Source organism: Dromaius novaehollandiae, chromosome 5 (genome assembly GCF_036370855.1).
Source record: "Dromaius novaehollandiae isolate bDroNov1 chromosome 5, bDroNov1.hap1, whole genome shotgun sequence".
Taxonomy (NCBI): Eukaryota; Metazoa; Chordata; class Aves; order Casuariiformes; family Dromaiidae; genus Dromaius; species Dromaius novaehollandiae.
The window spans coordinates 46,713,138-46,973,471 of record NC_088102.1 but is presented as its reverse complement, the minus strand read 5'-3'; the positions used below and the strand labels follow the sequence as shown (position 1 = coordinate 46,973,471).

At 44.6% G+C, this 260,334-nt stretch overlaps 2 protein-coding genes across 10 annotated transcripts; one reads left to right on the top strand and one right to left on the bottom strand.

Annotated features, from left to right (window-relative positions):
- The first annotated feature begins 74,472 nt into the window (after positions 1–74,472).
- TSPAN18 (tetraspanin 18) lies at positions 74,473–197,603 on the top strand. Of its 6 annotated transcripts, XM_064512744.1 has the most exons (12): positions 74,473–74,610; positions 86,203–86,388; positions 96,283–96,347; positions 137,592–137,731; positions 170,069–170,157; positions 175,718–175,809; positions 176,606–176,800; positions 182,316–182,390; positions 188,288–188,386; positions 189,753–189,932; positions 193,179–193,262; positions 194,020–197,603. In XM_064512744.1, exons 6-12 carry the CDS (start codon positions 175,747–175,749, stop codon positions 194,065–194,067), a joined length of 744 nt encoding a protein of 247 aa, XP_064368814.1. In that variant the 5' UTR covers positions 74,473–74,610; positions 86,203–86,388; positions 96,283–96,347; positions 137,592–137,731; positions 170,069–170,157; positions 175,718–175,746; the 3' UTR covers positions 194,068–197,603. The 6 variants fall into 6 exon arrangements, with proteins under 6 accessions (XP_064368814.1, XP_064368813.1, XP_064368815.1 ...); XM_064512743.1 differs by lacking the exon at positions 86,203–86,388; XM_064512745.1 differs by lacking the exons at positions 86,203–86,388; positions 96,283–96,347.
- On the bottom strand, positions 197,591–230,988 carry TP53I11 (tumor protein p53 inducible protein 11). Of its 4 annotated transcripts, XM_064512751.1 has the most exons (9): positions 230,754–230,987; positions 230,241–230,319; positions 209,946–210,247; positions 208,865–209,028; positions 203,991–204,049; positions 203,694–203,742; positions 203,447–203,543; positions 202,415–202,516; positions 197,591–201,466 (listed from the first exon to the last, which is right to left on the bottom strand). In XM_064512751.1, the coding sequence occupies exons 4-9, from the start codon at positions 208,991–208,993 to the stop codon at positions 201,333–201,335; spliced, it is 570 nt and encodes a 189-aa protein (XP_064368821.1). In that variant the 5' UTR covers positions 208,994–209,028; positions 209,946–210,247; positions 230,241–230,319; positions 230,754–230,987; the 3' UTR covers positions 197,591–201,332. The 4 variants fall into 4 exon arrangements, with proteins under 4 accessions (XP_064368821.1, XP_064368820.1, XP_025949049.1 ...); XM_064512750.1 differs by lacking the exon at positions 230,241–230,319; XM_026093264.2 differs by lacking the exons at positions 230,241–230,319; positions 230,754–230,987 and adding an exon at positions 217,215–217,380.
- Positions 230,989–260,334: the final 29,346 nt, after the last annotated feature.

Genomic DNA, 260,334 nt, shown 5'->3' with positions numbered 1-260,334 from the left:
CGTTATGAACCATCTCTAGCAGGTGTGTGCAGGCACAACACATGCAAATTCTTGCCTTGTGGTAAGAATCTTTTCTGCCAAACATGGGAAGCTACCTTCTCTTAAGTAGACTTTATAATGCTAGCCATCGATTGCTACTTCTCACATGTATGAGTTCTCTGGTTTCTCCCTTCTAAGCTCCCAATAATGTAATTGGTTGGGATGTGTGTGCGCTGTTTGGTTTTTGTGGGGAGGGACTAGGGGAATGTTGGATACTCTGTAGCTGGAGAAAAGGTATTCTCAGTTCTCCAGGCAAAGATATTAACCCTGCTTAAAATAGGGATTTCAGAGAAGGATACTGCTCTAAGTAGTATGTGAGTGCTCTAAGAGGCATAGAATCTGAGAAACAAAAATTCTGCTTACCTCCTGAAGATGGTATTTATACACACTTCAATGAAATTTGTCTTGGTGTCCTCCTTCCTTTGCCTTTCTCAAGAATCAGCAGCATCATGAGGTGGCTTACTTGTCCCCAACAAGCCAGAGCTAAATAGAAAATCAAGTAACCTACTTATGGAAGTACAACAGGTCCCACCTTTCTGGGAAAAGCATTTCCCTTCCCTCATGTGGGCTCCAGCTGATAGTAACTCCCATTCCTTCACAGTGTTGCTTTGAGCAATAGCAGCCAGGTTAGGGACTATTTTCTTACGCCTATGTGAGGCTATTAGACTGCTGTTCTAGACCTGGGCCAGATCTAGAACTAGTTCTACCTGCTGTAGATAGCCCTACGCCTTTTCCGTGTTGTCTCTTCTTGTCCAAGCAATTCCCCTGGAAGTTCTTGTTCTGTAGTTCTTCTTGGAGGTGGCTGCCCTGGCACATGTAACAAACCTTAATGGTTCTGATAGCCCAATGCTCGTTCTTCTAATCTCTTCCAGCACTAAGCACTAACTTTCTTGTTTTTGTCCTGCCTAGAGTTACAGGCTGGACATATGGAAGTTCTTTGGAGACAGCAAGATTCCCAGAGCATATGATCATATGAATTGCCTACCCAGCATGTTTTCTGGGTGTTTTCTAAATAGCACTTCTGGAAACTATTTAGGATTTACTAGAGTGGAAATGTGAGGTCCTGTAAAACCATATTATAGTACGGGCTTATGCTTTGGGCACTGAACTTGCAAAATGATGTCAGAATAATATAACTCATGCAGTGATGTCTGCAGACAGCCTGGAACAATAGTCCAGCAGAGAGAAGACCTTTAATTTTGGCAGAGGCTGTTCCATAATGCTCTTAAGTATTTGAAGAGAAGCTGTCCTATTAATACCATGTTGTAAATGACTGGTTAGCACTGGCTGGGAATTCTTTTGGCAAAAGAGTTTTTTCCCTGGAGGGTGTAGGTTCATTTAAAACAAAGTGCTTTTTGTTCATGGGTTTTTTTTTTCTTCTGTTCAAACAGGACTGAAAAATGTTTGATAACTTCTGATGGAAGGGTTTTTCCCACTGTCTCAGTGGTCACCCAACAGTAAATATTATGTAAAAGAGCTGGAATTGAACAATCTATATTCCAAATATGTGACCTAACAACAGCATATATGGGTATTCTGAGTAAACTCTTTTCCACATGAATAGTCAAGGGTGTTAGTTGCACTGGAGAGAGAGGGACAATTTTTGTCTTTAAAACTTCATTTCTTAAGATCTGGAGGTTGAAAGAAAAGGATGAGAAACTATCCAATGTACTACTATTGCCACTTGGCTGGGTGGAATTAAAGAGTGGGAGTGCTCACTACTTCCCCTTCAAGCAAAGGTGCCTGTAACAAATGTCATGCAAACCAGGCCCATTTTAGCACACCATTTCCCTAGAAGAACCAATTTGAGTGCTGGGTTTTGTATTTTGGAATGACTCATCTAGATCCCAGAAACAATTCTTCAGATCAGCAGAATTTAGCTGGTCTTAAGCAGTGCAGAACCGCAGTGAGTCAAGTGCCATGTGGTGTATTAGAGAGGCTGCCTGGAGAAGTTGGTGGGTGCCCTTTCCTCAAAACTAATGTTCTACTTAGTCCCCCTGGAAATGTAATGAAGTATTGGCAGGACATATGGGAAGCATGTGGCAACCTCTTGCCTTCCCTCTCTTTATCTCTTCCAGGGTAGCAGCTTTATCAGCAGATCTTAGGAAAGGGGAAAGCAGATAATACCACCTTCTAGGGCAGCAAGGAATCTTATCCATCCATAACTCACAAACATCACAGAAATACCTCTTCCTTCTCTGCTGCCTTCTCTGTGCTGAAGCTATTTAAATGCTGCGGTTTCAGATTTCTCATAGCGAATGGGATAGTGACTCAAAATCTGACTCCGTCCTTCTGAGACTTGGAAATAACAGACACTAACTGGAGTACCAGTACTGTTCTCTTTTGACACTTCTGTTCAAATACAGAAGTATGGAGCTCTGTGGAGTGCCCTGGGCTAGCAAAGTAGTCATCTGAAATGTCTTTCTTAAAGTCTCTCAATGTTTCTCAGCTTCGATAAGGTAGAAGTTGGGGCTCTGGAGTGCCCCAATGCTCTGAGTGAAGACATGGCTGTAACTTCTATTTCAGTGCATGCACAGCAGCAGATGTGTGACTGAGTTCACATTGCTGCCCAGCAAAAAGCTAGCATGCCTCTTTGAATGCCATGAGGTCAGGAAGAGACCAGTGCAGGTGCCATGAAATGCTGCAAATGCTAAAAGTATATGTGTTCAAAGAGGGATTAGACAAGATTATGAGAGAAAAATCTATCAAGGGCTATTAAATACACAGAGGCAGATGCAACCTCTGCTTGAGGAAATCCTTTAGCCATGGTTTGCCAGAAGCTGGGAAGGTCTGTCAAGGGAAGCATCAGTCTGTGCATGCCCTGTTTTTCTGTTGTCATTATTCCTCCCCTTGGCATCCACTATTATGGGTTGTCCACGTTCTTTCCTACTGTAGCTGAGGCTGACACTCTGGCCAGACTGTATTTTAAAACATCTCAGCATCTTGTGGAAAACTTCAGCCCTAGAAATCGTCTGATAATTCATCTCTGGGAAAGGAATAACACACGAAATTCTGGAAACTGAGCATGGAGCAGTGCTCAGGTCTGTATTAAGAATTTAACGATAGCATTTCTTCTTGAATTTAAATTGAACAGGTTTATTGTGGATTGACTTTCAGGAGTGCTTTGAACATATTCTGCCTAAAAATAAAGCATCTGATTATTTTTTAAAATGTATATTGTATATCTGATGCATGAAGTTTCCAAGAAAGCTGTGTTAAGATTTAAAAACATGGAAATAGCTGGGAAATCCCCACCTGAAATGAAATCCCATGTGAGGCAAACTCAGCTGTGTGTGTTGAACCATGACACTGTTTATCTGAATGTCACATGTTATCCCTACTGCAAATGTTTAATTAGATGTTTGCTCAACAGGGGAAGGGAAGAGCATAGGGAATTCCATTATGAAATATGTGATAGGTCAGTATTATGGCAGAAATTTAAATGCAAAAAGGCTGGCTCCTGCTTTCACTGTTTTTTCAACCCACCTAGAAGTAACTTCTCCAAGTACAAAGCTATTATAAACAGGAAAAGTGATTTTAATACAGTGACTCTGAAAAGACATATCTCACCAACTTGTATGTGTGACGTGCTGACAACAGTATTCATCAATATAGGGTTTTTTGTTTGTTTATTTTAGAGTGCAAACACACTAGCGCCGCTGTCTGTACAAGCATGTGGAGGCCGTTTGGCCTCAGCAGTGGAGCTACACCTGCGGGTCTCGAGCACGTACCCACAAATGGCCTGCGATTTCTGCATGATACATAATTCTCTTAACGGTTTAGGTCTTCAGGAAACATGGTGATTTTGAACTCCCTGGTTACCTTAGAGCTGACCGGCGCTCACAATCATGTAAAATAAACCAGACCAGATGTCCGGGCACGTTCAGGGTTGGTCACAAAACTCGGTAACGCTTCTTGAAATTTTGAGCAGATCGACGTGGACAGGGTAGGGGAAGGCGGCTGCAATCACTGAAAACGGGGCTGGTGCCGCAGACAGAGCTCAGACGAGCACGCCACGCGTGCGAACAGCACGTCCCTCTTGGGGCAGAGCCTGAAACCAGTCTGTGTCGAGACGGAAGCACACAGAAGTTTTCAAATCAGGGCAGAGGCTGGTTGTACAAATGTTCTTAGTTTAACGGCACATTTACTTTAGCCTGAAGATTAAGCAGGCCCCGCAGCGAGGCTAAGCAGTAGCTTTGGGAAGAGCCGAACCGCGTGGAAGATGTGCCGGGGGATGCCGCCTTCCCCAGGAAAACACCCCGGCCCTGGGCACCCTGGTGGAGGCCCGTCCGCCGAGGTGGGGAGCCGAGCGCCAGCCTCGTGCCGCGGCGGGCGCTGACGGCCAGCTTGCTCCCTGGGCCAGGCTGCCGCGGGCTTGGCGCGTGTGGGGCCAGGAGCGGTGAGGGTGGGGGTGCTGGGCCCCTCTGTAGAGCTGCTGCCCTGGCAGAAGCTTCCGGAAGGGGGGCGGCAGCGCCGGCCTGCGGCCCGGGCATGGAGCTGGCACCCCGGGAGGAAAGGGAGGTGTCGGGGCACAGCTGGGCCACAAAGGCGAGGCGGGTGGCTATGGACTGGCAGAGATGGTGTTGGGTTTGCCCCAACGTGCCGGAGCGGAGGACAGGGCCCCGCCATGAGAGGGGTGGGAAGGTGCTGGGGGTTTATTTCCAGGTGTTTGTCCTCAGCCCTTTGCCCCAGCAAATCTGAATGGCTATGGGAAGAGGGGCATGGCTGTAATTTGTGCTCTAATTAAAAGTGTGTGAGCTTTCTGTGAGGTGGTCAGCTGTAAGCAGGGCTGAGGGGGTTGTGCTTCTCTGTGCTGTGAGGCACCAAGCATGTGGTGGGAGCTGGGGAGGCCCCACTGGCAGGGAAGCTGTGCCTGAAGGAGGCTAAGTAAAGCCCTGGAGTGCTGCACCATGTCCAACGCGTGTGCCTTGGGGGCTGTGCGGCAGCTGGTGCTGGCCAGCCTGGCCAGGTAGGTTTGTGTGCTGAGGAAATGTGGGGCTCTGATCTGGCTGTGAAGGCCCTTGGGACAAACTGTCCCTCCCGCAGCTGAGGTGAGCGTGTTTGTGGCTGGGCCACCCAGACCTCGGTGGCTGCCAAAAGGGGCCGAGGGGTGCTGAGGTCCATCTGTGCTTGAGGAGATGTAGGAAGCAGATTTCTTGAGGAAGTCCCAGCTTCCCTTAACTAAGGGGCTCTGTGTGGTCTGCAGGAACCCGGCTGGGCAAGTAGTTACAGGTGAAGCAGGAGCTTGGTTACAGGTGAGCTGGGCCCTCGTATCCCTGCTCAGCTGGCTGAGCAGGCTGTCTGGAGTGAGCTGCCTGCTGTTGCCCCTGTGAACTCCACAAAACCATGACTGAGAGATGGGGCTGGGTGCAGCAGGTGGCTGGTTTTCAGCGTACTGAGGTTTGCTGCATTGTTTTTTGCTGGTGGCATGAATGTGGGCCACATTTATGCACTAGGTTGAATGTGTTGCACCTGCTTAGGCATCACTTCAATCTGTCATGTTTCCCAAGTGAAAATCTTTGCAGGATCCAACCTGCATCTCCTGTGCCTGAGTGAGAATGCTCTGGTGTGTGGAGGGTGTTTGTGCAAGAAGTCAGCAGGGAATAGAGAAACCACAGCATCCTTCTTCATAAGCAGCTCTGAGGCCTTTCCAAATCATTTCAGGATCAGCTGGAAACCTGTTGTTTATAAAACAATCTCCTAGATTGCTAGAGTTGCCTTTTGAATCCTCCCAAGCATTGGCAATCTTCCTCTTACTTCATACAATCTTGCCACGGATGTTATGTAGACAGTCCTCTGCCTCCTATAACACCCCAGTTTGAATATTCTTTCTCATGCTTGCCAGCTATTCCTGAAGTCCCCAACAATTCCTGCTTTAGCTAATAAAGGATCCAAACTTGGTGAGAAAGTTTGGCTGCCTAAAACCATGGGTTAGACTCCTGTAAGTAGAGCCAATTTGTTCCCTTGCTTGTGGAGAATCCCCTTGCACTGGTGAGCTGTGATCACAGGTGGGAAGACATCTTTATGGGGTGGCAAAGGCTGCAGGCTAGAGGTGTGTTTGGGATGTGGAGTCCTCCCTTGTTTTCTCTTAACTTTCTTTCAATATAACTGTGGTCATTAGGGAAGAGCTTGCACTTTGTCAGAGTAGTGAAGAAGCTGGTTACACCAGCTTATATGTGATGAGAAGATGCAGAGAGCACATTGCTGATCAGATGGCTATCATAAAGTTGGCAATTTCAGGCCTGGCTTTAGTGGAAGTTAATTAGCTCAAGGCACTCTCTCATCTGGTAAATGCAACAGTAGGATTACACTGTCTTCCTATTAGACAATAGTCTTGCCTGACATAAAATGAGATGTCTGGTGATTCTCATAATTACATACAGCTATTTATTTTTACCACAGCTAGATTGTCTGACTCTTTAATAGGAGGCAAAGTGGTAATGAGATCTTCTCTTCTCCTCTCATCTTGAATTCATTTCAGGCTGTGCTGAACACTGCCATGCTCCAATAGCAAAGAGGAGGGCAAAGCAGAGGTAAAGTAGGGTGCTATCTTTGTCCCTACTTTGAAAACAGCTTGGTGGAAAGGATAGCCTATCCCAAGCCATCTGCATGAGCCAGTTGCTGTTCTCGTCTGCTAGCTCCTGTCTAACCACTGAAATCCCTAGGACAACTGCTTCCCACTGAACCCTTTAGTCTCTCAAACCAACAGAACTTCCTTGTTGTCACTCCTGTTCTTGCCATCAGGACCACGTAGGAACTTTGCAATATTCCCAGCAAGTCTGTACCACGTGAATACAATCCTAACTCTGTCCTTAATGCAGCACTTTCCATCTGCCTGTCCTACTGTGTGGTCACGGTAAAAATCAGCATTAAATTGAGTGTACTGTTGTCTGCAGGAAGAGGACTATAGCTGAAGGACTTACTTCATTTATAGTATGCAGGGATGTTTCACAGAAGAATAAAAGCCCAGGACCAAAAGGGTTGAGAGTGTGGCATATCACAGGATACTGGAAGGCTTGCAATGCTTAGGGCTGCTTTTGTCAGATTTCAGTAACTAACAGGATCCATCAGTAAAGAAAGACATACATAACTGGAGAGAAAATACTATGATTAAAATCTAGGCAAGGGAAAATAAAAACTTATTCTTGGTTAGTACTGTAAAGCTCACCTGTTTACCATGGGCTAACTAGTGACAGAGGAAGAGAATGTCTTGATAGTCTGGTGGTGGTAGTATTCGTGTCATTGAAGCTAAACCCAGGTTTAGGGTTATCAAGAATTTGGACAAGAAGTGTTTGAAAAGCACAGTGTGCAGTAATGAAGAGTGTGGGTGCAAAGTCTAATATCCAGTATTTTCTTTGTCGACCTATTTACAAGTAAAAGCTACAGTGAGGGTCGGGGCAAGAAATATTGAAGCTAGTCTACTGCTGGATCCATCCAAGTCCTCAGAAACTAATGGAGCCTGGTGCTGATAGGATTCAGTGGCTTCAGTAACTCTTTGTGGGAATGAAATGAGATGTTAGTTAAGAGTGAACAGTGAGTAACAGTGCAAGTGGTTTAGGTAAGCTTCGCATCCTGGAAATTGTTATTAATTTATAGCTGGCTAAGTTTAGGATTAGCTTCAAGCTTTGGGATAGGACATACTTACACCCCTTACTGCTGAATCCTAAAAAAGTTCTGGCACTGAAAAAAGAGGTAATGTTTTAGTCTGGGATAAAATGGGTTGAAAACATCAATCTATTGATTGGCTTGAGTCTAGACTATTAATATAAAAAATTTTGGTGCCAGGTGGATCCGAGGGGTAATAGTAGATTTTTTTTCTAAGGTGTTTAGCTGGTCTGCAAATAACATTGTTTGGATTTAGGATCAAAAGGGTCAGAACATGATGTATTCCTGAAGTTTCTACAACGTTTGGATTTGTATAATTCAATTACTTCTAATCACTCCCATTCTGAAATCAAGCCCTAGATTTAAGCTTAGACCTCTAGCGATGAAACCAAGCACTGAAGTTACCTTTAAGCATTTCAGTGTTGCTGATAGGAGTGATTACACTAATTCCAAAGCCTTTGTAAACTGCACTAAAAAAATTATTTTTTTCATACTTTTTTTTCTCAGATCCTAGAGGGACCCTTGACCATGACCCCAGCTCCCATAGTACTACAATGCTGTGCCCAGAATAATCAACACCTGGGGGGAACCTGCTGCCAGGAAGCTTTGTTACTTGATCAGGGGAGACAAAAATTCAGTCTGATTTCTTCCCAACCCCAGCCTTTGTGACAGCATAGTCTCTGAAGTAACTGCAAGCTATAGGATCCTATTGAAAGTGGTTCTTTAACTTGTCCATGGAAGCCTTTCAATATGTAAAAACAACTCTCATCCCCTCCTTTTTTTTTTCCTGCAAACTCTAATACTACATCATGATGCGCTGAGACCCTGTGTCTTGTAAACACCACCTTTGAATACTGCTGTTCTCTTGGTCTACCTCTGCAAGCCTGGAGGGCATAATGAGTACTTGCCATAGTCAGTACTTCTTTTCCAAAAGCAAAATCAAACTCCAAATATACCTCCAGCCTTCAAAATAGTCTGAAGTTGCAGGCTTGACAACAAATGAAGCCTAAGTCCAGAGGCCCTAGCTGCAATAGTTCTTGCCCATTTGTGCAGATTTCTGGGATTCATCAACAAAAGGAACTCCATAATCCTAATTTTAATCAAAGGCTGCTGAAGCTTTGTATCCTTTAAAGTACTGTGCTTTGAAGGAGCCTTCTGGCACCCAGGCATAGCTTACTTCTGGAAACCTGCAAGAAGGAGACAGAAATGAAGCTCTCTGATGCTTATATTTTGGAAAAAGAAGTGTAAATCCAGTTTGAACCCTGGAGTTCACACAGTACTGAAATAGGCCTCCCTGCAAGCAAGGCAGAAGTCACTAGGTCCTTTCCACAACAGCCTTCATTATCTTTGCAAGCCTTCTGGTATTGCAGTAAAAGCTGTTCTTTATTACTGCCCCATAGTGCTGGTCTGAACTGTAGCCTGCTAAAGCCCAGTAATCCTAAAACAATGGTATTTCCTAGGACACCCCTGATGTCTACCCTCATACTTTAGCCTGTGTCTGTGAATGCAACTTGGTCTTGAGTAATTTTATTCCTAACCCTGTCTCCTGTGAGTGCGCAGGGTCATAAGACTGCTTTGAAATTATGCACAAGTGATGGTACCCTAAACACAACTGTTTGGTGCCTTTGTGCCAGAGCCAAAGCCAGGATCTGGGCTAGGATTAAGATTTATTGTTTTTGTCTTGCCAGAAATACAAGACAAGAAGAAGCTCTGGGTCCAAGAGGGCCAAATGGATGTTTAAGTCCCAGTCAGGGTGGCTTGAGGTGAAGCTGTGGTTGAGTGGGATTCAGAACAGTAGGAGACCAAAAGGGGTTTTGGTGAGCTATTTGGTAATTGTAGTCTTAAGAGAGGCCAGTGAAGGTCTCAGAAAATGCATTAGGCTTAATGGGGGAAGTGGTCACTGGATTAGGTTTACAACTAGGGTCAGAAAAGCATCATTATTAGAGATGGATTTATCAATGGGCTCTGTAGGATATGCACTGTTAGGATGAGGACTTGGACCAGTAACTGATTTTTGAGAGAAGAGACAGCAGGCAATCTAAAGCCCCCATGAGACCTTCAATATATTTGTGTGGATATGAGCCTTAATGTCTGGAAAACTCTCTTTTGGGAAACCTCATGGCTTTCTATTACAGGAGGACCAAGATCTCAACTGAGTGCTGCAATCTTTGCAATTGCTCCCGGGATCCCACTCACTTCCTGTTTTATGTTTAAACCACTAAAGAGCCTGTCCCCCCTGCTCCTACATAATTCCCATGAAATGCTCACCAGAGCAAAGCTTGTCTTGATCTGAGGTTTCACCTCAGCTGATTTGATCTTTTGGTGGAAATTGCGCCAGAACAGCTTAGCTGGGATGCTGCAGAGTCATCAGCTGCTGATCCTGCTGTCACTAGACACTGTCCTAGAGTTGGGACCTGAAATGGTTCTTTTATATCAGGGTACTGCAGCACTCTAAAATGCTGATCCTAATCCTTGGAAATCAAGGGTTATCCCAGGTAATAACTCACAGATGTATTTGATTCTAGCTTCATGCCATTGATACAGTGATATAGTGGGATAAATCAGCTTTCAGTTTTTGAAAACCTCTCTACATTGTCTTTTAGCAGTTTTTCTCCCTTTAGAAATGTTTCTTTCTTCCTCCCCCCCCTTCCAAAGCCCTTTCTCAAAGGTAAACCAGGGACTTGAAGGAAAAGGAGTGTGGAAGCAATATTGTTTTATATATCCCATTTTATCCCATATTTAGTTGCAGAACTAGCAGCTTGAAATGCTCTGATCTCTCCTAAAATTCCAGGGAGTGGGGTGCTTTGGCAGGAATCTCTTTTCTCTTGCATTGAAGGTCTTGGCCTTCATTAGGCCTTGGAAAGCAGAATGAATTTGAAGGCCTTTGAGGAAGTGGCTTTGATACAAAAGGGGCTTGAATTCCTGTGATCTTTGTGCATGAGGATTTCTTTCTTGGAACCAGTTCCTCAGGCCCATGTGGCAGACTGCCCTGTCGTCACAGTGCACTAGCACTCCTTTCCAAAGTGCTCCAAGGGGGGTTGTTTTGGTTTAAGGAAAAAAGGAGGAGGGAGTTTCTCTTGTGCTTGCCAAGGTAAGAGGCAATCCTTTTGTGAAGCTACTGCCAGCCTCCAATACCTTCGATTGCTTCTTGTCTTTACCTGCTATTACCAGAGACTTTATGAACTTCCTTAATGGCACATTTCAAACTGAAGTATCCGTGCTCCTTCCAGAGCTTGCTCCTTACCAGCTTCATCCCAGAAGATTCCTGGAGCTTCAAACTTTACCCTAGTCATAAGCTGTCAGCATACTACATCAAATGCTGTCCACCAACTTCAATCAAAGAATGCAGGGTGCCTCTCAGCAAGAGGAGATGAGAAGCCAGTTTTGTTTGGACATCCAAAAATGTGGAATTAATAAGGCCATCCCATTTATCTCAGGAAGGGATAGGAGGAATCATTGGAAATAGCCAATGGAAGGTTTTATGAGAACAGTTAAATATCTGCTGCCACCTCTTGTGCTTTTCCACGTGGATTTGATCTCTTCAGATTACTTTCAACTCATGCCAGGCCTTTTTTCAATTTACAGCTACTGCTCCCATTGTCCCCTTCAGCAGCCTTGTGCCACATACTGTGCTAATATGTTGTTTCCCCATGAGGACTGTACTTTTCTCACATGTGATCCATAGCGGACAGCAGCCAGTGAGTGCTTGGGTCAGATACCTCATCTACAGGCGAGGTGATCCCCAAAGGCTTGTCTCCCTGGAAAAACTCAAAGGCTTTACTACCTTCCAAAGAGATAAACAGCATACTTTCTTTTGTCATTCCTTCTATTTTTGTCAATAACATGCAATCACTTTTTCATTTAAAAGAAACAATATTTTTGACTGAAATTTGTAAGGGTTTTTTTGTGGAAATTAATAAAATCCGGAAGGAAAGCAATGAAGAGGACATATACTTCTGAAGCTTTTCAACTATTGAAAAATAGATTTCTTCAGATTTTTTTTTCCTATCACCCATTTGTCCTTTGTCTCTAAAAATGATTTTTTGTTGCCTAGCTTGTGTGTATGTAAAACACCTTACCCTTTCCCTCTCTAATGTTAAGATTTATAGGTTTCCATTCTGGCTGGTAGCCTTTCCTCCCCTGAAGAAAAATAAAAACAGCAATAAATTGATTCACAGTACTAAGCCTATAAATCTATAAATTCAGTTGCCAAAACAAATTCATAATTTGAACATGGGTGCAAACTCAGATAAGATGTGGGCCTGCAAAATTCAGCTCATTTCACGAATTTTTGTTTAGTTACTTCACTTATTCCATTGGGGAAAAAAAATCTAGTTAAGCCAAAAATTGGAGGGTCAGTTCCCAACTAACATTCCCATAGCGATCAGAGGTGTTACTTACTAGTCCCATGTGTGATAAGGCACTGTGGCTGTTTGGGAGAGTTGTTCTGTTTGTCTTTGCTCACATCTTGAAATTGGTGATATAAATTTGAAGGGATGTTTCTCCTATCTTTCTGCACCCTCTTCATTTATAGTTGCATAAAAATCTCTAGCCTATATCCCAGATGCAGTAAATATTTAGCTTTCTTTTAAATCTGCTAAGTAAACATTTGTGATAAAACAGCATATTTATGTGAACTATCTCATTCTCTTAATGAATGCTCCCTAATTCAAGTTCTAGTACCTGAGTAATGTGTCCGTAGGTATATTCTTACCATTTTTAATTTGTATTCCTTATTTTCTGTAATATGATTTCAGCAGTTTTTAGGAAATGATAAACCTTTAATTTTATCAAACTTTTAAAGTTACTTTTCCAAAATCTCTCCATTAAGCATATTCATAAAACTTCCATTTTCATAAGAGCTGTATGAAATACAGAATGAACACTCTGTGGACCACAGTAAGCTGCCTGCTGTATTTAATTTCTTTTTTGCTAATCAGCACTTAGCTTCCTTACTTCTGGCCTGATCTGATGTGATTTTCCCTCCTCACCAACCATCATCCTGGCTTGCTTTCAGTTTACTTGAATCAAGAGACACTTTCTTTTATGCTCAGGGAGTTTCTGTGAAACTCAGCTAAGTAGAAAGGCTCCCTTAGGGCTGTCTGAACTTCAGCTGTAGTGGGGAGAGAGGAGGAGATAGTGGCAGAAGAAGAAGGAGTGATGGAATTCAAAGAACCATTTAAGAATCTTCTTTCAGAAGTTCAGGAGTTCTCCATAAGTTAGCTTCATCTTTCTAGCTTTGGGAATGTAACTGAGGTGCCTAAACTGATAGCTTAGGTTTTCAACTTGAACTAGGCTAAACGGGGAGCTGAGTCTTTCAGTAGCTGATTGAGAGAGATGCAAGATGGGATATAGATGGAAGGCACTACTACAGGATAATTCTTTTCTCTGTAGTCATTGCCTGTGGGCTCTGGATATAGGCAGTTCTGTTACACTTAGTACACACGGTTACCCTGCTATTTGATTAAGCTCAAACTTAGCTGATTCTTTCAAGTTTCAACCCTTGTGTAAGATCTGGAACTTCCCTTGTGTTGCACTCATTGCAAACATATGTTGGGGTGTAGACCACATCTATGCTGGTAATGGGACAGAAAAAATGGTGTGTGGAAACCTCTCTGCTCCATCCTCTTTGTCACCAATCCATCTCCATGGTTTAACATTTGTGATCTGAAGACTTGCTGTTCCCCAGGCCCCATTTCTGGCTCACTCTGTAAGTTATTCCATTTAACAGGCCTTGCCAAAAGTGGTTGATGCTAACATGAGGGAAAAGCATAACAGCTTTCAGCTACAATGCTCACGTTAACCCCTGCTATAGAGCTGCTATTAAGTGAAACTGCTGCTGAACTGGCATTTCCCTTCTCTTCTCAGTCAGTAGAACCTGCTCTTACTGAGCTGTCACCTTTTTTCCATAGTGGCAATGCATGCCATGAAACTGCGTAAGATCTGCGGTTCTTCCCTATTCACAGGATTATATGGGAATTATTTTTTGCTTTGCTGATTGTACTAGAGATGTGTTGGTTCCACTTCATTGGACTTGCAGATCCCAGACTATTAGATTTTGTTTTTGTTTTACTCTGTAGCAGGCTTGGATCTAGAAACTTCAGATAAAATCAGTCACGTTGTCTGTGATGCCTGACACCAAGCAGGAGGAAAGGCTGTTTGAAGCACTATCGAGTAATGATGGTGAGGACATTCCACAATTCCTTGCTCAAAGAAGACTGATAGCCACACTGGTTAAAACTGTAGAAAGCTTTTAGAAAGCTGTGAGAATTAGTTGCTGAGAAGCAGAAGGATAGGGGTGGGGGCAAGGACACAGAAGCACTACTAATGTCTCAGTTCCCCAGTTGTTAAATTCTTAGATGCTCAAAGTGAAAGTCCCAGGGCAGTTTCTGTGATAATACATGAGGAGAAAGTAGCAGGCTGCTATGCCATGCCGCTGTTCTCCCGTCACTGCCTGAGATAAGCACAGAATCAGGATGTGCCAGTGAAGTGTTACAGCCTCTCAAGGTCCTATAAATTTAATTAGTTACTGAACACTTCAAAAACACTGCTTATTTGCCACATAAATGAACAACTGTTCACATTTTTTTCAGCTCCTTCACCACTCTACATCCCAATAGCTTTCAAACCTTCTGATTTCTAGAAAGAAACCTCTTTTCCTGGCATCTTTGTGACCAAGGAGAGCATTCTCTCTGCCCTGGCAGGGTCCAGATCTGCTCTCTCCTAGCTGCTGATCCATGAAAAGGCGGAAAAACTATGCTCTTCCCCTGAGCTCCTTAGCAGATCTACAACTCCAATTAGTTGTGGCTGGACAAGAATGCCAGGCTTCATTAGAAATTTCATCCTTTCAAAATTCACTAGAAGTCTGGCAAAGGTAAAGAGAGTGTCTACCAAACAGGGACAATAATCAACATGTAGGCTGCTGGCAATGACATGCAGAATGAGATACATCCTGGTGCTGCTCCCTCATATTCTCCATTAAGAGCACACAGGCATCCTGGGGAAGGAAACACAGTAGACCAAAGGCCAGAGAACAGACAAAACAGGAAAGGGACACACGCTCAAGACCCCTTACAAATAAATCTGATTTATCAGAATGCATCCCACCTTCAGTCAGAAGTTCTATCAAGTGCTTTCCTGACCCTCCGCCTCTGCTTTGAGTTTGTGCGCCCTCTATACTGAGTACCAGGCGTCCTCAAGCATTCATACCTATGCCATCTTATCAAAATAGCTTGTTCCTTGACCAAATATTTTTCTTGTGCCCCTTCAGTCCACTGCATTCCCTCTCTGCTTTTTCTTAGTCCCCTGTAACTACTCCTTTTCTCTGTTTTCGATGACTTAGGGAATAAAGGAGTTTGCCTTCTTTCTGTCATCCCTCTAACTCTTTCCAAGCAGCTGGAATTTATTTTAATAAAGTTCATTTCAATAGAGCCTGGAGCAATAGCACATGAGGCTGTGATCTCAAAAGAGCTCATAAATTAAGTAGGGTCCACTCTGGTCAATACATGCGTAGGAGATCTCCAAGGACACCCTGCATGCTGATGAGCCAGTGTTGAGGATGTAGGAACTGCCAGACCGTCTGCCCAGTAGACTATCTCTTTTAGTATGCTATCTCTAGCCGCTGCCAAATGCTTCAGAGGAAGATATGTGAACCCTATTGTGGGCAAGTAATTCAAAATTGATCATAAAGCCCTTCTAAACCTTTTGGGCCCAAAGCTGTTGGTCTGCTTTCTCAAATGGGCAAGGGTATTTGAGAAGCGCAGGGCCCTGGTTTCTTACGCAGTCTGGACCACTCTCTGACATTAGTACCAGAGGTGCTCTTTTGTGCTGCTCTGGGCTCAGCATTATTTCAGACCTCATGTCTGTGCTGAAGGATGAACACATCACAGAAGTATCTTGACTTCATGAGGGAAATATCCAGCTTGCACATACCCTTTGCAAGCCCAATAATTTTTCTTCTGAAGCTAGATTCTAAGTGTGTTTTTGAAAAATATACAGTCTTGTCATAAAGACTCCAAGAGATGGTGACCTCTCCAGCTAAGCTGTTGTATTCCAGCTGCCAGGAAATCACATCTTATTTAAATAAGACAGAACTTGTCTTGTTCAACTTCCAACTATTGGATCACATTATGCCTTTGTCAGAAAGATTGAAAAGCCTGCCTGCTTGCCTCCTCCTCCCATTAAATGCTTTTCTATGGGTAAATCCCTATATTCAGCAATTATGTCACCTCTAAACCTTCTCTTCTGTAAGCTGAATAAATTGAATAAAACAAGCTTCACATTCTAACTCCTGTTTTCCAGCTCCTGTGGTCCCTACTACAGAAAGTCCCACTCAGTGATATGTCCCGTGTGCTTTGAAATCCATTAGTGTGTTTTTAATTCAGATTACAATTAGATCTACAGATTAATGGTAAAATATTCCTTAAGGCCTTATGTGTGCCCTAAGTTTTCCTTCATCAGTGAACCTATTAATTTAACCTTTTTTCTTTCCAAGCTAAGGAAGCTTCTGGAAGTACTGAGCATTTTTTCTAGGCAAACATTAAATACTTTGACCTTGACTTGTTGGTTGAAATCAACTGTGAGGCATGGTCTTTGTTTTCTGGAGTAATACAATGCAGTAAGAGTAGCCCTCAAAGTACAGGAAAGCCTCTGGGTCAGTAACTCTCAAAAGCTGTCCTGTGACCTTCCCACTGCAGAGGGATGTGCCAAGCTCAGGAGAACCCTCTTCCCCTCTTTTATAGTCCCTGGCAGTGTTGAGTGAGATAGTACTATTTGTTTTCCTTCTGTTGTTATTCTCTGCCTTTTTTCCTCCCACCATCATGTGTCACTTCACCAGCCCTGGAATCAGAGTTTGCAGAGCTATTCTTCAGTAAAAGATTTGATTCTCAGCACTAATCTGCTTCCTAGTTCTCCCTCTTGCTCCTGCATGGTTTCAGGATTATCTCAACACTTCTAAAAGTAAGCAGCCAACTAAAGCCAGTTATTGCTAGAGCAGGCATTAGATGAGCTCCTTCCACCAACAAATCTGCTAATATTTCTCATTTCTGACCAGGAGTTCTTCTTGCTGCTCCTTCATGTTTTGTCAGTCTAGGACCAAACACTCGCCATCTTGCTGGATTACAAAGTATTTCAATTTGTATTGTTTTGAATATGAAACACATACAAGCAACAGTGTCTAGATAGCAGACAGTCAGACACTAGTCCCCAGGCCTCACTTGATTTTGAGCTTGTTGGATATCTGAACCCAACCCTCTAAAGTGGCTGTGACAAAACACAGTCAGTGTTAATTGGTGTTATCAGTTAACATCATCATCTTCTGAGTGTCAGGCTGTCTGTCCCATCACCTGATTCATGGTGCTTGCATGATGTAATAGGAGTAGCAGATATTCTGAGTCTGGGTGCCAATGCTGATGCATGCTCCAGAAGTTTGGGTTGAGCAAAGACAAGGATTCAGGCAGATGTCTTTGCCTATAGCTGACTAGCTCTGTAAGAGCTGCATTTTATTTTCTTTCTGCAGCAAAGATGCCGCTCTTCAGTGTACAGCCTGTGTTTCAGTTATAACTTTTCCTATGTTCTCTTTCTAGGCCCTACTGCGCACCCTTGTATATCTGACATGCCTGGTGTTATGTGACATCTGTATGAGGAGCCTCTGCCTCAGGATTCCAAGGCAGCATTATCCCACTTCAGGTTTGTCACAGGAGCCTTCTTAGTAGCTACAATAAAATTAGGTGCCATGGATGAATGGGTTCAAGTGACAGAGACTGCTATAAACATTTAGATGGTTGATGTAGGAGGAAGGTATACTTAGTCCAGTTAAATCAGATGGAGAGTAGGAGGAAACTGAATCAGAAGTGCTAAACATACAGTGAGAAGGAGACTTCAAAATGTTTCTTCTTTCTCTTTTGCAGAAGAAAATGTAATTCTGTAATAACCTCTGATGTTTTTTCTGAATGGGTGTGGATGTGGATGTCTCTATGTTTCAGAGTGCCTCCATAATACGCTGAAGATTTTGTGTTTGTTCGTTTGCTCTTGATATTTCATTCAGCTTTTCTACCCAGCCAGTGAATAGAGATCTGTATGTCACTTTGCAGATCATGATAAAATAGCTCATCCTAGATCACTGGGCACAGCTTTATGGAGGTGGAGCATTCATTCATTTGAGACTTAGGGCCTCTTGAGATTAGGAATATTTGGAAAAGGAAGAAAGAATGTGGTGTTAATACTGAAACATACATAAAGGTTTGGGGTGAGTCATTGACATGAACTGGGTCTAAGGGCCTCCGTTATGGCAGGGCATGAGTGCACCAACAGGCTCTGCAGCCTCCTTTCCTTCTGCTAGGGGTTTGGCTGCCTGTGCCCATGGCCAGCTCTGATAAGTGCAGCTATGACCTGGGATCGGGCGACTGTGGAAAGAGCTGTGTGAGAGAGCTGTGAGGAGCCTCATCAGGCCTCCCCCTAACCTTGGCCACTTTAAGCTCAAGCGCTTGCCCTTGGTCCTTGCCTGAGCTTCATTGCAATTATGCCTGTGCCTGATAATGTATTCCATTGAACTGGACCCTAACTCTAACTGACTTGACTTCATGGCTTGACCTTGAACCTGCCTTGTCTTTGTGGACTTCTCTGCCAGCCACTGGACTGAGCCTGACCTTGGTTAGAGTCACTGGATTTGCTCTTCTTACTTCACTCTCATTGGTGAGCACACTGCCTCACCTGCCCTGCTGTCACCCTCTGCTGACAACTGCCTTCCCTTGCAGGGTAGCTTTCTCTTGCTGCTCCCTGGCACCCTACAACTGGCAAAACTGTGAGTGAGATATGCAGGTCATCCCTAGCTTATACTAATAAAACCTTTACAGCGTCACACACCACAATGTATTCTTGAAATGTATTGGAGAAGTTAAATGATTTATTTGAAATATTAATCATCCTCTTTTCCCTATAAAACCAAGATCTCTTGGTACTATCAATTTAGGTCTTCAGGGTTCAAGGGTAAGGAAAAGCCTGCATAATAGATTCAGGAAGTCTTTAAAAAAAAACAAGGTAGGCTTTTCATAGGTAATACCACAATTTCAAAGTCGACTCACTAGGAATAGTAGCACATGATTTATTCTAAAATAGTACCATGTGCTAACGTATTTTGAGAGATGAGCTGTGCCTCTGTGGGTCCTAAATATATTAGGATTATGGAAACTTAGTTAATAGCAGTTCCAGCATCAATGGATTCATGAATCTTAGAGTGCATTTATACAGATCCAAGCCATCCAATGGGTATAGTGTCTCACGTACCTCTAGACATCTATCACAGGATTCTGCACCACATAGCGCAGTCTAATAGATTGCACTTACGGTACTTGAGAGGTCTTGCAGTTCATCTGAGAGAACCCTTTACCGCACTTCCAGCAGACAATAGGGATTACTCTGGTCATCTCCCATATGTGCAGGGCTGAGCTTATTTTACCACAGCCTTTAGGAAAGTGTTTTCCAGCTGCTCCTTTATTTTCTGACCAGAGAGACTGAGAACAGAGCCTGGAATAAAGAGCTCTTACAGGCCACTGGAGGGAGATATGGGGAGGCTGTGTGAAGAGGGAGTTTTCAGCTGTGATTCCCTTTCTAGCTTCCAGAGCGCTTGCCACATTCTGCATTCCCCTTAATCCCTCAGATTCATATGCTGGCACCATTGGGGTAGTCTGTGGGTCCTCTTCCAGTCAGCAAATGGAACAGCCTGCTGGCTGGGGGTGACTGACTCGCATTGTCCAGAGATCCTCTGACTACGTTCCCAGCAGGCTGACAGAATGCACTTTGCTTACAGTATCAAATCCTAACTTCTGAGATGAAGCCAGTAAGTCAGGAACAGTACACCAGTCAAACTGTCCCTAGACTTCCCAACAACATACAAGCATCCTAAATTATGGGAAAAACTCATCCATGCTTCTTCAAGTTTCCACAATCCCTTCTTTGTGTCCTCTTGCAAGGCAGAGCAGACAGGAACTAAATGAGACAGCAATCAGCCTATATACTTAATTAGTGTAATTTCCTTGAGTGGCCTGTGCTTTTAGGCACAGATGTAATCTACTGTGTATGACATGCGTATCATAGGCATTAGAAATAAATGAAAAAAAAGCCCTCCTCCTGTTACTGTACACCATCTCATCCATTCCTCTTTGGTCTGTGAGGGATTGTCCTCAACAGTCAAAACAGGACTAGGAAAAAATACTGATGGGGTCTCAAAGGCACAGATTAATAAAACTTGCTTAGATCAACTTCTTGTCATAGGAACTTAGGATCTTCTTTGTAGCCTCTTCACACAGTAGAAGCCAGGCAAGTCGTTTCTTCAGTGCAATTAGAAGGTCCACACTTGTCTTTGCAAGGAGGGTCTAAGTACTTACAATGGGAGCTTTGGAAAAAGTCTTCAACTCCATACAAAAGCTGTGGGACTAGCAACTCAAAAAAGAGGTTGGAGGCACATCAAAGAAAATATGTTATGTAGTGAATATTGCATTTGTGTAATATTGGCAACAGAACCATAGTAAGGGGATATCTGAGATACGTCCCAGTTCTCCAAACCCACTTGCCCTTCTCGCTGTACCACCACTGCTGCAGACCCTCAGCAAATTCCCCTGGGCAGCAGGAGCAGTCAGCAGAGCATAAGCGTTTATATTCCCTATTTAGTGAGTCCTTGCCCTGGCCTTGCTGTAGGCCTGGTGTGCCCTTGGGATTGCTTTGCTTTTGCCCTGTCCCTCTTGAAAAGATTGCACAGGATGAACTTTGCCCAATGTCTGCAATAGCTCTGTCTTAGGTATACAGCTGTGTTCTAACTTGTTGATTTTCTGATAACCTCCCTCTTAACCATTGAGACCACCTAAGAGTGGGGGCATCTATCTATGGCCCACATTTCCACTCATCTTAAGAGATAACTTGTATCATTAAAACAACATTATCATGCCATGTTCTGGTACTCATCCACAGGACAATCATTCCTTATTCAAGTTTATTGACCTGGGATCAAAGCAGCTCAGATTCTTCCTGCTCATATAAATTAGACACAAGGTACTACTCAGCCAATTCTCAGCAAAGGCTAATTCAGTCAGTTAAAGTGCATTTGGATGTGGGGAGCAGCACAGTAGCTCTGACTCAGAGGTAACTGCGCTTCAGTATGATCTACCTATCCTATTGCTATAAGCAATGCCTAATCTAATTATAGGGTATGTGAATTGCTCCACTACTTTTTATATCTATCTTCTTTGTTCCCAGCCATATTTCAAAAAGATGATTTCTTAAACTCTAATCCCACTACTCAATTACTACTGTTTCTGTTTCAGGGAGTAACCTGCCTTGTCTTAAAGAGCTGCTCAAGGGGAAGCTCAATCAAACTTTCATTTAGGAGCCAGTAAAACATGAGTCACAGAGTTTTGTTTCCTCTGGGGATGAGGAAGAGTTAACACTTTCAAGACAGAAAAACATATTGATTCTAAACACTGGGCTGCAGTCCTTTTAGATTGCACTTTCTTACTTGATTGGTGTTTGGGTTGGAGGACTTAGAGAGGTTTCTAAGTAGCAATATGGAAGGTAAGTATTTACCAGTGGTTAATACTTTATTACAGTACTAGAGGGCACTGTACTGTTGAAAGCACTGTTTATGGACCAAATATAACAGCTAAAAGCTAGACTGGGTATGGCTTGAGATGCCTCTGCACTTTTTGTTAGCGAAACATGTTAATCCTGACAGCGTTAAAATAACTGCACTCTTCCTGTCTCAGACATACTTTGTTTAATTCTTTGTTGTCCTGACCCTTATGGACTCCTTTCTTCTGAGGAAATGCAAGAAAAATGTAAACTGCTGCCATTCTGGACTGAAAAAACATCTTACACTCAGTTTGCACTAGTGAAAATGCCTGCATGTTGCTCAGGCAACATAAGGTCAGCAGTGTCTGAAAGCCACATAGTATTAGTTTATGTAAGTACCACTGTGGGCAGCAGCGCTCCGTAAAAATGATTCTCTGATCCAGTTAGATCAGCATTACAGCTGATAGATAAGGATGAAATGCTCTTGTTACTGCTGTCAGTTTAGATAAACAGAACTTCAACCCCTTTTTACAGAATGCCACCAGTTGTCTTGTAACACTATCATAAAGCTGGTGTCCGTCTCTGTGACTTTAAACAGTTCTCACCTTGTGCACTTCAAAGTGTTACATGTTTCTCTGAGAAAAATTGTTTTTTCCATGTTTCATCTCCTCTACTGGGTTGTTAAATTAAAAATAAGAAAAAGCATGTGTTGCTATCTGCAAAATTCATACCTTATCTACAAAACGTTCTTCCTTTTTGCATCCTTTCTTCATGCTATTTTTCCATAAAAATATTTTCATAAACAAAACATTTGTAGTTTTTGCTTAAAATATCACAATACTTTTATTTTTGTTTCAGAATTAAATTTCACAGTTAAATGTAAATTTTCACTTTTGAAAAATTGTTTTGATTTTTTCTCATTTCTAATTTTTTCTTAATAGAAAAAATGGAATAAATAAGGGAGAAAAGGAAGTTAGGAATTTAGAAAATTTTAAATATTTTTTAAAATTATTAAATCTCCCACAAGTATTACTTTTCTTCTTAAAGTTTTGAAACCCTATGTTTTCACTGATAAAATGTCTCTTAAAGTAAATTGACTAGTTCTCTTTTTGAGCTTCAGTCAGTGTTTATAATGTACATTTGTTCCCGTATATACAAAACAGGAGAAAAACTAACTTACTGCTATTGCTGACTGACTCCATTACCAGAAATACAAGCCCCAGTCTGTGATATCATGACAGCAGCAAGCCCTGAATGATGAACAGTCTCTTTCCATGTTTTTACATGGCCCTTACTTAGAAATCCACATGCTAACAGATCCACGGAATCCAGTGTCCAGAAGGTCTTTCCACACTCTTACCTGCTGCAGTGGGGAACGGCGCCCTGGGAAAGTGCTTTCTGGCAGCAAGTAGGTCTGTGGGCTTGGACTTGGGTCACTACCCAAGAACAGTGAAGGGACAGCATGCAACTAATGGTCAGGGATACTCACAGCTATGAGGTTAGGCACCAAGAGAATAGTCACTGCTATAAAAAAAACAGTAAATTTTATTGCAATTTTCTTTTTTCTTCTCCAAATTGTGGGAATTAACTCTAAAGGAAGCAGATCTCTCTGGAGACCTGAGGTCTCCTCAGTGGCCTTTCCTACTCTACAGAACATGGATTCCCTCTCCATCTTACATAGCTGTCCGTGTCTGCGAATCCCATCTTACACGTTCCCAGGCGCCTGTTTCCAGTGCAATTTCTGCTTGGCAGCCAGCTGCTATTTTTCCTGCTTCCCTTCCCATCCCCCAGTTCATGTTCTGAGCAGCTGTGAGGCAGGCCGATCCTTCTCAGAAAAAAAGCTAGCTGTTTTCCTGTCCTAAGAAGAAAATTAGCTATCCTACTTCTTCTTTGCTTCTTCTTCTTCTCATCTCAGCTTTCCTTTTTACTCCCCTGCTGCTACCTTATAAATTATAGTTCTCTCTCATTTTAATCTCTCTTCCCCACCACCAGCTTAGTGGGATGAAGATGTCAGAATCACGTAGTCAATTATTCCAAGTCCCAAGAATTCTTTCTAGAGGTGACTGGGAAATTTTGGCATATTGGGGTTTTCTGGGGAGATATTTTATGAGTGTGCTGGGTGTGATAAAAGTCTAAAATTTCAGCTCATGTCAGGAAAGTGAGAAAGACTCCAGCACTATCTGACGGTCACCTGGAAGGTAGACAAGGAATTTGAACCTGGATTTCCAACATTTCGGGAAGTCTCTTCTGGGTTGTGTGTATCTCCCTCTCCAAACTATGAGGAATTTCAAGGTGTCCACTGACTAGACAGTCTTTTCCTTACTAGCTGTTGCATATACGTGATCACTTTATGAGAGTTTAATTTTGAGTTTAGCCCCTTATCCTACAGCTTGCTGAAGTATCTGGATTTTTTTTGTTATACAGCCAGTGGCTAAAATCTGTATGCATCCTTTCTTTCTTGCAGAAGATGTCATCTTTCTGTACTGCAGCAGATGGCATAAACTGAGATACTACAACGTCTTGTAAAGTTGCAAAACTACTGGACTAAAAAACCAAGACTGAATCAATGAAGTCTGCTGCTCAGAAGAAAGTCTCAGGTAATAGCTGCTGCAAACACTGCTCATTATAGATATGTGCCCCTGCTTTTGTGGCTTATTCATTCCCCTCACAGAACAGTTGCATGCTCTTGGGTGCCATTTCTGGTCTAGGCTTTACCCTTTTTTCAAAATGTGATTAGGCATGGGCTAGTGGCCAGCACATGAGGAAGCAATGTAATGGCTGAGAGCGGGAAATAGCCAATTAGAGGATGAAAGTCAGGGAAATTAAGCTTTGAGAGAAAAAGACACGAATAGGGTGGGGCTGGGAAGAGCAGGATAATAGCAACCCTCAGGAGAGACAATAGACTAGGAAATGGTACTGGAATCAAAGACACAGCAGCCAAAATGCAACTGCTATCCCTTGCAAGGATTGCCTAAGAAGAGAGAGAAGCAGCACAGAAAAAGAAGCTGAAATAACTGTATATATGCACACTGATTTTTAAAGTTACTTAGGTACGGCACTCACAGTGGAGCCTTCTTATAAGCAGGACTGTGTGAGCAGAGGTTCCAGTGCAGTTCAGTGGCTGAATTAGCTGCTGGTGATGGCTCCCACTTTCCTTCTCAGCACTCTCCTGGCACCACTGTGGCTGCTGGCGTCCCTTCTTGCTGCTAGTGCCTGGGTTACTCCTTTCCCTAGTTCCTAAAAAGCTCCTATCTTCTGACCTCTACTTTTGAAATAATACTAACTGATTTCCCAGTACAATTCTTCTTTTGATAAGCTGGATCCTTGTTCTAAGGCGTTGATTGTGTGTAGCTTGAGATGCTGTTTAATTAAATCACATATTGTTGGCCTGGTACAGCACAGCAGTGGAAATATGCATGCTTTGGAGTAGGGGGAGCCTACACCTTTTCTGCTTAAGTCAGCACAAGGTGACTTGAAAGCCACTGACACGGGATGCTCAAAGAAAAAATAACAGTCTCCCTCTTTATTGGATTTACTGATTTTTTTTTAGGAATGAACTCGTATTGTGTGTAGACTAGAGTTGCCCAAGGGAGACTTCTGTTGTAAAAGCTTTTTCATGGAAAATTAGATGTTTACAAAACAGGGAAAATACTGAAATGTTTATTTGGGTTGTTTTTTTCCCGTGAATCATTTTAAATTGCAATATGCAAAGCAAAATAATTTTTCATGTATGTCACACTGTTTCATTAAGGCACTAACAGAAGACACTTGATCTAGAAATTAAGATAAGTTGCTTCAATCAGTACTAAGTAGCAGGTGCCCTTAGTGATTAAATGTAATAGAGTATTTCCATTATTCTATTAAGCTTTATGTCAGCAGTTGTCACAATTCCTCTCATATCCTGAAATACTGTGAAAACATGTTCAGAACAACATTTCACGTTCTGGGATGAATGCTTTCTAAGAGTGAAAAATACAAGAATTTTCACTTCATAGAAAATGTATAAAATTTGTTTTTGGTCTATATCAGCATAAAACTAGCCGTTGAATTTATTTTTTGATGATACGATTTATTATTCATACAGAGTCTAGGCATTATTCTGCTTCTTCATTTATAACACTATTGGCTTTAAGGGCAGACAAACTTACTGTGTTCGAAGCTTCAATTTAGACCCCGTGTAATCCATCTGAGGAATACAAAAGCACCTTTCTGCTGTGCAGTGTGTTCTTTTCCTGCCCTTTGGTGCTTCTCTTGTGTACTAGGTGTGTGCGAGCGTGTGTGTGTGTGTATGTGCGTGTATAAAGAAAACTCTAAACATAGCACACAGTAGGCTAATTTATTATAGCAACAGATAGAGAAAGAGAAAAGCAAAAGAAATACTTGAATGAGGATTAGCTCAGTACCCTGGGTTTTTAGCTGCCATTTAAATTTACCTCCTATTGCAGCGCATGTGTAAATAGGCCAAATGAGTCTACAGCCACCTTCCTAACATGCAGTCTGAGGCACTCATAGCTACATACCTTACAAAAGACTATGGCCTAGGTTGTTGTGGTCACCTATGGAGAGTGACTAGCCTGTATCATACACTCCCACATCAAGAGTTCGTGGAACAAAATAGAACTGTAAAAGCTGATAACACGGTAAACATAACCTGGAGATGGGTTATTGGGGCAGTGGCAAAGGGGCTCATGTTTGGTGCAGTAAGCTCTCTCAGTCCTCTCGTTCACGTCATGTCTGCATTTAGGCTTGACAATATCTCCTCTGGGTATATACTACATTATAGAACCTGACAACTGTAGAATTCCAAGTATGACAATCATTGTAAGTTAATAACGGACTTTATGCTCAAAGTAACCAGGAGAGAGGCACAGACAATTACTTATCTACTTAACTGAAATCTAAGAAGTTGAATTCTGTTTTCATTTCTGTTTGCTCAGTTCTAGGGAAGTCAATCATATGGAACCAAATGTGCAATTTCATCCTAAATTGTTTGCTGTATCCAAGATGCCTGTTTCTACACTGAGTGGGATCCTACCAATACAAACTCATAATTTAATTTCTTTGTCAGTCAAGCTTTCACTGTTTTTTTAAATTATTTTTATTTTATTGATATTTTCCCCCTCTTTACTGGCAACTGGCACAAGATGGGTGAAGTAGTTGACTGTGTAAGGAACAAGGATGGGGTACTTCCCCTCTTCCACAGCCTAGCCTTTTGCATGGTGGGAGAGAAGTAGGGAAAGCTTGCAATAAGACATGGAACTCCTTTCTAGTTTTCTTCCACCAAAATAGCAATGTAATTCCTTTAACTTGTACATATAAGGACCTGGCTCTACTTTGGCTAACATCAACTGTTCGTTATGCTAACATATAATATTAATTTTGTCAGTTCTGGGATAACAGCTCTTCTTCAGTGTCCATTTTGCCTGCATTACTGCCTCAGGAGATGTGCTGTTTACCCAGAAATGCTAGTGAAAGAAACCCACAGGCTGTGGTCAGGACAAATGGCATTCTTTGAAATAGTTCCTCGGGTCTCCAGCTAGGCCCCTGCTAACTGAGATCAAATAAATATGCTGGTGGGATCCTGGCTGCTATTCCACATATTCAGAACTAAGAGGCAAATTCAGCGGTCATCTGATAGCACAAATGTGCCCAGCTCCTTCCACATTGCATGGCTCAGTCTGGGGGTGCTAGCCAACAAGCTGTCAGGCAAGGCCCAACTTACTCATGATACTGAGGGGTCTTTAGGATGCATTCTGACTGCACAGAGCGTCAGCATTTATATGTGTCGCTAATTTTTTATTTTTGCAGTTTGTGGAGGAAAAACCTCCATTAGCAGAGACAAACCTGTAAAGCCTGGTCTTTCTGAGTCTGCTGAAAGCCTCATGGGTGTGTGAGCTCCTCAAGCCACAACACAAGGAAACAAATTCAAGATGGGTTTCCCATGTTCTCAGGAAGTGGCCTTTCTGGTGGACTGTTAAGAGGAAGACAGTACACAGAAAGTCTAATCTCAAAACACAGGTATGCTTCCTGTTGCAAACATTCAGGTGAATCTAGCCTGAATGTGGGATGGTGAAAAATGTGGGGGGTTTTGGCAAGTCATAGACCAATTGAGAACAGAAGGGACCTCTGGAGGTCATCTGATCCAGCTGCCTCAGTCAAAGCAGGGCCAACTTTGATCAGGTTACTCAGGACTCAAGTTTTGAGTATGTCTGAGAATGGAATTTCCCCTCTCTCTCGGGGCACCTATTCCAGTGTTTGACTCCTAAATTGTGATTTTTTTCCCCCTAATATTTAACTGGAATTTCTCTAGCTGCAGCTTATGTCCATTGCCTCTCAGACTGTCGCTGTTCAACTCTCAGGGAAGTCTGGCTCCACCTTCTCTATACCTTTCCATTTTGTAATTGAAGACAGCACTATTATCCCCCCTTACCCTTCTTCTCTTATGGTGAAGAAACCCAGTTCTCTCAGCCTCTCCTTGGCCATGAGGTGCTCTGGGCCCCCTGTTAATCATCATGGTGGGCTTCTGCTGGACTTGCTCCAATATGTCAATGTCTCTCTTGTGCCGGGGTGCCCAAAACTGACACAGTACTCCAGGTGTAGTCTCAAAAGTGTCAAATAGAGTGGAATAATCACCCCTGACCAGCTGGCTCCACTCTTACTAATACAGCCCAGTATGTGGTTGGCCTTCTTCTCTCCAAAGGTACATTGCCAACTTATGTTCAACTTGTTATCCACAAGAATCCCCAGGCCTTTTTCTGCAAAGCTGCTTTCTTTGCAGCTGGTGCCCAGCTAGTGAAAGAAATTCTCAGGCTGTTGTCAGGACAAATGGCAATGCCTGAAGAAAAGATCCTCAAACCATTGCATGAGATTATTCTGTCCCATTTGCAGGACTTTGAATCTGTCTTTGTGGAAACTCCGTCATGTTCCTGTCAACACATTTTTCCAGCCTGTCAAGTTCGCTTTGAAAGCAGCCCTACCCTTTGGCATACTGACTACTTTTCCCAAATTTGGTATCGAAATTTGCTGAGGTGCTTTCTGTCCCAAAGTCAAGGTCATTAACATGACCATTAAAAAATATTGGCCCCAGTATTGATCCCTAAGGACCAATAGTCATCAGGCACCAGCTAGACTTGGTAGCACTGATCACAACCCTTTCAGCCTGGAGTTCCATCCCATTTTCCTCCCACCTTATAGTCCACCTATTCAAATCAAATCTCACCCATTTGGCTGTAAGGATACTATGGGAGAGTATGTCAAAGACTTTTCTATAGTCAAGGTAAACAAAATCCACTGCTCTCCTCTCATCCACAAGGCAAACTTACAATTTGCCAAAAAATGGTTACAAAGTGACCAAATTAGGCACCAGGGGAAGGACATGTCAGTGTTCCCTGGCTCCTACCTTCCCTCCCAGAGGTCTTCAATGTAAATGATCAGTTCCAGCACATAACTTCATTTTTCCAGGCTCCCAAGCTATATACTAGTTTCCCATGCAGAGCTCAACTTCCACATGCTTTTCTTCTCATGTTAATAAGAAAGGAAAGATGCCAAGTACTTGGGAAAGTGTCTCCCAAACCACAGTCGCACGTAGGAAGCCTCATTCCATCAGGATTTCTTTTTGCCTCACTTGATAGTACCCTCCCCCCATCTAGACCCTGCACGTCATCTGAAGATGATAATGTTCTTCAGTGGGGGAAGCACAAATGCTTCCCTGAGTCAACCTGTGTCAGCCCAACAATTCTAGCTAATCTTGCACATACTACGAGAGCCATTTACTCATCTGTCTACACCCCAGTGTCCTCATCTGTCTCTCTTCCATTTGTCTCTAATGTACTAATCATTGTGATATTTAGAAAACCTGTTCAGTTACCATTACTATCAAGGTGTCTGGAGACACTGATGAGGCTCCTGATCCTGCTATGCTATGCGATATCCGAATGTACTACACTCCAGAAGTTTTTAGACAAATAAGACAAAAGAAAGGCAAGAGGCAAAGAGAGGTGAAATGACTTGCACAAGGTTGTTTGAATCAGAGCAGGACCAGAACTGGGATCCAGGGATTTAAAATCTATTTGGTCTAGACCAAATGGCTCTAGACCACAGTGTCTTTAGAAACGCTATGGTTTGTCATCCATGTGCCTGAATTGCTATTCCAGGCCACAGAATGCCTTTTACTTTCCTTTAATCCTTTGTCAGTGCTCAAAGTTACCCAGCTCTTTCTAACAGCTACCAAACCTGAGGTCAGATAACTCATCACTTCAGAGGAACACAGGAGCTGTGTAAATTTTATTCCCTGCTTTTGCAGGCAACCAATTCTATAACCTAGGTCCTCTGCATACCAAGCTCCATCTCTAAGTTCTGTTGTTTACCTCCCTAGACCTCTGGGTTAGGGCTCAATGCTGTGCTTGTCCATGCTCTACCTACCATAATTATCTGCTAGTCTCAGGAAAAGCTGATTCTGAAAATGCGAGTAGTCTCCAGCTTTTGGCAGGCCAAATCTTCTTCCATTACCTACAAAAAAATGACTTCTCCTGCTGGTCCTAATGCTTTATTTTTTCTTCCCTTCCAAAGATTAAATGACTATGTTCTGCCAGTCTTTTCCTCGAGAAAAGACAAGAATGATCCTGGCACATTACCATTAATTCCAGGAGCTTTTGCTGAGGTGTGCCCTCCAGATATCTTCCAGTCTTCCCTTGCAAAAAACCCCCCAGATATTGGTATAAACTTGGCTTGCATTCAACCTCTGGGTTAGTGCCTATGAAACCCTAGGTAAGGAGAGCAGTTATGCTAGTGCTGTATACAGATACTAAGTTCTGGGTTTGGATTCTGCAGGATGTGTGGGGTGGGAACCCAGGCTGGAGAAGATGCTACACAAGAACATGCTGCTGCTACTGCCACAGCCTTAAGGGGCAGGGAAACAAAAGCAAGCAGGAGCCCAAACTGGCCTTAAAATGCTGAGTGGGGCTTTCGGAAGGAAAGGAGAGGATGAGGTGATTGGATTGTTTAAACAGCTGCAATGAATCAGCAGCTCTCTTCCCCTGCCTTCTCCCTGCTGCACAGCAGCCCCTTCTGTGCCAAGTAAAACACAGTAATCCCAAAAAGTGCAACCAACCACAAGGCAGCCCTATCACACCGCAGGAGAGAACCAGCCCACAAAGCTAGAGAGAAAGTAAAGCGATGTTTTCAGATGAGATATAAAGCTGATGTGACAGGGATATTTCTTGACAGGAACTACAGAGAAGACCTGTGTCCCAGCAGTGAAAGAATGGAGAAGCAATAGAGAGGGAAACAAAAAGGGGAAGGGCCAAACTCAGCTTCGCTGTGAGTGGGGCCAGCTGAGCTGACCACAGTGAAAGTTCCTTTTAGTTACAGCAGGATGAGATATACTATTACTGCCATCTGTAACTTGCAGTTCCTAGTTTAGCTGGCTAGTCTGAGGCTAACAAACTGCTGCTAGCTAATGTGGCAGTTTCTTTGTCTTGAGTGAGTAAGGGTCTCTGGGAGCTTACAGCTTCTGGGACCAAACTTAAACCATAGCTGTGAAGTTTGGAAGCTTTTAAGAATCACACAGGTAGGTTAACGAGGGAACTTGGGGGCTGGCAACAAACTTGTTGTTTTGTAGATCAAAGTAAATTGAGGAGAAACCCAAATATGAGGAACCATAGGAAATCAGTACAAAAGACAGGTGAGTGAACACTGCTGATGTTCAACATATAATAGCGAGAAACATCAGCATGTAGCTACAAGCCCTCCCTTCTTCACCCTGCCCCCCTTTCCCTTCCCAGCTGTTCAGCTCAGCTTTTCCTCTGGCTGCTGCATGATCTGTTAGCCCAGTGCCCACTTAAGGATAGTTATTGCGGGGAGTGCAGTTAGAGTCTTTGTAATTGCTCAGCTGATGGTGTAATGGTCTCTCTGAGGATTCAGCCCAGCAACAGTAACGATACAGCTGGCCTGTCTTGCCTGATGGGATTATTTCCACTTTATTATAACTGGGATTTTCAGCTCAATAATTCCAGAGTATTTTTAGACCCTTTGAGAAGAAAAATGTGCTGAATTCGCTGTGTTGGCTTTTTGTTTCACTTGTGTTCCCTTTCAACTGGTGACCAGAAGAAAAATAAATTTCCAAGAAAAGCCAGGCATGGATTCCCCAGTTTAACTTTCTTCCTGCACCCTTCCCAGAAGAGAAGGGAACTCTCAGCAAGCTGCTGAAGGAGGTCAGCGAAAGAGTTTAGTATGTTTCTGGGGAAGAACTGAGAGACCAGACGTAAAATAAAGTGAAGAGGACTTTCAACTGAGACCACTTTTGCTCTGTCACCTTAAGCAAAAATCTCCCACAGAGAAGTTAGGAGTGAACTTCACTTGTTCATTTAAAACAAGACCAGAAAAATCCCTGAGAGGAAAACTGTAGGAAACAACAATGTCCTAACCATCACCAACAGCAGTTATCCTTTTTCAATCTCCAGTTGCTAGAATCAGCTTGATGCCTTTGTCCTTCCTCCAGGTTATTTGTCTCTCATCATCCCGCAAAAGAAAGAGCAAATGGTTGTGCCTCTGTAGCTCCCAAAGGACACTTCCTCCTTCTGCATATGATTGAGCACAACAGCTCTGACTTGTCCTTTCTCTGGTACTTGTCTGATGGGAGATAAAACATGCCATGCCCTACTACAGCAAGAGAAGGAGGATACAGCTGTAAAAGCTACTCTACTTCCCCTTTGCCATGCGTAGATTGACTAGGAAGACCCTGTCAATTGTTATTTCTAGGTATGTCTGGTTCATGTTCTGGTATTAAAGCCTAGGGCCTCAGGCATCTATTGGATTTTGTTTAAATGCTTATTGGATTTTATGAACCTCATATACACCAGACAGACCATAGGAGCCATGTCCTGGTGATATCCACAATAACCAATTAAAATCCCAGCCATGTTTTAACTCTATTTTCAACAAACTATGTAGACACAGCCCGCATCTCTACAGGGTGAACAGAGATCTCATTAACTACATTTAATTGAGTGAGGCAGTTAGTGGATTTTATACATTAGGGAGCACTTCTATAGACATCACATCTTTCAAATGCGTACACTGAAAAATTATAATGAATCCCATGATCGATACAGAATCATCTTTCTTGTTTCCAGTGTTGCTTCAGTTCCAAGGTTACTTGAATGGATGAGCTTCAGTTAATAAAATCAACATTTTATTCACCCTACAATATTTTTTTACAAGCTGATCCTTATTTTTTCTCTAATTTTGGCATCATCTTTATCAATTGATCCTTCAAAATAACCTAGAAAGCTCATGTTTTTATCCCTGCTTTCTTCTGAGGATTTCAAAGCTCTCAGGAGCAGCAGGCAATACTCCTTTTAAGCATATGATATTATTTCCATTTTAGAGAAGGAAATTAAGGCAAAGGGAGATTAGGTACTTCTCTCACCATGTGACAAAAAGAAGGCAGTGGCTAAGCTGTGAACAGAGCTCTGAAGCTCCAGAACTCAGAGCAGAGCACTAATTCTAAAACACCTTTCCTCTATAATTTTCTAGAGGCTCCAGGGAAGGTGGGTGAGCTCCCTGATGTTATCAAGTGAGAGAGCCCACCGAGATTGCCACCTGGGGTCAATAAGGCACTGAATGCAATGAAAAGATAGTGGGAAGAGCAGCCGCATGGCATGCATGCTTATATGCATACACATGCACGCACCCATGTACACACAAAGATATGCTCCACCAAATCTTCCTGTGATTGAGACACAGTAATACCTCATGCCACCTTTATAGTGGCAATATATTACAGAGACCATTTAAGATGGTGACAGCTTTTCTTCAATGAACCGTACTAACCTTGTTCATTTTAAGAGAGTCAATCATTGTTTTGATCATTTGGTAAATTGTCCTATAGTCTTTAGAGAATCATATTCAGCATTGTAGGTCAGCTTTACCCTGCAGATCATCTCTTTTTAAGGATGCTAATTCTCTTTCAAGAATGATAGCTTTGTAAAGGTAGCCATATAGTTCCTTCAGGCCTTTCATTTTAAGCCTCATTTTGCTGTATTCAGAGCTTTGGAAAACATCTGCTTTCTGACTGAAAGGCTTCGGGCTTGGTCTCTGTTTGAAGTTTAATTGTTTTTGGAAAGTTTGAATCCTTTCTTCTCTTGGTGTTCTTGAGTCAGGAGAAAATGAATGGCTGCTTGAGGGTGTAGCAGTAATAACAGCAGCATCCCACTGGCGATGTGCAGGTAGCAGATTCCCTGCTAGCGGTGGAAGGACAGGAAGCCCCCCTCTGCCCCTCTTCCTCTGCCAGCAATGGCTCAGTGGGGTTGGCCTCTTGCAAGAGGGCAGAGATGGCAAGAGAATTAGGCCAATGCACAGGCAGCCATGAGATGGATGCCTTCCTCCCTGGAGCAGCAAAAATGAGTTTTGCCCATGCTATTGGCAGTTTTGCCTTGAGCTGAATTTCAGTTCAGTTTTTATAGTCTGTTCAGGCCTCAGCCTCTCTGCTGCACTTGCTGATACCTGGGCCCCTGTGTCCTTTTATCTTACTGCCTCACAGCAGTGACAGGAGGTACAGCTTGTGTTTACAAAGAGCTGGAAGCAGGGCTGCTTCCTGGCAGGAGAGAGGCGTGAGGCAGCTGCAAGGGTCTCATGCCACCGGCAGCTAATTGTTTGCATAGCTTTGCCTTTCCCAGTGATCTTACCCTATGTCCTGTGTTCCTCATGTGGTTTCCATTAAGGTCAGAGTGGGGGAAGGGAAGCCTGTGAATTATTGTTGTATTTGCTCTCACTTATCATGCCAAAGCTTGTAGTGCTCTGAGGTACAGCAGCTGCAAGGAGTTGCAGGCAGAGTTTGAGTGCTGTTAACTGCACTAATAGAAAGGCAGAACTGTCCTTCTCCCATCCACTCACAAGACCCTGGCCATCTCCTTTTCCTACAGCAAGCTGTGCAATAAGCAACACAAGGCTGACTCAAAAGAGAGTGAGAACTACTAGCCAGTGGAAAGAACATGACAATTTAAGCAAAGTGATTAATCCAGGGAATATGGCCAATGTCTGACAGGTAGGAGGGACTGGGACTGCCTGCAGAACCAGCATAAGCTTGCATCCACAACAAGGTGAGGGATCTCTCTCTCTCTCACTGTCCCATTTTGTGCATGCTCCGTGGCTGGCCTAAGGACTTAACTGCTCAGTTCACCTCGTCCTGACAGACCTCTTCTCTGGGCACTGATGAACCTCTCAGAGTATCTGATTTGTCATCTAGCCCCTTCTGTTGCATAAAATTAACAAGGTTCTTCAATACTTGACCTTTAAAATGACTTTCAGATAGTCCAGGTAGGTTTATTTCCATTCATTTTCCTTCTTTCTGTGGAGGGTATTCCTTGCCTTTAATGCCAATGGGTAACTGACAAAGGAAGTTGATGGCCAGGACCCTGTGTGCCTGCTGATCCCTGTCACTGCCTTTTACTAGAGCTGCTGCAATTGCTGAAGTTGGGAGGTCTCTTAGCAGAAGTTAATTTAGGGTCCCATGAATCCTAAGGACATCCCTTTTCTATATTTATCTCTAAAGCTTGCACCTCTCCTGGTGTTTTCAATACTCTTCTGCCAAGTAATTGCCAGATTAGAAAGGGTGCTGAATGCAGGTCAGAGACCCAGAGCAGCTTGATACTGATGGATGTTGTCAAGAGTGGAAAAGCTTGAAACGGAGGTGGTTACAGCCTGACAGCTCACAGCAAGGTAGTCCTGGACAAACTCCTCATCCCCGTGATGCTTGGTCTTTCCTCTGATGGATGAAAGGGAAACATTACATGTCATGAGTAATTTTCTTTTTGTTACATGGATGGGTTTCTGTTGGGGATGGAAGGACTTGCATGAAAGAAAAAGCTGCCCAAAGTAAAGATGGTAACAAGAATAAAAAAAAACAGGTAAAGTGAAAGCTCTCCCCTTTGACAGACACACCTGAAGAAGTGGTCATAGACAGTGTTTGTGTACATTACAATCCTCTGTAACACAGGAGTTGTTCCTAAAGAGGGGGCTTTGTGTTTCCCTCTAGCTTTTCCAGGAGATGCTTTACTAGTGGGCAGAACATAAGTCAGCCAATCTCCTGCATAGGTCAAGAAGAGCAGAGAAGGAGGATCAAGCAGTGAAAGGCAGAGAAATTCAACTCCTAGTGTCTGCACTGACTTGAAATGAATTATGAAACAGGCATAGCTCCAGCACTAGCCTACACATTGTCTGTTTTGTATCATGATTTACACTCTGTGATGGCAAGAATGTCCTGACATTTCCTTTGAAGGCTGGACTGTTAGACAAGTCTTTGCACTCTAAGGTTAGAGCCGGGTAGTGCTTTTTATACAGAGATGAACCTTGAAGCTATTCACAAAAATGGCAGCAAGCCCGGAATGTTTTGGTGCTGTGGGGCTGAAGTGCAGCTGGGACTGGGCACATCAGTGCTTGTGAGCGTAAAACTGTGTGTACCAGGGTGTAAGCACAGGTGGAGTTATAAGCACCTGCATCAGTGGGGCAAAGTTGTACCTGTAGGTGTCAAAGGCAGTTGGAAGCTGACATTATGTTTCAGCATTTTCAAACAGTTTCATTGCGTTCCTTTCCAAATGGACTGATTTAATATTCTCCACTTTTTCTGCAGACCTATCATCCTCACTACAATAGCACCCACGGGCCCTGTTATACTTGGTGAAAAACAGTACTTGTGTAAAAAGGGAGCTGCTGTAAACAGCTTTAGCGCCAAAATAATGAGAAAGTAGAACTCCAGCAGGCTAAAGAACTACTACAAAGAGACAGTGTGGAGTACTGGAGAGGTAGAAGCCAGGATGCCTGGGGGCCAGTTTCAGTTCTGACTTTGTGAAATTGCTTGCTTGTTTGTTTAAACAGAGATGGTTACATGTTGCCCTAATAACCTAAGAGGATCAGTTATACAGCATCAAAAAATAGCTAAAAATATCTAATTCTGTGAAAATCTGTTTTAGTTAATATTACATTTATGGAAAACAATCTAATGAAAAAAACTAATAGCCCCTCAGACTAGTGAAGCATGGCTTTCTATAATTTTCTCAAGATTGACAGGATTCTGTGATGTGTGATAAGATGTGACTAGCTTTTAGAGATTTTCCCACAGTGGGAACATTTATAATATTCCCCTCTGTAGAATCTCTGGTATCTGCTAAATCCCATACTCACACTGCAACTTTTTCTGGAAAGGATGGGTACGCTAACAGGGTTTCTCTCCTCTATCCAGCTACTGATTTTTTTCCAAACTTGTAAAACCTGCATCATTTGAGACCAAAATCTCCACTCCACTTTGGTTTGGCCAGCAAACTCAAGTTTTGCTGGGATGGCAGAGGGACACAGGAGAACTGAGTTTCTTGTGCATTGTTTCCTTAGTAACCCAGGCTAAAACCAACTTTGAATGAAAAATTCCAACCAGCTCCAGTCACTAGTTGGCTTACCATCAAAAACTTGCTTTCTGGCCATAGAGCAATAAGGTTTCATGGCTTTGTGAAGCTTAGTAGAGAACTAACTGTAGCATATACCTTTATATAGACAATTTATATTGGTTCAGATTTCAATTTGCCACAGCCATCAACAATAGGACAAAAAAGTAGTAGCAGGTAACAGGAATTTCTAGAAGTACTTCTAAGTCTGTATTAGTGTGCTGGGGTGAAAACTGCAGGGAAAAAGGGGGGCAATTTTATGATTTAACCTTACTGGATACATAGAAAAATGCTTCAAATCTGTTAGAATGTCAGTAAAGGTGGACTGGCAGTTCTGACATTTTCAGCTTACTTAACAAAGAAATCCTAGCTAGATGCAGTTTGTGGGGAGGACATGGTGCCTGTTACTGCCTGTGCCTGTGCGTTTGAGCATGAGATTCTGCAATAACTCCAAATTCCAGCAGCAAGACCTGTCTTACAGATGAGGCATTTTCCTCCCACAACTCAAGATCCAGATTTGTCTAGTAAAGGAGATTCTCAGAGACAAGACATTTGCTTGCAGGTCCCAGATTTTGTAGGAAAGAACACTCTGCACATCATTAGCTTGCAGTGAGCTGAGTAAAGTAACTCTAATGATATCCCCATCCTATTCCAGTAATCACTGGATACATAGATGGGATCATCTTGCCATTCACCAAAGTTTTTTGTCCTCTGGTTGTTGCAAGTGGAACCAAACTCAGTCGGCTTTAAGAGACACTAACATTATCCTAGGATGAGGCTCACTGACTAAAGTGACCCTACTGGGAGGGACCCTGGTGCAGAGGCTGCTGTTCTGGAGAGCCTGTGAGTGACTAGCTAGATACTGAAAGTTGGATTAGCTTCTCTAGATCATTTGTGAGACTGTTAATATGTTGGTTAGTTTTAATGGTAGTTTACTGAGCTGTTCTTCCCTCTGTTTTCTGGGATTAAGGAATCTATCCACAATTTTTGTTGAAGGGACTCCTCTCTGTCCTTTTAGCCAGTAGGACTCAGACCCCACTCTCCGCAAGAAAGGCTTCCTGTTCTATTCCTTCCTTTTGGAGTAACACACTTTCTCCAGAATTGAGTCTATTTGCAATTCCTCTGAATAGTAATCTGGGATTTTTCTTGTGCAAGATTCCTCTGCTATTAACTTGCTTCCAAAAGAAACATGTTGTGGGTTAAGGGAAAAATGACATAAGCATCTAGAAGCTGTGAGAATTACGAGAGTTTGGATGGAGCAAAATAATATTTTTCTGTGAGTCTGTAAAGCTTTCCTGAAAGTGTTTGGAGACATTCAAATACCACTTTAATCTGTCAGAAATACAATAGTCTGGTGCAACAAGCTGCCTCATAAATTGTTCAGCACAAGGGAAACTGGGTCTTTCCTTGCTTCAGAGACTCTCCTGTCTGCTCTCTCCCCTCTTGTTTCAGACACATATGGGCTGAAGCACAGTCTACATTCACCAGCCATTAGAAGCAGAAGGTACAAGCCTCCTGTTGCCAAACCCAAAATGTCTTGAAACATTCAGCAGGCAGGGAGGCAGTGGATGTGTGAAATAGCATTTCACCTCTGGAACTTTGGGATTAGGTTTTGACAATGTCACGTCAACAGAGTTTATCTGATCCTCTCAAACCGTCCCTGCTGGTGCAGACTCCTCCACAGACTTGTTCACACAATTTTGCTACAGTCAGTAGCTTTTACTCCATTGGGGTTTTGAACTGGAACAGAAACAAGAGAGTTCAGGACTGAATCTCAAACAAGCCAAGACAGGACTGGAATACTGGGAGGGTCAGTCCTGGAACAGGGTCAGTCTGAGTGCATCAGCATAGCTGAGGCACTGGTCACAGGCAGGTATAGGGCTCTGAACTGGAATAGTAAAAGTTGTGGAGACCAGAAATATCTCAGCTGAGCTGCAAAACAGAGCCAGGCATGATCAGTCTCTGATTTGTCTGGGCACCACTTGGAAACTATGCTTCCCTTTCATTCTTGGGTTGTACAGCACCAAGCGCAACGTCTCTGAGCACAACTGCAATAGGAAGAAATAATGCAGAGTTTTAAATGAGAGCCGAGGGAGCCCTAGCTCCTAGGAGGCTTGTGGTAGATACTGGCTCAACTCTGCATGGAACTTATAGTATTCTGGACCAACAAATGAAGCCCTTTAATTTTTGGATGCTAACATGATGTCTTGGCCACCATGGGCAACCTCCTGCAAAGCTCACAGCATTCCATCTGTGAGCACAGCCTGTGCCGCTGCTGCCTTCTTCCCTTGGTTCAGATCCCTGCTGCATCCTCTGAGCCTTCCCATCATCTCTCCTAGCATGGATCACAACAGGCAGTCTCACCCTTCCCAATCTGTTTCGCTTCACAACAAACATTCTTTTAAAGGCACTTCCTTCAGAGAAGCCTTCTCCTTCTCAGTTGCCCTCAGGACTTGCAAAGTCTCCCCTCCACATGCACTCAAAGGACTTCCTTTTCATTCTTTTTCTTTATTTGGGGGAACAGCTGGACAATTCCAGCTGTTTCCCTCCACGAGCAGTTTTGGAAATGAGGTGATAACCTCAGCCCTTCTTGAGCCTTGAGGTTAGCTGGGGGAGGGTTGCAGATTAAATTAACAGTCTGCAAAATATTTGAGGTTAAGTAGAGAGAAGTTGAGAACCAGTGGAATTTTCCATCTTGCCTGGGCTGTATCCCTTTCACTTACCCTGTGTTGCTTGTCAAGCCTCGAGGGTGCACAGCTTGCCTGCTTTTTCCAATTTTTTTAGTCCTTTGGTAGTGTTAAAATGAGAAGCCTTCTAATTAAATTTAGAGCCTTGCACATGAATTATCCCTTAAGGACCAGCAGGATACACTGTCAGAAGTACAGCACATTCTGTATGCAGGGTTACTGAGAGATGGTTTTACTCTAGTGCACCCTCTTTGGACTCCTCTTCTGCTGATGGCAGGATCTGTGGGACTACCTACAATGCAGAATACACAAATTAAAAGGGGCACCTCTGCCTGTGTACATCCAAAGAGGAAATACCAGCACAGCTGTGGAAATGGCCAGTATACATCTGATCTGTGTATAGAAAAGACACAAAGCAGTCAACAGTCCATATTAAAGCGTGGGGCCTTTGGCTGTGACTCTTCTTTTGTATGCTAAGAGGCAGTGATTAGCTAAGTTCAAAGAAAAACATGATAAGGATGATATATGTAGTTTTGGAAGACAGTTTATGTGTATCCAAGATGTCACCAACAATAGAGGAACAAGGTGATTTACTGTGTATTTTGTGGTTTCTGAGTGCTGTCACAAACATATCTCATCTTCCAGAGGAGTGAGAGATGGCATCATCTGTCATGTGATGTCCTGCAGCTCTTCAATATACATGTAGTTTCTGGAGCAGTGTAAGGTCTGGAAGTTCTATCATTCTGCCTTCTCAGCTTGATGGTCAAGAGTCAGATACTGATGGAACATTTGATTATCCTTGACACCTTTAGCAGTAGCTACCCCATCTCTCTGGGCCATTCTGCTTTTGGGAGCCAGGCTCCAGACGACTAGCAGTGGCAAGAATCTGGATGGAGCAACTTCAGCCAGGCTGGAAGCAGTTTGCTCCTTTGCCATGACTGTGGAGGAGATATGCAAGAGACATCTACTCAGGTTACTTACTTGTTAAAAAATGAGAGTAACAGTGGCAGCAGCACTGTCCATCAGGACAGCAGTATCTAGACAGTGGTTTTCTTGTGGTCCATGCACCCTTGGATTATTACTTTTAAGTGATTGATGAAAGGTAACTAAGAAAGCAAGCCACTTGACTTAAATTTGCTATGTAGGGAAAATAGGCAGGGGGCTGCCAGTTAAAATATCCCTCTCCTTGACTTTCTGGAATGTTCCTAAATAAACATACGGTGGGGAACAGGGCTCTCTGCCATATTATCCCTCTTATCTGAGTTTTTGAGAATCTGGGATAAATGCCATGCTGGCCAGGATGCTCTTCTGCTTTCAGAGTCTATGCTTATTTTTTCAGCAGTATAAAGGGATGGTAGTGAGAAATTTGGGGGCTTTGTTCTTGTCTAGTCAGCTTGTCATTTTTGATCTTTGAGTTATGGAGGCGATGTGAGGCGTCAGCACTGGCTGTTAGTTTCAATTGACAGTATTTTACCAGGTCAGTAGCTCCAAGTCTATGAAGGATGCACAGGCTCTGAGGCCTGAATGATTACAGTAAATCTCATCCCACTGCTTTATATGGAAGGAGTTTAGTGACTTAGTTTAGTGATTTTTGGTGGGTGTTGGCTGTTCTTTTTCTCAGACTTTTTTCTCTGGCTGCTGGTAAGGACTCTGTACCTTGTAATAGCTAGAGAGTGCACTGGTGAGATAAGAAGTTGAACGAAGCAGGCAAAAAGGAAACGAGGAGGGCAAAATCCATCTTATGTTGGGACATCCCATATGTGCAGGCTGGCATCATTACCACAAGCTACAGATGTATTCAGCCGTGCTAGAAAAATCACACCACCATTTTTTGTTTGTGCTCATACAGCAGAAAAGTGCAGGTTTTGAGAGTGTTGCCAACCATGATCATGTGGAACTGCTCACACATTTGTGCGTATGTGCTGAACCCCCCCAGGAAAGGCTCTGAGCTAGTTTGTAGAGAACACGAATTGTTAGCGGCCCTAGGACTAGGATCCCGACTTTGAGCTCAACCTCTAAATTGTTCATTTGTGACTGGAAGTTCCCAAGGTAGTGACTGCCATGGACATGTGGGAGAAGAAAGACCCAGGCTCGTGGATCCAGGCCTGTAAAGAAAGAGTGCAGAGGGGTTTCTTGTTATATCATTGAGAAAATGCATGCATGCTTTGATGGCAATGCTTCTTGCAGGCCAGTATTATCATTGTATGAGTTCAGCCTGATTCATATCTTCACCAGTAATATTGTAAGAATTTATTAATGAGGGTGATCAGCAGGAGGCAGGACAGCAGAGGAGATTGGGAGCCTTTTATCTGTAACTTGCCATTTCAAATCCAGTTCAGCTCAGCAGTGACGGGTAGTTATTAGTGTCTGATATTTCTTGGTAGACCCTGCATGAAATAAATTATCAGATCTTTCATTCAGTTCCTCCCTCAGAAAAACATCAACCATAACTGACATTAATTAGATGCCTCATTGGCAGTCTCACAGACAGAGCAAAAACTGATAGAGGCCGTCTTTCCCTTGAGTTATCAACACCTTCAGAGAGAGGGTCCTTGCAGGTCAGGCTGGGTGTATAATGGCATCCTGTGCAGTAGACTGAAAAAGCTTATCTTGATGTAGATTTAAATGAGATTTTAATACCCTGTGCAGCAGAGAGATTCGCATTGCCTCAGAAACTCCAAAGGTTTTGTTTGGCTAGAGAGCTGGCATGGTAGCCCCCGGTAATGGTAGCAAATCTCTGAGAGATGAGACTGCTGTTCCAAGAGTAACTATGTAGATGGTGAGCATCTCTTTCTTCTGCAGGAATTCAGCTGGTTCATTGTCTCAGCTCAGCCAAGGGACCATTGAATATTTGTACCATGGATGAAAGTCATGCATATTCTGGACTGTGAGTCCCTGATAGGGAATCAGCCCTGGCGGCTGGTAAGACCTACTTTTTCCGTATCAGTAAAGTTCTTAAAGTGATTCTTGGATCAAGCGTGGGAGGGTTCTTCACATCACAGGCAGAAAAGGTGGAAGTCTGGAATTAGCTACGAGCAAATGAAGACCGCTTTTTTCATTACTGACACATTCCTCTTTCCACTCTAGCAAGGTAGTTTGCATATTTCTTTGGCGGCTTTTTGCTGCAATTGAGGGACCCGTTGGAAAGTCTCCCACTTATACACCTTTTCCCCAGGATGTGTGTCCCTGGTGGAGGCTTCCTGTACACTGTTTCCTTAGGCACCTTTGTGCTGTTTTGTAGGTCTAATTGAAATTACATTAATGGTATGATTCCATTACAGCTGAGCAAGATGCTTTCTGCAAGAACACTCCCGGCGGGCCCTGAATCAGCTGCAATAGATAATTTATAAAGTGTTGTGGATCTGCTCAGAGCTCCAGTGTTAAGTACAGGAGACATAGGGCTATTCATTATTAACAAGACATTATGCTTTTTGCTCAGAAAAAAGTGTGGGTCTGGCATGAGCTAAGGTCTATTACTGGTGGAGACTTGAGACTGACAGCTTCACTCTACTATTCCTCAGATACTGCCTCTAAGTTTGTGCTGGCTTTTGAACTCTCTTTCACAGATAAAGTTAACCTCTCTTTTCTGACCTGCTATTCCAAGTGTTTCTAAGTTCTCTTTGGTTTTGCTTGCTTTGCATTTTAAGTTTTATGAAAAGACTGAGTGTGAAAAGAACTAACAACCACTTTGAGGTAGGCCTATTGTAAAGGAGCAAGTCAAGCTTCTCTGAGCATTGTCTTCTGTTGTTCAAAACTTGGGTTCCTCTCCCCATTTCCTCATTTCTGTATATATTTCCTAGTCTGAGTCTCCAGCAATCTTTTGCTGCTCTAGGCTATGACTGTTCTGACAGGAGGAAAGATATGGATAGAGGAATAACCATTCTGGTGTGATGGTAAGGTAGTGAAAGGCATATTCCTCTTAGGAGTGGATCTCCATCCTTAACTATGGTCCTGCACAGTAGAAGTACTCAAGTGGGAGGAGGGGGGAAAGGAGATGGGAAAGAAAGAGGGTGCTACCTGCTTCTGAATGTTCCGCTCCCTGTTCCTCTTGCCCAGAGCTCTCGTTCTCCCATGCCAGAGCCAGCTGCCCAGCCCTTTTTGCCATACCTGCCTGGACAATGCTGCTCTCCTTGGCCAGTTTTCCTCTCTGAAGCAAAGTGCCAGCTTCTGCCTTTTGGGGAAGTTCGAAAACACAGACATGAGCAGCACTTACTGAAAAATCCATGTCAGCAGAAGGCAAAAAAGGAAGACATATGAAAGGAAAAACTAGATGCAGATTTCCCCTCTCAAAATCATGCCTCCCCTCTCTCTAGAGCTCTGCCAGGGCATCTCAGCCTTGTTCCACTGTATTTCCTGTTATTACTTGAGCTAGTCATCCTGTCCTCCTGCAACAAAGCTCCAGTGGGGTGACTGTCCTTTCACTCTCAACGCTGCCTCACATGGGTGTGTTTTACTGAAGTATATAAAAGTCTGTTAGCAACCAGAACTGCTTCAATTTGGAAATAAAAGCAAAAATCAGTGGAAGCTGGAGATTTCCCAGGAAAGCTTTGCATGGTTCTGTGAGAACACTCCAGGTTATTTACTCTCTGTTTTTCAATAGACTGTAGAAAATGTTAAATATTTTAATCTTCTGAAAAGAGAGAATATTTTTTGCAAAATTCTCACCCTCCTGGCCTCTTTGTAATTAGCTCTACCAGCAAGTCATTTGCAATAGTTATTGAAACAGAATTTGAAATCAGAGGTGGAAAATTATTATGACCTTCTTATTCTTCACTCTTCTCCCTCCCCTCCACTACACGTGTGGTCACAGCTAACACCAATGTTATTAGTAATACTTTATTTTTAACTGCATTTTGAGAGGGGAAGAAAGGGAGGTTCTCTTGGCATTGAATCTTCCAAGTTTATGCAGAGCTTTGAATCTCTTGGCAGGAAGATGTGCGTTTTTAAGGGGTCACACATTAAAACTGTCAGTAGAAAGTCTGCCCTCTAAGAGAAGAAACATAGAAAGAGGATTTTTTCAATTTTTTTTTTCTCTAAAAATAGAAGGAAAGCGCAGGCTCTAGAGCTTGAGAACCAAGATCAGACACACACCAGGAAGTGTGGCCTTTTCAGTTGTTTATTGGACTGCATTTTTCATTTGTAGAGCTAGATGGTTGATCTTTATGGATTCCTTCCTGCACAGCTTCCTCTCCTCCCACTGTCCTCTCTTCATTTGTCCTTTACACAGCTCAAATGCTTGTGGGAGCAGCTGGATTAACAAATCTGGGGACTTGCAGCCTTTCTTTAACAGTGAGACTGGGTTGCTGCCCTGCCTCCCTTTTCCCCTCTCTTTCTCTCCTCCCTCATCACCACCTGCCTTGTAGGAGATGATTTTTAAACAATAGGATTGCTCAGGCTTTGTAGTTCATGCAGATCTCAACTTATCTGTGGTGGAGTTGGTAGTGAAGGAGTTGGTGACACTGACACTATCCTGTGAGACACCTGCCAGAAAGTTTCCTGGGTGGAAAATGGATATGTGATGGTTTTGCTCTATAAAGATGGTCTCCCTGGGCCTCCCCTGACCTCCCTGGATCACATCTGGCAAAAATGGGCACATACATTTGAAGGGTTTAGCGGCTAATAGTCTGGTGCAGACTCTATCAAGAGACGTGGAGGGGAAAAAAGAATCCAAGTGGGAACACAGGACTGAAACTCTGTGTGATGCCTATCAGATTTATCCAGCAGCCTTCGGGACACACATATGCACCCACAGAAACCCATTTGCTGGCCTTCTCTCTCCCTAGGGAGATCACTAGGGAGCATGGCGTTGTTATATTGGCTGTCTAGCACAGACCTATTGATGTTGCGCGCTGCTTAGCTTGTCAGTTTGCTGCTTATCACCTTGGTATTTTTTTAAACTAATTGGTGGCCTTTGACCCTCTGCTTTGGTCCTTCCTATAATCTATCAACACTGGTGAACTGAGAGATCAAAAAACCTGTGATAGGGTCAACAGGGTCCTCCCTTACCACCTGTCCTCAAAACAAGTCCAGATGGGCTGCTATCAGCACAGCCATCTTCAAAAGCGCTTTCTCTCCTTGTGCTGAACCGTGCTTGTTTTCTCCCTCACCTCCACATGAGATCATGAACTGGCAGGTAAATCAAGACAGGAGATTTGTCAGTGGTTCTGCTTGCAACCCAGAACCCCCACTCTGGGAAACACTGTAACATTGAAGCTATTTGTCTTCCATGGGACCAAAAGCTGTAAATTCTAGTGTTTCAATTTGAAAAGTAAAATCAAAATGCCTTTCTTTGATATTTTTTTTCCTAATGAAGCAGACTTGCTTAAATGGCTTAAAGTCGCAGTCACTTTCCTTTTAGGCTTGCTGCCACATAGCTGGGAGCTTAGCTGGTAGCCCTGGCTCAAACAGGGCTCCTTGGCTTCCAGGCTTCCTGCCAGTAAAATCTTTAGCAACCCAGCTGGAGCTAGGTTTGCCAGGTTCTCAATTCTGCACACCAGTCAGGTACACAGGAGAACTTGTGAGGAAGTGGGCAGATTTCTGCCAGAAAATTCAATTAAGCAAGTACATTCCCATGAAATAGTTTTACTCTGTTAAACTGGCATTTTTCAAATGGAAAATTGTTCTATTGGAAAGCTTACGTCCACCTCTGCTCATTAGTGCATCCATCCATGAACAAAAGGTAGGGTGTGCTGGAGACTATGTTCCAGACCTATAATTGAAATGCCCAAATCCCCTCCATCAAGAGCAGAGTGCCGAGTAACACTTTGGTGTCTGACTCCACTTTAGCACTTCAGTGGTTTCTGCAGATACTAAGTCTTACAAGACCCCTGTTAGCTAGTAATTATTGTCCCCATTAACAGATAGATATGGGGCTGAGACATAGGGCAGGGAATAACTTGGTGTTGTAGTGGATTATTGGGAAACTCTGCAATAGAGCTTCCAGTCCTGATGCAGCTTTCTGCCTTGACTGTGCCAGCTAATAGCTGTTGTAAAGGCCATGTGGACTCAGCATTGTACAGTGCTCATGTTACAGGATACAGATCAGGTTCAATTACAACACTGTTAAAACAAATTCATGTCTAATTTTTAGCTCAAAGTAGCAGCAGAACATCACAGGGTAGCAGACAGTGTATGAAGTGGTGCTTGATGAAGCTGTTTACCTTGCTGCTACAGTATTATAAGTATCACTACAGCATCACTTTTAAAGAAGAGGCTGTATTCAAAATGAGTTCAGGAGCTAGTTTTTGCAAAGGTCATCCCCCTGAGGTCCAAATTCAGCAGAAGCTGGGACCCCCAGCCTTTTGCAGGAAGCAGAACCTTACGAGTTTGCAGTCACTCCTGAGTTCTGCTGCTCACTGAACTCAGTAGGAATCGGATGGCAAGCTGACTCCCTTTAGAAAGGCAAGATCCTTACTGTGGCAGATGTGAGAAGCTCCTAAGGCCTTGGAAAGTTTGTATGCCACAACTGCAGCTTGAAGAGAGGAAATGGCAGTTGAAATTCTGTAGTGTCACTGCTGCGCAGTGGTGTCAAGTCAGTCTGCAAAGGGAAGACTGAATTGAATTTAAACACCAGCCCAACAAAACGGTATAGATACCATCAGCTTGAGTTGTATGACATTTCAAGCTGCAGTTCAGCTAGCAGAATCTGTTTGGAAGTAGCCTGCAAGGATGTCAGTGTCATATGTGTTGGGTGGAGACCTCTAATGCTTTGCTGAATGGACACTGTGTGACACACACTAACTCTTTAACCACTGCTTTCCACTTTCTGCCTGCTTTCCACTTTCTGCCTGCTTTCCTGTAGAAACAAAGTTTATGTAACTACTTGCTCTGATAACATTTGAACCAATTCCAGCAAAATTTGTCAGAAGCAGAGGTCTTGGGGATTGTTAAGCCATTGCAAGCTTTTTGGAAATAGGTAGGAGTAAGAGACTTTAAAGTGCCTTTTCAAGGAAAATGGCAATATTAGATCCCCTGTTAATAGACATCAGACAGTCCATGTGATGTGAGCATTTGAGAGAGAGTGGCAGAGAAATAAAAGGCCCTAATAAAAGCTCTAACCATGGGACTAACTTCAGCTGCATCTTACACCTTAGACATGAAAGCCAGTCAACCTCAATCACCACAGGTAGCCAAGCTTCTTCAGTTCTGGTACCTGTCGTCAGTCCTTCACTAAGGTGAAAGTCTTGGCATGAAATAGTGGATGTGAACCTTCTGGAAATCACAGGAACTTTTATTAATGACAGACATCTCTGGAGAAATAGTCCCTTTTCTTCAAAGGTCCTTCAGGAAGACTTCTCATGGCACTAACAGGGATGTTGTTTTAACAGTGGTATTTAGAAACAATCTTGCCTCATCCGCTTTACTGAAGGCTGAAATCACTTGTCACACACTTTCCTTCCCAATTATCTTTAGGTATTGACTCTCCTGCCTAATTTTCTCACCTGCCTTCATCACTGTTCGCACTGTTTAGACCCTCCAAAGGAACTGGATCACGCACTCTCTCATGATGGGTCTGAGGTGAGAATTTGAATTGAAAGCATGAAAGACTGAGCACATAACCCCTGCTGACACCCCGCTCGGCCCTTCATCTATGACTGGCTGATTTAAGTGCCTCTTGCTGGTAACTATGACCTTCCAGATTACAACTTTGCCTAAGAGTTTTCTTAACCCATTCTCCCATTTCATCCTGATTGCTACGGCTGAAGTGGATGCAAGCCATGGGAGGAGGGATTTATGAAAAAGTCCTCAAACTAAATTGTATGTATGTAATGAAACTGCTTTTACTCTTCTACTCAGATTTTACGCAGCACCAGTTAACACTGGTATATGAATGCCTCACTGGTGCATAGAACTGAGAGACTTTTAGTGCTAAGAACATCAACAGCCAACAAACTCAAGTCAAACATGTAATTTAATAAGCTATAATATAAAAGGCATATTCTTAGCTGGGATTGTGTGCAGAGACAATGCATGGGCCAATTCCATTATTTAATACCTTGTGATTTTTACATCAGTGCAAAGTGATTCTTATTTAGTAGCATCTTACAGTCATTTTGCAACTGATATAGATCACCGCTAAAGGTGCTGGAAACTGATAATTAGACCAGTCATCCAGGTATGAGGTTAGTGAGATTGTGTGGCCAGGTAAGAAAAGATTCCTTTAGTCTCCTCCCGTCTGGAGGAGATGAGAAAAAGGACAGAGAGCCTCAAGCTGAGAAAACCATCAGTCCCACTGTGTTTTAGGTATTTGTTGCTATTTGTGGACAAAAAGTGGAAATGGATCCTGGCCCTTGGTGACCTAGGTTAAAGACTGACAATTTCTAGTTAAGATTCGCTATCTGGTTACCAAGCCTCTGCTAGAAATCAAGAAAATAGTTTGGTACAATTGCATTTTAATTGAGCCTTATTGTATAATTAAGGAGGTTTTAAGTGATGTATAAGCCTTGAGTTAGGCTAAATTTCCTAAATAGGATATGTCAGTGCAATGCTTTTTTAGCAAAAAAACAAAGTTCCTGTTCAGGGAACAGAGTCCTGCCACATGTACATAAAGCTTTGTTATCCCTTCTGTAGAGAGTGTTTAGCAGTCCACCTTCTTCCCCGCTTCCTGGTGTTCTTGTCCCAAGAGCTGGGCAGAAATGTTTTCCCATTTTCTTCTGCTTTTCTCCTGTCTTACTTACTTTCTAGGGAACTTGATTTATAAACAATAATACAACAACAAAAAAATACAAGGCTGTGAGGCCTTCTTCACACAGAGAAGGGCCCAGTGTAGACAGTCTCCTCTGTATGGCAGCATATGTTTTGTGCATTTCCTGATAGAGCAGTGATTTCCCTGTGGCATTTGGGCATGGTATAATTAGCTGTGTACAGAAGTAGAGTGTTGATAACATTTTGCTGGAAGGGTGCCATCAGCAAGACTGTTCTTGCTATTGGTTGCCATATGAACATTGTCTTTAGAGAAGTCATTGGATATTTGTGGGTTGCTCTGCACACTCTGAGCTCCTTTGTGATTTTATCATTAGTGGTGCCTGAGGAGCAGTCCTCTGATTTGGGAATGTTTAACATCAGGGAGGTTCTGGTGTGTTTGTTTAGCTATGTATCTTCTTGACTGCACTTAGACAGGATTAAACTTAACTGCAGATTGGTATCCCTACTAGATACACAGATTACTCCCTGTTCTGACCTACTTGCCCCCTTTTTTCCCTCAGCTTCTGTTGTCAGCACAGAACATGACAAAAAAAAAAGGAAAAAAAATTCCAAAGATATTTCTCTTTAAAAAAAATCTCAGGCCCTGGCAGGGTATCCTCCCTGCCCTCCCTACATTCAAATCTTCCTGTCATTTTGCCTTGCCATGCAGACAGAGTCCAGTGGTTACAGAGGATCATACTAACCAGAGAGATATGAAAATATGACTGTCTCAGAGAATACTCAATAACAGAACGTCAGAGAAGAGTGCAGGAAATGTAAGGTCACCACTGTTGAGTCGAAGAGGGCAGGTTCTATTTTCTGATAGGCAATTAGAGGTTGGTTTATGGGATTATCTCTCCCTTATCTATTTTACACTGTTTACAGTAACTTTGCATGTCCCATTGTCCATTGCAAGCATTTTGTTAATCTTTTGAGTATTTTTAATCTGTTGATATCTGTGATAACTGTAGAAGTGAGTCCCAATGGTTAATTATATTAGGGTCAAAAATTTTTTTTTCACAAATATATTGCTTTTGGCTTCCTCTTCTCCACTTGTAAAATCTTCTGTGCTTGCACAATGCTTAGTTTCAGCTAAGCTGCTGAGGCGTGTCTATAATATCAGTGGAGAGAGGGGAAGAGCTAGTCCGGAGTCCTGAGTCCTGAACCCATAAGTCTACGCGGTGTAGCACAGCTTTGTGATAGCTTCCCTCTTTATTTGTTCTCCAATAGCAGTGAGTGAATGTGGCTATGCTCCTCCTGAACCCAAGTTAATTCACAGCTTTGGTGCTGCAGCGTGGTGCACTCTAGTGCTTCCAGCTCTAAGATGTCAGCTTGGGGTCACTGTGCCCATGGTGCATGTATATCCTTCCTGGGGCTACTCTGTGGCCATGACTGATGATCACAATAAAGCACCAGCAACCCTAGCTGTTGGATACACTTTAGCAGTAGAAGTAGTATCGGTTATTTTACTTTGCAGCTAGTAGGGCTGTATGATCTCACATGCAGTCAGAGCAGGCACCTTGCTCAACGTTCTTGTGTACTAAGCTGTCATTGAATAATGCAAGTGGATTTTGAAAAGGAGCAAAGGCAGACGAGAATTTAGATTGGAAAAGGAGTTCTCCATATTTGGAAAAGGAGTTCTCCATATTTGGAAAAGGAGTTCTCCATATTTGCTTGCCTTTCCTTGAGATATGTTAGGGTGCCCAGTAAAAATCTCAAACCTCAAAGTAGCTAGTTAGACTCAGAAGGACTGATTGAGTTTGGAGAAAGGAAGGCTGAGTCCTTGGGATATGATGAAGTGATACAGCCAAGGAGATTTTACAACAGAGACTGCCAAGGTATAAGTAAAGAAAACAGCAGGTCTTGCTTCTATACATGTACTGGGAGAGGCTTTTTATGCTCAGGAGGTGTTCCTATGCCACTTTAAAACAACCTATGTATCACACCAGAGTTTGAAGGCCCAGACCCTCAAGATTGTGAACGGAAAGGGGGAATGGCAGGAAGCATATGCCTACTTTTTTGTAGTTTTCTCTTTTACCTGATTTGGGTCAGAAGTCTAGTCCTCAGGGGAGCATTTGGTTTGATATCTTGCTAAGTTTTGGAACTGGAGAAGCTGTCAGGTCAAAGTAATGGGTGCATTTGCTCAGTCTGCTCTTCCGATGCTGTATTGCTAAATTCCTTCTGACTGGGTCCCCACTCTGCAAGAGCAAACCATACCAAATATTTTGTTCAAAGGCAGCTGCAGGTAGAGGCAGAGATACTTGTCCTGACCTTTCGTATCTCTGCAATATTAGTAGTGGTTTCTTCTCTGCTGTGTGTGCAAGTCCGTACTTGGCTGTCTATATTCTGTGTGGTAGGTACATTTGCTGGTGGTATGTGATAATCCTAGAGTTTGAGTAAATTTTTCACTTTATTCCCCAGATTTCTTGTAATTCTAGAAGCTGAGCAAATGAACTTTTGGAAAAGAGAATGAGATGACTGCAATCTCAATAACAACAGAGCAGAAAAAAGTAGAAAAGTATAAAATACTACATTTTCCCGGAGGTTGTCAGTTCCTCCAAAATACCCAGGGGCAGACAAAATTCTCTTTTCCTAGCAAAACCCCTAATGAGATGTCTGGGATTTGCAAAGCCAGAACAGAAAGAAAATAATGTTTTGGGTTGTCTGCTGGGATATTCACTGGAAAGCTCAGGAAGAGCAAGGTCAAGTCCTCCGTGTGTTCTGTGCCTGTGAAGCAGGAATGTTGGCTTGTTTGAAGTAATTGGAAAAGCAGTCTGTATCCCAGCTCCCACCTTCACCTCTATTAGTCTGGACTGCTAGTGAAAAATAGTCATGCAAGCCCAGCCACACATACAGTATGTTCTCTTTCTCATACGATCCCATGCTGAAGTGTGGGGACTGTTGGGCTCTATCTGAGGTGTATTTCTTGGTCAGAATTTGGCAGTCACAAAGGTACAAAGAGATTTCCGGCTTCTCTGACCTTGTAATCTTGACAGGAAATACAGTGGAGGGAAAGATAAAAACAAGAAGGGAGCAAATGAGGCTTTCTCAAGCCAGGACTGCTCTGCCTTGAATTGGTGCAGATAGAAGAATGGGAGGAAGCAGCCTTTGAGGGCTGCTTGAGAGGCTCGCTTCTATTAATAGCCTTGTTTATATGATCCTAAGGCATTGTTAGGAGCAATTTCTGCAGCTTGCAAGATTCTTCTCTTGTTGCTTGGGATTTACCCACCTCAACTTTTTATCTTGCCCTAAGCAGAAAATTTTTAGACAACTCCTTCTTTTGGGAGATTTCTTTTTTGCTCCCCTTTCCCCCAGTCATTGTTCCTCCCTGGACAGGCATGAAAATCCTCACCTGGCCTCACATATACACTTACGACAGACTCTCTTTTTAGTCACAGTCCCAGCTGAGGAGAAGATTCCCTCCTTTCCGCTGCAGAGCAAAGAATGTTGGCTTCTAATTGCAAAAGCCTTTCCGTGCCAGTTCTCCTCTCACCTGTGCTATTCTCAACTAGTATTTCCTTTAAGGGCTCCCTATTTGTTCCCACCATAGCAAACATTCAGAAAGGAATCGTGGTTGTTTGTTCCATGTCCTCATGAACTGCCATTGTTTGAACCAGCAGTGGACAAAGGCTTGGAGAGTTAAAAAAGAATAGAACATTCAACAGTGTTCTTTGGCAGTATGATATCATTGAAAGTATGCTTTTAGGCATGATGCATACTGTCTGTCAGGACATATGATAAAGTCACATGCTAGGGCCCTCTTTAGCCCTTTCAAAACACAGTATCTGAGATAAACTGTCTGCTTCCCCTTTATTCTCACTTTTTTTGCACTTTCTCATGCCTGAGCAGTGTTAGTTTCAGATATTTTCTGGCAATAGTTACTTTATGCCCAAATAACCTTTCAGTGATACAAAAAAGGGATGTTCTAAGAAGGTGATAGGGTGCCTCCAGACCACAATTCTTGAGGAGTCTGGGAGTGTCCATTATATCTGCTGGTACCACAGCAACACTCCCCCATGAAATCAAAAGGAGTTTTAGCCCTTCCCAGTGAGACCCTGAGGGTATATGTAGGTGCACAGCAGCTCTTGAAACTGAGGATCTGAGCTTGGAAATAGGACTGTAATACTCAGTCAGTTGCTGAAGAACTTTGAACACAGCTGGGGCAGATGGAAAAGTCATTCACCTTCATGTTGCTAGGATGGAAGAGCTTTTCTGCTGTGTGTTTTCTTTTTTTTAATTCTTGCCTTATATTTTGGAGACACTTTGTATTAAATTAAATGGGCAACTACATTACATTAATTAATTCAGCATGTGGCTTTCAGCAGCAATCCCATAGTCACAGTGGTTTCTCTCTGTATTAACATAGCTGTGTTTAAAGCTAAGCCATTTCATCAGCTTGAAGAGCAATGTCCTGTATTATTTAAAAGAGAATAGAAGTGGCCCCAAAGCCTACCAGAAGAAAAAGCCACGAGCCCTACAACCTGTTCATAGCCCAACACCCAGTGATCTTGTAAATCAGTGTCACTTTGAGATCTACTAGTAGCAGCTTCCCTTCAGCTTTGAAAAATGCAGAAATCCAAAGGCTAGGATGCAGCTGTCTGAGAACTGAGGCAGGAGCATGCTTATAGGGACAAATACACAATACAAAGTCTGTCTGCATGATCTGCTCACTGGATTTGTTATCTATGGTTTGGTGTAGTGTGAAAGGTGAAGTCCATGTTCTGATGTGAACTGAAGGGAGAGCTAAAACCATATTCAAAATCATCTGCTAAAGTGGATTTTTTACCTCTGGCCGCGGCCAAGACGAAAGGTGTTTAAAGGAGGAGAAGCCACATATGCTTACATGCTGCCCTTGATTCAGTGTGGCAGGAAGGTGGTAGGTAGCTCAGGAATTCTGCCACTGCGATTATTTAAGATAATTTTAGAGTGCACCTGTAAAGGTCTGGGATAGCAGAAGTCTGAGGTGTGTCCTTGCCATGTGCGTCCTAGGAATCCCCCACATTCTAGAGGAACTGGCTGGCTGAAAGATTTATAAAAGACCCTGTTCTGTACTTCTTCTGCTGTTCTCAGCCAGAGCAACTGTGCTGCTGATATTCTCTGTGCCTTGGCCCACTGGGAATCTACAGAAAAATCCTGCCTTCCCCCAGCTAGTAATGAGTAAGTGCTGGAGGCACTTTCCTGTGTGTATCGAAGCTATGTCTTTTGAAGCTGAAGCTCCCACAGTGTATAAAGGCTGTATCCCTCCCTTTGATGCCAAATGAAGGCCAGGGTCACTGTATTTGACCTTAGTAACTCAAGGTTTGAAATAGAACAAAAAAGCATCAGTAGCCACTAGAAGTAGCTCATGAGGTCTGATCTTATATATTACAATACTCCATCACAAAAGCTTCCAGTGTTCCCAGAGCAAGAAGAGTACGACACAGAGCGAGAGTAATCTCAACTCTTCACAACAGAGGACTGGGACACGCATGCTGTAGCGTAACTCAGGCATGAAGATCTCCTCTCACCCCATTTCTAAATCCCTCTAGCATGATGAAATTGCAGCTACTGCTCTAGTAACAGAATGTCTAGAGCCATCTAGCAAAATTAAGATTAGTGGGATTTGCAACTTTTCACAAAGGGAATGCCCATCAACCAAACTCCAGGGTGTTTCTAAATTATTTTACATGTGAGAGGCCTGTAAAGCCCTCTCTTCTCCACCTTCTAGTAAAGTAACCTAGCAGTACTGACTTTACTTCTTCAGTCAAATCATTCTTATCTGGGTGGTGATGCTTCCCTGGGCTGTGGCATTATGCCATCCCATTTTCCATAAGCAGGCCTGCAGACAAAAAGTGTCTGGATTACTGGCCAAGTGTTGAGCAGGGAGAGAATCAGTAGGTCTAATGTTGAAATTATTGATATTTTTTTAAAGTGGTCTAGTAAATACAGTGGAATCAGCCCTGTCATCTTAGTTAGAACAATTAAAACAATCATTAAGGCTTAATAAAGTTGAGTGATTCATCTTTCACTGTAATATTTTCAGATAATTTTTCTTTTTGCAATTTCAGCTACTTGAGAGTGTAAAATCTAGGCAGAAGTGAGAAGTGTGGAGTCTGAATCCAGTGCTGCCTCCCACCCCCGCTGTCTCCTAAACTTTATGGCTGTGTGCCTTTTATTTCTGCTCAGACTGTCTTGCAATCCTGAAGGTTTCAAGCTCATTCTTGACAAATACAGTAGATGCTCAAGCAGTTGCAAAATCCAGATGAACACTTGGCCTAGATAGTCCAGCATCTAAGCTTCTACCAACCTCCATCAAAGCATGTATCCTTGTACTCTGCCGTTGGCAGCTGTCCAATATCCAGTGCTTCTGGGGAATGTGACAGTCCCATAATGCATGCAGTGATGCAAGGTGCAAAGCTGCACAGAGGCACGTGGAGGTGGAAGCTAGCCAAGTGCCACCTAGAGTGTAGACTAATGCAGGTCTTATCATTTATTCTGTCTGGCAGGTGTTCACTTCCAAGTGTTGATAAAACTTGGAACAGCTTCCTGCCCAGAATAGCATATAGCTGTGCACCTTGATTCTTGGGTATGGCAGATGGTGACAGAGACTGTTGTGCTGTATTCAATGGCTAGATGTTTCCAGAGGCTTAGGTTGCTGTTTTGCTTGGCTGACTCCCTCTTCATGAATATTCACATTTAAAAGAGATTTATTTAGAGGAGGGAAAATATGGCACAGATATCCATGGCCATGAGAAGAAAGGAGCTTAAAGGCAAGTCCTTATTTCTATACGCGAGGGCACCAATAAAAAGACTCAGCAGGTTAGCCATTATATCTGTATACTAAATAAAAGGCATTTACTGTGAGCTGAGAGCATATAGAGTTACTTCAGTTCATCTGATATACATTAACTCATTAAACTGTAGTAACTAATTTGCTTGCATTTATTTCTCCAAGCCCTAAATCAGAGCCTTTCAAACTGTGTTAATGCCGTCCTTTCTTTTCTCTTGCACAGAAGGAAGGACTAAGACGCTGATTTATCAGACTGGAAAAACATTCTTGGTTAAAAGCTGAATAGTTAAAAAGTACATATTAGATCCTTGCTAGGCATTTCAGCTTTTTGTCAGCCCAAATAGGAACTGAGTTAGTGAAAAATTTTGGTCATGGGGACGAAATGTACCTTTCAAGTGCTTCTAGCTGCGTTTCATATTATCCTTGGTGATGGATCATTGGACACTGTCCCTATATCTGTTCTGCTCTCATGCAGACTTCCACCAGAAGGAATGTCTTGTGTTTTCTTTGTGCCCAGGCTGAAACTGTTTTTCATGTAAGGAGTCTGTCAGCTAGGTAAACTTTTTAACAGTGAAAAGCTGCACTGTGTTTACCAAGTCATGGATATGAGGCATGTTGATTAAAAAAACAGCCAACTTATTACTCCCCAGCACCTCAGAGTAAGCAAGAGTCAGGCATTGGTCTGGACCTTGGGGTAAGAATCTGTGTTAAAATAATGAGTCCAGCTTCTTTGATAATCGTTGTAACATGCTGAGGCTAAGAAGTGACTGAAGAGCAGGTGAAGTGGTCCATTCAGACCCCTCTCAGCCATTCTGCTGCATGCTGTCATGGAGGCACCAGCCTGACTGGGTATTATTAACCACTTAAAGCTCTTTTCTGGCACTGATGGGAAGTGATTCAGAACTAAGTCACTCTCTTCTGAGTGAAGTGGAGAAAGTGTATGTAGGCACAGCCTACTGTCAGCTCTTACTGTTTTATTTCCTGATGGCTCCACAGAAATTGAGCTGCCTCTGAAGCATGCTGTACTAAGAATGAGAGAGGACTTGGCTTTAAATCATCTTGGAAAGATGTTCTAAATCCCTAAATTGGACAGTCAGATGTGACTCTTTTACCCAGGTCAATCAGAGACTCAAATATGAGGTATCTTTCTTTGGGAGCTCTGTATTCATTCTGCTATTCTAAGATTATTTCATGTTCATGGTATTGCACTGATAATGCAGAAATACACTGTTCTTTCACAGGGAATGTGTGCTCCTTGACCCTTAGCCAGTGTACCTTGCTGTCCAGAAGGAAGGTGGCGTCTTTACAGGTGGGATGGAAAATCCCTTTCTGGGGGAAATTGGTGCTTTGAATTTCAGACCTTTATGTTGATGCAGAACTAAAATCCATCCCTTTAGTTTATACAGGGAATTAAGCAGCCCTTAAATGATTCATAGTATCCATAGTTATCTAGCTTTCAGGCTACTGATGAGTTAGGTTCATTTGCAGAAAGCATGGGGTTCAGAGTGAAAGTCTCTTCAGCCAGTCTCTGAATGCATGCAGTTCTGCAGTTTCACTGTCTAAATATTTGCTATTTCCCACTCGGGGATGCTGATGTGACATTAACTTTCTGCAAACATTTTGTGAAACATCAGTTTGGGGACATCCCTTTGCTGGCTTATTCTCAGTTATAGAACTGAGGATCCCTGTGCTCTGATGCTTGAATAAGCATAATAAAGTTTTAGGTGCATTGTTCCTGCACAGGTTTTTTTTTTCACTTTGAACCGTGTGTGACTCTACTAACTAGCTAAAGAGTAAAATCTGCTGCCAAGCAGTATTAGGTGCTGCTCTTCATTTTCACATGTAGGGAAGGGCAGCAAAGACCAGCCGAATATGGTAGCCTGAGATTAGAACTTAGGAAGAGTCAGTTCCTATTCAGAGAGAGGATTTGCTGGGTAGCTCATACCTTTATATCTAGATTTTCCCAGTGTCATGAGAGAAACACTTGACAGCTCCTATAGTCCTGACTTTGATGCTGTCCAGCACATTCTGCTTTCTTTTCTCTCAACAGGAGACAGAATATTTTGTTAAACCAAAATAGCTTTTTTGGTTTGTTTACATCCATTGGGAGGTGGGTGGAAAATCCACAGAGACTCAGCAGGAGCAGCAGACTACTCTCCCCCCTCTCCCCCCATTACAAAATGGAAATAATCTTGACCCCATAGATGAGTGACTGCTTATGCAAAGTGCCTGGAATTCCTTGGTCAGGCAACAATAAAAAGGTAAAATATAAGCATTTCTGCTCTTCTCTCAGACCTGCACCCTGTGAGATCTCCTGTCTTTCCAAGAAGCAGAGACAGTTCTGTGTGATGCCAGAGAATTTACCCAAGCATTTCTGTAAGAACAGAGACAATTGGACTAGGAATGGCTTGCCTAAGATTTATATTCTAGGAAGAGATTTGAAGAGAGTGAGCTTAGGAGTGCTCTCAGTCCCTGCCTCTTCCTGTATCCTGAGCCTCCATATAGTAGTGTCTGTTTATTTGACACAATCCAGGAAATGTAAACAGTCAGTTTAAAATTAGATAGAAAACGTCTAGGGGAATGGTGAAATAGAAACATCGTAGACCTTTGGGCTTTATGATATATGTTCGCATAGTAAAGGAGGCACTAAGATGGATGAGATGGCTTGTTTTTCACTAAACATATGTGAATAACATGATGAAGTGATATGAGCATAATGTGCCACTTGTCAGCAGTTTACAGAGACTACATGCTCCAGTATGCCATGCAGCTGATTATTTTCATCTAAGGGGCATGTTGCATCCTGGCTCATGTGGTCTACTAAAGCCACATTTTTGTATGATGGATGTTTTAGATCTCCAGCTGCTAGAAATACTTTGATGGTTGTAAAAGCCCCTGGAAAGGTGAGCTGCTTTTGCCCTGACCGTCTCCTGTTTGCTGGGGAAAAAATCTTTCCTATCCCTAGGTCCTTTTGCAAGGTAGTGCTTGTGAAGCAAGGACTCTGAAGCTGAGAACCTGGCCCTGGAACTGAGGTGAAGTCTTGGTCACACGGCTTTTTTTCCATAGAGTAGTATAACCAGGGCCATCTTCACGGGTTGCTAGGTGATATTTTCATTAGGTGAAGTCATAATTTTCTGTGAGGAGTGGCCTGAGCAGTGAACCTGAGAGAAAAAGCAAGAGCCAAGTAAACTGTGCTCAAAAGATGATGAAGCCAGTGGAGTGAAGCAGGCTGGAGACAAGAGGAATATGCCAGTACCATGAAGGGGATGACGGCTGGCAAACTTTTTCAAGTTGCCTGGTATCAGATGTGGCAGAATGACCACAGATATTTGGATCTCTCAGAAGAGATGCCTGAAAACTTACTGAAGTTTGAAACTTGGACTCCTGGTAGTTACATTCTTCCTCATAACCTTCCACTTCAACCCTACTTCTTTCTACCCAATTTTGTTTCCACCCCTCAGAAGTCACCGCACCCCTCTAAGCACCATGACGGGGTGATTGCTCTGTCACTCTGTATCATCTTTTGGCTGGTGCTCGAACTGTAAGATCTTTGGGCTAGGGGGCAATTCTTCTGATCAGTGTTATACAGAAAAGGGGATCCCCATCCTCAATTTTAAGACCTCTAAAGGACACAGCAGTATAAGGAATAGACTAATCCAAACTCCCTGTCACTCTGTATCTCCTTATCTAACCACCGGGATCTACCACATTGACCCCAAAGACTTTGTCACCTTTAACTGGGAATTCATAAGAAGAGCAACCAAAGTGTAATTCTTAAGCTGAATGCACGTGGAAGACCAACACTGGCAAGACCAAACAGCCTGTCAGGCTGTAGCCATGCAGGTAAAGAGAAGGGAAGCAAACCTGGCCCCTTTGAAATTCCCTTATGATCTTCTCGCTGCTCCAAGCCCCACAAAGGCAATGGCGTGTTAGGCAAGGAAACAGTAAATCACTGATTTGCTACTTCCATTCCACCCTCAGCTACAGGCTGCAGCAATCAGACCCCTGGGAATTCAGGCTTCTTCTTCAGCTCAGCTGGAAGGATTAATGCAGCAGGCTTGAGGGGGTTCCACTTCAAATCCCAGCTCCCTTGCCTCCCTAATTACTTCCATGTGTATTTGTGCAAGGCTGCATGTTGTCTGGGGTCTGCAGGTGGCATGGTGACCTTTGGGCTATAGGTGGGGTTTCCGTGCTTTACCATATGTTATAAGAATGAGCTAAGCAGTTATAAGGCAATTGTAAGTATCCACAGCCAAGCAAACTCTCTCTCTGTATAGTAAGTGATGGATTCTGTTTCTTTACCCTCATTCTCCCTTTATGCTTTCTCCAGCTGTGGCAGAAGAAGTAATTTCTGGCCTTAGTTTATAACGTTTAATTAAGAAGAAAAACCTTCATGCAAAGATAGCTTGTTTCCACAGCTTTGATGCTGGTGCCTGTAGGAAATAGATGAGTTGGAAGTGCATTCTGGGTAACAAAATGTAAATGAGCAACTTCAAGCATTTTTCTGAGCTTCTCAAATCTCAAAATCAGTAGAATTAGATCAATAAATTTTCCCAATGAATTCCATTGCATTTGGTGCACTTGCACTGCCTATTGTACTGCTTTTTCCAGATCACTCAGAAAGCCTTTCCAGAAGTCTCCTCAGATGCACTTTAGTCTCTTTTCAGTTAGGCGGCTGCATTGCTGTGCGAATACTCTGCAGGGAATGTTTGCAGGGAAGAACAAGCAGCAGTGGGTGCAAAGATCCGCCCATCAGTGTTCCTAGGGAGCACCCTGCCACTGAAGTGGAGTCTAGCATTGAAACAACTTCCTTGCAAGTTGACAGTGGTTCTTTTCTTTGAATGTAATCCTGTTTTGGTTCTTGTCCTTTACTTTCATATTCTTTTGACTGAAAAGAAAATGAAATAATGTTTGGTATTTTAGAGTATACGGAAAACTTGTCCAGGGCTTTTGGGGCAAAGTAAGTAGGTCAAAAGAATGGCTAGTTTCAGAAGTTTGGACTGCTTGGTACTGGTTCCAGTGGGGTGGCTCACATCCACCGGTCAGGGGTATTTACATCCTGCCTTACATTCAGGTTGCCTGGAACAGAAAACATGGGAATCTCTCGCCTATCTTTTTCAGCAGTTTCTTCAGATATGTTCTGCCCAGATCTCTGGTCTAGCTTTGGAGGGTTTCTTTTTTCACGGTTTTGCTAAACCCACCTAAAAAGTATGAGTTTATATATTGAAAACAGCTGTATAAAGGCTATACAAATACAAGAGGTTCACTGGCTTTGAATCTTCTTGGAATGAATGCTTGTTCCTGGCTCATGTTTGCTTCCTGCTGTAAGTATCCACCAAGAAGGACAGAACTGACCAAGAAGCCATTGCCCACTGTGGCAGGAGAGACTAGCCTCAGTGGGTATTGCCACAGGAGGGGCTTGGCTCTAATGCCCTGCTGTCTGAAGAATCACACGGGGAAGCCTCTTGGGACGGGCTGTGCGAGGGAAGACTAATTTTGTTTTCTTGCTATCTGTTCAGCCCTGACTCTTGTAGCCAGTTGGGCCCTAGCTTGAAATCCCTATATGTGTCACTACTGTCTTACGCTATTCTCCGGCTGTGCCCCAAAGTAAAAGGGAACCTGGATCTCTGAATCACTGGCCTTTTCCACTGCTCCCCCAGCATATCTCTGCTGCTGCCTGTTGGGTAGGACCAGTCCTGTTTGGTTCTTTTCTGTCTCTGTGCCGGCGTTCTGGCATGGGTCCTCCTATGTCTCTGTTGGCTGACAGAAGATGGGGCATGGGAACCACACCTGAATAGCTATCAGGAGTGTCCAGCAGCTTCTGGCAACCTAGACTTGCTGCTTGGCCAGCAGTGCCAAAGAAGGGCTCGCAAACAAGGGTCTGTGCTGTCTATGAGGACAAGCGTACGTGCAGCAACTGTGGCCATGCCGATCTGCCACCTGGATGGCTTTCTTCTCATCGTAGCTGCATTCTTCCTTTGTGCAAATCAGGTGGGAAATCCCCCTGGGATTTCTTATTGCTGGCAGGCATCCGATGACTGATGTGGCAGATTGGTTGGCCCCATAAATAGGAGTGTTGACCACCTTACCTCATGCAGGAAGAAAACTGTTTCCTGCATCTTCATATATGGAGTGGCTGAAGTGATTCAGAGCCCTCCAAGCAAGGTGATGTGGTCTCTGCCATACTGGCCTACAGCAGTGCTTTAACTAATGCAGGTTGTCCAGACTGCATGTGATGGTACCGTGTGCGTCTATGTGTGGGGAGAAATGGTACAGGTCAAGGTCACATAAACTTTCTTCCCTAGGAATCCAACTGAGGCACACTTCCAATTTCCCTGAGGGCTAAGCAGTGGGGACAGTCAGAAAAGGTGGCCCAGAGAGCACTGTCAGGGGCGCTGTTAGAGGCCATTCGATACAGTTAAGATCACTAGTACTCTGTTCTGCAGGGAGTCGGACTCTCCTCTTGTAGGCCAGATGGGATCCTGATGATTCCCTGATTGTATTTGTGGGTAGGCTGAGTTGGAGGGAACATACGCAGAGGACAATGTCTGAGTGAATTAGGGCCGCTTCAATCCATTTGTTTTCAAATACACCATGTTTGGTTTGGGCCATGTGGGGTTTGTTTGATAAAGGAAGAACCATTCTAATTGAATTCACTGGGTCAACTGCAGTTCACCCGGGGGAAGGGCAAGGACTTTGCCAGAGGGATCTGCTATCAGGCAGGAAACTGTAAGAGCTTGGCCTTTTATCCTGGCAAAACTCATGGGTCCTGATCCCACAGTCAGCCTCACATGACAGTGGGAAGCCCACTACCTAAAAAACTCTCTGCATCTTAAAGGCTTTTGCCTGATTCAGGAAGGAAAAAATGAACTCAGGCTGTGCCTCTGAGCTGTTAGTCCAGTTCACTGCTGGTGAGCAAAGGACTTAAGCTGGCTGAAGAAAAGCACTTAACTATTTCAGAGCCAGTCTCGCCTAACTGCAAACTTTATCAAAAGAGGTCTGGTGAGCACCAGCAGCTCCACATCCAGACTCCATTAGCACAAAAGCTCTGTATCCCTGGTCTGGCTGTGGAGACTATGAGCCACTGAATGTAAAAATTTAGGCAAATAAGGACAGGAGAAGGTGATTGTGTCTGTACCACACAGTAATGACAGGATCACCAGTACCAGAGGCAAGAGGTGATACAAATTATTACCAACCAAAAAGAAAAACCCCAACAAGAAGAGAAGCTTTCATTTTCTATTGGAAATTGCCACGGGCTACATTCAAGGGCAAAATCTATAGCTGTGTGTGTGCATTCTAGTGGGGAATATTCCATCTGTCCCACTAACCTCTTTTAATAATCTCCACTGGCTTCAGGGGAGGCTAGTAATGTGGACTGAGCACGGCTCCAGTCTGATGCGATTGCCCTACAAATGGGATGCGAATGGGGGAGCAACAGGGAGTCCCTAATTATTTCCCCAGAATATAAATCTATGATTGCTTTGACAGCTTCTGGAGCTGAGAGCAGTACCCCATTGCCTGACGCACCTCGTGTCAAAGAACAGCTGGCTATAATCCCACCTACATCAACAACACCAGCAGTGCTCTGGGAGGAAGAGGAGAAGCAGGAACACATGATCAGCGTGACACTTAATGGAGAGGCTGCTTCTTAGAACCAGAGGCTCTGAGACTACCTGGATTTCAGCAAATAGATGTGCCTTTCCTCTCTGGCCTGTGATTTGTGCTCTGTAGCTAAGGCTTGATGTATGTAGAGAGGATGTCTTGTTATTGTAATGTCACACTAGGATGTGAGGATGCTGGTCACCCATTGATTAAATGGTGACTCAGCCTCATTAAAGTGGTGGATTCATCTTCAGGACAAATCCTGGAAGGTGGCAAGTCTTAAGTCCATACTCCTTTTCCTCCTCCATAGTTGCCCTTTATAGTGATCCTGCTAAAGGAAGTAAGCTTTAATGAACATGCCTGATGATGAGGAAACCCATTGTGAAAAGAAAAACAATTCCTTCTGCCACTTTGGGAGCTGTTCTGTCTTCTTCATGTACACTGGTATATTCAAGTGCAAATCTACAGGTAGAGATAAATTGCTTTATCTTGGGTTCAAGCAATATGTTATTGCAAAGCATTTATATTGCCTGACCCTGTCTGCAAGGCATTGTTGAGGCAGAACTGCTATATGTGCAGCAAAATGCTGGTATAGATATGGCCCAGTAGTGATCATGATGAGAGAAAGTAGAAACTGGCTGGTACCTGCTGTGTGGAGAGCACTTCAGCACGCTCTTAAGAGCAGCAGTTGTTTCCAGGTGATAGTATTAATGGTTGCTGGAATCTGAGATGATGGTGCTATAGGAAAATGGTCTTACTATTGTTCTGAAGAAACAATTTTAGAAAGGGTTGCTCTTTGGATATAAACAGGAATGTTCATATCAGTGACTCAAACATGTATTTAGCTGGTTGGTTGGTGTTTCCCACAGTGGAAGATAAATATTGCTAAATTCACTGGCCAAAAATAAACTAAACCTCTGAATTCTTGCAGCCTCTTGAATTTGCTTCTGAATCTCATTCTGAACTTCACAGTCTGGATGCATCTCTAATATACTGGAGTTACTTTAGTCTTTACTGAAATGCAGTTTCCTTGGAGTGAATCACGGTAGGCTGGCAAATCTATGTTAAATGACACTGGCAGGAAGTAAAGAGGATAATATTTCACTGAAGGAAAATTGCAGGAAGTCAGTAGAATGTCTGTTATCTTAGCTGGAGCTGGCATTTGGCCTGCTTACTAAAGATAACACCTTTTTTTTTCCTCCAAGACTTGTCACTAGCTGCTTTATGACCATGTATCTTGATTTACATCTCAATCAGAACACCTCCAGCTGCAGAGCATCACCAATGCCCAGGGCTGACTCAGGGCTCCTCAACAGTATAGACAAAGTTGAATTTTTCAGCCCTAAAGATGACAGACTGGGGCCACGCTGCTTTTTCCATGGGCAGAGGAAGAGTAAGGGGAAGGAGTGGAACTGCAATTGCAGGCTGAAGGGGAGAGTATTGGGGAACTGGACTTGCTGCAACTACTGCTGCCAGACACCAGAGAGCTCAGGTAAGCGACTGCTGCATGTCTTCCAAATAACCCTGACTTCTGTAGCAGCAGCAGCCAGCCACCAGCCTGCCTTTCTAGAGCTCCAGCAGAGACTAAGTAGGCAGCAGGCTCTCCCTGAGCAGGCTGCTGTCCCAGGCAACTCTCTGTTTTGCTTATGTCTATGACTGGCATCACCCTGAAGCTGTGAATTCTCATCTGGCTTAAAAGAAGAAAAACACCTCTGAGTGCAATTGTTTAGCTCTGTATTTACCCTCCAAGTCCTACTCAGCGCTAGAAGCTGCTTAGTTTCTAGAACCTAATGGGACTGCTGCCCCAAAGAGATGTGTGCACAATGATCTTATTTTTGCCAGGAATAGGAAAATGCTGATTTTAGAAACTGCAGATTATGAAGGTATATTTTATGAGTTGTGCTTTGACTGTCAGGCTGAGCACTAAGGAAATATCACTCTTGCTTCAGAAATGGCTGATGGGATTCCCAGGGAAAGTTACTTGTCAGGGACATGCATTTACTCTACAGCTTGAAAGGCAAAAAGGTTACATCTCCAGCTGATATTCTTGTAAATCAATTTATGACTGAGTCCCTGATGACTTTGACATGCTGTGGCATAAGCTTACAAGTTCTCTTGGTGGCTGAGGGGAGCAGCCTCATTTCTACCACAAAGATCCAAAGATTTTTGGATAGATAGCAGCCTATCTTGGATTACTGATTTCAAAGAATTCAGAACTAGATGCTTTGCTGCTGTGGCATTTTCTTTCGCCCTCCTCTTCTGAACTCCTTGCTTAGTTTCCTTGAATGTTTCTCTCTCTATGTTGCCAAATCATTGTGCATGCATCTGGGAGGCATTCCAAGTTCCAGCTGCAGAAGTGGGTCACTCCTCATGCAGACACATTTGCAGGCTTTCTTAAATGCCCGGCCTCTCGGCATAGTACTGGAGGAGCCTAAGAGGTGCAGTCCTAGCCTGTTGCATTCAAAGATTCACAGTATAGCCAGCCTGCATTCACTCTCATATATATTCTCTCTGTCTGTCTATCTGTCTACAAAAGGAGATCTTGTAATGATCGCCAGCCGAAGATGAATTATTAATTTGCAATGCTGAAGGAGATTTGTGTCAGAGCCCAGCTCTGGATGGGTGACTTGCACAGAGCTTAAAAGCATCTCTAGCTCATCTCCCTGCCTCATTCTGCATTCTGTACCATTTCTCTCACTGCCTGAGGGCAGAATGTTTCAGAAAGTTGGAGTGGGAATATTTTTATTCATCCTGTTACATGAAGTTAATCTCTTGTAGCAAAGCAGCTGTGTAATGTTTTGTATTAAATCTCATGTCTTCCCTTGGGTGTGATTAAAATTCAGGGGAACGGTTTCTTTAATTTTATTTTAGTTCCCCACCCCCATGCTCTCAAGGGGCCATTAGGCTTCGTTCTTAATAGCTTGCCTTCCCCTTGCCTCTTCAGGTCCTGCTGCACACGCAACTGCACTTCTCTGACTGATGAAGGATGAAGGCTCTTTAGTGACTTGTGCACAAGCTGCACATTAGTGAAGCCATTTCTGGCTCAGGTGAAGGGACGGCTGCTCCCTGGCCCATTGAATAAAGCCTTGGTTGGCAAATTCCATATTTGCATGATTATAGCCTTGGAACACAGTGAATCCCAGTTGGAAGGAGACCAGCTGCTCTGTCAATACCCTGGGCTTCCCAAAACTATTGCTTCATTTCAGTGGCTGTTTCCAACAATGCCAGAGTTTCCCTTCTCATCCTTTCTAATGTGCCATTGCATCTGCTTGTGACAGAGGTATTTGCCCCCATTCTGTCAGGTTAAAGAGAAAAGTCTCTTCTGTCTGCCTCTGACCCTCCTTGCCCTACTTACTCTCTACTTGGTGTCCATATCTGTGGAAGCAAAACTAGATCACCTGGAAGACCACATACAGGGACCTGATAGAGAATGAGTGAGAGGGTGTCACAGAGGGACAAGGAGGAAAAGAAAGGATTTGAGTGAAAGTCCTACAGAGAGCACAGCAGGGCTGGAAAGTGAGAGAAAGAGAGACAAAGAAAGGAAGAGAAGATGAAAGCAGGAGAGAGACAATGAGAAAAATACTCGCAAGGAGAAAGGTGGAAACGTACAGACTGGATTACAGGCTGCACAGAAGGAGCTAACCTCAGGGCTTGCAGCACTTCTTCCCCTCTGCACCTCTTCTATAGTAGTTGAAACTGTCCTAAAAGTGCAGAAGTACTTTGGACAACCCCCTACTCCCCTCTAAATCTCTTAGTTTTGACTCAGCTGTACTTTTCATGATTTCAGGATAGTCCAGCTACCATTTTCTTCTCATGTTTTTAATTTTCACAGCGATTTTTGCAATTTGTTATCACAGCCGGGATCACAAGTGCCAAAATATGTCATGAAAGGCTGCTCAAAGGGGCCGATTCCAACATGAGGAGGAGCAAGAGGCCCTGGAGCCTTTGCCAGGCTTTCCATGTTCCCCAGATTTCAAGGGCTTGCTGGATTCAACCTTCTGGTAGTCTGAAAAAGCACCTTGGGGATCTTTGAGAGCGGAACCTAGATTCTGGGCCTTCTCTGAGGGTAGCCCAGAACAACAGGAAGCAAAGAGTCGCTTCTTTTCTCTTGCTTTGTAAGCTTTTGTGATACATGTACAATAATTTAATCTCAGTAAGTATCTAAGGGCTACTGAGCTGAGAGAATGTGCGGAATTATTTCATTGAAATCAGTTTAGTTAAAACAGGGGTAAAGTTGGCTCCAGCCTTCAATAAATCCACAGTTATCTCTTCCTGATAGGAAACAGCAGCTAGTAACTCACAATGTTGTTTAAAACATTCACAGCAGGAATCAATCAGATAAGGGGCTCACACAGTTCCAACCTGTGTTCCACACTGGCCTACAAGAATCCATATTTTTTTAATTGCAAAGTATCAATATTTGTCTAACAGTCGTTCCAACTCATGAGTGTCCAGCCAGCAAAAGGAGGGGGTGTTTTCAGGTGAAGAAACCTCATGCTTGAAGTAGCTGAGTGAAGCGTGATCCTGTAGTTCGATCACAGGTTAGAAGCCCTAAATTCTAATGGCTTCTCCCCTTCGGGAAATCACTGCATATCCCTGAGGTGCATTTGCCCTCACTTGGAAGAATGTGAGGCTGATTAATTAATGTCTGTTGAAGGATTCACAAGGAATGCTTGTTTTATTCTTATACTTTTAAAAATAACTGAGCTGAACCTAGCATAAAATCTGCCTTAGTCCCGCTGCACAGCGTTCAGCAGTCTCGCAGCTTCCATACCCAGCATAGGCGCCCTATTCACTTACAAGTTCCTTTTTGTTGGCAGAAGAGCAGGGCTCTCTTATTCACACATACACAGAGAGACTCTTGAGACTGAGGAAAAAGAAGTGAAACTTGTGTGGTTCTGTTTCTGCCCTGGCTGTACGTATGCTTGGAAAGGGCATGAATGACATGTGAAGAAAGGTCTGCAGAGAGAGGGAATATATATTACTAGAGAGAGTGGTATAATTGAGAAAAAACAGAGAAGCTTTTGGGAAAAAAGTGGTGCACTTTTCTACAGCTATCACAGTTAGGTTATGGTAGCATCACAACAAGGGCACTGAATTGGATCATGAAAAATTCTGGGATAACGCTTGATGTCCAGCAACCATTTACACGCTGCATATTCACTGTGCCAGTCATAATGCTCCAAGTCGCTGACACTGTGGTTGCATTTTACAGACTTCTTATGATCATTTTTACGCAGCCATCAGTGATTGCCCCAGGGTTCAGACAGTGGACAGTCAGCACTCTCTGGATTTAATAAAATTGTATTTTATGGGACACCAGGAAGGACCTTGCACCAGGTCCTTCCCTGCCAAAAGTCACATGTTCAGCCATCTCTCAGTTAACCTGGTAGTGCCCACGTAAACTAACTTCTGCTGAACGGGGAATAGTTTTCTTGGATGACAGCTTGCTACCTCCTTTCACTTAAGAGCCCACAGGATGACTGATTTGCAGTTCTAATGACTTGCTGTTTTGCTTAACTTCTTAACCATGTTACATGTGCTTCAGAAGAACGTGCCTGGATAGGATCTTTTCTCAGGTTCAAGGGGAGCTATCACCACTTTTCTGGTTAGGGATCTCTCTATACATAGACATGAGGATCGTTTGCTTCAGTTGGCTCTTTGGACAGAGTCAGTCGGGGAGAAGAGAAGCCGTGAAATAGTTTGATGAATGGTATCAATTTACGTCCCCCAGGAGGATTCCATATGCTTTTAGCAGATGTTTAACAAGTTATGGCAACACAACTGGCTGTGTTGAAACAAATTGCAGTGTGACCATCTAACTGTTGTTGTCAGAAGTGAAGTTTTCAACACTTTCAGCTGCCCCTTGGCAGTTCCTGCTTTTCTCTTTAGGTAACTGTGAACTATGTACCTTTTCTTTGTCAGAAAAAGCATGAAGAAATCTTAACTGTCCAGTAAAATGTTACTTAATTGGAACATCTCAAGGAGCAATAAACCCTGAAGCTATGTTTATTAGCTTTTTTTTTTTCAGGGGGGAAAGGTGTTTTATAAAATCGTATGAGAATAAAAATAGCTTCAGGATTTTAGAGTCAGCTTGAGTTTTAAAAGTGCATTTGAGCCTCCTCCCTTAGAAGAGAAATGCAAATGCCAAGAAGCATCAAATCATTTGAGGATAGATGTTGAGATGAGTAAGGCACTCATCTGGGATCCAGGATCTTCTAGCTTGTGTCCTGGATCTGCCACAGACCTCTAGCATTTCTTCATCCTTCATTCTTTGTGCCTCAATTTCCTGTGTGCGAGTGGGGATAACTGTCTCTCCATATTTGTCTCTCCTGTCGTATCTAGATTCGTAGGGAAGAGGGACTATCTATTTTTCAACTTTGCGGAGGGTCTGGTACAATGGGGCCCTCCATTTTGCTTGTCCTTAGTGCATGAAAATGACTAAAGAGGGTGTGGGGGGACAGACTAAGCTTGTTTCTCTGCAAAGTTTGTGAAGTACAGAAAGACCTCAGCTGCAAATTTCCAAGGAAATATGAATGTTGAGAAGAACTTTCTCAAAGGAGGCACAGTCGGAAATTGTGGGGTTTTGGCATAAGCTCCATTTTAGGAAAATAAATAAAAAATGAAAAGATGAGCAACAAAGAGTGAAAAGGATCTTTTCCTTTCTTTTTTCCAGTTAAATGACATACGGCTTTAGGTTTTGTTAATGACGGAGACATGCTTATCATTCTAAACATGTTCATTTTGCTTTAAAAGTATCCCTTTGATGCTGAATATTAAAATTATTATAAGGAAGTCTCTTAATTGAGGTTTTTCTGGGTAGAGTCCAAGGGTATATTCAATCATTGCTTCTGGAGTTTTGGTTTGAGGCACCACTGCCAGTTCTTTTGTTTAATCTTGCAATTTCAAAGCAACAAGGGGGAGAGGGGGCAGGGGCAGAAAAGCATTTAGCAAAATTATGTCTACCTATTTGAGTATCTTACTGAGCTTGAAGTATTGTTCATGGACTGGTTAATCCTAAGAAGAGCATGCCTTTAGCCTGCTTCCCACCCTGTGGTCTGTGAGCCCTCCGTTTGAGAGACATAAGAATGTCATATGGGAAGTGACTACTAAACGTATTTTTTTTCCCCAAGAAAAACATACATGAATATTAACATGTGAGCACATAAATACGAAAACAAAATGGGGAAAAATAAATCTGTAAATGGATACTCAAAATGCAGCTTAATTCTTGATTTAAAAAAAAAAATTACCATGGCAAAGCTGCACAGGAGGGTCTGCAATATTTTTTTCTCCAAAGGGTTAGTTGTTGCTTGGATAAAAGGATTGGGAAATACTGATATTGAGAAAGAAATCAGGCCATAAACATTCTAGCTTCAGTTTTCCCAGCTGAGCCTGGGAAAGGAAAACTGGGTTGAAAAACACAGTGGCAAGGTTTTAATTACGATTTTAATGATGAAGCTTGAACAAACCTCTCGCTACCAGTACATCAACTGCCCCCTCATGCTGTTTTCCCAGGCCTGATGGAGGGGCCCTGGGAAAGCAGTGTGATAGCAGATGACACAGCATACCGATCAGGGTAACTTCAATCAGCACTGCAGGTGCCTGACACCTCGGAAAAACAAGATCACTTATTCCAGTGTTTCTGCCTGGGAGGAGGTGATCAGATACAGATAATCAGTTTGTCATCTTAAGCTCTTTGTGACTGAGATGTTGTTTGTTTTGCACTCCTAGTAGTGCCATTCAGTCTCATGGCACATTTAATAATACTGTGTGATTTCCACTGAGCACAGATTGCTCCTGCAATGTGCCATGCTTATCTGGAAAAAGACTAATATCCAGGTTCCAGCATGCAGATGCCAGAGAGTTTCCTTCTGCCCATCTGCCTAGGCAGTGAGCTGGGCTGACACACAGCCAACCTGGCTTGTGGTCGGATTATTTCTTTGTATGCCTTCACAGCAAACTGGGAAAGACGCTAGCAGAACTCCAGGGAGAAAATAGCAGGAAAAGAGAGGGAGAAGTCTGAAGGAAAAGGAAGTGGGAGGAAAGGTGGGGAGGACAGGGAAGGAAGTGGAAGGGAAACTGTGAAGTTGAGAACTAAGACATGAAGTACAGACAGGAAAGGGTTTATGAGTACTGGGTCAGCTGTAGGGAGTTAAATTCAGGCCTGATGTAATTCTCTTGAAATCCATAGTTACACGAGTGAGGAACCTTTCCCATTTTGTTTGTCTATTTCAAACATTGCAGTTTCTGCTATGAAAACTCCAACATACCAGAAGTGTAATGGGAGAGGCTATTCATATAAGGCAGTACTCAAGGGACAAGCCCTTCAGAAAACAGGGAGAGCTGCGGCTCCATGCACTTCTGGAATAGCCAGGAGAAAGTAGCTTTAATGTGTTGGGCTGGGATGAAACTATTTCCTTGTTCCGGTTTCATTTCAGCAATTTATCATTTCTATCAAAAACAGATAAAACACTCCCCTTGCAAGCTTATCTATAGTAAAATTGTTTTTTTTATCTAAGGCTGATGTTGTAAGTTCACAGAGGATATACTGTATGCTTTATATATACCGAAGAGGGTAAATCACTGCTTTAAATGCAAAACTCAACTCCGTGCTAGCTAGGGCCTCACAAAGCAGTTCCTTCATGATAGTGGAAGCACTATAAACGCGGGAAGCTCATTTTCAACAGTGGCCCTTAAATTGCACAGCTGAGCATGTAAGAGGACCATTGTATCTATGTGAGCATGTGGGAGATTTGAAAGCTGGGGTCACATATAGTTGACTTTTGTTCATTTACAAAACAGTTCTATAGAATCAGGATGGAAAACAGAAAAACACGTATAAGCCTTTGGGTGCATTACCCTGTGCATTTTTCCAAAATCGTTTCAGAATAATGATGTCACTGAAGGGGGGAGGGGGAGGGGAGTCAATGTCAAATTGACAAAACAAAAATGTCAAGGATGTTCCTGATGAGGACGGATCTTATCTACATAATCTGGAGATGTTTAAAATTGTGATGTTTCGGTCAAGGCTAAGCCCACTCAGTTTCCTAGAAACCCTCTGCATAAGATTTGCACATTAGACCACAAGACAGGGATTGGAGTCTGGTATCTAGACAGATACACACATTTGCATGGCTTATTCACCAAATGCCCAGCAAAATTGCCTGGCATGTGGGGTCTCGGAAAGGGCTGAGCGCCCGTGATAGTGCAGAGGAAAAGTGTGAGGTGCAGACATCGTTACTGGGCAGTGCAGAGCGAGGGCTAAGAGAGCACATCTTGACAGGCCCGCAGAGCACAGATGTAATCTCTGCCTAAGAGAGCCGTGATCTGCTGTTCAGGGGGTATGACAAGCCGGCCTCCTGGAAAACAGCACTGGAGTCCTTCACAAAGGAATCGAATGAGGAACAAGGCTATTACCTTGTGTCAAACCGTGTCTAATAAAGAAATGGAAATCCCGTACTCTGTGCCACAAAGACCAAGGAGAGGCAGGATCATGCTGTGACAAAAGTAAATGAATAGTAAAACAGAAATGGAAAAACACAGGCCCACACGTCACAAGAAAATATCAGATCCTTAAAATGATCAGCTGTCTTAAGCAATAGGCAATAAGGAAACATATGTTATAAATACAATCTGGCTTTGTAGTCTAGCTTTTCTATTACACAGAAATGGATTTGGGATTATAAGTGTTAAATTCTATGTATATCTCCCTATTTCTATACCTCATTAGGAAAAGGACATAGCCAGTGCCAACAAATATCTGCACCTGGGGAGCCTTGTAACTGTTCATTACCAGATATATGAGGCATTAGCCGAGATATTTGTGTTCTGGCTGTTGGCACATCTTTCTCTCTGTTGCATTGTGCTGTTAGACATTCCTGTTGTCTCTTGTTCTTCCAATGAACTTTGAGTGTCTGGATATCCCCCCCACACACACACTTTTATAGGATTATGAATAAACAGGACTTTGTATCAGTACAAGAACCTGTCTGTATGGAAAAACTTGCAGGATCTGTCTGCTGCAGGACTGCATATCCTTTAGCGCTAGCTTTGTTATTATTTGGGAGTGCAATGTTCAGCTAACCAACTCCCTTGCTCCTGAGGCATTGATTGTTACTGAAATACAGAATATTTCCAAGTCACTTTTCCTCCCTAAACTCCTTCCCTCCACCCCAACAAGCACTTCCGTGAGCAGTAGAACCAGTGAAGTGTGATTGCCTGGGAGATAGATGACTTGAGTTGAACTCCCATATGGATTCCCCGATGCCTAATAAAGGTTGAACTCATGATAGTTTTCCTATATGCAAGAGCAGCAAAAGAGACTTCTTCTCCACAGTCTTCTCTTCTCCTGAAATTTGCTGTTCTACCTATGTCATACTTAACTGAAATTGTTTAACAGGCTCTAAAGTTATTGGCACGCACACAGAGCACAATTGCACCAGCCTTATTTCCTGAGGAAACCAGGCGTAGAAGGGTTTGCTTTCCCTGTGTCACAAACACGGGCTCTTCCATGTGGTTCAGCCTGCTTTTTTGAAAGGCTTACCAACCCCGCGGTGTCTTTCTTTCTTTGACGTTTCTTTAACAGGTCTTTGCACACGTCCAGCGCTCCCGCACTGAGCTCCCCGTCAACGGGTGACCTTCCCCGATTTCCCCCCCATCCCGGAGATCACCCCCGGGGCAGCGGCAGACAAGCAGGTATCACCGAGCTCGTCCTAGCACCGGCAGCAGCCCGCCCCGCTTCCCCGGGTGCTGCTCCCGCACCCACACAGCCGCCCCGCCTCGGGGACGCCCTGCGCACGGGCCGGGGCCGGGGCCGCAAGCTGCCTCTGGCGGCGCCGGGCCGAGGCGAGGGGCCGCGGCTTGAGCGGGGCCCGGGCAGGCGAAGCGACACCGCCGGGCCGGGCCGGGCCGGGCCGGGCCCCGCTCGCCCTCCCGCGCTCCCGGCCCGCGCGGGACGAGGGCGCCCGGGAACTTTCCTGGGAGCCGCCGCGGCCACGCGAAGCGCGGGCGGCAGCCAGGGGCAGAGGCGGGCGGAGCGGGCGGGCCCGGGCGGGACCGGGCCGGGCCGGCCGGGGGCGGAGGAGGGGGCACGGCCGGGAGGTGGAGCCGGCTGTGCTGGCGGCTGCGGCGCTGCGCGGCTGCCGGGCACGGGGCGCGCACGGCAGTGGGAGTCCAGCGCCGCCGGGAGCCGCTGCCGCCGCCGAGGACGCCCCGCCGCCGGCAGGTAAGGGCCGGGCTCGCCCCTGGCCGTGGCCAAGTGCCCCGGCTGTGCGCGCCGGGCTCTCCCCGCCGTGCCGTGCCGTGCCGTGCCGTGCCGTGCCGCCCAGCGCCGGCTCTGCCCCGCATCGCCGCCCCGGGCGGGGCGCCGGGATCGCGGGAGCGGGCAGCGCTCGCCCGGGCCCCTCCGCACCGGGGCGCGCCGCTTCCTCGGCGCTGCGCGGCAAGTTTCTGGGGCCGGAGTGCCAGGCGCGACCACCCCGCCGCCCGCCCCGCCGGGCCCCGCGGCCGGGCCCCGCGCCCCCCTCGGCAGCCCCGGCCTCCGAGCTCCCGGCCGCTCTGTTGCCCCCTCCCGAGCCCCGTCACCGCGAAGGCGGCCGGAGGAGCTGCTGGGCGGCCCGAGGGTTTGCCTGGCCGGTCTGCGGCGTTTTGGGGCCGTCCCCCCCCCCCGCCCGCCCCCCTAGCTTGGGTGAGGCAGGTGAGGGGCGCCGGGGGTCTGGCTGCGGTCCGGCCCGGCGGGGAGTCTCTCCTTCGCGCCTTGCTGAGCTGTGAGCTGTAACCCCCCTTTGCCCCGAGTCGGTCCCCCCTTTCCAGCAGAGGTTATTAGCTGAAATAACGTATTAGTGAGGCACCACCCCACCGATTTTTTTTAAACAAACTCTGCAGCTGAGCACTCTATCATAACTTTTTAATTTAAATGCTGTAATCAGTGGGCAGACAGCATTTTCAGATGCATTGTCCTTGGGTGTTTTTTATGAAGTCTCTTTAGTAATTTTTTTCCCTCTAAGTGCTTCTCTCAGCAGTTAGCAAGCTCTGGCTGACGGCTGCCTGTATTTCTAGAGTAACAGAAAACTTGAGCACAATGAATAGGCTCTAGGCCCATATTTCACTGGATAGGCAGTGGCTATCACAGCTTGTCGGTCAGAAGTGTGCTGGAGATGTCTGTGAGACTGGCTGGGAAACTGCTCAAATTCTGAGCTCAGGCTCATCCTGTATCTTCACTAGTGAGTGAAAAGTGGGTGTAATTACTATACAGGTCTCTTAATTCAACAGAATATATTGAAGTGCTTGATGGATGCTGCCAATAAAGTGATTATTTTGATATTTAGTGTTTTTATGAGGAGCAGCATTTGTTTTATCTCAAAGTGTACAATCTGAGAGCAAATAGTGGGAATATCATTGGAACAAATAGGTAGGGGGTGTTTTTTCTTTCTTTCTTTTTTTTTTTTTTGATGCTTTCAAGCCTGACTGTGCAGCATAATGTCCAGACATACTTCTTGATCATGTGCTTTCTCTGGAATATTTGTATATACTTGATAAAATGACTCAAATGTCTCACTTCCCTTGTAAGGCAGTTAATATTTTTATATTTATTGTGGCCAAGGTACTGCTTTTGTTGGCTTTAGCTAAAATACTGTACAATAGAGTTACCATGAATTCAGTTGTAACGGAGTGAGAAGAGGGAAGGAAGAACTTTATCTTCTCTAAGAAATTCCAGACTACCAGCAAAATCAAGTTAATTTCTGTTGGCTGTTTCACACCTTCTGCAAAGCAGACCTTCACCAGCAAATTGCCTAGCTCCAGAAGTTGTGCGTTAAGCCATTAAGAGATGCAGGTGAATTGGTAGTTGTCAGTTCCTCGAGAAAGGGATAGGTAAAGATCAATCACCAGTTTGCACATCAGATCTGTAATGGGGGCCAGGTGGAAGCAGGAGGAGCCCCGAGTGGTCGGGGCTGGGAGCACTGGGGGTGTCCTGAAGCGCTGCCCGTTCCCCTCACTGGGCTCCGGCTGTGGGCTGAAGCATCGCTCCAGAGAGAGAAGGGGGCTGTGTTGCCTGTGCCCCCACCTCATCAAGGCTGCAGCTTGCCCAGCAACTTCTCCTGGGAGTGGGGTATGTTTTCCGTGAAAGCTGCTTAGCCCTTCCAGCTGGAGGACTTGGGTGGGTGATGCTGGCGGTTTCCACGAGAGGGCTTTCTTGGTGTGCTGGCGGTCTGGCTGGTCCAGCGCAGCCTTGTAGGATAGGCTGTCCCTCCGCTCGCCTTGGAGGTGCCGGCAGGCAGAATGAACCTGGAGGAGGCTTTCGTTCCTATGGCAAGCATTTGCTTTTTCCTTTGTACATTGTGGGGAAGTCCCTTCATTCTCTCTAGGGTGTAAAGATAAGGCATCCTGGGAGAAACACTGGTCTCTCCCTTCTAGCCTTGCTTAAAAACTTAGAACAAATCTCAGCACCTTTATTTCCAAAGTGGAAACCAAGAGCAGACTGCTTTTTCACAAAAGGGGAGTGGGATCCGAGTGCTTGCATCCTTTCCTCTGCTGATGGCAACGAATGACTTTATCCTGGTGTGATCTCACTTCTGGCTGCTTGATGTGTATTATACTTCTCAGGGTGGGGCTGGGCGAAAGGGAAACAGGAATCACTGCGCGCTTATGAAAAAGCTGAGCTATCCTCAATTCCTTTGCCAAGTTGTCTGTGTGTTGTTTAATTCAAATCATTCCATACGCACAGCATTGCAGGTCTGTTTTAAAAGGCAGAAATAGTATCTGTAACCAGGAATAACACTGCAGTTCGTAAAACATGAGTAACCTCTGTTACTGTGATTTCAATTTGTTTCTCTGTTCTGGGAGTAACCAAGTTGATGGCTCAGTCAGGTTTAACGTCCTGTGTTAAACTTGCGGTCCTGCATCTCGTGGTTAATTATAACTTGGAGAATCAATAGCTGCAGGAGCGCAGGAGCAGCATCAGCTCAACCGGGGAGCAGGAAAGGCCTCAGGCTGCCTCCTTTGGTGGAGCTTGTCCCCATAGCAGGCATCGGTGGCCGGGTTTGTTTCTGTGTCCCAGTTCTACTGTTTGCGCTTGCCAACTTGCTGCCATCGGTATGGTGGGGTGGGCTGGGATCTTGGCATTCGCTCAGCTTTAGGGCTGAGCAAGCTACAGGGTCTGCACTGCTGTAGGGGTAGTGTTTTCCCTCCTAGCACCTTCTATTTTCCCTTAATCTATCCCAGGTTGAATACACAGTGCGGTTGAAGCAGAGCCATCTTGTACTTTGATGTGTGTTTATTGGCTGTAGCTTCTCATTCTCTTGCCTTTTCTAAGTAACCTCCCTTCCCTCCCCCCTCCAACAACAACAAAAGACATAGAGCAGAGGAGGCAAAAAGTGAATCAAATGACTGTACATTTTTGTGAATGGATTTGCTTTCCTTTCCCTTGCCTTCGTCTCCTTGCTGCCTTCTGTAAGAGCTATCCATAATTAAAATATTATGACTTTCCTTATGGTAGCCCTTCACTTGTGGCAAGGATCCTAATTTGACGTCAATGCAAAAATACTAGTTCCTGGCATAAGGGCAGATGACATTTCATCAGCTAATGCATGCCCATTTTTTTTTCCTTTTTTTATACCACAGTGCTAAGACCATATGGGCAGATAATGAGTTTAAGCTGATAAAAAACTTACAGATTTGCCTAAATAAAGAACTTTCTTCCTAGAAGACACATTTTCCTTTAAAATAAATAATGCAGTTCCTGTGTTTTTATTTAATTATCTCTAGTCCTGTCTGTTCTCAGCAGGCTGCAGGAAAACAGGCACAACTGCTCCGGGAGCATGAGCTACTGGATTTATGGGGCCATAGGTCTTAGTTGAGGAGGCACTTGAAACTAGAAGTTCAGATGCTACAAAATTGAGGCTTGAAATATCTAAATAAGCAGGTGGTGGTCCAAGTTGTGTCCAGGGAGTGTTGTGAGGTAGTGCATAGTTCTTGACATCTTGAGGATGAGTTGTTGGATGGGGTGCTGCTAAGTCCAAGGTCTGTTTGGAAGCTATAATTAAAACAGGATGAATCTTTGTTTCAGATGAGTATCTATACTCCTTGCCAGTCCTGGAGGTTGCTGAAGCAGCCCTTACTTGGGGGCTTTGTTGTAAGCTAAATCTTACGTTTGCTTTTTCAATAGCTTTTTCTGACTAATGTCCCCCCTGCTTTTTTTTCTTTTTAACCTTCACCAGTCTCTTCTTTCTTCAAGTATTTACTCAGATGTTGGTTCAGACTTGGAAGGGTCAAGGGTTGAATTACTGATAAAATGTGATGGAAAGATTTTGGATCCATTTTCATTGTTGTTTTTCCAGAAAATGAGGGTCTGGTAGTTGGGGTCTTTATTCTGTCAGTTTAAAAGAGTAAATCCAAACCACTGGCATGTATTTGCATGAGAAAGCACAGCCTGTGTACTTGTACCCCAAGATGCAAAAGAATGAGCTGTTTTGGACTGGAAATGCTGATATCCTTTTAAGCTATTTTATCCCCTCTTTCTTAGGAGTTCTCTTTGTTTTGTCCTTTTTTCTTTTAACTTAGAAATGATTGCTAATCTTAATTCTAAATAGCAAATCAAGGAATGAAAAGGTATTTCAGAATAGTCAGTCCAGACTACTATGTTCTTTCTCATGATACTTACTCCTTATAAAACTTCTTCGAGTTTTTTGTTGTCTGTTCCCTCCCCTCCCACTGCCTCTCAGTGCTGAGAAAATTGCCGAACTTTAATTGCACTTTGTGTAAGGATATGTTCCAGATGTCTAGACCTTTGCTTTCTGATGGTTGCTGCTATCTATCTCATTTGTAACTGATATGACAACAGCGATACGTTCAGTCCTAGCACTGCCGGTGACTGCACAGTTCAAAATTCCTCCTTTGCATTCTTCCCCATGCACTGATATGTCTTATTTTCTTTTCACCTCATTTGTGAAGTTTTGGCTTTACAAAATGGTGACTGACTTATCCTATCCCTTAGTTTCAGAGGATTTAAACTAATTCAGTGCCCACCAAATACTTGATGGAACTAAGTGTTGTTTTTTTCCCCTAATCCCTTGCCTTGGAGCATTTAGCTTACCTGTGCGTCACTATTGCGTTGGTAAAGAGCTGTCATGGGCTGATTTAGTATAAATTGTGTGAGAGTGAAAGAAGTGACTGTAAAAAGTAGTTGCATTGATCTTATTTTGTTAACCACTGCAGCTGCTAAACCAGTTTGTCAGCATGCTTTTTTCTTTGCACAGATGAGACCTAAAGAAACAGATGATTAAAGATGATTTACTCTTACAAATTGACCCTAAATGAGATTTGCTTCTGCACCTCTGCCACCTTCTGTTCTCCAAGAATGTGCTTGAAGGATTTGTGTTTTCCTATGGCTTCAAAGAAGCAGCCTGTGTTCTTCCAGGGCGGTGGAGTGAGTTGCAGGTGCTGTCTGTCGTTAGTTTTCCTAAGAGCTAGAGGCAGAGAGGGTGAGAGTCCTGCGAAGTAATGTACTTGTGAGAAGAGCTTCTTGTTCAATTTGTCAAGCATGTTCATGAGACAAGCTTGGCGATGTTTGCAGAAGTGCCTTGCTGCCACATCAGGGACTGCTTAAGATCTGAATTGCCTCTGCAGGTGCCTTGATACAGGGCGCACTGGATGACCACACACTTAACATAATGCTTAATGTTTGGACTGGGACTGGATTTAGAATATACAGCAGGTAAGGATGGGAGAGAGTATTCCTGTGGTGTCATCTTGCCCTCACCAAATTTGGTTTAAAAAAAGAAGCGGGGGAGGGCTGTAAAAATATTTTGCTGTTGCCTTCAGAGAGGATGGAAGTGGATTTTTAACTGTTGTTGCAGAACAGCTTTTTGGTAAGGGATGTGTTTATGTCTAGGTTCCCTGGTTCTGTATGGTCCCTCCAACAAGGATTCTCAGGATTGGTAAGTCTCTGGGGATTCACACCCTCCTGTTTTGGCTATCAGGATGTTCCCTTGCTAGATATTTACTAAATTCACCTGGTCTAAGATGCAAGTTTCCAGCTACTTGATGGATAAAGTGAAAGGTCACTGTGGAAGGATTAATTATTAAACTGAGATGAAATTCACTTTTCTTAGAACAATATATCCCTTCAGGGAGAGACGGATGCTGCTTCTGATGACATGCTGGGTGCTGAAAGCGCATCCTGTGCATGGTGCTACTTGGTTCTGTGATTATTAGAGAGGCTGCATGATTATGTGGATTAGGGCTCGGGCCTGAGTTTTCCCGGCTCAGCTGTTAACTGACCTACTGGGTTTAGTTAGTTCATCTCTATTGCTGCCTTTCCTTCTCCCTTGCCTAGTTGGAGTGCAGCCATGTTACAGCGGGATTTTCTTAGGGGGTGTGTGTGGTGCCTAATGTGACCTGGAGGTTTTTTTAGTTAGTCTTCAGGAAGCAGGCATCCTATTTACCCCTGATTTCTGTGACTTTAGTGTCAGGACAAAATCTTACAGTGGTTCCCTTTCCCTGGGGAGCTGGAACTGGACCAACCTATTAAAGCGAAAAGCTGTGTAGTACGGCAGGGATAATAATAGCTCTTATATTCTGTCAACTTCTCACTCAAGTCATAAACAGCTTTAAATAAACCTCATGCTGTTCCAGATATGCAGAAGGCCAACAGGACAGGTGGATGGCATGGGATATGGGGCCATAAGGTGACTTCTTGACTGTGGTTCACTGGCACAGGCTCAGGAGCTGTGTTGCTCGGAGCCCCGACTGCAGATAGGGTTGTATATATTGCATATTGTTACGGTGCTGTTTCTTCAGCGCTCTGCTTCTCATAAGGCTCAGAACAGAAATTGTAATGCTAGCAGCTTTTCTTTTTATGGCCCAATGCCCAGTTTGAAGAAGGGTGATTTTGGTCATGTTGTTAGACATACGTATTTATGGCCCTGATTCATCTGTTGCATTTAATCTGTTGGGGTATTTTTTAACATTATTATGGAAACAGTTACTATATTTACTTCTGAAAAGCTCAGTGTCTGAGAGTATATGAGGAAGGAGTTTTAAAATAATAGTTAGAGATTACGCTAAATTATGGTGTCTACACTTCAAGAAAAATGGACTAAATGAGCAGATTGGCAGTTTGCCCGCTCTTGAGACATGGACCTCACAGGGCACCTACACTGAACTGGAACACGTGTATTCTGGGAAAGCAGTAAGGTAGGATTTGTTCTTTGCTCGCTTGGCATGTCTCAATTGCTTGGGAAGCAAGGAGAACTAGATCTTTTTGTACAGTGAGAGCTTATGTCTATACTGGGCTGGTTTCTCAGACTTGCTGAGAACCTGTGTTTCTCATGGAAGTCTCTGGGAGCTGTGGGTACCTTTCAGGTGAACTTTTCAAAACCTGCTGCCAGAGTAAATGAGATAGCAATGTGGAAACTCAGTAGATTTTGGAATGGGAATCACTGTTGTTCTGTTATTGATATATTTATTATTTCTGTAATCATTTGAAAACTGAATGCTGTTTTGATATCAGTCTTGGCTGATAATTGGTGGTGCTTAAACAGGATCTCCAGTGGAGCTGAATGAGGAGTAATTGAGGCGTTCAAGCCCTCATTCTCAAAATGTTTTAAGAGGGTTGGACTTTGGATCTAAAGTATTTTTGGACTGCTGACTGCCCTTTGTCCCTGTTCTAGTCAGAGAGGGTTCTCAAAGCTGCTTAAAATGAGACACTTATTTTGTGTTGCTCAGCAAAGCTTTTGCTTCCTATGGCTGAAGCACTGACATGTAATGGGGATCTTCTAGAGTTACACCAAGCTGTTTTTCAAAACAAGATACAGGAAAAACCGGGGACTAGTTCTGGGAATGCTTAAGGCAGGGGGTTGGAAGCACTGATAGATCTCATTACCAATGCTCAAAGCTGCTGAAGCAAGACATTGGTCAATGTAATACCTTTCTGATGCAGTACATCACTCTGGATTCTCAGTCTGTAAAAAAGACCTTCCACACTGATAAGGGTTTGAGCTCACAGTGATGCTTTGCCAATTAAAAATGATTCTCATCCTTTTAAGTGTTTGAAGGGATGCATCAGTCATGCAGTCATGAGCATCAGAGTCTGGTGAGATTAAGAAGTAATAGGGCTTTCCAGAGTCTGGAGGGATTAAGAGGTTTTGCCCCCTCAGTGCTGAAAGGAGCAGTAGGCTTTGTGTTTTGCATTCTGTGCATTTCTATTTTGATACTGCAGTGCAAAAGCTGGGCAGGAAAATGAGTTTAGTTAAAAAAAAAAAAATCTATGTTAATGCCACTGTAGATATGGTCAATTTTCAGTCTGTAGGGAATTTGTCATAGCATGTCTCTAATGTGATGTGCTTTGGGAGCAGCTCTGAAACATTGCACCAGCCCTGGGGAGCGGAGGACACTGGGAAGGGGGTTAGACTCTTGGTCTCAAGTCCCATCAATGCTTTTGGCACTTGGAACTGAGAAGCAGAAATGGCAGCATCGCTAGTTTTAGGGCTGCTGTAGATCCCCTTTGGCTCTGGGCAAGTTGAATTGCTTTTCCATGCATCAATTTCACTAGCTGTGAAAATGAAGACAGTACGCGCAGCAGGTGGGTGTTGTGGATGTTCTTGTTAGCTAATCTTGGTAAAGTCGAATGGAACTGAAAAGCATTGTAGGCTGCTGTTTGAAAGTGCAAAGGTTTATACTGTGTAAGCCACAAGCCTGCATCTCTGTTAGGGAAGAGAAGTGCCAGCTGGGAGTCCTTCTGGGGCAACAGGGACAAAGGGTTTCTGGGGAAAAAAGAAGCATTTGCCTGGTATGGTGGACTTGAGTGAGAAGTATGCCTTATTCTAACTTTCTACAGAAGGTCTAAATAGATATACCTGGAGACTTGTAAAGCATCTGTCCGGGGCTGGCTTTCACCCTTATACCACAGGGTGATGCAGTTGCATTTGCTTTTGTTGTTTTTACCAACACTTCCGTGCACTCCCCCCCCCCCCCCCAACTTGCTTTTTATGATCAAAGCTCTATTCTTTAAAGGTATGCCAATTCCTTGTAATAATGCTCAGAAAATCCCCTGTGGGGAGCAGTTCTGATTAGACACTGAGGCATTCTTTTATTCTCTTCATACTTCTTACTATTGGAAACATCTTGTTGATAAACGGTATGGCTTTTTTTTTCTTGCTGTTACTATCTCTTCTTCAGCTCTCCAAACAGTCTGCTCATTCTTTGTGCTCCCCATTGTCTTGTCTATTTAAATGTGGTTCCATAGTTTCTATGTTCAGTTCATCCTTTATCTTCTATAGCACTCAATGAATGCTTAAAAATAATAAATATTAATAATAGGGTTCTTTGAACCAGCAGATTCTTTGTTGCTTAAACTCATCTTTTCCTGCTGCTTATCCACTATTAAAAGTTGCTATAATCTGCAGATTGCAACTGTAATAACTTCAGCAGCAGTGGCTGGGTTTCTGACAAGTGTAGGATTATAGCTCCAGGTGGAGAAGTGGCAGTGGAAGCAGACATCCTCAAAGGCACAAAGATGTTGTTTCAATTGAAATATTCTTAGTAATAAAGGAAGACAAGCCAAAAAATGTAGTGTGGAAATAGAGCTGTTTATCTAAATAGCCCTTCTTAAACAGGTTTCCACAGAGTGTCAGTGACCTATATGGGATAATCCTGTATTGAATGTGAAATCCTGTGTTTAGAAATGGGAAAGACATTCTTTCTGGGGAACATAGCTGTTTAAGAAGGCTGTACTTCTAGAGATGCTTTTAAACCAGCTCACGAGAAGCATGTCTCAAAGAAGTGAGACACAGTGAGATACCTCTATGACATTCCTGTGTGTTCTCTTTTAATCCTCTCTGCAGAGAGGTTTAGATCTTCTCAGTGATACAGAGGGGAAAGTTTCCACTGCACAAAACTGTCCACAAAGTGAATGGGCCAGGCTCTAAACCTTTCACCACACACACACGCACTCTCTCTCCTGGACATCAGCAACCCTTTTCCTATTTCACTTCACCCAGACTGAGGAATGAGTAATGTAAACAGGAACGGAGTGTGTGATTGTCTCACTGCGCATCCTTTCGTCTGTTTAACAAGATAAATGTCATGGTTTAGGAGAAGAGAGAATCCAATACGTGTCTGGGTTGAATTTCAGGAAACCTTACTTGTTTCTTCTGCACAGTGCTGGTTTGACCTTACTGTGGGGAGCTGTTCCTAAGTGGAGCTTTTGCTGGGTAGGTTGCTTCCAGGGCTATGCTTTCAGCAAAAATCACACTAGTTACTACTTCAGGCTAGGACTGGCTGGGAGTTTTTCAAGGAAACAATTTGCCTGCAGCCCATGCTGATTTATTGAAACCAGTGCTGCTTTGTGGGAAAGGATTGTTCTCCACTCAGTTCTCCTTGGGTGAATTTCTTGGATTTGAAACAGAATTACTTAGTCAAAACAGAGATGCTGTCTAGCAGCCAGGTGGTTTGGGCTCATCACCTATGCTGTCACAGATCCAGAGCAAAGTCCTGAAAGCAGGTTTCCTACATGCCAGATACACATCCTGACCGCAAAGCTGGTGTCTGTTCTAGAGTATGTTCCCCCGCCGACCCCCATGTGAAGGATTCCAAAGGGTATAGCTTCATCCCTGTGTGAAATGAAAAATCATGAGATGTCTCCAAAAATGTGGTGGGTGAGAAAATCAGTTTCTGCCCAGGTGTCCTTGTCTTTTTATCAGTGGCCATGCTGTCTTTCCTCATGGGTTCTACAGGTCTGTGGCTCCTCTAGATGTGCTCTTTGCAGGGTATAGGGGCAAATCTCTGGAGACCTTAGGAAAATAATCATGTCAATCACATAAAGAGGAGAGCAAATGTCCCGGAAGCTCTTGTGGTGTATTTTGGCAGGGTCACGGCTATACAAGTGAGGGACGGTTGTAGGATCAAAAGGCCCCTAAACCCCCACTCCCTCTAAGGAATGTTGTTAGAAAAGCAACTTAAGCAGCCAAGGAAAATATAGCTGAACACTGCTGATATGTTTGTGCCTGGGCCATTATTGTTGGGCAGGGTATGAAAAATAATGCTTAGGGCAGGAGGGGAGCTTGGAACAGGATAAAACACCCTCCTGCTGGTTTGATTGCTGTGAGCTCAGCAAAGAATGGGAGTAACACATGGTTTCAGTAATTGGACTCTTTCTTCTGATTTTTTTCCCTCCCCCCATTTTGTGGAGAGGAGAGGAAAGTGGTCCTTCCTTCATAGGCTCTTAACTCTCTTTAGAGAGCAAGGAGATAAAACAAGAAGAAAGTCAGGAGGGGGTCTTGGGAAAGCTAGGTGTGCGTTGGCCAGGGCATTTGTTCTCTGTGGGTGCTCTCTGCATCACTGAAGACTCTGGATCTGGTTATGCCAGGGCAGTTCAGCCACCTGAATCCTACTGTGCTCTGTGCTGCTTGGCTGCAGAAAGGAGCTTTCAGGGGCTTCCTCTGTGATAAAAGTGATAAGAGGAGGCATTGCAAAGCTGGGATGTACTCTCCAGTTCTGATTTTTGAGAATCCCACTCTGCCCTTTTCTTTGTATTTAGTTCCTTATTTTTTTTTAAAGGGAGGGAGGCGGGAGGAAGACTGGTGGTTTAAGCTTCATCATTATGTAGGCAAAAACAAAATACTTTTTAAAAAGAAATAACACTCCAGGCTGTTGCTATGTAATTGAGATTTTAATAATAGGATGTTCCTGTGTCCGAGAAGCCAAGTGTATCCTCAGATGGTCTCTACTAACCTGTTTTAAGACAACTGTTTTGTTTGTATTGTGGTAGAGGAGGAGCCTGAGCTTGTCTTTCTCTCCCTCCTTCCCCTTATCCATCAAGTTCGAGTAGGAGGCACAAGGCATGTCTACACCACACGGAGAAACACGAGGCAGGAAGGCCTGAGCTAGTGGAAACCTGAACCAGGCTGCCCATACGGTTCAGCTAGGGGCAACGTGTCGGTCTGGAACCCATGTAATGGCAAAGCACTCCAGGGTCTGGGATGAGTGCCAGCACCTACGTGCCCAGGTAAAGATGCAGACCTCAGATGTGATGTGTTTAAAAGGACAAACAAAACCACCTTAAGCCTTGCTTTTGTGTTATTTGGCAATAAATAGACAATACTTTCAAATACTAGATGAGAATCATCTCTTAATGTGTTTTCAAATAAGGTTGATATAGGTAAAGAAAATACTTCTCTTAAATTAATTGAGTCTGAGTCTTTTATCTTTGAAGAGATACCAAATTTGTGCCTCTTGCTCCTTCTGGTTACACTGTCATTGAAGGAACCTCCAAAGGTCAAAGACTGACACTGCCAAGGTTCCCTAGTTTCCCAGGAGGATCAAGGTAAGCTGCTGCTTTTTTTCAGAGGCATAGACTGTGCTATTAACTGTGGCTGACATTTGGGGATGCTACAAGACTTGTTGAGGACTAGCGTGTTTTCCCACGAAAGGCAGTTTGCATCTTCTAATCAGTGAATGACCACGCTTTTCATCCTTTGCATGTTGGCTGTTCTACAAATTTATTTAATATATTTAAATTATTGAGAAGAGCAAGCTATTGATTTAAGGCTTGACTTTTTTTTCTTCTTAGTTGGGGATGGAGGACTGAAAACATTCAGGTTAATGAGAAAATAGTTCCAGTAAGTAAAGAAATTAAATGTATGTCTCGGAGGAACAGACCTAAGTTGCAAATTTGTCCAGCTGAAATACGGAAAAACTGTATCAGGACAGCATTGTGGAGGATTTGGCAGAACCTGCATCAGCGCTGCATGCCCCAGCTGTTCACTGAGATGGATCTGCAAAATCCTTTCTGTGGTTATAGCTGTACTCCTGTGGGTTTCATTATGGTCATATTGGTCATTTGAAGCAGAAGTGGCCCAAGCGAAACTGTATAGTGGATCTCTTTCCCTTAGCATCCTACAAGATCACACCTGTAGGCTATGTTTTTTAACATGAAGTCGCAGTCATCAGCAGTGATCTTTAATAGCCATTCTTTATGAAGTGCAACAGTATGGAGTGGGACCAAACATTGATATTAAAGGGAATGTTATTAAATGAAAGAGTGCCTGAATGTATCCGTCTTGCAGCGTCCTAAATGCCTTTGTGTGGACAAGACTTAACACTTCCTCTCTCCTACACTATTCTGCCATCTCTGGCCTTTTATTTTATGATGAATTCTGCCTTGTGAAGCAAGGATCTGTCCAGACGCCCTATTGCCTAGCAAGGAGGAGGTGAAATGGATGCAATCATTCTAAATTGATAATAAAGTAATTTTCTTGGCCCTCCAATAACTCTAAATGCATTCTAAAGAGGTTTTACTTCATTAGTAGCATTTGTTACTGTGTATAAACTCCTGGACATAAATCAGAGGCTGACTGGTAGATAATGAAATGGTCTATAGCATGCCTGAGTGAACAGATTGGGCAGGCATCTGAACTATCCATGTACTAGCCCACCAGAATGAGTCTGTTGCTCAGAATTTTTCTGGCAGATGTAGCCTCTCCATTTTGTGTTACAGGGACTACTTGCCACTTATTTATCATGAGTTTCTGTACGGCCCACGTCTGAAAATTTCAGTTATAAATGGATTGTATCCTTGTAGCACCTCTTTCAGGCAGAGAATCCTGTCTACCAATCCCCATTTTACTGATGAAAGTCAAATCTAAGTGACTTGCCAAGGGTGCCTCAGGAAACTTGTGGGAGACTAGAAAATAAGAACTCTTACTTTTAAGAAGGAGCCAGAGTTGCTCTTTTTTCCTCAGCAGCACCTATCCAAATTTTGCTCCTAGAAAAGATATTTCAGGTTTAAAATGTGCGGAGAAAATATCTCCTGTCTTATAGGAAGGTTTTTCTAGGAGAATAAATAGCTTGCTTCAGCTTTTCTCTTAAAGCCAAATCCCACTTAACTCAGTGATATGTTGTTAAGGCTTTCCTATCTTTTGACTCCGTGTTAACTGTGCGGTCACTAGAGTAGGTTAGAACACCCATTTCTCTGTAAATAAATCTTTGAGGTTTTTTTTCCCTCTCTTAAAGAAGCAAAGGACTTTTAAAGTTTGGGGAGAACTAAGGAGATTCCTACCTCAGCCAAAGTAGCCAATATTTCATAGTTCAGGATATATATTAGGATGTGGGAGACTACAGGTCATGGCCCTGGAGATTTGAACCTCATTTTTACATATCCCACTGCAGTGCACTTACTACCACTCTTGCTTTCTCTAGACTGCAAATTCTTATCTTGGACCTAAGAAATGTTTCCTTGTTAAACTTCCTTAGAAATGTGTCCAGGTTTGTAGTAATCTTTTTCCTTTGAACAAATTGTCATTTTTGGACAGTTTACCCCCCAAAAGTGTTTGCAGGGAGGATCTCCTAATCAGGCCTAGTAGTCCTTAATGAGTTAGTGACTTGAGTCCTACCATTTAGTGGTATCTGAGGAGTGGAGAGATGCATGTGGTCCTGACGCATTTATCCGTTTTCACTATAGAAATCTTAATCAAAGCCATGATGCAAGATGGGATCCTTCTGCTTTCTTCAGCCTGAGGCAATCCTGAGTACTTCCTTGAGAAAGTTATGTGCTTTGGAGTTGTTAGAAAGGCACATGCTGTAGAACCTTCCCAGGCACAGGCATGGAGCTGCTGAGCGTTAATGCCAATTGTGCTGTTCAAAAACACAGCTTTTTTTCTTGAATTTATAATAGTGTTAAAAAATCCAGCCTTGATCCTGATGAGGAGTCCCCAGCTCATACTGAATCAAGGTCAAGGCTTTTAACTTGTTCATTCTTCGGAAATGCTCCGAGTACCCTCTGTGGCAATTGAAATTAGTGGGGGCTGCGTGTGCTCAGCACTTTGAAAGGAAAGCAATGTGAGCATGTTGTGAGCTGTGATGTACAGAAGCCAGAATCTCAGGGGGATTTGCAATATTTAAGATGGTGCCCCTGTAGTTGTTTCTTAATTAAACCCAAGATACTGTACATCACTTCCCTTGAACTTCAGGACTCTGCTTTTGCTTGAGCATATTTGAGACTTCCAGCCTGGCAACTCCTTGGAGCTTTTTATCAAGGTATTAAGGGGCAGAAAACTTGTTGGTTGCCTCAAGCTGAGGAGGAAATGCTATACTTGAAGGATTATCTCAGCACAATGAATTTTAAAAGACTTCTTGCTATACATGTGTGGAAAGCTATCAAAATGCTAATGCTTCTGCTGTCTTACCTTCAGAAGGCTCCTTTTAACCCTTTCAGTATATGGAGTAGTTCCTAAAGGAGAGGGAAGGTAACTTTATTCCTCTGCAAAGGGACAGTCCAGCCAGAAATGACATTTTAAGGAACTTCTCATCTGTGTTAGCCATGTAACTTCTCCCAGTGATAAGGAAGAATGATGCATCCGTCATTTGGATGGACCAATTCTGTACACTCAATTGAGCCAATCCACAGGTGTGCTATAGGTCAGGTACTCCTTGCAACCAGCATCCTATGGGAGAGTATGGCCCAGGGCCTAGGACAGGAGCTCCCAAGCAAAGGAGAAGGTGAGACCAGGTTGCTGTGGCTGGGATGACCTCTGCAGCCCCTTCCCAGGGTGATTTGGGGAGCAGGCTGGAGGCTTGGTGGATTGGTAGTGCCAACAGGCTGTGCTTTCCCACCTGCATTTGGGAACGTGCATCCTATCCCCATGGTGTTGTGGATGCCTCTGGTGTGCCAGAGGCATGTGTGGCTCCCAGGGCAAGGGGAGCTCTGCTGCAGTCAGATCAACTAATCCAGTCAGGGATGCACCGAAGGGGCCCTGGCGCTGGATGAACTACCCTACCTGGCTGCAAGTCTCTTACAGTTGCGGAGGCATGTTCTCTGTGTGCTGACTCCGGTTCTGCACCATTGAGACTTGATTCTCCTGGCTTTTTTTCCTTATTTCACCATTTGAAGTGAGGGAAGATTCAGGATGTAGGTTTACAGCTTGGAGACGTGTATGTTTGCTACCTGGCAGTTGTGACCTGAGCAGCAAGGCTCATCCGAGATGCTGAGTAGATACCATATTTGCAGCAGCTTTGTGCTACTGTGACTGCGCTGCTGTTTCTGCTGAAAGCAGCTGGGTGGGGTGAGTCTGCACAGGAGGCAGGGTTGGCATCTCCATCGTAGGATATTATCTGTATCTGTTAGGAGCTTCTGTTCCATTTATTTAGGTTTTTGGCAGAGTTTCTGACATGTCAGGAATATCTTATTCAGCTCCACAGAGATTCTGTTAATGTTATGTTTTGGAGACAGGTAAATACTTGGATAACTGTAAATATAAATAACTGAGACTGAGTATTATTAAACCCATGAGATTCTGTCTTAAATATTTTTAAATATCTTGGAGCAATGGGTCTATCTGTGCTTATTTCTAATCGTACCAGTTTCAGCCCCCAGGAGGGTCTGAATCACTGAAATTTCCATTAGAACTATAGCTTTTAGATTTCAATGAACTTTCAGTGAGTTTTTTTTTCCTTTATGGCAAACTCACTGTTATAAACTGACAGACAGCTAATATTTTTCAGATCTTAAAAGCAGTGTTGTTTTCCATTTTGTCGCTGCTATCCAGAAGACTGATTGCCACCTCATACCACCTGGGGCAGGAGCCTGGGTAGGCAGGATTGCTGCAAGGGGCCAGGAAGGTTTACTGCAGGGATCTGTCTTGAGGTTGCTGTGAGGGAGGACGCCAGATGAAGCAGGGCAAAGACAAATGGACTGGAGAGCAGTGAGAGACTGTGGAATAGACATTTCCTTTCCCATTCAGCATAAATGTGAGGAGGTATTGCTTTGCTTGGGGCAGCCTAAACTAGATTGAATAGGACATGGGGGAAATTGGCTTCGGGGAAAATTGCTTTGGCTTGGGTTGTTCTAAATGGTATAAAAATGTGGCCACTCTATAGCGAACTAAGAACAGGGCAGTCATGACATCTCGTCTGTCTGTTGACAATGATTTCTGGTGTGCCTTTGAGCAAATTGATTATTTTGAGTGTGCTTGTGTGTGTCTGTGTGTGTGTGTGTGTGTGTGTGTATATATATATATACACATACATATAGATAGATAGGCGCACACGCTCTCATGCACGCATTTTGGGAGAGGACATAGATTTTCTAATGCCTTGTATTTTTCCCAGTGTGGTTAGTTACGTTGGGCTTGTCAATCTCCTATGTTTCGAGGCCGTGCTGGGTGGACTCTTCTCTGATTCTTTTATTTCTCAATGGGTTGCTTTAGGTATTGCAAGGAATAATTTTTAACAAGAAATGATTCCCTTTGCAATGTTTGTGATCATTGGATAAATATCATCTTTTTAAGTCTAACCTTTTTTTAACATAAAATATATTTGATAGACGTTGAAAATGCAAGACTGCATGCATGTGGTTAGATGTTTTCTCTTGTGTCCATAGCTGTCTTTAGATAAAAATCTTAAACTGTGTAACTTCTTACTTTTCTACTGCTGAATTCCTACAAGTACCTTCTAGTTTCTATTTGGCTGTGTATGTGTGTGTAAAGGGAAAGGAGCCTGAGCCGCATGAGAGCAGGGGTTGTGATGGAAGAATGCAAAAACAAAAGCTGTTGGCAGTGAGGAAAGTAGGATTTACAGAGGAATGTATGTACATGACGTGTCAGCCTTGTTTCTGTGATGAACTACACAGTTAATCTCTGCAGATTTGCTAAACAGCAATGCAAAACAAAATCCTGTACCATTTCTGAACAAACTTGCCTTTAGAGTTGGGCTTTTGGGTGAGCGTGAAAGGCAGAGCTTCCTGGGCTGGTCGAAGAGGGAGGATATGCAGGCATGCTCTGCAAAGGGTGTTTCTTGGGTCACTCTCTTTGATAGAAAGCAATACAGGTGTGTGTTTTATTTAGGGTTGCTTTGGGAGAGTAGTTCTTGTGCAGAACAGAATGAAGTATCTGGCTTTTTTTTTTAATTGCCTGCATAATTTAAAGTCCCAGTTCTCCTTTCTTTTGAATGCATGGGGGAAGAAGGGGTGCTGAGCTGCTGTTTGTCAGTAACCACAGTCCAAATCCTGTAAGTTAGCTGTACCATCCTGCATCTATAGGCCTTGTGTTTGCATGTACTAGTCTGCTTCTGAGGTGGGAAGGGTGGCAGGAGATTCAGCCTAGGACAGAGAGTAGGGAAAACGTCTCCATTTGCTCAGACTGGGTAGGTCTGTGCTCTTCCCTTACAGAAACAGGGGTTTGGTATATTAGAGCTATTCTGCTCTGAGAGATTTCAATATTTATCATAGTAGTAGTTGGAGCCTGATTTTTTTTCCTCTTTCCACTAAGAAGCTTCCTATTTCCAGGCTTTAAGACTGAAGATATCTTGCCTCAGGATACACACCAGTGTGATGGATAGGATACCTTCTGGGAAAGGATAAGTCCTTCATTCAAATCTTGGGTTGGACTTGAGCAAAAAGGGGATTTGGACTAGTTTGCAGTATTCCAGAAGCCAGGCACTCAGTCAAATTACCGGCTGTTGGATGAGCTGTGGTTGTTGTCTGTGTGTGGTCTTAGCCTGTGGCAAATGCAAGGTAATGCAATTTAGCTGAACTCTTTTCACTGCTAAATCAAATTGCCTCACATCTGCCACAGGGGAAGAGCATGCACACAGAGAGTGACCACAGGTCGGCTGGTGTGCAGCCGACTGTTATTCCAGTGTACCACAACTTTGTCTAGGCCTCCAGCTGAGTGTCCTGGTGTAGGATAGGTAATAGCTGATTGGTAGGAAAAAGAAGTGCTAATTGTGCCTGCTATTAGTCAATATTGTCCCTAAGTCTCATAGTGTTTTGTTTTGGGGAGTTCAGTTTAAGCTTGGGGTTGGTGGAAATAGCAATTTTCAGCAAATATTTTACCTGTGTGGTTAAAAAAAAAAAAAAAAAAAAAAAAAAAAAAAAAGGTTTGCCTGCTCTGTTAGAGGTTGACTCCATTGCCAGTAGGGAGGGCCCGTTGCCTGCAACATATACTGGTGCCAAGAGCATCTTTGATCTCCTGGGAATGTGTTTTCCTGAAGGTTTCTTTCATCTGCAGTGAATTCTTGTGCTTTAAACAAAAGGAAACATTACTTTGTTGGGTTCCTCCCTCATCCCCCAAATACCTGTGTGAACTTATTTTTCAACTGGGTCAAACTTTTCCCCTTTGACTGCAGACCAAGCAGCAGTCTGTCCTCAACCTGAGTTCTTTTGAGTCTTTTTCTGGACTATGACCTTTCCTAAGCATGCCAGAAGGTATTGGGTGACCTGATCTCAGTTGTAGACAATTCAAGAAGTCTTGGCAGCCTGGAGCCATGTAAAATTTGGCTGCTATTATGGGTTTATGAAAAGGAATTGATGTAAAATGTTGTTGGAAAGGGCATAAGATGGCACTTTGGCTCTCCCGCGTTACAATAGGAAGAGCTGGCTGCTGCTGAAAGTGTCTGTAGAAAGCCCGTGGCTGCAAGAGGTGCCTTTCCCCCTCTGGGCAGCACCTCACCTGAGTCTGAGACAACCCCAGGACTTGGAGCCGGTAGGAGGAGTGAGGAAAAGTGAGGAAACAAGGTCTCGCTTGGAGGAAATGTTGAATCCTTTGCCCTCCAAAGCTCATCTTGGCAGTGTGAAAATAACAGTAGTGATGGGCAGTGCTTCCTGCAGTCCTCATGATTAAGACCTGAGCTGTTTGGTATTGATGATTTGACACTGGCAGGATCACTGCAGCCTTATGGGCCTAGAGTCACAGATGCTTGTATGTCCATGTTATTTGGCCTATGTATACTGCTTCCTTTCAGGCCAGAGCTGAAATCTCCAGTTGTTGGCTGCTAAAATCTTTTAAACTGGAACTTGTCCCATTCCCATCATCTCCCACAAATCATTCCAGCTTGGCCTATTATTTTCCCTACCTCCAACTTTTCTCTTTTACTGGGGCTTTTGGGAAACTTGGTCAGGATATATTTCTCACACATCCGTGAGGGCTAGTGTCTGGTGTTTGTGACGCAGATCACTGCACATGGCAGAATGCACGTGCAGGCAAATTCATGCACAGCCAGCTTTCCCTGCACAATGAAGATTTGGTTAAATGGGAATTAGGATTAATACTGGATTTAAATTTCTCATAGTTGGCTGGTAATAACCTAATCTCCTCAAAGGCTGCAGGCCGACTGGCAGCGTTCAGCTCAAGGCCGTTGTTTGTAAAACCTGAAAGAAATTGAATTTTGATACTGAGAGAGCTTTAACGAGAGCCTTTCAGAATAGTATATGCTCTCCCCATCCCTATCTCAAATGCAGCATTATAATTTCTTTAATGTATGACATTCACCTATGCCTCTAGGTCTGATGGGTGTTTGATGGTAATATTTTTCATTTCCTTTTGTAAGAGCTTAGAGCTTCTGATCGGTTTTACAAATTTATAAATTACACTCTGAAAACTGATAAACCAGAATCTATGGAGGCAGTGAGAGAGATGTCCATGCAGGGCAGCAAATGCTCCTCAGTTTCAAGTGTTCAGTGTGTTAAATGTCCTTCAGGTAAGGAGGCTCAAGAGACTACAGAAATGTGGAGTACTTCAGTGTGATGCGGTCAGTTCAGTTCAGTCTGACTTGATTGTTGGTGTGCTAGATATGACCCATGAGAAATGAGCTGATGAGTCTTCATGCAGGTCATAAAATGAGTCTGCCTTTGACAGTAAGGCCTACATTTTGAAAATGCCATGTTTTAAGGTGAATTGTTTTTGAACCTCCTGATTAATTTGGCTGCAAGCTGATTTTCTGTGGACCTGGTCTGGACTGGAAGTCAGACATTTAATTGTAGGTATAAATTATATAGATGGCTAAATGTTGAGTAAGGTAGAGTTTCTGGCAGGCTTAGCCCTGCCTTTGCAAACCAGGAGGAGGTGTAAAGTTTACTTGTACATTTGCTTGTGATCCCCTGCTTCTGCCCTCCTCTTGGATAGCGGTTTTGACTGGTCCTGCCTGAACTGAGCTGCCCTTTGCCAAACATTCTTCCATCTGCATCACTGCTAATGGTGGCCTGACAAAGTGATGTGCTTGCGCTCTCTGCTTTTCCTTTGTTTTAAATCAACAGCCCAGCCCGTGAATGGGTCTGCTTTGCAGAGGACATCAAAGGTCTCTATAGCATGATGATGAATGCCCCTGTCAGTCAAGGACTCTATCTGAGCTATTGAGGCTGGAAGGAGCAGAGGCATACTGGCTAGATTTAAGGTGTGGAAAGCTTCTCCTGACTTTGCTGATGCAAGTCAGTATCCATGTTGTCAACACACAGAATGTTCCTCTGCAGAGGTGATGATGAGGCACCTTTATCCAGACGTAAATCCACTTTATCAATTTGTTTGTTCTTAAGGCTGCTCATTCAAACCCCATCTTTATGAACTTCTCTTTTGATTGTTTTTCTGCTGCTGTTTTTTGCGTTGGTCCTTTTTGTTAAAGTTGCATTTTCTCTTAGCCACCTTATGCAGAACCTGTTATCAAATAATCTCAGTAATCCTCTTATGACAGATACTCGTCAAAGCATTTACAGTGACTGTCTGCCAGGCCCTTATTACCATAAAGCAGGAGGTTTCCTCTGAGGTGTGAATTTTCTTTGCATAGCTTAAATTTGCTACATCAACTTGCTCTCAGGATATGAAGTAGAAAAACAGACAAGTTTTGCCTTTCCCCAAGGCTCAGAGCCTATGTGATGACTTGATTAGGATTTGAAAGACAGTGTTTTATTTTATTTATTACTGCTAACATCTCTGTCCCCTTTGTTCCTAGCGAATGCGAAAGCGTCAAAAGTGTTCAGTGATTTGAAATTCAGATGCATGTCCCCTAAAGTACTAGTTTGTTGAAGGCTAATGGGAAAGTTCCTGTTTTAGTTTGTGTAATGTTTTTAGAGGCCTTAAACCAGCCTAATCTTTTGTCTTTCAGCTCTATTTCTTTTTCTTCTTCTCTTCCACAGAGATTAATAGTAAGAAAAAGTGGATAGAGTGGGAACCCAGCAGAGTCCAGCACCCAGCAGTGAAGGTTAGTAGAGCTGTGTGAACTGTACCAGCAGAAGAAGGTTTGTTTTGGCTAATTAAGAGCATCCAGCTTTCACTGTCTCTAAGAGACCTTAGCCCTCTGCAGGAGCCAAACAGCTTGGTTTAAGGCATGCAGCATTTCATTGAAGAGTCTTGTGAGCATCTTAATAATGTTGCTCTGTTCGGTATTGTGATTGGTTGGAGGGTTTGGTCTGTGGCTTTCCTGGCGTGTCGTGGGAGGCGGTAAAGACTGCTTGGAACAACGCTATGTAATGAGACAGTGCCGCTCGGGGAAGGGCCTGGGGTGAGTGAAGCTCAGTGATTTCTGCACCTGTAAAAATCCAGGAGAGCATGCCTTAATGCTGTTGTGCTCTGTTCTAACCACTAACAAGCATCTAGGGAGCTATTAAACCCCTCTGACCAGAATTGGGGGTAAGGGGAATGTTTGTAAACTTTTAATTTACATCAGTTTAACAAATAACTTGGAGAAAAAGAATGATGGTGTTGCTGTAAAAAAACCAAAAACACTGTATCACATCAGCGGGATGTTTCTACCCCAAATGTGAGACTTCAGCCAGCATCAGACCTTGAGTTCTCTTGTCCTGAACCATGAAACCATTAGGGAAAGAAGTGTCAAGCTGGCAAGGGCATTAGCTAGTGGGTGCATCCTGCCGCTTAAGCCAAGCGCTCCTTGAAGTCAAGGAATATATGATGGCTGGTTTGGCTGAAGCTGTTGGTATTACAAAAAAGAAATTGTGCTGTGTCTGTTTTGTAATAGCAGCTTACTCACACCCATACGTTTCTACTAGCTGTCTTGCTGACAGTACCTTTGAGAGCCCAGAGTGATGGGCAGTGTCTTATGAACACTCAGAGGCAATTTCTTACTTTTCTTCCAATTGAGTCAGCTCTCTGCTCAGCAGTAAGGCTGAAAGGTCTAATGGAGACACTTCAGCCACCACTTGAAACTGCACTTCAGAGCTGCCTCTGCTCAAAGCAGATCTAACTGATGATGTGTGTGTTTTTTTTAAGCATTGGCAATCCTACATGCTTTAGGCCAGCCAGTGTCACCACAGCTAATGCAGCTCCGCCAATGGCTTTTCCTTCAAGACTTCCCAACTGTGGCCAGGAGTGTGCATCCCTCTGCTCCGATGTGCCCTAGCCAGCTTCATCTCTTGACACAGATGAATGTGGTGGGATGATCTGTAAACATTGCTGTGTGTTCTGATAGTGAATGTATGCAAGTTGCTTGCACAGCGTTATCCATTTATTTCCCCACATACACCTCCTGCAAGCTCAACTGCTGCTTTATCACTCCTGATAAGTGGGTGTGTGATTTGATGCAGAGCCATCGGCCAGAACTGAAGGCAGGCAGGAGTCCCGCGTGCATAGTTTGGGGGCAGCTTGGTTTCTTTCCTGATAAGTCTGTGCCTCTTGCAGCAGTATAGTGCACGCTCCTCTTAAACCGTCATCATAATCCTCTTTGCAGCAGGCGCTGCTATTCCCACAGGAAGCATTAGCAATATCACAAAGTGCGGAGAGTTCATTGTTTTCCCCTAATCTGCAAAGGGAGCTGAGAGAAGACAGAAGAAACTTTAACCTGTTCCATGCCTCAGTAGTAAATGATTAGTTTTTCACTGGTTGGGAAAATGGGGGAAACATCTTATTTGAGATAAGCCTGTAAGCCTTGCGCTTACTTTATCTTGCTTTGTGGAATTCAGGAAAGGACATGTCCTTGAATTCGTTTGTATGGCATGCCCTGTTTTTGTGTTTGGGAGAAATGAGCCTATTAAAGCTGCCCTAAATGACTGCAGGGTATAAGGCACCTCTTGCCAGGAAATGCAGCAGCTATAATTTTGTTTAAGGACCTTGAACAAAAGGCTTTGGATGCTTAATAATGTGCAAATTTGGATGGGTGGGATATGGAGAAGGGTAATAGGGCAGCCTAACTGAGGAGGAGCTGAGCTTGGGAGAGGAGGAGAGGAGCGCTGAGGACGTGGCAGCAGACAGAGGGAGGTCAAACAGGAAAAGCAGACTCTCCTTTTTATCATGCTAAAGTTAATTTAGTCATCACTGACAATTTCAGGATAAGCATAAGCTGAGTCTGCTGAAATATAACAGTATTTCCAACCATGGCAGTATGAGAGGCCACAAAGTGACTCCGAACGGGCTGTTGAAACAAAGGGTGTTGGTGCGTAAGTCTGTGTGCCATTTAGGTTTGGGGCCAAAGCCTGTCCCAAGGGGGACTTACGGTGGCAGTGCTTGTGCATGGAATTCACTTTGGACTGATGCATTATGTTTCTAATACTTCTTTTTGCAAGCTGCCTTCCATAAAATCTTTGCCGCACTTGGTTCTGCAGTTGTGGTTGAGCTGTGATTTCCCTGGACAGCACCACAACTGAATCACGCAGGTCTGCTGTGGGGAGATTGCTCCTGCCTAGTGCTCAGGGCCAGAAATCTGGCAGGGTGAATGATCCGCTTGCACGCGTGTGCTGTCTGTGAAGCTTCTTTAATCCAAAAGATGACAAGAGCAAAGCAACAAAACAAAAGCCTCTCAAAAACAGCATGAGATAAGGATCTGGAGAACTTACTTTTTATTTTTCTCAAGAGTCCCTGGGGACTTCTTAAGGGAAAAAATGTAGCTTTCAAGGTTGAGCTTTTCTTTTGGTGTTTGTTTGTTTGTGGGTTTTTTTTGTTTTTTTTTTTTTTCCTTTGAAGTCTGGAGAAAAGGCCAATCAGCTGAGAGCTTCTTAGGAATGTTACATCTGCTCAGAGTAAATGCAGTTTGGGAGGAGACACTTTTTCCTCTTCCAAAGGGTCCAAAATTTCTCCATGAGTTTCCTTGAGAGTGAGGTAAATGACACACAGAACTCAGTGGAGATGGACAGCATGCAGTAGCAGAGGGTGGAAAGCCAGAGAGTGGGAACAGTTTCCTGCAGAGGCATTCAGCTGAGACACAAGTCTTATTTTCCTCGTACATTAATAGCAAACTTTGTAATGTTTGTGTTTTTAAATAAGATTGATTCAGAAGTTGAAACTGAACAAATGAACTGAAATATAAACTCTCAGTGCCTTCCTGTTCTTCCTTGAATTCTTAGCTTGTGCTAATTTTGTAAAGGCTGGTACACAAGCAGTCTCTTCTTATTATTAAACTGCTTATCATATTGCTTTTACTCTTAATCTACATGTATCCAACAGTGAAATCAAACAGTTGAGCTTCTTGTCTGTGATGCTTAACTACTGTTCCTTTAGAGTCTGATCCAAAGCTTATTGGCAGTGAAGGGGCTTTGGATCAGGCACTTGGCATGCTGTAGGAAAGCAGCGCTGCGAGCTTGAAGGATATACCAGGTGGGATCAGGAATTGGAAGCAGTTTCACAATGCTCTGCCTGTAATGGGTGGGAATTTATTGTTGATTTTGATGGAAACAGAGCTGTGGCACTGCTGAGAGCTTTTGGAAATTCCCTCCACTGTAGTACTGGTGGACACAATCTTAGTCTCAAACAGGCTTGTGCATAACTGCCTCTTTACATCTTAAAAGTATAACTGAACTGCAAATGGTTTTCACACCAATTATTTCCATCTTGCTTTTGAATAGAACCTGGAGGGGGGTGAGGGGAGGGAGATTTTGTTTATCCCATTTCCTGGTGCAGCTGAAACTCAGAGCAGCAAGCTTGTGTGGAAGCTGTTTTTTCTGTGCATTTCCCACAATAAGGTCCAGGAGCGTGAGATTTGTGATTCAGTGTGTGGCTTTCACATGTGTACCTGGGCTGAAGGTGACAGAAGTGTTGCTGCTGTCTCACTTCAGGTTGGGTAAGTATGTTTGGTTTGTTGTTGTGTGCGTTTTTTCTTTTAAGCTAGGCTTCTTAAATGATGAAGAGCAATATTAAAGCTTCTGAGTAAATAAGCAGAGCACCCTGGCTTCATCTTGACTAATCTGTTTAACCTTCCTCAGCACAAATATTTACTCTAGGCATTGAATATCCAGGCAGCATAATTCTGATGCTAAAATTCATGCGCCGAGAATGCTGTAGATTGACTAATCCTGCAGAATTCCAGAAATCCCCTGTCTGCATAAATAAACTTCCTATATGAAGGATTATAACCAAACAAATGCTGTGAGTTGAGATGAGCAAAGCAGAAGTATGACAGTTGGCCCTCTTGTTGTGCCTGCTTACTTGCATATATTTTATAAGGATATTCTTCTTAGTCGAAATAGATGTGTAAAGAAAACTGCAAATCCTGAAGAACAGTGCTGTCATATTACTGCATGGAGAAAGCTTAACACTGCCTCTTTGCTAGCAACTCTTCTTTTATCAGTTTTTAAACTGCCATCAGTTTACCCAGTCTGTTGAAATCTTTATTCTTTTTGGGTGTGTCATTTCTGATGATTTTTTGTGTTCTGTAGGTCTTTGTTCCCCTCCTGTAACTGGGCAATGTAGAGGGTCTATGAAACTGCTGGTTTCCAATATTAGCTCTGTAGCTCGGTTGCTGAAGCCCCCTCTTCTTCCCCTGCCCCCAGTTGTTGCAAAGCCTACAACATCCAGAGTTACCAGCAATGAAGCTGGTGTTTCTGGAAGCCTAGTCTATTGTGTTTATCGCAAGAATATTTGTAAGCCTCAAATGTAAACCTTTGGTATAGGTATGGTATAAGCAAACTCCTGAGCAGTTTGGCTTCTATCATACTACTTATTAATTTATTAATTATCCTTTCTTTTGGGGGATTTAAGTACAGACTTATCTGGGATCCTTATCTCAGGGATGTTCTGTTAATAACCCTTGATGTTGCCCTGTCTGTTACTTGAGATCATTCCAGACATATGAAGGCTGTAAACACCCAGGGAGGAGGAATTAGTTTGGGTGTTGTAAAGGGAGTAATTAAGAAGAATGTGATAAAGTTATAGAAATAAAATCAAAACTGTTCTGGGGGAACTTCCTGACAATATTGTTCATTAGGTGCATGGAAAGCTAATGCATGTTCCGTCATTTGGGAATTTTGAGAGTAGACTGCAAAAATAAAATAAGCAGTAGAAATCATAGCTGGAGGGGGTTGTTCTCCACTGGCAGGGAATGTACCAGTCAATCTTACTCACTGCTTTCGACTTCTAAAATTCTATATAGAAGTAGAAAACTAGCAAGAACAAATTTCCCCACTGAATTTTCAGGGAGACATCTAGTCAGGAGCCAGTGCTGTTTATGGTCACTTCGTCCTAACGGATAGTTCTTGCTGCTTGCAAGGGACCATTAGGAGAAGAATTTCACCTTATTTTACTTGCCAACGTGCTCTGCAGGGAAATTCCTTCTCTATCCCATGCTGCATTAGTCAGTCCTTTTAACACTGTATATCTGAGGGAGAATCACTGCAGATAGGTAGCTAATCTCATTTCTGTCCTCAGATAAGATTGTTATCAGAGTAACTGTCTGTTTGCCCCCCCTCTAGAGTCTAATCAGAGTGGATTGTGCCAGTACCTCCTGGGGCAGAGGAACCCAGATGTTGATTGCCCTCACAAAGAAAGAAAGAAAATCCTCAGTGTGTATTTAATGTAAACTTCAGTTTTGTTAGATGTTCCCAGGCAAATCGTCCGGAAATAACTTGCTCAGACATGTCTTATGCGTTTCACAGTAATATAGTTATATTTTTTTCTGGTCTAAAATCTAAGTTCAGGCAGGCAAGTTCATGTAGTACAGGCCTCAGTGAGGCTCAAAAGGCAGTGCTGTGTTACTGTGGAACTGGTACTTTCCCAAACCCGGGAATAGAGCAAGTTCATGTCTGCAGAGAAAAAATACTCTTTAGATGTGGATAGTTCAGGCAGCATCAGGTGATTCTGAAGAATTAGTGTTTTTTCCCTGATTTCAAAGTAACTTACAGGTGTGGGTGGATTTTGCTGATGGGCAGAAAGGAGGCTCAAAGATACTAACTTTTCCTATCTTTCAAGTTAGGACTAGAGCTTGTCTCTTGATGTCTCTCTGGAGGAAGTGTACTATTTGGTCTCTTTTTAGTGGCGTGCAAACCATGTGTAATACAGCCCTTCAGGGAGGTACACAATGCTTTACGTTCCCCGTTACATGGATGAGAAAGCTGAGACATAGAGTCACCATGGGCTGCTATGGGAGTTGCCAAGGCACAGAGTTGCGTGCAGCTGGATAAGAAAGTCTGTGCCAGATCCAGCAATATGAGCAGCAGCTCCTGATTCCTAGTCTGGGCTCCCCTCTCCCAGCTCCAACATCCTGGTCAGTATGAAAGGCAAAACACGATCCTGCTCTTAGTGGTATTGCAGTTCTAGAGACGAAGTCTGGCTCAGTCGACCCTGTATTCCTGGTCAGCTTTCTGAAGCTCTGCGACTTTTGTGTGATGCCTAAAGCAAGCTGAAAGGGCACGAGCATTCCCCTGAAGGGACCTCTCATAGTTTTTGAACTCACATGCTTAGTATGTGAGAACCACTGAGGCAGTCTGATTCAGTCAAACTCAAGAGGTGTTGACTGAAGGGGTTGTTGCATCAGGTTCCTTCAGACACGTGTTAGTCATCTTGAGGACCTTGAAGTTGGTGTGGCTGTAGCTGCTTCAAGCCTAATGTGCCCTTGGCATGCTTAGTGTGGGTATTCTGTAAAACTTCTGTTACACAGTTTGCAGCTTCCTGCTCCATTAGACTTGAAATCACTGACTATGGTGGTAGCTTCATGGCTGTAGTGCCCCTTTTAGAAGGAAACTGTAACCACTTTGCATTTGCTGGGTGACCTAACTGATGTTGCCCTTTATTTTACAAGGAGGGAAACAGAAGCGCAGAGAGGGTAAGAGAAATACAAAGAAGTGTAAAAGCTAGTTTTACCCCTGTCTATACCACATGGAGGAGATGCCAGAGAAGGTGTTTAGCAAGCTGCTTCTGAAACTGGAAGCAATACAGCTACATCAATATGACTGAGTAAACAAAGCCTTAAATATGTAGGATGCAGCATTCACATTGCTGCTGGGTCCTCAACGTGTGTCTCCACACAGCACTACCGTGTCCGAAAGCATATTGTCTCGTTCAGTTAGTTGTGTTGTTTGGTTTGGTACTGCTGCACGTTCCACAGCTGTGTCCAGCAGTAGAGCCTGGGGTCCTGAAGGCCCCTCTGTGTGGTTTGTGGCCTCTTGCACAGAGTGGTGGGTTGCTTTTTTTCCCCTCCATTGTGTGTGGCTTCATGTAGCTTTTTGTTGCCATTGTGTTTTGCTTCGTTTTTCCCTTGAAGGGTATTTTTGGCAGCCTATGGCCCTTTAATGGGCTCTCGTGCTATCAGATACCACAGCTATATGGATGTTAAATGTGCTTTATTATGTTGATTAAAGTATGGTGCTCACTTGTTCTCGGTGAGCATTTCCCATATCAAAATCTTGTCTCCAGCTGTTGTTTTTGTGTAATGGCACTAAGGACAATCTTGTAATTTACTTTGCTGCTTCTGCTGGTATAGCGCTTCTGAGCCCTCCCTGATCGGATGCACTGCTGCAGTGTTGCAGTGTTGATGGTGAGGTTGCACATTAAGGAGCTGCTGGCTGATTTACAAAAAGCATGTTATTGGGGGCTGGGAGCAGATTTACTGGAGGGGATAACAAGCTGTTGTCCCTGCCTGTTCTCCCTCCCCTGTGTTAGCCCAGCCCAGAACAGTGCCTGCAGCACACGATACAGCCGCGTGTCTCTTCCCTTACCTTGTTTGACTCATGGCTGCATCTGTCCCTCTCTGATGCTACCTTAAGCTGTACCGTGGGTGACAGCCTAATCTTAAAGGCTAGTTAGTGCACAAGAACTTTTCAGAAGTCATATCCTAAAAATTCTTACTGTTCCTTTCATGCTCCCTTGGACTGACCCACCGGTTTGCAGAGTAGGCTGAGTCACAGTTACTCTTTAGCAAAACTAGTGAGTAGGTCTTTTGAGGTCCTTAAAGGTATCTGTCCTGGCCTAATCTCCCTTCTGTGCTTTCCTCTGAGTAGGTGCAGGGCTTTGCAGGGGGATCTCTGGGAAATGAGCTTTTACTTCAGAAGAGTGGGGTGAGAGTAAGATCCTGTAGCTTGAGCATTCCCTGGTGGAGGGGCCTACTTTGAAAATTTATGAAGTAAGCCATTAATCCAAACTCTAGCAAAGTGAGTGTAGCATGAGCATATCTCAAGTTACTGTTATTGCTTCTGCCAGCTACCATAAAAAGCTTTTCTAGACTTGATTAGGGAGTGAACAGAAAGGATGTCACAGAGCTGTTAGGCCCAGACCATCAGCCTGGTCTCACTATGCTCAGGAGTATATGACATGACTGAGGCATTTCTGTATCAGAGTTGATCTGAGAGTCTTTTGCTTGCCTCCTCTGACTGCAGGGCCTTCTTTCAGTAGCAGCTGGGGGTGCTGGGATAATCAGGTATTTTCTGTAAACTAGTTCCACTCAGCAGTAAGAGTGGCTGTGTACACTGGGAGCAGAGGTATCCAGTGTTGCAAAGTAATAGTTTTAAAAGAGGCAGTTAGAGAGGTTTGTAGCTGAGACCAACACTTGAGCCATGTGGAAGCACACTGCTAAAAAGCAGAAAATAAAAGAACAGATAGGTATATTTTAGTTTTAGCCTCATAGGCACATGGCAGGAAGATTTGCCTCTTTTTATGGGTCTGTCTGTGACAATGATCTTTATCTGTTGAATTAACCCACAGAGGCTCTGTGCAAACTATGGACTAACTTTTATACGTGCATATACCATTTTAATTAAAATCAGTCCAGCTTGGAACTTGGTAGAGGAAATGCAGTTGATAGCAGTGAGAGCTGGGCAAGTCATTAGCCTACTTGTGAAAGACAACCTCCTAAAGAGAAACAACTCTGCGTAGCTGCAAGTGTCCTGCAGGACTCAAGTGCCAATCATAAAGGATGCCTCTTACCTACAAGGCGTAAGAAAGGAAAGAACTTCTTAACCGACTGCAGGGAGGCATCAGCAGTACGTGAGAGAGGGCAGTAGATAGGGGACTGCTCAAGAGATCTGGGGAGCCAGGATCTCCTTGAAGTGAAGCCAAATGGGATCACTGTGGACTTTCTAGTTACAGTGACTATGATGTGTCACAGGCTTTCTAGGGTAGAGGGCTTGTTTCTAGGCTTGTTTTCTGTTAAGCACATCACAGTGTGTATTTTTAATGCTGGATTGCACTTCTGGGTGTTTCTCAGATGAGAGATCGCAAAGAACCCTTCTTTCCTGTGTTGAAAGGGAAGGGCCCAGTTTCTTTTGTTTTTCCAGGTTTATTTCTCTTCTGTTGCTTCCAGTGGTTGAGGTCTGGCCCTAGTATCACACTCACAGTGAAGCACAGTGATGCCAATATTTTAAGCACCATAGCTTACATATGTAAATACATGTGTACATGCTCACAGTGCAAATCTTACCCTTTTCTGCTCTATGCCAGGAGATTTGTAGCAGAGAAAGTCTATGCTCAGGGTTGTCCTCCTACCTGTCTCCTTTTGCAAATGAAAGCATGATGGCTACTGTTATAATTAGTACTGGAAGCCTCATGGAGTAAAACACAAATCTAAATATCTCTGGCTAGGGCTGGGACAGTCACCATAGGCCGTCCCAAATTGCAGCAAGAGCTCTAACATCGCTAGGGGTGTTGGCAGGGAATGGGAGTATCCCTGTCTCACCGGTTAGGGAGTCCTGATTGTCCTGCAGCAGCGTGCCTCCCTGGAGATTGTAGTGCCAAACGAATGTGGCTGCAGCTCCCAGGATGGTTCAGCCTTGCCTCGGACGCAGCACGGAGAGCCCTTTGGTGGGGAGGAGAGGAGAAGCCTGATGCTTGTCCTGCCCTGTGAATTAGGCGCTCTGTCTGGACTAAAAGTTTCCTGAGAACTTTCAGTAAGGACCCTAGTCAATAGATCTTTCCTCCAGTTTTGTTGTGGTCTGTCTTCAGCTCTCACCGCCTTTGAGGTTTGTACCTGAACAAGGACTTTGCTCAACCCTTTCAATAACAGAATTTGAAAGCCTGATGGCTCTTTGCTTCATATTTGCTGCTGCTTTCCATCATTAACAGCAGTAAAGTGGCATGGGGTGAAAATCAGCACTAATCCGGGAGCTTGATTGCCTGCGTAATATGCTTCTCTTGCTCTTTAGCAGGAACAGCAGCTAATACAAATTTTTAACTGTCACTCTGGATGGGCCTTGTACCAGCATCAAAGTTAATCCCTCAAAATTATGTTCCATTATAAATCCTGCTTTGCAGATGAAGTGGGTGCAATTAGGCAGAGAGGTCCAGAACTAATACAAAAAAACCCCTGAAGGACAGAAGCAGTCTGCCTGTGCATCACAAAGTGGCATAGCTTCTTGCCAGTTGCCTCTGGAAAGCAGAATCTTCTTAACCACAGTGTTCCTTGGACTTGTTTGGCAGTGACAATATGTTCTCAATTTTACCTCTCTGTAAGTACACTACAGGGTCTTAGGAGTCATTCAAAGTTACTTCTGTTCAGCTGTCCCTCATTTCTTTTCTTCTGAGTACATATGGAATATTTAATGCTGTTATTCCTGCCTGAGCCCTAAGAAACCAGAAGAAACATCAATAGCCTAGTAATAGGCTGACAAAATCCCCGGCATATTTAATTAGGGATTATTCGTTTGATGTTTGAGTTGATTTTGATGCTTGTTTGCATCACGTTGCTCTTGGGTAACCTGTACACTGAACAACTTCCTGCTTTCATGAATGTGAAGGACCCTCAAGGTTTAAATGTACTAATGTTGTTAAATTACTTTTTTAAAGGTGTCTTTAGTATTTTCTTTTCTATTATGGAAAATAGAAGTACTACCTCGATGGTAACATTGTGACTGCTCTAGGCAGAGCCGTAGGATGACTGACCTACGCAGCAAATTTCTAGCCCAGCTTAAAACTGGCAGTCTGCTGAAAGTATTTTCTTGTCCTACCTGGGAAGAGGTGATAGCAAATGACTTAGTTCCTGTTGTAGTCTGGAAAGAACCTTAAAAATATATGAAACTAAGGTGCATTCCTGTTCTTACTGAAGATAAGTTTTCTCTTCCTCCCTGCACACCACCTTTTTCTTTGAGCTGCAGAACAAATGTCAAGTCTATGCTGAGAATGGCAAGGGCTATGCAGAGAGGTAAAAAGTTTGTTCCAGCCTAATGAAGAACAGAGTTCTATTAAAAGTCCCATTAAATATGATGCGAGTGTCTGCGTGTATTTAGTTTTATCTACCTGCTTCTGAGAACAAAGCTTTAAATTTATTGGAAATACATTCTAAAGTTCTTGCTATTCAGTATTTCAGTTGGAATTTGGTAGAATTCACAAAGACTTAGGCAAAAATTTCACATTTAAGTGTCTTGTTTCTTTTCGCTTACATGGCATTCAAAGGGTCAGACTTGAGCTACCATCACAGGGACGGGGATGGGGTGAACATGGCCGACTATATCCAGTTTTGGATCATAAGAAAGCTTAGCGTAGCAATATGGTTTGTCATAAAAGGTCACTTTATTTTGTTTAGATTTGGCCAACTGAGCAGATAGGGGAAATATTTCTAAATGAAAGGATACTGCCAGCACACAAAGTAGTACTATTTTGCCCATGAATCGTTTGTTGCCCTGTTAAATTCAACTGTCCTGAAGGTGAATGGCCACCTGGCATGCTATCTGCTCTGTTCTGTCCTCTTCCTTATCAAGAGCATAAGTACATTCTCCTCTCCAACTTTAGTAACCTTCAGTGGGCTTGGTCCCCCTTTAGACTGTCATGTTCTCTGAAGTGTGCAAGCAGTCATCACTTACTGCTGGGAGACCCAACATACCTGGTTCGTTAAGAAGTACCGATAGGAGCTTACTGCAGTTGATTACAGAATGCACATGTACTTCTCTGCTCTTCCTATGCGATTTCTCAAAGTGTGTTCTTCAGGCATGCTGAAATGTGTGAGGAAGGAGTCAAAGTGCTTTATGCGTTAGTGTAAAACCAAGCTAAGGTCATCACCCAGTTCTTAGTATTGTCAGTAATGAGTTGTTGCACCATCCATCAACTACATGTGAGAAAAGTGCAGGGAAATAACCTGAGGGGTTTTTTGGGGGATTTTAGAATCTCCAACTGTGGTACTGAAGCACAGCTGGAGTAAATGCAGAGTAGTAACACAGTGACCTCAGGTTATCTTGATGTGACTGAAGGGAGTTTTGGTGTGTGAATACAAGTACTGGTATAAATCACTAATCAGGTTTTAACAGACATGGTGATTTTTGACCAGGATTCTGATCTTGGCAATAGACAAAGAATGCTATCACAGCATCTTGTTCTCAAATATATGACCAACCAGCAACAGGGTCCTATGTGTGGGAGTCTACAGAGCTAGAAGTCTTGACAAGCTCTAGCACAGTGAGTTAAAGTCAGTAGCTGATGATGGAATATGAGCCGTGTTAACCACAGGAGTGGTCTCTTCTGATGTGCCAGAACTCCAGGCTGCTCTTTGGGGTGGTAGAGAGAATTCAGCTGTTTTGCACACCAAATGGCTGGAGCATTGAGTAGCTGTTGTACACAGAATTCATCGTCTCTCATGGGGGATGTGACTGTGAAGTAGCTGACTTCTGAAAACAAGCTTTCTGCAGATACTTTTTCCCACCCAACAACAAAGGTCTTGTTTGGGAATGCTTTTTGGCTGCAGTCCTTGTGACCCTCCTGGGAAGTGTGCTGTGTGTTTGACTTACACTCACCAAAGGAAAAAGTGAAAGTAACACAGCTGTAGTGATTTACTACGAAGTTTTGAGGCTAATTGCCTCATATGTTTAATTAATAACTGACACATTCTGTCCCTCAAAGAGCTTGGAGAACTTCCATCTGGACCCCTAGTGATTACAGCCTGGAAGCCATCCCTGTAATTAAGGAACAGGCTATAGGAGGCCTGTTCCTATTATGGGTAATTATTGTGCTTGCTGCTGCTTCCCCTGTTTTCTTGTAAAAGGACTGAGGAAATAGGACTCAAAAACTAATCTGACATAAAACCCTCACTAAAGAGGTGCTTTGTGCTTGACTGATGTTAGAGTGATGGGGTTATGTTTTGATGCCAGCATTCTTTCTTTCAACAGGCAGTCCAGAGGCAGGTTCTCCTAAAAGCGAAATGCATCTTGCACCAAATCAAAGTATTTCTTGATCAATATTCAGCACCAGTGCAAGAAGCAGACTTTTGCAAATAACTGGGCAGCTGAATCTTTCTGCTATTATTTCTCTCTGTTCCCCCAACTCCAAGCTTTTGCTGGGTTTGACAGCTGCTCATCTGCAAAGACTCTGGCTGACTTGGAAGCCCTCAGAGCAGAGGATGCTGTGTCTTTAAGCCCCCTATACAGTGCTGAAGTGTTATGACAGAGCATCTCACAGGGGGATGCAGTTTCCACGGCAACTCCACACTGTAAGATAAGCAAACTGGATTTTTTTTTTTTTCCCCTGAAAGGTTCAAGAGCAAGGAAGGAATGAGGCGATCTGTCAGCGGGCAAGACTTGAAAAGAGGAGGCAGTGTCCATTAATCCTGCAGCTCTGGCTGCTTTGTGTTTTAATTAGCGAACATTATTATGGCAGAGAGTTTGGGTGCCTCACGCTGTTGTGGCTTTTTGAGTTTTTTTTCTTTGTTTGTTTCCCTTTTTACATCCATGATTTAATTAAAAAAAAAAAAAAAAAATTAAGGCATTGAATGGAGGTCTGAAATAAAGAACCTCACGAACTCTGTTCCAGAGCTTGTATCCCAAGCCAGGGATGGGAACTGTAGCTTATCTGATTGGAATGAACCTGGCATTCTCAAATTGAGAGTGCATCTTAAATTTATTTTGTCCATCTTGCTGTTGATATGTAGCAAAAATGAAAATCCCCCATACTCCTGCTTTCTACACATCTGTGGCAATGAGATGTAAAGCAAGGGCATTGCATCTCATTTTGTCCTCCCCAGCCTAATCAGAGAGGCATTGTGTGTTATACAGCTATAATGCTTTCCACTGCTATTGTTCTAGAGCAATTGAGACTTTTGGGGTCAGTAATTTCCCCTTATGTGAGAGCCACTCCGCTAACCGAATGCATCAACTTCTGAAGATGGAGGACAGTGGGTAATGAACAATTGACTACATAACAATAAAGGGACAGAATGTTTTGGCCTGGAGTGAGAAGGCAAATTCCTGCTAAAGCTGGAATGGCATCTTAGCAATTGGTGGATCTTTTGGTAGCAGCTAGTGCACCAGCTGGATAGAAAACTGTGCCGGTCTTGTAAATGTTCTGTGTAGGAGTCTATTCTGAAAAATATTTTGAGAACCTTTATTATTTTCAAACACTTCTATGTGTCACCAGAAAATTAGAGTTAAAGTAAATGTTATCCCAATAGCTGTCTTATCTGCATAGTTTCTATGTCCATCCTTTACAGCCTGCTCCTTTTTAGGGAATTAAAGCCCACTGTAAATTTTCATTTGAAATGAAAAGAAAATGATTCTGGTCCTTAGAGAAAGGAAAATACCAAAGACGCTCTGGACTATTTTCCTGTGGGCAGCAATAACCTAGCCTATTTTTTAGGGTTAATAGCTCGCAGGGAGTTATGGTATATGTATTTCCCCTCACTTTCCTGTCAATGTAATCTACAATACCCTTCCACTCAGGTATGTCTATACAATTTTCCCCCAAATTAGCATGCAAAGTCCGAATGCTGTAGTGGGTGTTTGCTCCTTGCCCAGCTTGATTTTTTTCCCCAGTGTATGACTTGAGGAGAATAACTTTTTTTGTTACTATGAGTGCATGTGATTTTTCTTTTTTCTTTTTTAATTGGGGGGGAGGGGGAAGAGAGATATCTGCGTCCATTTCACCCTCTAGCCCCTCACCCCTCAAATTCATCTGTTTATTCTTATCTCTTTTCTCACACCCTGCTCAACCATTAACTTTTCTAGGGATTTTTCAATTTATGAGCCCAACTGAAAGCACAGACTTGCTGTTTTTTTATCTGGTACATAGAGGTGCTGGAGTTTCCCTTTCCCTGCAGTTTTCTCCATTGTTGTTCTCCATTGTTGCTTCCTTCTCCTTTATCCAGGACAAAGCAGATGTCAGTATATTGGCTAAGCCAGGAGATATGTTTCTTAGCTAAATACTGATATTTCCTGAAGAACATTTTTAATCATCTCAAGTGTCTTACAAGTGGAAGAGCATCAGTAGGAGGGGTTGAAAGTCAACAGTATCAGCTGGAGTAAGACAGTACTTGTGCTAGTGTATCCTACAGCCTGGAAGTGTGGGGCTTGCACTTTTTCTGTAGGTGTTAGGCATTCACTTGCCTTTAGTACCTGTGATTCCGTTATTCTAGAAAAAATCAGATCAACTATGGAGTAAATAATTCCCCAGCCACCCACTGTAACATGTGTTCCTGTATGTGGGGACACTTATATTTGGTTCCACTTGAAGAGCCTCCATCCTGTTCCAGCCTCCTTCATCCAACCCAATTTTCAGTTTAGCCATGCAACCCTCCGTGTGACTTGCAAGCCTACTTGCGGCATCTCTGTGCAGTAGGGCAGGGAGAAGCTGAGAGAGGCTACTCATCCACAGAACTCGAGAAATCTTTGGTAAAGCTGGGCTTGAGCCAGGGGGTCCTCACAGGATCCGGTCTTCCCTACAAACCACTGGACTCTTCCCCTACACTAACATAAATATGTACTAATGCAGCATCAGTGCGAACTATTATTGCAGGAAAAGGAAACTCTCTGGTACTGAGGTATTGCATGGTGCTGCAATTTGACACTTGTGGGCTGTCTCCCCGTTTGAGGCTATTCTATTTAGCAGTGCTTTTAAATGAGTCCAAGTTCTTGAAGAAAAGTTCAGCAAAAGAAATCAGACATTGGAGAGGGCCAAACAGCTTCAGAAGCACTGTTCAGCTTTGGAGTACTTCCTCCTGAAAATTGTTTTCTTCTGCAGATGCAATTTAGGTAGCAGGCATGTGCCGTTAGCAAAGTTTAAAAGTCAGAGGCCAAACAAATCTTATACCTTATGTGGGAATTCAGAGGTGGAACAATGTCGTACTTAGCCACTTGTTGAGCAAACCAACACGTGCTGTAATTGACAATAAATAAAGTTAGAGAGACAGCTTAATTTCTTTGGATGCTATTCTCTTCTTTCCCTCTCCAGGATGTATAGGTGAATTCACCACTTTAGTGGCGATCATCTCTAATGTTTTGAGTCAAACTGCTGCTGTGGCCAAAGATGAATTTTGCCTGTATTAATAAAGAAGCTACTTCTGACAGCACAGATGAGCTGTACTTTACTGCCAGCCAGTGCTGGCTGGAGAAGTGGCAGGCTGTGTTTGTGGTTCTGCTGGCCAGGACAGCTCCTGCTGCTTCTCCTCGCTCTGTGAGCAGGGACCTGCTGCTGCCTCAGACTGTCCCAGCAGGCTTGCTAGAGAGTCTTTCACATGTGTACTGCCTAATATGGATTTCACAATTCATGCCATTCAGGGGGTCTTAGTAATTTGTCACAGACTGAGCCTCATTACAATTCTGCATGTTGGTGGGCTATTTTGTGCCTCAAGGTGCTCCCAGTTCCAAATTCTTGCCAAGCAAAATTATTCCACTTGTTTCTTGGCTATGGAGCACCTAGTGACCCAAGTCCAACAAAACTTTGTTTAAGGAATAAAAAATAATTGTGGTGCCACATTGATTCCCAGTGAGTGTTGTTCACGTCACAGGATGACCTGGGGAATGAGAAAGAGCCCGGGAGTAGCTGCATGCCTTATTTGGCCTTTTTGTATATGAGGTACTGTTTTGCTTGCTCACTGGAAGATGAAGGAAACTCTCCTGTGTCAGTCCTGGCCTGTTTGGCTTAAGTCAGTGCCCCTGAGCTTAGGGTGGGAAGGAGCAGCTGGAGAGTATTAGGCTCTGCTCCAATTATTATTTTCAGAGAGCCAGTGCTAAAGCTGGATGTTTTATTGGCTTACTTGATGAGCTGTCATTTTACCCCATCCTGGAGGTATGAATTAGCTGTACATTTGAGTCGTTTATCCCTACATAATTCTAACTTTTAGCCATTGTTGTTTCACACTTGCTTCTTTTCCCAGTTTATCAGTTCTGCCCAACCCTAGCTAGTAGGTGAATTTCTAATCATGAAGCTATCAAGATACAAAGTCTTCTAAATCAATGGTAATGAATTTCATCTGTCCAAAACTCTGCCTTAAGCTTGTTGGGGGGGAAAAATGCAGATCATTAGGTTCTTAAGCTCTCCTTCCCTGGGTATCTATGAATCCTGAAACACATCTATACATCTGCACATTAGGCAGCATAGTGCTTACTTGGGGCCTGTCAGAGCTAATTTGGAGGAATTTTGCTTGCTACTACAGTTGCATGGTAGCTTAGCCTGGAAATTATTCCGTCTTACAGACTCGGAACTGTGCTGTTACTAACAGAATTGCCTCTGAGCAGCTTGTTAGCAGGGCTGTAAGCATGTACTGGTTGCGCAGCGCCTGAGTGCTCTGAGCTCGGTTATACCCTGTGGAGTCCAGCAGCAGTGGAAGTGCTGGTCTGGGCAGCCAGATGCTTCTGAGAGCTCCCGCTCTCTCTCTGTTGCACCTAGAATTTCCCTGACTTGTAGAAGTATTGCAGGGAGAAAACATGCTTAAGACATCGTTCTCCTGTTATAAGGGGGTACATAATCTTAGAGCAAAATTCTTTTATCTTCATATTTAATTTGCTGGTTCAGCACAGATTGTGCTGGTGCATCCTGTTTATATTCCGCTCTGTTTTAAATATCCAGCGTAAATTAAAAAACATTGTAACTGTGGATGCTTGTAATAAAAATTACTTTCATACTTTTTTCCACAAAATAATCCTTGGTTTTGGAGATTGCCAGTTTGCAGTAACTTGGAGGCTTTTTCTAACGTGCATACATTTTTGGAAAAAAAAATATCTCGGAGCTGTATTTATGTTCTATAAGTCTTAATAAGAGCACTGATTTTTTTAAAACCTCTCCAAGCAATTTCCCCAGAAACTTCCCTGTCAAATATTTTTGTTACAGCATATGTACGTGTGCTGTCTACCAAAATACCAAAGGAATCTTTTGATGTTACCATGAGCTAGGACTGTAAATTAGATTAGATGAAAAAAGCTAGGTCGACATGTTTCATGACATAAATGAAAGATGCTTTGCAAAAAAACAAAAAAAAGCTAGTATTTCTTCTGGATAAGGCCTCAGGATGTGGACGAGAACAGCAAATGAGTTTATTATTGAAGCCATGTACATCAAAGCTAAGTTGACTGAGAAACTCTCTGGCCTAACTTACAGTTGTTGTCTTTGCTGTTATTAAATGTCATGTGGTATTGTGCAGCTAAGGCACCAGGTTATTTTTCCAATTGAGAGTTTTATAAATCTGATGAAAATGGTCATGACTTCACAAACCCCTTGATCTTTGCGTTAAGCCTGTATGACTTAAGTGACCTGCAGACCTCTAGCTGGCCTCTGGCTGGTGTGAATTTCACTCCTGCAGAGCAAAGGGGCAGAGCCATAGAAAGTGGAGGCACCAGCTTGAGTAGAAAATGACCTCGGGGTCCTGGGCTTGTAGGTTAAAGAATATGGAGTGGAGCGTTTCTCTAAGACAAATATTTTCTTTTGACTATTCTAGTTGATGCTATTTGTAGGGGGAAAAGAGCAGAGACCAAGCAGATGTCTCCATTGTCTTCTAATTTATGTAAGACCATAAAAGTTTTGAGGAAAGCTAATTTTCCAAAATGGAAAGAAAAAGTAGTTTCAGGATTGGATCTGGAGTTCTCTGCTGCTAGGACCTAATATAGAGCTAGGACAAAGGTTTGAAATCTGGAAAAATGATCTGCCCTCTACTTTCTGTGTCAGGGTCCAAGATTCAAAGACTTTTGCTTTCCAAGATCCATTCAATTTGAATTTCTGGTTCTTTTGGAGGTGGGGTGAGGAACAGAGCCTGAGTTTCAAGAATATTCATTGATTGCAATAGTGTAGTGCTCAGCTCTTCCCAGACCTCTAAAATCATTGTAAGTAATTGGGTTAAAGTCAGCATTTATCATACTTAGTTAGCCTAGATCTAATTGTTCTTTCTAGAATTGTTTGCTGAATTGCTTGGCCTGTCTAACCTTATTGGCCCCGTTAACTTCTTATCCCCATTTGACAAATTTAATCTCTGTCTTTCCTGCAAGGAGAGAGAGAGGCATCATTAGTCTTCTGTTACTTGGTGTGCATATAGCTGACAGACCTCCCAGAAACTTTCAGAAGGGTGCTTGCAGCTGTTAAAGAAGATTTTAAAGGGCTTCAGATTTAATGGGGATGAAAACTAGGTTTTCTTGTCAGGAGAATTTGCTCATTTATTCAGTTTTATTTGGTATTAGTGTTTGGATTTTGCTGTTTTGAGAGCAGAATTAGAAGGTCCACTAAAGCAAACAGTGAGATATCAGCGGTCGGAGATTGCTAAAATAAGTAAAGGCAAAGGGTATTTATTGTATTGTGCCTGGCACAGTTCACGTCATGGTATCTTGCTTGACATCATTTCCTCTACGCTTATAAAATCACTCTTGGCTCTAGTTATTTTCTGAGTGTGGCTGAACCACTTCAAAGGAAAACACTTAAAATTTGGTGCCTGAGTTGCAACCCAGGGACCTGACTTTTCTCTCCCTTACACCATTGTATACTGACAGTGACAGCACCAAATCAAACGGAGTCACAGGGCCATGAAACTAAAGTCATGAAGAAGAAAATCCTGCCTGTTCTCTGTATCATATGCTGAATTAAGGCTGTCTTTGCTATGAGAAATTTTCTTGAAAAGGAGAGTGTGGGGAGAAAATCTCTCCTAGTGAACAGCATCTATTTTATGGTTGGATTCCCGCCCCCCCCCCCCCCCGACTTCTGTATCCCTTCCTGTTGGGATTTCAGAGAGTTTGCAGGCACATACTGAAGAGCTAATGTCAGCTGCTAGTGGGAGAAGTTGGATCTCCCCCTGCTGTGTGCCTGCATGCATAATTTTGCATCCTTTTTGCATAATTTATGTTCTGATACATAATACTCTCTTTTGCCACCCTGACTTCCAGCGTGCTCAGCACAGCTCAGTGAGTTAGGGGTTTTTCTGTTGCCCTCAGACAGAAAGGAGGCTAATCCACACATAATCTTGTGTCAGGAAGCTTTCAAGAACGTCTTCCCTTCTGTTGGGTACAATGGTCAATAAGTGATTTATCTCCTATGCTGGCAGTTGCAACTTTAATTTTTTACGTGCTTCAGTCTGCTTAAGGAGCCAAGGGTTTGTTTGTTTGTTTGATTTTTCAAAAGGGATATTTGCTAAGATGTGAATATTTCTCCCAAGATCACTTCTTCACAATGCGACGCTGTCTCAGAGGTGGAGCTCGAGGCCCCCGGGACCTATGCTAATGGCACTCATCACTTCCATCCCTCAGCGAAGTACTTAAGCATACGCTTTCCAAGACATACTTGAGCAGTCTAGTGAATGTACATGTATGTAGTACAGAATATGTGTATTCAAATTTAAACTTTAAATCACAATTTAAATCTCACATTTTAAACCTTAAGACCTTAGGGCTTTAAATCACAACACTCTGTGCTGGGCTGTAATAGTTCACTGATGACAGCCTTCTTACTCATGCTGTGGCAGGGCTCAGGCAGAGCCAAAGGTGTTTCCTATGTGGAGGTATGCGAAGGGGGGAGAGGCTCAAGAGTCTCTTCTCTTGCTGCCTCAAGGAGGCCAGAATAGTGAATCCAGTATGTGCCTGTCTGGCTGCCGCCCAGCTTTGGAAGCTCTGGAAGCTGACTGTCCCTGTGGAGCATGCCCAGGACTGTGCTATGTCTCCTTTTATGTTTTTAAATTGGCAAGTCTTGCTGGCGGTGGCCAGACTAGAACTACGTAATTCTGATTTAGCTGCCAGCTACAGCGAGCTGCCCAGAGACTCCAAAGGGCAGAATCCACTTTGGTAACGCAGCCGTTCTCCCCAGCCTCCTGAACCTGCCCAACAGCACTAACGACAGTTGTGTTTAGAAGGGACACAGCAAGCATTGTCTCATGCTGGTTTTTGGAGATCTTGCAGCCTTAATGTGAGTCACAAGTTGTTCCACTTAAGTCAGCTGGAGCAAAGTGGCATAAAACTACAGCAGAGATCAGGCAGTCTTTCTAACCCGTTAGCAGTTTATAGGATGAAAGGGATGAGAGCAAGGAGGAACTACCCATTGAGTAAATGCAGCATTTTTGCAGGAGAGTAAAAACTCAGGGTTTCCAGTGCACTGCATTCAGACCTACATCTCTCTCTTTTTTTTTTTTGGTCTGGACCGTTCTTCACCTTAGTATCTGAACTGTTGCTTTTAGAAGCTGAGTAAAGTCTGTCTTCCAAAAATGGTCTTCCAGATTGGCTAACAAGGAGCTAAGGATGGACACGTAAGGAGAGGAAGAGACAGCTCTTGAATCTGATTGCCATGGTCCCTCTCCATAGGAATATGCTGGTATCCTATGAATCATGTGGTGTCAAAGGAAGGAGGAGGGTTAGGAGGACCAAGCAGTGATAGAAATCTCCATGCGTCTCGGGATGCTCTCCTTTTAGTTGCCCTGTTATCTCTTTCTGCCCTCTTCTTAATGACATGAAGGCATTAGATGTTTTGCCTTATAAGCAGAAGAATTAAAACATTCAGGAGTATAGAGCCATGTTAAGTTAACTTATTTGTTAGCTACCTGGATGATCTCCAGAAGATTGGGAGACAGAGACTTTGTGTTCAGGTGCCACAGGAGGTTGTCTCCCTTTTACTATCTCTAATATTGATGGATGTTTGTAGCTGCGGCCTGGTCATCCAAAAGTTACATGTACAAAAGGCAGATCTGACTCTTAGACCTAGGGAGGCTTTGGAAAAAACTGCATCAACATACTTAGCTGCTGTGGCTTTACAGATGGATGGTTCTCCACAGCTGGAATTGAGCCAGAATTCTCCTTCCAGAAATGCCTAGAGCACTTCCCTGGGGGCAGATATCCTCTCTGCTTTCATCGTCGTGTGCAGGGGGAGAGGCATGTGGTTACAGGTCTAACAGCTTGAATTAAATACAGATCCATTCATTCATGTGTGCTGCCCTTCGACAAAGACTTTAGGTCATTTTCGTCTGTCACTAAGAAGTGTGAAGTTTGCTTTTGCAGGATCTTGGCTCCTGGGTAGCTGGACACCGCTGCAGTCAGCAATTTGGAGCAAGTTGTTGCAATTGTTATCTGTCACACAGGATGAATCTAGCAGGTGGTTATCAATTAGATATGGGGCTGCTATACTGCATGACGCAGGGTGGGCACACAAACGTCACAACACTGTCCATGTCAGTGCAGTTTCTTTCCATTTACCTTATCCTCTCCTGGCAAATTAGGATAAATTTGCAACTGGAATAACCCAAGTGTGGAGTGCCTGCTGGCAGCACTGCAGTTGGGTTCCTATCTCCACTTTTGAGGCAATCTCATTAAAAATAGAGCCTCCTTACCAAAGAGTCATCAGAATGCTTCAAGCTCTTCTGGTTCCCCATGAGCTGTGCTCTGTTAGCTTCAAATACTCTTTGAAGAGTGTTTTCTTTCAAGCTGCTTTTCAACTACAGTGATTTGAAAAACAGGAAAAATTACCCTGGAACCTTTTCTCTGTCTCTCTCTCATTTTGGTTGAGAAAGTTTGCAATTCAAAATGTTTTGACCAGCTTTGCTTTCAGAAAAGAGTCACCAAATATATATGTGCTCTCTTTAGTATAAGAAAGGTAAAAGGATGCCGTGCTTTGACAGTGATCCATCTGCTGATTGCTGCGTGTACCAAGTGTCAGGATGAGATTGATGGCCCTAGAATATAAATCCAGTGAGGCAGGAAGAGTGCCTGCCTTTGCTTTTTTACAGAGAAGTGCGCATATTGTCTGTGCTGAGCAAGTGCTGAATAATAATGAGTGACCGTAGCTAGCGCTGATGCTGAGGCGAGCGAGACCTTGCCAGTCAGCCTTGGGTTAGGAGCAGTTGTGATTACCCAGCTTGGCTTGAGCCAGTGTCCCAAATGTTTTGCCTAAACTCCATAGTCTTTTGTTCCCAATTATTTTGAGGCCCGGGAAGATGTACTGTTTCCTGCAAAACTTCTGTGAAGTGGGTATTTTTACATTCAAAACCTGTACAATGTTAAGATGTGAGTGCTTTTTTTTCCCTTTTTTCCCTGAGAAATTTTGGCCAAAAAATTTCAGTGAGGCTTGTGTTGAGGGGGACACTTTTTCCACTAAAAGAAGCAAATAACCTGTCCTCCTCATTCCAAATCTCTTTGATTTGAAGAAGAGGAAGCGTGACAGGATTTTTACTGTTCAGCTTCTGAGAATCAGAAAAGGAAGGGTCCTTGTGAAGCCTTCTTCCCTACCTTAAGTGCGCTTGGATTTTTCCCAGCCTGTCTGAATCCTGCTGTTGTGTCTGTGTAAGACAGCAGTGCTAGTGTGGCTCATCTCGGAGGAGGTGACCAGGGTAAGGAAGTTCTAATTTCTACCTCTCGGGTCGATCTCATTTTAGACTTCTTTGAGAAGTGCATCTGCTACAGTTCATGTTCCCAGAGCCAGGCAGGAGCAGATAGAGGAAGAAGATTAGGGACTCTGCCTAAAGCGACTGGAAACTCTTGATAGTACCCGACAGAAAGGATTCCTGGCTACTTTTGCAGTCCTACTCCCTGCTTAAAGCAAGAGTTTGTCCTTGGTGACTACCACTAAGTAGAGAGCTGGAAGTCAGACCTTAGATAACTGAACAGCTCTGAGTGTTTCACGGTAACTTGGAGTTTTTTCTATCAGCTGTGTTTCATTTTGGAAACATGACAGAATCCCAGAAATGTAAGGCTGCTGTTTCCAGTGGGGAGGAGAGATTTGTAACTATACATGTGGTGGCCGGTGGTTTCTGGCAGCAGGTTTTTCTTCCATGTTTGTGATTTCTAACAGGTTCATGGCTGCTATTTGTAAAATCCTTCTCTCATTAGGTTTAAAGCACTTTAGAATTTCAGGGCCTGCCTCCTTTTCCTGGTTTTCCTTATTTCTTTTTCTCCTCTGCCACCTCCTGTTTAATTGTCCCTGCTCTGTGCTGAATGAGCCCTGTTGCTGTTGCCTGCACCTGGCTGTTGCAAGTGTTATTAGCTTCTCTATACAGCAGCTTCAATGAGAATAAGCTGTAGGAATCAGGTGAAGTGATGTTTTGCTGGCTGTCCAACCTGGCTCACGTAGCCCTGCTTTGGGGGAGTTGCTGGTGGTGCTTTCTACACCCTGCCTAGCTGGTACATCAGGGCATTTTTGCTGCTTCAACCCCTGGAGTAGGCTGCTCTGGGAGTCTCCCAGCCTGGGCAGAACAGGCTGTGCTTGCAGATCTGTCGGGTGCTGTTTTCAGGAAGGAAAAACAGCAGAGAGAAAACACCTACCTTTTGTTCAGAATACAAAGTCACATTTAGAGCTTGCTTTCCCATCTTGTGTTTTAGGAGTTTAGGTCCCTGTTGAAGTCTGAAAATACGAGAGAACTCAGAGTTATTTCTTCCTAAAGAAAACGTGCATAAAAAGCAGTACTTGGAAATAAATTCATAAGAACAAAATTTCTTGAGGGAAGGTGAGTTCTACTCTCCCTCCCTTGTTTGCTACTGTTTCTGCTGGACTAGGAAGACAAATTAAACTGAGATTTGACTGCTAGAACTGTGATAGGAGGAAATGAGAAGACCCTCTGATCCCAAATGCTTAATTGAGAAACATTTGCCAGAAATGCCAAATGGGATTTATTTGTCAGATCCTAGATGGAGGTCAGCAGGGCCTGCAAGCAAACAAAGGAAAGATGTACAGTACTATAAACTCGAATTCAACATATTCACTGTTAATCCTTCTTTTACCTACCTAATATAAATGTTGTTAACCTGAATGCAAAAGAGCCTACTGGGAAGTTAAGTATCATGTGGCGGGGATTATTGCATTTTGAAAAGAATTTGTGCTGGTGATTGCAATGTAACAAATGTGTTAGGTACCTCTTTGGATCTTCTCTAGAGCGGTAAAGGAGCATTGATCGCCCCGTGTGATGGGGGTTGGGGAGCTTGTTTTTGATGTTCTAATACAAAGCTGGAAATGAGAGTTCAGAGTTGTTAATGACGCATACATTTTATTATTATTCATTTTTCTGTCTTAAAGAGACCAACAGGGAGTTGGTGGATAGAGGGGTGAGAAATAAATTATTAGCATCTTCTAATTTGCACTGCAGATTAATCTGGGGGAATGAGGCTTGCAGTTTCTAAGCCTCTTGTATAGTTCTTAGGTGAACTTTTTAACTTGATCCTCCTTTTGCTTATTTCCAACCAAAAAGCTTACCACTTAAGGATTTAAAAGGTCTTAAGGTCAAGCAGAAAGCAGAAGCTGATTTATTGTGCAAGTACCCTTAGCAGGCATTTTGGCCAATACTGTACAGAAGCTATTTTAAAGTTCATTTAATTTTTTCTTCCATCGAGCATCTGAAGAGATTAGGTTTTTTATATGCCTGCTCCACATGCCTCTTGCTCTTTGTGTAGTACTTGAGAAGGTTCTCAGTACCAGAGTGATGTTTCTGATTGTTTCCGAGTAAATGTCCAGCTTGGGTGGGAGGGGGGCAGTTCCAGTATTATTTTGTGCTGACCTCAGTATTCACATTTTGCTTTTCTGGCCTATCAAATGGGTAAGTCTTGTGGCTATCAGGAGCAGAGAGGCAGATCTGAGCAAGGTTGTGCCGTGTGAGGGAAAGGAAGGTGATAGCTGTTACAATACAGCACCAAGTGAGGGCTCTGGCTGGGGAAACTGTGTTAGATATTTAGACATGCATCTTTAGTGGAAACATAAAACAGAGATTCTGACTGCTTTTGAACACTGGAGATCCCCTAACACATACTGCGACAGTAAGGGCCTTAGCCAGGGTATCCAAGGTAGTAGTCTGCCTACATTCCTCCTGCAGCCTCAATTAGTTATGAGGTTCGCTTTAACTTCTGGTCAGAAGTGTACTGCAGTAGTGTTATATGATGTTAACGAGCTGCCACCTACTGCTTCCATCGATACGTTATAAATACTGTACCAAGGACTTGAAAGCAAGTCCTCTTGCTTGTAAGTGCAAGCTCTGCTCCTGCTGATCGCTTGCTCCCTGAGCACTTGCTGTATGAAAACGATGGCAAGATCCTGTCTGTACTGGTAATAAATATAAACACTATAGCAAGCAAAAGCTTTAGTATGCTACAAGGGGGAAACTATTGCTTATATAGCATTTCATCCTTTACCAACTAAAATATGAACACAGGTCTGCAATGAGAAATATAAGCAGTTTCAGTGAGAACAGCTCTACTGAAATGCATCTAGCGATGGCGTTTTCTCTGGCAAGGTTTACAGGGAAAGTAAGTTGCATCTTTTATTAGGCCTGCCAATATTGTTGGGGGAGGCAACCTTTTAAACATACACATGTGGTTTCTCATGCCTGAAATAGAAACATCAGCCTTCAAAACCTAATAAATACATGTTGAGAACACTTCCCCTGACTTTAGCTGAGTTATGTTAATCACGTACACCATTTGCTGGAGAAAATGTAGTTGTGGAGCTGGGACAGGTTAGGCATATGTTAGTGGTAGGAGAGATAATAAAGTTGTTAGTCTACTTAGGGCAGAGTCAAGTGAAGACTGTAAAACTCTGAGGGAACTGAGTTTCTTCATTGCTTGTTTTTCATAGTGGTGTTACAGTTCCTTTTTAAAAGTAAGTGTTCTTTTTTTTTAAGATATATTTCCCTGAAGGCCCCAAAAACCTGACATAGTGGCTTAGTATCCTCAAGACAGCAAGTTACTCAGGATATCAGAAGGATGAGGCTGGGGAGCTCTCTTGTCTGCTCCTGCTCCCTGAGCTGGGAGGGTTGGAGGTATTGAGGGCAAATTCTCCCGGGCCTCTGCAGGTGGGGAATGTGTGACAGTTACGCTGCCACTTTATTTTGTGGGGAAGCAGGGAAAGAAATATGAACAGAGTCATCCAAAAAGTGTGGCTAGTTTCTCATGGCAAACTGGCTAAGCATTCAAGCCTGGCTGCATCTTTTCTTTTTATTCGTCTTTACTAGGCAACCGTGGAGACCCTGTTCCAAACTGTTGGACTCTACACTTAATGTGTACTGTATTTGTGACCCCTCTCCTATCCTTTTCAAATACCTTCTCTCTCTCTTTCTCTTTTTCTTTCTGTCACTCTCACTTCCAAAGACATTAGTCTTGTTTGAATAGTTCATTATACCACACAGGTGTGCTAATGCAGGGTGCAATCTACCCTTGTTGCAGCATTTACTGCCAGTGAATCTCATGCAGGCCAGGAGAGGTACAATTGAAAGGAAAAGCAGTATTTAGCAAAGACTAACTGTCTGCTTAGGTTGTCCTCCTGTTTTTCTGGAGTTACCAAGTTACACCTGGGAGCAAGTTCTTAATCTGGTCTTGTGCCAGATCTGAAACAAGCAGTAGAAGTTTTTGAGACCATATGTAAAGTATACAGGCAGTATGCTAAGTCTCATGGTTGCTATGTTTCCCTAAATGTGTAACTTATGGAAGGTTGTAGAGATGAGATGTTGCACCGCTGAGGTGCAACAAGGAGGGAGATACAAACCTTTTAGGAGGGGGCAGTTGGCAGAATCATGAAAGAATGAAGATACATGACTCTGGAGAATAACAAATGCCTCAGATAGTTGTTCCTCCCTTCTGCTGTTCTGATTTCCAAGATATAGCCAGGTTAGTTGTTCAGTCAGTTTGATGAGTGCTTCCCCAACCACGCACCCCAGGGCTCTAATTCCAGATCAAGAGAAAGGGAATAAAGGCTTCTGCATGAAACAAAGCATGTGACTTACCTCTCTCCAGTGTTAGGCCAATGGAAGAAATGATAAAGCAAATGAAACTCAAAGCAATGAGAGAAAGAGTGCCCTAAAATTGTTGTCAAATGTTGCAAAACAGTAACATTGGCTCCTTCCATTTTATTACTGAGGTCAAGGAAACCTGATGCTTTTACAAGATGTGTGCGTCCATCAGTTCTCTTCTCCAGAAGAGGACCTTCTAAAAATGGGTTCCGTGTTGCTCCTGGATTAGATCTCATAGCAGTTGCACAGGGCCAACTGTCTTTGCATCCTGTAACCTACTGTTTTCCTCATGAACTGAAAGGCTTGAGGAGTGCAGTTTCCATCAGGAATTGCTGCTGTGGACCTCGGGGACTGAGGGTTCCTGGCAGCTGCTTACTGCCTCTCCATGCAGTATTGTGGGAAATGCAGCAAATAATTGACCTAACTTCGCTATGTAGAAGGGGAATAGAGTCACTTACCTTCTTCTCCTGATCATCATGTCTAGGTTGGGATCCCAGTCCTGTAACTCTTAGAGGCTTCTTAGAGAATCCAGCCCTATGAAGGTTTCTTTTCAGTCAGAAAATAGTGGCAAATCAGGCAGCTTTGAATTTTTAAAGCTTGAAAGAGAGTTTTGGTGCGTAGAATTGAAGGTGTCGTTGCTCTTCTACAAAACAAACGAATGAAATTATGACTTGGTATAACCATCCATGTAAATGAGATTGAATAATGGCATTACTACATTAAAGTACAGATTCATTGATGTCCAATTTTGCTTGAACTTGGTGAGAGCAAATCAGACTACTTAGCCGTTAAGTTTCATCATTTTGCCTCCATCACTCACTAATGGCTGATGCCTTGGGGATCAGCAGAAATGTAACTAAAAATATTAGCCTAATATACCTGACCAGTTACAGAATATAATACATGAAAGAAAATGTCTTTTCAACTCCTGATATAATTACTTTTGTCTCATCATGACGGATCATAAATGTTCTTTTGATAGCCACATGAATAATTTGTAACAATTTTAAAATAGAATTTTCTATGTAAGTTCTTCTGATGACAAATTGTCTCCAAATAGCTTATCGACTTCTCAATTGCATGAATTATTTGAAATTATTCCTAAGTTGTTTCTTGGTTTGATTGTTTACAAGCAATTCCTTGTTAGTATTCAGTAGCTGGTATTCAAGCGTTCGACCTCCAGCTGCACAATTCAGTTTGGATTTTGACATACAGGTCACACAACAGTATTTCTGCTCCTTGACTAAATGCGTGTAATTCATAGGATCTAGCTTCTTGCACGAATATTTGCATTGAATTACAAAATTCTTATTCTGCAGCCTCTTCTCAGTATTTGTTTAAAAAGAATTGTTTCAGTTCCTGCTGGTAATCTCATTTACAAGAATATTTATGGAAATATTAATACACAATGGGTATTACCATACATGAGCAAATTTGCTTTAAAGCTTCAGTTGTTCACTCAGGTGTTTTTTTTAATTTAACTGTATTTGTCCTTCTTCTTACTATGTTATTAAAATATTAATCTTTATCATACTTATTTTTCCCTTATGTGAAAATAAGCAATTATATGAAAAAGATCTACACGTATATTGTCAACAGGTAGAAGCATTTCCTGTGAAAGCTGCGTTTAGCGACCTCCGTTGTCAGTTCTGGCTGCCCTCTGCCTTACTTGTGTTCTTCTATCTGATTTTAAGAGATTTTTCATATGATGTATTCTTAGAACCCCACTGTTCTCTTCAAAATTGCAATCCTGTGAATAGAAGATCAATAGATTAATAAAATCCAGCACACTTTTAACTGGACAAGCCAGAGCCACTAAATGAACAGTAGCCAGTCCCTCTCTTACATCCTAATCTTTGGTATGTTGTTTTACATCTCCCTTTTTCCCTTGCCCTCTCCCACTGCCCCTACCTCTACTCCAGAAAGGGTAAGAGGCTGGTGTGTTTGGAGACATTTCAGTTCAAGGATTGCATTGGAAAGCGGAGGATCGCTTGCGGAGGACATCTTGGAAATTCTTTTATACATTTCTAAAATAACAGTGAGAAGAATGTTCTCTTGCTGTTCAGAGATAAGGGAAAAATGCCCTTGAAGAACTGAAGTGTCCAAAGTATAAAATTTCCTTTCTGTTTCTTAGCACGTGGGTCCTTTTGAAAATGCTGCTCTGTTTTCTTCGCATATTCAAATAATCATACTGCAAGGCATTGCGAATCTGGCCGCTCTGGATTATGTTTATTGTGTTTCCGTGCACCTTTCATTGGTCCCTGGGGCCCAGGATTGTGTTTATTACAGATGAATGTTTAATATCTGCCTTGAAGAACTACTTGTCTGGCTTGGATTTTCTGGTTGCAGTACTTTGGAAATAGCCATACATGGAGAAGGGCCCTATTGAGCATTATTTGAGTACACAGAGGAGCTCTTGCATCTTGTGGCTGTTTTTAGTGAGGGCTTTCTTGTTGTACTGGTTAACAGTTCATTTGGAAAAACAAAAGCCAGGTGAGGAGATAACACCAATTATTTTGTTAGACTTTCTTCTTTTTCAGTTAACTCCTGATACGGTCCCTTTGCTGCCTGAGCATAAGCTGCGGGAACAGAAAGGCCGAAGGGAATCTGACTCACCTGTCCCTAGATAATAGCAGGACACTATGCCAGCCATTCAGAGGAGGTATTGAGGAAGAAAAGCTAATGGTGGACCAAAATATATCACCACTAGTCTTGGTCTTGAGGCTAGGCACTGGGCGAGTGTGAATGTGGGAAGGAGGCCTCTTCTTCTAGACCCTTTTCCCATAACATTGCTCTTCTCATTTTTGTCTGTGACGATAGCTGGTTCCTGGACCTTGTCTGTCCTCCTTACCCATCTTGCTTTTAAGTGTAGCTGTTTGGTGTTGTAGCCAGGACGTAGGGTTGGGCTGAATGCTTTAGCAACATGTATTGTATCCCTGAAGCTCTGGCAAATTCACTGTGAGGCTGCTTAGGTGGGGGATATGCACACTACACATCTCAGTCTTGAGACTGAGTTGTCATGCTTTAGAAGAAGTATTTGACTCTTTGCCTATGTGGACTGAAGCTGAATTAGTGCTAAGAAACCTCTCAAAGGCTTAAACCATTCCGTACCACTTGGGCTACATGTGTGCAAAAGAGCAAGATTTGCAGTGTCTCCTGAGGCTTCATCCTTTCTCTCAGTTGCTGGGCTGACTTCCTATGTGCCAGAAAACATTTTTCAAGTGGTAGAAATTATTTCTTTATGATCCCAGCTTAAGCTGTCTGCAGACTGCTGCATCTTGCCAGCTGGTAGCCAGACATTAGAACCAACTTAAGTAATCATGGGTTATAAGCAGCAGCTTTCACTAGGTGAGCCAAAGGGGACAACGGCTGCCCCCCTGGAGGAGCTCTCTTTGGCTTAATGCATCTAGGAGCCACTTGCTGAAGGCCTTTCCAACATCTAGCTCCATCCAGGATGGGATATAGCTGTATAAAGTAGGTAATTCTCTCTTAGCGGCTATGCCATAACTGTGCTGATATGCCGGGAGCGTTTTTATGTGCTTGTGTGCCTGAGAGTCCAAAGCAAATAGTTCAGCAGAGAGTTTTTGTGCAGCTGATAGTTCTCTCGTCGTCTGGTTTGCTGAGTGCAATCCCTGCCTAATTAGCCTGGATTCTGCCTCCTCTAGGCCCTTGTGGAATGGTTCAGTCTAAAGCTAAGTGCTCATAAAAGCTCCTGTGGTTGATCTTAAGGCCAACAGGCTCATTTTTAGTTCACACCCTTTCTTAGTCAAAATCTTTTATAGCTAATGTTGGTCTCTCCTGTTTTTTTTCTTTTCCCCCATCTCACTTTTTCTAGCCTGATGCAAAATGCTCAAGTGCAGGTTGAGCCATGCTCATTTTCAAGAAATATCCTTGCAGGCTGCTCTGTAATAGCAAAACAGAATGCACAGCCTTGATTGTCAGGAGTAGCCCCTACAATAGCAAAGAGCATGTGCACTCCCGTTGTCAGGAGCAAACCTGAGAATTAGAAACCCTTGCTATTGCATAGGCTTGTGAAAAGCTGCATTTTGGCTTCCACAGCCTATTACATGCCCAGGCACCGAGAGCGACGTAGTCAGTAAAATCAGGCATGTGTTTTATTTTGGAAACCTTTTAAAAATTGTCAGGTAAATTAGGAAGGCAAAAGTGCTACCTTTTCAGCATGTCTGAAGTTTGGGGATTCCTTGAGGTTTTTGTACTTCACTTGAAATACTTCACAGGGGCCAGGTTTTCAGAAAGTGCTAAGCATAGTCTTGGATGCCCGGCCTGAGATATTTTTATAGATGGATCCTCAAAACACTGACTGCTTCTGAAAACACTGTCCTTCACAGTGAAGCTTTTCAACATGCATCCGTTTTGGATCTGATTGTACTTCTGTTGTAGCCCAAGGGAGTTTTGCCCTCAATTTCAAAGGAATAGTCATTTCCCTTGATTGTCCCTCCTCCTGTTGTGTTCAGCAGACTCAGAAGTGCTCCTTCATTAACTGGCTAACAGAATCCTCCAAAAATAGTCTCTGACAGTTTAGTGCTTTTACCACTGAAAACATCTTTTCACATTTTAATAATTGTATGAGAAAGAGAGAAAGCAATGTTCCTTTGCTGATGTGCTGTGACAGTGAGCCAGAGAACTTGCTTTCTGAAGCCTTCAGCGGGGCAGTATCCTATTTCTCAGGTTTTGAGAAATCCTTTGGGAACTGGCTTTATCCAGCATTGGTGCAGAACCTGTGGAGTGTTGCGTTCTGCCTATGCCCTGTAATAACAACAGTCCTTAAACTAAACTGCCCAACCAGTTTCATGCTTGCGACTTCCATTACGCTGTCCTGCTTTTGACTACTAGTTATCTAAAGCTGTTGAATGAGAAGGACAGAACAGAAAACAAGTGGGATGAATTGGGGGAAAAAAAGGCTGACAAAAACAATTGCAAATAGGGAACATGCTCTAGTAATGGAAGCTGGCATGAGTCTTCAAGAGCACCATCATGAGAAAACATCCAGCAAGAAATAAATAGCCTTCTCCTCTCCAGTCAATCCTTTTTGATGTAGTGTAATTTTACCGAATGCCACGCAGCCCAAAAGTGCTTTAAGGTGCTTGTACAACTGAGCCTTAGCTCAGAAAAAAATTATCTCACCTCTATTTTTACCACGTGCTGGAATTGCTAATACGTTTACCAGTAGTTGTGTTTCTTTTGGACCAATGAAAACTCTCTTTCCTGAAGGATTGGTGATCGGAAGGTTTTTTTTTTTTTTTTCTTTTTTCCTTTTTTTTTTTAGCAAACAAGGGAGTAAAAAGGAGGGGAGGGAACCCATAGCCCTTAAAATATCTTATTTTTCTATTTTTATTTAATGGGAGAAGAAGAAAAGAATGGATGTACCCCTGTGCCTCTTGTTAACGTAGAGGACTTCCTTATCTTCTGCTATTGTTTGTTTGGCTAGCTCTGTACATTCTTCATCCTTTCCGGTTATTGACTTTCTCAAATGGCTGTCTGTGATGAATAGGTGCATATCTGTTGTGCAGACAGAGCAAACCCTTTTAAGGCCTTTCAGATTTATGTAGGAATATTTACATTCTTGCTTCTGATTCTTGGTTCATTGAGAATGCAGTAGCTATTTCTGTAGGGCTCAACTCTTTATCTACTACAGTTTACTCCCATGAGCAGGCCTTCTGCACAGTGATAGTATAACTCCTGACTAAGTCAGTTAAATTAGACTTCCATATGCTAAGTGTCTTCCCTGGCTGCCGTGTTCCTTATACCTTCATGTGCCCCTGTGCCTTGAAAAATCATCTTCCTTTTCCCTTTGTGCTTTGCAATCTCATTTCGTGTGCTGCTAACAAGATTTGTTAGTCTGAAGGGGTAAAAAATTTGTGGTAAAACCTTTGAGGCATGTGCAAGATGTTTGGAACATAATGAAAATGCCAAGACACACAGTATGTAATTGCTTTGTTACTGTGGTCAGAAGGATTTAGACTGAGTTGCAGGCATTGGAATGGAATTTCGCAAGCTTTTACTCTTCATTTTAAGAGGATAATGGAACAGCATTGCATATCCTTTTCCATTAATGGCTGGCTATGGCTTTCTCTTTGGCCTTTACCATTTGATTATTGGTTTTTGTGTGCTTTTCCCACTTGAAATATTATTGCTAAGTCCTTTAAAATTATTATGTCTTTAAAGAAAAACAATCAGGTCTTAAGAGGTGTGTTTTGTTTTAGGAGGAAAAAAATCTGGAGTTTGTTTAAAGAAAAGAGATCTGAAGAAGGTACAAACCAGAGATATCAGCTATGCAGAACTAATGATGCATTCCAGAAGAGAGCTGAAGAGCTATACAAGTCTGTAGAATGCTCCATTTTATATTAGCTTTTTTTCCACTTAAAAATCTTTTGAAGCACCAGAATCTTATGCAGGTATATTATATATAAATGCGTAGTATTTAAGAGTATATTTAGATCAAAACTATATGAAGAAGCCCATGGATCTCTCATGGAGCAAGCAAATGGCACTAGTCCTGTAGGTAGGAATCAAAACCTTTTTAAAATAACCTCTCTACCAACAGAAGCTTGAGTTGCTAGGAATATACACACATCTTTGCTGCGTATACAGTGGATGCTGCCTTGAACATCTGTTTTCTTTCCACCATTGGATGTTTTTGAATTCTGGGAACATCCTGCCCAAAGGTGTCAGTGTGTCTGCTCAGGTGAATCTGAGGAAAGAGATTCAACAGATAGGTGAGGACCTTAGAAAAGTCTGATACAAAACAGCCAGATTATGAGAGTTAATAGAGTGAAAGCGCTGAATGTGAAAACACAAGTGCTCTGCCACAGTATCCCAGGGAGCAGCCAGTTCTTTTCCCAAGGGAAAGAGAAAGAGAGAGAGCAGAGACAGGAAATCTAAATTAGCAGTTCAAGCTGACAGAAATCCTCACTTCTGAGTAAAGCAAGAAAGAGTAAGTTGAAAAACAGTAAGACTGAAGGTTGTTGTTTATGCACTGCAGATTTTTAAAACCGGAGAGAAACTAGGGAAGTAGTGGTGCTTGTTTAAAGAAAAAGATGTAAAATGAATGGAAACTGCTATTAATAATGTAAATGCTTTTGTTAGACAACCTGCTCCCTCAGAGTAGATAATTTAATCCTATGGCTCAGGAAGTGCCATCACTTTCTTTTTCCAATATATTTAGGGCATGGAGGGCATTTGGATTAATTAGAGGCAGAGATGGTGGGAAAATATTCTATTATCCTTACCCTTTGGTAAGCCCGGGTAATTAGTGAAACCTTTGCAAGAAGTATCTTTCATTTGAATGTAATTGCAAAATAATTATCTCATCTGGTAGGGTTATTAACTGTGTTGATTGATAACGCACAGGTAATATATGAAACATCTGCTTTAGAAGTGCATGTGCTAGCATGGTTCTAATTGAGCTGGTCAGTGGAACGCCCCCCAGTTAGGTATATTAAAACCCCTATGAAGCAGAGCAAATATCAGCATTTGCTGTTCATTTTAAAGAGGGGAAATTGGCCTCTTTGGGGCAGTTTTTGGGTGGCAGCTGAGAATTGTTTGTACTCAGGTGTGACTGGAACCCTAAGCCTCCCGCTGGAAATGAGAAGCACATCTCAGCCTCCTGCCAGGCTTATGTGCCCTCTTGTTCCAGCTAAAGGCTGGAGTTAAAATAAATAAATAAAGCAAAAAACAAACACAACAAGGCATACCACCTTCTGGTCCCATAGTGCAGTCAAGTATGCAGGCGACGACCGTGATTTTGGATCCCTGGCGAAGGTTTATGTGCTGGCCGTTGGCTGCGTGTGGAGCTGTCCCAGGTCAGCTCCTGGTGGTTTCTCGTAAAGTTAGCTATATCTTACAGGAGAAGGAAATCCAGAGCTATCTTACTGAGAGGTGATCTTCTGACCATTGCTTTATTTGACAAGGGAAACCACAACAGGTTGTGGACTTGACTTTTGAGGATGAACTTTACAAGCTGTAAAGGAAACGGCTTTCAGGGAAAGACATGAGAATGAAAAAGGAAGAAGGAATGATCTCCAAACTAGTAGAATAGGTTTCAGCCTGAAGACATTCCCTTCCCGGTTCTGTCACTGGTTTCCTGTCTGATTTTTCCTATATCTCTTTGGATTTCTGTTTCCCATCTGTAACAAGGGAAATATTAATATTTCCTTTTTCCTGCTTTTTGTCAGTTTAGGCAGCAAGCTGTGTGGGCAGGGAGCTCTTTCATAGTGTGCACAGTAAAAAGCTTTATTCTGTGGGGCCTCGTGGGACAGTTGTGGTACAGATAGTATCAAGAGGAGAGGAAGATGTCTGCGGGCACCTTTTTGGAAGGTTGCCACTGGTTTACTTTTTTTTAGGAACTCTTTTACCTTAGTAGCCAGGGAAAGCTAATGTATTTCTGAAATGTAGCTTTTAGTAGCTCAATGCAGCTCAAAAGACAACTCTCTTTTGTAGCAACTCCCTGTTGCAGTGGTTACCACTACTTCATCACTGCTTGGCATTCTTGTCATTGAACCCAAATCATGTTGTTTTTCCATTGCATGGGATAGGAAATAATCTGCATTATTTTGGTAGAACTGGATGGTAGTTGTAAGTGGTAATGGTAAACAGCCAGTAATGTTGGTGGAGAGGTCAGTAGGGTAAAGGAAGGGGATTTGTTCAGTATCTGATCGTGTCATTTGACACATGCCTAGACATGAGCTGACTGTTGAATGTTGAATAAAGATCCCCCCACAGACACTTCTTAATACAGGTTTCAGAGATGTGCCAGATCAACCTGGGGCTTTGGACGTTATGACCTACAGTCTCCCTGGGCATAATTTCTGTGGGAAAGAGTTATTCTGCTAGATAGGTATGTACCTTTCATTTTCTGGCATCTCGTCAATATTGTTTTCGGCAGGGCAAGCTGTGGTTTGCCCAGGGTCTGGCCTGTAACTGGAGCTGCATCTGGTGCTCCTGGGAATGCCAAGCCTTGCATCTGATCTGGAATGCCAATGAGCCCATATAAAGCTGTTAAAGTCTGTGTGAGGTTTTTTTATTCCTCATTACCAACCTGATAGAAAGATAATTCCTCAGCTGCTGTTCCAACCCGTGGGATTTTACCCACTTAATTAATTTTCTTAAAGAAGATCTGTTCTTATGCACAAGGAGCTGTGCTTGACTTGCTTTTGAGGGACTCTTCTCATGTCTATATCAAAGGCATCGAGGCCTCAGAAGCTGGAGTGCAAGCCCTAGGGGCAGCATGCCTGTGGAGGCTAAACTTGGAAGCTTTGCTTTGTGTGCTGGTGGTGAACTCCTGGTGGGGAGCCAAGTCTGCACATCTGAGGGCACCCTTCTTCCCTTCCCGGCTCCCCCCTTTTGCCACCCCTCAGCAATAAAACGAAAACTGGTGACACAAGCAAAGGGTGCCAAACTGCATGCCAAATGCCTGCTGAGGGTTAAAGATGCCAGCCTACACCACACTCTCCAACCTTTCAGTGTGTCAGTGAGCTGTCTGTGTAGATAAATACACATATCAAACAATAAGCAGATCCCTTTTTAACATGCACTGTTTCAGCTGCGATATTCCTCTCTGCTGTAACTCATCTCAGCATCTGTCACGTTAATGCCAGCTCTGCAGCTCCCTTTCAGTTGTATTTAATGTAGAAAGATTTGTGTTGTGGTAAGTGTAAAATATAATGAGGAATTGGCTTGTTTTACATCTGTTTTGCTGCTACTTGTGATTTATAAAATGTTAAATGTGAGCACTTCTGTGTTCCTCCCCATCTCTCTGTCAGTATATAGTGCAGGCTTTTGTTGCTTATGCTTGATCAAGTGGCTTTTTACAAGCCTAGGTCTGATTGTAAAAATATACAGGGATGGGAAAAAAAGAAGTCCTTCACAAAAAATACCACCATAGGTGCCCTGCAGTGAACGGATACTGAAGTGGGAAAGAAGCTTTGGTCAGAGTTGTAGTAAAAGAAAGTAAAACCCTTATTTCAGATGAGTGTTGTATTCCCTAAATCAAACCAAAATCAGGAGCCACAGAGGCTAAAGCCTCAGGAGTGTATTTTAGAGCAGTGTTGTAGACGGCCAAGAACTGCTGTGCTGGGTCAGATCTTCTCTAAACCAGGGTCTTATCTCCAACAGCAGCCAGTAGCAATCAGAGAGGATATAAAACCAGGGCATCTAATCAGAATTTCTGCATTAAGCTTTTGTTTGTTTTTGTTTTCATATTACAAATGTATTGAGCTCAGATGACCCACAGTCCTCTGGGTCTCCTATTCTCTTGAAAATTACCTGTGGGGGCTAAAGGAGTGGGGAACGAAGAGAGGAGAAAGCTGCTCCGTTCCCCTCTCTTTGGTTGGGTTCCATGGCACTACCAGCCCATCTGTCCTTCTGCATTAGTCTGGAGAAACTCCCTATTTTTTATTTTCCTTATTCACTTTTCACACATGCTGCTTCTTTTCTTCCAGTCAGACATAAAGGAATCATGTTAATAATAATAATAATAATAAAAAAAACAGGTTGTTTATGCAGGTGACAAGTCTTGAAGACAGCTCTGTCAGTCTTTTCTGAGGTCTGGTGAGAGAAAGAAGGATATTTGTGGTGCTTGAGACAGTCTGAATTGGATTAGACATAAACTTACAGGGGTGGGGGAGAAGGAAAGACATGATCCTCCACTGGAGAGGAGGATTTAGATGACCTGAGATATCTTCTGTTTCTTAATGTTCCTTGAATACACACGATTGAAATCTCTCATCTGAGCACATATGCGCACAAAACAAAATACTGGTGACCCTAAATATATTAGAGATCTCTGCTTCTGATTAGAATGGTACATCAGCTGAAATAGTAACAGGGAATAGATGGTTTTTTCTTACAAGGGCAGCACTCTTCTGTAATGGAAAAGGAAAATTGGTACTAAAAATGCCATTGAATCAAAATTTTGATGACTCATGGCAATTTGTGCACCTGCCTGTGTTACCTTCCATCTCATGGTTTCAGAGCACTTTACAAATCTGAATAAATTAATCTCCCGGCCACCCCTCAACCCCACCAAAGGCTGGGAATTACTGTCCAGTACTCCACCTCTGAATGACTGAGTTCACTGGGTTAGATTTCTATTAGGCAGCAGAAATTTTTGTGCAAAAGTAAGGACATGTGTGTTTTCTACTACAAGCATTTTCACCTCCCAAATACTTGCCCTTCCCCTTTAAAGAAACCAGGATGTGTGCTGTATGCATGTGTTTGAAATATGCTGTATTGTGTAGAGCAGGGAAGAAGCTTGCAAACAAACATAGGCACCAGGAGAAGCTCAGCTGAAAATGTGTGAATTCACTGGGGACCCGAGCAAGGAGAACCTCTACTTGAGTAGTATGCATTTGGACAAGCTCTTGTTCTGCTCACTAGACGATGCTGCTCCTCCAGTGCATGTAAAGTGAGTGTTGCAAGGTGCTGCTAAGCTGTCTCTCTCAGATTGGGTTCAGTATACAGTGCCCCGTGTCAGATTGAGTCCTTTTCTTTCCCTGGGGATGTGTGAAATAGCACTTCTCTGGAGGAGAGCAGGGAGCTCTGGCAGGGGCTGACACCAGCATACGTGGCAGCGATTTCCTCTCATGTGGCCTTCTGTGACACTAGCACTGCCCAGCCTGGTAGTGGTGATGTATTCTGCTGGATAGCCAAGTAAAACACTAGACCAGCTTAATGACTGGCTCCTCCAGAAAGCAGGGAAGGGAAGGAAGGCTTGAGGTGTTTGACTGCTGCCCTGCCTCAGTGTCTTACAGGACTGTTGGATGGAGATGCTGAAAGGCTTTTATCCCCCAGCTTTTCTCTTTGGCCCTGGAGGAGTTAATTCAGCTCTGATGCAGAGAAGGGAGTGATGCTCCAGATGTTGTGCACATGTGGACAGTTGGCTTTGGATTCAGGATGCTGGAGGGGCTGGGCATGGGGGAGGTTTTCAGTTATTTATTTTCAAAAAGAGAGTAAAGAAGCAGGGTAAACTGGGAAGGAGAGGAGAGAAGCAATGCTATGAAATAGATTTGTGTGGCGCCAGCTTCATATCTGAATTGGAGCTGTCAGAGGGAATGAGATCCAGACTCGGTGCTGCTCTCTGGAGAGCAGCAGTTACGGAGAGATTGTTCTGTTAAGTGCTGGCTCCTCCTCTCTCTGCCCAGGGTCTGGCTGACTTCTGCAAGGGAGGAGCTGACCAGATCTGGCATGATCCACCCTCCCTTCCCACTGGCCTTTCATGCCTTTCTCCAGGCTCTGATTTATGTTCTTTTGTTTGCTCACTGCTTTCACCACTTGAGCTTCCCCCTCCTGCTCCTTGCCTATGTTGATATCTTTATCCCACTTTTACCTGGCTCTTGGCTCCATCACCTTGCCCTTTTTTCCATCTTCAACCTTTTTGGCTCCCTTCACTCAGCATACAGACATGCTGCAACATCTACACAGTAAATGAACACGTGTGTGCCTATTTGCTGCATACAATACACGATATGTGTGTATATATGTTTCAAGTATTTAACTACCTCTTTTGTTTTATCCACTTCTCCATCCTTTTCTGGTCTAGAACGTTCCTTTGAGGGACTCAGCATCTCCTTCTAGTGTTCCTTTCCTCTCCTGTTTTTCCTCAGGACTCTCCTCTCAAAGTCTCTCTCTTTCTGTTCTGTATCTCTCTCTTTCTGTTCTGTAGCTAGTGCTTAAGTGACTCATTTATTTAAGGGGTTCACCTTTCTTTTCCTGTATGGCCTTCCTCCCTCCTTCTGGGCTGTTTGACACCTGACACTGACAATTCAAGTTGTACTGTGGCTGGAAAGGAACTCTCTATCAGTCCTCCAAAGCTCCCACTATGTTTTCGGCCTTCTCTCACTCCATTTTCCCAGAGGACAGCAGGCCTTGGCAATCCCAGTTTTGCAGTCTGACATATTTTGCATCCAGACTGTTACCAAATTGTGCCTCTTCCTTGCTATGTATTGAAAATCTGGTCCTTTCTGTTCCAGTGCCTCTACCTGGGAATGAAACCTTTCTTTTCTGGGTTCCCCAGTGTGCTGAGAACCCTCGTCCACAGATTTTTCTAGCCATATAATGCTCTGCCATGTGCATGGAGCTTGCTGTACAGCTAGAGCAGTAGGAGAAGATGCCGAGCAACTCTGTTGCTCCTCTGTTGTTCTTCTGGAAATCTTCCTATTCTTCCTCCTTCCTTCTGGTCAAGTTCCTTTTCTGGCCAGTCTAAATAGACTGGAAAGTGAAGGGGAAGATTTTGTCTTAAGTCCAGGCCTTGCTAGAGTCTTCAGGGCTTCTGCTAGCTATTTCCTTGACCTCATTCAGGTGTGCAAGAAACAGCTGGTGTTCACCTGTGTAAGCAGAAGTGACTAAAGCAAGGTCACAAGTTTCTCAGGCCCAGCGTTCAGGTATGCGTGTTTTGTCTTACGTATTCGTCGTCGTCATTTCTGACAGGTTGACCAGACTGGATCAGTGTGTCAAGGACCAGAACCAAGGATCCGGACTGAGGTGTGTTTAGTACATCCTGACTTCTGGAGGAGAGCATTTCTCTGAAGTATTTCTCTGAAGGCCTGTCCCCTCAAAGTGGCACAGAGGTAAGGCAGACAACACAGCTAATGCTCCAGACTCTGCTGATGCTGGGCTATGGCCTTGCAATGTCTTGCTGCAGGGCTTTGAGCAGAGGTTTCCTTCCATTTGTTTGCCTCAAGAGAGGCTTTGTCACCTCTGCCTGCCATGTCTGTGGGGGTGAAACCTTGCATTGTGTTTACAGCACAGGGAATTTTTTCAGCAAAAATGTACTTTGAGAAGATCAAGACTGCTCACACAGTTGAGTCAAATATAGGCAAACAGCATGTGTGTGTGGGGTATAATGAAAAAGGAAAATGTTACATATTAGATATTAGTAAAGAAATACTTAGACATCTTATTTTGAAATAATTTCATTTTGAAAATTATCTTAATTTTAAGAGAAAGCTTATTAACAAAAGAAAGAAAGAAGTGTATATGGGGGAAAGGGGTTAAGTAAGAAATGGAAGAAAACGTTCAGGTTTTGATTGGACAAGGTCTTTCAGGTCAACCGAAAGTGAACAAAAACAAACAGAAAAGCCTTGTAGCTCTAATTGCAATGACTCATGGAAACCAGATCTAGAAAGGATGAGGCCCTTAGTCCAAACCCTTAATCCTCTACTAGTATGTAACATTGTTCCCTGCAGTGTGTACCAGTCCTGTTTTAAATGATGGGATTTTCCATCATCCCCTTGGGATACTATTCCACAGCCTAATAGAATTAATCTGCTTGCTTCTCTTTCAACCTCTGACCGCTGCAGATGCAATTAGTAGGAGGCAACGGGCGGATTCCGTTTCCTATGCTGTATTATGAAAGCTTAGGGCTGTATTGTGTTAAACCAGACATCAGTTGCAAGCGTGTATGCATGAGTGTGACTTATCTGTCAGTACTCATTACAGCCCCATAAACGTCTCTGAACTACAGGTTCTCAGACTCACAGGAGCTTTTCTGCAGTCTTAATTCAGGATCTGATAAGGCACGGACTAATGTATTTGCATGCCTGTGAGAAAGATGGTATGATGGAAAACTAAAGCAGAATGCAATGTCATATGCTGCTTTTGCTAGAGACTCTCCTGAAGCAATTTGGTTCTCTGTTTCAGGAATAATCCTTGGCCTCATTTTTGGCTTCTCTCACAGACAGACTGGTGGGAACTGTATGAAATAGTTTTTTGCTCACATGCGTGGTGTGGCTGGAGGCACACTGCACCTCTCCATCTGTGGATTTCAGGACTTTTAGATGAATGCTTTGGGCTTCTGCTGATGTTTACTGAGAGGCTCTAGTCAAATAACTAGATGAATGTAAAGTCAAACAGAAAATCTGGAAAGCTGGAAAATCATAGCTGAACTTACTTGGTCTGTGTCTCCACATCTGACCTCTCTCCTCTATTCTTGCTGACCAGTGAAACAGTCTTCCCTGGTGCTGGGTCCAGACCAGTTCCTGCTCATCTAGCAGAGAAAGGGGCTCTGAGTATTGGCTTCTGGAAATTTTTCCTTGCCTCATTATGGCAGTCCTAGCAGACTGGTAGTTAGTATTTATTTTCAGTTTTCTATTCCTAATTCTTGCACCTTCTCCTCTTCTCCAGCTGTGCAGGAAAAGTAAATGACAGTGCTGAATTTCTTTCTGTGACATTTCATCCATATTGCTTCATAAATGTGGGGAAGTTTTAGGAGTGAGAACTGTCATTCAGTTTCTAAAACTCCATCTCTCATGGATGGAGTGAGGACCTGTTTATATGCGGAGACTACTGCAACAGCTGATTTTACAAACTCTCATTCTATGAACACTTGAATTCATTCATTTCCAAAAATGAATTAAGCAAAAACCATTCTAATACAAGAAGCTATTGCAAAACAATTACTGCTGGATGTCTGGATGAAGCTGCAGAATGAGGCAGGGGCAGGCTGGGCCTGAACAACTTCTCAAGTGCTGCCTTCCACATAGGCTGTGAAGTTTGCAAATAAATCCCTGACTCTAATGTGCCATCGCTCTTTTGGAATATTTCCTCAAATAAAAAGCCTAAATATGAACCTAGCCACTAGTTCAGTGTTTCATTATCAAGGTAAGTTAATTAAGCCCATTAAAATTTGTCTAGATTGCCTGTATTTATCAGATGAGTATTTCCTAACCCCTGAAGACCAAGTTGCAAAGCTTTGATGTGTTAGATGAATCCAGTGCTAATTTACACATTGTTTTTAATCAGTTGAAATTCTTTTCTGGCTTGTTGCTTTGCTGGTTCACATAGGTTTTTAGCATACTTTAAAGGATGGGGAAGTGGTGACTGAAGCAAGGGGTAATGATCTCTAGAGCTTAGACCATCTGCAGCTTGTGTTCCCCTTCCTTGCTTTGCCTGGTGGGCTTTGTTCCAGTGGCAGTGTCAATAAACCCAAGGCAGAAAGGTATGGCTTCTCCTGCACTCTTCCCTTTTTCTTCCCCCTGAAAGTTCATCTTGCTGCTGGCTTTTTAAAAGCACTGTATTAGCTGGGGTGCTGTGAAATAAAAGGCATGCTTTAAATACAGATGCTAGTGATAGTCCTTTCAAAAGCTGCATTTCTCAAGCTGGGAGCTATTGACCCCTTTCAGTGCAGTCACAAAGAAAACCAAGAGGAAATGGAGGGTGAGGGCCAGCAGGGAATATATATACATAATTTTTTTTTCACCAAGTCATCCTCTTACTCCACCCCCCACCAGGCTGGCTATTGTTTGAGACTCCACATGGGATACCAGTTGCCATATAAGGAAAATGGCATCATGCTACATTCTTTCTAAAAATTGATTTTTTACAGTTGCCTTTTCTCTTGCTGAAAGTTGTTCTGGTTTTGTGTGAGATCTGGACATGAGGAAAGCAGTTGCCTCCAGAATGCGTGTGTACAGTCTTGGTCTGCTCAAAAGATTTCACTTTGGCTCTTTTATCGTGGTTCAGGTGATTAGGCTCAGCAGCAGCAGCAAGTGAGGTTTGGCTGTCATGCTAGGAGCAAAGGATGTTGCTGTGAATTTTCCTGCATCTTGTGCTCAGTAATAATCTTCCTTACCCTTTGATTTTTCTTGCTTAAGAGCATGATCAGGCACTGGGACAGAGGCGTGTAGTGTCCCCTCTTCACCCCTCTTCATTCACAATCTACATTTATTATTAAGTTAGTGTTTCGCATCTCCTGATGCGAGCATACCTGGACTCTTCCAGCTCCATCCTGCCTTTTGTTCCTAGCACGTTCCCCACAGAACTGGCCCTGTTTCGGGGCTTCAAATTGAGAGGTCTCTTTCTGCCAGTATTTCTATGATTCGTGGTCCAGAGCTGGGACAAAAAAAAGTGCTGCTGAACTGCTGCTTCCTTGCCTCCCCTTTGCTTGAAAGCACAGTCTGTGGAACGTGCAAGTTCTTGCTGCGGTTTGTTAGCTGGGGACGTGGGGCTGCAGAGACGGCGCCTCCGCCTCCCGGGCTGTGCTTCGCTCGTTCCCGCGGATGTGCTGCAGCGCTGGCCTGCACCAGTTTGGGCCACCCAAACTGGGCTTCCTCTGCCCTGCCTAATGACAGAGTCCACCGCCGGGGACCACCGTAGTCCGGTCCTCCCCAAAGACAGCTAAAGCATTTGAGCACACAGGTAGAATCGTTATGTGCAGCACTAGTTTAGAGGCTAAGGCTTGTCTTGTCTGTGAAGAACAAATCTGAAAGGGGTTTCGGGTGTTTCCACAGTCGGCGGGGGGTGGGTCAGAACATGCCTGGTCTTGGCATGTTCTGACAACCTGAAAACATCTCTGAGGTTTGGGTTTTGTTTCCTGGGGGCAGGAGTCACTTGTTAATGAACAAAAACTCCCCGCTCTGAGGAAACAAGTCCTAACTCCAAACAAAGCCACTTAGTGGCTTGTGCAAAACAACCCTCAGAGCAACATCAGCATAAAGGCTGAATCCCACGACTCTGGGAAGCAGAAGCTGAGCCTGAAGTGGGAGAAGTATAGGTCTAGGAGCTGGGAACGCAGCCCCAGTTCTTGGAGAGGAGTGTGAGCATATGCATGTGTGTGCAGAAAAGTTGGGGATGCTTCTGCTCATAAGTGGGATGTGGACTTTAATGCTGCTCCCTATGCTTGCCAGCACTTCTGACTTCATGTGATGCCCTCCCGATTAGTTCTGCCTATAAAAACCTGTTCAGGTACCGATATGTTGCAGACTTCTTAAAAAAAACAGACAAAAAAATGCCGGCCTCTTAGAAATAGCAGCAGCAACGTTTGGGGGTTCACATATGGCAGTCGTGTTGCGATGCTCAGTCTGTGTTATGCTGAGGTATGATTACAGCAGTGGAAAAAAAAGAAAATACTTTCTATAACACTTTTTGCAGAAAATGATTTGTTTGATATCCTTAAGTACTGTGTATAGTTTTGGAAATGATTTTTCCCCCCCTTTTTTTAAATGTTGAATAACTGGGCAGCCTTTAAAGAAACTAATTTTGTGAAAATGGAGTAAGGACTTTTTAACAGATTCAGTGGTTTTTTTTTATAAAAGCCTGGAAATTGAGGCTGCATTGGTCAGAGGAAGCAGATGATGATTACACTGAGGGAGTTCTAATTTTCTTTAATTTCTCTTCAGACTATGAATTGAATTGTTTGGGGAAGCAGCACTACTCTCATATCTCTGCAAAATAAGTCATCAAAAGAATCTTCCCTTATGATAAATTGTGCTTTTACTAAAGCTACAATTGTGGAAACTTCTGAGCTTTACTAAGATGCTTGATATGGAAATGGCAGTGGCATGTCCTCATCTAGTTTTTTCTATACAAAGGGTATATTTGGTGCCTTCCAAATCACGTCTACTGTGGTTTCAAAATGAGACATCCCTCATAGCGAATGGTGTGGAACCATGCTCCTTGCACTCTCTTCTCACAGTGAGAATGAAATGGCTAACGATTTTTTGGCACTTAAATGATTGTCATTGGATGTTTGCATTAACATCTATTGAGATAAATGGGACACTTCTCACCCGAGAGCTGTTGTTTCAAGCTCTCTGCAGACTCTCAGGCCTCCTGTTTTGGTTACAGTCCACTTGCATTTATACAGCTATCTTTGTAAGTGTCAGCCAAAGACGGTATGTTTATTGTGTGCACTTTTATAAGAGAAAGACGAGCCTGAAGGGTGGGAGTCAGGTCAGTGACGTGCCCACATGGCACTCAGCGCGTGTTACCGCAGGTTCAGTCCTGCTGCGAGTGTTCCCTAGGATGGGCAGCAGGAATACGTGGGCTTCTGCCACTGGGGGCCCAAATCAGGAGCTCTGCTGGGCTAGCAGGGAGGCTGAAGTTACTAATTTCTCCCTACTGTCTGTCCTTGCTATGCTACTGTTGAAGGTGGTATGAGCTAATTCATCTGGCCCTAAGTGGCTACTGAAGAGGTGAGGCCTGTTTGTTTCTGCTGTCTCTTCTGAATCCAGAGGTGACAAACAGCTGGAAAACTCAAAACTCCAGCTGCCTGCTGCAGCTTGATCTGCCAGAGACAGATGTGACTACTGAGAGATGTTGCCCTGGAGACTTGTAGTCAGGGCTTCTGGTGTTACCAGCAGCGCATGCATGGATTGCTTTGGCTGTGCATATTTGCTTGTGGAGCTGGGGGCTGTGTGACATGTCACTGACAGTGAAGAAGGAGGAAATAAATTGTCATTAGAAATATATCTCCATCAGTTACTATCATTTAGTTCCAGAGTTAGAGTGGCAATTTAAACCTTTTCTTTTTTTTTTTTTTTCTTTTTTTTTTTTTTTTTTTGCCTGACTACATCATGGGTAAAGTGCTTTGTCAAGGGAAAGTGGGGTTTACCTGATGTGACAGTGCAAGAAAGCAAAGCTGCCTTTCATCACTGTACTGAATCCTGGAGAGGAACTGCTGAGACAGTGTCACTCAGAGCAGTAATAAAGGCTTTGCATTTCTTACTTTGAGATCTACAGAAGTATGTTTGCTTTTGATTTGTGAATTTTGAAAAATATTGCATGAAGTTGGGGACTTAGTTTAATAGCTGTTAGAATTATTCCCTTACTGCAGAGATTTCTCAGGAAGCAGATATGTAAGAAGGGTATATGCTTGTGTATTTGAAGCTTATTTTTCTTGGACTTATGAATAAGGGCTGAGATCAGTAAAAAGCGATAGCTATTAAAATCAGTAATAAGGATAGTATTACGCTATAAGTAGTGAAGTGGGACTTGGGAGTTTTGCATTTCATTACTAGCTCTGTTCCTAGCTTGCATTCTGACAGGGGAAGTAGTTTAATTCCTCTCTGCCTTTATTTCCCATCTGTAAAAGAGAGGTAATAGAGCTGTTAAGTTTTCTGTTGCAGAGAATGGCCATAGAAGCATTATATTTGGTGCAAAAACTGTCTTTGTGAAACTTTGCATTCGTTCTCACCTGAAGACAAAAGTTTTCCTTCTTGAGAGTTTATCTTCTTCAGTATTTTTTCTGTTGTTTCTCCTTTTTGTGAGAAAGCTGGAATTGGGAAGGGAAATAAAAACAGAGAGAGAGGTAATCCAGAAATTGCCTCTCCTCTCAAGAAAAACTTCCCATCAGAACATGTCTGTGTCTTTCTTTAAATAATTGAAAAACGGTTGATTTTTAAACTTGTCGAATATGGAGAGCTGCTTATTACTACAGAATGCCCTGACCTGTTGTAAAGCAGCGGTTTCTTGCTTGCATTGCTATGTCTACTATTTAGTGCAAATTCTTGAGAGCTCTTCTGCGAGAGGAGCCTAAAGCTAGGTCAGCCACTGGACAGAACTGTGCATAGTAAAGATGATGATAATCTAACGGCTGTTTTGTCCTTTGTAAAGTGACTCATTCTCCAGCTAGCTTCTAATGGACGTGAGCTGCATCCTTGGCACACGTTACATTTGTAGACAGTACTGGCAGATAAGAAACCAGGACCTGAACAGCCTTGGACACGTGCTGGACGTTCAGGGTTGTTCTCGCTAGCACGTGGCAGCAGCTGTAAGGCGGAGATGACATACAGGCACTTTGGCTGGATGACATGGGGAGATATAATGGCAGTGCTTCACCTGTATTTTAGCTTCCGTGCCCAGCATATGGAGGTGTTCAGCTGAACGGAGAACTGTCTGCAGCTGTCACCTTTCTTAAAAAAGTAGAACACACAGGACATTTATAAGTGGACCAAACCCCCAGTAGCATGCACAAAAATAAATTAATTCCAAAGAAGTATGTTTAAGCACACTCCTTTTTAAATTATTTACATTATCCCCCAACCCAAGCTCTTACCAGGTGCTAATTTTCAGACCGGCTGTAGCACGGGTTTGAGTCTGAAGTAAGAAAGAGCTTTAACAGGCCCTCTCCTTCCCTGCTGTATGGCATGAGCCAACTACTGAGCATGGGAGGGTAGGAGTGAGCTTTTCTTGCAAACTGGCTGTTCTATAATTGCCATCTTGAACGGTTTCTGGCACCTTTCCCTGGCCACTGTTGATGACAGGATGTTAGAGTTTATAGCTACCTGACATTTTCCCATGTTCCGCTGCAGTGGTGACTGTGAGGCTAGGTAATGTGATTCATGCTTACGGTCAAGGTAGGTCTTGCTGATGCTAGGGACAGACAGACAGACACACGTTGCTATACAGTTGACGTGTGTCAGGGCAGAGTCTGTCACTAACTCCTCAAATTGACCTGTACCATGTATAACCTTTGTGGCTGGAAATTACATCCAAGAACACATTTCCAAGAGGCTAAAAATAATATCCTCAATTTTAAAACTGTTCACAAAAAAACAAAATCTCCTATAACTGTGTACCCAACAAGAAGAAAAGGAATCAGTTTATCCTTTTTCCCATGCTTAAGTGTTCAGCTTTCAGGACAGAGCTGTAGTTTATCACAAGTTATTGGCCTGTTAGTTGAGTTGACTTAGTGTACGGATTATGTTACTGGAAGGTGGGATCACTTGCCAGAACTGCCTTTGCTTTTCCATTTCCCTTTCCATCTCCCAGTTTTGTGTGTTATCTGGTAGCTGCACTGAAGGCCAAACTATAACTGAATTGATTAGATCCAGGAGTTGGCATTCTACTACTCTGTCTCCTTTCGCCAAAAGTATACAAAATAAAGACTATACATTCACACTATTTACATAAGTAAAATTTGTGGTGAGTTAAAATACCTGGAGATGAGTAACTCAAAGCTCTGATTCCCATGGTGACTTGGTATGTCCATCTTATCCGTGGATAACGTGTAGTATATTCGATATGTCTCCATCTCAGGAAGGGCAATAAGTGATGATGGCTTTTAAAAAGGAGTAAAGAAATGCTCCATAATTTCTTTCTTTTCTCTTCCTTTCTTTTTGTCTTTTTTTTTTCCCCCTGTAGTCGGAAATGACTCATTTGGAAAACTTCAAACTAGACAGATACAAGTATAAACTAGAATTGAGATGTTTAGAACTAGCAATATAAATCCCTATTGCACCTAATAGTCCTGAGCATTAGGTGTACAAACTCAAAATCTCTGCTTAGTCTTCTGCTTGAAATCTTAGTCTTTTACTATGTGTTTTTTCTGTTGGTCAGGAATAACGGTAATTAATTGGAAGTGCAGCAATCTGATGTTTCTTCTCCTCTGAAGGGAAGATCAGCTGCGTGTATCAAATGTGGGAATCACTCCTCTGTACTAGATCATTTTCACAAAAGAGAGAAATTACACAACTTTTTTCTGAAAGCTTTATGGAGACCATAAATCTTTATAAAAACAAGTTGGAATGAAGCAAAGTTTCAGTCAAAAAAGGGTTGTATGTATATCTTTAAACATCAAAACATTGGTTCTAGATTTTTTCAAGCAGCATATTTTTGTTTTAGAAATGCTAAAGGAGCTCCTTTAAACATTTAAAAAATAAAACCACATTTTCCTTTTAAAATATAATTCAACATTTTTATAAAAGAGGGTTTTTTATTTTAAAAACTCTGGAAATATAGTACACACTTCACTTCAGGTTGACCAAGCTTTTGGGGAGTTGATGGGAAGAAATATCTTTCGTGGTTTTTTTTTTTGTTTCAGCAAAAAAAAAAAAAATCTTCTAATTCAAACCAAAGCAATTTTTCCTCTCTGTTTTTTGGTTTAGTCATCCAAACTACAAAATCTGTTAATCATCTTGGTATGCTCTTTCTGATGATACAGAGAGTAATTTTACTTGTTGTTTTGCTAGTAAAACATTTGTTGTGACTCCTCGCTGGGAGAGTTTGGCACTTGTGTGGCAGGAGAATGACCACTAGCATTTTGGTCGTCTTACTGATATGAGTTGCTGTTATCATTCCTGGTTACAGGTACCTCCGTTTCCTGTAGCCTTTCTTGTTTCTGCTTTTCCAATTGGTTTTGTTGAGTTACGGAGTACTCTCAGTTTCAAGTCAAGGAATAAAGCATGAGTGCTCATGGTTATGATTAAATGTTGTCTTGCAAATTTTTTGTTTCTTTTTAGCATGTCCCAGTGAATGCAGCTGAGGATTAAAATGACTGCCCTCAACACCAGCCGTAGGCTGTGTTTGAGACATCTGAAGGGTATTGTTTATACTTTGCCTCTCTTGCCCGTGTCCCTCGTGTGATGCCTTCCTCAGTGAGCAAACCTCTCCTCCCCATCCCAAGCTGATGCTATTCCTGAGGAATGGTGGACGGATCCCACTGTACACATGCTGGAGGTGCCCCTGGTTTGGGTTTTGAGCTTGGTTTAAAAGGGAGGAGATGCAGGAAGGGAATGTTGTTTTTAGTGGGGATCCAGGTCTTAGTGCTTTACAGGACTGTTTCGAATACGCTCATCAGGCAGGGAGGTCTGTGGGTGCAAGGGGGGCCGGGCGAGCTTTTCAACTGTTTCCATGGGCTGCTCAAGGCTGCTGTGCCGGGCACGTTCTTCATTAGTGCTTCTGGGAAAGGCATTCTGGGAATAATCAATTGGTGACTCTCTGGGTTTCTTCTCTGAGCTGCTCTGTCTTGTTCTTTTCAGTGCTGCTCATTTTGTTTTTAATTTGTGAATGAGGGATCAATTTGCACTGACTAGCACCAGGCAGAAGAGTTTTATCTTGCAAAGGGCTAAGCCATCTGGCCCTGCTTCTCTAAAGCATTTAAGCAGGTATTTAAAGCTGTAGATCCTGAAGAAGCCAGTGGTGTTTGGACTTAATTGAAGTGTGCTCAGAATGTCCCGACGGTTTCCTAGATCCGGATAAAGTTGTCCCCTGGTACCTCTGCAGCCAGCTCTGCCCTGGAGCCCTCCTTGCCTCAGACAGGACCTCCCCACCTTAGCTGTGAGGGGCACCATGTTACTGGGTGGCCGCCTTCCCCGCTTTGTTCTGTCCTCTCTCTTTCTTCTGCCTCCAGGGTCTTTGATGCAGCTCAGCTCTGCCCACCTACGCTGAGGTGGTGGCACGAAGGGCTCTTTGCAAAAAAGGCAGGGGAGGGAAAAGCTGTAAAGAAGACCTACAAAGAAGTGACTCAAGACAGTCTGTGTATGTGTAGGAATTTGGGGGGGAAAGCTCATTTGGTGTAAAAGATAGAGATTTGCCTTCCCTCCCAGAGAGTCAGTGGGCCAACTTAAGCAAATTGTTGTAAAGTTGGTGCAGGTGAATGGGGAGGGTATACTGTATTGCAAAGGATCTGGCCTCCTGCTTCAGAGCAGTAATGGGAATTGCATACTATGAATCAATCATCTTGAGGACACGTGCATAGCGTGCACTTTGGCCAGTCCCTTCTGATATTCTGTACTGTTGTGCACAAAGGAGCAAAAAAGGACTGCACTTACTTCTCCCCAGAGTTCAACTGGAGGTGATGCTGTATTCCAGGGAGGTAGTTCCTTACCTCTCCTAATGAGTAACTTTATACTATGCTGTCTCCTACAATAGCAGCTGCCGCTACTAGAAGGAGAAGAAGCTTTTTGACAAGTCAGTGATGCTGTATAAATTGTTAAGAGAGGAGGGAAGGCACAGGCAGAGAACTAAGATTAGTGCAAGAGCCATGAGAATTCCCAGGCTCCAAAGAGTGCTCCTGATTTTAGCATTTCATGTACCCCCGTGTAGTATTTGTTTAACATTTCCAGTCATGACGAATGAAAGCAAAAATCCCAAGTGGATTGTATATCAGTACTGGGATGACTAGGGAGGTTTTTAGACTGTATGTTATGTTTGCTGGATGGGGTTATATCATGAATGATGTCTATGGCTAAGATTCTCAAATGCTGGTGTAGCATTGAGTCAGTCAGGAAAGGACTGTTACGGCCCCCTGTATCATACCAGACACAGAGTTTCTTTGAATTATGTGTGGTTTGAGTTGGAGCATCTTAATGGAGCAGTTTGTCATGGATTTCTTTCCTCTGTTCATGATCATTCTTCCCTGTATATTTGCAATTATATAATGTCCATATGGCAGCTGCAACAAGTATTTGGGAAACAGATGAACACTACAAAAGCTATGTGAATATACTTCCTTTTTTTTTCAAATAACTCCATGCTCTGCAGGTTGGTGATTTGAATGCCAGTGGCCTGCAGATCATCTGTTAAGAGAAGTGAAGATGTTCAGGGACAAGGTTTTCTGTGTTTTTTAGCTCTTGTCTGTGACTTCCTTACTGCATGCTGTTCTTTGGTCTTTCCTCAAATGCTGTACCTCTGCCACAGTAAGACTATCCAAATCTCTGTCAACATCACTGGTATAGGGAAAGAAAGTGGGATGGGGAGAGCAGCATCCAGAGGAAACCTGCCCAAAACGCCATGGTTGAAATCTTGTTGTCACAGCAGTTAATGGAAATGCTCCCATTGACCTCACTGGCATTAGACTTTATTCCATATACTCATGAAGAAGTTTTTCCCTTTGTAAATATGAGGATTGATTGATTGTTCTCAACTGACTTTTTCTCCCCCAGACAGTCTTTGAAAGCTGATGCTCTGTGTGCACGTTGTCTCATGCCTTAATTGTGACATTAGTAGACTTTGCCTGGCCAAAACCCAGGGCCAGGAATTGAGACTGTTTCCAAGGTGGCAAGTAAACTTGGAAAGTTCCTGAAGTAGAAGGAGGTGAACCTAAATGAGAGCATAAGCACCACTGAGAAATAAAAGAAAAAGTCAGAGACATTATGTTTTGATGACTGTCCTTGACACCTCCCCAGTGAGCAGTGCTGGGAAAGCAGGTAGCCCCAGAAAGACCTGGGAATGTGCTTTCTTTTTCAGAAGACAGTTAGAGACCTTGCTTTATTCTCTGCCTTCATTCTTTAAAATTGAAATGACCCTTCTCTCCTGCACTCTGTAAAATCTGTGGGGGATACCTGCCCCAGCTGGTCCTGATGTGAATTGAAGAGGTTTGCAGAGCCTTCAGCACTGCCCGTTGCCTGGATACAGGGCAGCCTTACTTCTCCAGCCCCTCACGTACCTATGCAAAAGCTGGGAGGCTGCAGGGGAGTGAGAGGTGGTGGAATTAAGCCCCATGCACCTGCAGGCAGGAGCATTAAGTCCACCTGATGCAGCTTGTAGGCTAAGGGTTTCCTTTTACTTTGCCATCATTATTATTATTTATCATTATTATTGATAGGAGAAAAGTGCAACCCAGCTGCTCAGTGCAGAGATCTGAGGGTTCCCGCAGGGTGAAGCGCTTTGTGCCACTTAGAAAACCAGCTTTTGTGCTATCTCTTGAATAAGCATTTTATTTCAGATGCTTGTTCTGAGCCTCCTGCTGTTGCCTGCCACTACAACTGCTGACAAGCAGCCTTCCTGGCAATATGGCACCAGAGCCTGTGAGCTGGCTTTGCGCTAGCTGAGATTGTGGGAGAACAATATGAAGAAGACAGTGGCTGTTGAATATTTAAAATAAAGTGTTTCCTCTTAAACATGAATATGCTCTTTGCACTCCATAGACATCACTCACTGCTCAGTGGCAGCGATTGGCCAATTCATGCATTATTCCTGTGTTCAGACAGGACTATGCCAACTGCATTGCAAGAAGGACTTCTCTCTCCTGGGTTGAGTACATGCAAAGCTGATGATTTGCAGGAGTTGCTACCATATAGCATTTATGTAAATGTCTATGAACTTTAATAATTGGGGTCAGATCAGTGAAAAATTATTTTAAGCTTAGTTACTTTGGGGCTAGTTCATGTTGTAAAATAAGTGTTTTTACTGTGTACGTCTGTAGAACACTGTGCTGCTTCAAACACCACTCAGGAACTGTGACAATGAGCATTACTAAAGTAACAAAAATTAATCTTTATATTGTGATGGCACACAAGATCTCTAATAGTGAATCGGTGTTCCTTTATGCTAAGCACTGTAAATTTGTGTGACAGAAGTACTATTTGATCTAAGAGCATGCCTGTAGGCCAAGTTACGTACAAAAATGCTTTGGACTGGTGCAGGTTTTTTGTCATTGAGGTTGTTTTTTCCTCTCCTTTTCCTTTCTTCGTAAATGAATTTGTTAGGTGTTTCATCAGTTTTTCTGTTCCGGTAAAACAAATGCACCCTAAGGGCATCAGTAAAATGTTAAGATCTTAATCAGATTTTAGTATTAATTTCCCTCTGACCCATAAGAATAAGCAGCTTACACCATAGAAGTTGTCCTGCTTAAAAGTAAAAGCACACCTTCTTCTTGTCCTTCAATTTTTTTTGCTGATATACAAAGTTGGCAAAAGACTGTGCATAATTTCTCAAATGAATAAATGGATGAGAAGTGTTAGTCTTCATTCCTGTTTCTGATGAAACAAAGATTAGAGTAGCATTTTTGGGAACCATATGAGAAGGAGCTCTTAAAAGGCGTTGACCAGAATGAAGATGAAATTCTTATCTTCAGTGTAAGGGGCAAGGCTGGACTGAACAGCTGCTTTATTGAAAAAACAAGGAATTAGCACTACTAAACTACTTCTTTAATGGGGGGGAAAAAAAAGCTCACAATACTGAAGTGGTTAAATAGTGATTGAACTGCAAAAAATTCTGATTGAAAAACTGCCTGAAAGAGTTTACAACCAGCATTAGCTATTCCACACAACCACAATTCCTCTTCTAGCAAACTTATTGTAATAAGTGGTACAATAGTACATGGATTGCATGCGTGTAATATTGAAACACTAAGTTAAAAAAAGAACCTGATTTCAAGTTTTGTTTCAAAGAAATGGATTAGTGTTTTCTTCTTGTTTTTTCTTTTTGTTGTTGTTTTTTACAGCACTTAAAACAGGTAGATCCAAAGTTACAAGAAGCTTGAAGTCTTGGATTTTTATTTAGTGAGTCCACAGGTACAGCACTCACTTGAACTTACCAGTGTGTATTGAGCTCAGATCCTTTGGGAAATGAATATGGAACAGATAAGCAAAAAGGGAGCCCCAAAAAAGGCATGATTATTTTTGTAAGCTTTAATAATTAATATCTTTTTCTTGATTCAGCACTACCCAAAATCAAAACTGAAAGTAATGAAAGGGAAATGCTACAAGATTAGTAGTCTTTTAACTGCTGTCTTTCCCTCCAGCTGTGGGGCATCAAAGTTGTATAAACCTTCATCCTCTGTAGCTGTGCTGAAAATGCTCTCTTATCCTTCTGAGTGATGTGGAAAGAATGGGATGTTACAGCTGTGCTTGGGCATGGCCTCAGAGCATTTTGCTGGTCTTTCATGACATTGCAGGATCTTCTTTTACCCATGATTGATACTTCTTTGTGTTTTTTTTGAGAAAATTTACCTGGAAACCCGAAAGTCTTGGTTTCCCTCAGAGTGATTTATGTAGTGATGATGAATTAACGTAGTGGAGACATCATATACATGTAATTAGAGTTGGCTACTTCTTCATTAAAAGACAGTGTATCAGCCTATCTGACCAAAGGCACCCTCAAATCTCCAATTACAGGAAAGCAATTAGGAATTGAGTGCTCAGTTTAGATTTAACTGTACTTTACAGGAATGCTTGTTTTAAAGAAGAGGCAGAACAAGGACTCTTGGCTTCGTGAATCACCAGGAAAAAGCTTCTTTTTATGTATTTTGGTCATGTAGCAACCAACTCCAGAGATGAGTTGCTGCAAGTGACACGGCTGATTATTGCCCACTGCAGCTTTGAAAATGTTTGCAAGTGGAAGTATCTGTTATAGTTAGAATAATTATAACTGGATTGGATTTTATTTTATTTTAGAGTGAGAAAGAAAATAAATACTCTTTTGTGGCTTCTGAATGTAGATAACTTCTGTGGTTGCTTTGGTTTCCACCAACGACAGCCTGGGCTGCTCCGTGTCATTCACACATGCCCTGAAAACTGGGCTGAGGAAGGTCAGTGGAAGGAATAACCCCTTGCGGCACTCCAGCGTTAGGCAACAGGCAGTGCTGAAGGCTCTGCAGGGGAACAGCAGGAAAACAGCACAGCGATGGTGCTTTGCCAGGAGCAGCCCAGTAGGTCTAGCAAGGCAAAAAATTATACTGTTGTCATGGTGTGAATTTCTGAGAGGGCGGTGTTTTGAGCCGTGCCCCCTGTAAAAGTTTTCTGCTGTTTCTGGTTATCAGTCAGTCTGCAGCTGTTTCTGGTTCTGCCTCTTAAAGATACAGATGTCTCAGTGCATTTAAACTGGAGAGTATCTCCCAACATCCAGTTGGCGTGCTCTGTGGAAGTTGCTAAGATCTAGCTGAATAGTTATTTTATATACTACTCACTCTGGTATTATCTTTCATCCCGAAGCTCCCAAAGTGTTTCCTAACCTGCACATAACAGAAATGCAAGGGACCTTTTGAGTACGGACATAACCAAAAAAACCTCGTGCCTTTCATCAAAAAAAATTGCTTTCCAGCCCCAAAGACTAGCAGCTTTTATCTGTATAAAACACTGCTTCATCCCTAAGTTAGGCTAGTCAAAAAAGGTGTGTTCTATTTCATCTATTACATTAAGGGTGTGTTGGGTTTTGAAATTTTGGGGAGATTCTTGTCTTTTCTGGTATGGTCCAAAAATCTAGAACCATCAATAGTTTCACGTAAAAAGTAATAATAAAACAAAAAAGACATAGGTCTATATCACTACAAGATCCCTTTTCCTAGAACCACCTTAGCTTGGTCTGGTGAAGTTCTTGACTCAATAGCCTAACGATTAGGGTACTTGTCTGAGACAAGGGAAATGTAAATGCAGTTCCTTGGCGAGAATTGGGTAGGTCAGGAACATCAGCCTGAATCTTTTGTATCCCCAGTTTCCCATCTGCTATATCTTTGGCTAGTTAAAACATTTTCTCTTGCTTTCATCAGAAATTCCGTCCTGAACTCACAAAAATACCAAAAAAGTCTGTGTTCAAGGCTTAAAAAGAGTGGGGAGGAGGGGAGAAAAAGCAACAACAACTCTCTGTCTTCAAACCGGAAGAAATTCTTGGCTGACAGAGTCAAGCTTCATCTGGAAGATACGAGAAGCTCTCTGGAAGCCTATGATATTCTATTGTGCAAAATTATAGGAAATAGATGTGAAGTCTTCCCAAGCTGGCTACCACTAGAAATGCTGTCCAGATAGTTGCGTTTGTAAAGGTCAGAGTTGTATTTTGAAAGCGTGGTATCAGAACCCAGTCATCTGTATTTCAGTAGCTCCCTAGATAAGCATACGATATCACTGTGCAAAATCACACTTGCCAGATCTTTGTACTGGAAGGCAGTCTGTTGTGAGTTAGACTGAAAAGGAAGGCCGTAAAGGTGAATTGGGCAGCAGAACTACAATAAGATAAAGAAATTTGAAAGAGTTGCAAAATAGCCCTTGGAGCCCATGTTCTCAGCTTCCAGCTGAGCTACCTTATCGCAGTGTGCGGTTGCAGCCTTTTTCTAATGTTCCTGGCTGTGCTGAGGAAAAAGAAAAAAAGCCGGTGAAAGCAGTTTCCTTTGGCTAAGATCCATCTCGTTATGCCATCTGTGTTGCCAATATATGTTTCTGTTTTGCACAGTCTAGGAGAAAATCGTCTGGGAGAAAATTGACAGGATATCCAGCGTAAGCATAGAGCGTGCTTGCTGGGTTGACTAATAATGAAGAGAAGGTGAACTATCTTCTTACAAATGACTCCTCGCTTTACTTGGCTGATCCCCTCCTGCTCCCTGTTTTAATATCTTTGTCAGCCTGTTGGCAAGAGGCTGAAGCAGCACGAGCCATCCAGTCAAAATACAGAGTAGCCAGAAGTTTCAATCAACTCCAATTTCCTTGGACACTTGCTGGACATTCGTTCCAATTCCTATAAAAACGTCTGGGCAACTCATTGCTTAGCATTTCACCTCATTTTGTAGCTGCCACTTTACAATGTTGTTATTTTAAAATGTAATTTTACAAGTGTGACTTTTACTGACTGTATTTTATTTTTCATTGTATATTTTTAAGTGTCAGGAGTATGAGCAGGGTAGGGAGGGGACCAATTTTCTAACAGGTAATAGAAAGTTCTGGTCATTCTTGGTTCTGCTGCTGTTTAATAATATTTCCATTGCTACAAGTGCTTGTAAAAATAGTATATGATGAATATGCAAAATGTATTTTAAAGTGCTACCCTTTATTTGCAAAGAAATTTTCTCTGTTCAGCCAGATTGACTGTAGCTAAAATACGTGCTGATCTTTTACCTCCAGGAAACAATATTCAATTTTCCTCTTCTGAGAAAAGCTGCTTGGATATAGAATCAAACCTCTGGCATACCAAACCTGACCAAGTAAAGGGAAGGTTTTTTTTTCCTATAGTCACTTGTCTTTCACAAAGTTATGCATTTCCAGGTTTCAGCAATGGAGTGGATGTATCAAAGCAAGATGTAGCCGTATGTTCAGGAGCCTGGGTGGAGCGTGGAACCAGGAGAGGAGAGGACGTAGTGCGGGGACTAAGTGCCTCAAAAAAGGCAGTGCTTGGACACCCGGGGCAGGGCACGTCCAGGGAGCTGAATGTGATCCTCGCCTTGAGAAAAGAGGCTGCGAAGGAATGGCAAAGGGGTTTGTGCTTTAGAAGCAGGGCTGTGCCTTTCACCATTGTAGACAGCCAGTGCACCTCAGATCTGTGCCCTTTGTGCTTTCAACCCTTCGCTTTCCTGAACAGTAAAAAACAACCAACCAAACAAACACCCCCCCCCCCCCAAATTATGAAGAAACAATTGGGAGGCAAGAATTATTTATTGAAAATTTTGCTCTGAATGGATGTTTAAAATGCGTTAATAAGCCAGCATGCCCAATAAAAAAAAGCCCTCAGGATGATGGAAAATAAATCCCACAAAGTCTTCAGCATCCTGTTTGAGTCACTAATTCCCTAAGGCAGAAAACAAAGCAAGAAAAAAAGTTTGTTTTCACATAGCAAAGCCAAAACGCAGCCAGATATGACTTAAGATGAGTCCTGGGAGACAAGTCCCTTTAATGTAACTTGTGGTCAGTAAAGGCGAGTCGACAAATATATAAATATATATTTTTTTCTTTCTTTAGACAAGGCACCTATTAATTTCAGTGGGACTCATGCCCCCATGCATTTTGTGATTGGAGCTGTCCCAAAGCATACGAAGACCAGTGACTGTGAGCATTAGAGCGCAGGGAGGGCTTAGCTGTGTAAGTCATATTTTCCACAGGCACAGCTCCTCTTCTGGCTCTGCTAGAGCACACCCATGGGGACTTTGTCCGGCTTTTTGCTTTCGGTCTGGGTTCCCTCACTGCCTCTCCCTGTCACTCCTGTTCTTGTGCGTTATGTCCTTTCATGAAGTCCCAGGCATAGGCTTCAGCATCATGAGGTAAGGTTCCTTCAGAAAATATCTACAACTTGTGAGGGGAACAGCAGAGTGTTTGCCAGGTTCCCCGAGGCTTTAGAAATACTTTCCCAACTGAAGGCAGTTTATAAATCTGCTCAGCTCCAGAATCACACAAGTTTGATGGAAATTCTCTGCTTATGATGGGATAAGAGAGCAGAGAGCGAGACACTGTGCTAGTAAATGACCCCTGGCTGGAAGCAGTCTGTTAATGCTTTTAAATGAACTGCTGCTGTGGAGTTCAGGGCGGGAGCCAGAATCCCGATAGAAGGTGCATTATTATTACTGTTCTGATTATGCCAGATAATTTTGCTCTTCTCATTTGCAGATTTAATGGTTTGTTAATAATGCCTGATTTGGGAATATAGTATAGAGTCTATCAGCTAGGGGTGGCATAATGGCATTAATAAGGGTAATTGAGGTTGTTGCTATAATCTTGTTTGCACTTTGGTTTGTTAATTGAAAATGACTTATCTTAATATATAGATAGAGAAAAAATATTGTTCGTCTGTCTTGAAGGAAAAAGGGATGTGTCTTTCTGTGTTGTTTATATGTCACTGTCGTAGCTGTATAACAGTAAACATAGAGCAGTGAATCAGTGTACCTTGTATCAGGTATTGTGTGTCTGTGTTTATATTACTATAAAAAATACCATGTGCTGTTACTTATGACTGTACGTGTCTCTAGTTGTAAGGCTTAGCACTGAAGTCTGCCTGTGATATGTGCAATTGATTAGAGCGCTTTTAAGGTAGGAAATGGAAATGAGACATGCAGGCTGTTGAATGTTTAACCCTGGAGAAGAAACTTGGCATTTCATCTTCCATCAACGTTTGCCCATAACTACTATTAACATTAATTATGGAGATAGTTACGTGAACTCCCTGTTAGCTGTAATTAGAGTTAATGGTAGATATGTGTGGATGTTAACAGGACGAGAGACAACCAGGCTTCCATTTCCAAGGTTAAATATTCAGTAGCTCCCTCTTAGACATCTTCAAGATCATAATCATGCAGTCAGATTCACACAACAGAAGAACAGTTTCCCCTTCCTTTCTTTTCGGTTACAGCCCAACTTGCACTATTTGGGGTTAAATTAAAGAGCAAACAAGGATATGGCAGTGACTTCAGTTACCCTTACTAATGTAATTATCATAGCTCTCATCCACTCATACTGTACCTCAGAATCAGACTTTATTAGCAAACCACTTGCTGTCCTTTTATTGAATAGTAGTAGGGTCACTTAGAGGAGCTGGAAGAGCTTCTGCTTTGTTCTGAACATGATGATGAACAGCTCAGGACCTGAGCTCATGAGTAGGTCATGTAATATCCGAGGTCTGTACAGTTCCTAGCACAGTGGTATTATTTGACATTGTAAGGACAGAAGAACCTTCCTGCTGTCTGCACTCATTAGCTGATCTTTGGTACTTTGAAAACCACTGTGGATGAAAAGTTGAGGCTGCAGATTTTGCAGGTTGTCTCATTATCCTGCTGTTGCGTATGATGGCCTGGACCTGCCATTAGCCTCTGCTCAGCAGGTCAGTGTCCTAGTGGAAAGTGTCATTTCGGGACTGACTTGGAGTCTTGCAGCTGTCCCTGGGAGCCCTGAGCCTGCCTCCAGTGGTTTCACGCCCTCCTCAGAGAGCCGGGTGCATTTACTTGTGATCCATTTCCTTTGTCGAGGACATGCACTGTGGCCTCGGGGGGGGGGGGTAAACTGGACAAAAAGTGCCTTTTTCCCCCACCCCAGGTGATCTGTCAGATAGCTATGGGGCAGGGCAGCCTATGGTTCTCTTTGATTGTCTTTTGTATTATGGCACATATAGCTAGATAAATTGCTGCAGAGCCCCTCCGAATACTGCTTAGTGACGACATTATTATTATGCAACGTAGTTCCTGCATGCTTGTTGGGTATCACCACAGGAACCATGTCACCCCAGTTTTCCAACTGGGATGGTTTTCTCTTCTTTCCATGAAGCAATTCCAAGTATAAGAACTGATGTGTGTTTGGCTCACCTCCCAGACGTGCCCCTTTCCAGAAACCTCACAGCAGCCCATTGCTGTCTGAGGTGCATATGCCAATACTGAAAAGTGTGTAGCAGAAGGATGCCAGGCGAAGGGACCTGACAGAGCACTGGACCTTTGGGCCTTGGTGTGAAGCCAGTCTGCTCACATTTTAACTGCAGAATGAGTTGAGGGAAGATTGGTAGAGTTTACTTTAGCCAGTTGTCAGTTTATTCTGTTGATGTTTTATTTATTTTTCCAATAATGTTATTACAAGTGCATATTATGTTTTCTGGTGGTGTTCGTAGAATCTGAGCTTTGTAATTAATAGTACTTCCTTGATTTAAAATGTAAAGTAATGCTTTCAGATGCCAGATCTGCATTGGACATTTTTTCTTTTTTTTTTTTTCCCCCTCCTCATAACTATGTGTTTTTTAATGACTGTAAAGTTTACAGTGGCTGTATTTAAACTGGTGGGAAAAAAGGCTTTTGGTGGTATTTTGCTCTGGGGTATGGAATAAGCTATGATGACTTGAGAACTCTTGTTGGACGTTTTTTAAAGTAGACAAATGCTAAGAAACCTTCTTCTGCACTATGCCGAGTTGCTAATTTCGCTCTACCTGCATAGTTAAAGTGGCAAAATTCCCCACCATGGTATGCCTTACCGTAGTTTATAGGTCAGAATATATTATTCTGGTGTAAATGCATTCAGATCTTCTTATAAAATTGCTACATCATCTTCAAAAAGGAAAAAGCCCCTGAATTTTAAAGTTCCTATGCATTTCACTTAAAATGCTCACTAAACCTTCCGATAATAAAGGGAGCATAGTCATGGCATATCTTTTTATTTCATCTAGTAAAATGTGGCCTCACTTGGAACAGAATCTGACTCCGATAAGGCCATGCTCAGGTTGTGCGGTTGGGAAAGTGAAACACACTCTGAGGGAAGATATTTTCAGACCAGCTGATGTTAAGCATCCTTTGTCCCAAGTAAATTCCCTTGTTTTTATAAGCCACTATAAAATGGAGGTCTCCAAGCAAAGCTAATAACCAGAGGTGGTAACTTAAAACTGCCTTCATTAATTAAATCTTGCCTTTTCTGTCTTTAATAGCAATAAGGAATGTGTGAAGCAAGTGCCTCCCCATCTCACCTATGACTCGTATAAAAGTATAATGCTTCTTGAAGCAGATAGTCTGTGTTCAGCCAAACCCTTGCACATTAACGCCCTCGTTAAAATCAGGTTGCTTTGTAGGTTAACTGCTGATCCGATATCCACCACTGTAGTCAGTTTTTTCCTGCTAAACTGCTGAATAAAAGCTGATATTAAAAAAATATCTTGCCCCCAGATGGAAATTTTTTTTTGATCTTTAGTCCTAATGATAGTCCAGTTGAAGGGACCAATTTCAGTAGATCAATAGTAAAGCTTTAAGTAGGGGGAAAGTCATTATTCTGGGTGTTTGGTATAGGTTTAGCAGTATTAAACTACTTTTACAGAAATTAATCCCCCTGCTTCTACTGATAGATTCAGTTGTTACCTGGTCACCTCTGACTTGCTGCCTTTACCACAAGGATATCCTGGCTATTACCTCAAAATGCTTTGGAGTCACTGAACCCATTTGTAACCCTACAGGAATGGCAGGGGAAGCAGCAGATAAATGTTAGCTGAGAAATCTCTGAATGATTTTGCCCAGGGATAATGAAAAGATAATGTATTGCATGAGGAGATGCCATCTCACTAAAAAAAATGACTTTGAGGAGCAGATATTTGCAAACAGGATGTGTCAAGAGCTTACGTGGGGGCTTTAGCTGAGAGCTTGCTTGGCTTTCACTTTTATTCTTTCATTCATTCTTTTTGACTCAGATTTTTTTGATACTTCTGAGCAAAGTCAGGTTTGTTAAATGAGAAATCATATGTAAAAATTGGTTGAAAAAATACAGAATATAGTGTGCAGTATAGTGTGTGTGTGTATGTGTATGTGTGTATATATATATATATATAGAGAGAGAGAGAGAGAGAGTATACTGCAGACAATAATGTCAAGACAAAAGAGGTGGGAAGTTAAGAAACAGAGGGGGCAAAAAAGAAGAACTTGAAATGACTTGCCAAATCTAGAATTGCTGCTAGAGCTGTTAGCAAACCCGGGATTATTAAGTTGTCTGAGCACTAGACCAAGGAGACCACAGAAGCTGCCCAGGACATTTGCTGGGGCAAGAAAGTCTTGTGTTTTCCTCCCTGCAAAACCACTCTTCTACTGGGTAACCCGGGGCAAAGCCACGTCAGCTTTCTGGCTGTCAATTTGCCTATATGTAAGAGGGAGACAAAGACACTGAGCTTCACCAAGGGCATTCAGACTGGACTGTGGAAAGCAATCTAGGATTGAAGTGGTGTTAACATTCTGAAGCAAATGCACAGTGGTTTGGGTATCATCAGACATGCAGAATGGTGACCACAAATCTTGTTTTGAAACTTGTCATATAATTTATCTTCAAACGCATTTGTACAGCAAGACTGCACAATACTTTCAGAAAGATTTTTCTTCCCATGCTGGCAGCAATGATGGGAGAACAGGCTGTTAAATGTTATGTCGCTCAAGCCAACTTCTCTTGTCCTCGATGCAGAGCTCAGAGCTGCTCTGCAGTCTAACCGGGAGAACGCCTCAGAAGGGCTGTCTGTCTGTGTTAGGAATGGCTTGAACGTCCCGCTGCTCCCCTCGTGTCTCAGCCTAAATATGGGCTGCTTTGACCATTTGCTCTACAAATCTGGTTTTGATACTCTGAAAGAATACATGCTTTTTAGCTCAAAGGCAGAGTTGCTTTCAAAAAAAAACCCATAGCTGAACTGGGCATGTAGTAAACTTCAGCCATTGAAAACCGGTGTGATTTTGCAGTGAGGGCTCAGACCGGGCCTGATTTACACACCCGTGCAATCCTGCCTCTTGCAGGAGATCCAGTTTTATCAACAATTCTGTTTGTTGTCCTTTTTCATACAAAGATTGCCCAGTCTTTGCAGATGACACAAAAAACAGGAATTGGCAGAGCAGATCAGACCAGACTGTGTTCTTGCTTCTGTTGGGTGCAAAAAGCAAGGTGCTCTGCTGCCCTGCCATAGTGTTTTTTGTACTGCTTTAAAGCTGTGTGAGTTGCCTCATGGCTAGTGTCATGCCTTCACCGTTCACTCGTACATTGAAATTGTTCTACCTGCACCCCCCGTCCCCATTTAATTTAGAGAATGTTTTACATCGTCAGTTTCTAACTCCTGACTCCTAGCAGGTAAAATATAAGTGAAGCCAAAGAAAAAGGGAATTCATCAGCATCTGGAGTATTTCCATGGTTAAATTTGCTGCTTCATTTTTGAAAGAGTCTCTGTGACATCCTGTCAGTGCATGCCAATTCTTATGTATTTGTATGATTGATGGTGGTTCAGGTTTTGCCTCAGGCTATTCCCAGTCTGCTTGCAAGTGATTCTGGTAGTGAAGTTTCCACTGCTGCCCTTATGTGTTATTTAGATTACAACAGAGGTAAAAATGTGCTGGCCCTGAACCACTTTGCAACAAGAGATACAATCCTTTCCCCTAAAAGCTCACAAACCTTAAAACAAAGCCTGCCTGGGGAGACTCTTTGGCACTGTATTAAATATCCTTGCTGAGAAATGGTTTCTTACAATTACAGTCTTCCTAATAGGCACCATGGGTAGTATCAGCACAAAGCTATCTGTATTACATGGTTTGACCTGCTTTAACCCCATCCAGTCTCCTGGAGATGTAGGAGGTATCTCTATTCAACACAAAGGTTTTGTCTTTTCTTTTAAGCAAAGCAAAATGGTGTATTTAGAGTACTAGCTTTCGGGAGGAGGAAAATTCACTGCCATGCGGAAGGCTATCAGACAGCCTTTGCGTCCACTTCGTCAGCACTTCAGCGGCCATCTTTGTGTACGGAAATGAATTGCTCCCCAAGTCTCACCTCATAAGTTCCCTGCAGGTACACTATGCTTAGGGAATAAGGATATTTCGGGAAAATGTATACATCATGTATGATGGTTTTTTTCACTATGGAAGAAAAGTGTACACTCTTTTAACTTGTTAGCTAACATGAAATATTTGACCCAAAATAAAACCTTAATGAAGACTAGATCCATGATTTTTTTTGTTCCTCCCCATAAGAAGTTTTAAGTCTGTCGGTGATGTAAGTGGGATTTGGATCAACCTCTGAGCACTTAAAGGGTAAGGAGATTTCCATAAGGTTACTCAGCTTCCCTTGTCCTGCAGAGAGATCATGTTATTGTAGAGAAAGTGCTTTAGGTGCCAAAGGAATTATTCTTGCCTCAAAAAAGTAAACCTGTGGACTTCTCAAGAATCTCCGAAGTACCCCTTGCCTAGTTTTCCTGCGGGGTGAATCAGATGCCTCCTACCCCGAGAGCCACCCACCCGAGCAGCTCTGTCGCAGGGCAGTGAGCGTGCCCCGCGGAGGGGCGTCGCAGGGCGCTGGGCCCCACTCTGCAGCTAACAGGGAGGCCTCCGAACCCCGCGGGTGCAGCGCGGCGGTGGCCGGCGAAGGCAGCTCTGCTCCCCCTGACGCCGGCAGCCTGATTTGTGAGAGCTGCAGCATGTGGTTTGCCTGTCACTTCATAAACACGGCCGAGGCATCAGCGGAGTAAGTTTAATTAGGCCCCTTTTATTTCTTAATTCCTCCAAGTGCTGAAGTGCGCTCGCCTGGCCTTGATGGCAGCTCGCATCCCTGTGATTTATGCTCGGAGAAGCGCAGGTGACCGTGTTGCCATGGCACTCCGAGGTGTCTCCAAACCACACATCTCCTGTCAGCTGAATGGGCTCCCAGCAGCATGCCCTAATTGCGGTTGTGCAGCAACAAAACAAATACTCGGAGATTTCCATAAAGGCTATAATCAAAGGAGCATCCCTTGCTTTTTAATATGTGCTGAATGGGTTCATTTGTAAGCTTATTACGACTTCAGAGAGAGAAGCTATTAGGGTGATCATTAGCTGCCTGTGCAAATAGCAAGAAAAACCATGGCACGCTCCAGAATAACCCCTCTTTTTAATGTCTGCACTTTCAGATGCATTAACAATAACCAGCCCTGCTTACTTTCATGTTTCCCTTGCCATGAATAAGGACAAAGGAGGAAGGAGGAGGGAGACAGTGAACTGAAGCTTTCAAAATAAGTTCAGATGGGGAGAAAAATGAGGTGTTAAGAGAGCAGCAAACTCACTAGCATGACATTGTGTGTCCTGGTGCGGTATCTCTTATCCACTAGGAAAGCAAAAGCAGCTGGGGGCCAGCCTGCAAGTCTTGGCTCATACCTCACTTAGTCGCTCAACTCTTGTCATCTACGTATGAATTGTGCTGAGGGGCCTTTGTGTGCCTGAAACCTGATCGTTTCAGGAGTGCTTAGATTATAGCCTTTTAAAGCAAGAGAGAGCATTTAGAAACACCTATTCCAAGATAATGGAATTTATTAACTCTTGTTTATTTTCCAGGAGAACATCTGAAACTGTTGTAGGCTTTGGTCATGGTTCTCTCTCCTTCTCCTCTTCCGTAATCAGAATCAAAAATATCTGTAGCAAAAGACATTGGATGGCTGGGTGCTTATACCTTATTCAGGATGGGTATGGTTAGGGTCAGCCGCATTTACCTTTAAAACTACATCAGCTGCACTGTTATCCTGGAGTAACTTAGAGGTGCTGGTTACAGTGAAGCTAAGTTTATATTTGTGTATGGAATTTACAGCATGTTTATTAGTTTGGCTATAGGCAGGGTAACCTAGACTCCATGTCTGCCTCTTTTCCCTATGTTGTTTTTCAAGCTTATTCACTACCTCTGTTATGTTCAAGTTTTCCCTAAAATGTCACACCTGTAGCTGGTGAGATGTACTTCTTTCCTAGATGAGTAAATCACTGAAAAATCTGTTTCTTGACCTGCGTTGCTGTAAAATTCTGTAATTGCTTATCCTACCTATATATACTTTCCTTCTCTTATTTTGCCCACAAAGGTACTTTAGATGCTTTCTGTTACCTGCCGTGTTTGTTCTCTTCACGTTTATCGTGTCTTGCCTTACCTCTAAATTGTGAGCTCTGTGAGATAAGGAATTTCCTATTGCAGATGGCATCCAGGGCACTTTGGGTTGTATTATTCTTGTTGATAAGATTTAAAAGATGACCAGAATCAGATAAATAATGCCAGTTCTCAGATTTCCAGCAACATACTTTTATGTTTAGAATTACTGAGATCCTCAATTAAAGATCTGCTGTTCTTACAGGATTTTTCCTAATCTTTGCTTTTCTGAACTGTCTGTTTTGATTTTGCTTGTGTGCAGGCAGCCATGTAGAACAGATGGTTTATTTTTCTTTTTTTTTTTTTTTTTTTTTTTGTAAAATAGTTAATGTATCTAGAGTTCTGTTTGGGATTTCTTTATTAAAAGCTATTAAGATTATTAGTCCACCAATTAAATGGTGTTAAGAGGTGTTGGGGGAGGGAAGGTTTCCACCTCCTCCTAATGAAAAACACTGAAAACAAGCAGAAAAGGAAGTTAACCCCCGATCTGGAGCTCTGTCCTGCATTAAAGCAAATGATAAAAGCAGGGGATTCCAGATTCCCTACCCTTGCCCCTGCCCAGCCGCTTTGGGGCTGCTGAGGAGGGATAATCATCACCTTTGTGGTAGGACAAGGCCCTGTGGCTCACAGTAATTCATTTTGATTGCCTCCTTGCTTTAAAAATCAATCTTTTCCCTCAAGCTCACAAAGTATTAGGGAACTTGAAATACTGGAATTCATGGTCTGTGGAGGACAAGGTTGCCACAGCAAATGCCCCATGGTTTCTGAGGTGTGTTCCTGCGTCTTTCAAAACAGTTGGGAACACCACAAACTGCTAAGGCGCTGGCTGCAAATGAAGCAAGACTACAGAAAAAGAGTATGGGAAAAGCAGCAAGGAGTCATTTGTTGAAAAGGTGAGATGTGTCAGGCTAAGGGAAAATGTGGCAGACCTTTATCCTTTATATTAAATGCCCTAAGCCTTTGGAGTGCCATGCAAGTGTATGGAGTGTTTTAACACTTGGCTGTATCTGACATGACAACAGGTAATGTCACTTGGCTTGTGATGCAGCTCCACGGTCCACTCTGGGGGGTGATGTTTATTCAATCTTGAAGAGGGTATTTTTTGAGACATAGGATGCCAAAGTTAGATGCTTGCTTTTGGTGTGCTAAATAAGCTTATTTCTGGGACAGAAGATGCTTTTCAAAAAGCATAACTTGTCAAGCCAGAAATAATCAACTTTTACGTGGCCGTGGAATTGATCTGTGTCGCCTGGTGAATGGAGTGCTGCACCGTTGTCAGGACTCCTGGCATATCCACTCCCCTTTTAGCCTTACTTTTCTATCTGTTAAAAATTACATGCACTGAAAACATAATAAATAAAATTAACTCTGTCTGTGGTATCTATTTAAAAAGAAAGATAATCGGTACCATATAGTTCCGCTGTACTGTCGTTAGTACGAGAAAAAATCTACCTGTGAGTTATCTGAGGACTTATTTTAAGGAACAGAATTTAAGAGCTATAGGCTGTCAGATGTGTCGGTATCTTTTGTTTTCTGAGGTGGCTGATACCTGTATGTGAAAAGCTGAATGAAAGAGCCGGATTTGATTATCTATTAAACTTTGCTTGGGATGGAGCCAAAGTGAGCAGTTCGTGTTTCATATAGTGCTGCATGCACATTCACGCTAGTTGGAAAGGAGTGATTTGTGGCCTCATGCTATACCAGCACTTCAAACGTGTACACTAGCACTTTTCCAAATGTTACGACATTTGGGAGAGTAGCTTCTGCCTTGGGACTTCTACATTTCCATATTTCCATTTTGAATGTTTGCGTATGTGTGTGAGATTTTACTTTCACATGATTTCATGTATGCTATGCGCACACGTTGTGCAGAATTGCAAATATGAAACATAAGTGTTAAATGTTGTATTATTGTTCTTTGTTACGAAGCCGGTATTATTTATGTGAAGCTTTAAGAAGTTCAGTACAGTCCTGTTTTTCCTACTGTGTGTAACTGATGTGCTCTTATGACAGGAGTTTCCAATGCAGGGCATTGCACAGCCTCTGTGCGGCGGAAGTGTGACTTCATTAAAAGTAGGAAGACCAAAGTCTCAAAGCTGAGTCAGGAGAGGACAGCCTGGTTGTCCAGAGTGCTCTGCTTGGGTGGGAAACTTGGGATAGTTTTAGCGGCAGCTCAGATTCATTTAAACACCATCCCCAAACCTCGATTTTAGTATTATAAAAGCCAGTCAGGTTATTGCTTTAAGGTGTTAGATGCCCCTAAGGGCTTTGCTTGTGCAACTGTGTTGAGGAATTAAATGCTCTGAGGCCGTGCAACAAGCCTGTTCACTCCAGTGTTGCAAAGCAAGGCAGTCATCACTGGCAGATGGGCCTATATTACAGTGGCATTAGCATTTTAATGCAACTAAAGAGGAGGTAGATTGACTGTAATTTAGTATCTAGTTCCATGGCCTTGTGCAGGTCCCCTCGTGGCTGCTCCACAGGGGCCGATTATAGTCGCACAGTGCACTTTGGAATCTAATTGGATTTACATGCAGTAACGTAGTCATGTCACAGCAATGACTCTGCAATGTAAGCACTATGAAATTCCAGTGCAATTAGTTATTTATATAGAGGCTATAGTTACACGGTAAGGCATGGGACTAAGAGACTGTGCTGAGCTCCTGTTCAGGAATAGCAAATGGTTTACCTTTTTCTGAGACCTTTGCAAAGGGAATGAGATTAAACTGGGCCTGCTTCCACAGAGACATTTTGCCTCACCCTTCTCCACCAAAACATAGGCCTCTTGCAGAGATCCAGCAAGCAAGTGACCCTTGTCTTCAGCTTCTCCCTTGGCTGACCATCTGGGCTTGGCATGCGTTTCTGTTTGCCTAGATCCTGCAAAGGCAGCAGATGTGATGAGCAAGGGGGACTGGCAGCAGCTAGTGGCACTTCTGAAGCAGGAGGCCCATAAGCCATTCAGCTGGTGGTCCTCCTGCAGTAGTTAATGTGCCTCCCAGAGACAGGCCTGTTTTCTCCATCTTGCTCCCTCCATTCACTTCTTGTTTCACTTGCTACCTCTTGACTGGATCAGCCTCTTCTCCCCCCTCTCTCTTTGCCTTACCTCTCCAAGCGTCTTCCTTGCTGCACGAGACTAGCAGAAGTCATGAGTTTAGCGGCGTTTGCTCCATCAAAGCCCACTCCCTGCAAAAGGGCTGATTGAAAAGTGGTGAATGCGAAGAGAAGCTGGTGCTCAGCGTGGACCTAATGTGGTGATGTGAGAAGAGAGAGGAGGCAGGCCAGCGTGCCAAGTGCCGCTGCTCAGCCAGCTGAGGCAGCAGGGCTCGCACGCGCTCAGCCCCGAGGAAGGAGCCTTGGCCTCAGCCGTAACTCCAGCTTCCCCTGTGTTTCCCCAGGGACTGTAATTAAAGGCATCAGCTTGCTCAAGTCACAATTAGGCATGGTGGTTTTGCACTTTCTGCAGTTCTCCCTAATGACAAAATCGTAGCTATTAACCAAAGAGAGTCTGTTTGGCAGGGACTTCCTCCCCTTCAGGGCCATAGAGTAAGATGGAGTATTGCTGTTGTTTGGCACTGAATGCGCTCTTTCATCCCTTCTGACACAGCACCTGCTGGTACCTACTGAAGCATTTAAGTTCTTCTTCTCTGTGGTGCTGTAATTTCTTTAAAATATTGTGACTTTAGAGGAATAAAAAATAAAATTCCTCTCCCACGCAGACCTTTGAGGGCCTGTCGGGATGTAATTATATGCGCACACAGTAGGAGCAGGAATCCTATCATTCTGGTTATTTTCCTAATGATAGGTTTATACAGCAAAGTGCTATCTCCGCTCTAAAAGTTAGAGCCATCTTCTTCTCCATGCAGCTGCTATCCCAGGATAAAGGCACCGCAGGATAGGACAACTGATGAAATAATTCGGCTCTCAATTGCATGCACAAAACATAGGATGAAGTATTCCTTCTGCCACTTCCACTCCCACAAAAAAAGAAAAAGAAAAAAGTGTAAGGGTGGGCACCAGACTCTGCCTGGCTGGAAGGGGCTCTTTGCTGTGGGGTGGTCACACGGATTCTTGTCCCAGCTGGGGCTGGTCCGAGCCCCTCTCCTGGAGGGGCCTCCGCCGTTCATATAGCGGCTTTTGAACTTTTGCACTTACCACCCTGAATATGATGATAAAGCTATACTGACTTGGGGCTGCCTTCATACACGGGGCTGTAAAGTGGAGCAGTTCAGCAGCTGCTCTGCAGATACCTTTGCAGCGGAGATGGGACAATCTGTAGAAGTTTGCACCCTCTGGACTGCAAAAGTGAAGCCATCCCAGCTCATCATTCAGAGATCTAGGTGCAAAAGGCACCCAGTGACAGAGGAAGGACATTATATTTGAAGGAGTAATGCAAAACAAAAAGTCTATGAATATTCATGAAATGTTTTATATTGTACTAGTTTCAGCCACCTTGAAACTCTTTGTTCACTTCCTGCCAACAACAAACCATAGACTTATTCACAGAAGTCTTAATGGGAGGCAATTTTCAAAGGCACGTTCACAAATGTTTGTGGGAAACAGATGTTAAATACAACCGCTCCAGAAATCATGCTGAAATTTTGGCACACTCGTTCAGTGAGGGAGCAGGAATAGACCCAGGTGACTTATCTGATCACTCACAGCTAAGCAATGGGTTCAGAATAGCTGTGAGTATTCCAAAATAATTTGGGAAGGATGAATTATTTACTTATGATGCCTAGCAACCGTATTTGAATATTGGACCCTTATGGCATGAGGTGCTGTTTGAATAGTTAAAGGCTATTCCTTCCCGACAGGCCTCAAAACATAGGCTTGAGACTGTATTAGACAGGTGAAGAAAAAAACAACCAAGATGATGCCAGGACCAAGCAACAGCCAAACAAGCATGCTTTCCATGTTAATCTGTAGTCTCACCTTACCTTTGCCTAGCAGAAGATGGTCATTCATTGTGCAGGCAGAAATTAAGAGGATATATTTACTGAGAAAATTGCTGTAGTGTCAGTCTGTGCCCTTGTCTTCACTGGCTCATCTAATGCCTTTTGTTCAAGAATCTGAGAAATCTGAGAGCAGGCAGTACTGTGGCTTTGCTGTTCCTCTGTGCCCCTGTTTCACAGACAGTGAAAATGAGGTACAGGGAGAGGAAATAGATTGCTCAGCTTCGCATGAGAAGTGGCTGGAAGGATGAAGAATAGAGCCCTGAGTTTTCAGGCCATCGCTCTTAATGACTGGGCTCTGCTTCCCAAACACACATTCCCTCTCTGTTCCTCTGCCTTTTTCATTTTCCCAGTAAATGGGCTGTAAAGTCACAGCAGATTAAAGTTTGTCTAAACCTCCTATAAAATATTGAAGGTGCAGCTGTTATTAATCTAGCACTGTTGTGGTATGATGTGCGTATGCAGTGGAGCTTTGGATTTACACGTGCTCTGTGGGCATTTGGAACACCCCAAAGGTCGCTAAAGAGATTCTGAGGAATCAGATCCGTCACTGGGTATTAAAAGCTCTTCATTAGTGCTAATGTACGCTAAATTAAGGTGGCAATTAAATGGAGCATATTCACCAAGATCGTGTTTTTTAATAAATTGTGTATATCGACTTCTGCAGTAATTGCATATTTTTCTCTTACAGGACAAGCTTGGCTACAAAGAGATTCATGGGACACACAGACCGTTAAAGACTAGAAAAGATACTGCACTTCAAGTCCCAGACTTGCAAAGGTGAATCTTGCTTACGAGTCTTTCTGCATCCCAAAGGCTTTCTCTGTATCTCTCTCAGGGCTGGTTGGATGTACCTACGGTGTGCAGCAGCTCAGCTGCTCTTGTGTGACCTGGAAGGTGTGCTGCAGCAAGTCATGCGAATGAAGGGAGGCCTTTCCCCTTCGATCTCCTAATATTACATCTGCCCCTGCTTCTGTCCTACCTAGAGGAGCAGGCTGTGTGGAAGTAGTCCTTTGAAAGGGTTTTCTGGAAGGTACCATCTGTTGTAATATGTTCTCTTACCAGATCCTGCCACTTTCATTTAACGGAGTTGGATACTGCTTGCAGACACTGAACAGAGAAATTCGCCTGGGAGAGGGGTACTCCCTGGAGGAAGGCAAGAGTGCTGAATCAAGTCCCCATACCTTGAAGCCAGAGCGTATGCCACCATGGTGTTGAGGAGAGGACACGATGGTGTGATCTAGGTTGTGGCAATCCCCCCCCAGTGGTGTGGCTTAGAGCTACATGGATGTTTTGCTAGTGACATCTCAGCTGGGACAGGCCATGAGAATTGAAGGACTGGCTCTGAAGAGAACCCAATCCGTATTTTTTAATTTTCTTTAATGTCTGGCTGGTAGTGGTGGTTCTGGAGGCTTCTGCTGTTACCTCATTGCATTGTATGTGATATGAAAGCAGATGTGAGTTAGTCTGATTTGCTCCTTAAGCCATTGACTAGCAGAACTGGCTATCAGGTTTTAAAGAAAGCAGTGGATCAATTAGGTGGACAAGGTCTTCATAGACAATGAAAGCAAAGAATTTTTATGTAAGAAGAAGAGATAATGTGGACAAGGTGGTAGAAGGTAAGTGACAGAAGAAGTGGTTTGAGTGAGGATTGGACCAGGTAACCTCTAGAGTTCTCTTCCAGTCTTAGTTATACTGCCATTTTTATGAAGTATCAGAGATGGGAGACTCTGAGCCGCACACTGAGAGCACAGTGCCTGAATTTTGTGCAGTGGAGTAGGAATAGCTGACGGAGGTGTGTTAAAGGTGAGGATTGTGTGGCTGGAATGGTAGGCAAGGAGAACAGTTCACACAGTCATTTTCAGTGGAGGATAGGAAGGGTATGATATGGAAGATGAAAGGTTTGAGATTGGTGATGATAAAGTGTTCCTTGAGAGTTCTGACAGACTGGCAGATCTGAGGGGGGCTCTTGCTGCTTTCATGAGAAGGTAATTTGGACACACCAGAGTGCAGTCAGATGTTGGAACGGGTATCCAGAGAGACTGTGGAACCTCAGTGCTTGGAGATGCTCAAAACTTGACTGGATATGTGCCAGAGCAACCTGATCTAACTTTGAAATTGGATCAAGCTTTAAAACTGGCCCTGCTTGGAGGGGGGCATTTGGACTAGATGACATGCAGAGATCCCATCTAAACTAAATTTTCAGTGATTCCGTCTCCATGGCAAATATGAAGGAGCGATCCAAGTGAAACCCTAGGTTTTAGTCTACTGTGAAAGGGGGGATGTGGGCAGGGGGAAATGTCAGTGACAGCAGAGAGAAATGTGGAAGCAGTTTTCAGGGGGGTAGTTAAGCAGTTTCCTTTAGATATGTGAAGTTCAAGGTAGTTTCAGGGCATGCAAAAACAAATGTGAGAAGGAAGGAAATAAATGGCAGTTAGAGAAGAAAAGAATGTATTGCCTTGAAAAGCTCGACTTTATTCCTAACTGATTACAGCAGCTGGGGTATGTTTTTTGGCTATGCTGCTGGGTTTTTTTGGACTCCCTATTACTTTGCAAGATAAAATTCATATTAGGGGAAAATGTAGAATAAGCTGCCTAAGAAAAAGTGGAACATTTATAGCCATGTTTCAGACAAAAACAAATGCATCTCATGTGTCTCACAGGTCTGAGATGGGACAAGCCAGGGAGAGCATCTGTCAGCTGCTGTCTTCTGCAGTTCTGGCTGTTAATGTTTGCTTAGCATTAAATATATTCTGCAGAGAACTTAATCTGTCACAAATTTGGGGCCTGGAGAAGGGCAGAAAAGATATTTTTAAAGAGTAGAGTAAGACATATGAGTCCAGATTGTATCTCACTTGCATCAGTGTATAGTAGGAGTGACTTATAAAGCTTTACGTTTTGTGTGTATGACTTAAAAGTAACGTGGAAGGAAAAAGCAGCACTGTGGGTCAGAATTGTCCTTTCATGTCAGTTATTTCCTTCTTGCAGCTTGTGATCAGTGAGTTTAGGTACCTTCAGCTAATTAATATGGCAACAGTTGCCACAGATGGTGTAATAATTACGTTATTTGTAAGTAACATTATTAGTATTTTGCTTATGTCATTTGTAAAAAGCATTACTTATATACTCTTCAAAGTGTAGAGTGAAACTGCATAAATGAACTAGATGGTAATGTATTTCCGATGTGCTAGAGTGCTTGGGCTCTGACATGAAATAGCTATAAGTGCTGTGCAGTGGGTCAGATCATGCTTTTGGTTGATTTGCCCTGTTTTAATCAGTGCAGTCAGAGATCCAAATGGTGAGCTTCCATGTAATGTTTTGACATCTGCGTAGCTAATAGAAATTGGAAGGGGTGTGTTATGCTGGCACGTGAGAGTGTCTCCAAGTTGCAAGTTTCAGTACTGAGCAACTAACTGCTCAGCACTAACATTTTTCACATCAGACCAATGGGTTGGCATTTTTTGAAACTTTGCATTGAGCTCTTATGATGTGAAAGCTTTGATGTACTGCACTCTTGTGTTTGCCAGCTAAGACCTTGCACTGTCGCTGGTGACTCACTTCCATCCTGAGTTGAAGGACTTCCAGGATTTGTAAATCCCACCAGCTGTGTTCCTCTCTTGCAGCATAGCAGAGTTAGCTGCACTGCATTTATTTGTTGCTTTGCTCTGTGTGAAGCGTGGTGTTTTTAGAAATTGCAAATGTGAGCCCAGCACCACCACTGGAGGTGATTTCTGGCCCAGGCAAACCGAGGGAGTTTTCACTTGTCAAAGCTCACTTAATAAGTGTTTTTGTTGCTCTCAGGTTGCCCTATTTTGACTGCATGGCCCTGCCAGCAATGTTTGCAGGACCTGAGCACTCAACAGCTTGAGGGACTGCCTTCCCTGCTCATACCTAGGAAACATTTAACATACTGAGAGGATGCATGGGAAGGAGTAATGCAAGGAATCTTAGCTCAGCTTTGTGTGTATAAAGAAAAGGAAGCCATAGATTCAGCTCATGGAAATCCAAGCAGTTCCAAGGAAACCAGCTCTTCCTGCTCAGGAAGTAGACCCAGATATGGAAAGTAAGGTAAGGAGGGAATGTGGTTTATCAGCTCTACAAGGCAGTGTGGCATCATGACAGGGTTAGGTTCAGGAGTTGCTGCTTCTTAGACCACAGGCAATGTTTATAAAGTGGATGCCTCTGCAGTGAGATGGGTGTGAATGATGCAAAGTGGCAGAATATAGTTAAATTGATTTCCTTTTTTGTTCCTTTTTCAGCTAAGACCATGATTTAGATCATGTGGGAGGTCACTCAAGGCAGCAGGACTTAGAGGTCTCTCTGATAACTTTCAGGCTTTGACTAATATACTGAGATTTAGCTTTTTTGGGGGTGGCAATGGGAACATCTTGGTGCCACTGATTCTAGGGCTTTTGAAGTACCAGTGTCCTATTGATTTGTTTGTATTTTCACATCCCTCTCTGCCATAGTGTCTAAGCTCATAGGTTAGTGGAACTGGAGGTTTACCTTCCCTCCAGGTAATCCAGAGAATTTCCTCCCCAGCTCTCTACCTTTGCGTACTTCAAGAAACTTTCTCTGTGAGATTTGCAGTCATGGTTTTAACCCCCTCAGGGAATTGTCATCCTCCTCTTTGACACTTGAGCCATGTGCATATCCTCCAGGCCTGCATCAGAGCTTGGTGTCCCACTCCATCTCCTGCACTCACAGTCTTGGCTTCGAACCTCCCTAGGTGGAACAGTTGTGCATCAGAGATACAAGAAAATAAACTTTGTAAAGAAACATACTGCCCTCATTCTCAGGTTTGGGTCCAGGTTTGTGTTTCTCTAGTGCAGGTGAACTGTAAAGCTGGGTTTTTGGATATGGTCAGGATTCTTCCAGCAAAAGGGATTCCCTAGGGGGTACCCAGCCAGCCAGAGGCACACTGCCATCCTGCCCCAGGCAAGAAGCAATCCAAAAGGAAAGCAGCTGCATTTGTGTACCGTAGTCCTCATGAGCGTTTATGTTGTGCCATTCATGTGTCTATGCCTGTTTTGCCACTAGGAAGGGATTGATTTGATTTTTAAACCGTGTTGAAGAAGTATGGCAAACAAACACGCTGTATGAATCTGGCTGTTTACCTCAGGCAGCCCCTTGCTGGGAGAGCTGCCTGCCATGCGTTTTCTCAGCCGTTTTGCTGAAGCAGATTGGTTACCATGGTCACGGAGGGAAGGACCGTGGTGAGGCTGTACAGCTCTCCCAAGTTTTGTGGATTAATAAAAACAATGAGAGAGTGAACAACAGGGTTTTATTTCTGGCCTGGTAAAAACCTTGGGTAATTTCTGGGTTTTTTTTTTTTTCTTTCAAATGGATCAAATGTACTTTGCCAGCATAGCATATAATTGGATGCAGTTCTGTTCTGAGGATGGCATTCACAGTGGAGAAGGGGGAAGAGATGGGTTAAGAAGCATGTGGGCTTCAGGAGTGATTCTCTAGAAAGCAAATCAAAGATATGTGCCTCTTTGGTTACATGTGTATGTATCCACCTGTGCAAGGTGCAGTGACTGTAATGTCTCTTCTTTCGGTGGAACTTTTACTATTTTATGTATTTGTTCATCTGTCCCTCCAGGGTGGTTGATGATATATTTACATATTGGGAAGTATAGTCACTTCATTAAGCAGTAAGTTTTTGAGGGCAGAAACTTTCTTCTCTTACAGCCTTATCTGGTCAGGATTTCTAGCTGCTCTTCCAATATAAATATTGTCCTAAGAAATTTGCAGTCTGATTCAGACCCATGGGGCTTGAAAACCAGTTCAGATTCCTTAGCTTTTTTTCCTGGGGTGGAAGACTTACCAACTTTGATCCATGGGCCCTGCCTGCAAGAGGCCTGTGCGGGATGGACTTCAGTGGCACAGTAACATTTCACACTATGTGATAAGCGGGTCTTCTGCCGCGGTCTGAGTAACCTGGCTGTGGGAGGGGATGTCAGTAGACACAGGGACACTGCCCAGCTGCTTCTGCAGAGCTGTCACCTTCCTCAGGCCCTTCCCCATTCACGCACTTCAGTCATTCCCAGTCCAACTCCTCTAAATGTCTGAAAGTCTCCCTGAAAATACAGTCCCTGTTTGTGTGGCCTTCATGCTGTAGAGAAGGCTTGTGTGGAGTTAACCGTCCAGGGAGAACACAAAGGGAATTAGCAGTGATCATTACCTCTTATTAGCCTGTGCTGTGTTACCTTGTTCAGGTAAGAACTGAGCCTTCTGTATAATGAACTCCACAGGGCCTGGGGGAAATAAAACGGAAATAGGCCTGTGTCACTCAGATAAAAAGCATATGTGCTAAGGTAGTGCTGGTGTTTTGCAGGAATAATTGGATCAAGCAGCCTGGAGACCATGGAGGGAGACTGTCTGAGCTGCATGAAGTACCTGATGTTTCTTTTCAATTTCTTTATATTTGTAAGTATTTGGAATCCACTTTCCCTCCTGAATTCTCCTCCTGTTTCCAGCAGCATCCTGCACCCCAACAGGATATGCTGTACTTGGGTAAAGTTGCCACAATGCAGAAACACTCTCAGCTTTGTACTAACAATCACTAAAGTGTTTAGGGCATCCAGAGATGCTCAGACATTCAGCAAGCCAGCACAGTGGTTGCTGTTGTCTGAGTGATTCCTGTCCTTGGCAAGGGAAGACTGGAGAGAAAGCTTTAACTAGTAGTGAAGGAGGTCTGTCCTTGATGCCATAAAAAACTGGTTTCTAGTCCTGGCTGCCCTGCTGAGGTTTTCACTAGAAAACACAGCCGTTTCCCTACCGCGCAGAGAGTCCTTTTTCTCAGTGACCCTTGTTGCTCTTCTCCTTGACAGGAGGGGTGGGAGCGCTGGGCCGCCCTCCCCAGAGTGGGCAGTGTGGCCGCTGCAGAGGGAGAGGTTCCCTTGGGCACCTTACTGGGCTCTCCTGGGCAGACGTGGCAGCAGCTCAAGACTCAGTCTTTCAGCATTAGGCAGGGAATAACCAGTGTTAGAAGCATCAAAAAAAGGTGCTTTTGCCACAAACGTTTCACTCAGTAGGAGAGAGACACTGAAACTGTGTAGCCTGTCAGCAGTCACCTGCTGTGCAGGGGGTACATGCCATGGAGAAACAGAAATTCTCTGAGAGAACACCTTCAATCAAAAGGTACTGATGAACCCAGTCGTCCCGCAGCGGTTTTTTTATGTTGACATGTCTCCCTCTCTCTCCTCTCATCACGCCATGACAGCTGGGAGGAGCGTGCCTGCTGGGAGTTGGGATCTGGGTCGTTGTGGATCCCACAGGTTTCCGAGAGATAGTGGCTGCCAACCCTCTCCTCTTCACGGGAGCTTACATCATGCTGGCTATGGGAGCGATGCTCTTTCTGCTGGGTTTCCTCGGCTGCTGCGGGGCCATCCGTGAGAACAAATGCCTCCTGCTTTTTGTAAGTGTCCTTGCGTCTTCTGTTGACCTTTTGGTGTTTCCTGAGGATGGGGGCAACTGTTTCACTGAATAGAGTGATATGTGATAAGTGCGTGAACGGATGTGTGTTATTGCAGCCATTATTCTCTGAAGCTTTAAAAGGGTTTAGGGCACTTTTATGCACAGCTAGAGATGCAGAGAATTTGGTTCTTCACTGTACCAGGCCTGAGCCCAGTCGGGATGGAGTCAGGGAGTGTACTTTGACTTTGCTAAGTTTTGTTTCAAAATGGTCCTATTTTTTGTTTTTTACTTTTATAAGGTGACCAAAAGTGGTCCACTGTTATCCAGCCAAAACTCTCAGCTCCACTTGCAGATTTGTTTCCCACTAGCTCACAACAAAGCCAAGCGAACTTGTGGAGCAGCGCATCGATGTAACGGAGCCCACCTGCATCAGCATAAATGCCCGGCTCAGAACTGTGTGGTGGCTTTGCATTGCAGCTCCCAGTAGGTAGTCACTCCTTTATGCAGCCTTCCCTGCTCTTAAAATGAACCAAATTCGTTACCTTCATAGGCAGTTTTCCCCCTGAATGATGGGGTTAAATTTCAACCCATGTGTTCATCGGGTGCTATTTACAAAGAACTAGCCTCTAAAGTAAGTCATTTTTGACATCTGCTATAATATCTTATACTGCAGGGTTTCCAGCCGTTATCTCCTACTGGAAAACATTACCAGTTACGTGTCAAAACACAAAACTCACTTGTTTTATTTCTTGTTTTTGTCAAATGTGACCTTTTGTTTCTCTCTCTGAGTCTGTTGGTTTGGTTTGGGCTTTTTATTTTTTTAATCTTAATCTCACAGTGTTTTGTCGTGACTGTATCTTGAACACAGAGCTCTACAGAAGCAGTAGCAGCAGCTGCTTCACAGTGCAAAAGATGGTTGTCTCTAACAGAACAGGAAAGTCCACTTTGTTGAAGAAACCATTTTCCTTAGAAATCAGCCTGGCTCTACTGCGAGAAATTCTCTCTGCACTTGGCTGACCCACCCCTTGAATTCATAAGCTGCACATGACAGCCCTTTTCTGGTGGGTTTGGTCTCTAGTGATATACCTTGGAAGTAAATTGTAAAACCAGAAGTATCACCTGTAAAGTCATGGAGCTCTGCCCAGAGGAACCTAATAAAATGCAAAGAATCATACACAATTAGACTGAGGTTATTCCAAAGCCAGTCCCTATGAGATTAAGAAACTGAAAGTTGTGTATGAAGAGAAATACTGATTTAGGTGAATTGGAGGTAAGTATTTTCAATCTGGGACCACATAAGCTACATGCAGACTGGGGACCTGGCTGACGGAAGGATGTTCTGGGCCATACTCTTTCTTTCCTGATCTGACATTACTGAAGTCAGTAGAGTTACATCATAGTTGAATATTTCTCCTGGTGTTTTAGTTATGCTCCGGTTCACTCAGTTTTGTGGTTATTACTTTTCTGACTCTCAAAGCTAGTACTGAGCCCTGCTGCTTTATTTATTTACTTTTATTATTATTTTATTTTGTACTGAGAATGTGAGAAATATATGGGCTGGAAGTAACGTGTGGGACTAAAAGAAACTCCTAAGAGTAATCACTGGATGAGGAATTAGCATTCCACCTTGATTGAGGTCTTCTAGGGCTTCTGGCATCAAAGTAACTCTCTGTTAAACAACCTGCCATTCCATGTCCAAGAGCAGTGAAGCACCTTGAAAAGATTCAGTGCTGATATCAAGTGAGAACAGATATTTTACTAACTTGTGCTCTTTTTGGAGACCACACCAGCTGACCTTGAAATGCGTAATGCATGATCTGTGAAGTCAGAAGCCTGATGGGAGTAAGGTTTAAGTGTTGGAAAGGCAAGTCAGTGATGAGCATATACCAGGAAGGTGGGAACACCCTTGCAGAACTCAAGGGTGTTAGGGTTCAGAGGGGTGGGACTTGGGCAAAGTTGCTTGGTCAAATCAAATCCACTTACAAAGTCATTAAAGAATTGATGAGCCGGAGTCTCTTGAGTGAGATTTCACAGTGATGCATAATGTACATCTGGAGCTTTTAGTCCAATGTAAACGGAAGCTAGAAGGGACAAGACAGATGCACACATGCATGTTCTCTAGGTTCTGGCTTCTCTATGTGCAAGGACTTTCATTTTACCTTTCACTGTTTGTCTTTTTAGAAAAAGCATCACTGTGGAACCTAGCATGTTGCATTAGCCACAAGGCTGTGAAGTGTTTTTAGCTTCTCCAGAAATCAGACAGGGCTCAGCAAAAGCAGCAAGCGCTGGCCTGCAAAATAGAGATTCACCAAGTTCTGGATTGTCCTAAAAACCTTTTGACTGCAAAAGAAGAGCATCAAAACCAGAATCCGCAGTGCTTCTGAGTGCACAAAAAAATGCTTGTGTTAATATTTTGTTTGTTTGTTTCCCTATGGGGCTGAATTCATCTTTGCAACAAGAAAAGTTTGTTCTAGCTTGATTTGGCTTAGTTGTGAGTGCACGCATCCTGTTCTGCACTCTTGTAAAATTGATGCACTGGCCCTCCTGCTTCCCCTGAAACTATCGCCCTGAAAGTGTGTCTCCCTTTGGGTTAAAGGTGGTTGTTGCTCTTTTCAGAACAGTGTTGCTGAAACTAAAACAGTACATTTGCTGTGAAAAGGAAACATGCAACATTAATTTATGGAAACTTCCAACAAAACCTATAACCATCACCAGGAGCTGAAGCAGAATTTTTGACCAGAATTGGTCAACCCTGCTCCTCGGGAAGCTCAGACTCTCAGTTTGGATGAGGGAGGTACCGTGTTCAACTGCCTCGTTTCAAGCATGAATATGAATGTGAGGCTGCTACATCCCATACAAGTGCACTGACCAGTTGGCTGTTCACTGTTCAGGTATCAGTAATTACTTAACTTAATTTTGGGAGGCACAACATAATAAGCAGGTTTTGCCTTAAGATGTAGAATGAGAACAAATTTGGAAACACTGATGTGCTATCTCTTTTTTTCCATGAGCCCTAATGGCTGCTCATGTTTTCTCCACAGTACCTACTACAGATCTGTAACACAGACTGCACAATGCAAGTGTAAATCAGTGTGGGAATGATAATGAAGCTTATCAAAGAGATAATCTGGAAATGGCTGCTTCCGCTTCTGCACAGGCCCTGTGCTGGAGCTTGGTTGAACATGTGTCTCCCAGTAATCAGTAAATGAAATGCAATTAGCAGGGTGATGGGATTAATCACTTGATCACCACCTTAGACCTCTTAGTAACTATGCTGAGATCCCTTGATGGATGATAATGTGGATTTGCAGAGTATCATTCATTCTCATCACTTGTTCTTTGCCCTCCTGTGGTGAAATTAAAAACAAAACAGTCTCTGAGCAAGAAAAAAAAGCCACATAAAACACTCTAGCAATAAGAATAAATCACAGAGTTAACTAGTTCAGCAGATCAAGCAACAGCATTCTGTTGGCAGTCTGAAGCCCCTGCTCATCTGACCCTTCTTGTTTTGTCCTTTGAACCAGGATTTCTTTCCTTTGTTTCCATTGCTAAAGCAGGAAGACAAATGGGACAGGGTATGAGTGCACTTTTCCAGTGGGCAAAAATCACTTACAGCTCTAACAATTGACACCAAAAGAGCATTTTGCCCATTCCAAGCAGGCAGTTTGAATTCTCTCTCTGTTACTGAAATACATGGTACAACACACTACAGACATTGTTTATAAATGATTTCCTGGGGATCATATAATAGTACTTCTGGCCCCATCTGCCATCCTTCTGTTTCAGAAAGACCTCCAATAACCTTATCGCACAGAAACAAATACAGACTTCTCTTGTGTTTATTTCTGCTTATTGTTTCAGCCACTTTCACTGGTAACGTGGTCCACACATTTATTGCCCTCCATGTGCTGCAGTCTTACTGGGTTCTCCATTCACTCCTATGTTTCTCATGTGGGACCAAAACCTGAGGTCGCTTCTAACCATTCTAAACATTCACTCAGTCTGGTCCTTAAATGTTAAAATGGCTGACTCTCAACAGGTGATTTCTTTTTATGACTATAAGAACATAAAAATGTCTTACTAGGTCATACTAATGGCTGCTAAAGCCTGAGAGATCTAAGTAGGCAAAGTCCTGGGTACACATCCGTTACAGCACGACATCACTGTCTCTGTGGGGATGAGAGACCTCTTCAGTTTGTCTGGTTTACTTCTGTGGGGAAAGTGGAGAAGGCAAGGTGAATCAGTCAGGCTTGGTAGCAACACAAAAACAAGGTCTATTTAGCAAGCCTGAAGACCAGGCTTTTAGATAGAAGCAACAGAAAGTTACGAGGGAAACAAATTGAAAAATTGAAAACCATCTTAAATTTAACAACCACATGCCTCTGTTTCCTTTCATTTCTCTTACCTTGAATTATGATGACATGGGTGTAATGGCTTTACTTCAAACTGGTCTTCTGAGAACTGAATGACTGTTTCTGTTTTGCTGCCACACAGCCTCCTGGCTGATTGCTTTCTGTCAAATCTGCAGTGTTCCCTTTATTTAAGGCTATGAATATGCACACTTTCAATATTATACAAGCCATGGATGATACTGGCACAATCGTGTTAAGTTTATGATGGTGCGTTGTCAACTTTCTGTAGAGATTTTATGTGATACATTATTAATGTAGATGAGAGACGTGGTACTGATTGCAGTGTCTGGCTAACTTTGGAAAAGCAGGTCTTCAGCTCCCCCTTTTCCCTGCAAAGTTTACGGCAGTTTCCCAGTGTAGGGATGCCACAGAGCATGCAGTGGCTGTATTATTTCATACCAGCTGAATTAATGTACCTAACTTGGTACAACCCCATTGTGTGGAGAGGGGGATTTTTAACTGGGGCTAATTTTGTCCTGAAATAGAGCATTCTCTAAAAAGAGTCGATTTTTGCCCATAGGTATTAATATTTCAGTATATGTCCAGCTACTTCCTTCCACACAAAATGAGCCATGATTTTATTATAGTAAAGCTATTTATGTTGTGAGGACAGGTGTGTGTGTGTAGGTGTATGCAAGTGATACGTTATGTGCGTTAATTCCCTTTACTGTGTCAGGACAATGTAACCCTGTGCAAGCATCTTCATGATGCTGTTTTTTCCATCAAAGTAGGCTTTACTGTTTTAACCTGCTGCAGATTCATCAGGAGTTGCTAAGGGTCCTGTAGCCCTTATACCCTCTTACCAGGCAACATGCTCCCACATCCCGTGCAAGCTCCCGCTTCCCGTGACATGATCAGAGAGGGGCTGTGTCTGCCCCAGATTACTGTATTGATTTTCAGTGCATTTTGAGTAGTATAAATGTTTCATGTTGAACAACAGAAAGATAAAAACTTTATAGGTTTCTTTAATTATCCGGAGGGGAAAAAAGTTTCCTCAGCTACTTTTTCCATCTCTTTTGTGACTTGGAAAACCTTGTGTTCCCGCTCCCTGTAGCATGCACCTAATGATATGTCTGTGTTTTTTCTGTATCTTCTCTTTTCTAGTTCTTCATATTTATTTTGTTAATCTTCCTGGCGGAGCTTTCAGCTGCAATCCTGGCTTTTATCTTCAGAGAAAATGTGAGTATTCTATGGTGGGCAATCTCTGAACCCTGGTGGGATTGTACCCAGCTGGAGCGTGGGGTTAGGTGGTGGCTGATAAGTTTGTAGAGCGACTGTGTGTTTCAACTACCAACAAACCTGCTTCATTACTGCACTTAGTCTGCAGAAAAGCCAGCAAGCCAGTGAATGGCACCAAGCTGGCATGTGTGAGGTGGATGGGTTATGTGTATACAGAAGTTATTTGCTGGGGGACTGCTTAAATCCTGAGGTTTTTAGAGTCTAGATTCTTTTGCAGCCAAACCAGCTGCATATTCTGTCAGAGAGTTTTCTAATAAAGTCACACTACGGTTTAAAGCATCTATTTATTTTTTCAATATAACATGTGTTTGATATTAATAGTGAAACCTTCTGTTTGCCTAGCAGAGCCAATGCTTGCTTTGTCTGCAGTACAAAAAGTCTCTTGTGCACCTTCTAATCATATTGAATTTTCACTGTTCTGACACTCACCAGATTCCTCTCAATGCTGATTGTAAGAGATCGTCTTCCCTTACTTGTTCTGACCAAGGCTCTCCATATCCCATTTTGGCTTCCTTCAATGGTTCTTGTGCATATTGCCCTGCTTGCAGGCTCCTGGTCCTTCTCTCTACAGCTTTCTACGATGTAACCCCTCTCTACTCTGTGCCTATGCATATTATCATATGGCTGTCCTCCCTTCTCTATGCTGCTAGTAAGCAGAATCTCATTTGTTTCTCTAACCTGCAGGGGTTTGTGCATTTTCTTTCATGTCCCCACTTATGCAAAGAAGAGCCTGACTGAACTAGACTCTTAAGGCACCCCATCCCTGAAATATGACTGAATGATGGCTGTGAGAAAATGTCAGCTAGTAAAGATGGTCAGTAGTGACTGTTAGTATTTGTGTTGTTTATTTGGCGCCTCTCAGTAGTAGGACAACATACAGCATATCCCTTCAACTGAACATGACAAAAATGTAGCATGAGCAAAGGACCTCGTAATTTGCTATAATTTTGGTTTATGTGAGCCAGGCTCTATTTTTATTCATATAAAAAGAATTTGATAAGCCAAGAATCAAGAGTCACAAAGCTGATAGCAAAACACTGTGGTGTTTGTACAGTAGGATGGTCTGTGGGGAGGTAGTGGGAGGATTTTTTTTTCCTTTATAAGCTGGTGGTCTTTGTGTCTTTGCCTCAGAAGTGAGCAGTGTGGAAAGAACGGTGCTTTGTATGCAGTGTGGGTGCTCCATTCCAGATTAGGCTTTGAGACCATGTCTTAGTGGAAATAGCTGCAGCTCTGTAAACGGGTTGCAGCGTGGGGGGTCTGGTGTGTTCTGGTCAGTACAGCTCTTCTGTTAAGAGTTTTTAGAGAATTCCTTTGCTACAGCACAAGAAGCAGACTGCACACGTAGAAACACTTCACACGCGCTGCTCTGTAGACCCAGGTACTGCTGTCCCACCACAGTCTTCACAAAGGAGAGGGAATGCAATTGCTGGTGAGAAGGCGCTGCGGGCAGCAGCAGATGGCTGGGGACAACTGACTGCTCCCACCTCCAGAACAGAGTCAGAGGAACTAGTAAAAAGCATGAGAAACTAGAGAGGCTTAACGCGAGTCCCGTGTGTGGAGTGACTACTGGAGCACCGACTGTGTCCTCTTCCCACGGTCAAAGGATCCTGCTTACGTCTTGGTTCTGGGCGAAGCATCAGTACCTTCAGTTCTCATGGGAGCAGTAGGATACATGAGAATACATGCGTATCTCCCCCTTGCAAGATAAGTTTGTAGTGTTTATTCTAGACTTCTGTGACATTTGGGGGTGTTTTGTGAGTTAAAAGATGAAGGGGAACAAACTACTTCGCTATCTTTCCTGAACTCCTCTCCCTTTTTGCATCACCAGCTTCCCACCCTGTCAGAATGATAGACAGAAAAGGCATAAACAGGAAGATATAAAGAACCTTAAAAACCCAACTCAGTTGGTGGAAATGGCTCTATGCACAAGTTAAACTCAGTCTAAAAATTCTTGTGGTTTATTCTCTCCTCAGGTTTCTTATGAGAAAACACTTATTTTACTGTTGTATTTTTTCATCACATGCTGTGATTTGGTAATAACCATTTGTAGCTAATTTTGTTGTCATCTGTGGGTTAGTCTGAGGCTAGATGGCTGGACAGAATGTCTGGGAAGACAGGGGTGATCTTTCAATGACCCCATCTCAGGAAGAAGTCTTCAAACTAGCTGTTAAGGTCAGGTTCAGATGTGCTTTTCTCTTCTCTGAGGAACAACAAGGTTACTTTCACACTTGTGGTAAATGGTCATTGCACCGGTCCGTATGGCTGTAGCCTCATGAGGTGTAAAATGAGAGAGAAGGATACACTCCAGCTGCTTGTTTTCCACATAGCGTTCAGGGCAGCTTTCTCATGTGTGGTGTTTTATATGCAAGCTAACTCCCCAGACACTCAGCAGACTTAAGTTATTAATAGCTCAGGGAGAAAAAGAAATCAAGAGATACAAATAAGGGAGAAAAGAGGTGTTTTCTGCTGAGATTTGACATGAGAGGGAGAACCAGTGAAAGCAGAGTGTGTGGGGGGGAGTGAGTGAAAGTGGCAGCCTCTAACATTAGCAGTGGTGAGCAGGGGCTGCACGTCCAGCTGGACTCCTGAGGAGTTGTTTTAAAGTAGACTTGGAAGAGGAAGTCTGTTGTTAATCAAATTGGGGAGTTACTAGAGTTTTTCGTCTTTTGTAAGGGAAGCTTTTGGAAGCAGAGAACTCTTTTCTCCTAAACACTGGTTATGTCACTCCCCGTAACATAATGTCTTCTGTGAGCAACAGAGAGAGGCGTCATCAGAGCCCATGGAAGAGCAATTTGACTTATGCCCTTCAGAGGTCTGGATGGGAGAAACCCTGGAGGGATAGTTGACTTTTTTCCAAGGCTTTTGTGTGATGAAGTTAATGGCCCTACTTCGATTCTGTGTTGGCGAGGGAGCTTCTTTTCAAGATGTATTTGTGCTTGAATGACGGTATGTGTGTATCCATCTGAGAGACATGGTGAATTGCCTTAGCAAGCAAGAAAGCAGGAGGGCAGGGATGGACCAGTGCAGTGGTGGGGCACTGGACCGAGTCAGGATGTTTGGATTTTTATCCCCAGTTCTGACACTTAAAAGGCAAGTTACCTTGGTTCTTGATACCTCTGTTTTCTCAGGCAGAAGGCAAAAACTAAACAATATGCACATTGCGTTCCTAGGCTGAGCAGTGGGAGTCTTGGCTGGAAAGCACTATGGAAGAGAGAAGCACAGCACTGGGGCTGTATCTACAGTACAAACGTTGTACTGTGTCAGAAATGTTAGCATGCTACAGGCAGGTGCAGAAGGACGGGAATGTGCCCAGTTTTCCAAGGAGGCACTATGAAAGCCTGCTTCTTGCACAGCATTATGTTCAGACGCGCTGTGTTGAGAGGGCTGTGAGCTTCCTTGCCAGCGCTGGCTCACTCCTGTCGTACAGAAATATCCTGTTTCATAAGCCCCTTCATCTGGCTGCAGTAATGCTACCCGAGCTGTTTTTTAAACTAGTGTAACAAATCAGCCCCACTTCATTCATTGATGCGTATGCTTGCGCGCATCTCTTTTGTATTGGAGATTCCCCCCCAAAACAGCTGGGAAAAGCATACCGCTGAAGGCTACCTGTTCTTCATGACTGTGGTTGACATGACTGTGTTGTCAGGAGTGTGTGTGAAAGACTTGCCCCCTTCTGAATAGTTCTTGCCGTAACATTATAATGTACAAAGACACATCCATGCTGTTACTAGGTTCATTTATCCTCCTTTGCCAGTGTGTTTTTTTTGGGTTTTTTTTGTTTTGTTTTGTTTTTAAGAAGAAAGAAGATTCTGCTGATCAGTTTTTAACATTCTTCTGAACTTCAGATGCTCAGGACAAACTCCAGTTTAACAGCAACAAAGTGGGATCAGTTATTTTCCTGGCAAACTTACCCTTCCAACACCAGGCTTTCTTTTAGGCCAAGTCTCATAAAAATCACACACAAACCCTGACCAATTTCCTCTGGGACTGCTGCTGTCAAAATAAAGGTTTCACTTTATATTCAAATGACTCTTTTGTTTCAGACCCGGCCAAAGGCAGCCGGTTGGGATTATTACCAACTGTAATATCAGTTTCAAAGTCTGCGCTTCAGAAATAGGCAAGCATCAAAAAAAAAAAAAAAGACTGTGCTGCTGTCTGTAGGGTAGGATGCTTAGTGGGTAAAGTATGCAAAGAAAGGGAAGGAAAGGAGAATGCTGAGGATATGTTTCAGCATCTTCTAACCTAGCCTTCCCTCAGTGCACCAAATTCCCAGGGGAAAATGCCTGTCCTCTCTGATCCTCCGGTATTTTAGTATTCAAAAGCAAAAAATGAGTTAGTCTGTGTCTTGTAAAAGTGATTTAGAAACTTAGCAGCCTGTCTCATTAAAAGGTAATGAGATTTAGCTACCCGAGTCATAGAAGTCTGTGTGAAAAAGTTTTATTCACTATTGTTTTAGTCATTAAATTTTGTCTTAGCTTGTATTTATATATAAAAAAAAAAGTCAGTCAAAGGTAAATGCTGTTCTGGTTCTTTTAAGGAATTGCCACAGCCTTTGCAGTTTTCCTTAAATTTCGTGATAAAGTTACAATGGAAACAGTTGATTTTGTGCTTTTGTGCCCACCCATGCATCTCAAACATATGTACATGTATGTGCCCCTTCTTTGTGCAGTATTTCACGTTGCATGTCAAGAATCTGAAGGCAGCTCTTCACAGTATATGTTAGTAGTTTATGGATCAGTAATGCTGTATCAGCAACAAAAAAAGAAGGGGCCTTTCTCAGACAGCTGAAGTCCTGATCCTTGCCAATATGCAGTACTAGAGCAATACTGTATCCAGCTGAGTACTAATACCTTCACTGAGGCTTTGTGCTGGTATAGAAATTCTGCCTGTGTGGATCACAATTCCAACGAAAGTATTTTAGAGAAGGGACCACACAAGTCAAGACCAGTGGGAACCTGAAAAGGGGATCTCTTGAGTTTTCATTCCAAAGTGATAGAAAGGCCACAAGATTGAATCAGGCTATTCAGTTTAAGATGACTATTAAGTTTCTATATTGTTCCTCCAGAGAGTGATTCTAAGTAAATGTAATTTCAAGGTATCTGACTTTTTGAGGAGACTCTGAGCAGAACTGTTGGTACAATTTTTCTATTTTAGTGTAAACAGGAGTAAATGAAGTTTCATTAGTTTTTATTGTTGAGTCTGGGAAAAAATGTTTAAATTATCTAAACACTGGAAATATAAAGATGGTTTTTTTTCTTCTTGTGTGTGTGTTTGTTTAGATAATCTAAGGCATTGACAGGGAAACATTCTTTTTTATGATTTGTAAGTTGACTTGAACATTTCACATTTGTTACTTCTTTTATTCCTTTTCATCCCTAGCAAGTTCAATGTTAGGGCCTGATTCTGCTTTCTTGCACATGGAAATAAATTCAGAGCAGTACCCTGATGTTAGTAGGAAGTTAACTGGTTTAAAATGAAAAGTAAGGGGAAAATCATGCATTCACTGTGGACCTTGTGAAGCTTAGTAAGTTAAGCTACTGTACAGGTGTGGATTTGATGCTCTTTCTAATGTAAACATTAGCTTACAAATATAGATTCAATTCAACCCCTTACTTTTAATGATAACAATTGGTTTTACTGAGTAAGTACCATTCACCCTAGATGTAGTTATGCTTCAGCCCCTGGCTTTTCCCATGTTTCTCCTTTTAGGTTTGAAAAAGGACCAAAAACAAAGCAAACAAAGTCCCCAGCACTCACAATGAGAGATCTGAGAGGTGCTTGGAAAAGAGGCTTTGGCAATAACACTTCCCATTTCCACTTGTCTCTGTGCATTTCAGCTGACCAGGGAGTTCTTCACCAAGGAGCTGAAGAAACATTATCTGAGGAACAACGACACGGACGTCTTCTCTTCCACCTGGAACTCTGTTATGATCACAGTAAGTGGAGCTGCGCCGGTCCCACGCTTCTCTTGAGTGAGCTGGCATTGTCACCATGCTCATTCCCGCACCCTCAGCCCACCCTGCTGACCCGTCCCACTGAGTCGAGCACAGCATCAGGGTTTGTGGTGGTGGTAGGAATGAAATGAGAACTTGCCTGGCAGACAGCCTTTCTCAAAGTGAGCTGCTGCTGGTACTGAGAGAGACTCCCAAAGGCGCAAGCCTGAGGCATTTGACCTGGCTCTCTGACTGCCCCCAACTTTAACCACTGGCACCAAAAGCCATGGAAATGTCTGTAACTGAAGAACCAGAATCTTACTGGTTTTACCAGAAGAATTTAAGCACCATCTTCTGAAGTAACCTATGCAGACAGGTAGACCTAGATAGGCCATGGGTCAGCCATTGCTTTACACCTTTCACCTTGGAGTCTACTTCAAAACTATATGCAGTGACCAATGGCCAAAACTGGTGGTAGCTAGTGGCTTTTTAGCAGGCCTTGTCAAATGAGTTGTTAGACAACAGATTAGTCAAGAGTATGCCTAATGGGATATTTTTAATACAGAAATATTTGCCATTAAAATTGATTCTGTTATTTCAGTCCTAATCAGGTGGGTTAAAGATTGACTGTGTCACTGCAATTTAAATTCTTGTATACTAGGAGCTGTTACTCCCTACCTGCTGCAAGAAATTGTGTGTGCATGTGTGTGTGTATCTGTACACACGTGAACTTTGTGGTCTGTTCAGGCCATGTTGTGTCTGTTTGGTGGTGAAGAGTTAGATGTCAGTCTCTGCAGATGAAAAGTCAATTTTAATCTTAAAAGAAAAAGATGATTGCCGCCCTTCATGCTGATTCAGGATTTTAATAAAGACCTTTCCTTTTGCTGACTGGAAAGAGACAGAGTCAGGGTATGACTTGAATCCTTAAAAGGGACATGACTTGAATCATAAAAAGGTACTTTTCTTGAATCACCTAGCAGTGCCTTTGAACAGCAACAATCCTGGCCGTTAGCTGTGGGGAGAATGGGTGGTGGGGAGCCTGGGTTGTATTGCTGACTCTTTTACAGGCTTGCTGGATGATCTCAAGTTGTTCTGATGTGCTCCAAAGCCCTGCGTAGTTTCCCAGTGGCACCTTAGAGTTTTTGCTGTGACATGGGAACAGTGGGACTTTTTATAATTTTTTTTGTTTGTGTGCGAAATAAAAGCTCCAAGGTACAAGCACAACCCACTTCTTTGGAGGCAACGGTCGTTTTATCTCTGCTTCAACCAAAGGTTTGATCCCTGAAAAATAGGGCTTTGGGAGACTTCTGGTGTCTCCTTTCAGGTCAAAGTGTAAACTCTCTCTGCTTCTTTTTGTGCCTCTCCCAAGTTCGCCTGCTGTGGAGTGAATGGACCAGAAGATTTTGAAACTCTCTCTCATGTCTCTCACTTACTTTTGGAAGAAGCGACACCAGAGGCTTGTTGCCTGCGACAGCTCCAGACACGGGAAGGGACATTTGTCGACAGGGAAGCCTGCCTCAGAGGGGTGGAGAGATTTCAGAATCGGCAGGTAAGAGAAGCCGAAAACCGAAGGGAATTTCACAGCAGGCGCAAAGATGGCTGCGACAGCTGTGGGGAGTTAGTGAGGCTGGCAGGTCATGCCGTTCTGGCTGTATCTCAGATCCTGATTATGCTCATGCTGACAGCTTTTGAAGTCATGGCATAGGTCTCATTTTGAAAATACTCTTTCACTGCGTGAACTAGTAGGTCTATGTTGTATTGTATCAGCAGAAATATGGAGATTTCTTAAGGGACTGACAGGTGAGGTAGGAGATTGTGTCGAGTTTTATTGTGTTTCTGAAGGTTAGCACTGCCCCAAGAAGTGAGTTACCAAGCTAGCACAGGTCAGTGGGGATGGGATAGAGCTGGCACTTACAGGCTGCATGAGAGGTTCCAGTCTAGTTCTCCAAAACTTATTGTCAAGAATGTATGCAACCAAGAGATCAAGGATTAAACAGCCACAGAAAAACAGGTCTGTTTTCCAAGGAAGAGAAGTGTTGGAAAGTTGCACTTCTCTGCCCTTATGCTGGTTGCAATAGAGAAAGGGCATTTCCTTTGCCAGGCCTCTCGACTTAGCAGTTCTTCCCAATACTAGACTTAAATAACCCAATTCAGTATATCATTGATGCTGATATTACCAGTAGTGTTCTCTTACATTTTCCGTAAGACCTGAAGGTTCAGAAACTTCCTAGCAAAGTTCTGTGTTCGTCTTAACGTTAACAAGCTAGTCAAACTGTGTATTGACTTCTTACCTCTCCAGACTAAGCAATGATCCTCTTTTCAGCACTTGACAGCAGACTGTGAAAGAGAGTAGAAGAGTTTAGAAGCAGTCTGTGAGCTGTTTCCTAGTCTGGCAGCTGGAAAACGTTGGCAGAGGCACTCTGGATGAGAGATCATAGCAGACAGCACCGTACTGCTTCTGCCACATCTGATTGCCATGAGTAGATGGGGAGGAGAGAGATGACAAACAGCAGGGAGGGAAAGAGACTTACATTTTGAGAAACAGGGTTATAGCAGGTACCAAATCACTGCTTTCCTGAAGTGGTGATGCTGCAATCTACTGGTTCTATAAAAACGGCAGGTTTTCTCTGACCCCTTGTCACTGAAGCATGGGAGAAACAACATGCACAGCAAGTGTCACCAAGCACAGCGCGAGGCATTTTTGTAAAACTGGAGACTCCCAAACAGCTGTTGACTGAATTCAGGGTTTCCTGGAGCAGTCACGCTCCTGGGAAGCCCTGCTGGTAGGACAGCGCTGGCCACATTTGTGCGGACTCCTGTTCTTAGCCAGCTGAGCAGGGCTTGCTCTAAGCTGGGTTAAGATTGGAGTTCTAGCAAACACCCAAACATTTTGTTGCTGGACTGGACACTTCGTCCTCAAAATTGGGCTGGAAACATCACAAGAACAGAGCTGCTGGTGAGCTGCCTTACCTCAACGAGAGTGGCTGTAACAGTTCCATTACTGCCCCAACAGGCTTCACTGCAGTGCTATAGCTACTGCATATATTCTAGGCTGAACATACGTAATAGTGTGGTAAAACTGCCCAGGTCCTGTGTGCCTTACTGACAGGACTTAGGACAGCAGAGCTCATTCATGCTTCTTGGGATAGAGATCGCCTTTGAGGTCTGTGAACAGCTGATGCCTTGGGATGGTATTTAGTGCTCACGCAGGAGGAAGTGTCTCTGGAGGGAGATGCAGCACATGTTAGGCAGTCACTGTAATGCAGGCCTTGGAGAGGAGAGGATACAGACGTAGGCTGATGGCTATCTTGCCATCCTCTCCCCACTCTCTTGTAGAAAAAGCTGTCCTGTCATATGTCAGGGTGGGGGTGATTTTTTTGCTGAGGAGGGCACTGCTGACCCCTGCATTGCATCCAAAAGAGTGAAGCCATCAAGTGCCTGCAGAGCCCTCCAAGCTACCACAGCACCCAGAGGAGCACCCTGTGTAAATGCCTGTGCGCTGTGCCCCAGTCTGACCCACAGGCATGCTTGCCTGGCTCTGGCACCTTACAGTTTCTGGTGACAGGGGTGGCAGGTTTGCTTGGGCTGTGTTCTCCACATACATGACAGCCTGCTTTCAGACCCCTGCACATCCACGGCATCACCCAGAGGAGTGGTGGACCCTTGCTTTTGTTTTGGATCAGCTAGTCCATTTGCCACTCTGACTCTGGGGAGTAGTGAGGCCCCTCAGCACCTGGGGCAGCACCATGTTGGGCTGCTTTCCCTGTGTGTGTGTGATGAGTGGGGATAAGGGTGTTTTCCAGTGCCCAAGCTCTGGTCCCCTCTGTGCTCTTCCTCGCACTGCTTAGGTTGTGTTTTGCCCCCAGTGGGCAGGGTCTCGCATGGACACTGGCAACGTAACAGTTATGCTATCTTTGCTAGAGCTCTGTGCATTCAGGAGGTTTTCTTTATGAGTGGAAGGGAAAGATCAGGTGATTGAAACATCCCAGCTGTATGGATGGGATTAGATGTGTATGTGTGAAGGATATGCTCAGCAGGAAGGAGAAGTACATTTTGCATTGAACAGACTCCAAACTACTTGTTTCTTTTAATATGACCTGTTAGGAGAAATATGCTGGTGGGTTGGAATTTTAGGCTGGGACAGCTCAGACTGGGATATACTGGTGATTTCCAGTCATAACCTGAAACTTTTTCAAGGGGATCTGCTTGCTGTTAATTGTCGGAACAATGATAAATGACATTAAAGATGACGGTAGCTGTCCTGTGTAAATGGAGGGATTGCTCTAGTGCATGGGTCTGGGTTCTTCATGAAATTAATTCCTCTGTACCCAGAAGGTCAGCAGGTGTTGATCCACGCTCCTATGGAAGAAAGAAGAGAGAAAGGGTCCTGGGGTGGGAAATAGCTGCTGGTCTGATTGAGATAGACTTCAGAAGTCTCCTGCCTTGGGTTTCATTAAATAGGCCTCCTCCCTAGCCAGCCTCGGTTGCCTGTTACCTGCTTATCCTCTCCCCACTGCAGAGTAAATGTCTCTCCCATGCTGCTCCTCTCTGTCCTGCAAATCCCTCGTGGTTAGTGGGGAGCTGTGTTTGCCAGCTGTTCCCATCCCTCTGCAGCAAATGCCCCTCACCAGCACTGTCAGATGGGTCTCTCTCTCCCTTGCTGAGTGGTTTGGGGGGTTGGAGCTGTGTTTCTGGGGACTGGATCTCAGCACACCTCATATACAAAGGAGGGCTGTGCTGAGAGGACAATGTGAAGTGCTGCTCACTGTGTCTCACCACATTTCATCCTTTCTAGGGCTGTTACACTGTGATCCTGAACTCCTTTGAGACCTACGTGTACCTTGCAGGAGCCCTTGCCATCGGCGTTTTGGCCATTGAGGTACTGCTGTGTGATTTTAAAAAAAATGCAGTGTCAGTAGATGGCCAGCAGCGAGGCGAACAGGCATGCACTCTCCCTTTGCAGGGAAAGCCATTCCTGCCAAAGTGTGAGCAGGTTATCAACTTGTGGTTTTGATTGTCTAGAGGGAGCGGGATGCTTGGTCCCTTGGCGCAGAAGGCAGTGAAGTAACCTGCGCTGCAAGCCTGCAGTGCCGCCTCGTGTCGAGCCTGGCACAGAGCTCACAGCTGCACCACACAGGCCATGGAGGCTCCCGGGACCCCACCACCTGCCCCAGGGCCTGGCGGGATTACTGCCCTTACCCTTGGAGCATCCCAACAAGCTGACTGATATGTCACTTAGTTAATGCGTTCAAACTGTGCCTTTGCTTTAAAAGCCTCTGTTTAAGAGCCTGAAACAGCAGTGGTCCAAGAGCATGTCTATATGTCTCTGTCATCCAGCATTACCTGGCTCTTTGGTCATGTACGCTGAGGAGCAGACAGTTTGGCGATGAAGCCAGGCGGCTGCTGTAGCCACAGACAGCTGGGGGGGGGAAGAGGGAAGGGCAGAGCATTCCAAAGGAAACAGTTTTTCCATAGTCTCTTCTTGGTGGTGGGAAGAGCCTCACCCTCGTGGTGTCAGACTGCTGCCAGGAGGGAGGGCGATGGTATCCCAAAGGCTGCACGGAGTTTTGCCCTTCTTCCGGAAGATGCGACTGACTCTTGTTGTTCTCTGTTTTGTTTTTTCCCCCCCTTCCCAGCTTTTTGCCATGATCTTTGCCATGTGTCTCTTTCGAGGGATCCAGTAGGCAGAAGCCTATCAACTACCACATTGACCCCATGTGCTCAGAAGAAAGAAGGAAAATCAAAAGAATCAAAACCCGAAAACACCCAAAAACTTTATTTTTTTTAACAAAATGGGGTAGGGGGGAAAAAGGAAAAAAAAGAGGGTTGTAATATATGAATGACCAAAAGGATTGTACTTCAGGGGCTGGAACTTTGAGGTGATGTGCACTACACTGTACACCGGACCCTTGCCCAGAGCCGCCTGCAACAGCCGTGGAGAAGGAGCCAAGCACAGTCGATTGCACTAGAGACGGAAGGAGCCTGCAGGGGGGAGCAGGAGGAAGAGCACAGCTGCTTCTTCTGCATATCAGAGCAAGGCCGTGCCTACCATTCATGACTTTATACTGTTTTAGACAGCAAAGGACTGAAGGACAGCAACACAGGGGCTGGATAAGGCAATATGTTGGCCAAAGTATATGACTGTCCAGGAGGGTTTGAAACAAGTGGTGGTGGTGGACGATCTAAGAAACAGGCAGTTGTTGTATATGTAAGTCTGGCTTTAGGTATTAATTCCCAGCCACAAAATAGAAGTACATTCATCAGTGGAAGCTGACTTCCCAGAGAAGTCAAACACTTCAGTGAGGCTGGCTTTTCTCTGGAGCCTCAAGAAGGGGCAGAGAGGTCCCACTTAAAAATAGGACTCATCTAAGACAGGCTGGCTGATGGTCAAGAGTTTGGTGCATACCCTTCTGTTTTTGCTTAGATGTACTGTTTGTTGTTGTGAAAAAGGAGGGGAACAAGTGGTTCCCTGCTGTGTTCCCATCCCCTGGGGAAAATAATGGGTCTGGTGAAGAATAGTTGATGCTGCTGCCCTCCTGAGAAGTGGAGGAAATAGTGTTTAAATCTTGTCAGCCTTTGCCTTTCACTTCATACTTGCAAAAAAGAGTTTGTGGTGCTCTGTTAGCTTAAAGATTTGCAGTGGATTCCTATGTGCTTTCCTGCCCCAAGGAGAATTCCAGGCATGATGCTGGGATGGAAGAGGCTGAGATTTGTCACCAGCCCCCATGCCTTAAACTGTCCTGTGGTGTCATTTCTGCTCAGAGAGTTTCCCCTTGAGCCCCTGAGCATCAAGTCAGAATTATTCTAGCATGTCTGTTAGCTGAGACTGCTTCCTCCCTTGAGATAGTTTGACATTTAACTAACATATCATCCACTTAATCATTTAGAAATGAATTTGAGAAACATGCCTGGGACTGGACTTCGGTCATAGGTTAAGATGGAGCGGAGGCCCCCACATAGGCTCTAAGAGCACTTAGTGTGTGGCCAAACTGCTTGAGCTGCTTCTCTGGTGCTGGCAATCGACCCTGACAGGGCATCAATTTCTCTCATCTGGAAGCCTCAACCCCCTTTGCATTAATTGTTTGTCCGCTCACTCCCTGACCCCAACCTCATTTTGTTTGGAGGAGGGCAGAAGCAGCTGTGGGTTCCTTGTTTAGCTTAGGTCTTTTTACAGCCTCTGATTAAGAAGCTCTTTTATATAGGGTTAAACAAGGCCTTCTGGGAGCTGTAACCACTGGCAAGGAAGGAGAGGGTGGAGGAGGCAGCAGTGCAGAGCCAGAAGCAGTAACTTCCAGCCCCAGCTTGGCAGCAGCAGGTACTTTGGCTGTTCCCTTACAGCACTGGCTCGCTGGCCTTTCAGCTTTCCCAAGGGCACTGCACGGATGCTCGTGATTGAACCTGCAGATGATGAGGAAGGAAGGAAACCAGCAAAAAAGACTGGATCATAATAACCAAGGATCCTGGCTAAATGTCCGGGTTGGGGAATCAGGATGCTAAAAAACAGGAAGGAGGCAGTAGAGCTTTGCAGAGCTTTGTTTGTTTGAGAACAATTTGTTCATCAGCAGGCAAAGGGGCCAGGGCAGCTAGAGCAGGCCCCCCCCCCCTCCCCAAACCACAGCCCATGTATTCCAGCACTGGAATATGAGGCCAGGACTGCTGAGCGGCCTCAGATGTTGTATTAAACCTCATGGAAGGCTTTTCTGAGCAGTTTCCCTCTGGACCTGTTTTTAATGATGCAGTTTAGCATGAAATTTTGCTCTGTTGTTTAATGAAGGAAAACAGTTTGCTAGCCAAAACCAGCAATATTTGTGCCTGACAGCAGGTGCTGCTCTTAAGAGAGGAAAAAATCTGTTGCATCTACTAGTCTTACAGGGAATGGGCCACCGCCCTGGAGCCAGAATCCAGCTGAAGGACATCTCATCAGTTCTGGGTCTGCCTCAGGAGCTGGTGTCATAATTGCTCTGGTAGAGCAACTCCCAGGGGAGGAAGAAAACCATGACGAGAGATGTTAATTTGGATGGAGGTGAGCAAGATAAGCAGAGCTGCCACTCTTTCCCACTCCCCTTGTCTCCATTTTTTTTTCCCCTTTATCCTCAGTTTCTTGTAAAAAAGTTCTGGCTGCCTCTGGCCAGGACTTGGAGGGAGAAAGCCTCATTTTCTGCAGGGGCAGCTGGGTTGAAGACAAAAAAGCACTTTTTCCCACCCAGTGGCACAGGGGAAATAACACAGGGCAGCCACAGCCCTAAGTGATAAATAGCCTAGACTGAAATATCTTCAACAGCTCCCCTATCCTTCTATTATTCTGGCCTTTGTGCATTTTTTTCCCCCCTCTCTCTTACCTTGTATGATCCCTTAGTGCCCTTTTTCTGGATGAAGACTTCAAATCCTCTCTGCAGTTGGCTAGTGTACCACTGGGAACACAGCTTGAAACCAAAGCAAAGGCCAGAGAGCACATTTTAAACAAGAAATGGAGAGAGCTGCAAAGATTTGTGGAAGTCAGAGAAGACCTGTGGAAGTAGGTAACGGGAAATTCCTTCTGCCTAAGGGATTTAATGAATAAGCAAGCCCAGAAGGCAGACTCCTGGGGTTTGGCAAGGCATGTAAATTTAGGGTTTTTTTGTCCATTAGTTATGTGGCCACCCCCCTGTGTTGTACAGTAGACAGTTCTGTGTTTTTCTCTTTCCAGAACAGTAGGCAGGAGAAGCAACTGTATTTTTATATTTGTTCTTAACAGCTCTGGCAAGTTCTTTTGGGTCAGGGCTCAAGCTAAATTCACTGTTTGTTGCAGAGCTCTGGGCAGGCTGGGGACCAGAGGGAGCTGCCGTGCTGCCGGTTCCTGGGCTGTATGCAGCACTGTGACCGCAGCCCATGCACCTTGGATGTAATTATTAGAGAGCAGTTTGTGGCTGTAAGCCAAAAGCCCCTTGCAGCACCCCTGCCTCCTAGCTGTTATTTAAGGCTCAAATGACTGTCACAAATGCCTGGGAAAAGGGCTGCGTGTGAAATAATGTTTGAAATCTATTTTAAGAAACTGTAAATGTTCTTTTTATTAGATAGTGGAGCTAATTTATCCTGTATTCCCTACTGTAATGCTTTTTTATATTGAAAGGAATTTTTTTGGTAATATAAACCAGAACACAAGCCTTGAAGCACTCTCGGCACGTTTTTTTGTGTGCGTTTCTTAAAAAAAAAAATAAAAGAAAGATATTGTGACAGTGAAGTGAAACATCTTTAATTTTTCACTATTTGTTTGGTGTTTAAGTACAGTCACTTTTTTACGAGAGGAGGAAGAATAAACTCAGGTACAGCAGCTAAAATGAGGTATAAACTGAAGTGTATTGTCAGCCCATCACCCGCCCTCACCCCACAACCACCCCTCAAGTAAAAAACCTAGACCAGAAAGGAGAGGCTAGCTTAGGACGGATAGAGCCTCTCTCATCACCAGCTCCAGTTTGCCAGATATTGGTATGTAGGCCTAAATAAGGCAATGTAGAGAGTTATGGGAATGATCAGCTTGCTTCGCCCTCAAAAGGTGAAGGCTCTACAAATGCAAGGCTTTGGGTCTGCCTCATGCTGAGAAAGGGGTCCACCCGAGTCCAGGCCTGTGCCTGCTCAGAGCACGGCCTTCTGGGGAAACCTGGCTTTCCCCCCTGCACAATACTATACAAATGCAAGTGGTAATTCTTGGCAAAACTGCTTCCCAGGGGAGACGACGACAGTCCACGATCTTCCCCCACAGTTTAACGAATAAGGAAACTGAGACCAATGGAGATGAAGGGATTTTTCTCACAGCAGATCAGTACAAGAGCCTGAAGAGATGCCTCAGGCTTTTGATCCCAAACTACATGCTCAGCTACCACCTGCAGCTGTGATCCTAACTTTCCATCCTTAGGCATGTTCCTCATCCATAGTGGAGTGAAGACAGACCCACAGCTAGTTTCTGGGAGTGCTGCAGGTACTCTGCCTCAGCTCCAGCCTCAAGTGGCCTTGCAAACTCCCTCCCAGCCCTCACCTGCTACAAATCTACCTGCATCAGCTGCCTCAGCTCTGTTTCATCAGTGAGGTACTGCTAGAGGAAAGGCATCAAAGCCTTCCTCTAGCAGTTGTCAGACAGGGGCATCCATCTGCCCTGTCCCATTTCTTTGTAAGAGATGGTCCTGAACATCAGCCCCAGTCCATTTCCATACAGTTTGTAAAAAACAGTCCTATTAGGGCAAGCTGCAGCAACAAGCAGGAAAAATAAGAGAACTTCATCTCTCCCCTTCTGGGGCTAAGTACTGATTAGCCTCAAATCCCTTGGAGGCCACCCCCAGGCTCTGTTCTGTGTTGGAGCAGAAGACATCAGATAACAAAACTAGCAGTACCATCAGCTAGAGGTGGCTGACTGTTTTAAGTTTTGCAGAGACAGCTGCTAAGCAGGGGACCAAAGAGGAAACTGACCTCACTTGATTTAAAACTGCTTTAGAAAGACTTACCCCCCCCCCCCGGCCCCACCTCAAACACACACACATCCCTGATTTTACCATCAATGAGTCTTCAGAGAACTGCTCTCCCACAGTGTGAGAACACGTGTCTCACCTCCTGGACATCACTTTAAAGGTACCTAATCAGTCAGCCAACTGCAGATTCAAAGTCATGGTGTAATAAGTTCTATGGTAGAAAAGGGCATCATGAAGATGACCCTCCATTTCCTCTCTCTCTATAAGCCTGCCTTTGCAATGGTTAGTTTTGCTCAGCTTTCCTATAAACAGTCTCCTCTCTGTCCCCTCCACCCCCCTAACCACCACTTACCAGTCTGTGAACACATTTGCCTGACCTCCCCAAATCATAAAGACTCAAGCATCACTTACCTATACCAACAACTACGGCTGAAGCGCTGCATTGAAGCTGTGCATAACTGTGCCACTGCAGCTGCTGCGTGCAATGAGCGCAAGAGCCACAGCCTGCCACCTTCCAGCTGCCCATGCAGCACAGGTTGCTTTGGTTTGTGCTGGTCGCCGGGCTACACTTGACCATTTCTTGACTCACAGGGAATAAAGGTTTCCCTCCTAGAGCCTGACTCTTCCACCTAAACAGGTAGGCCCATCTTAAAGATTAATTTTTAGTTGTTTTCTATCATATTTTGGATGCTTTGAAAGCAGCTTGGGAGGCATGTGTGGGGAGGCTCTAGCATTTAGCCTGATGTTGAATGTTGCCTCTGCACCAGATTCAGTTCTTAAAAAAAAAAAAGTTACAATGGCAATATTTCTTGGTTCAAGTATTTTCAATGTTCCTACCTGACATGCATTTTGCATGGCCAGTAAGTGCTGTGCACACAGTGTCTTAAATTTATGCAGCTGCTTCTAAACGCCAAGAGCACTAACAAACAACATACAGTAACTACCCACTAACTATACTACGATATTTAACAGCAATAGCCCTAGATCCCAATGTCATCAGTTGCTTGATGTCTGTTGTTCACCCAAGCAGATCTGACTGAGTAGGCATCTTTCTACTGCGATTCTGGGAATTAGTCTACGCCAGGGCACACTTTGATCCAGCCAAAGATAGTGCATGAATAAAAAGGTCCGACTCCTACACACAGGCTTTCAGCTTTTAGGCCCATACAGAAGAACAATGTAGCCTGCAGCTATGGCCAGGAATACGCTGCAAGGAAATAGCTAGGAAGTAGGGGGAACCAACGCTGGTTACCCCAATACGTGTTGGGGGAACTGGCCAACAAGTACTAATGTACTTTTAGTCGTTCCTTGATTGATCTGGAGAAGGCAGTAATGCCTTCACACATTCTCCTCCTTGCCCTTCTTCAGCCCCGATAAGTAGTATCTAGCACTTGAAACTTTGGTCCTTTCTCCCCCCCCCCCCCCCCCCCAGTCAAAGGAAGTGTAATTCCTGTGTATTAGCTGAGCTAGAACACAGCTCCCACATCTGGGACTCATCTCACCAGATGCTTCACACTGCTCCTGCATTGTCACTCACACCTCACTCGCTATAGCTACCCACAGCAAGTTAGACACACAGCACCCAAATTAGCTAATGCATCAGATGATGCTCTACATCACAGCTACCACTACTGCTACCACCACAGAAGCCACACCTGTAGGAAACATGGTGGGGTGAAGGGGACAGGAGCCCAACTTAGACACTTCATGAAACAGCCGAAACAAGGAGATTTCATTATGCTCCGCAGGCTATTTTCCCAATAGTTTCCTTCACTTCTCTCATATTACAATCAAAAATGCTCCATTGTTCCCTGTGCTATCCCTGCAAAGGGAATGACTAAGGAGTCTTGCTCTTCTTTTGCCATATCTCCTGCCAAGCTCTGCCCAGCATCGGGTACAAAAATAAATATGGGTTGGCACCTCTGGCAGCAAGGAAAGAACAGCGGTTTGTGATTTCAAATGCAGCACTGAACTAGAACTAATCCTGGCCAACTCCCAGGTACCTGAACTGTACTTGCTAAAAGAGGACCTTGCTGTAAATGTGAGGATACTCTTAACAGGCAGGTGCAAGACTTACCAAGGGGAGTAGCCGAGTCCATCACAAGTTGCCTCAACTCCCTTTCCCTTCAGGGATTTGGTTTCAATGTGCTGTTCTGATTTTTGTGCTTTGTTCAAAAGGTTTCAGAGCCTGTGGTTCCCATCGGCCAGTTTCCCCTGGGAAACCAGCTCTTTTCCCTGAGCCTGCCAGGCCTGTACGCCTCCCTGAGCCTTCCTCACGCTGTTTGCTTGCGTCCTCCAGAAGGGTTTGTGGGGGGACCTGCATGACAGCTCTTCCCGCACTTCACCTGGTAATGCCACCAGCACCAGTTACACGCTGATTCATGCCGGTAAATGGAAAAGAAGGAAACCACTTTAGAACAAAAAGGAACTAACAAAAAAAAGTTATAATTATAATGCAAAATTACCGACACAAACCCCCCCCCCCCTTCCCATGACTGAAAGCCCAGGAATTAGACTTTCTTGGGACGGCGTCCAACTTGGTAATAATAATAAATGCTGATGAGGATGAAGAGGGCTCGGCTGACCAGGAGGAGCACAGCACCTGTGGCTATCCGGCTACTCTCAACCAGGGAGACAGTGGTAACTGGAGGAGAAGGAGGGAGATAAGGCAGAGGTTGGTGATGAAAAATAAGTGAAATCCAAATAGTACACAGCTGTTTTCTACTGATCTCTAACGTAGCTTATTAGAGAGACCTGCTGAGCCTTGTGAATGCAAGAGCTTTCACTGCAGGCCACCAATCCCACACACAGCAAATGTGCAAGAGGGGCTCTTAAACAGCTTGATTTTGCCACAAAAATTAGCCACAGCTCCATGGTCCACAAAGCTCTCATTTATAGAAACACTTCTTTAAAAGTAACTTTATGTTCAGGCAGCCAGCCTGAAACAGTAACTCAAACAGATGCGAGTTTCCATCTTGCCCAGGTGTTAATTGGGAAGTCTGCAGTTCATAGATTTACTCTGGGGTTTAACCACTTCAGTGCTGATACCTATTTTTCAAATGTAGAAGCAGCTTTAAAATGTGCTTATTCTACACAGGCTGCCCCTTTGCTGAACATCTTGCTTTTTTGTTACTAACACATATCCCCTACCTAAACCAGCTCCCTTTTAAACATAGTTAATGCACTGCCAATAGACACATACATGCACAAAAACCCCCTTCACGGTTAAACATAAAACAGGAGGCTAATAGAAAGACAAGTTCTAGAAAGAACCTAAACTTACTCTCTGTTTTGGTAAGACTAACAGTCTCATTAGCCACAGACAGGCAGCCAGCTACACAAGGTGGCCTGAGCTGGCTCTAAAGCCCAGGACATTTTGGGCAGGAAAATGGATGTATCAGCAGAAGCGTGCGTTTCTTTCGCGCTCAGGCGGGAGGCGAGCCCTGGGCCGGGCACTCTGCTGGGACCGCCGAGCGGAGGAGCCCTGCCAGGCACAGCGGGACCCCGGGGAGCAGGGTCAGCTGCTGGTGTCCCACCCGGCCACAGCTGGCTTCCGCCCTGCTGCAAAAGCTCCCCGGCTACTGCTACTCACCCAGGAACTGCACGGCGAAGTAGCAGGCCTCCGTGAGCAGGGTCCAGCGGATAATGACCTTCTCGGCCGTGTACAGGGCGTTCCACATGATGAGGGAGATACCTGCGGGGGACAGCGCAGAGCTCGGCTGCCTCCGCCGGCCGGGGGGTATCGCGGGCAGCGGCAGCCCGCAGGCCTGCGCCCAAGCGCGCCTCGCCGGCCTCCCGCAGGACGCCGAGAAAAGCGGCGCCGCAAGTGCCCAGCCGCCCCGGCTGCTGCATTTCCAGCCATCCCCGCGAGATGCTGCTGCAGCCTGCGGGAAGGAGCCAGCCGCCAGCCCGCCTGCACCAGGGCAGCGCACCCCGTGCGGGCGCTGCTGCCGCCCTTTGGTGCCGGGCATCACCACCTCCAGCACCCCGTACCCCAGGGATGAGGACGGCAGGCCGAAAGCGCAGCCACCCGCGGCCTGGGAGCGCTAGCCGCACGGGTGTCGGGGCAAAGCGAGCCCCAGGCGTTTAATTCCCCAGCTCCTTTTCCTTGCCAGGCTGTCCCTCTAGGGCCCCCACCAAACCCCTCGCCTGCCCGCTCCTCGGCCCCCGCTTCTCCCGCGGCAGGGCAGGAGGCACCTTGCGCACCGGGCATCGTGGTGCAGGACACGGTCGCCAGACCGCCGTCCCCGTTCTCCCGTTTCCTAGAGAACAGTTCTGCGGGTCAGGCCCCGCATCAGGCGCAGAGCCGGAGCCCCGCTCCCCAGCGCCAGCCTCATCTCCCATCCCTGCTCCCGCCGGGCTGCTCCGAGGTACTCCCCCAGGGACTCAGAGGTTTGCTCTCCTTGCCCTACACGCAGGGAGGCTGAAACCCTGCTAGGGAAAAGTAGCATTAGCTGAGCATTTCCCAAGCCCCACAAACACATGATTTCGTTAACGGAGAGCAGCTTTTCTGCTCTCCCATAGCGGCTGTCCCGTGGGCCAACAAAATTCGCCCTCCTCCTGCCTGCGTGGGTCCCTGCCCCGCAGGGCGGCACGGCGCCCGCGCACCCCCCGCAGCACTCACTGAGCAGGGCTCCCCCGTAGAGCCGCACGGGTGTCTTGCTGCTCACCGGCTCCTCGTCAAAGACCGCATCGTAGAGCTGGTCCGGGAAAGCAAGCGCCTGGGGAGGAAGGCAGACACTTGGCAGCCTGTGCCGGCCACGGCCGCAGAAACGAGCCGTCTCGGGCGGCCAAAAGCAATGCTCGAGAGCCACGGAGACCGCACATGATCAGAGCCATCGGCTGTGCCCCACACCAGCCCCCTTGCTTACCATGATGGCGACTCCTGAAAACATGACGGCGGAAATCAGCTGCCAGACTCTGCACCAGAGGGAAGAGAGAGGACCCAGGATAAGCTTGGGGTGATCCCATCTCCTCTACTACACCAAACACTCCCAGCAGTCTCCACTGTTGCTAGCTTTCATCCACCCTCATTGCACCGCTGATGGAGCCACCAGTCTCCAGCATGAGAAAGTGGCTCCCCCGGCCCCCACGGTGCCCTAAGGCCCACCAGAGGCTGGCAGGGCAGCACCACCGCTGGCCTCCCACCAGGCCGCGTGAGGTCTTACCTGAGTCCCAGTGGTTCCCGGACAGCAAACTTTATTTCATTTCCCAGGACTTGACTAATCTGGAACGCAAATAAAAGACAGGTTGACTGGACAGGCTGTTTCCCAGCCTTAAGCCTGCATCCATCAGCCCCCGAGGACATGCTCTAACCCCACGTGGGACCTCATCTCTAAGACAGGTGAGAGGAGGATGAGGACAGGGAACTTCTCCATGATCCCATGGTCCTAAAACTTGCCAAAGACTGTTCTCATTTCCATCAGGAGCTGCAGCCTCTGTGGCTCCCTTAATGGGATCTGCCACGTGCAGTGTAGTCCTTGGGCAGGCTCAGCATTAATTCTGTCCCCTCTTACGTACCTAAGTGGGGAACTGCCTCCTCCCCCATATGTACCCCATGACGCACAGCTCAAGTCACTGACGCCACCACCAAGGCTGGCAGTCATGGAGGGAGAACTGGTTGGGATCTTCCCATGAAGAAGGGACGCAAGGTTGTATACAGGAGGAGATCAGTTTTTGATGAGCTTTAATGGACTATGGGAACGGCTCAAAGGCCCACTCTCTGCGCAGTGCTCACACGTGCCCAGCACCTGGCTCTCCTTAGAGCAGGCTCGGTGCTTTCTGGCTTCCTGCAGAGCAGCTGAAGGCTGCAGCTCTACTCATTGCTTGGCGAAAGTAAGCCTCCTCATCATTTTGAAACATTTCCCCCCTTATTTTCTTTAATAAAGTGGATTTTTTTCATCAGCTCCAGAAACAATTTCCCTTCTCCTTCCTGAAGATTTCCAGCAGCAATTGGGTCTCCAAGGATTGTCATCAGCTCTAATTTACCACATCTCTCTCATTGCCTCTGACCTTCCTGCGCTCGCAGAGCCACTTGTGGGGAAACTGCTGATAGCGGTCTCCAACTAGGCACATCTCGCCTTAGCTGCGACAGCGCTGGGAACTGGCAGAGCTCATCGAGGCAGAGCGGAGCAGACACAGGCTGGAGGAGAGGAGGAAAGGGCTGAAGGTGCCTGCTCCAAGGCAAGCAGACAGGGCAAGGCTCAAAAGCCTCCCCCCTTGATGCATGAAGGGGCAGAGGCTTGCTTGAGCATTAAGGGGAGACACAACACTAAAAACCTTCTGCCAAGCAAGCAGCAGCAGGAAGTCCTTGCCAAGCCTGTGAGGATGGCAAAGTTTAGGTAATAATCTTCAGCAGAAACCCAGCAGCCAGCGAACCAGCAAGGAGAGGTGTACTCTGTTCCTCCTCAGATTTCCAGCAATAGAGAAAGGTATTGGGGGACCTTATGAGAGAGCTCCCCACAGCATATGGTAAGCTTAAGCAAGCTCTGCATTAGCTTCCCCCTGGTCAGGCAGGAGCCAGGCAATGCTTTGCCAGCAAATCCTCTAGAAAGCATTTGACTCAAGAGCTCCTGAGGGACATGCCCTTGTTCTCCAGCTCCACTACATTGCCGAAACAGATTGTGCACTTTCGCTTGCAATCCAGAGCAGCACCACAGTGTACCCTTAAATCATTGCTCTAATTTTCTGGGCATCAGTATTGAAATATGATAAGCAGAATAATTGGTTGTGCTTTGTTCCTAAGGCATCAACTCCAAGCTATCTAATGGGTGTCTTGACAGTAAAATTCCAGCAATGGATTAAAGCGACTTTAAGGCAGAGTTCACTCTGTTACTATGAAAGCAGTTTCAGACAGCTTTTGTACACCTGCCAGAGGAGCACAGCAACGCTCCGCTAAGGGGCTGCATTACTCTTGTCATGCCAGCCTCCCCGCTTTGCTTTAGAGAAAGCTGACAAAGCTGGGAGCCCTGTTTTTGCCAAAGAGGCTGCACAAGTTAGATGATGAAAAACTAAGTTTTGTCCAGGGAACAGGTGTCTCCTTTCCTTCATTACAGTCAAATTGGCTTTTGGCTCTCAAAGTTAACTCCATGACCTTTCAGGCCATGAGCATGGGGCACAAGCACTACTAGCCTGCCCCCCTGCCCAGGTTCACAGCACTTTGGGCCCACATGCTATTAGTGGCCTCCCTGGGAGGGACATACCCTGGCATCCAGCAACTGCCACTGCTCCTTACTTCCAAGGAAGCTTCTGCTGCACAAGTTGCCAGCTGAGGAGAGAGGCTGCTGTGGTTTCTTTCAAGCATTGCTGAATGCTTGCTTCCTCCCCTCCTGGCAAATGCCCCAGGAAGAGTTTTTCCCAGTTCATGCTGCAAAATCAACACCTGAACCTAGCCTGGATGGGCTGAGGACAGAGGGAAGGGGCAGTTCTTGCCTAAGCCCCTTTGATGGCCATCACATAAAAGATTTCAGGTTGAATTAAGATCTAAAATCTGTGAGAGAGGGATTGACATGACACTGCACTTTCTCCATCGCCGCCCTTGGCTTAGCCTAAGAGCCCTTTCCAAATCTCAAGAGACAAGTGCTCGGCAGGGCGCAGCTGCACTTCCCCAGGTGCTGGGGGGCGGTTCTGAGCAGCCGCAGGCCCGGGCAGCGCTGCGTTCGGCGTGCTCCCATGTTTGTTCCAGCGTCTGCCTCAGCTCCCACACAGCGCTGGGACGGGGCATTATACAGCACGAGGATGGAAGAGATCCGGCGCCAGGCTGCCTCTCCTCCCTGCCAGCCCCAGGGAGGCCCAAGTGCTGCTGCACACTCCTTCAAGACACAGCTGATGTCCGTATCTTCTCCAGCGTCTTACGCTGCCTGGCATTTGCCACCCCATGTCAAAAGCCTCAGTGTTACTCCCCTCGCGCAGACACTGCTAAGAGCAAAGAGCTGTCTCTGGATCTCTGTAAGAAGCGTTTTGTGCATGTGTGCACAAAAGAGGCTATTGGGTGACAGACAAAAAGAAGGGCGCTTTTGTTCCCCTGCATGGGAGGAAGATACAGTCCGTATGAGAGATGAGTTTGTGTAGGAAAGAGCATGTCTGCCTGAATTCTCAGAAGGAATATAAGCCACCCACAGAGTTATGTATATTCCCAAATTTAAAAAGCAACATCTCTAATAAGGTGAGAACACCAGCTTGCAGCTCCAGGCCTGGCCGCCCCCATAGGCCTGGCAATGCCACCCACTGCTGTCACTCTCCTCTATCACACACCAGATGTGGCTGCATCTGAGTTTCAAAAAGACAACAAAAAACAAACAGAAAACCCAACCAAGATGCCTTGAAAAACTAGATGCATCAAGATGGAAACGAAGAGACTCAGGTATCAGAGTCGCACCGCATACCTGCTTTGGCTACACCTACAGAAGACAGCTGAACTCAAAAATGCATGTTAGTATAGCTCATTTCCATACACAGAAAAGTCCTTTCTTTGCTCAAGCTGCCTGCACATGGCATTTACTTCCTGCCCCTCTCTTGCTCTGGCACAGTCACAGGAAGTTGTGCGATCTGAAGAGACACCCTGTCCTTATCTCCACCCTGCCATAGCCCAGCGAGGGAGGAAAGTACTAGCAGAGAAGAGTTTCACAGCAACCAAAGCCATGTTCTGCAAGCTCACTCTCCGGGACAGCTTTAAAAAAAGCCAACAACAAAGGAAAACCATTTTGCATATACAATTTCTTCTTTCTCTGCCTTTGAAAGACCATTAGGAAGACCTGTCAGCAATTTGCTGTAGAGACAAAGCCAAAGGGAAACAGGCAGCAGATGATCACCTGGCACATGGCTGGCATTTAGCCACGCATTAGGATGGCTGTGAAGCTGCTGTAGTTGCTTGAACCCAGAGCTGAAGACAGGGGCAAACCCACGCAGATGGGCCTCCTGCTTAGTCTTGGAGTCATCACTCTTGCTGACATGAGCTCCAGCAACAACCCTTCAGGGAGTCCTTGGTGCTGGGTACACCTCGTAGCTAGGAGGATACTGGATTTCAGAGACCCCAGGCTCGTTTCTGGGCAGTCCTCTGCCTCCCCACATCCCTAAATCCACTGACTAGTCCCTTGCACACCCTTGCTGCAGCATCTCCTCTGCCTCCATGCACTTCTGCTCTTTCCTGCTCTTCCCTGGTAATTGTCTCCAGTTTGTCACATTATGGATAGCTTCACTACCAGGCACTTGGAGAGGACACACAACTCATTCCTTAGTTCATCTGCCCAGGACACGGCCTTGGTCCCACCATTCAAGCCAATCTCCTCCCACTGCTACAGTCTGGATTCAGACGGGGACTCATGTCACAGAAGCTAGAGAGAGGCAGGATTCTCAGATGCTCTGCTGGGTGGGAGCAGACCCTCCCCGGGACTCAGGGAACAGCAGAGGACTGCAGGCTTTGGCCTCTCCTCCACACCTCACCCTTCTTTTGGGTCTCGGGAAGGGGAAATCGCTAATTGCCATTGTTTGCCCAGTATGTGATATTTCACAGGTTTAGTGACTGTTTTCCTGCAGCACTAACCTTTGCATTTAGCTTAAGTCACACCAGAGGATTCCCAGAGGTCAGAAGCAGGGAGAGTTCCTGCTACTGCAATGGATTCCTGCAATCCCACCTTTACCCCGTGCCGCCCTCTCCCACACATGGAGTGGCAGCTCACCGAGCCACCCCAAGGGTTTCCCATTTGCTCCCCTGCATCCTTTTCTCTTGTTTCTCCATCCCCCTTATTCTCTCTCCAATCAACCTGGAGTTGTTTGCACCTTTTAATTTCAATGCCATACACGCACCCCTGCTTTACCTCCCAAGTCAGGCATTGGGTGGGTTTTCCTCTCCTTGTGCCAGGAGAACAAGGGACCCCACAGGTGCATTCCCCACCAAATGGGCAGCCAGCCAAGTCCGCAAATGCTCTGGCGGTACCCTTCTCCCCGATGTGCTGTTGCACAAGGCACAGCCTCATCTCTGCCTCGTTAGTGCCCCAGGGCCGGCCAAGCTCCCGCCTGCACATAGCATTAATGGGTTTCTTACCTTTGACCTATGAACCTCCCCATCATCATCTTCTCCACCAACCCCCAAGATCTTCCGTGTCTTGAGCCGGCTCACCAGGTCTGTCTGGCTGTGCTTCTTCATCAGTGGTGGGGGCTGTTTGGTTGCCATGGTGATGCACAGGCACTTGCCCGTTTGGCTAGAAACTGTGAATTAGAGAGTTGAGAAAAATCAGGAGTACTGACCCAGAGCGTCCCTCTCGAGGGGCCCAAGGCAGCGAGCGAGTCCACAGGCCGACGCGGCAGCGCCGAGCCCCGCGCCAGCCAGGCAGGATCTGCGGGGGGGCGAGGGGAAAACACAAACATGGCTTTCGCCTGCTTCAGTCCACCCCACAGTGCACATGGTCGGACAGGTTTCACTCCCTCCCAGAGCTTCGCAAAACCAGCATCCAACCAAGCAGGGCTTGGAGAGCACTGGGGCAAAGGGATGGCCCCTTCCTCCACCCAGGGTGTCTCTCTGTGCGGCACACCGTGCCCACAGCCCCCCAGTTGCACTGGTGAGCAGGTAGTCACCAAGCAGCCATCAGAGGGACATGTCTGTGATGGGGACACCCATCCCTTCAGGGCTCGGAGGAGGCACCAAGTCACGGGGACCACAGTCACCCCCGAGGCACTGCCCGGGTTAGAGCTCCAGCTCAAGAGCTGGTAACAGCTTCATCCCCAGAGAGCTTGGCTCCCTGCTATATCCAAAGCCTGAGGAAATTCTGTCCAAAGAAAATAAACCAAAACACAGAATTTCTCTTATATAGCAGCCAAAGAAGTGACTGAAAAGATATCAAAGATCTGCAACTTAAAACACACTTTTCACAGCTGTTCCAGTTAAACCTCTGCTCTGTGTGCTTTTATCTTCCCAATTATAGCAGCAGGGAGAGCTTTGCTAGCTGTTTGGCACCTGTCTTGTTGCAAGGGACAGGAGAAGGGGAGCCTGGCCTCCACAAGGCCCCAGCTGGGCCAGCTGCATGGTCCTCATGCAGGAGCATGCCCTGCTCCCACTGCTCCAGCCAGGCTGTAGATAAGACACTATGAGGAGGTCTTGCACACCACCACCTCCTCTGCTGTCTCACCTTGAGGGCTGATAGCCTTTCACTCTTGGTTGTGTGTTTTTTTGTGAAAAAGTAGGCAGGAAATGGTTTTGCCGTCACATGAAACTTCACAAGGTTTAAAAAACAAAAGCTTCCTGTTATGCCAGCAGACAGCTCTTCATCTTTCCAAGCACTTCCCTTGCTGGCCGAGTGCTGGGTAGGCCTCGTATTCGGTTCGGTGCCAGGCTACAACGCAGTGCTCGTAGGCCACTGCAAGCAACTCATTTCAACATGACGGGAGACCTTCTCAGGTCCAGAGGGAAGAAACCTGTTGTCACCACAATCTGTCAAAGAAAAATCAGAGCAGCATCCTTTTAGCGTGGCAGCCAGGAGCCTATGACAGATACCTGCTTCTCATCAGCTCCCTGTCTTTCCTTTGCTTCACTTCTGTCTCTGTGGCCAAAGGGAGGGACCGATGGTGCTGGTGAGGGCAGGGAGGTCCTGAGCTTCAGGGAAGATATTTGACTTTGCCCAGCCAAAGCTGGCTTTGTAAGCAGCACCTGCCTAGGAATGCAGGCAGAAAAGTACTCACCAGGGCAGGGGACGCTAGTGACTTGAAACTGATAACACAAAGAGACAAAAGGAGTGGACAAATGACTTAACAGTCACATTTAGCCTTAATCACAATAGCCCAGAAAAATACGGTCTCTGGATTTCCATCCATCCCATCACCTGTCCCTATGCAACTGTTTCCCTTCTTTTATGAGGTAGGAAAACTTTCAGGCTTCATTTTTCACAGACACATGAAGTGCCTGTTAAGAAATAAAAGCAGCAACACTACATGCTGCCCCTTTCAATCAGCATATTTTGACATGCACACAGACTCATTAAACACAAGGACAGCCATGAGCTCCACTGGAACACGCTATAGATGTTTTTGATCTATAAGCCACAGTCCAGCCTATCCCAGCATAAGGCAAAGTCCAAGGCCCTTTGGGAGCATGGTACCTCTTGACTATTTTCCAGACTAGGGCTCATTAGATGATGCTTTGCATCTTGTCTTTCTCCTAGCTGTACACCACTCTCTTCAGTTGCCATTCTGAGCCAAATATCATGCAGATCCCAGACATTCATTTGCCCCCCTCTTTTTTTAATCCCCCTCCAACCCCCCCTCCCCAAATCCTGCAGCCCTCATGTTCTGCAGGAACATACCAGCCCCGGAACTACAAGTAACCAGAGGCAAGTTCCTCCTTGAGGCTATGCTGCTTCCTGGGAAATAGAAGATGCTGGCAAACAGAAAGAGGAAATAATAGCTAAGATAAGAACAAGATCGAAATAACTTTCAGAAGCTAAGGCAGAAAAGATAACTTTCATGTTAGCATGCTGTAAAGGAAGAGGTGTCAAGAGTCCCATGAAATCTGTCTGCAGGATCCTCCAATCAAAACAGCATGGAAACCCTTGGTTCAGAAAGTCTTTCCTGCTAATTTGTCTTCATTTCATCTTGGCTCAGTTGAACAAAAAAAATCATCTTTCCATCTGCCACTTCATCATCCAAGAATCCCATAAAAGAATCTTCCAAGGCACCAAACAGCTCATCTAGTCCAAGCAAGCACAGAGCTCAAGCACAGGAAATCCGTCGCACCAGCCGAGTTTTCCTATGGCTGTCCCAGGAGAACAGAATTTATGCTTGTGTCAAAAGAGTTTATGGGTCTTCAGGGAGTACTGAAGTGAGAGGTGTTGGTTATTTTGGCATCATGCATGGAAGTGTACTCCTGCTGCCCTGCAAGGGATTTCCCTCTCCCTGAAAACCACTATCTATCAGGTGGTTGTCCATGCAAGAGCAGATACTCACCTTCTGAAAACATCCAAAGAGCACTGACATAATTCTTTCTGTAACACAAGCCTATGAGGTTTTGTTGAGACAATGCAAAGGCTGAATCCTGTCCTCAGAGGTTTAATAAAATGTTCTGAGCGGACCACAGGCATAATGCTTCTCAGCAAACAGTTCAGCTGCTTAGGGCTTTGCAGGTTCTCCTTTTGGACTGCACAGTTTTTGTTTTGTCTTTTTACACTGAGGAACTAAGCCTAGCTTCTGTCAGGCACCTGAAAGTCACCACAGCACATAGCCAGCTGCAGCAGCCAGGGGCTACAAACATTTCAGAAGTCAGACAATGGAGAATGACAACTGAAGAGGGAAACTGCATACTGCAAAACTGCAAGCTGCATACTCATTCCTACAACAGGACACATGGCAAGAAGCTCAAAAGGTAGCTGCTCGTAAAAAAGTTTGGAAGAATTAACTTGTTTGGATTTTGCTGACCCAGATTGTGACAATAACTGGGGTGCACTCAAATCTAACAAATCTGCACAGAAAAACCCACAGTAGTGCATTAAAAAAGAGCTTGGCCTCTTTTTTAATTCTTCTGCTGCAATTTCTGCAGTCCTTTCCATTCCTGGGAGGCCCCAGGATCACAAGCTTGGATATTAGGTCGTTTTCCACCAGAACTCCCCTGCTGCCAAAACCAGAGAAAGGCCTGTGATATTTGTAGCCCAGCTTTTCTAATCAAAAGTAACCAGTTCAATTGAGAAAGACCACTTTTGGACACTTTCCTTACTCACCCTGAGCCACAGGACCACTCTAAGGCCACCCCACATTGTCCAAGTAAAGCCAAGACATCATCAAGACAGGGTCACTGCTAACGACAAGCAAGCAAGGAGGGCTGCCTCCACCAACACCCCCCTCAACAGCACGGAGAGACCAGTCTCCCCCTTTGCTGCCCCACAGTCTTTTGCTACAGAGACCATCTCCCTGACCAAAGAGCAAGGTGCAAGCTTACTGTGGACTGACTGATTTCTGGTCAGTGACATCAGTTCCTAAACAACATCTATTAAATGAGTGTTAAGTGCTCAGTCTTCATTGTGCCTGCTCCTGGGACACAGGCAAGGGCAGCCAAGAGTGAAGGACTGACACCACGTGCACCAGATACAACAAGCTGTCAGATGGTCAGGAGGGCCTTCACCCCACTGCAAATACTCTCGTACCTATTCAGCTGCAGGGCTAGAGCCACTTTCCCCTCCACTGCAAGTTCTGGTGGGGAGCTAAGAGGAGGGAGATTTGCTAGAAGAGGCAAAAATCTGGCAGTAGCAGGGCAACTGGGCCTGAGCAGCAGCATCCTACTGGCCCCATGGTCACCAAAGCTCGCCACAGGGACCAGAGCCCTCAGGCTTGCTGGTCTTCAGAGGATCTGGGATGCAGAGTTTGCTGTCCACACAACACCAGCCTGACACCTCCAGGCACCTCCCAGCTCCTTCCCAGGAAGGCCTGCTGTCCACACCTCCTGCTCCATCCTCTTCATGGCCAGAGACTCTGGGGGAGCAGGGAAGGGAGACATCTCAAGACCTAGAGAATCTCTTTTAAGGGCAAGAAGTAAAGAAAGGGGGTTGGGGTTAAAGGAGGACTTCATGATTCGCAGACTAAGACAGAGATAAATCGCTCTATGATTATGAAGGCCGTTTTTCCACTCTGACCACAGGCCAAAAGATCAAAAGTTTGCTTTATCAGCTGTCTCACTAGTTGCCTTTAGGCCATGAATTGGAAATTTATCCATATCATCATTAGTGCTGCTCCCCCATTAAGAATTTCCACTCATTTGTGGTAAACCATTGGCCAAAAGCCAGGACTATGTAGGCCAGATAAAATGACAATAAAATAATCAGTGAAGGCCATTCTGATAGATAAAACCACACTCCCACTGTGCTAAGCACAGCTATGGCATGGCCCAGAATCAAATCCTGTCCCTCATTATCTCCCTCTTCCAGGGAAAGAGCTGGTCTAATGAATACTGAATATTAATAACGAGCTAATAAATGCATTAGCGTTAATTCAATGACATTCAGATAGAAGATGCGAAGGATTTGAAAACTTCATACTTACATTAATGTATCCTGACACACTGCGAAATTAGAGGATGTTTTTTATTAGCCTGTGCATTTTCAAAAGAAAACTTCCACCTCCTCCTTCTCTAGTGATTCTTTTCTCCTTAATCCTTTTTCTGAGCATCCCAATGGCTGCACAGATCAATCACCACATACAGGTGACTCCTATTCCCCCACAGCTCTCAGCGATGGGCAGCGCCTAAATGCAACTAAAAGCTTTTTTCTCTGAAATCCCTTTTCTTCTTTTCGGTGTGTCTCTTTCCTTGCTCAGCTCTGTTCAGCATATTGTGTTCAGTTTTGATAGCTACTGCTTACTGGCGCAAAGAAACCTCACTGGTGCCACGCTAAAGATAGCTCAATCTCTCCCCACCTCCACAGCTCTTCTCCCAGCGTCGCTGCCTCCCTCCCGGCCTAATGGCGAAGAGCGTCGGGAAAGAAGAGGCACCCTGGAGCGCAGGGGAGCGGCGCGCAAACCTCGCCGGTGCCGATCGGCCAGCTGCCAGAGCCATGCACGCACCGGGGGGCCCAGCGGGGAGCGACGCGCGCAGCGTCGGCTGGCGCCACGGGAGCGGGACCAGACGCCGTTCCCACAGGCACCCCGAAGTTGGCAGTTTGCACCTTCATCGAGCTACCGCAGAGCAGCGGGCAGGCGGTATCCTGCCCTCCTGCAGGGCCAACTCTGGTGCCAGCCTGATCCCCAGCACCGCAGGAGCACCCCAGGGCAGGGCTGCTGCCCAGCTGTACTCTGTTTTTGTGGCCGCCCAAGTACTGCCATCCAGGACACGGACTTCTGCCTGACAAAGCGGCGCTGCTCAAATTAAAGAGGTGGTACTACACTACATCTGACTGCAAGGGTTTGGGGGCACTTCCAGTCTGAAAGCAGGTAAGAGAGAACGAACTGGAGTTGAGCCGGGGTAACGAGAGACAGGGTAACAAACAGAAGCTGGCCACAGGCTGTTCAGCTCTGCCACATCCAGGATGGGGAGAGGACTCCTGCTAGCAGGCTCTGGTTTCAGGTTTCCCAAGTCCATACGCTAAAGACAACTCAGGGTCTTCAACCCATTTTGATCTGTTGATGCCAAAAAGAGTTAACTGGGAAGGCATGAAGTCCCACAGTGTGTTTACGTTGTCTCTAACAGCATAACAGAGGACTTGCCACTCCTAAGTATCTTCTGTGGACCACAGGCTGACAAGCGCACTGGTAAACATGAAGATACGGCACTGTCCCTTTGTAATACTGGGCTTTGTCTTGGCACTTTATAAATGCTGGGTGTTCCTCATGGTACTCTGGAGAGGCAAATGCTGCAATATGCATTTTGCAGGTGGGGAAACAAGAGCCACAGAAAGAAAACCATGCCTTCTATGTCAGACATTAAGCAGGAGGAGCACTACATGGTCTCCTCATCAGCAAGTCCCTCAAAAAGGCCTGTGAGCTGACCAGGACATGGATCCTGCCCCACTTTCTCTCACCATTAAAAGATGGCCCTTCAGCTGCTCCCCTTTGCCTACTCCTTGAGGGCACTTCAAGACAGCCAGGCCACAAAGTGCACCTTCTCATCCCTGATGTCACAGCAGCAGACATGGTGGCCAGGGAGCTAGACAAGATATGGTAGGTGTTACATCCTTGTTATTGTAATTTTGAACATAACACCTCCAAACAGGAGGTCATGCTGCCATTCGTGCATGCAAGAGACCTCTCCCAAGGACACGAGCCAGCTCTTTCCTAGCGCTGAGCCACAACATATCCCATGTGAGCTGCCACCACTCCGGTATAAAGCAAGCTCCCCAGTGCAGGAATGCCCCAAGCCCTGGGACAGGCCAAGGAAGAGGTTTCCAGCGTGGCAGCAGCATGAGGCTGCAAAGTGGCACGGGTCGCACCCTGCACGGCAGCTGCACTATGGCTGGCTCTCAGAGCTGGGCTAATGCCCACAGATTTTCTCTCACAAGGCCCCAGCAGCAGTAATGCACTTGCCCAGCTCCTCTGCCGTCCCTCCCAGGCTCTGACTGTCCCTTCTCTAATGTTTGCAAGCGAGGGGAGTGCCAGGTTCATAGCACATTGCACTATACTCTGAGAGCCGCATATCCACAGAGACAAAAGAGCCTGGGCTCAAGCACACAGGCAGGGCAAAGGCAGTGGATGCAGAAGTCAGAACAGTTATACAAAAACAAGACTTATCAGAAAGGGACAGATAACTTTCTATGTATTTTTTTCTGCCAGACAGACACCTGTCATCTTCTTTTCCAAGAGGCTCATTACTGGAGTATCTCAGTGCCTCATAATCTTTCCATACAACAGCCCCGTGCCTCAGGGACAGACAACATCCCCACTTTGGAAACCCCAAGAGATTAAGGACAGGATCCACAGAGGTACTAAGCTCCTCAGCTCTTACAAACCAGGCTGTTACCTAAAGGGAGCGGGGTCTGCAAGGCTCCTTTTTTCACAGGCTCAATCTGCTCATTTTTATGTGCAGAAAATCTCTTGGTTAACAACTTCAGACACTTTAGTGCTCTGAAACGCCTGACGGTTAAAGCAAACCCCATCTGCATAGCCCAATAATGTACACACTGGAGAGCTGCGAAGCATCTCTGTTGATCTTCTCCAAATAGCTTACTAAAATTTTGCCCAGGATGCCTGTGGCAGAGCAGGCCAGGATTCCCCAAGTCCCAGGTGACTACCAAGGGCTCCCAATACATCTTAAAATGCAATCATCTGCCTTTATTGCTGGGAAGAACAGGCTCCAACCCATGCCCTGGATGAGAGCATTAATTCTCCATGCTAGAGAAGAGGAACGCTCTTCCAAAGCAGTCAAGATGCCTCAAAGACCTAGAGGGAACGTAACCTGATCTAGCTGGAAAGGATCTGATGTTCGGGCAGTAGAAACAATTAGTAGGCAGCCACCACGGCAGCGTAACGTGACTGCCACTCAAGTTCAGTCTGGCGCAGTCTATGCGCCTACCAGGGATACTTCAGACTTCTCATCAGTAACAAGCCAGGAACACGGGACTCCTTTCCCACATAGACAACTGCCCTTTGAGTCTCTTGGCAACAACAGCAGGGAACCTCTCTGGCCAGAGGTTCATTCCCCAACTTGGCCGAGGCCTGCTGCTACCCAAACCAGTGCAGGAACACTGTGTCCTGCTTGGGGCACGTCAGCAAAAAGCCACAAACCTACATGCTAGATCTCCAACACTTTCACTCTGTGGACCACTATGCATCATGAAAACGCAAAGCAAAACTCTTCATCAAAAGGTCTGTTTACAGGATGCCTCTAGATCACCTCCTACAGACAAGCCAAAGGAAACCTCAAAACCCAAACCATCTACCGTGCAGGCTATAAACCAATAAGAGCTGCCTCAGACGTGGCCAGAGCTCACCCTGCCAGTTAGATACGCCTGCAGTCGGCACGGTCGGACGCCCTCAAATGCCATTTTGAAGCAGTGCAGAGCTCCCAGATGCGAGGCAGCGGCGCGCTGTGCCTACAGCAGCTCCAAGGACCATGGACACAGCCAGTAGAGCCGTTATCACCATGACAGAGTGGGGACCACCAAGGCCTCTGCAGCCTGACAAGGAAGGAAGAGCAGATCTGTGTTAATTACTCTCTGTACCACTGCAGGTAGCTCTGGAAAATAAGACATATGAAGCCTGCTCAGTTCTTCCCATGCCTCCTCTGCCCTCCCCTGCCTATCCACACTGCCCATGTTAGCGATGCATCCAACACCTGTATAATGGGCAGGCTCAGCTCCTACACCATCCCAGTCCTCCTCTACACCCTCCTCTCCTCCTGGAGCCTTTGCTCCAACATCTCCCCTACGCGCTGCCCATGCTGCTGCTCCGGCCTTCAGGCTCCACAGCAAGAGGTGCATGGACGTTTTCATACGCTGTTGCTTTACAGTTTTCTGCAGCTCTCCCCTAAAGCAGGAAAGCAGCAGAGAAAATTAATGTAATGTTATTATTAGGAAACCGACATACTCTCCACACATCTCCCTCTAAAGAGCAGCAAGGGAAATCATGCATAGAGACAGTGCTACAAGAAGGCTGCCTGAATCCATACCTCTGTTGTGCCCTGTCTGCATACAGAGGACTGGGGTAGAGGGAGAAAAGTGGGATCATTGATGGGGCCAAAGCTCAGACATGCACCTTGAGGACACAAAGCCCCTACACACACTGCCCTGCAAACAGAGGAGTCAGAGCAGCAGGGAGAGCAGGAAAAGGCTGATGCGACAAAAATAGCTCTGTGGTGGGGAATCGCGAGATAAAAACATCCTCTCAACACCGAGCTCATTCACAACAGCATGGTTGCAGGTGACAAGACTGTAAGTGACACTTTCTGAATCTTGATGGGGCAGGAAAGCTCTTCTCTACCCAACACAGCCCATGTAGTCATTATGAGGGCTTACCATAAAATAATTGCCAAGGCTGCAAGTTTCTCCTCTGTTTTCTGGCCAGAGGGAGCCTGGTCTCTATACAGCTTACATTCACAAGCTTTTTTTCCCCCTTACGCTGCAAGAAGCGCCATGCTCTGAGGGCACATCGTAGTGGCTGGGAGGCGTCCCACCTCAAGGATTTCATAGACCCTAAGTTTCCAATTTCTTTCTGCAGACTGAACGGGAAAACTTCTTCCCATGTTGCAGGAAGTGTTACATAACAATCAAAAACTACAAAATGTTCAACTTCCCCAGAACTAAATAAAAAAGCTCCATCACTATTAGTTTCTCAAACTAGAGCTATAATTAAAACACAGCAACCGCATTTCTACCAGCCTGCTAACCACCACCTGCAGCAACGTGCCAAACCTCCACAGCAAGCAAGAGCAGCCACACTTCAGCTCCGACAAGACACGCTCCCTGGCACCTTGCAGCAGCTCTGCAGGGCGGCCGGCGATATGCTTAACGTGCTCGGTCGGGCACTCTGCCTGGATGGCTACTGCGACTGTCACGCGCACCACGCCAGGCGCGTGCTTGCTCGGACGCCTGGCCTCGCTCTAGCCACGCTGCACACATATGCCGTATCTGAGTGGGCTCACCACACAGGACGTGAGCTGACTTCCCACGCAGGCACATGCATGCACACATGTACATACACCCCGCACATGCTTGGCCACACTAATCGCTTTTTCAAGACGTTGCCTGCCTGTCCCTCGCTGCTGAGCAGTGTTTTAGCTGCACAGGTAAAGGATGCAAGATGCAATCTGCTGCTTCAGTGGCTCCAGTCCCCAAGTATCATTTCCATAACAAAGTCAATTCCCTTCCATTCTTCTCCCTGACGGGGAGGCACTCGGCCCTGAGCCGGCTGCAGCCATCCATCAGCGCAGAACAACTGTAGCTCTCCCCGATGACTCAAGCAGCCGCATTTCCAGTCTCAAAGCAGAACCAGCATCCAGCTCATCGCTTTAATAATTGACTGGACCGCCACACCAGACGACACGGGGATAACAGCCTCGCCTGCTCATCCACCTCAGCCCGGTGGCTGGCAGGCAGCCTGCGAGCACCAGCCCCACGGACAGAGGATGGGGAGAAGTGGCAGTGGGAAAGCGCTTCCCTCATATGGCAGAGCGCTCCGACTTACTCCTCTCCAGATAATCCTATGACTCAGGTATCATTAGCAGAACACCCTACGCACTGAAGTTCCCCAGGGCACGAGGGAGCTGGGAGGGTGGAAAAAGGAGGAAATTCAATGGGAAAGTATTGAGAATGTGCACTGTTTTCCTTTAAGGACATTAAAGGAGAAGGGTTCTTTAATTTCCCAGCTGCCTCAGACAGGTGTTTGTGGAAGACGGTCCCAGAAGCAGCGTGGGCCATCTGTCCTGCAGACGGTTTCTGCAGGGAAACAAGGGGGGAGGGGGGAAGCGCAGAAAAACAAGCTGCCCCATGCTACTGCAAGCTTTAAAAGGCCAGGAGCGTCCTTCAAACAAATAGGATAATAAAGGTCAGTTTTGCAGAAAATCTGATGCAAGTCTGCTTCATCTCCTCTGTTTCACGCCTGAGAATTGCATAGGCTCAAAGAAACTCTCGGGAAAATAACCCTGGGGCTGCAGGGTAAGCCCAGGCACACAGTACCTTACACATGACAGTGCCATAACAACTACTGAACTGCAGAAAATTGTATCATTACAGCAACACAGGTCTTCCGGGCACTTCTTCCACTGCTAATGTCAAACCTACTCAGATTTCCTTTCCAAAACACTCCCAAACCCCCAAGACTATCTCCTTTCACAAGTTCTCCAAGAAGCTTGCGCTCTTTGTTCCCAAGAATCCTCCACCTCTGTCTCTCTTCAGATCTCAAAAGTAAACTGTAAGAAATTATTATGGAAGATTCAGTGCCCTTAGCCACACATGACTATCCTAGCCCTCTGTATATCTTCACAGAGATGGTATTTTCAAAACCATTCTTGATGCATCCTCATCCAAAAACATATATGAACTACACCAACAACAGTATTCCTACATCTGCAGTGCAGTAACTTATCCAGTACAAGTACTGCAATTTATTAACTACTAAAATGGCCACGAACATATGAAATGGAAAATGGAGTGAATAAGGCTTTGCCATTCCTGCATCCTAGAAACAGATTCTTTACCCATATCATGCTTGGATTTGCAGTCCCCATCCTGAGGACAGTCATTTTGGAATGCCCCTAAGCCATTAGACTTTCTCTTTTTTTAAACAAAGGGTTCCTATTCTCTTCCTACATGACCAAATATGCAGTCTAAACACACACATTGGGGGGGGGGGGGGGGAAGGGAAGAGGAATAAATTTGCATTAAACAGGAAAATTGCCTTTTGGTCAAATCAGGACATTTTCTGAGCCTCAGACCCTCGGAGGCCCTCATAGGACTCAAGTTGCTGGATGTGCCAGTGGTAAAATTTGGTTCTATGTCACCTAAGTCAGGCCTGATACGAAAGGGCCCCTGCGACCATTAGTCATTAGCTGAACTGTCACTAATCCTTGTGATGGAGGACGTTTCCCATATTACACTGTCAAATCTCACATCCTATAAAAGCACACAGGATAGAGCTTTTCATGACCGATCTATGTGCAAGCAATATCCCCATCTAAGACATTACTGGGCTAAATCCATAATGTAACCAGTGCCTCCAAAATGTTCGGACACCCTTGCCATAGTATCCCTGCTCTAGCATCTGGACACCCTAACAGGGGCCCAGAAAATACAGCTAGGCCTATGCAGCATCATGCAGAGGTCCGAAGTCCCCATTTAGTTATGTGGTGCTTTGCAGAGACACTGTAGGGGCCTTAGCCTGTCCACGAGCTAAAGTTTTCCTATCCTCTCCACTACTGGCACAAGACTGTTGATTTTGTTGATTTTTTTTTTCTTAAACATACAAAGGTGACATTACTAACTCAATTTTTTCCACTGCTCACAAGCAACAGATCCGTTATAAACTCCTTTAGTACCACTCTTTCTCCTGGCTTCCCATCTGTCAAGAGCTGAGCCACAAGTTTGGAGCCTGGATCCAAACTTTAGGAAAGTTTGGATTGGGCCTGTAAAGAGAAGGGAGATAGAGTTACTTTGGGTCCTGCTGCATGATAACGACCTTTTAAGAACATTTAGTACAGACAATTCAGGCTGCCAGATCAGACAAGTATTTTGACATTTGCCTGTATTTTAGTATCATGGGAGAGGCAAGGGCCACAACAAGCAGCTTGTCACCGACTCCCTGTTTTGGGAGGTTTTGATTCAGGCTTTGATTCCTGCTTCCAGGTTTAGCAGTAACTTTGTGAGAGGTACAGATACCAGCTTTCACCTCACAGCCCTGTTTATGGCTGTACATAGCACTTCTCGACACGTCATCCACAGCTTGGAAACACGTTCTTACTTCTCTCCAAACGATTTGCCAATATTAAGCATTGGTCATTTGTGCTCAATTACAACTCCAAGTTTAATCTCTCCCTTGAGGCTCCTTAAGACTCAAAATAAGCACAGACTTGCACTTTCGCTAAGTAGCTCCCTGAGCCTTTCTGCAACAGGAAAGGCCTCCCAAGAAAACATGTACTTCAACTAGTTTGTAGCCTATCCTCAGGTGGTAGAAATCTTCTCTTACACCTTAGTGCTTTCTATAGCAACAGGTTAATGCTAAAAATGTCAGATGCAAAACTCCCCAGGTTGGGCAAACAGAGGACAGGAGGGCAGATTTAGAAGAGGAAAACTTCCACATAGCTGATGACACGGGAAAAGAGCGAGCCCAGGCTTCACGAACTTCTGCAAGTCCGTGGAAGAAAGTGACTTCGCAGAAAGCGCTAGCACCCCACACAGGGGGCTGCGGCCGGTGCTCAGCACACGGGAGGGATTGCTGTGGAGCACAGGCCAGCAGCATCCCAGAGAGCAGCAAAGAGCAACGAGCAGTTCTTCCTTCTGCAGCTACGCCCCTGGGAATGAAAACAGCTGTTTCCAGCAGCAGGACTGTTCAGCCTGCAGAATAGGAAGTGCAGAGGCCAAAAACCTGGACGACTCCACCTGTGGCACTGCTGCTGTCCTTCCTCACAAGCAGAACCAGGCCATTTAACCTCTTGCACTCTAGTTTTCCCAGTTTTTACATTAGCAATATGTCTACTGCCCAAGTTCATATCATTCCTGCTCAGTGCCTGCAATATTTCAAAGCCGACTCCCCCTGCACTGTACCCCACGGGACTGCTGTGTTCTCTAGTTGACTGCCTGCTTACAAGACATCTGTGCTGCTGAGGAAGGCTATGAACCCCCTCCCCCGCCCCGGTACTTAGTTCATTGCACGCCACTTGTCAGTGCCAGGAATGCCCTTCCTGGCCTGAGTAACCACCAGCTTAGCAGGACGTCATTTTGTTCTGTCCGTCTTCATTCACTGCTGGCAGGAAAAAGCATTACAGAAACCTTGGGGTGAACCTCATATCAATACAGCCTTTGCACATGCCAGAAACTCTCGGAAGATCCCCGTGGTCAGGTTAACACCCACACATATAAAAACCAAAATAGTCACAGCTCAGTACAGTGCCACAAGAGGGAAGAAGGTACAGGATAACCCACCAGCACTACCAAGAACTGATCTCTTTTGCATCTGTGGTTCTTCGGACAAATAGCCCTGAAGAACCCACAGTCTTTTCTCGCAAGTGCTACATCCCCCGGCAGCTCAGACAAACCTGACTTTGCTGTTATTTGCTGCTTAGTCAGGGGGAAAAAACCCTGTGCACGCACATATGTATGTGTATGTGCACGTTTGTTTATGCATGAGCTGTCAACCCTTGAATTATACACAGATCAACAAGGCTCTCTGAATTCTCCTAGTGTGAAGTGTGTGACATTTAATCTCAGCCTTCCTTTTGAATTTCATAATGTGCATTATCAGCAACGGGTATTCAGTACACAAGTACCCTTTAGAAAGCTTTGATCAGAAAAAAGGAAAAAATACAGAGAACCTGCAGACTGAAAAAGACAATGTGTCTGATACTCCAGTGCTCCTCCAGCTTGCACAAAGGCCAGCGTACTGCAAGGATCACACAAAGAGACAGTTTGTTCCTAAAGCAGAATAGAAGTATTTCAGAGGTGGAGAGCATGGGGCTTGGACACCTCAAATACAACATGAGCCTATGGTTCTCTTCAGGTCACTGGTTTTGGCTATCCAGGGGGGTGGCAGGGTGAGCCGTGCCCCGGAGGTGCCTATTTTAGGACAGGATGCATCACTTTCCATAATGGCTTACCTCTTGCCATACACTGCAGGGGAAGCCTAGAAGACGAGTTACACTAAGTTTTTGATTGCTTTTACATGGATGGGCAAGATTAATTCCCTCCAGATGACCCGACACACGATCCTTCCATTCACTTTTTCACTACCTGACCCTTGCAAGCACTGTATCACTTCTGCCCAGCTCACATTATGGAATCACACTGAGATTACAACTCCTCCCCACAAAGTCAACCTCCTGTCTCATCCCGTCCCCCCCCCCCCCCCCCCCGCCAAGACAACCCAACCACAAACACACACACACACAAGACAAGAAGACAACAACCTGCAAGGAAAAGAGGTTCTTCTCTGTTGGGCATGAAGAAGCCGTGTCCTAAGTAGACCAGCTCTTTTTAGTTATAGACGTAGAGGCTGCCTGAGAAGCCAGGGCAAGATTTCTTTCTTTAGCAAGGAGGAGACAAAGGGGTGGATGCCTCAACCCGAGATCCAGCTTTCCTGAACCCAGAGTCTGGCATCAATAACCTTGATGACAAGGCACATGAGGGAAAAGCCTTAGGAAAGAGAGGATAGAGGTACTACTGATTAGTCCTTTTCCTTGCTATATTACAGTTCCAGTCCCCACCTTTGCTTGACTCCACCATACAGGGACAAGGAGACAACAGGAAACCAACTACTAGTTGCACCAGCACCAACAAATCAGGCTCTCAAGTAACCACAAAAATTGCAGAGTTGCCAGATGTCTCTTTTCTGTTATCAAGGGTTATTTAAAGTATCCCCCTTGTTTCCTTAAGCCTCAGACACTCCAATACAACAAGCTCCAATAATACCAGCATAAATAAAATCAGCAGTGTGTGTATATACGTATATAAAAGAAAACAACCATATAGCACTGCCTCCTGCTTAGAATTGCTCAGGACACAGCAGTGTAAGGTTTTAGTCAACACTTTCCTCATTATCATCCCTGTAATTTCATTTAAATGCAGCAGCAGCTCTGGGAATCACAGGCTAGTCTCTTTTCCCCTTAGTTCTTTGCACGTGCCAATGAAAGACACTTGGTTTGCACAGTAACGTGGATCAGGGAATAAATTGGCTGTAGCAGATGAGCTCAACTGCTTTATCATTTCTTCATACATCAACCCTCTATCCATCCCACTTGTCTAGGGAATTAAACAGTAGATGTTGACAGGACTCACGGAAGGGACTTGTTGAACATGTGCTGCACAGCATCCGTTTTCTGCCAGCAGACGATGTAAGGACACATTCACACACTGTGCTGAGCAAATGGTTGCACTGGGCAGGATGAAGGGGGAGGAGGGTGGGCAATGAATTACAGGTGTCTACTATTCAGAAGCAAACCAGACCTGACTCCACATTCAACTCTGGTATTAAAGGCAGCTGAATTTCATTTCTACTTAACATGAAAATAACCTGGGACTGCACACACAGATGGTCTAAATTTTTCAATCCTGCTAGGTAGAGCTTGACTCTTGGCAGATTTCCACTACTGCTTTCTACAAAAGAAAGTCTGGGTGCTCTGTATTGCCATTAAGCAGCTTCTACAGTAACTTTTTTCCCCCAGGTCACAAAATACTAGCTCTGCTTTCAGATGGCAAATGACTAGTTGTGAAATACCAACATCATCTCGCTCCTCTGGACTCAGAATTCTGATTTTCCAGTTTCATTGTCCTCTTTGCAGGAGGCAACTCATGTTTCTACCTCCCTGGTACACACCAACTGTTTACCCCAAATGAAGTGCCATACAGCCAACTTTATATGTCCAATAAAAAGGATTTGGAGGACTTAAAATCATGGACTTTTAAGATAACTTGTTTCTTATGAGAATACTCTGCTTCCTTTATTGCTAGTGGTACAGACTGACATTTCCATGTCACAATCTCTCCTTGAGACTTCATATAGCAAGACAGAGTGCCTGAATCCATACTCTGCCCAAGCTTGTTTGACAAAACTGCCTCCCATATAGCCCCCACAGCTTTGCAGCTGGCTGTTTCCTAGATGGACCTTATGTCATGCATAGCAAGGCAGCACGAGATGGCCAGGAAAGTTGAATTAAAGACTTTTATCTTCTTGGCCATAACACACACAGGCTAGAAAGCATGGCGTGCTCTAGCCTGTGCTCTCTGACCAACACGGACTCTGACCTTGGGAAAGCTGCCTGCTGTCTCTGTCACAGCAGTTTAACATCTGCAGCAGAACCAGGTGCAAGCCCAAGAAGAGACTGCAATGCCTAACCAGGGCTGCATGGACATAGGGGCTCAGTCACGCAATTCCTAAATTAACACTCATCACCTGGAAAAGCCTCTCAAGTCTTTCCATGGCCACAAATAACTGAAGACCAGCGGTTTGTACTTCACTCATAAAATGGCACAACTACAAAAGAGCACTTCTGCTGCCATCATGGGTTGCTGAATGAATTTGTACTCAGACAAAAACACTAGCTGAGTCACCCACAGAGTTTCCTGAAGATTTGTGCGTTTTCTCTGTAGGTCCCTTGTTCGGCTGCGGACAGGGCCTCAGACTGCTTACTTTCTCAGCCCAGGCAGGATACAGATAAAATCGACAGGGCTGCAAGCCTTTGTGTGTCGCTCCCACTGCACCTGCTTTCCTGCAGCAGCTCTGGGCCAGCAGTCTAACTGCTGCCTGATTTTAATGAGAAAAGGAGGGCTTTCTCTCCTGTGGCAGCAGCAGGCAGCTGCAGCGGGACGAGCCGAGCGCTAATCTCCCTAGGAGACACAGAATCCCTTCAAACAAATAATTAGGTTCCCGATGGCCAGCGTAATCTGACACTCCTGCGTGCGCATCTCCGGCTACACAGACTCACATCGGCTAATACCGCGCCCCAGGAGACCGTGTGACTGAATCACTGCTTGATCCATTTCTAACCACTTTTCTCACCATGCTTTCCTCTGCACCTTTGACTTAAAGGATCTTAAATCAAATCCCTAACAATAACTTCTAGGAAGCCCAGGAGGAGTATAACTAGCTACCAGACTTTCTGCTCAGCCTTCTGATTTTGGCCCATGAAGTTCAGAAAATGAACATATGGATTGTCACAGGCAGCGTCAGAAAGTGCCTCTCACCTTCTAGCAATAAACCCTGCTAGAATCATTTTGATCATTTCCCAGTTTTGGCAACAGATCTCTCCTCCCCTGCAACCCCAGCGACTGTCAGTACAAGTCTGTATTGGGGTCTTCTTACAGACTCAGTTTGTGGCTTTGGACAAATGACCTTCCCTTTAAGTCCCTGGTTCCCCCCCTGTAAGATGAGCTGGGTAAAGCACAGTAAGCAGGTCCCTCCCGCGTCTGGTATAGATGAGTTAGGTATAGCCTACACAAAGATTTCCCCATCAGAAACAACGCACAAGTGTGCTAAATGTATTCTTATTTTGCATATATAGGGATAAAAAGACATTTATGGATTTCTCCAACTGGAACACACATTTCACAGGATGAGGGTATCCACATTGTGAAACCAGAAGGGGAAGTTCACCACAAGGGTTTAATCAGACACCTGGGAACCAGGGCTTTTCAACTAGCACCGATCCTTGCCAGTTGTTGCTGGGTCTTCCAGCAAGACCCTGCACATCCCTAAGCCGCATTTGCTCATCTATGATCTGAGGATAGCCACATTCACTAGCACCACAGATGGGTAGTGAAACACACTGAAATGCATTAACCCTTGCAGATGACGAAGAGCTTCACACACAAAAGAAACTGAAGGAGGCCAAAGAGTCATTTATCATTTCCCTTCAAGTCTGAACTATAAAAAACAATCTCTAGTTATAGCTGGATCTGTCTTTGTGAACATCTGCTAGCATGTTGAACAAGAACTCTTCAAATGCCGAGGGAACTCTCCTGGCCTGCAATCTACAGGACAGAATCAGAAATGTATTTTCCAAGAGAAGCCAGGAAGTCACGTGAACTAGAAACACCTGGTCATCGCCTAAGTGCTGATTTCATTTCTCTGGAGAAAGTCACAATTTATTTGGGGGCCTGCACTGGGTCTTTTCCTCCCAAGAACTGTTTTTACATTTCTATGTTGAAAACAGAAGGTCTGCTTTCTATAAATAATGCCCCAATACTGCCAAGGTCACTGAGCTGTTCCTCTTGGCACAAGGCCAAAATTAAAACATAAACAATCTCAACATCTTTCTGGTGCACATGTGCATTTTTCTGTGCCAGGGGAATGCTTGAAACCAAAAATATAACAGTAGGAAGATATACACCCCCACTTCATAGTCTCATTGGTCTCTTCTCTCTTTTGCCATCTCAGAACAGACTCTGTTCCCCCTCGTTCAATTTGCAGCCTTCTGTATAGCCCTGTGGTGACAGCCCCATCCCACCTGCAGCACAGGGAAATATTCCTTATATCGTGCAGTTTAGCAGTTCTAACCAGAGATTCAGGTACTACTTGGATGAAGCACATCAGACAGACATATAGCAAGGAACAGATCACTATCCAAACAAAGTAATGGGTGTAACAACCACCACATGGACCAATATCTCATAAACCCATCCCCTACTGTTGATACTTGGACCTTCAGAGAGCTGCAGGACAAGCGAACACAGCCTGAAGAGGTACTCTGGCACATTTTAGCACTCAGTGCTCATTGAAAACAACAGAAAACCATTTTCCTTTGGATCCGATCCCATCCTCCGGCAGTTCCCAACAGTGAGAAAATCTCAGGGCAAGGCACCTCTGGTGTATTGTCCCACGGATCAACAGCCAACCCAAGCCCCTCTGGGTGGAATCCTCTACAGATGGGTCAAACGTACTCTTCTGACCACTTCTCCTGACAATAAGTCCTCTCTACTGGCCAGCAAGCAGAAGGGATAAATTCCCCTTAAGACTATAAGGCAGAAGTCATCTTTTCAGCCTCCTGGTTGGGTCAAACAGCTTACCCAGAGAAGAGCTCCCTTTACCTTGCCCCAACAAGCCCCAGAAAGAATTGAAACACAAGGACACATTCAAAAGCGACCAAATCCCCTTTTCCCCCCAATTGTGATCAGTACCTGGTCTCTCTGCACCAAGAACATCAGGATAAATTGGGTTCACAGTGTCCTTCACAAACTGCTGTGCTCGCACGAGGTGTATGTACACATCTCAACTGAGAAATGGTTATGGGTAGTAGAGGTGCCTTCATGCTGAGCCTTAGGACTTTGTTTACTTTTGTTTTTTACTGAGGCCTTTCTAAGAAAACTTCCTCCTGGGGAAGAGAAACTCCCTTGCATAAAGGATAACTACTATTTATGAATTTAAAAAACATTTTCCTCACCCATGCATCCTGAACATCATTACACAGCAGTCTCTGCTTTAGGGCGGCCAGAGTTACTGAGCAAGTAATTCATGACAAAGTCCAGAATAGCTAGTGCTCTTGTATACTCTGTAGTTTCTCATGGCTTCACTGTACTGGCGGTAGCCCTAAAGTCAACAAGGCTTCGGTCACTTTTGGCATGTTTGCCTAACAGCCTCTGCAGACACAGCAGACGGATTAAACGGTGGCCATTTGCAACTCTGGCTTTGCTGGCCCTGTCTCTCAGGCAGCTACAAGAGCAGAGATTTTTGTCAGGTAAAAGAAAGCGCGTGTGTGGACTCAAACTCCAGGCAGCTCTAGGGTAGCGCAGTGAAGGAGCAGGTGAAAAATAAAGGTGCTGTTTCTTTCTCAGCCTAGTTTGCTCAGTCAAAGTTGTACTCATCTGGAAAGCTTAATAGCTGCTGGTCTAGACAGAGCAGTGCTTCTGCTCCAGCTTAGCAGGCCAGTCAGTTCCTGCAAGTGACACTTCAGACATTTGGGGCCACACGAATGCCCAGAGTGGGTTGTAAACCATCCAAGTGCTTTCTGCCTCTGACCTCATCTTCCTTCTTGTATCACAGCAGGAACTCTGTCCCAGCTCCTTCCCACGGCACACTCTGTAACCCAGTCCCATCCCATCCCCTCCGTTCCTATGCTGAGCCCTGCTCCAAGCCCTCACCGGGGCTGATCTCCCAGGTGCCGCTGCACCTTCCTTTGCGGTAACTCCCCACCACCCACTGGGCTCCCCACCAGCACAACGGGAACGCCAGCATCCAAACAGGGCACGCCCGGCGGCCTCTGCACCTGCCAGCCGGTCCCCCACGCCCCGACTCCACGCGTCCGGCTCAGCCGCCTAGTCCCAACCTCCCAGGGCTGCACAGGGCTCGGCACGCATCCCCTCCCCATTCAGGCACCTGAAGCACCCACTGTGGTCCTCCTGTGAATCTCCTTAAGCAAATGGAAAAGGACAGATACTTTCAGGGAACAAGCTTAACGGGATCCAAGCTTCTCAGCAAGAGCTCCCCCTCCCAAAAACCCCACACACACCTCTTGCCAGAAAGCTCCCCGCCAAGGGATCCACAAGGACTTGAGCCCACACCTAGCCTTGCCGAGTAGCTGCAGCCACTGTCTCCCCAGTAAAGCTCTGCCTGTAGCTTCATGGTAACCAGCTGCTTTTACTAAGATCTGGTGCTTCACCAGCTCTTTCTTCATCCATCATGCCTAGATGCTGCTGAAGACACTCCAGGCTCTAAGTGCTTCAGTTCAGGGACCAACAGGACACAGATGGTCCCACCCTACCTGCACTCGCATAACACAAAAGTCGCTTCTTCCTCCTGTTACATCCCCTGCCTGCTCGCTGCCCCATCCTCCCGTCGCCTGCCCGGGGACGGTCTCAGCCTGCCGGGCAGGGACTTACCTCAGCTCTCTCAGCACCACGGCCGCCTGCGGTGCCTCCGCCACATGCCAAATCCCCCCAGCCGGGGGCGGGAAGGATCCTGCAGAGGACACGCAGCCCCTGACGATGCCTGACCCCAGCCGGGTCCCTCTGAGCCCCGAGGGCGCGGCGAGGAGCACACCCTAAACTTGCTCCCACGCGAGGGGAGGCCAGCAGACCCCGAGCGGCGCCGCCCGGCGGCACAGCACCGCCCGCGGGCCGCCCCCTCCCCAGCTGCCCCTCCGAGGCGCTGCCTCCCGCCCGCGCCCGGCCCCGGCCCCGGCCCCGGCCCCGGCCCCGCCGAGGGCAGCGGCTGCGCGGGGGCGGCCGCCCGCGCCCCCGGGCTGGGGGCGGGCAGCGCTCGGCCCCTCGCCAGGGGATGGCGAGCGCAGGAGGCAAGTTTCCCAGGGCAGCGCCCCACGTCTCGCAGCGCGGCCCCACCGCCCCCACCCGGGCAGCCCGAGGGGGCGAGCCCGCGGCGCGCACGGCACTCACCGCCCTAGCGCGCGTCCCCGCGGCGCCGGCAGGGCCTCAGGGCGCGGGGCGGCTGCCCCATCGGCGGGACCGTCCCCGGGGAGCCGCGCAGGGCATCGAGGCGGCGGGCCGGCGCCGCCCCGCGCAGCGCAGCGCAGCGCAGCCAGCGGGCGCCCAGACTGAGCCCGGCCCCCGCGCGGCGCCGCTTTACCCCGCGCCGCCGCCGCCGCCGCCGCCGCCCCGCCCGCCGGGCCGGACCGGGCCGGCCCACCGCGGGGCTCCCGGCGCCGCCGCGCCCCGACGGGGCGGGCCCCGCCGCCGCCGCCGCCGCCGCCGCCGCGCTTCCCCGCCGCCGGCCCTCGGCCCGGCCGCCCCGTCGGAGCGCGGCGCCCGGCGCGGCTTTCTCGGAGGGCGCTTTGCGGGGCTTGCGCGGGGGTCGCACGCGGGGTGCGCAGGGGTTTTGTACGCCCGGGCCGTGGGGGGCCCCAGCTAGACGCCGGGGAAGAGAGAGCGGCCCCCGAGGGCCTGATTGCCGGGCGGGAGGGGAGGAATGGCGTGGGGTGGCCCCCGGAAAATAAATCCGTAGTCGGGAGCAACCAAAGGCTCCCTCGCCCCGCCCAGCTTGGGCCCTGTTTAAGCAGCGAGCCGGAGATGATGTTTCATCCGTGCATTTTTAAAGGATTCGGTCCAAGGAGTAGCGGGAAGATCGTCCCAATATTTCTGTGTTGTCAAATACCGAAGGGAAAGCAGGCCCTTGGTGGCTCTGTTCGTGGGTGCGTGCTTTCAAGGCCTGTTATACAATGCCCTATAAAAGGCAAAATAAAAGAAACCTGGGGGCAGGAGAAATCGCATGGTTTTTCCCAGTGGAGTTGCTGCAGGGGAAGAGCCTGGATGAGTGGGCTGAGTCCTTCGTGCGTCTGCAGAGAGAGCGGTAGGGCAGCTGCCCCGCCGCCTTCCGCCGTAGCTTGTCCTGGAGAGACACTCGCATTGCCAAGTACCTCGAGAAGGATATTCAGAGAGCAAGATGGGCATGCTGACGTTTTAGTGTTGCAATATCTCAGACTAGATGAGATTTTAATGAAAGAGAATGGCAAGATGATAAACAGCAAACATCAGTGACAATTAGCACAAAGAGCGGCAGATAGAGGAGCAGCGGGTAGCTCCGTCTTTGTCCTTATTCCACTCCCTGTTTTTCTAAGTGATTTTTTTTCGTTCATTTGACCAGGCTCATTTCACTGATCCAGTTTAGAGCAGGACCACACAAAATTGGGAAAAGCTGGACAACAAAGCAAGGGGTCGTCTGCCCAGCCGAGTGACTGGGAGAGGGAGGCGAAGAGAGGCAGGATGCGGTGAGAACCTCTTAACTCACTTTGACCCCTGGGCAAACCATGGTGGGGAACCGCATCCTGAAGTGCTCAGCATGATGAGGTCATTCCAAACACAAGGGCGTCTTTTTGGAAACTGGATGCTTGACCACTGGGGACTGGGCTGAAATCTCTCATTTCACGGGTGCCAAGTAATAAATCTGCAGAAAACAGAGCATTTCTTCAGTAAGAATATTGGGCATTTCAGTAGTTGCTTTTGCTGCATATCAGGGAAAAAAGCTGAAGATCTGAGATTGAAAAAAAATCAAAATTCAAAAAAAATCCAGTCCTGACTTGGAGCTGGTGAAACATTTTACTATGATAAAGTTCAAAGCTTTCATTGTGATTATGCTAAAACATATGAGAGAGATTAAGTATTATATGTACTCTATCTATGCTCTACTTTATTAAAATATTATAATGTAATACAAAATCCACACAGAACAAAATGAGAAGGCAAAGTTGAAGCAATCATGTTTTACACTACTGAAATGAAATACTTTGATATTGTCAAACAAGGAAAGTCAAAATATGTCATGTTGACTTTTTTTAAATAGAGAATTGTATTCAAGGAAAATGTCTCAAAATTGTGTCAAAGAAATGATGAACACATAGTTTTCAGGTAATAGTTCAGGCTTCTGCACTGGGCTAAGAGTTTCAGAAGCAGTAAGTGCCATTTTAAAAAAATGATTCAAACATTTATGTCATCCTGTGTCACAAGGAGATCCACTGTTCTTTCTGAAAACAGTATATACCTGCTTTTGAAAATGTTAGACAAGATTTGAATTCATAACTTAGAGCCAAAGACCTTCTGCAGCAATTTTTTTATCATCCAATTCTCCCACCTGCCTTTTCCTAGTGCGAAGCACTGGAATAAGCAAGCACAGCTTTTGTCCACGCTGCCGACTGTTTAAATGATATGACAACTTTTACAAAATCCCGTCTGAGTTCTGCCATTCGCATGTCTGTCTTTGATGCTGTATCATAAGCATGTATAATCAGAACACTATCATTAGTATGTGCAACTAAGGTTTCAAAAGTATTTCATTTGCATTTATTTCCAAGTCCCTGAGCAGCAGACTCATGCACGTGAAATCTGTGCAGAAATCTCTCCTGTGTATCTGTACACAAGTGGTAGGTGATATCACCTGCAGGAACGACCAGAAAAAGGTCTGTGGCACAAGGCAGTTGTGAGAAGACTTACAATAACGTAGCGATCAGTCTGCAAAGGCTTTCACCTGCCCAACACCATAATGTTACACGATTTGCATGGTCCAAACAGCATTCAGCTTTGTTCACAGCAGGTTTAGTATATATGCAATCAAACCTTCATTGCAGCATCTCTAGCACACGCCTGCGACTTGGGGCTAATGATGTGATGCAGTGTTACACTGTAGGACTGAGGAAATCAAACACAGTGCTGAGTCCCTCTGGGAGCTGCATCTGATGCTCTTAATCAGGCAATGGAGAAGGAAGAATAAAAAATACACTCCAAACTGCAGGCCTGAGGGAAGGTGGAGGTGTTGCAGGCAATGACAAGGAAGGAGGAAAGCGCAGGGAACACTGGGCTGGAATTTCGCACTCGAGATCCTGTTGGAGACACAGACCAGGGTGTGGGATGAGTTGGAGAGGACTGAGGCTGAAAAGAAGAAATTGTTAACTGTCCCTAAGAAGTGTCCTGCACTTGGGGGAGAGTCTACAGAGAGAGGCAGTGACTTGCAAAGAGCAGAGCAAAAAGGACCAGGGGCTGGAAGGGGCCGCTTCGAGCAGCAGGATGGGAAGGAGGGCAATGCCGCAGCAGGGACAGCCAGGGTGCTGCGAGCAGGGGAGGGGAGCGTTGGGAGGCGCAGGGACGGTAGGACGTCACAAGGATGGGGAGATCTGGCAGCATGGGATGCAGCCGAGTTGGACATGCACTTACCTACCAAACCGCTGCCGCCTGTACCTCCCTCTCCTGAGCCTTTACCATCCCACGAGCACCTCCTTCCCGCTCCTTCCCCAGGGCACTGACTCTCATGGGCTGACGGTTCGGGCTGCTCACAGAGAACTGGCTGAGGAGCATCTGCAAAGGAGAAGGGCCTCACAGCCCCAGGAGGAAAGCATTTGGCGTACTTTTGTGGAGTCTTTCAAACACATGGCACTCCTTGCACAGTTCCCGGGACAGAGATACACCAGCCTGCTTTCCATATCTCCAAATAGGACAGTCTGTTAAACATGATGCCTCAGAAATGTGTTCAAGACAACTATATTGGCAGGATTTGTCATATGCAATGTTGAACAAATTAAAAATACATCCTGGGAGAAAGTAGTTCAGGAATCTAAATGATCAGATATTCTTTTAGATTATATGTGGAGTAAACACCCGTGATGCTGCAAGGGAGGAGATGGCTACTGTTGGAAATGCTGAATCGTCAGTTCTCTGCGAGGTGGGTAAAGCACACGGACGGCGCTGCCTCGCTCCCTGACCGGGGTGAGCTGGCCTGGTTGTGTCACCTCCTCACTTTGGGCCGGGTCAGGTGCTATCCGCACGGGGGATGCGAGTGGGCCCACCCTGCCTCTGAGCAGCCCGGGCCAACAGCAGCCAGCTGTGCTGCTTTCTAGGATAGCATCGCTGTTGCAGGCTGCCGACATTGCCGTGCATCCTCGTAAAGAGGCTGCATGTGCCGCAGGGTGTGCAGTGGATGACGGGAGGAAGGAAAAGTGTGCTGAAGAAAGGCTGTGTCCCAGGCACTGTCCCCGCTAAGGGCCAGGGCCCGCTCTCTGGCTAGCTTACATGCACCAAGCAGCTGCTTACCGCAGCAAAGCAGGGAAAAAAATCAATAGTTCGTAGATGAGTCTGTTTTTTCTATTAGCAATTCTCACAGCTCTAGTCATCTATCTTCTCAAGTCCCCAAGATATGACCCCTGCCACCATGAGCCCTGCTAGACAACACGTACTGTTCGTACTGAGATCGCTGCTTATGTTTGGACCTAGTTCTGCCACCAAGGTGCGGCTGGAAAGTGAAGATGATGACAGGGAGACTGTCTTAACTTATAAAAAGACCCAAGCTATTTTAACAGCAAGCTAAGCTTTTTAAATAGGAAGGGGATCACAGAGATCTAGTGCAGGGTCTGTGTCCCCCAGCTGCGCTGCTTTGAGGATCCTGGCTAGTCAGACAGGCAGAAGTTGCAGAAAAGAGCTGTTGAGAAAACTGCGTTTTCTGATCTGTGAAAAATGGTGAGGCCTAGAAAGAAGAGAAAGTAGGTTCCAGATGGGCAAGAACTTTCTTTTCTTTTTTTAAGGAAAACACAGAAACTGTTGTTTCAGGTCAAAGCATTTTGATACAGGGCATTCGAAGTGTTCTGTTTGAATCTCTGACTTTCACAGAATTTTGGATATATTCAACTAAGCAGAAAAATTAAGTGCTGCTGGGATAAAAGCTTTAAAAAGGATCTCTTCAAATTTTACCTGAAGTGGCATAAGACAGTTTCAATGTTTTTTGCTAAAATGGCATTTTCACAGGAAAAAACACCTACACAAAACAAAAGTCTACCAGCTATTACAAGAGTATTATCTGAGGGACTCAAAAGGGGTCTTTGTGCACCCTGGATATCACAGAAACAGGCTCCACTACCCATGCTGGGCTCCCTGCACGAAGCTTCGTTGTCTCGGCAGGATGGGCAGAAATTCCACTGAGTGTAAAACACGGTCACACCGAGGCAGAGCAAGTATTTTTTGCCTCTCTTTCCTGCCCCTTCACCAGCCCCTCTGAATTGCCATCCTTGTCTTCAAAATTCTGTGATGCTTTCTCTCATTTCGTAGCTGCTTTTCCCTCTGCTTACACACCTCATCACCTCTGAGCCTCTCTGAGCATCTAGGAGAGTCCTCTTTTCAATCTCTTTATGCTCCATTTCTGAAATTGTCTTGTTGTCCCTGTAGCATGCTGAGATACTTGCTGACTTCAATTTTCACCCTTTAGATTGTCATTTCCTCACAGTAGAAAACATTTCCTAGCGTTTCCTTAGAAAGATGCTATGGAAAATTAGCCAAGTGATGCATTCATAAGGTGCAAGATCAGAGGAGATGATTAGACTGTCTGGTCCAAACTCCCATATCCATCACAGCTCCTTGAATTTCATCTGCTTAGAGCTGTATCGAGTGTGACAGCTTGTGCTTGTCTTTGGCAAGAGCTTACTTTCCAGAAAGGAAAGCAGGCCCAGTCTTTACTATAAATCTTGCTTTGCAGAAGCTGCCTTCCTGAATGCTACAGGCCTCTGGTCAACACACAGTGGCAAACCAAAAGGAACTCCCTGGTAGTTCGCTTAGTCTTCTGCACAGCCAGCTTCTACAACAGGGGCAGGAGGCACAGGCAAAAGCTGTCCTGTGTGCATACCCCACGGCCAGCAGCTGGAAGCAACAGCAAGTTTGTGATATGGGCACAGCCTCCGTGTGAGTATGAAAACCTGATGGCATGAAGAATGAAGTGCCCCTGCCATTCCAGAAACATGTTGCAATGGTTAATCAATCTTGTCGTGGAAAAATGTGTCTGATTTCTCATTTAAATTTACTTGGCTTCCATCTTGAGCCATTAGTGGTTGCTATGCCCTATTCTGCTACCTGGAAAGCATGGCACATCTGGAAGCATGGGCTGACACGTGCTTCTCAGCACAACTGGGCTTGCAGTGATGGAGCGGATGTGCAGAACAATTGTGTTGGATTAGATCTAATTTGAAATCGTGGCGCATCACAGTTTCTACATATGTGGTTTCCTCCCTCTAGACATCTTGTTTTTGGCACCAGGAAAGCCTGGTCCTTCACTCAAGCAATAGCAGCTTGTGGTCTCTGGATCTAAAGGTCCTACATTCAGTCTTCACAGAGGCTCCTCTGGGAGCCCCATAAAACCACATTACATCTCCTGTTAATAAATGAGGCACCACAGGGTCACCTCCTGAAATAACAGGTTTTTTTTCTCTTGAGCCTTCCAGCTCATAAGTCAGCTCGCAAGCCCTTGCTGGTGCTCAGCAAACACTGCACAACCCTATTCCCCACAAGTAAAACGAATGATCCTTGGATAGTCAGAGATCAGAGGCATAAACCTGAGAGATGGGTGTCTTCTGAGAGTAGGCTAGCGAAGTGTGGCAATGTTAAGAGACAGGAGATATTTTCCTAGAGGGTTTTGCAGCCTGCCTGCATTCCCAAGTGCTGTGCCTGTGACAGCAGCATGGTGATTATACCTGGGATTAGTTTTATGTGAGATTGTCACTTACAAATGTTCTGTGATTATGCCTTGCCCTGCGTTTCTGTGTCCCTGTGATGAGAGGCAGGGCAGGCAGCCTTTCCCGGGGGCGGGGAGGGCAGCAGGCCCCGAGGCTGCCGGTGCTCCCAGGAGGCTGCAGCTCCGACCTCCTTTGTCTCCGAGCAGCTCCGGGGCTGCAAGCGCCCGGGGCCGTTCCCCCTCCCAGCCTCGCTTCTGGTGCGGCTCGTCATGCATGACCAAAAATCACAATAGCTTTAACCCTGGGATTAGCGCAGCAGCAAAATGTGAGGGAAGGCAACAGTCATCCTCTCTCCCCCCACCAAAAAGAAGCATCCGAGAGGGAGGGGAGCAGTGCCCGGGGACAGGCACTGCGCAGCTCCTCCAACGGCTCTCCCTTGGGATCTGTGGTGGCACCTGGTGGCTTTTCTTTGGGAAAGCAAAGCTGAAAGAGAAGGAAAGCTGCAGGAAATGAGCTGCCTGTTTGTTTTGATTTGCATGTACAGATAGAGGCGGGAGACGCGGGCAGACTCCCTTTTCTGATTGCTCCTAGGGATCCGGCTCACCTCCCTGGCGTATTCGGCCTCCAGCTGAGACGAGCTTGCTGCACGGGGAGGGCGGGGACCTCCAAGACTGCGCCGCGTTTCTCTGGTACCCGAGAGCAGAACATCTTACACCCTACTACGGGGGTCTCGCAGAAAACGAGGAGAGACGGGGCCCAAGGAAAGGGAAACAGGGCCGTCTCTTCCCAGAGCTGTGGAGGGGGGCAGCGGCAAAGTGCCAGAGCTAATGGGGCGAGGTAGGACGTCCCCCTGACCAAAGGCATCACGCTAGGAGCACGGGTAATCCCCTGGCCCAGCTGGAGGGCCACGCGTAGCGCTGAGGAGCCGTAACAATAGGAGCTGCAGACGCCAGTGAACAACACAGCGACACAGGGCCAGACCTTCTTCCCTGCCCCGTCCCCTTCGGTCTGAGCTGGAAAATAAACTAATAAGCTTTGTCGTGAGCCGCCAGTCCCAAGGGCAGCTGTGCTGGGTGCTCCAGCCAGCGGCTGCCCTCCTCCCCAGCTGCAGAGCAAGTCCGTATGGAGACAGTCCTCCTGGCTGCCCAAGCCCTGCGGAGGGGCCAACAAATGCCACCTCCCAGCCTTTCGCTGTTGGTAGGCAGCTTTGGTGGGGGGAGCAAAATCACTGTGTGGGCCTCAGGCGTGAGCTCAGCAAGGCTGGTTTTGGATCGCAGTGGGAGGAGGCTCATGCTGGGCTGCCGGGGTCCAGGCACCCGCCTGGTGCTGCCACCGCTGGACTCCACAGCCTGGCTGCCCCAGCGCCCTGCTCCCCAGCGGTCACCCACGCTCCCCGACAGCTTTGCCTCTCCATGCCCCAGCTCCCTCCCTCGTCTCTGTTAAAACAATCCTGTTTCGCTAACAATTACGAAGCGCTCTGAGAAGGGTATTTGAGCAATGCGTGCACAGACAAACATGAGGTCACATGAGCATTTCCATCCTAAACCCTTGCCTTCGGTCGTTCACTGATCTTCTTTTCTCACCCTGTAGGCTGAGATTTCCTTGGCTTAATCTCTGGCTGAAAATGAGGTGATTTTCCTTTGTATTGGTTGAATTACTTTGGAGAAGTTTCAGGTCAAAAGGACTGGAGTAAAGGGGGGAAAGAAAAGGAAGTGACTTCTCCCTTCTGCAAAGAACTCCGGCTATCTCCTTCTGCAGAGCCTGAAGTGCAAATCGGCTGGGGAGAGAGGACAGAAATTTGGCAGGGAACAGCTTTCGATGAGAAAAAGTGCTGTCAGGGCCTCCTCGTGAATCAGGTTTGCAAGCTGACTGACATGCACACCTGGTGCATATGCACAGTACATCTTGAATGTGTTGCCTTGCCAAATTTGCAAGGTTTGTTGCCAAGGAAAGCCATTTTGGGCGTGCATGTGTTTGACACCTCAGGGATTACCCAGAGCCATGGGCAACATTGCCATCTGCTCCCTGTGGGAGAGAGCTTGTTCATACTCGCAGGATCTGCTGCCGAATGCTTCCAGCCTGCACGCTATGCTTTTTCCGACCTGTTACCTCTGGGGACACGTACCCTGTAAATTGCCAGGATTTACCGCAATTTGCTATGTTCCCCAGTTCCTGACAGCTGTTAATCAGAGCAGAGATTTATTTATTGCATTGCAGGAAAAAGATTTTAGAGCTTGTACGTACAAGACTGAGAACAAAAGGTCACAAGAAAAACAAAGAAAGTGCAATTCCAGACTACAGGCATCTTAACAAGATGCCTCTTTTTGTCCTGGGGTACTTTGCCTAAAAGACTTGTGGCATATGCCAGTCTTGAGTCCTGATGACCCTGTGGACATAGGGTAACCCCATTATAACCACTCTGTAATTCTGGATGGCCTCTTTGTGGTTCAGCTGCTGAATATACTATTTTTCTTTTCTTACTTTTTTTGTTAAAATGTAAGCTCATCCTTGGTGACTGTCTACCCAGACTTTGGTTGTTTGTGTTTCAGACACCTTAGGATCAAGCCTGAGTAACATCATCTAATTCCACTGCAGGACCACGATGTCCCTTTAGGCCATCAACTCCACGTGCCAGCAAGCCCAGGGATGAGACTGAGTGCAGGGCAGAGGTGGGGCCGTCTGCCCTCTCGGAGTCCTCTCCACACTGTCGACATGGTCCTACACGGTGACTCAGGGCAGGTGCTGTCCCACGTTGCATGAGGCACAAGGCAGGAGAGAGGCAGAGGAAGGGCTTCAGGCCCTTCTGCACATCCAGGCTGCGCTCAGCCCTGGACAACAGGCCCGGGAACAAGAACTTTGCCTGCACATAATTTTGGAGGCAGTATCAGCCCTCCCATGTATTAACTATTAATGTCGGTGTGCCTGGTTCACAGAAGTCTGGTCTGCTCTCCGTAGAGCCTTATGGTGCACACAACCCCATTTAATGGAGTGCCTTCCAGTAGTGCATTAAGCACAGTAACTACTGTCTGTCATGTGTGGTTTGTGCTCTCTCTCATCTTCTCCCCGCATGCGTGCATGCTTAACAACTTCATGCCAAGAACTTAAAGCAGATGCATGAGGAGCAAAGCAAACCAAATCCATGTCTCACTTCCTATGCGTCCTTTGGGGGGCTAGGGACTAAGGAAGGGGCCCTGTGCCCCTCGCCGGGACTGACAAGGAGGGAGGGACAAATCTTGTGAATTTGGTAAGGTGCATGGGAGTGGGACCTGCTCTAGCCAGGAGCATTTTCCCCGGCAACCTTAAATGACTGTGTAGCGTGTGTAGTGCTGTGCACTGCTCTCTGCATGCATGACAAGGTCTTTGTCATTAATTCATATGAGAAGTACAGCCAACCATACTTACATAGCGTACTACAGATTAAATGTAACATCAAAGAGCAATCGCGAACATTTCTTGGCATATATAGGCCACCTAATTTAACATCTCAGCTATCTCTGTAGTTAACTGCTTCGACCCCTAGACTGAACCTGAATGGCTGCCGATAGCTTGGACTTGGAGCTGCCAAGGGGGCTTCCAGCAATGTGCTAAGACCAACTACCACAGACCTCTTTGCCTGGGCAGTACCTACAAGCTAACTCACTATAATATTCGTAGCATGACCATGAAGGGAGAATTTACTAGCACTAAGGGCTGGCAGTTTGTTGCAGGTGTAACTCCCTTGATCAAAACCTGGCCTTTTTTTAGAGGCTTTTGCTTCACAGGCTGCAATCGTTGACACAGCTGGTCTGCTGCTGAGCAGAGCTTCTGAGGCGCTCTCAGCCCTGACCTCGCTCAGCCAGCTGCAAAGTCACACCAGGGCTGGGGGTGCTTTGCAGCCCTGAAGCCCGGCCACCTGGCCCCCCCCCGCGGCACTGCGCCTCTCTAGTGCTGCAGCACCGTGTCCCTGTTCCCCTGCAGGGTGACCCACCTCTCCTCCTCTCCTGCCCTTCCTTCCTCCCCTTTGGCTGCCTAGGTTTCTGTGCAAAGGGCATTCAAGCTGCTCGTAGCCATGCACGTTTCAGCCAGTAATGTATATATTCAGCGCTGTGGACTATGGGAGAGCAGCATGTACATTTTTAATGATTTCAATCTAAACACAGCTTCTATCAGCTGAGCAGAAACCCTGGGGAAGAACCTACTAATTTCAGCAAGACTTTACTCAATAAGATTGTAGTCCAGCGAGTTTTTAATTATTCATGTGAAGTGGAACATCTCCATCCATCTTTCATGGCTCCATGGCCTGCATGGAAACATAGCAAAAGGGAGGTTTCCCAAACAGGCACTCAGAGCACGTCCACACCCCAGGTCTTGTCAGCTTGCAAACGTGAATCCGGGATTTTTCACAGAGGACGCTGAGGGTTTCAGAGATGCCCTCATCCAGGCCTACCCCTGCTGTTGCTGCCACATCTGCATCTCACCTGCACGTCCCTTCCTGTTGGTGTGGCAGGAGAGTCCCAGGTGTGGTGGGGACTCCCTTTTCCAGCAGCACAGTGCCTGCCACGTGCGTGTTTGCCCACAAGGAGAGACGGCAGCTCACGAGCGAGCGCGGGGTCCCTGGCCCACGGCCATTTGCTCCAGGCTGCCTTGCTCATGCTCTCCCAGTTCTCCACCCCCACAAGCAGACACTCACACTCCCAGATGAAATCAGGATACGCATGTACACAAACTACAGATTTCCTCATGATGGTAACATTTTATTTGACAGAAACACAGAAATAATTCATAAACAGTGAGCCAAAACTGGGGCTCTTTCAGCAATTGCGAAGTGGAAAAGGGACTGATTTCACTCATCAGGATCCAAGATTTTACATCTGAATAAAACAAGTTACCACGTGCGTCCTCGGCAGGCTGGGGTGCAGCCGGAGCACCTTCCTGCAAGCAAAAGAGTGGCCCTCAGGGACAGGCTGCAACGGGCTGTCCTGGAGCTGCTCACAGTATCGGCAGTGCACCGTCCCTGACGGCGTCTTTACCGCACAGTCCAGGAGGAAACTCAGGATGAAAGAAGCCTTATACCGACTTGCTGGAGGACCTGAAAAGAGGGGAAGACTACTTCATAAAACGATGAGGATTTACGGATTGGATTCTCGGGGTCAGTGGCAGCCTTTCCGCAATGCTGGGGGTGCTGACGTGGAAATCTGATCTCCGATAGCTGATCCCACCTTCCTGCGGAAGATTTGAAGGTCTCCGGGCAGCACAGCCCAGGCAGGCCTGGTTTCCACTGTGTGCAGGGTATAAAACAGAGAGAAAATGCAACAGTGCTCAACCCATCCCTTGTGGGAGAGAGCTTTAACCTGCTGTCCACAGGCAGATGACATAATTTACAGCAGTCCCATGCCTCTAATTTATGTCAGGCTGAGGTCAGTGCAGCTTGAGGGAAAGGGAGTGCTAGCTGATGCTTGCCAGCTCCTCTCTCTGCTGACTTGGAGAGTCTGACATTACAGTATTTTGTAAGGTAGTCGTAGTATTTACATGGCACATCACAGTCACCAAAATATGGGTGGTTAAGTGGCAGGATCTCATCATTGTAGATAAGGGAAAAAGGAAAAGAAAGACGAAATATTTATGTATGTTGGTCCCAGTGGCAGAGCAGGGAAGAAGCCAAGTCTCGTAATTCCCAGATTTTCCATCTTGGCCCTGTGACAGTTCTAGCAAATCACCAGAAAATCTGCCTCAGACCATCAGCCTTCCCACAAGCAGGGCTCAGATGCCCCGACAGCATCTGCATCTGCCGGGAGGTGGCACCTCGTGGAGAGGGAGGATGGGCCAAGGTGCACCCTGCCAGGGAGCAGGTGAGAATCCAGGCACCTCACACTATTTCTGTAGGTGTCCACCCCTCACATCTCAGCAGTACCAGACAAGCTAATCAACAAGAAGTGTTTGTCTGACATGTCACGCTGGGAGTGAGTCAGCTCTTGGAGACAAAAATCTGATATCCCCAGAAAACTACCTAGAACACTGCACCTGGCGACACTGCAGGAATGTGTACAAGATGTTATGCACAGCCATTTAGGCCACTTTGCCTTTATAACCTGCTCAGTACAAATACATTTATTTCCAATGCATCTTTGCACCGTTTCATAACTTGGGTTCATAGAGCTGCCACTGGCTGAGAGATCAGATCAGATTTTTAAACCAAAGTGGTGGGCAGTCACACACTTGTTCTCCAGTCCCTTTTGCTTCTTTCACTGCCAACCTGGAGACCATCTTGTTTTCTCTGTCAGCAGGAACTAGCTGCTGGCCTGCAATCAGCCCTAGCCACAGAGCATCCTGCCGTGGGAAGCGCACTCCTCCTTCCCCACCACAGGCGCAGAGCACTTCCAGAAGGGGAAGGAGCCCTGCTCAGAAGAAGAGGCATTGACACGGTCTGACAGATGTTTGTGTGCTTTGAAGTGAGTCCACAAACAGCCCAGCAGCAGCAGCGATATGAAAGCTTTATTGCAATTTAGAGCTGTGTATTTATTTAGACCTAAGTTCATTATTGTCATCTGGAAGCCGAGTATTAAATAAATTCAAGGGAAAGGGGAAATAACAGGATTTCTTCCCCACATTTTTGAAAATAAACAGCAGATCAGCTTGTTCCCTCTTTGGTAAAACAGTGAATTATTGTGAGGCAGATGAGGAACAGAACTGCCAGGGTGGGTACTACTTAGTGAACTCTTCCTCTAGGAATAACTACAGCCATCCTGCCAATGCCAACCCGAGCAGAAGGAGCTCAGAGGAACTGAGACATCCCTTCCCATTATCTATGTGTTGAACCCAGTCACTTCTCCAGAGGACTCGCTGGGTAAAGCTGGGCTGAATCATCCTGCTTCCTTCCCTTGGTGTCCTGCTCCCTGAGCTGATAGGACTTCCAGCTCAAATACACAATGGGGTCATTTCTCAGTGAAAGACTTGGGAGACCTGTCATTCAAGTCTTTAATAAATAAACAAAAACAGTGATGCTGGGCGAAGTAGGAGGTTCTGGATTAAACCCAGTTGATGATCTGTTTGGACAAAAATGCATTTAGCCAAGAGCACTTGGCACCTGATGGCTGGATCCTGAGGACATCTGTCCCTCGAACAGCAGTGACTTGGTGACAATCTAGCAGGATGAAAATATTCTACTGCCTCTTAGCTATATAAATATAATGCTTGGCACCTTTATATATATATATACTTTTTTTAATGCCATGAATGCCTTTGCCAGCTCCCATATTTTCCAGCATGTTGAGTTCTGTTCTCAGTATATTTTGCCAATCTACTAAACATGTTTTCAGTCCCATTAGGGTAAATAGAAGGCTTCCTGCATCTGGCCTCTCCATGTCTCTGGGTAGTCAGACAGCCGCCCTCATGCAGAAGGCAAAGCCTATCCCAAGGAAACCCTGCCACCGCTCTAGCCTCCCTCCTGGAGAGCATGAAGAAGCAGTAGTGCTTCTCAGAAGTGCGGGTGTCTGCTGCAGGGGAGTGGACCCCTTCAAAGTAGGACTCAAAGTTACAGCTACATTCAGGAAAAATAGGCTTGAGATTAACAACAGTTAATGCTGTCAGGAAGCATTTAACAAATTTTTTCATTTTTAAGTAACACAGACTTTGTTTTTTTCCTGCCCATCACTTAATCTCCAGCTGCATTCATGTGCAGACACCTCAGAACTTGCAAATGAAACAGAAGGTGTAAATAGCAAGTGAAACTGTCCATTTTAGCTCTGGATCAAAACTGCAGTTCCCCTTTGTGGCAAGAGCCAGATGAAAGCCTATGAACCACTTGCATTTTAGCTATGCTGATAGGGCCACAGTAGGATGTTGTGTGTAGCTCTTGCTCACACCCTCTGCATAATGTGTTTTAAGCCCAAGTGATATAAAAAGTAAATAAGCAGAATAAAGAGTGGCAAATTGCTTTTCTTTCTAATCATCAAATTAATTTTTAAATACAATTTAATAATAACAACAAAAGGCAGACCGGAAATAAAGCTTTACCCAGGCGGTGTTTCCCATCACCTTCTTTCTGAAATTTCTATCTCTAGCCAAGAAGGGCCTATTTTATGATTGTGGGAATCTCACTACAAGAGGCTGAATGTCTGGAGATTCCTATCATTCAGCTCTAGCCTTCACTGCTAGCTTTTATGTAATGAGCACCTAGTGCTAGTTTTAAATGCCATATCTCTATTCTACCTATACAGAGCCAGGAGAAATTAGCTCCCACATTGTGGAAGGAGAGACCTCCACCCTGTCCCAGGACCCCATTGCGGCTCGGCCCTGGCCCCCGGTGCAGCCCCTGGTGCAGCCCCTTCCCAGGCAGCCGGCCTCGTGCTCCCAGAGAAGGACTTTTGTGGGTAGCATAAAATAGGTGGTTCAGTTTTTTGAAAGTACGTGTTTTTGCTTTCAGCACGGTCTTGCTCTTTTCTGGGCAGCTCAGTGGTCAGGCAGAGTGCCCTGACGCTTTCCCGAAGCGTCCCTGTGGGCAGAGGCGCCGTCGACCCTTCCGCTCCCATGTCCGCCTTGCTGAGAGGCAAACTGATCACTGCCCACACTTTCTAGTAAAATCACAATTGTATTTTCCAAAGAAGGTTAAAATATGATTCCGCTGGGGTGTTGAGAGGTGAGCAGGGTGAGGTAGCCAAGGAGACAAATGGCATAAAATTACAACCAGCACTACTGGGGAGATAAGAGCCTGCTTTATGGGAAATACTGGGAACTACTTAGACGAAATGCAATTAGCAATCTACAGCTGTATCTTTGTGGAAAAGACGTGTGAGAAAGAATGAGATGTCCATCATTTCTGCCCAAACTTGCTTACCACAAGTGCTGATTCCAGCTTGTATCTGGAAGTGAAACTATGAAGCCTATGCACTCTTAAATCATACTGAAATTAAATAGAAACCAGCTAACACTTACCATCTTTCCTAGGCTCACATCTGACAAATCTCACTGAGGTTATTAGGAAAAATCCATATGGAGAAGTAAAAAAACCACTTTGTTTATACTCTTTATTATCAAAGCCTGGAAGTTTTTTGCCCCAGCATGGGTTAGTGGAAGCATGCTAGCTTAGCCAGGAATTTAAGCCTCCTGGAAGGTTCACCTGCATCTTTTCAACCGTCATTTTGTCTAAGTTGCTTTTCTGAGGATTCCTTTACTCACTTTGATTAATGCCTTAGTATAGACCTCTTTCTGATTACACAAATACATTTCTTCAAATGTACATGATTATGGCAATACTATTACTGCAATTCAACCTTTCACTCCTTATTCAGCAAAAACAGCTCTAGCAAACAACCCAAACATTTTCATTTAGCAAAACACCATGTCTCTGTCTTTCTAATCAGCGCGGATTTCTATTGTCCATTTTGCATAACAGCATAAGTTCTGTACGTTAGCATAGCCACTTATATCAAATCTAGGCCTGAGCTGTGGTAGGTACAGGCTCCGCAACAGAGTTGTTCGGGTCTCTGCCACATTAGATCATTTTGCGTATAAGGGGTGAAGACGTGTTTGAGGAGTGGGCTGGCAGTGGTGGTGGGAGTCTCTGGTGGGAGTAGGGCAGCAGTGTGAAGTGGGGATGACCCAGAGGTAGCCGGTTTACTCCTCCCTCGGGGTGTGTAATCTTGGGGGCTGCAGAACAACCCATCCTCTCCCTCTCTGCACAGAAATGTTGTAAAATATATACTCGGTGCTGGTAAGGTAGTTTTAAAAAGGTCCCAACAAAAGCCCTTGTCTCAAGGCCTCAGCAATTTCCAGCCAGTTCTGAGTAGAACAGGATTAGGGATAATTGTACAAACCTTTAATCTACTTAGTGAATTAACTCGAGACTGTATAGACTCAGTGGCAGGAACCCAGCAACAACGTTAACATAGAGGCCACTGGTAAGGACAACTCCTACAAAGCATTTGCCAGAAGGATCATTCGATAAAAAGCAGTCGAAGTGCATCTGAACCATATTGTGGGGCCTGTGTGACTCTCGGAGCTCTACACTCAATTTTGCAATTTTGTTTTTGCCTCCTATTGTATCGGGTTTTAATGTTACCTGCAAATGTGCAGTTAGGTGAACTTGCCCCAGTGAAACAGCACCTCTTATTGTAAAAGATCTTAGTTTAACTGGCCAAAAAAGCTTCTGGGCACTCAAGAGAGCTTTTGCCTGGGTTATAACAAACAGCAGTCATCATGGTATTTTAAAGCTATCTAAGGCATTATGTACATTAAGGTAAAAGATATGCATTTTGAAATGGCTTAGTGAACATTTATTAAGTCTCACATACTCATACACAATGTGCCTAGAATAAACAGTAGATTTCTGCTTTAAAGACACACTAGCTGGTCAAGGTTGACCTAAACCTCCTGCTATAAATAACTGCCGAGTTCCCAAAGGGCACAATTAGGAAAACGAGAATGAATTGGTAAAGGCTACCTGCTTTTATCTTGTAAAAGGAGTTTAGGGTGTTTAATGGGTTCTGCTCACTCCTGTGAGCTGAGCTCATCTGCTCAGGGGCCAAGCCCTATGGCAGCAAGGGGAGAGTAGGGCCATGCATCTGGGAGTGGGGGCAGAAGGAATGGGAGCAGGGACATGGCAGGGGAGCAAGGGGGGAGCTCCTTTGCAGGGGCGCCAAGCAGCTGGATTTGCTCAGTAATTGCCTGCTGAAGAAATCAGTGCTGGGGCCTTGAGACAAAACTTATTAACCTGTAGTGTAGTTTGGCTCACTCATGCTCCAGGACGATGGTTGCTCTGGGGAAAAAAAGGAAAAAAGACTGGTTGTCCCAAGGAAAAGGAGAGGAGTTGGAGATAAGAAGAAAAATAAAGACCAGCTGGAATTCTAAGGGGTCCTTGACTTTTAGAAATAATGTAGGCTGCATCTGTTTTTCCCCTGTAATACAAGAGAAAACCAATTTAATTCCACTTGTAGTGAAGCATAAGATTAGATGAGACTAAATACGTGTGTAGGCTGTTTATTAGCAAATGGAAGAGAGCAATGAACAAAAACAAACAAGCCTGTTTTAGGGAGACTTTGTCACTATATCACTGGTCACAGGCTCCCCAAGGGAAAGCATGTAAGTTTATAATTGGACTTACGCAGCGATGAGCAGCTGGCAAAGATCCCTGCTCAACAGTAAGAGAATTGTGAAATCTGCTTCATTGAAAAACCTTGCGATTTCTCCTACTGATTGCAACATCTAAGCAGTTTACAAGTGTTAGTCATTTTGAGAATTGGTTACCCAATGGTCAGTGGGACTTTTGCTCCCAGTGCACTCAGGATTCAATTTTGTGACTGCTTATATTGACATAAACTGCAGCTGCTGCAGTTTTCACCACCCCTTTTCCCTTGTGCTAGCATGGTTGGTTGCATGGCTGGGTAATGAGAGAGTTTGGAGAGCTGAGCCGGGCAGAATACTGCCCCTATAAAGTAAAAAAAAGAGATGGGTTCATTTCCAGCTAGTTCAGCTGCTGGAGAGAGAGAACTGGCCGCAATGAAACACTTCTTTTTGTGGGGCTGGTACTTTGGCTGCTTTGGCTGCATGGTGACCATATAGAAGAACAGGCCTTCAAAAACTACTCAGTCTGTCATCTGCCCTGGAACAGAATCAACTATACCTATAAAATTTCTGACAGTTGTCTAATCTATCTCTAAAAAAACCCAAGTGCTGGAAACCCCACAGTCTCCCAGGGAATTTATTACTGTACTGAATGCTTGCTGCTTTTGGAATGGTTTTTGAATTGTCTAATCTGAATCTCTCTTGCTGCAGTTGAAAACTATTATGCCTTATACTAGCCACAGTAGACACAGAGAGTGGTTTATTGCTTTTCCTGCTTTCTATATGCTCAAGGCTGTTAGTATGTTTCCTCTCTACCTTCTCTCTTCTGGAGTAAACAAACCCAGTTCTTTCCTCATGGCTTGTGTTTTCCAGACCTTTTAGGACTCCTCTGGACTCTGCCCAATTGGTCCTCACTTTCCTGAAGAGCAGTGCCCAAAGCTGGACCCTGCACTGATGGGAAGGTTTTCCTTGTCTGGGGTAGAACAAAAGGACTAACTTCGTTTGGTTCACATATTACATTCACTCATCTCAATACGATTTTGACTTTTTTACATCAAAATGTACCTATGGACTAAAGTCTGTACTTGTGATACATTATAAACCCTTTTTCTTTCAGCAAACCTGCTTCCCATCCTGCTGTCTCCATACCGAATTTGAACATTTGATTATCCCTTCCTAAGTATAGTATTTTGCACTTGTCTTTATTGAAGTGCTTTCTGTTATTTTCAGACTATTTATCTAACTTATCAAGACCATTTTGCATTCTAATCTTCTCCTCCAATGTGCCTGCACTGCCTCCCAGATTAATGCCCCCTGCAAATTTAATAAGTACACTCGCATTCCATCATCTAAGTCATTAATGAAAATATTGAATAGCACCAGCTACAGGAATGATCACTGCAAAATCTCAGTTCATGAATCATTCCAGCTTGATAATCAAATGTGAGCAGTTTTACAGCAATCTTTATATCCAGCCTATAGAAGTTCCCTTTGGGCCATGCTTCCCTAACTTGCATATGAGTATGTCATATAAGACCACTGTCAAAAACCTTACTGAAGTCAAGGCACCTGACATTGACTGCTCCTGTCTCGTCCACAAAGCCTATTACCCTGTCAAGAAATAAATTGGGTTGTGTTGATATGGTTTATTCTTGACATATTCCTCTTAACTTCAACTTTTCTCAGCGTTATAGTCTCAGTGCTTGAAAAAATTGGTTTGATTACTTGTTTCCTTATTTTTTCCAGAAATCAAAGTTAAGCTGATGGCTCCATAATTCTCTAGCTCCCACCCCTCCCTTCCTTTATTGGAGTAAAGTGCTTTTCTTTGCCTGGAGGCAGAATTTTCAAAAGCTCTGTGTGGTGGCCATTGTTTTCGGAGAGTAGCGTTAGGTCAATCCTTTCTTTGGGCTTTTGAAAATCCCTTCACCATCTGCACAAAAGACTATGAAAACCAGAGAAGATGCTATTCCTGCACTGTCTTCCTTTAATGTTAAATATCTTCGTGGTATGCAAAACAGGAGGAGTTTTCCTTCCACTCCGAGTGCCAGATAATGCCTATTGCTGTAATAGGAATACAGACTCTCTGCTGCAAATCTACCAAACTCACTCATTCACTCACTGCTGTGTTACAGATGCGTGCACTGCACATCAGCAGGCTCACCAGCTGTGCTCGCGTTCAGCAAAAGCCGATCAGACTGATTTTAAGAATAACTTGCTTATTGGTTAGCTTCTTATAAGGAGAACTTTATTGTTGAGAATTGCCGTTTGCATCGTTCAAGACAATGAGAGACGAATTAAAAGCACTGAGATACTGCCAAGTATTTTAATGTTGTCTAATTTTTTATATAAACGGTCAGAGGGCCTCAGGAGGCTGTGAAAGGGAGTCTCTCTGTTCTCTCTCACTATCACCTTCCCTCTCCCCACTGCAGTTTAATTGGTGGTGGAAGCTCAGTGCAAGTCGGTGCTGGGGGCACTGGGAAGCCCCAGCTCCTTCGCGCTCCCTCTCCTCCCTCCTACCTGTTGTAGTACGGAACTCCCCATCCCAGCACAGTCCCCAGGCAGGACACTTCCCCTGTCTGACTCCCAGGTGACGTCTTCCTCCTCCTCATCTCCTTGGCCGGAGACAGAGAAGCACTGGCGGGGAAGAAGGCAGGCAGCCCTCCCCTGCTCCAGCTGGGAGGGGAGGCAGCAGGGCTGCGGCCGCAGCTCTGCAGACAGGCAAAGTGCAGAGACAGGTGCGAGATATATAATGTGGCCACCAAGCAGTATTGACACCTACTGCTTTCCGTAGCCCTGGTGCCAGTTACAGTTAGAGCCACAGTGTCATGGCAATACGGGCTCAGCGCCACTCACTCCAGAGGAAGTAGTTGTCCAACCATGTTTGTGCTCAGTCTGGGTGCCTAGAAGCAACCTCGTAAGAACAAACCACTGAGCATGGGCCAGCTCCTCCCTGTAACAGCTGTGACAGCCGCTGCGACCTTCCAGGGCAAGCTATTTTCAACTCTTTAGCCTTGGTGCTAAAGAGTAACCCTACAAAAAGGGTTTAATCTTCTAATAGCTACTAATAACCAATAGCCTTCAAACCGTTTGACATGAGCACGCCGGCATGGCAGTGGGGCAAAGAGTAATCACATCATAACAAATCTATCCATAAAGCATAACGTGTATCAGAACTCTAAAATAAATGCAGTTTGAGAACAGAGGAGCAGCAGGGAAGGAAGGGAGATGTGCACACTGGGGAGGTTTAAGTATCTTCCAGGGAATCAGATACATATGCATGTATCCATCTGAAACCTATTCAAGCTAGATGTGCCTAGAGGAAAACTGATTTATGTGAGGAATTTCAGGCACAGTCGATAGAACATGTGAACAATGGGCCAGATGCTGTTAAAATGAAAGACTTTATCAGTCAGCCCTATTAAGACACATGCAGCTGAGCAGCTCTGGGGTTAGACACTGAAAAAGCCACTGACATATGGGGAGACCGGCCCCTTTTTTAAAAAAGACCCTCCCCTGCCTGACAGATTGGGGCATGAAAGGGAATCACTGCTGTGAACTGAATTGTTAGAGCAGGCAGCAAACTGCAGGCAGCCACAGGGAGGACGAATCCCCGAGGAACTGCTTGAAGTAAAATCCCCTTCATCGTCTGTGCTACTGACATGGCTGATGGTATAGGCAGGATCAGGGTGTCCAAATGAGGTCCTGGTGAGCACCCCATCAACATGTCTGGGGCTGCTGTGTGGGAGCTTAGCTCAGGAATTCGCCACCCTACAGAGGTGGAAAAGGAGGCTGCCACCAAAGCAGCACAGCACGCAAGCGGGACCAGGTGATCACCAGCACAGGGACAGTCGACTCTCCTGTTCTCCAGATAGGTCTCTTTGCCTGGGCGTAAATGATTTGCAAGTGGATGAGAGAAGAAATAATTTGGTTCAAACGCAACTTGTAGCACTGGTCTCCCCCCTTCCTTCTTAGTCCTGGGAGGCAGCAAGGAAAGCAGTGAGCAAAGGAATTTTCAGTTCCTACTGAAAATAGCTCATGGGAGTGATTTATTTTGCTTATTGGGCTAGATATCTTCTTCTCACAGGATGGCAATAGTAGTTTCCTCCTCATTGCTGGGATACATGGAACCGGTGCTTGCTGAGGAGGCTTGGATGCCGAATGGGGAAGTGGCACGCAGAGAGTGACGCTGGAAAGGAAGACTAGCTATGGGGTGGCAGGCTGGTCAGGCAGGCTGTGTGCAGGAAACGGTCTTAGACTGGGCAATGCTGTGGGGGGGTCTGTTCTGTTGCTGAGAAGAGCAAGCTAGAGGAGAAACTGCAGATGACAGAGGAGGAGCAGATGCAGAAGCAGAGGAGTAGGCAGAGATGTACAGGTGATGGGCATTGTACCAGCTTTGGAATACGTTAGGGTTGTCCCATCCAGCTTTCAGTGAAACCCGTGAAAGCCTTACCTCTCCAGGGTCAGCGTTGCTGAGCCCTCTTGGCGTTTGCTGCAGAATGTGCTGGAAGGGGATATTCTCTAACCACATTTGCAATAACTGCTGGTGAGAAATGGATTTTCTGCACTTAACTGAAGCCCTATTAAGTTGATATGAATCAGATCCAATAAAGGATTCTAAATTAATTTGGGCAACAGTCTCTATATGAAAAGTCCAGTTAACAAGAGTTAACGTTGTATACAGAGGGTGATGGGGTGGGTGGAGGAGTGGGCTGTGCCGTGTACAATGGTCTCTCAGTGTCATACTCTGCACAGAGGGGATTTTTATTTATTTTCTCCTTTTTCCTTCTGGGATGACACAAAGGAGGAGAAAATAACTCCTTTTCTACCCCCGAACTGGAAATGAATGTTGCAGCTGTGCAAGCAGCACCCGCCCTGATTAGTCTGAGAGAAAGGTCCCAGTTAAATGAAGGGAGGCTCCCAGCAGCCAACAAATTATATTATAGGGCAAGAAAGATTCGAGCCTCTGTTGTTTGATTCCAGTTCATTTATTGAGCAGTATTAACCCTTCCATCACCGGCTTTGTTGGCTAGCTTGAAGATAACCCCAAGGGGCTCCCTGAATGAGTTCGTAGTGACCTCATCCCTGGTGCTGCTTCTCTGCGTGGGGCAGAGGGCAACCTATAACCTCTGAATAACCCTGTCATCTGCTGCACGGCCTTGTTAGGGGACTGAGTGTTAACGCTGTACAGCCACCTCCTGCGTGTCCTACATTTGTAATTAGCTTTCCAAGGGGAGGATTGGGACCAGCTGAAAAAGCATGAAGATTCATTGCCAGTAGTAGAGAGGAAAGGGTTTTTTTTCACATTGCTAAGCATGCTGGCTTCCTATAGGAGCTGTCTTTAAGATCTTCATTTTGATCTTCTTTTGCTAAGCAGTAAGCTGAGCTATGGAGATAATTTGTCTCCTGGCATTTTCAGCTCTGTCTTTTCCATACAATGGGGTATGAGATATAATGCTTAAAGGTTCATTAGATGATTCAATGGACACTGATATTTTCTGCAGAGGAGAATGTAAATGGGGTGAATGTTTCTGATGGGTAGACAGCAGCTCCAAGCCAAGGATTCAGAGAGATGTTGGATATTGTTATCATCCCAACCAAAGAAATTCCCAACCTCCCATACCCCAGAAAAAGCAAGAACTGGACAATAAGAAATGGATAAGAGTTAAAGCCAAGCTGAAAATAGAAACTACATAAGCGCTTACAAATGAAAATAAATGAAGATGTGCTGTGGTTTAAAAAAATGAGTATGGGTCTTGAGAAAAAAATGTAAAGAGGCATGCATTATGAAAATAAATAGAATGAGTCAGGGTTAAAAATAGCTAAATATTAAGAGCATGCAAAGTTAACATTTACAAATTTTAAGAACAGTAAGGTATTCAGAACTAAGTAACAATGAAATAAGAGCATTTCATGGAACAGCAACTCTCCCTCCCCACCGATAAACAGCTTTTAGCTAGGGGGTACAGGATGGGACAGCCAATAACTGGGAAACACGCAAGAAAGAAGAGGGAAATGACCAAGTGAGATGAGGGATCAGAAATATTTGGAATTAGACTTAATTGTTATTTGAATTAATAAGATTCACCTACCTTTTAGATCAGATTCTAATGCTTTCCTTCTCCATTTTCCTCTCCATGGAGAGGTGTTACACAAGTCAGTACAAGGTAGTGGCTTGCAAGTCTGAAGTAGAATTCATAATCCATTGACTGCTTAGATGCTATGTCCCTCCTGCCTTTTGCCCTCCAACCTACATCTGTTCTGTCTGTTGCTTAAGAGGCTCTTTCGGCCTGTGAGTTCCTTAGAGCTCTTCCTATTTGTCTGTGCAGCCTCCAAGCTGCCACTGTAACAGCAACTCATAAGAATTACTGATCTGAGACACCAAACTTGTCCTCTGTGAGAGTTAACATATTCTCCTAGAAGCAGGGAATGCATTTATGTACCTGCGTACAACAAGGACAGTTGATGCTCATATTGGAAATGATGAAAACCACAGTGACAGGACTGAATTCAGGAAAATTGCTCTGATTTTTGATTAATGAAAGTGAGAGCAGCATTCTTAGTCTATAAATCTTCTCAGGGATCCTGAGGCTTTTACTATCTTCTGTAGTGTGTGTGATAGATTAAAGAGGTTTTCCAGCACATTAAAGATTGTTTTCCTTCTTTAAATAGTATTGAGAGAGAAATAAAATCCAACTGCACCAGCCTCTTGAAACAAATAAGTGGGACATGTTGAGACAGTCTCTGCTGTGATTTATCTGCACCAATCATATCTGAAGGGGAGTATGAACAACGCTTGTCATAGACTGTGATGCAGTTGCATGTCTCCTAGTCATCGATCTTACGGACAGAGAGAGAGGGAATTATTTTATCATTAGCCTTTTCAGCTTCATAGCCTCCACCTCAAGGACTGCCTTCACACAGGGATAGTGTGGGACGGGGGAGGCGACGCCCCAGGGAGGAACCCCCAGTGTCACTGATAATAGTCCACGCTCCAGGCCACTTCTCCAGCTGGGCCCAGAAGAAAACTCCTCAGTGCACCACAAGCCCCAAAGCACCCTATGACAAAATGAAGAGCTTCATTGCATAAAACCAGCCTTCTTGTCTCCTCAGATTTCTATGCAACAGAATAGAATATTTCATTGATATAAAGCATCTAGGGAACTCCGAAAAAGGAGCCCCTTATCACCAGCATGCCATCATAGCACACAAGAGGAGATTGCTTATCTTACTACCACCAATCTAAGCAGTTTGTTAAACAGTAAATTAAAGAAAAGCTTAATGTCTGTGACTTAAACTTTCTAAAGACACTGAAGCAATAGCTCAGAAGAAAATCAGTTTGTTCCTAGCTCTCATGGCTAGGGATCCAACAACTCAGCAAGCATTCAGTGAGCGCCTCTCTACCGGCTCCTTTAGGAGCCCATGGTACACATCACCTTGTAGAGATTAGCCAGCATGCTGCCAAATCTGGCCCATGCCACCAAAATAATGCCAACATCATAAGCATGTGCATTAAACACTCTAAAAACACTGAGAAGACGGGTATCTAGAGCACTGGTGTCTCTTATTTCTAACTTTCCAGTTCCTTATATCAATGCTTTCCCCACAAAATCAATGTGATGTTAAACAGTGGAATTATATGTTGGGGCAAGGCTCCTATTAGATTTTTTTTTCCCCCTCTCTTTGTACTCAAATAGGATACATTTCATTTTAAGGGCTCTGTATTATTCCAGTCATGGTGGGACAACCTCAGAGGGGCATTTTATCACCTGCCTTGGGGAAGGTCACTCTTTTTGGTTCTGTACAATAAGAATCACCATGGAGGGACCCGGTAGTTCTCCAGCAGAAAAAGGTGCAATCATCGGACAAGAATGATATGGAAGCTTTCTTACAGGGGCAGAAGAATCTCTATTTTGAACTCACATTGTCACAAGCTATCAAAATATTTTCAAAACAAGTCCTGGCCATGATGCCAGGCCAGATGGGAAGAAAACATCCTGGGCTCACAACTGTCCTTGCTGCATCTGCCAAGAAGGTGATTACTGAGCAATGCTCTGAGCTGCCTAGTCCTACTCATAGTGACAAATCTCCAGGTTGTACTGAATGCCCTGATAGGTGCAACACTTCAAGGCCAACTGGTGCTTCTAAAGTATCTGTTAAAAAGATGAAATTTCTGCAGATCCCATGGTGCTCTTCCCTTCCCAAGAAACTTTTGATGGTGCGAAGACATCGTTCTTTGTTGCAAGTCATGTCATTACTCTTTTTGAAAAAATACTATGGAAATTTACATGGCAAACTGGGATTTGCAGTGCTGAGGAATTCATCTTCTCCTTGTGCTTATTCCACCCACCCACAGTCATAATCCTGTGTTTGTAGCATCACAGCTGGTAGCCATGGGAATGATTATTTCATCACAAAGCAGAGAAGTATAATATCAAGGTGGAGACTAAGCAGTAAGAGAAGTTGAATGCTGTGGAAATGTTTATCTGTTTTGTGATAAATGTCATTGTGCATAAAAACAGTATATCCTGAGGTGTACTGGAGTGGAATGTTTTCCACAAATTGCCATATTGCTCTGAATTATGGCTTCAGGGTCATCCAGAAAACTGGCTTCAGCCAACAAACCAAAGGGCCCAAAAGAGAATAAAAATGTTTAGGCAAGACTCTATGTTACCATATTAAGACACATGGTTCCCCTCTTCCAGGACTCTAGGCTCTTGATCTTACTAGCTAAGCTTCCACACAGTGCGAGAAAGTAACTTGTCTCCTGTCTTAGAAGAACATGTGGTTGGAAGAAAAACAATGTGTACAAGTGTCACTGCATGGGCTGGTTAGGATTTGAAAGCTGAGCTCAGTATTTGTCTTGAATTCAGCTCCATCTCTGAAAGGATGTTGGTAGTGAGTTATCCTGCATAGTTTGTGCATTGGCGGCTAGACAGGACAGTGTTTAGAGGAAAGGATATAGTATTATCGTTTTTTCAGGGATATGATACAGGCCACCTGGCTCAGCCACACTGCTGCTCTTTTGCAGTTGGTATTAAACATGCGCAGGCAATCTCAAGCCAAGGACGCAGCTCCGCAATCCAACTTTGACATTACTGATGAAAACCCAGCAAGATACCTGCAGGCACAAGGAGAGGAGCCGTATCCGAGGAGAGCAAGCATTTAAGTCCTCCTTGTGGCCGCTATTACTCCACTAAGCAGGCAGTGCTGCTCTGGCAGGAAATCCGTGCTTCTGTCAGGAGAAGGTGTACAGAAAAGATGGCAAGATGTGTGGATAAGGCATAGGATATGGCTTCAGTAGATTTGGGTTCCCATATCACCTCAGACAAATGGTATTTGTATAATTTGGAGGCAGGAGATTCAAACAGAGTCTCTCCTATTTCCTTTCTTGGCAAAAAAGGTCCTCAGGCTAATGAAGAAGTCAGGTGGCTGAGCTCTGTTTATAGAAATTGTGCCATGACCCAGGCAGTAGAGCCAGGGGACAAGAAACAGCCAGAATTACTGGCTGTTACTTGAATCTGTGAATCTGTTGGTGGGTCATTTCGCCTTCCCATGCCTCAGTGTACGTGGGTGCACAGCTTTTATAGTAGCTCCTTGGGAAGCCAAGGGGCTTGTACAGGACTGGGGGTGTGTGAGTGATGGCCACAGGGTATTTTTACTATTACAAATACAGCCTGAGCTGCCACTTATTGTAGCTAAAAGATAGGCAAAACACCTCAGCTGAGGACTGGAGGAATATGCTGTGTATGCACACAGTGACTCTATTTTATGACTGCTTTCTGCTTGGCAGGCCAGGACCTGAGTGGTGGGCATGCAGTCTGCGAGGAGCCCGGACAAGATGCCACATCTCAGCACGGAGGCAGTGCCATTCCCATACCGCATGGCTCATGGAGGCAAAGAGCCTCCGCATCATTCAGCATCATCCTCTGGATCTGATCTTCTCCTTGTGTGCTGGCGCTTCCCTGCTGTCCCTGCATGTCATGTTCTCAGAGCCCAGGCAGGTGGGAAGGGATCCTTGCCCCTCCTGAGCTGGGGAGTGCCTCTACATCATTTCTTGAGTCGATTTGACAGCTCAGCTACGTAATATTCTGTTTTTCACTGTGCCTTTATATTTGTGTTTGTTTCCCTGGAGCCACTGTGCCTGTTTCTGTTGGCTACTGAAGTCTGCTCTGTTGTCTGTCTGATCCCTTTTTCCCTGGGGCCCCACACAGGCCCTAGGCTTAAACTCTCTGCAAGTGCTGTACACATGGATTCGTTTGCCACCCCCTGAGATACACCCACTCATTGCAATGAATACGGCCACCTACCACTGCCAGAGCACTGTACCTGACATTCACATTTCCCTCTGCTGGGAAACCCCACTCCTAGTCACTGTATGCATCAACACCTGTGCTAGAATTTATTACAATATAGCCAGAGTCAGAGTCAGAGATAAACGTGATTCAGCATTTGAAGACATATAAAACCTGAGATCAGAATGATCTTATATCATACATGAAGCTATGAGCAAGACAGTCTGTGGAGGAAGAAGAAGTACCTTTACTGAGATTAACTCCTACAGCTGGGAAAAACTGGCAAGCCTTTTTAGGGTGTTAAAGTCTGACCTCAGATCTAAAGGACATGTTTATGTGTATCTTTTTCTATTTTTAATGAAGATACCAGAGGATGCAAAATAACTTCAGTGGGTGAGCTTTTTTCTGGGAGGAGGTAATAACTGGGAAGTTATTATAAGCTACCCTTTCTGGAGTCATTCAACCTTCTGGAGCACATTATATCTGGATAGCTCAATATAAACACTGCTGAGTCAAACCAGAGATTATATTTGGTCTCTGACAAGTCTGTCTCATTTTCTAATTTTGTGGCATGAGCTAAGCTGATGCAAGGTGGGAAGCAAACATGATGAATATATAAACAAAATAGGGAATATGAGTCAGATCCAGCATTCAAGTCACTAGAAACAAGCCACGTACTCTCAGGATCATGGCTGTGGGGATCAACATGTTTTGGCGGGCTCCATGCTAGTGACACAGCTGGTGGAGAAGAAGACCTCCTCCTGAGGTCTCTGCAGGAATTTTCCATGTTCTTCAAGGGAGCAAAAGTCTCAGACCAGTTGGATGACTGTCAGAAAATTGCCCTGCAGCAGTTAATGTCTAGTGTATGAAAAGAAGGAGAAGTATGTCACCTTTTCAGAAAGCTAATAATGTTTTTTTTCCCCCCTCCCACAAAATGCCCTTTGTGGAACAAGCAGTCATAAGCATCACTAGTTGAATCTGTCTCAAGAATAAAGATTTCCTTTCTGGAATCAGTTGGTAAATATGCTCCATGGATTTGCCTCTGTGTAATTTGGACAAGAGACCCTTCCTTTCTCTCATGCTATTGGAGATGTAAGTTCTTCTATTCAGCCTTAAGGTTTCTAAGAGCTTTTAGAGGCTATTTTTTCCTAAGGAGAAGTAACATTATGGGTTATTTTAATTAAGAGGCGATAATAACACAGTAAGAACTAAAGCAAGATACCACTCTCATCTTCGGTCAAGCTAATGACCAACCATCACCCTTTTTATGTCTGCAGGAAGGAAGTCCCAAAGTCTGGAAACTGGCAGACCATAGTCCCTGAGTTCATAGTGGTGAGAGTATCTTTGGCAAATTACTCTTATTTTCTTTGCTTCCCATTGAAATTTGCTACTGGACTTTTCCTAATGAAACTTCCTAAAGATCACCAATATAATTAACATTGTTACCAGTTGGCCATTTCCTCTCCTTGCCATTTCTTTTTTCTTTTCTTTTTCTTTTTTTTTTTTTTTCCAGGGGAAAAACCCTCTCTTGACATCTGTTACCATTGCAAGAATTACTGAGTAAGAACTTTTTATCTAGAGAACTGGTCAGGGCTGGTTAATTGGTGCTATTTCTGTAGGCCTGCACACAAAATGTTTGCCATGCTTTCACTCTTTTGAATGAATACAGCTAGAGATGCGTAGGATTTGCTTTAGCAACTGCACATGGATTCA

Coding starts and splice junctions, on each gene's coding strand:
- TSPAN18 (XM_064512747.1), top strand. CDS start 175,747: ATGGAGGGAGACTGTCTGAGCTGCATGAAGTACCTGATGTTTCTTTTC. Junction 176,801..182,315: donor ACAAATGCCTCCTGCTTTTT/GTAAGTGTCCTT, acceptor TCTCTTTTCTAG/TTCTTCATATTTATTTTGTT. Junction 182,391..188,287: donor CTTTTATCTTCAGAGAAAAT/GTGAGTATTCTA, acceptor TGTGCATTTCAG/CTGACCAGGGAGTTCTTCAC.
- TP53I11 (XM_064512752.1), bottom strand. CDS start 208,993: ATGGCAACCAAACAGCCCCCACCACTGATGAAGAAGCACAGCCAGACA. Junction 204,050..208,864: donor GGGAGGTTCATAGGTCAAAG/GTAAGAAACCCA, acceptor TTTGCGTTCCAG/ATTAGTCAAGTCCTGGGAAA. Junction 203,743..203,990: donor CGGGAACCACTGGGACTCAG/GTAAGACCTCAC, acceptor CCTCTGGTGCAG/AGTCTGGCAGCTGATTTCCG.